The sequence below is a fragment of the Histomonas meleagridis genome (assembly GCF_020186115.1).
Source record: "Histomonas meleagridis strain 2922-C6/04-10x chromosome Unknown contig_4, whole genome shotgun sequence".
NCBI classification, from domain to species: domain Eukaryota; phylum Parabasalia; order Tritrichomonadida; family Dientamoebidae; genus Histomonas; species Histomonas meleagridis.
Window position 1 is genome coordinate 1 of NW_027150883.1, and position 230,437 is coordinate 230,437.

General features: G+C 29.8%; 74 protein-coding genes across 74 annotated transcripts; 39 read left to right on the plus strand and 35 right to left on the minus strand.

Moving 5' to 3' along the window:
- Window positions 1-2,440: 2,440 nt before the first annotated feature.
- On the plus strand, window positions 2,441-3,196 carry GO595_005764 (uncharacterized protein; the record flags this gene model as incomplete). The annotated part of the gene is made up of 1 exon (XM_067919043.1): window positions 2,441-3,196. The coding sequence occupies one exon, from the start codon at window positions 2,441-2,443 to the stop codon at window positions 3,194-3,196; it is 756 nt and encodes a 251-aa protein (XP_067773800.1).
- A 1,265-nt stretch (window positions 3,197-4,461) lies between these two features.
- On the plus strand, window positions 4,462-4,806 carry GO595_005765 (uncharacterized protein; the record flags this gene model as incomplete). The annotated part of the gene is made up of 1 exon (XM_067919044.1): window positions 4,462-4,806. One exon carries the CDS (start codon window positions 4,462-4,464, stop codon window positions 4,804-4,806), a length of 345 nt encoding a protein of 114 aa, XP_067773801.1.
- A 554-nt stretch (window positions 4,807-5,360) lies between these two features.
- GO595_005766 (Coiled-coil domain-containing protein 63) lies at window positions 5,361-6,740 on the plus strand (the record flags this gene model as incomplete). Its single annotated transcript, XM_067919045.1, has 1 exon — window positions 5,361-6,740. One exon carries the CDS (start codon window positions 5,361-5,363, stop codon window positions 6,738-6,740), a length of 1,380 nt encoding a protein of 459 aa, XP_067773802.1.
- A 989-nt stretch (window positions 6,741-7,729) lies between these two features.
- On the plus strand, window positions 7,730-8,329 carry GO595_005767 (ankyrin repeat domain-containing protein; the record flags this gene model as incomplete). The annotated part of the gene is made up of 1 exon (XM_067919046.1): window positions 7,730-8,329. The coding sequence occupies one exon, from the start codon at window positions 7,730-7,732 to the stop codon at window positions 8,327-8,329; it is 600 nt and encodes a 199-aa protein (XP_067773803.1).
- An 85-nt stretch (window positions 8,330-8,414) lies between these two features.
- GO595_005768 (uncharacterized protein) lies at window positions 8,415-9,038 on the plus strand (the record flags this gene model as incomplete). The annotated part of the gene is made up of 1 exon (XM_067919047.1): window positions 8,415-9,038. One exon carries the CDS (start codon window positions 8,415-8,417, stop codon window positions 9,036-9,038), a length of 624 nt encoding a protein of 207 aa, XP_067773804.1.
- Window positions 9,039-10,964: 1,926 nt separating this feature from the next.
- GO595_005769 (TBC domain containing protein) lies at window positions 10,965-12,197 on the plus strand (the record flags this gene model as incomplete). The annotated part of the gene is made up of 1 exon (XM_067919048.1): window positions 10,965-12,197. One exon carries the CDS (start codon window positions 10,965-10,967, stop codon window positions 12,195-12,197), a length of 1,233 nt encoding a protein of 410 aa, XP_067773805.1.
- A 1,081-nt stretch (window positions 12,198-13,278) lies between these two features.
- On the minus strand, window positions 13,279-13,563 carry GO595_005770 (Synapsin, ATP binding domain containing protein; the record flags this gene model as incomplete). The annotated part of the gene is made up of 1 exon (XM_067919049.1): window positions 13,279-13,563. The coding sequence occupies one exon, from the start codon at window positions 13,561-13,563 to the stop codon at window positions 13,279-13,281; it is 285 nt and encodes a 94-aa protein (XP_067773806.1).
- Window positions 13,564-13,593: 30 nt separating this feature from the next.
- On the minus strand, window positions 13,594-14,151 carry GO595_005771 (Synapsin, ATP binding domain containing protein; the record flags this gene model as incomplete). Its single annotated transcript, XM_067919050.1, has 1 exon — window positions 13,594-14,151. The coding sequence occupies one exon, from the start codon at window positions 14,149-14,151 to the stop codon at window positions 13,594-13,596; it is 558 nt and encodes a 185-aa protein (XP_067773807.1).
- Window positions 14,152-15,018: 867 nt separating this feature from the next.
- GO595_005772 (uncharacterized protein) lies at window positions 15,019-16,095 on the minus strand (the record flags this gene model as incomplete). Its single annotated transcript, XM_067919051.1, has 1 exon — window positions 15,019-16,095. One exon carries the CDS (start codon window positions 16,093-16,095, stop codon window positions 15,019-15,021), a length of 1,077 nt encoding a protein of 358 aa, XP_067773808.1.
- A 1,594-nt stretch (window positions 16,096-17,689) lies between these two features.
- On the minus strand, window positions 17,690-20,002 carry GO595_005773 (Adaptin N terminal region family protein; the record flags this gene model as incomplete). Its single annotated transcript, XM_067919053.1, has 1 exon — window positions 17,690-20,002. One exon carries the CDS (start codon window positions 20,000-20,002, stop codon window positions 17,690-17,692), a length of 2,313 nt encoding a protein of 770 aa, XP_067773809.1.
- Window positions 20,003-22,409: 2,407 nt separating this feature from the next.
- GO595_005774 (uncharacterized protein) lies at window positions 22,410-24,971 on the plus strand (the record flags this gene model as incomplete). The annotated part of the gene is made up of 1 exon (XM_067919054.1): window positions 22,410-24,971. One exon carries the CDS (start codon window positions 22,410-22,412, stop codon window positions 24,969-24,971), a length of 2,562 nt encoding a protein of 853 aa, XP_067773810.1.
- Window positions 24,972-26,254: 1,283 nt separating this feature from the next.
- GO595_005775 (39 kDa initiator binding protein) lies at window positions 26,255-27,253 on the minus strand (the record flags this gene model as incomplete). Its single annotated transcript, XM_067919055.1, has 1 exon — window positions 26,255-27,253. The coding sequence occupies one exon, from the start codon at window positions 27,251-27,253 to the stop codon at window positions 26,255-26,257; it is 999 nt and encodes a 332-aa protein (XP_067773811.1).
- A 2,274-nt stretch (window positions 27,254-29,527) lies between these two features.
- Window positions 29,528-31,246, minus strand: GO595_005776 (Sec1 family protein; the record flags this gene model as incomplete). Its single annotated transcript, XM_067919056.1, has 1 exon — window positions 29,528-31,246. One exon carries the CDS (start codon window positions 31,244-31,246, stop codon window positions 29,528-29,530), a length of 1,719 nt encoding a protein of 572 aa, XP_067773812.1.
- A 107-nt stretch (window positions 31,247-31,353) lies between these two features.
- Window positions 31,354-32,613, minus strand: GO595_005777 (V-type proton ATPase subunit C; the record flags this gene model as incomplete). The annotated part of the gene is made up of 1 exon (XM_067919057.1): window positions 31,354-32,613. The coding sequence occupies one exon, from the start codon at window positions 32,611-32,613 to the stop codon at window positions 31,354-31,356; it is 1,260 nt and encodes a 419-aa protein (XP_067773813.1).
- Window positions 32,614-35,691: 3,078 nt separating this feature from the next.
- GO595_005778 (Ras-related C3 botulinum toxin substrate 1) lies at window positions 35,692-36,258 on the plus strand (the record flags this gene model as incomplete). The annotated part of the gene is made up of 1 exon (XM_067919058.1): window positions 35,692-36,258. The coding sequence occupies one exon, from the start codon at window positions 35,692-35,694 to the stop codon at window positions 36,256-36,258; it is 567 nt and encodes a 188-aa protein (XP_067773814.1).
- A 745-nt stretch (window positions 36,259-37,003) lies between these two features.
- Window positions 37,004-37,453, plus strand: GO595_005779 (60S ribosomal protein L27a; the record flags this gene model as incomplete). The annotated part of the gene is made up of 1 exon (XM_067919059.1): window positions 37,004-37,453. One exon carries the CDS (start codon window positions 37,004-37,006, stop codon window positions 37,451-37,453), a length of 450 nt encoding a protein of 149 aa, XP_067773815.1.
- Window positions 37,454-48,496: 11,043 nt separating this feature from the next.
- GO595_005780 (putative alpha-actinin) lies at window positions 48,497-51,229 on the minus strand (the record flags this gene model as incomplete). The annotated part of the gene is made up of 1 exon (XM_067919060.1): window positions 48,497-51,229. The coding sequence occupies one exon, from the start codon at window positions 51,227-51,229 to the stop codon at window positions 48,497-48,499; it is 2,733 nt and encodes a 910-aa protein (XP_067773816.1).
- Window positions 51,230-53,734: 2,505 nt separating this feature from the next.
- On the plus strand, window positions 53,735-54,364 carry GO595_005781 (uncharacterized protein; the record flags this gene model as incomplete). Its single annotated transcript, XM_067919061.1, has 1 exon — window positions 53,735-54,364. One exon carries the CDS (start codon window positions 53,735-53,737, stop codon window positions 54,362-54,364), a length of 630 nt encoding a protein of 209 aa, XP_067773817.1.
- Window positions 54,365-55,362: 998 nt separating this feature from the next.
- On the minus strand, window positions 55,363-56,280 carry GO595_005782 (Serine/threonine-protein phosphatase ppe1; the record flags this gene model as incomplete). The annotated part of the gene is made up of 1 exon (XM_067919062.1): window positions 55,363-56,280. The coding sequence occupies one exon, from the start codon at window positions 56,278-56,280 to the stop codon at window positions 55,363-55,365; it is 918 nt and encodes a 305-aa protein (XP_067773818.1).
- Window positions 56,281-56,703: 423 nt separating this feature from the next.
- GO595_005783 (T-complex protein 1 subunit theta) lies at window positions 56,704-58,314 on the plus strand (the record flags this gene model as incomplete). The annotated part of the gene is made up of 1 exon (XM_067919064.1): window positions 56,704-58,314. One exon carries the CDS (start codon window positions 56,704-56,706, stop codon window positions 58,312-58,314), a length of 1,611 nt encoding a protein of 536 aa, XP_067773819.1.
- A 142-nt stretch (window positions 58,315-58,456) lies between these two features.
- GO595_005784 (leucine-rich repeat protein) lies at window positions 58,457-59,179 on the plus strand (the record flags this gene model as incomplete). The annotated part of the gene is made up of 1 exon (XM_067919065.1): window positions 58,457-59,179. One exon carries the CDS (start codon window positions 58,457-58,459, stop codon window positions 59,177-59,179), a length of 723 nt encoding a protein of 240 aa, XP_067773820.1.
- Window positions 59,180-63,394: 4,215 nt separating this feature from the next.
- GO595_005785 (putative beta-lactamase hcpC precursor) lies at window positions 63,395-63,844 on the minus strand (the record flags this gene model as incomplete). Its single annotated transcript, XM_067919066.1, has 1 exon — window positions 63,395-63,844. The coding sequence occupies one exon, from the start codon at window positions 63,842-63,844 to the stop codon at window positions 63,395-63,397; it is 450 nt and encodes a 149-aa protein (XP_067773821.1).
- Window positions 63,845-63,876: 32 nt separating this feature from the next.
- On the minus strand, window positions 63,877-64,380 carry GO595_005786 (sel1 repeat family protein; the record flags this gene model as incomplete). The annotated part of the gene is made up of 1 exon (XM_067919067.1): window positions 63,877-64,380. One exon carries the CDS (start codon window positions 64,378-64,380, stop codon window positions 63,877-63,879), a length of 504 nt encoding a protein of 167 aa, XP_067773822.1.
- Window positions 64,381-70,071: 5,691 nt separating this feature from the next.
- On the minus strand, window positions 70,072-72,255 carry GO595_005787 (alpha-galactosidase; the record flags this gene model as incomplete). Its single annotated transcript, XM_067919068.1, has 1 exon — window positions 70,072-72,255. The coding sequence occupies one exon, from the start codon at window positions 72,253-72,255 to the stop codon at window positions 70,072-70,074; it is 2,184 nt and encodes a 727-aa protein (XP_067773823.1).
- A 312-nt stretch (window positions 72,256-72,567) lies between these two features.
- Window positions 72,568-76,822, minus strand: GO595_005788 (polyadenylate-binding protein 4-like; the record flags this gene model as incomplete). Its single annotated transcript, XM_067919069.1, has 2 exons — window positions 72,568-74,171; window positions 74,848-76,822. The coding sequence occupies 2 exons, from the start codon at window positions 76,820-76,822 to the stop codon at window positions 72,568-72,570; spliced, it is 3,579 nt and encodes a 1,192-aa protein (XP_067773824.1).
- Window positions 76,823-77,773: 951 nt separating this feature from the next.
- On the minus strand, window positions 77,774-78,283 carry GO595_005789 (Cap protein; the record flags this gene model as incomplete). Its single annotated transcript, XM_067919070.1, has 1 exon — window positions 77,774-78,283. One exon carries the CDS (start codon window positions 78,281-78,283, stop codon window positions 77,774-77,776), a length of 510 nt encoding a protein of 169 aa, XP_067773825.1.
- Window positions 78,284-83,708: 5,425 nt separating this feature from the next.
- GO595_005790 (linker histone H1 and H5 family protein) lies at window positions 83,709-84,434 on the minus strand (the record flags this gene model as incomplete). Its single annotated transcript, XM_067919071.1, has 1 exon — window positions 83,709-84,434. The coding sequence occupies one exon, from the start codon at window positions 84,432-84,434 to the stop codon at window positions 83,709-83,711; it is 726 nt and encodes a 241-aa protein (XP_067773826.1).
- A 2,478-nt stretch (window positions 84,435-86,912) lies between these two features.
- On the plus strand, window positions 86,913-88,034 carry GO595_005791 (glucosidase 2 subunit beta-like; the record flags this gene model as incomplete). The annotated part of the gene is made up of 1 exon (XM_067919072.1): window positions 86,913-88,034. The coding sequence occupies one exon, from the start codon at window positions 86,913-86,915 to the stop codon at window positions 88,032-88,034; it is 1,122 nt and encodes a 373-aa protein (XP_067773827.1).
- Window positions 88,035-88,283: 249 nt separating this feature from the next.
- GO595_005792 (small GTP-binding protein) lies at window positions 88,284-88,901 on the minus strand (the record flags this gene model as incomplete). The annotated part of the gene is made up of 1 exon (XM_067919073.1): window positions 88,284-88,901. The coding sequence occupies one exon, from the start codon at window positions 88,899-88,901 to the stop codon at window positions 88,284-88,286; it is 618 nt and encodes a 205-aa protein (XP_067773828.1).
- A 592-nt stretch (window positions 88,902-89,493) lies between these two features.
- Window positions 89,494-90,129, minus strand: GO595_005793 (Ras family protein; the record flags this gene model as incomplete). Its single annotated transcript, XM_067919076.1, has 1 exon — window positions 89,494-90,129. One exon carries the CDS (start codon window positions 90,127-90,129, stop codon window positions 89,494-89,496), a length of 636 nt encoding a protein of 211 aa, XP_067773829.1.
- Window positions 90,130-91,071: 942 nt separating this feature from the next.
- Window positions 91,072-92,877, minus strand: GO595_005794 (uncharacterized protein; the record flags this gene model as incomplete). The annotated part of the gene is made up of 1 exon (XM_067919077.1): window positions 91,072-92,877. One exon carries the CDS (start codon window positions 92,875-92,877, stop codon window positions 91,072-91,074), a length of 1,806 nt encoding a protein of 601 aa, XP_067773830.1.
- A 1,246-nt stretch (window positions 92,878-94,123) lies between these two features.
- On the minus strand, window positions 94,124-95,722 carry GO595_005795 (cask-interacting protein (caskin); the record flags this gene model as incomplete). Its single annotated transcript, XM_067919078.1, has 1 exon — window positions 94,124-95,722. One exon carries the CDS (start codon window positions 95,720-95,722, stop codon window positions 94,124-94,126), a length of 1,599 nt encoding a protein of 532 aa, XP_067773831.1.
- A 3,805-nt stretch (window positions 95,723-99,527) lies between these two features.
- Window positions 99,528-100,992, plus strand: GO595_005796 (sperm-tail PG-rich repeat-containing 2-like; the record flags this gene model as incomplete). Its single annotated transcript, XM_067919079.1, has 2 exons — window positions 99,528-99,533; window positions 99,703-100,992. The coding sequence occupies 2 exons, from the start codon at window positions 99,528-99,530 to the stop codon at window positions 100,990-100,992; spliced, it is 1,296 nt and encodes a 431-aa protein (XP_067773832.1).
- Window positions 100,993-104,570: 3,578 nt separating this feature from the next.
- Window positions 104,571-105,347, plus strand: GO595_005797 (40S ribosomal protein S4, X isoform; the record flags this gene model as incomplete). Its single annotated transcript, XM_067919080.1, has 1 exon — window positions 104,571-105,347. The coding sequence occupies one exon, from the start codon at window positions 104,571-104,573 to the stop codon at window positions 105,345-105,347; it is 777 nt and encodes a 258-aa protein (XP_067773833.1).
- Window positions 105,348-105,575: 228 nt separating this feature from the next.
- Window positions 105,576-105,962, minus strand: GO595_005798 (Trafficking protein particle complex subunit 2; the record flags this gene model as incomplete). The annotated part of the gene is made up of 1 exon (XM_067919081.1): window positions 105,576-105,962. One exon carries the CDS (start codon window positions 105,960-105,962, stop codon window positions 105,576-105,578), a length of 387 nt encoding a protein of 128 aa, XP_067773834.1.
- A 2,407-nt stretch (window positions 105,963-108,369) lies between these two features.
- Window positions 108,370-110,460, minus strand: GO595_005799 (EF hand family protein; the record flags this gene model as incomplete). The annotated part of the gene is made up of 1 exon (XM_067919082.1): window positions 108,370-110,460. The coding sequence occupies one exon, from the start codon at window positions 110,458-110,460 to the stop codon at window positions 108,370-108,372; it is 2,091 nt and encodes a 696-aa protein (XP_067773835.1).
- Window positions 110,461-111,742: 1,282 nt separating this feature from the next.
- GO595_005800 (uncharacterized protein) lies at window positions 111,743-112,126 on the plus strand (the record flags this gene model as incomplete). Its single annotated transcript, XM_067919083.1, has 1 exon — window positions 111,743-112,126. One exon carries the CDS (start codon window positions 111,743-111,745, stop codon window positions 112,124-112,126), a length of 384 nt encoding a protein of 127 aa, XP_067773836.1.
- Window positions 112,127-112,638: 512 nt separating this feature from the next.
- GO595_005801 (60S ribosomal protein L11) lies at window positions 112,639-113,157 on the plus strand (the record flags this gene model as incomplete). The annotated part of the gene is made up of 1 exon (XM_067919084.1): window positions 112,639-113,157. One exon carries the CDS (start codon window positions 112,639-112,641, stop codon window positions 113,155-113,157), a length of 519 nt encoding a protein of 172 aa, XP_067773837.1.
- A 255-nt stretch (window positions 113,158-113,412) lies between these two features.
- Window positions 113,413-116,478, plus strand: GO595_005802 (uncharacterized protein; the record flags this gene model as incomplete). Its single annotated transcript, XM_067919085.1, has 1 exon — window positions 113,413-116,478. The coding sequence occupies one exon, from the start codon at window positions 113,413-113,415 to the stop codon at window positions 116,476-116,478; it is 3,066 nt and encodes a 1,021-aa protein (XP_067773838.1).
- Window positions 116,479-121,105: 4,627 nt separating this feature from the next.
- GO595_005803 (GTP-ase activating protein for Arf) lies at window positions 121,106-121,744 on the plus strand (the record flags this gene model as incomplete). The annotated part of the gene is made up of 1 exon (XM_067919087.1): window positions 121,106-121,744. One exon carries the CDS (start codon window positions 121,106-121,108, stop codon window positions 121,742-121,744), a length of 639 nt encoding a protein of 212 aa, XP_067773839.1.
- Window positions 121,745-122,084: 340 nt separating this feature from the next.
- On the plus strand, window positions 122,085-122,567 carry GO595_005804 (mediator of RNA polymerase II transcription subunit 7-like; the record flags this gene model as incomplete). The annotated part of the gene is made up of 1 exon (XM_067919088.1): window positions 122,085-122,567. One exon carries the CDS (start codon window positions 122,085-122,087, stop codon window positions 122,565-122,567), a length of 483 nt encoding a protein of 160 aa, XP_067773840.1.
- Window positions 122,568-122,881: 314 nt separating this feature from the next.
- On the plus strand, window positions 122,882-124,540 carry GO595_005805 (cytoplasmic heat shock protein 70; the record flags this gene model as incomplete). The annotated part of the gene is made up of 1 exon (XM_067919089.1): window positions 122,882-124,540. One exon carries the CDS (start codon window positions 122,882-122,884, stop codon window positions 124,538-124,540), a length of 1,659 nt encoding a protein of 552 aa, XP_067773841.1.
- Window positions 124,541-127,634: 3,094 nt separating this feature from the next.
- Window positions 127,635-128,285, plus strand: GO595_005806 (Bromodomain containing protein; the record flags this gene model as incomplete). The annotated part of the gene is made up of 1 exon (XM_067919090.1): window positions 127,635-128,285. The coding sequence occupies one exon, from the start codon at window positions 127,635-127,637 to the stop codon at window positions 128,283-128,285; it is 651 nt and encodes a 216-aa protein (XP_067773842.1).
- Window positions 128,286-128,651: 366 nt separating this feature from the next.
- Window positions 128,652-129,647, plus strand: GO595_005807 (uncharacterized protein; the record flags this gene model as incomplete). Its single annotated transcript, XM_067919091.1, has 1 exon — window positions 128,652-129,647. The coding sequence occupies one exon, from the start codon at window positions 128,652-128,654 to the stop codon at window positions 129,645-129,647; it is 996 nt and encodes a 331-aa protein (XP_067773843.1).
- A 12,396-nt stretch (window positions 129,648-142,043) lies between these two features.
- Window positions 142,044-142,913, plus strand: GO595_005808 (Ribosome production factor 2-like; the record flags this gene model as incomplete). Its single annotated transcript, XM_067919092.1, has 1 exon — window positions 142,044-142,913. One exon carries the CDS (start codon window positions 142,044-142,046, stop codon window positions 142,911-142,913), a length of 870 nt encoding a protein of 289 aa, XP_067773844.1.
- Window positions 142,914-143,896: 983 nt separating this feature from the next.
- On the plus strand, window positions 143,897-144,823 carry GO595_005809 (Succinyl-CoA Synthetase subunit; the record flags this gene model as incomplete). The annotated part of the gene is made up of 1 exon (XM_067919093.1): window positions 143,897-144,823. The coding sequence occupies one exon, from the start codon at window positions 143,897-143,899 to the stop codon at window positions 144,821-144,823; it is 927 nt and encodes a 308-aa protein (XP_067773845.1).
- Window positions 144,824-145,379: 556 nt separating this feature from the next.
- GO595_005810 (Myb-like DNA-binding domain containing protein) lies at window positions 145,380-146,819 on the minus strand (the record flags this gene model as incomplete). The annotated part of the gene is made up of 1 exon (XM_067919094.1): window positions 145,380-146,819. The coding sequence occupies one exon, from the start codon at window positions 146,817-146,819 to the stop codon at window positions 145,380-145,382; it is 1,440 nt and encodes a 479-aa protein (XP_067773846.1).
- Window positions 146,820-151,171: 4,352 nt separating this feature from the next.
- GO595_005811 (uncharacterized protein) lies at window positions 151,172-151,738 on the minus strand (the record flags this gene model as incomplete). The annotated part of the gene is made up of 1 exon (XM_067919095.1): window positions 151,172-151,738. The coding sequence occupies one exon, from the start codon at window positions 151,736-151,738 to the stop codon at window positions 151,172-151,174; it is 567 nt and encodes a 188-aa protein (XP_067773847.1).
- Window positions 151,739-156,120: 4,382 nt separating this feature from the next.
- On the minus strand, window positions 156,121-156,681 carry GO595_005812 (uncharacterized protein; the record flags this gene model as incomplete). The annotated part of the gene is made up of 1 exon (XM_067919096.1): window positions 156,121-156,681. The coding sequence occupies one exon, from the start codon at window positions 156,679-156,681 to the stop codon at window positions 156,121-156,123; it is 561 nt and encodes a 186-aa protein (XP_067773848.1).
- Window positions 156,682-159,618: 2,937 nt separating this feature from the next.
- On the plus strand, window positions 159,619-159,864 carry GO595_005813 (AChain A, Ika8; the record flags this gene model as incomplete). The annotated part of the gene is made up of 1 exon (XM_067919097.1): window positions 159,619-159,864. One exon carries the CDS (start codon window positions 159,619-159,621, stop codon window positions 159,862-159,864), a length of 246 nt encoding a protein of 81 aa, XP_067773849.1.
- Window positions 159,865-160,178: 314 nt separating this feature from the next.
- GO595_005814 (NAD(P)-dependent oxidoreductase) lies at window positions 160,179-160,823 on the minus strand (the record flags this gene model as incomplete). The annotated part of the gene is made up of 1 exon (XM_067919098.1): window positions 160,179-160,823. One exon carries the CDS (start codon window positions 160,821-160,823, stop codon window positions 160,179-160,181), a length of 645 nt encoding a protein of 214 aa, XP_067773850.1.
- Window positions 160,824-161,423: 600 nt separating this feature from the next.
- GO595_005815 (myosin-2 heavy chain) lies at window positions 161,424-162,494 on the plus strand (the record flags this gene model as incomplete). The annotated part of the gene is made up of 1 exon (XM_067919099.1): window positions 161,424-162,494. The coding sequence occupies one exon, from the start codon at window positions 161,424-161,426 to the stop codon at window positions 162,492-162,494; it is 1,071 nt and encodes a 356-aa protein (XP_067773851.1).
- Window positions 162,495-162,886: 392 nt separating this feature from the next.
- GO595_005816 (uncharacterized protein) lies at window positions 162,887-163,636 on the plus strand (the record flags this gene model as incomplete). The annotated part of the gene is made up of 1 exon (XM_067919100.1): window positions 162,887-163,636. One exon carries the CDS (start codon window positions 162,887-162,889, stop codon window positions 163,634-163,636), a length of 750 nt encoding a protein of 249 aa, XP_067773852.1.
- A 521-nt stretch (window positions 163,637-164,157) lies between these two features.
- GO595_005817 (serine incorporator 3) lies at window positions 164,158-165,276 on the plus strand (the record flags this gene model as incomplete). The annotated part of the gene is made up of 1 exon (XM_067919101.1): window positions 164,158-165,276. The coding sequence occupies one exon, from the start codon at window positions 164,158-164,160 to the stop codon at window positions 165,274-165,276; it is 1,119 nt and encodes a 372-aa protein (XP_067773853.1).
- A 423-nt stretch (window positions 165,277-165,699) lies between these two features.
- On the plus strand, window positions 165,700-166,656 carry GO595_005818 (protein SHQ1-like; the record flags this gene model as incomplete). Its single annotated transcript, XM_067919102.1, has 1 exon — window positions 165,700-166,656. One exon carries the CDS (start codon window positions 165,700-165,702, stop codon window positions 166,654-166,656), a length of 957 nt encoding a protein of 318 aa, XP_067773854.1.
- Window positions 166,657-167,707: 1,051 nt separating this feature from the next.
- Window positions 167,708-168,310, minus strand: GO595_005819 (small GTP-binding protein; the record flags this gene model as incomplete). Its single annotated transcript, XM_067919103.1, has 1 exon — window positions 167,708-168,310. The coding sequence occupies one exon, from the start codon at window positions 168,308-168,310 to the stop codon at window positions 167,708-167,710; it is 603 nt and encodes a 200-aa protein (XP_067773855.1).
- Window positions 168,311-169,610: 1,300 nt separating this feature from the next.
- GO595_005820 (Myb-like DNA-binding domain containing protein) lies at window positions 169,611-170,252 on the plus strand (the record flags this gene model as incomplete). Its single annotated transcript, XM_067919104.1, has 1 exon — window positions 169,611-170,252. One exon carries the CDS (start codon window positions 169,611-169,613, stop codon window positions 170,250-170,252), a length of 642 nt encoding a protein of 213 aa, XP_067773856.1.
- Window positions 170,253-170,462: 210 nt separating this feature from the next.
- GO595_005821 (unconventional myosin-IXa-like) lies at window positions 170,463-172,007 on the minus strand (the record flags this gene model as incomplete). The annotated part of the gene is made up of 1 exon (XM_067919105.1): window positions 170,463-172,007. One exon carries the CDS (start codon window positions 172,005-172,007, stop codon window positions 170,463-170,465), a length of 1,545 nt encoding a protein of 514 aa, XP_067773857.1.
- Window positions 172,008-190,201: 18,194 nt separating this feature from the next.
- Window positions 190,202-190,936, plus strand: GO595_005822 (Flavodoxin-like fold family protein; the record flags this gene model as incomplete). The annotated part of the gene is made up of 1 exon (XM_067919106.1): window positions 190,202-190,936. The coding sequence occupies one exon, from the start codon at window positions 190,202-190,204 to the stop codon at window positions 190,934-190,936; it is 735 nt and encodes a 244-aa protein (XP_067773858.1).
- A 436-nt stretch (window positions 190,937-191,372) lies between these two features.
- On the minus strand, window positions 191,373-193,703 carry GO595_005823 (WD repeat and HMG-box DNA-binding protein 1; the record flags this gene model as incomplete). Its single annotated transcript, XM_067919108.1, has 1 exon — window positions 191,373-193,703. The coding sequence occupies one exon, from the start codon at window positions 193,701-193,703 to the stop codon at window positions 191,373-191,375; it is 2,331 nt and encodes a 776-aa protein (XP_067773859.1).
- Window positions 193,704-195,018: 1,315 nt separating this feature from the next.
- Window positions 195,019-196,095, plus strand: GO595_005824 (STE family protein kinase; the record flags this gene model as incomplete). Its single annotated transcript, XM_067919109.1, has 1 exon — window positions 195,019-196,095. One exon carries the CDS (start codon window positions 195,019-195,021, stop codon window positions 196,093-196,095), a length of 1,077 nt encoding a protein of 358 aa, XP_067773860.1.
- Window positions 196,096-196,486: 391 nt separating this feature from the next.
- On the plus strand, window positions 196,487-197,131 carry GO595_005825 (NAD(P)-dependent oxidoreductase; the record flags this gene model as incomplete). The annotated part of the gene is made up of 1 exon (XM_067919110.1): window positions 196,487-197,131. The coding sequence occupies one exon, from the start codon at window positions 196,487-196,489 to the stop codon at window positions 197,129-197,131; it is 645 nt and encodes a 214-aa protein (XP_067773861.1).
- A 763-nt stretch (window positions 197,132-197,894) lies between these two features.
- Window positions 197,895-198,746, plus strand: GO595_005826 (uncharacterized protein; the record flags this gene model as incomplete). Its single annotated transcript, XM_067919111.1, has 1 exon — window positions 197,895-198,746. The coding sequence occupies one exon, from the start codon at window positions 197,895-197,897 to the stop codon at window positions 198,744-198,746; it is 852 nt and encodes a 283-aa protein (XP_067773862.1).
- A 524-nt stretch (window positions 198,747-199,270) lies between these two features.
- On the minus strand, window positions 199,271-199,852 carry GO595_005827 (40S ribosomal protein S5; the record flags this gene model as incomplete). Its single annotated transcript, XM_067919112.1, has 1 exon — window positions 199,271-199,852. One exon carries the CDS (start codon window positions 199,850-199,852, stop codon window positions 199,271-199,273), a length of 582 nt encoding a protein of 193 aa, XP_067773863.1.
- A 3,191-nt stretch (window positions 199,853-203,043) lies between these two features.
- On the plus strand, window positions 203,044-203,994 carry GO595_005828 (transcription factor TFIIB; the record flags this gene model as incomplete). Its single annotated transcript, XM_067919113.1, has 1 exon — window positions 203,044-203,994. One exon carries the CDS (start codon window positions 203,044-203,046, stop codon window positions 203,992-203,994), a length of 951 nt encoding a protein of 316 aa, XP_067773864.1.
- A 1,068-nt stretch (window positions 203,995-205,062) lies between these two features.
- GO595_005829 (uncharacterized protein) lies at window positions 205,063-205,773 on the minus strand (the record flags this gene model as incomplete). The annotated part of the gene is made up of 1 exon (XM_067919114.1): window positions 205,063-205,773. One exon carries the CDS (start codon window positions 205,771-205,773, stop codon window positions 205,063-205,065), a length of 711 nt encoding a protein of 236 aa, XP_067773865.1.
- A 310-nt stretch (window positions 205,774-206,083) lies between these two features.
- Window positions 206,084-206,746, plus strand: GO595_005830 (E3 SUMO-protein ligase RanBP2; the record flags this gene model as incomplete). Its single annotated transcript, XM_067919115.1, has 1 exon — window positions 206,084-206,746. One exon carries the CDS (start codon window positions 206,084-206,086, stop codon window positions 206,744-206,746), a length of 663 nt encoding a protein of 220 aa, XP_067773866.1.
- Window positions 206,747-207,916: 1,170 nt separating this feature from the next.
- On the minus strand, window positions 207,917-208,492 carry GO595_005831 (COMM domain-containing protein 10; the record flags this gene model as incomplete). Its single annotated transcript, XM_067919116.1, has 1 exon — window positions 207,917-208,492. One exon carries the CDS (start codon window positions 208,490-208,492, stop codon window positions 207,917-207,919), a length of 576 nt encoding a protein of 191 aa, XP_067773867.1.
- Window positions 208,493-209,099: 607 nt separating this feature from the next.
- On the plus strand, window positions 209,100-209,663 carry GO595_005832 (ribosomal RNA processing protein 36-like; the record flags this gene model as incomplete). Its single annotated transcript, XM_067919117.1, has 1 exon — window positions 209,100-209,663. The coding sequence occupies one exon, from the start codon at window positions 209,100-209,102 to the stop codon at window positions 209,661-209,663; it is 564 nt and encodes a 187-aa protein (XP_067773868.1).
- A 6,083-nt stretch (window positions 209,664-215,746) lies between these two features.
- Window positions 215,747-217,576, minus strand: GO595_005833 (Collagen alpha-2(IV) chain; the record flags this gene model as incomplete). Its single annotated transcript, XM_067919119.1, has 1 exon — window positions 215,747-217,576. The coding sequence occupies one exon, from the start codon at window positions 217,574-217,576 to the stop codon at window positions 215,747-215,749; it is 1,830 nt and encodes a 609-aa protein (XP_067773869.1).
- Window positions 217,577-218,102: 526 nt separating this feature from the next.
- GO595_005834 (uncharacterized protein) lies at window positions 218,103-218,672 on the minus strand (the record flags this gene model as incomplete). Its single annotated transcript, XM_067919120.1, has 1 exon — window positions 218,103-218,672. The coding sequence occupies one exon, from the start codon at window positions 218,670-218,672 to the stop codon at window positions 218,103-218,105; it is 570 nt and encodes a 189-aa protein (XP_067773870.1).
- A 935-nt stretch (window positions 218,673-219,607) lies between these two features.
- GO595_005835 (uncharacterized protein) lies at window positions 219,608-223,303 on the minus strand (the record flags this gene model as incomplete). The annotated part of the gene is made up of 1 exon (XM_067919121.1): window positions 219,608-223,303. The coding sequence occupies one exon, from the start codon at window positions 223,301-223,303 to the stop codon at window positions 219,608-219,610; it is 3,696 nt and encodes a 1,231-aa protein (XP_067773871.1).
- An 859-nt stretch (window positions 223,304-224,162) lies between these two features.
- Window positions 224,163-224,519, minus strand: GO595_005836 (uncharacterized protein; the record flags this gene model as incomplete). The annotated part of the gene is made up of 1 exon (XM_067919122.1): window positions 224,163-224,519. One exon carries the CDS (start codon window positions 224,517-224,519, stop codon window positions 224,163-224,165), a length of 357 nt encoding a protein of 118 aa, XP_067773872.1.
- Window positions 224,520-224,580: 61 nt separating this feature from the next.
- Window positions 224,581-227,049, plus strand: GO595_005837 (puromycin-sensitive aminopeptidase; the record flags this gene model as incomplete). The annotated part of the gene is made up of 1 exon (XM_067919123.1): window positions 224,581-227,049. The coding sequence occupies one exon, from the start codon at window positions 224,581-224,583 to the stop codon at window positions 227,047-227,049; it is 2,469 nt and encodes an 822-aa protein (XP_067773873.1).
- Between the last annotated feature and the right edge of the window lie 3,388 nt (window positions 227,050-230,437).

The window sequence follows — 230,437 nt, forward strand, 5'->3', positions numbered from 1 at the left end:
CATCACTATCGTCATGTGGAAGTGTGTTGTAAATATTGGGATTAGTTCTGTATTCATCATCAACATAAACTGTAGGAGCAACTTCGTAATCAGATGCTTGGATAATCTTTGGTAGTTTTACTTCTTGAGTTTCTGGTTGTTGTTGTTGCTGTTGCTGTTCTTGTGCATTTTCTGTATTATATGGATAGATAACGATCATACAACCAGTAGTAACACCTTGACTTCTTAAAGTAGCCGTTGGCTCAATCCATTTTATTTCATCTGACCTCAGAAGAAGGCCGTATAAGTTTGGATCTACTTGAATACCTAGATTCTGCATGGCAACCTGTAAACATTGGCTACCTTCATAATCTAAGTAATATTGAAATGCTTGAGGATTTGGATCCTCAAGATTTGCGCTTGTGTATAAGGTGACAATTTCGGATGACATGTGAGAAAATTAATAATTGAGAGAGTTAAGAAAAAGCCAAAAATTTCAATTAACAATTAACGTTTGAGAAAAATATAAAACAACAAATCTTTCATAGAAAAACAATAACTCAATGAATTGTTAAATGTTCAAAAGACTTTATGCATAATTTGTATTAATTTGTTTATTAGAAAAAAAATGAATAAAAGTTAATAATGAGAATTGCTTACAAACGCAAAATCCATGAAATGGATGATACTATCAACCACGAAACAATTTAATTTGTAAACAATTCAAAACGAATTCTAGCGGCTTATGCGGAAAGAATTGAATGAATATTATTGAATTTGAGGAGTGGCAACTGAATAATTAGTCAAATATATAAAAAATCGGAACGTCAATTTTCGCGATGGACAGAAATCATAGAACGATTTACATATGTTATTTCAGAAACTGGTCGACATGTGTTGCTAACTTCAAATCGGTGAGTGTTGGTTGAGCAAGTATGTGAAATTTTACAAATTAATTAGAATATCACATATTATAATAAATTTATATAAGGATACTCTAAAACAAATTCATAATGATATCCAGATTTCCTGAGCATTAATGCTCAAATTTTTGATTTGCATTTCAATTGGAATAAATTTATCTTTTATCTCAAAATTGACAAAAGTTTCAAATATAATATCTTAACAACAAGATTTCATTGGGTTTATGTTATGTTGTTTAATGTTTATTTCAATTCGAGGATGGTAGAATTATTGTTTTGGATTTTTTCAGCGGTTGGTTCACATTTGTATGTGTAAACCTATGAATATAAATGCCATTCCACATCTGTCACTTCATTTCTTCTTGTTGTTACTAGAAAACTCTTTCACCGAAAATTAATATGGTTTTATTGATTAATATTTTAAATTGTTTTTAACATTTTTAGGAAGTGTTTCAAAATTATAACTCGAGACGATAATTTATCGAAATTTAAAAATCAAATTTTAAATCAAAAATAGAAAAAGATAATTTTTTCTAAATTTATGCAACGCTTCAAAAAGATTTAACTTTACATAGTTAGCATAATTTTTTTTCTTCTTTTTATTTGACATTCATGAATAAAAATAAATAATTATAATTTTCTTTAAAAAAGATTTGTGTTTCTCTGTTTGGGTTGTTCATCTGTATTCATAATCATTGGCAGTGAGTCATCGAGAGCTTTGATACGTTGTCGATGATTTCGAGATTGATTCTTGCATTGTCTCATTTGGAAATAGAATAACCCAAATGATATGACTGAAACAATTAGTAGAATAACCAATATGATAAGTGTTGTATTATCATAATATTGGAAATTAATACTTGATGACCAAGAAACCTGATCTACTGAAAAATAGAGAGGCACATCGCTTGGGATGTGAGGTGGTGCAACACATGTCACAACGCCATTTCCAATATTTTTTCCTTGAACAATTTGTGAATCGAATCTACAATATACATCACCTGAGGGAACGGGTTCGACTGTTAGTTTTACCTCTACGTTACCCGCAGCAGAGCATTTGTTTGGATTGATAGAAATGATTTGATAATCATTTTTTGATATATTGTTTATTTCATTTCCTTCTTGGTCGTTCTCTGCACCATCAACATTATTTTCATATTGCTTAGCGAAGCATAAAAAAAAAGAAAATAGGAAAAGCATCCGTTGATGATTAGTTGAACGATCATAACCGCCTGGCCAATTACAAAAAAGAACTAAAAGCCCTTTTTGTTCGCCACCTATTGCCTGTAAAGGCGCATTATAATGAATACGGAATTTATTCAGGTATAACATTTTAAGTTTTGTCTCAAATTATCCTTGAAATCATTATGTTGATAAATTAAATTTATTGTTTATTAACTAAAGCTTAATCAAAGCAATAACTTAATATTAGTAAAAGATAAGTGGATTCATTATTTTTGGAGTTTATCATTGTAAAGTGTCTAGACACTAAATTTGGTTTCCGTTTAATAACCGCTAGGAATTTACGGTTAATTTTAATGCAATTCGTCTTACCAAAAGACAAAACACTTCCAGAACTACAAACCATTGTTAATAGCTTTGATGCTATTGCTGAATCCAGATCAGGAAAAGCAAAGGTACTCAGAAAAGTTACCAATTCAGCCATTTCACTTATCCAGTCAGAAACACCTCAATTTGAACAAATGCTAACTTACTCTCTTGGTCAATTCAATGAAATAGCCTCATCAGAAGATACTCTATCCCTCTCTGAAATGCGCTTTAAAGATGATATGCTTGACATTGTTGAACGATATCGAGTCATTACCAAACTAGAGAAAGCATACACTGATTCTATAGCAGAAATTGAAAGAACAAAAAATTTAGTACAAGAAATCGAAACCTCAATTCAGCTTGAGTCAGGTTCTCAAAAGCAGAAACTTCTTGAATCTCTTCAAAATGCCAAACTATCGCGCAACAACGCCATTAGCAATGCCAAAAAAGTCACCAAAAAACTCATCCAAGCGAAAAGGAAATTTTCCAAGTTCAAAGTGAACAGGCTTCGTCACGGATGGCGCACGTACTCTGAGGCATTACGCGTTTGTGCTGAGCAACAAGAAGATTTGTATCAATCCATCATATCATCACTTGCAGATATCAGAAGTCGGATTGATGACGTTTGCGAGCAGAAAAATGCGCCCAATGAACAAATGATGTCACATCAGTTTGATGAGTGTGATGTCCCAGATGATGTGAAAAACCTCAAAAATCCATTCGAGGACATTGAGTTGAGTTGAACCATTTCTTGATGTGTAAAATGTTTTTAATTTTTATGTTTTGACCACAATTAGCTCTGTGATGATAAGTTTTCGGAAATCTGCAACAAAAATTTCATATGAATTAAATCTTTTATTTGATTAATGTTAAATATGAAATCATCCAGTCTCAAAAAAATTGTTATTTTTTGATATTTGGACATATTTATAATTACTGTTCTAGTTAAATATTTATCATAAAGAAATTTGCTTAAGTTATAAAATACTGTTTTATTTGAACATTATTTTTTGGATAATATTATGAACGCGATTGTAGTGGTGTATCAAAACCAAACGCATGAAAATATAGATAATTTCATTCAATAATTGGTTTAATTCATTGAACATCATAAATGAAAAAAAAATGCTGAATCTTAAATTTAAGATTTTATAAAATATAATGTAAAATTTTCAAATTTTTTTATAAATTCCATTTTATGTTTGTATGATTAAGGAGAATTATATTAAAATGTATGAAAATTTGAGTATATAAAATCCCTAAAAGGTCGGAAATATTTAAATATTAAATGAAATTAATAAAAAATTTAAAAATAAGTTATCAAGAATATATGTGCACAGGCTACATTAATCATATTCTGAATATATTCCAAATTCAAATATTTGGACAATAAAAACAAATTTTAAAATACTTATTCATACACATTGGAAATATGCTTTTCTACAATACACAAAACTTCAAAATATGAAAGTTTTTAAAAATAATGCAAATTCTTCCAATTATGAAATTCTTTATAATAAAAATATTACTGAAATTATTTTCTATTCAATTAGAAAAGATAAATAGGAGAATAAGAAGATGGAAGATGAACAGTATTAAAAGCTATTCCTTTTTCTTCTATAAACGCTAAAATTTCATAATTATCTTTTTGAATACAAAGTTATATCAAATAATTAGTTTTATTCCCAAACATTTGAAGCGTTGACTTTGGTTGTATTTTTTCTATTTTATTCTCACAAATGTATTTAAAGATATCATTTCGATGCCCCTTCAAATGATGTATGATTTTGTTCACACAAATGAATGATTTCTTCATTTCCTCCTGCTACTGCATATTTACCAGTGTTATACAAATTTGCATTATTCATCAGTTAATTGGCTGCATAATCAATTAAAGAAACATTTTTTTTATTTATAAATGAACATCTTTCATAAAGTGATGGCTCAATTTTGGCATTTTTTTTGCACCAATTTTTTTTTCAAAAAGTTAACAGACTTCTGCCATAGGATGGAAAGGAAAATCTATGCATCCCATATAGGAAATGAATATCAGGCACTTATCCAATGCTTAGAAGCGACAAGAGACTATATTGGTGCTAATTGTGGTTCCCATGATTCAATAGACAGGGTTTGGGAAATCGTTGGATATGTGATGAAGAACCAAAAGATCTACAATGGAGGTCATATTGTACCATTCTGTCAAGAAGATGCTTATGCACTTGTTATGGCTATTTGTGGTCTCCGTATTGATCATTTCCATGCATATGACAAAATAAATGCAGTGATAAAAGACCTTAAAAGAGGTTTTAAAGTTGAATATATTTATGTACCATGCGTCAATTGTTGTTTATGAAAGAGGATGTGATCATTGGATTCTGCAAAATCTTACAAGTTACACAGCATCGTATCTCGCTACTATGGCAGTTAGTACTGCTATAGGTGGTCCTGTTGGATTTTTTGGTGGACTTTTTGTATCACTTGCAGCAGCAGGTGCTGTTGAATATTTAAAAACGGACAAATGCATCCTGTTTTATGAAAATGGTGAAGATATAAGAGAAAAACAAATTCAGTTGATGAATGATGCGCAAAATAGCATGCCACCGTAAGAAAGTAAAACATTATAATGAGTTTTAACATATTTTTTGTATAAAATTTTTAATGCTATTTAGGCTCAATGAGTTATCTGTTTGAACAATTGTTGAAAAATTTTTGATGAATGGAGAGAAACATTGGATTGAAGTTAACATATGATTGAATTGAATTTGATCGTTTTCTCGGTTGACTTTTTCCGTTTAATGTACGTTATTCTCCCAAATGGAAGAACCATCAGAGATAAAAGAATTACGGCATAAATTAAAAATATTAAACTTTCCACAAGACGAAATCATTAACATTGCCAGAAAACAAATGAGTTCTATCCGAAACCAAAAAAAAGCAAATGAGACACTTCGATCAGAACTCGAGTCATATGAAAAAAATCAAGCAAAAGTCGAACAATACGAAAAAGATTATAAATCAAATGAAACCATTTTATCAATGAATTCACAAAAAAAGGCACTTGAAAATAAATTAAGTATCCTTTCAGCAGATTTTGCTGCAGAGGAACAAAAAAGAAAGAGGCTAGAAGAAGAGGTTTCAAAAGCTCGTTCTAAACTTGGTGGTTTATATTCGCATGCACAAGAACTTGAAAATCGACAAACAAGACTCCACATCATGGAAAATAGGCTTGACCAAGTTCTTTCCATGTATAACAAGAACTTAATTAAGCTTGGTGAAATGCGTGATCAAATTGATCAATATCGTAAAGACCGAAATACATTTCGAAGTATAATTAAAAAAGAAAAATTAGCAGATGAACTCAATGCGCAAAGAATTAATCAACTTATTTACGAGTCCAATGAAGCGTACTCACAAAGAGATCAATTGAAAATGGATCTTGCTCAACTTCGTAATGCTGAAAAAGAAGATGAACAACAATATGAAATTGAAATTTCTCGTTATAATAGCCAAATTGAAGCGCAAAAAATTACAAACAATCATCCTCGAGCTGCCAAACAACAAGTTTCTTCTTTATATACAAGTTCATGTTCTGTTTCTGAGCAACAAGAAGAAACAACGTCAGCAATTGATCAATATCAACATACAATCAAAGAAATTTTAGATTTAATTCAAGTCAAAGATGCTGATGAACTTATTCAAAAAGCTGAAAAACTTGAAAGTGAAAATTTCTCTTTATATAATTATGTTGTTGAAACTGAAGCAAACAGAGCAAAACTACAAGAAGAACTTGATTCATTAAAACTCAGGAAGAAAGAATTAGAAGAACAATTAACAATGTCCGAAGAACAACAAAAAAATAAAATCGAAGAATTGACAGACGAAATTAATAATCTTTCTTTAAATTTGAAAAACATTAAAGAGTCTAATAAGGATAAAAAACAAAGTTTTAAAAAAATATGTAAAAAAACTGAAGAAATATTCCAAACATTAAATTGTTCTTGGGATAATTCTCCAGATGAAAATTCAAAAATAACAAACGCTAACATAGAATTCGTGCTAACATCAATTGAAAGGGCTTTAAGTAATTTGATGAAGATAGTTTACGAAAAGGCAAAAGTACAGATTTCGCTTGGATATGATGAGAGTTTGACTTATCAAAACGATGAGAAATCTTTCAACGATACAGAAACTTTGAAATCAAGTTTACAAAGATCTCAAGAGATCAATACAGAAGTACTTGAACAGAATAGACCTCTTACAATCGAAGAAATCAAGGCTTTATTGTAATTTTTTTGTCTAAAATTTATTTTGTTTTTTTTTAATTGCTTATTAATCATATTGAATATGAACAAAATAATTAGGTGAAAATATTCTTCAAGTGAAGTTTGAATATATTCTCTCTGAATGAAAATATATTTTTATTGAACAAACTTATCAAGTAACTTTTCAAATATTCACCATAACTTTTTCACTGTGTAGTAAGAAAAGAGATATTTCGAGATGTATACGGAAACTTGTTATATAAAAATTTCAATAAATTATGCAATTCTTCTTATAAAAATCGCAAATATCAACTTATGGAGATTTTAAACAAAAATTCTTAAATACGATGATTTACTTTGTGAAAGCAACGAATTTTCATATGGGAAATCTTCAATAAAAGCATGCTTTTTGTGATATGATATGGTGCGGATTAATCCAAAACATTAAACTATTTTGGACAGCACTTATTTGGGAAATGACAATGGACACAGAGAGATTGTTAAATTACTTCTTTGTTTTATATGATATTTGTTATGATAATTTGATATTTTAAAATAATATTTGGAAACTATTGTAAATTTTTGATATTGAAAATGGTCATACAGAAATAGTCAAATTTAAGAAGTACTTCTTGAAATAGAAGGAATTAATTCGTACGAATGAAAAAGATATTTATTTTTCTTATTTGATGTTTATTTTAATAATTCTATATGTTAAAACAATATTTGGAATTCAAATAATTGAAAACAGCACTTATGTATGCGTCTGAGAAAGGTTTTAAGGATATAATTGATTTATTTATGAGAAGTAAGGAGTAGCTCTAACTTGAAGCACATTTTTCAAAAGATTTTCCATTAAAATAATAATGCCATAGTTTTTATTATAAATATTAAAGGCTTTGACTTTCTTCTGAGAGACACAAGGTTTTAGGTTCATTTTTTAGAAGTTAACAATCGTTCAAAGGGTAATATTACCCAATGTAACCGTTAAATTCGAAATTTCCAAAAAAACACATGACTACACCTGTCGAAATTGCTTGGAAATATATTAAACTCAATGACATAGAAAATCTTAAGAAAATGGTTCCTCGTGAAGTAGATCCAAACGCTTCAATTCCTGATGAAAAATGTGAAATTCGTTTTTTAATGCATGCAGCAGCAGCATTTGGTTCACTGGATTGCTTAAAGTACCTTGTTGACGAAGGTGGAGATCTTAATCATGCAAATTCAAAAGGATATACTGTTCTTCATTGGGCTGCTTATGGTGGTTGGGATGATGTTCTTGCATACCTCTTCTCAAAAAATGTGTTGTTAGATACACCCGAAAAAACAGGTCAAACAGCACTTCATATCGCTTCTGCTCGAGGACATATCTTATGTGTGAACTTTCTTGCTGGACATGGATCCATACTTGATAAGCCTGCTGGCTTTAAATGGTCACCATTACATTTTGCAATTTCATATGGTCAACAAGATGCTGCAGAGATTTTGATTTCTAAAGGCGCAAATCCTGGCATTGTCGATTCTCTTGGAAGATCGGTTGATGTTTTAGCGCACGAATATAAAAGGAAGTGGTGGGATGAGATAGATCCAAGCCAGCAAGCAAGAAAATAAAGTTTTTGTTGCACCGAAGCAGGAGAACGTTTACATCACAGCGACCGTTAATTAAAATAAAAAGTGTCAAAGAGTAATTGGCCAAATGTTGTTTTTGCTTTCTTTAATTGCATTAGCAAAGTCTGACTTTAATTATACAGCATTTTTTGAAGGTAATTGGAATATTACATCTGTTCCAGTTGGAAGTGATGGGGAAGAAAAAGAAGAAGAAATTAAAATTTATTCTTTAGAATTATCCGCTGGAAATGAAATTGGATCACTTGTTGGTGATTTAATCGGAGAGGACGAAGATGGTGTTGCAACTCCCTTAAATAAAATTTTAGTTTCACCAACAGAAGATAATACTACTTTCACCTTTTCTATATCAGACAGCGAAAGCGAAAACTTTGAAGAAATTACAACATTTTCGATCAAGTCTGGTGTTGATGGAATGAAGTCATCAAGTGGTAAAACATCTGATAACGCTAGATACACAATTAATATCCTTGATCAATACACAGCTCAACTCATTCTCTATCAGAATGAGGGGTTCACAATCTACCGTCTTATCAAAGAAATCCCACAGAAGAAGCCAAGTCTTTTACAATCTTTCCTTCCAATGCTCCCAATGCTTATAATGATGTTCTTCAGACAAGGTGGGATGGGAGCTCCACAACAACAGCAAGGTCAGGCAGCCGCACCACAAGGCGAAAAGGCCAAGACCGATTAAATAAAAAGCTTTATTAAACGTATTTGAAATTTAAACGGCCACCATAATTTTTAACGTATTCTTAAAAAGATGTATCGTATTATTAAAAAAGTTATGCGATTAAAAATAAACGTACACAAAATCCAGCAAAAAGAAAAAACTCAGATATGATAAAAGACCGTATCTCAATTTACACATGGATATCATACATTATTTTTCCGATATTGACTAATTTATTTCTTTTATTATTTATATTTTTCTCAATTGACATTTATTCTTCCTCGAGTGAAAGAAGAAACATCATTGGGGTAGTTGCATTTTTTGTAGATTACATAGGAGGTCTTTTGCTTTTTGTTGCTTACGGTAAATCCACCAATGGCTGGTTTGAAATGTTTGGTGACATATCAAATACATTATTTATTGTAGGAATTGTTTTAACATATCCTGTTTTCTTTCTCTTTTGGCTCCCGTATGTATTATATCATTTCCTTTCCTATCGTGGTTCTCCTAAAGGCTTATGGGAAAAAATATTTTTAGATACAACAATGTCATTAGACAATCTAATACCAGAATTTAGTGAAAATACGTGCCAACTCGTTTGCCGTTATATTTATATTGGGATTCCATTTTTAATTTTTGCCACTATATACATTGCCATTATAATTTTCTTTCTTCCTCTTTGGTATTTTGTTACATCACCAAACGGGTTTGGTACAATAGGAATTTGTATTCATGTTTCTTATCATTTTCCTTCGTCAAGTGAAATGCATCTATTACAAAGAATTTTAGTTGCAAGAAATTGGGGGTCTTTGACACATAACTTCATTATTGCTCTTCCATCGATATTAATTTCGATAATTTATTGTTCACTTGTTAACCCTTCATGGTTTGCTGTGCTTCTTGCAATTTTTTCTTGTCTACAGTTTGTAACTGATGTGGTTCCTTCTATAATAAGAATTATAAGAAAACCAGTCAGTAGAGGATTATATTTGTAAATATGTTTTAAGTATAATTTTTTAAAATTATATTCATATAAGTTACTGAGATGCTGAAGTATGTTTTTGATAAAAATTATTACATATAGGAAGATACTAAAACTGTTTTTATATATTTATTAATCAATCAGAAAGGGAGTATGGATTATGGAACAAAACTCCAACCCTAACACTTTTTCACATAAAATTTAAAGTTTATAAAATCCTTATAAAGATTAAATACATTAATGGATTCATCAAAAGAAAAAATTTACACAAAATTACATGGAGAACATAATTCCTTTTTATTACAATTGATTTCTGTTATAACAAAAAAAAAATATCAGATTTGGTCTTTGGTTTCAAGCCAGACAGGAAAGGAAAATTTTTTACATAAAGATAATGCAAAATTAGTCAGTTCAGATTTTGGGGCAGCCCATTCTGCCGAAATTTTTGTCAACTGAATTTAATGCCACCACAATATCGCCGCCTTTGTTATATTTCAAATACTTCTCAAGCATTGGAACATGGGAACGTTGAAGGATGTTTATCATTGATATGTGAAAAAGGCACATTTACTTTTAATTGGATTCCTTATGATTCACCACAATCTCAAATTACTATTATTGCTGAAAACACATCTACAGGGCTCGACAAAATTGAGTTACAAAAAATTTCGTTAATAATTTTTAATGAAAGTGAAACAGATATAATCTTAATGTTGCGTTTAACAGAGCTTATCAAAAACCCTATACATCCAGGAAGCCCTCAAGATTTTCGAAAGTTAGTGATACCAAAAGAAAATATTCTTGAAATATCTAATTTAATAGAATGTTTAATATTAAATCGAATTGCAGTACCATTTCATTATGAAAGTTACAACTATTCATTCAAAGTTTACGAAAAATGTTTATGTTGTGATTATTTTACATATCCCACTTATCTTAAATTCCAAGTTTATGAATATACAAATATGGAAGATTTATGGGTAAAAATCATTGACTTCTTTACAAAGTTCATGAACGAAGTTGGCAATAACCCTTTTCTTTCACAAGACCCCAATTTTTCAATTGGAATTCCTGCAATATCTGCACATTTCCTTATTATAAAAAAGATACAGGAATACATCAGTGAAATACCACAGTATGAGCCAATAACCAAAGAAAATTTTGAATCCCTCTTTGATTCTAGCGGAAAGCTCAAAGATATTGAATTATTCAAATTACGAGTTTTTCATGCTGGTATTCAATCTGATGTATTCTGTGAGCTTCTTCCCTTTGTTCTCGGATCATATCCTTTAGATAGCAATTCAAATGATCGAAAAACGCTAATTGAAAAACAAAAAGAACATTTTTCACTTCTTCTAGAACAAGTAAAGTCAGTCTCTCAATACCAACTGCTTCGTAATAAGAAGCTATCTAATGCCTTTCGTGTGATCACCAATGATGTTGATCGTACCGATCGTAACCACCCGGCATTTGAAAAAAGTGGATCTATCGGCATGACACTTTTGACGACACTTTTACGCTCATATTGTTTATATGATTTTAATATTGGTTATCTTCAAGGAATGAATGATTTATTTATTCCTATAATATTTTCATATTATCCTAAATGGGATAAAGAAGGGAATCCCATTGATGATGAAGGAAATATTTTAGATGTTAATGATCATATATCAGATATTTTTTGGTGTTATAATTCCATGATGAAAACTATTGATCATGCTGAGTTAATATCGAATGTTAAAGATCAATGTTTACTTAAGGCGCAAATTGTTGTTGAACGATTAACTAAAATATGTCCAATGATAACAATTTGGCTTAAGAACTACGACTTAACTAACTTGTTATGGGTATACCAGGACTTTGTTCTGTTGTACAAACGAACGTGGACAAACATTTGGGATCTGTGGTTACAAATGTTTTCGTTTAAGCAGCCGAAATACTTCTTGATATACTTCATCACTGCAACGATAATTTTGATATTCCCAAAAATCGCAGAACGAGAAAACGTGCTGATAACAACTGTAATGGATTCGTTCCCAAAGGAATTGGAAAAAATGGATCCCAAAGAAATAGGTAAAGTCGCACTATGGGTGGCGGAAAATGCGCCAATTGAAGCGGAAGAACAAAAAATAGAAAACGAAATGTCAAATGTGAAATATGAGTATAAGTTGTGTGAGCTATTTGATAAACAAAAGTAAAATGTTTGTAATAAACAAATAACATTTTTATTGTAAATAAATGAATTTTTTCAATTTGCAAAAACATTATACAGCAGCATAACTTATAGAATTTACTTCTTGTGACAAACGATATACAAATTAAATGTGAATGAAACTGTTCCACAGAAAAAAACTATCGTCATTCTGAAATTTCTATCGTTTGCAATATGAACCAAATAAAAGTATTAAAGTAAATACGAAAAAATGTAATTACATCTGAAGTTAAAAAATTATAAAAATATAAAAACAGTTTAATATTAAAAACATTTATTAAAGACAAAAATTACATGGTATGAAATTTATCAACGCAAAATCCGTATATATTTGGAAAAGATTAGTTTTTGAGCAAGTACTTCCTGTAAAAATATATGATTTTGAGTTTGTCGTTCGACCATAAATAAAATCCAATTACAGATGATATAAGTGCAAACAAACATTGGCCAAAAGAAAAAATAAAAACAAAAAACATGAGCACTGAAACAAGTAGCTTATCTGTAAATTGGCTTTTGATTGAATGAGATGGAATCTTCCATAAAGTAAAAACGAAAAAAGAAAAAGGGACAATAAGAAATAATGAAATATGACTCTTAAATCCCCTGGTTAAGATGGTAATTAAGAAAAATGGTAAATATGAAATGAAGTTATAGATCATAAATAAAATAAGACTTTTTTGTCCCAAAATTCTTTCTACATGGCGAAGCATCCATAAGCATATTGAGATAATAACTCCCTGAATGATAGAAGGCCAACAAAGTAAAGTTTGAATAACATCGAGGAATAAAATTTCATCATCACCACCTTGAGCCAAATGTAAAACTATAGTAAGGAACCCCACGACTGTGGCTATGTTCTTTATGAACGGTGTTCCACTTAATAACCTGATCCCGAAAAACATTTGTGCTACAATCTCTGAGGTACCCCAATTTAGGGCACCCTGAAAATTCTGAATATGGAATTTCCTCATTTTCATTCACCAAATCGAACCTACAAAACGTTCTTTGCTCCATATTCACAGTAATACTTATAATATCTTAAATCGATATGGGTTCGTTTGTCTGATTTACTTCTTGTTCTTCTTTTTGTCTTTCTTATCCTTTTTCTCTTTTTTGTCTTTTTCCTTTTTGTCCTTCTTGTCTTCCTTTTCCTTCTTTTCCTTCTCTGGCGGCTCGCTTACTTTCGCGCTTACATTTTCCTTTTTCTGGAATTTCGACAGAATCAAATCCCTTAACTTCGCTAATGCCTCGTCTTTATGCTCTGGCGTGAATCCCTGCGCTGAACCATTCGTTTCAAGAATGTATTCCTTGCCATCCTTTCCGATAATGGTATCAATGGAAAATGTTTCCATGTCAGGGAACTCTTTTCGGATCTCTTCGACCTACATTCGGTACTTCGGTGTAACTTCGATGTCTTCGCGGACATTAGGCATTCCATGATTAACTTTCCAGCCTTGTGAAACGCGTTTATGAGCTGAAATGTAGTCTGGCGCAATGAACGCTATGCGAACTTCGTATTCACTTTCGATTAATGGTTCGGCGGCGGAATAGTGATTACCGATGGCAACAACTGTCTTAAGATCTTGGAACTGATCGTTTTGTGTGATCTTCATTTTGCCATATCCTGCGTGTGGATATGATACCTTGACTACAAACGGAAGTGATGGCGTAAATACCATTTCAGTGTAGTCGCTATAATAAGTTTGTGGAATAACAGGAAATGTATCATGCCCAAGTTTGCGTTGGAGATCACGAAGACGTCCCATCATTATTGGTCGATCAAGATCACAGAGAGTTGCATAAAATGGATTAATAAGTGTAACTCCTGCATGATAAAAACCATAGAGGATATTCCTATAATCATTGGATGTACCAAGGGGACCAACATAACGGAAAAGCATACGAATAAGAACAACACTTGGTGTAATTACACGTTTCATTTTTTGTTTTTCTGAAATAGAATACTTCGATGGCATGAGTGTAACATTTACAGAATCGGGAAAGATGTTAATGAAATATATTCCCACATTGCTTGCTCAACGGTAAAAACATCAGCACATTCTTGGCATACATCATACCAATTTTCTTTAGGGCCAGAAATCACAAGAACAGTTGGAAGGCGTTTTTTCCCTTGCATTGTCAAATTAATTGTACCCGTTCCAATTTTTTGAATTGATGTCTATCGTCGGGATGTTATGCTTCACAATCTTGCAAGATCGCTTTGAATTTCATATTTTTCATATTTCGAAAGTATTTAATATCTATTCACTAAGTAATGTATAATCATCATATATAGAAATATAACTAAAAAAAATGGACTTTTTTAAAATTTGACGATTTCATAATATTGAACAAATGTGTAGAGAATTTCTAGGTTGTAATATGTATCACAAAGAATATTATTAATGCCTATATGTTATCATTACTACTGAACTTCGAAACGTCACCATATGAATTTCAGTCTTACCAATTTTTTAAAAAGTTTCGATTTTTCCTTCGAAAGTAATCATCCTGGCAGAACGATTAAAATTCTCACAAATGTACATATTGACATTTATTTGATGAGTTGTTGAGTTCTAAGTACTTGATTTATGCAATTTTTTTAATTTGAATCATAAGTAAAATAAGAAATGCGGATAATATTTATCAAAAAAACAATGATTTTCTTAAAAATGATCATTCCAAAAAAATTTCAATTCTATCGTCAAATTAAAAAACATAATATTAAACATTTGGCAATATGGCTGCATTACCAAAACTTAAATAAAAGCAAAATTATTAAATTTTGTTTGATGAATTTAGTTTTTTTAATTTGCATCAATTATACTTCCATCAGTTTCTTCAACACATTTACCAAGAAATGAGTTAACTTCCTCGAATATGCTTGTGCTAAAGCAAACAACATAAACATCCAATCCGGACATCTTGATTACATCCATATTTTCTTCGATTGCTCCGCATATCAAATCAAATGGATTTCTAAACACGCCACCTCCGAGTAGTGTTAAGTATAATTTATTCGATCCCGGTCTTCCAGGGAATAAAATAGAGTTTTCCCATGCTGCCAAAATAGCCGCCCGATATTCAGAGGAAAGTAATCGTTTTGCCACCATCAAAGTAAACTCATTCTTTCGAACAGTCGTAACAAAGTTAAATGCAGCAGCAAAGATATGGTGGACGATTCTGCCTTCCTCAACGAGATAAAATTCACCTTTTTTTGTTTGCGATGTTGTAATTTGACAATTTCTATGAACACCAACTGGATAATTATCAGGATTAGACCAGTCAAAGTTGCTGGATTCAAAAGCAGTTGTGTCATATATAAGAGGATAACCATGAGAAACTTCAAATGGTGTTCGAGCTAATAATTCAATTTCGGTTTCAAGTTGGCCAACATTGCCATTTGGTTGCTTAACAAAGTAGTTACGATAAACAATGGCTGGACCAGAGCCTAGGGAACAATATGGTCCTTGGGTACCATCATACACATAACGGGTTACTCCATTATGCGCTGTTTGATATGGACTAACAAACTCAAGACAATTAAAATTAGATGCAGCAAGGTAAGAGGCACCGTCGTTTTCAGGAAGACCTTGGTTTTGAAGAACATCAATAAGTTCGAAATGTTTGGATAGGTGACTATCACCCTTAATTAAATGAAGCTTACCACCATTGCGAGGTTGATCTAATAAGTTCTTAAATGAGGAAACTGTGCGAACTTGAAAGTTACCAGCTTTATATTCCTTTCCATTAATTTTTGATCGTAACACTGCTGCATCATCGTGTTCAATACACTCAATATTGTCATATATTTTGGAAACATCTTCCTTAAATCCGAAAAGTTTTTCGAACCATTCATGGGGTGGGAACGTCTTGTTTTCCATGGAAATTTGGTAAATTTGAAACTGTCAGTTCACTTTTGATGAATTCAATATTTTACATATTTTTGCTCAAAAAACATAACCGCTGGGATTTATAAACGCCACTTTTTGTAGTTTATTCTATCGTTATCTATCGTTCATTCCATTGGTATCGGTTTAGACATTGATTCTTTTCTGTCATATTAACTTATATTATTTATTTTAGAACATGAGACATTGAGTTTTTGCTTTTACAGTTAGAGTCGAGTTGTATGACAATAAGTCCCTTGAAAACAAAAATCACTTGTATCACCCACGGAAAGAGTTTGGTAGATTCAACATGATTTTTAGATATATTTTGTTTATGATAATAATCGCTTTATAACTCTTTTAAATATGAAATAAAAAAGTCTCTGGTGTATATGATGGTGAAGTTTGTAATATGTTTCGTTGATGATAATGGTGATGTTGCGTTTGGTAAAATTGCAATTACAGGTGGATACACTGAAATTTATCATCTTTGTGAGAATAATAATAAGGTATTCTATCGAAAATTTCATTTAAGTATAGCAACTGAGTTAATTTTATCAAACATTCCTTCTTCGAATAAATTAAGTTATTTAGGTATAAAATATATGAACTCTTTTGATTTCGCATTTTTTTCATTTATATTAAATTATAGTATAAAAAATTAATGAAAATATTTTAAAGGAATCAGTTAAATTTGGTAATATATACCTTCTTAAATATTTGTTAAAATCATATGAAATTCCAAAAAATATTTTAATATGTGCATTTTTGGAAAAATAATGAGCTTGTTAAACTTATTTTAGAAAAGAATGATGTTAATATTAACACTAAAGATCTTTATTCGTTTTATAAGTCGATATTTTAAAATAATATTTGGAAATTTTTTAATATTTTATACAGCTATATATGCATCTAAAAAAGGACAAAATAAATTTACATACGTGCTTGCCATATTATTATAATTTCAGGTGGCAATGAATGAGTTTAAATCCGTTTATGATATTTAGATATTATTTAATGCTTATGTGTGACGAGGGTTTATTAAAATAATCATCAATAATTTTTTTTCCTAAAAACACATGACGATATTTATTTTTACACTTCCATATCTCCAATAATAGAATAATATTCAATGAATAGCTTCAATTCACACAACTAAATGAATAACTTGGATTCAATTTCTCTCGCTTTTATATAATCTCTTGATTAGTAAGTACACTTACGATTTGTTTTTGCATTCTAAAAAAACTTTTAATTGTTTTTACAAACAAATTCATCAATTAATTTTACACACACATGACGGTTTATTTATTTATTCCACCCATTTTCTTCCTTGCTTCTAACTCCTTTGCGAGGGAATTAGCCAACTCTTCCTTGCTCGAGCTGATCTTTATTTTGATTGCTTTCTTCTCCGCATCGAGACACAGAGTGCACAGTACGTCATCGCCTTCTCTTGTCTGCGAGAGCAATCGCTTTTCTTGCTCGCTGTTAATGATTGTCGCTTGGAAAATATTCGCAAATTTCTGTAACACATTTCTCGCTTCCATACTTACATTGTATGTGACTTCTGACGAGAATGTGCATTTTTTCAATCAAATATATCAAGTGACGATTCATCAGATGGAACAAGGAAATAAGATGGGAAAACAACTATGCGGGTTTCAAGTGAGTCAACACCGCCTCCATTTGGAACAATTATAAATTTGGCCGCTTGAGCTAAATAAGGATTATCAACACTGATAACAAAACTATGCATAATGGATGAGCTTGGGCCGATTCCAATAGTTAACGGAGATATATCTACCGATTTGATATGAGATGTTTCAATAAGTGTAAAACCAATTGAAGGTATAACAGAACTTGATTCGTTGTTGATTTGAATCGTAAACTCAAGTTGGCCGTGCTTATCTAAGGGAACAATCTTAGATATGCTAATAATAATTGATTGATTACGAGCAAGAATCTGATGTCTAGAATTTGGTGAAGGCCCTGTAATTGGCATGTCAATGTCTTTTGGTTCAGCATTATTGTTATTTCTATTATGATGTCTTCTTTCTTTTCTTTTGATCCATTTAGTTACAGCAGGATGAACCTTAACGGGCTCCTCCACTTTTTCTGTATCGGGTGAAGTGACATTTTCATCCACTTTTTCATCTGGAATTTCATCGAACGATAGCTTCTTTTGTTTTCGTTTTCCTTTTCGGTGATGTTTTCTTTTAGTTGTTTTACTTGACTTAGTTTTATTAAATATGGTCAAAGGAATTGATAATTCATCCTTTGGAACTTCTATTTCTTCATCTTTATCATCACTAAAAATATAATTTCTTAATTCATCAAAAGAATCATTTTCATTTCCCCTTAAAGTCTTACAAATCTCAACAAGCCCTAAAATGGAATAAGCTCTTTCTTGTATTTCAGGATATTCTGATTGTTGGAACATTGGTAATTTTAATTGGAAAAGTGTTTCTAATTCTTCGAATTTCTCATTACTTTCGGCTTTTAAGTACAACACAAAACTAGTTCCAATACAAGCAGCTTGTACTCGATCATCACAATTGGCAACTATCGGCTGCAGCACTTTTGAAAACGGCTCTGAATTTTCTGAATACTCTCCGATGATGTGTAAAGCAGTCAAAAGTAGTTGCGAAAGTCCCATGTTCGATGGGTTATCAAACAATTTGCACATTTCCTCGATTATTCGTTTTCTTGTATCAGGTACTCGAGTGACCAAATCAATTAATTGATTAGAAAGGACATTAAAACATGAGAAATTTCCTTCTTCGATAAAATCTGTTAAAACAGATATATACCAATCGAAATCTGTAACAAGTTCATAATCATTTTTGGAACATATCTCTATCACACGCTTAAGCAATGTGTCTCTATAGGTAATGATATTCGATGATTTAAAATGTTTAAACATCATTGCAACTATAGAATCAATTGTTTTAGAATTCGCCAAATCACCTAACAAGTCAAGTGCTAGTAATGATTCGAACTCATCACCACTGTTAACACAACCCATAATTAATTCTCGATTACTTACAACAAGTTTTGGATATGATTTCATTAATTGAATAAAGTACGAAAGAAAGATAAAACGATAGTTAGGGTCAGAGCTTTGTATAAATGTTTGAATCCGATATGAAATTAATGAAATTAATCGTTGATTAGTAGATGGCATTGATAGAATCGTTTTCATACATTCAACATTAACAGACATAGATGATGAAGTCTCAAGTATAATGGTGAGTGGTTGAACAAGTTTTTTGGGTAATCTTGGTTCAACTTCAATGAGCATACGAACTATTTCTAAAAGGCGAAGAGAAACGCCAACAAACCGAGTGGTTTCAAGCATCTTACATAACTTAGGAATAAAAGATATAAAATTCTTCGGATTAATTTTGCATAATTCGCATATAACGGTTAGTGTGGCGTAAACCACTGAAATGTCGTCATCGTTGAGATGACTTTGGAGCGATGAAAAACCAGGACGAAGTGCTTCTGGAAACTTGAGACAGATATGGAAAAATGCAAAAATTGCTTTTTGTCGTAAATATGGTTTGGATGAATTCATGAGTTGTATTACATCTTTTGATATTTGTTCTGCAAGAGCTGGTGAAAGAAATGATGGTATCGAACTAAGAACTACTGAAACTAATAATGGATTGCCTGAAATGAGATCATGTTGAATTAAATTTATTGCCATTAAAACAACATCAGAAGTTGGTTTCCAACAAATTTCTGCTGCTGTATATGCTACTCTTTTTGCTGAGTAATTGTCCATTGACATAACTTCGAGAATATAAAAATCTGCCCAAGCTGTATCATGTTGTTGGATATTTAAGAAAATTAGTTGTTGCATCACATCTACTTTAGCTTCTATTGATTGCCCATGCATATCTTTATGAATTTTTGATAATAAATCACTAAGAAATAATGATAATTGCTGAGGATTCCTAGAATTCACAAAATACCTTCGGAAAATTTCTTTGTTTGGGTTTGTAATTATTTGTGCTGTGTTTTGGAAAAGTTTAGCTATGTTCTCCATCATTTCCAGTTGCTGTTTTGTTTTCAAATGTTTACAAAAAATGGTTTCAATTCGATAGCTAAAAATATGAAAATGTTGCGCACAACTCAAAGCGAAACCTGACAGGGTTATTTAGCGTTCATGATAACAAAAAATTTACATGTGATGATTATCTTGGTTATGCCAAAATTAAACTTACTCCTGAATACATTAGTACTAATGTAATAAAGCTCTTACTTTACAAGTTGCTTCTGCAGAACCAAAGGGCCACTGTCTACAAACTTCCCTTCTAATCCAAATCACAAGAACTACAAAAACATTTATGCTTATGTCACATATTGATGATCAATCCAAGCAATTGTTCCATTTTTCTTGAAGCAATTTTTTTTCGAAAAATCAAATTCTCTTACATGTTATCCAGCAACAAATATCTATAGTTTATTTAATCATCTAATCATCATACACACCTTGGTACCACTGGATTAGATGTTTTTCGCTTCAACTTAAAGAAACTCGGCACACATATTTATACCTAAGAATTTCTTATATTTTTCCTTACAACCAAAGATTATGAAGAAGTTACACTTAATCTTCCAAACGAATGCGAATCAACTACAAATTTTCCCACTTCAATACATCATTCCAATACGAAAAAAAACATTTAAAGAAATTCATTTTCAGCCATCACACAGCCAACAAAAGATATACATGATTAGAAATGTTGCGCATTAATCCATTGAGTTTAATCACATCATATCGTAATACCTAAAAAAATTGATTTCCTTGTGCTGCATGTTGAATTCGCCGCTTTTTTACGTTGCAAAGTATTTCAACAGAAAGACGGAAATTTATTGAAGTTGATAACGTTTATCAAGAACATCAGAAGAATATAAATTAAGCAATTGTCTTTTCAGGTTTTTCTGGAAATGGAAAACAATTGATTTCATTTGATTTAGAAACCTTACCAAATGATGCGGAAATAATTCCATTTTATTTGGTAACATATGAAAATGATAATGATTATGTACTTAGGTTAATAAATGTCTGTGGAATATCGATAATTTTGGAGTAAAAAGATGGATATGAATTGTTTAGTTGTCTCCCAGAAGAACGAAATTCAATGTTAATTATAGTTGTGTTGAAAAGAAATAAAAATAATATGTTGAATTTGTATAGCTGTATGTGACACAAGTGAATATGAGAATTATATAGAAAATTTAGTAAATGATCAGAAATTGATTCCATGTTTATTGAAAATAAATGAAATATAATTCTTGAGTGTGATGTGCAGTCATCTAGATGACTACTTCTGTACGGATCTACTTTCTGCTGACATCTAAGCGAAGTTTGAAAATGTTGCTATGTAGTACAATTCATTTAGCATCTGTTTAAATAAATTTTTTTTCTAAAATAATTTTAATATCAATGCTTTCTTAAAATGAGTTAATTATAAAACAATGAATAATTTCTGAATATAAACACTGAATTGGACTTGTTCCAATATTTGATCTTGTTCGAAGATTTTGAATGTTTTGTATAATATTAATATTGCTGTTAACTGACAAACATAAATGTGAATTCTTTTTATGTGCCTTTGTTTATCAAAATATGCTTGTATGAGAATCGTTAAATTGTTTTCGCAAAGGTCATATAGGAATTATTAAATTACTTCATGAACAAAAAGGAATTGATATTAATACATACTAAAAAAAATTTTTTTTATGTTTTATTTGATATTTCAACAAAATATTTGGAAATTATTTTAATTAATTTGTACATCATAAAACACAACTACATCAGAGTGCACAGAAATAATTAAATTACTGAAATATTTAATATTATCTTGAAATTAATGAATAAAATTTTTTTAATTAACAAAATTATAAATGGAAAAATTTTATAGTAGACATGCAAATCTGCATATCGTGTAGAAATGATTACATTAATTCTGAAACAAGAAAGATTTAATGCAAAAAATAAATGTTGGTGAGAAACTTCTTTGGAAAGAAAAAATATATTTAGCATAAAATTTTTATTTTTGAAAACAATATTTCTTCTTATAACGAAGTACTTTTAAATTATTTCATTAAAATAAATTTCAATCTAAGAATAGATTAAATTTTGTTTTTTCCTTATTTGTAACATTTCCCACATGTGATACATTAAAAATATACACGTTATGATAAACATTCAAACACATAAAAGTTGAACCCAAAATCGAGTTGTCGATTTTGAGAGATAATTGAATTAAGTCCGATCAAGTGGGTTTTTGAAGAAAATGTTTGTTTCCCTTTTTCTGTTATTACCTTTCCGTACAAAATGCGATAATGATACAGTTGGGGTAGCTTTCTGCGTATGTAGTCCAAGTACAATTGAATCATGCCGTGAATCTTTATCATGTTCTCCATACGTCGAGAATGTAAGGTATTATTATAGTACTGATGATGTAAGTAACCTTATAAGAGCACTCACAAATGAAACATTAGATTATATTGATTATTTTATCCAAGAATCAACAGAATTGGAATTAAACATTAATGAATATGTTGGACAAAATACAGTAAGGTTTTTGGGCCTTTCAGAATCTTCCAGTGTGAAAATAGATTTTCTTGAAAATACCCCAAACAAATTTGCTGAGTTATCCTTCAATAGAATGTATTCACTCAAAATTCGCAATGGCGATCTCACCAACATAGAAATTCCTGCTGATTATGTTTCTTTTTATCAATCATTTATTAATCAAAATGCTGATATTACATTAACAATCACCAATTTATCATCTGATTTTGAATCTTTAGCATCCACAGAAAATAAAGGATCAATAAAAATTGGAAAATATATAGATATATTAAGCACTTCAGAGACACTTGTTGAAGCACAAAATTTATATCTAATGGATGGAGCAACTCTTCACATGAATTCATATTCTTTTGCGCCATACATTGTTTTCACTGGGAGTGGTGTTGATTTTCAAAACGATGGCAGTTGTCTCATCAGTTTTGATGAAGCATCAAAATCCAATACAATCATAGTTGAAGATCAAGCCTCAACTATTTCTGTTATTCTTGATGGTACTGGTAAAACTGACCACACACTCAGCTTTGTGTTTGCACAGTTCTCGACTTTAAACGTTGGATTCGCAGACCGTTTCACAGGTGAAGGCATTGAAATTTCTTTTTCACCAGAAAACGATAGAACTTTTCTTAACGCCACTTTTGCCGATAGCACGTACTCATTTAATAAGTTTACAGTAGCCGATAACGTTGCCTTAATGTTACCTGATGCAACTTCTGTTAATAAATTCTTTGGTATAGCAAACATTGATAACACAAGTTTGTTATATCTTGATTTATCTATTGAATCGCTAAGCAAAATTACTATGAGTGCAGATTCTATACAAATTGAATATGTTTATGGAACTTCAGGAACATCAGGAACAGCAACAATTCCAATCAGCTTAGTTTCTATCTTAAATCTTGCTACAGTTGGCTCTACAGAAGCAATTAATATGGAAATCTCGGCAATTGCAGAAGAATTATATTTCACAATTGAGACTAATAAGTCATCAACATTTTCGTTTGGTAATATTCAAAGTGATATTGCCAATGCCGAAAGAATTGTATTTTCTCATGGCACTGAGAACATAACACTTATCTCTCAAGGCGAAGCAGTTCCAATGTTTTCTCTTGCAGAACCAATTCGAGGTGTTTTGTTTGAAGCGTCAACAAATAAAATTAACTTAGACACTTCAAATCAAAATCAAACTTATAGAACAGGACCTTCAGTGACAGTGAATGTCGATGGTAATGTTAGCATTCATCAAAACTTTCTTTTATGCGAATTCATTACTTTCACTTCGCAATCAAATGGCACTGTTAACATCGATTTCTCTGTTGAATCTCTTTCGACATATATATTCTCTAATGTTAATGCTGGATTCGCTAAAGATATGGAAGATGATGAATCCGACCCCAACATTAGCATGTATAATTTAACACTAGCAAACGCTTCTATTGTTAACACTGAAGCTGATATCTTCACACAGCACCTGAAAACTGACTTAAGTTCTCTTAGAAATCAATTCGGTAAATTAACGGTCAATAGAACGATAGAAGTAAACGATAACGTGGCGGTTATAAACGTTTCTTCATCGTTGTTGAATTTAACGTACTCAGAAGATTTTGCTATAAATGGAGTCAACCTGAATAATGAAACTCAATTAGATATTACAACAACTTCATCTGACGTCTCATTTTACGTTTGTGGTAATGACGTTCCTCAAACGATTAAAGTTAAGATTGATGTATCTGTAAATGATTCAGTTAATATTTACATCGATGCTTCATGGTACAATATCCCAATCCCAGAGGGATTCTCTATCACAACAGATGCAAATAGTATCACAATTTCAACAAATTTAATGGTGCTTCCAAACATTTCCATTATATCGAGCTCAGGCGAGCCAAAGCAATACACATCCATTGTCCATGATCCATCGTATACTGCAGACCTTGCGTTCTATCTCTTTGTTGGAATTTTTGCTGTTGTATTTATTCTTTGCATTATTTTCCTTGCTATTTGCTGCAAGCCAAAACCAAAGGAGGAAGAGGGAAAGGAAGGTGAAAATGAGAACAAAGGCAACAAACAAAATCCTCCTGCACAACAAAATCAACAATCGAAACAAGCTCCAGCAAACGCTAAGCAAAATCCACCTCCAAAGCAGCCACCACCCAAACAGCAACCTGCAAAGCAACCACCACCCAAGCAACAGCCTCCACCCAAACAGCAACCCGCAAAGCAACAGCCACCACCTAAGCAACAGGCACCACCAAAGAAGTAAAGCCTATATGAATAAATCATGAAAACATGTTTTAAGTAATGTTTCGCGTTCTATTTTTGTTGAAAGACTGAGTGCTTTGAACGATGGAATTTCCATAGTACGATAATACCTTTTCTGACAAAAATGATCATTTAACTATTGAATTTTCTATCAGATAATTTATTCTTCTTATTTTTTCCTGATTTTTCTCTCTTTTCCTAATTTTTTTCATCGATATCTAATTACTTGAAAAATTATGTAATTCTTTTAATATTGTTTAAATTTATATTTTATATCTTATTTTATTCATTTTATTTACTATCAATTTTTATTTTTAATTTTTATTTATTAAACTTTTTTATTTATTAATTATTTTTTAATTCTCTTAACGGTCGCTCGTTATTTTATTCTTTAATTTCCTTTTATTTAAAATTCTTCTTCACTTTATTTAACCTTATAGTATTGCTGTTATACTTCAAAATTTTGAAATTAAAATTTTTGATTATTATAAAAATTTTAATTTAAAACTAAATTTATTCATTATTAAATATAACAATCATTTATTGTTGTTGATTACTATTATTTCTTATATTAAATTTCAAAATTTTTGAAAATTTCAATTTTCATATTTTTTTTAAATTTCATTTTATTGATATTAAAACACAATATCCTTTAATTATAACTCGTTAAATTGTTATTTTTATACTTAAATTATGTTAATTTTCATTTTTTTGTTGAAATCTTTTTGATATTTTCGAAATTAAACAGATATTTAATAGAACAATTTCATCTATTATCATTTTAATGAACTTTCTTCTATTATAATTTTGATTTTTAGTGAAATTTTGAATTATTCAAATTTTTGACTAATTTCAAAATTTTCAAATTTTTTATATTCTATTCATTGGCAAGGAATTTAAACTTATTTCTCTGCTTTTAACTTTAAAATTCTTGTAAATTTCTACAATTTCAAAAATTTTGCTTTAAATCAAAAAATTCTCAGTAAATAAAAAATTCTCTAAATCTTGTAGTTTAATATTCTTGCTTCAAATCAAAAATTTGTCAAAATTGAAAAATTTGCAATTTTCAAAAATTTTGATTTTTTGAAATTTTTGAAAAAAACTAAAAATTTCCAGATTTTGTTTTACTCAAAATTTTTCGAAAAAATTCATTTTGAGAATTTTTTTTTTATTTTAAAAATTTTTTGATTTATATATTAAATACCTAAAAAAATTTAACAGCTGTTAAAGGTGAAAAACGAAATTTGAAATTTTATTCTGATATTATATAATAAGGTTCAGTTTCTATTTTGTATATTGATAAATATTATAGGTTTCTGTATCATTTTCAATGGCTTCCGGATGTTTCTGAAAGAAGTCGCCCCATGACTCGTAGCTTGTGTTATTCTGATCAAAAATGTAATCACCTGCTAGAGCTTCAATTGTTGGGATGTTGTAAAGCCGAAACTCAATTCCACCCCTCTTGTGTAGTACCAAACAATTTGGCATTGCTTCACAGAAACTTGCATAAAAACTGTTATGTGGAGTTTCACGTGAAAAAAAGAGCCAATTTCCAGTATTATTCGAGTACTCCAGTAGAGACGCAATTTTTAACATCGCAGTCTTCTTTGGACCAAACATAGCCAGAAATCTGATGAAATCAGTCATTTCAATGTATTCAGGATCAGCGCGATAAGGTGCAATTAATGCTTGGAGAACACTCTCTGCATTGTCTAAAGTCTGTCCGTTTTGTTTTAAAGCAACAGCTGTTCGATATATGAAATCATCTGCTTTGAAACGAAGACTTTGGCACCCGATTATTTCTTCCCAAAGATTTTGAGCATTTGTAAAGAATTCCCCGACATAATCATTACTAACATTAAAAGGTACTCCAATGCTGAAAGGATATGTTATTTTTTTTGGCTGAGGCTTTTTTTCATTTACTGGATGAGGAATTTCTAAATTAGTTTTTGTAAACCCTTCTTTTGACCATTGAGTCCACCCTTCTTTATCTCTTTGAAGTTGCTTGAAATTTAAATCCTTGAGATTAACATTCATTGTGTTGATTTTTATTCCCATAATATCGACAAGTGTCTTTTTATTCATACGAAATTTATTATTTGTGATCCACCCAATACCTATTTCCTCTTCAAGCGTTGGATTATTTGATGTAAATGATAGTAAAACATGTAACTTTGTAGTAAATTGTGATGAAGGATCACGACTACTTTTGCGTCTTATTGTATTTTGTATATTTGGTGGTAATTTAAAAAAAGCAGTCGGCGTTTTTGTGTAATTTTCCATTAAAAAATTGGCGCGTTTTTTTTTTAATTGATTCAAATTTCGATTTTTTGAAATGATGATTGATTGAATTTTTGAATGGTTACGACGAACTATGAAAAAACTTGTTCTCTATCTGTATATGTAATATTACATATGAATAAATTTGATAATGCAAACAATATAATAAAAGTAGCGTGCCTATTTTTACACTCAAATAACTTCAATTTTTTTTATAAAATATTCGATAAAAACTGTGTAAGCCTTTATGATTAAATTGGATCATATATAATCGTTATTGATTCAATTACCAGCTTGTGCCTCCATCGGTTATCATTCACAGAATAAACCATATGAATACACTCATTTGTATAATATCATAAAATAGGATGTCATTTTTTTTCTGAAATTCAATAAATCATTTCTGAAATTTCAGTCAAAATTATCTTATTTTCTTATCATTTTATAATTATTCTTATAATTTTAAACTAACTTATTATTATATTGATAATATTTTTCGCATGAGCTCAAAAACAATCATAAATAGATCCATCTTATGGAATTACATGAATATTTTAGCTAAAATAAATTGAAAATTAATTAATGGAGAGGACGAAATAACTGTTTCGAAAACAATCGTCTAAAGACGTTAAGTAATGTGAACAAATATTTGTAAAACTCACAAAAAGTGGCTTTTGTTCATGGAATGGGAAAAAAATCACAAATTTTTCATGACTGTTTACTAAATCCCCTTTTCGGATCTCTTCGCTTACTTGCATTTTCATGTATTGCTCTATTCATTTTTTTAATTCTTATGTCATTATCAAATCATCCAACTACAAATAAATTTATATTATCAGACATGGAAGTAGATCAAATTTTTCAGAACTGTAGTACTTGGAATGTTTTAAACCCATCCCTTGCAATTTTTATTCCTTTTGACATTAAACAAGTTGATTTATTAATCGCTAAAATTCAAATGTGGCAAGACCATAAGTATTGTCCATGTACTATCCGCAAAGGTGTTTCCACCAATTCTGAATCAAAATCCACTGATCTGATTTTTTTCTTCATTGGTGATCCCACGAAGCATCCAGAAGTTAATCATCAAATTCTTTCATCTTTAGCAACCAATAGTAGTAGACCAACCAAATCCAAATTTTCCACCATACGGCCATGTTTTCGTGGTGTTTATTTCAGAAGTCTTGAAGATCTTGACCTTCCGCCATCAATCAAACTTCCTGATCTTTTTTACGGCTCATTTAATTCCACTCTCTTTGATGGTTACACTCATATGATATGGATGGATGTTAGTGTTTCTCCGATGCGCAATAATTGGATTCGTCCAATTTTCAAAGTACTTTCTGAAGATACGTTTTGGGTACTTGGCTCCATGTCCATATCTACACGCTTAAGTCATTTTGATCGTAGTTATTATCACATTCACATGAATGCGATATATAATGTATACGATCAATGTTTTAAGGAATTTTTAAATCGGGTTAAACTCGAATATGGCTATACGACACCTGATATAGCAATGCACTTATATAGAACCGATTATTCCCATTTTAGGGAAGCACAATATATGCATTCTTATTTTAGGTACTCGAGATTGTTTGTTTCGTTGGATTTGCCAATGTTCGTTAAACCAACAATAAGATCAAAGGATTATCCGGGAACTTATTTCTTGACAATCGACAAGCACTGGTCAAAGTTCGGACAAAAAATTAGAGTGGTTAATATACATTCGGATTATTCAAATGTGGAAATGGAAAATACGACAGAAAATGAAGAAGGATTTCAAGAGATAAAGAATGAGATTAAGGATAAGAATAATAACAATAATTAATTGTTTTTGTTAGAAATAAATATCATGTGATAATATCATTTTTAAAAATTTCTGAAATGTGACAAAAAATTAACAAAAATTTTGTTGTAAACACACAAACAAGATTTAACGATAGAGCTAAATGAATGAAAAATCATCGTATTTATATTCAAAATCAAAACAGTGTAAGGTTAACACAAAAAAAAATCTTACTAAAATAAACCATACTAAAAGTTTAAAATCAACCGTTTAGTCATATAATCAAAATTCACAGTAACAGCGGTTATGGCTGATCACTAAGTTAGATGCGTGGTAAGTGGCTTAAGAAGCGTATGCGGAGACTAAAAAGAAAGAGGAGGCAAATGAGGGCCAAGGCTAGGTAAACAAAAAGCATTCCAAAGTTAGTAAATCATTTTTTTCTCATTTCAATTTTTCGACGATTCATCAAACTTGAGTATTTTATTATTTTAAACGAATTTGCAAAGTTCGTGCATTAGATCTTTGCAATTAATCTTATTTGTACTTCCAATAATGTATTGTATCTTTCCACCAGAAATATTTTTTCCTAATTCTCTGATGTAATCTGCTTCTGAGAGAGTTATTCCTCCTATAAAGAACACCAAAATTCTGCGTACCTCATCGCTTCCTTGATTAGGAGGTTCTTCTCCCACTTTTCCGACTGGGATGCCCCTATCCTTTAATGGGTCACCCCATTTCCCGGGCCAGTCCCCAACCGTCGCTTTTTGAATCAAACGTAATGTAAGCGGCACAATTTTATCACAGATTTCATAAAGCTTGTCGTTATCCCCAATTGGCTCGCAAGTATGCAAGGCCTTCTCTATTTGTGCATATCCTGGGTATTGTTGATTTGACAAAAGTTTAATTCTTTCCAATCTTACTAATGATTCAAATGCATCAAATCCGAATTCAGAAACTATTTCCTTTTCGATTTTCTTGATCAACTTATCACTATGGCTTATGCCCACTGCACTTTCAAGGCATATTAACCTTAGTGCAGATAACCAATCATTTAATATTGTGACATAACCTTCAGCATAATCCAAGATTGACTTTCTATTTTCGATCAGTTCCATTTCTTTCTGTACCAATGTTTGTTGTGGGTTTTCCTTGAAGAATTTTTCCAATATAATTTCATGTAATTTTTGCGTATTTTGGATTAATCCGACGCTATCCGCAAGTTTAAGGTAACTAAAGTATTTGTCCTTCGACTCCACAACAGAATAGTTCTTCAGGTTCTCAATGTCGTCTGATGCCATTTTGACAGTGGAAATCATTTCCGAAATTCGTCGGCCAACAGCTTCGATTGGGAGTTGTCGGATCTCGCTGAGCACCGAATCCTTCTCAGAGAACCTAAAATTCATGTTGTCGACGCTGCAAATGCCATAGCTAATGTCGAGATATTCATCAACTAATCCTTCAAAAGAACATGGAGTCATCAGTGGTGTGACCATATCAACAGACCTATCAATAAGGATCAGAGAATGGATCTGTGGAAGCGCTGTCGATGATAAACCTGCTTGATTAATTATGCCATTCATCAATTCTAAAACTCTGTTGGCTGCAGTGCCAATGGTGAAGACTTGGGGGATAATTCCGTAAACTGATTGGATTTTGGATAACGCGCGCGCTGAGGAATAAAGATCATTAAAATCATTTTCAATGTTAACTTGATAAAAAGTTCGAATACATGGCATCAAAAAGAAGTCCGCATCAATGGAAATGAAATCTGCATGGAATTCATGAACCCAAATTGATGTTGGACAATCTTTCTGTGGAATTGCTGAATAAACTGGTTTATACTCACTATCTTCAATGACTTGTTGAATAAGTGGTGTAACTCTGGGAATTGGAAGAAGAATTTTTGTGTAATTTGGTACTTTTTTGAAAATTTGGCAGATCTCTTCAACTGTTTCACGATCTGCTGGTGTTATTACGGCAAGAACAGCACTTCCAGTTGACTCTTTGATGCTTGGGCATTCTATAAACCCAGAAATATATTTCTCCTTCAAAGTTGGGTTAATAAGTTGGATGACAAAATTTCGAAGAAATGAAGGAAATGCCACATTAATTTTCTGTCCTGGTACTTCCTTTATGAAGCCTTCGAGATCTCTATTTACTTGTTCCTTAAATAAATGAAAATCAAGTCCGTATTGCTTTGATGACATTTCCGATTTGCGAACCGTTTGACCATATAACGATTCAAATCGTCATTTTTATAAAATAAAAAAATCCAAATTTTTTACATTATTTTAAGTTTATAATTGATTCATTTTTATTTGAGCCCGACAAGGTTTAGTTTAAACGACACGTACGGATGATATTCAGTCTCATCATTCATCATATCTTCTCCACCATCATCACCATCCAAAATCCCATCACTGAACACCTTTTCAAGTTCTTTGTGTATCTTGGGAATGTTCTTTGGCAGCGCGCAAACGCGAAATGCCTGGAATTCTGATTTGATACCATACAAAAGTATCGATTCCACAAAGATTCTGATGGCTTTTATGTGTAGCCAGACAATGGCAAGCTGAGAAAACGTCGATTGAAGCTGTTCAGAGTAATTATTTGATTCATTCAAATAATTTTGAATAGCTTCTTGAGCCTCTTTTTGAAGTTCCTCACGAAGATTAGGGTTGTAAGTGAACTCCTTGATGTGCCATCCTTTCTCTTTTGTGGCACTTTTGTAATCATCAAGATTCTTTGAAATTATGGTAACAGCAAAGCATGTATACTCATTGTCAGACGCAAGCTCTGCAAGTGAGCCGGGAACAACGTATGTAGAATCAAGTGTGTAATTGTTCTTAAATTCTGCAATATATCCATTCTTAACAACAATTAAGATGGTGCTGAGGTTGCGAGTGTGGACGTATATTGGAGTTTTTGTGGCTTTGGATGCATAATATTCATTGAGATTTGTTACAGAATACATTTCAGATCCAATTTCATCAAGATTGCGAACAAGAAGACTTCCTTCACTCCTCCTACGAAGGTTTATGATCTTATTACCTGCTTCTGTGAAGGCAGTACTGGAATTTCGAATTTGTTCATCAAGTGATTGAACTTCATCTAACAACGCTTTGTGAATTTCAATGACTGATCCTTTCTGAGAGAATTGGATATCGTTCCATTCCCATCCTTCTATATATTGATCAATTGGAATTTCATCAATTTGATTTCCGTTTTGTATTGAAACCAAAAGTTTTGGTGGGATAGCTGGGTCAAAGGCACAATTGCATGGAAGATCATTCCATCCCCTTAAATTATCAGCTTCTATTTTTTTGGACAAATCGCTACAACTCCTTGCTACACGTGTGAGAAGACTAAAAGCTTGAAGATCGAGCTTACCGATTTCATCAGCAATTGACATTAACTGATCGGTTGAAGAGAATTCTGTTAAGTTTGCTGAAACTGGAAACTGTTGCACCTTACCAAGTGAACCAACAATACCTTCTATAACTTTGTTTATACTAGATCCTTTGAATTGTGGTGGAAGCTCCTTCGAAAAAGAAAGAAGTAAATATTGTGCCATTGAAAAAACTTTTTAATTTGTTAAAAGTAAACAAAGTTTGTCAAAATAAACGGTTAATAGATTTTTTTTTTAGGTTGAATTGACATTACCTTAGATGTAATTAAAAAATTATTGATAATATCGATTTAAGGTTAAATAACGATTTGTTAAATATTGTATAAATAATAGTCTAAACAAATATTGTAATGATTAAAAACAATAGTAATATTGATTGTTAAAAATATTTTTAATTTAATTTTTTATGTTTTGTAACTTTAGTTGTATAGAATTAGATTAAATCTTATAATAACTAAAATTATTAAACAAATATTGTAATGATTAAAAACAATAGTAATATTGATTGTTAAAAATATTTTTAATTTAATTTTTTATGTTTTGTAACTTTAGTTGTATAGAATTAGATTAAATCTTATAATAACTAAAATTATTAAACAAATAGTATCTATAATAATAAAAATATTATTAAGATAAGTTTTCAAAATATCTATTAATAGATTTTTTTCTTCTTCAATTAAAATGCCATTTTTAATGTATTTGATAAAATTTTTACTAATTATGAACCATCTTAAAGGAATAACAATTAATAAGAATTTTGGCTTTATAACTTCCATAAATTGTAGCCATTCAATTGATTCTTTTAATGAAGATTTTATAATTAACCATAAAATTGCTTTGACATCACCATTTGTTGCTTTGTTAGTATATAAAATTATATCATTAAATTTTAAATTATTATAATTATTTGAAATTTTTAGAAGCTTGTTAACAATTTTATTGTTAGTTTTATTATTATTTTCAATATTTATCCATTTAGATGGCATTAAGCCCATATCGAGCATTTTAAGAAAAGCATGTTGGGAATTATTTTCTACATATTTATTAAAAAATATTGACCATGGACCTTTATTAATTATTTGATATAACATTAAAATTGAAGCATTACAATTAATTTGAACACCATCACCATTAAATAATAGTTTTGCGATGTTAAACATTGAAGGTAAAAAGCCTTTTATTGCTGCTTTTTTAAATAACATATATGCTTCTTTATTGTTTTTTTGATGATTGTAAAAACCAAAGTAAAATGATTCAGCTAACCTATTTATTGCTGGTGCATAACCATTATTTGCTGAAATTTTAAGATATTTTTTTGATTTATAAATTTGTTTGATTATAAAATTTTTGTTTCGAATGTTATCATTTTTAATACTATTTAAATTCATCATAATAATTTCAGAAGCAATAAAAAGTGAATCAGGATCCTTAATTTTGATTGCTGAATGAAGTAATGAAAGGAAGTGTGTAAAATTCTGTGAACCTTGTAACAAATAAATTCTAACCATTGCTGAAGATGATTGGATGTAACCCATTTTATAAGATTTTTTGAATTTTAAAAATGCAGATTTATACTCTCTATTTGAAGGATAGAAAGTTGAAATTTCATGTAAACCTAATTTATATAACGATTTAGCTGAAGTTGAATTTATTAATTTTTGGATTTTTATTTCATTTAATATTTTTGAATTTGGAAAAACATTCATTTCAATTGTTAAATTGGCAATATCAAATAAAGATTGTATTGATGTTGGACATGATAATGGGCGTAAAAATCCTTTAAAGTGTTGATATGATTTTGATAATAGTACTTCAATAGAATTATTCACCATATCTGATTCAACTAGAGATAAAGGTAAGTCAATATTATTATAATATTTATGATAAAATGATAATGGAATTAGTGCATATTTGTTACCATATTTTAATGCTTTTTGATAATATTTGATTGCCTTTATTTGATTTTCATTTATTCCATACGAACCATATTCGTAAATCCTTCCTAAAATTAAACAAGCTTGATTATTATTATTTTTGCATCCTTTATATAATTCTTGAAATGATTTTGTTATATTAATTTTAAGATTCAAATTATTAATAATTTTATACCCTAAAAAATTAGAATTTTTATTTAATGATAAACTTAAAAAATCACAAATAATATTTTCTGTTTTATTTTTGACTTTCATTTGAATTATCCCGAATATTGGAGGAACTGGCAAATAATTGGAATTATTCATATGTAAGCCTTTTTTCCATGGAGCATTTGATTTCCATATTGCTAATAAATTTATTAATATCATTTTATTTTAAGTTTTTTCTTTATAATTATAATTACTTTTATTTTTTATTTGGTCAATAGTTTTATTTTTATATAATTAAACAAAATTTTAAACTACAGCTGAAAACAAAAAACAAACAATTTTAAACTAATTCTCTTTGAATTCAAAAATTGATCCCCCTCTCGAAGATACATATTTAACTAAAACAACTCAAAAATTACTTAATTCTTAGTATTCATAAAATGAGTTTTCAATGTTTTTCCAATAAAACTTAATTCTGTGAGGTTTCTTTATTTTTCAGATATAAATAATATTAATTATATATTTATTAAATATTACAAAATATATTTATAGAGAAAACAATCAGCGATATTGAAATATCTTTCAGATTTTAATTGAAATTGTCTTTTTCAATCAAATTTTGAGCTGCTTTAAGATCACCATCATGACATGCTATCGTGGGTAGTTTTTGGATTGTCAAGATGTTGCTGGGCTTTTGTTCCAGCCACGTGGCTCAAAAAGTCATATCGTATATCTATCGTAAAAAGTGGGTGTTTATGTAAAATATATGAATACTTTACATATATGTAAAGTTAACAAAATTTGTAACTTTTTGATACTTTTACGTGGTTGTAAAATTGATGTAAACGGTTGTATTGAATATAAAATTTTACAACGCCTGCCAAAATCATTTCTTTGAAATTTTTTCGAACGATCATTTTTACCTTAAAATATCCATCGTGCTCTATCGTAAATAACGTATTTTTCCCGGATGTATCGTTCAGTTCATATTAACCATCTTAAGATGGTGCCAAACCCACTCAATCATTTGTGTATGAACATTCAAACCGTTGGAGTTGTAAAGTACTTATTCCATCAAAAAACGTTCGTTTCAAAGAGAGCAGGGTTTTATTTTATTGGTGATAAAACGGTTGGGAAGACAACAATATGCCATGCGTGTATGTACAAATCAGAGAAAGATCTTCTCATGTTACCAAAAGAAACAATTTTTGGTGGAAACAATTATGTGACTAATATTACTGATGACAAAAGTAATGTTATAAGTCTTTTTGTAGGAGAAGTGTGCGGATGTGTGCCTTACGATATCCGAGAATTAACATATTTTGCATATTCGCCAAAATCAACATCAATATGTTTTGTTTGTTATAGTGTTGTTGATCAAACTTCGTTTTTAAATGTAACGAATCTTTGGGTAAAAGAAATTAAACAACATGAGCCTAATCCGAAAATAATCCTTGTAGGTACTAAAACAGATCTCCGTGAAGATGAAGAGACTCTTGATGAGCTCTTTAAAAATGGGGAAAGTCCAATTACCACAAAACAAGGAAAAGTTTTCGCAGCAACAATTGGCGCAATTGATTATTTTGAATGCACAGCCACAAACATTGAAACCATTAAAAGAATATACAATAAGGGGCTTGATTTAATTTTTAATGCTAACGATGATAAGATTCCAAAAGATGATAACCCACCTGTTAATGACTCGGGTTTTTGTTCAATTCAATAAATTTTATTGTTGGCAAATGCACTTTTTCCCAGAAATTTTTAAGGGAATTCCGTTTTTTGCTACAGACAAACCTTGTCAATTTTAGATGTCATTTTGCTGTAATTAAATTTGTTAGATAAAAAATAGATGGAGCAAAATGTCAGATTTTAATGAAAAAATTATCATATGAGATGATAACAAAATCATATAAATCACCGATCTTTAGAATTTCTTTACATTTTTTGAGTTTCAAATTCTGATGAATGCAGTTAAGAAAAAAAAATTTATAAATATCATATGCTGGCAAAGAAAAAGAATCAAAGATTTATGAATAAATAAAACATTATAATATATTTAAATCCACATATATGTTGAAAGAATAACAGCAAAATAATATTGGATGGGAAAAGACACTGTCAACCAACTTTCCCTCTTATAGATTACTTTTTGATTTTAAATTATTTGTAATGCATTTAATATTTTTCAGATATCAACACATAAGGAAGTAGACAAATTTTTATTAATATAAAATAATTTTTTAAAAAATCCCTATGAATTTAGTCACTTTCCTTTAAATTTGTGTACGATACAATATACAAACGGTCACCTAAGCAACCGTCTGCTTTTCGACTTTTTTCAATTCTTTAGTTCCGTACCCAGCACTTTTAAATAACGTTTTTGAAAGTACCACACCACAAAACAAACATAGTCAAAAATAGATTATCGTTGCCATCGGTTACGAGCGGTTTGGTCGTCCTTTTACATAATGCCAACCCGTTTTAAGAAGTCAAGGAAGCTTCGTGGTCAAGAATCTATGGGTTACGGTCGTGTTGGAAAACACAGGAAGTCTCCAGGAGGTTGTGGTAATGCCGGCGGTCAACATCATCAAAGAACATGGTTCGATCGTTATCACCCAGGATACTTTGGTAAAGTTGGTATGCGCCGTCTTCATGTGTTCAAATGTCGCGAATGGGAACCAATAATAAACATTGATAAGCTTTGGACATTAGTTCCAGAAGAAGTTCGCAGTCAAGCTGCCTCTAAGAAAGAAGGTGAAGCAGTTCCAGTAATTGATTGCGTAGCTAATGGATATTTCAAAGTTGTTGGGCGTGGCGAACTCCCACAAATTCCATTAATCGTTCGTGCAAAGGATTTCTCAAAATCTGCTGAAGCTAAAATCAAGGCTGCTGGTGGTGCTTGTGAAAAGGTTAAATAAACATTGCAATTTTTGCTCATCAATTCCAAATTAATTTTTATTCACAATTCTTCAAATTAATTCACGTTATCTAATTGTCAATTGTTCTTGCTAAAGGATAAATACGTTGCTTTTAGTTAACACTCGTTTCGAGAAACCAAAAATTCCGGTGCATATATCGTTGTTTGAAAAAGTTCACCTTTTTGTATACCTTGTTTTTTTCAACATCAAACGATTGGCAAGACAACATTGTAACGCTTAAATAAATTCGTATTTTTGGATATTCATGCAAAGGACAATTTCTTGTAAAGCGAATTTTAAAATGGAATGTTGGATATTTTTGGTTTCTTCAAGAGTTGTTTTGATTCTTGGAAAAACCAACACACAAATTTCAGAAATAACCGAAAAAATCCACTCAAAATACCATTATGGGCTGTTGCTCATCTAGCTCCCTTAAATATGAGCAAGCTGGAAAACATGCAACACTCCGATCCACCAGCTCCTCTTCGCTCCTGCTGTCAAGCCCTGAATGGACATATTTGTCTAAAGATGAAATGGCTCAATTGCTGAATAAAATAAATTTAGTACCATTTCCAGAAAAGAGAATGAAGGTATTATTATCAGTCAAATCAAGGCTCCTAACATATGACGATTTTTGCTCTATTTTAGCACTAATTCCAACTGATGAAGAAAAATTTGTTGTCCTTCAAATGCTTTTTGGAAACGTATCTTCAAATGATCAAGAAATATCCAATGTTGTTAACTACTTTCAGTCACCAACCGTCAAACAAGAAGTCACTCAATTTATTTCAAGTCGTCATGGTCCGAATTAAACATAAATCAGGACCAAAGCATTTGTTGTTTACACTTTGATGCAACTTTTTTGCGGCCTGAATCTTCATTTAAATGTTTGTTATTTTCATAAATCCTCAATATCAAATTTTAATCTTTTTGAATAAACAAAAGAAGGTATTATGTGGTATATTTAACAACAATAAAATAAGAGGGGAAAATGTATTAAAGCTGTGTTGCTTTTGGAAAAGATCGGAATGCCTTGCCGATCATCAGCCAATTTCTATCAATAACGATCGTTTTCTTTCAATTTTTGAATTAAAAGCTGTAAAATTTGCAACAAAAAGAGAAAGAATTTTCGGTTAATTTTCAATGTTTAGAAATTTCTCAGTAAAATTTGAACAATTTTTTTATGTCCATTAATAGATGCCCAAATAAGTGGAGTAAAATATATTGAAAATACTTTCCAAATTTTCTTTTAAATCACAAAATTGTTATATGAAATATTAATTAATACATTGAAACATCTTTTATATTTATATTAATATACTTTTTTGCTTTAGTAGTACTTTAACTATTTCCAAATTACCTTTCTCTGATGCCCATATTAGTGATGACTTAATTATTTAATTTATATATGTAATATTGAATAATATCACAAAAATATTTTTTTAGATTCGATATTATTTAATTTGATATCTTGTGAATTAATATCAATTTCTTTTTGTTCAAGAAGGATTTTTACTATTTCAATATATCCTTCTTCAGTTGGTAATATTAGTGCTGTTTTAATAAATTAATTTAAGCTCCATATTTTTTTGTGTTACTTCAAAACAATATTTGAAATATTTTACATTACAATTAAACATTTTTCACATTAATATCAGTTCCTTTTTGTTCAAGAAGTAATTTAACCATTGCTATATTACCTTTTCCAGTTGCTTTCATAAGTGCTGTCCAAAATATTTTAAATAATTTCCAAATATTATTTTGAAATAAGAAATTCTGAATACTAATATTATATAAAATAATGAAATATTTTTGGCATTAATATCAATTCCTTTTTGTTTAAGAAGCATTGTGGCTACATCTGTGAGTTTATTATTAGATGCACATATTAATGCTGTTTCAAATATTTTAAGCAATTACCGAATAAAACTTTGAAATCCAAAATTATTCAAATAAATAATAAAGAAAAAGAATAAATATTTTTAGCATTAATATCAATACCTTTTTGTTCAAGAAGCAAACAAACTGTTTGTATGCAATCATAGCCAGATGCTAAGATAAGTGCTGTTTCAAATAATGTATATAATTTTCACATATTTTTTTTGAAATATTATAACAATTAGAATTAACACACAATAAAACAAATGAAAATTTTTAGTATTGATATCAATTCCTTCATGTCCAAGAAGGAGTCTAACGATATTTGTCATTGTAAGTGAATTTAAAAGTGCTGTTTGAAATATTTAAAATAAATTTTAAATATTATTTTTATGCTTGAAATTATTTAAACTTTACCAAAATAAAAAAAATCAATGATTTTCTTTAGTATTAACATCAATTCCTTCTTGTTCAAGAAGTAATTTAACTATTTCTGTATGACGTCTTTTTGAAGCATTGATACTGATTGAATGGTTGTAAAATAACATTTTGAGAGGTACAAACCGTTGTCAGAAAATGATAATCTATCACTGACTATTCAAGAAATGAATTCCAGGATGGTGAGTACCTTCTATGCAATTTAGAGGGGTTGCGGCAAAAGGTCTTCGGCCTCTTCTGCAGCAATTCCTTTGTTTTTTTCGCAGATTATAGGGCTGCAATGATAAAATCTTAGCAGGATTTAAACCTATGCATCGTAACGGTTTTTGAATGACTTTTAATCCAATACGATTAATTTCTACATAAAAAGCCAAAATGTCTTTTCGAAAAGACGATAAGTATTCAATCTGTTCCTTGGAGTAAAGCTTGGATGGAGTTTTCCTTTTTCCAAAAAAATTAAAAAGGGAATTATACCTATAAATTGATCTTTTCCTATGCGTCTTCTAATATTCATTTTTACTATAGTAATAAATTTATCATATATTGAGATTTTGTGGAATTTTTATTATGATTTTGCCTCTGTATTTTCTCAAAAATTGCCCCAGAAATTTTATTTAGGATTCACAATTAGACTTTGAACGATTAGGCCTATCAAATATATTGGTTGTAACTGGAATTTAATGTCTATTTTTGATAGTTTTTCTTTCAAAAGCTTTCCTTGATGACAAGCAAAATCACTTTCTTTTGATCATTTTTTTTTTTCTGTGTTTCAACAATATAAACGAGGGAATTTTCTGACACTTTTCAATAAAAATATTACGTTTCAGCTTTGCAAACAGCTTCCGATTGCAGTAACAATAAAACATGTTTCAACGAAAGTTATACAAATGAATTGACGGAAAGACGGCGCGGTTGAATTTCTCTGTATCGTTTTTGACTGATTTATTAGCAAGTTTCCCAACTTTTATCGCAAATGTGTTCTTTCTTCTTGATTTTACCCATGCATTTCTTTTGCTTATTACAAATCTCTCCAAAAAATTCAGGTTCAAAGATTTTTAGTGATCAATTATCCATTTCTCAAACCTTCAAACACTCCCCTTACCTTACTTTAGATTCCAAATGGCATAAATATTTAACACACTTAGCCTATAACAAAGAGAGTGTATCCATTAAAGTCACAAATTTTATTATGCAAACAGCGAATGAATCAAATACATTTAATATCATCACAGAAGAATATCAGCATCATTCCCATTTATTAAAGTTACCTATATTATTTGTTAAACATGATTTCAAATTCTTTTCTTTGGTATTTAATCATTTTCCATTAAAAGCTTATTTACCAATTTCAATGAATAATAATTTCATGAAGAAAATGTTCAAATTCAATGAAACTGCTCAAGTTCTAATGTATAACTTTTTTATTTTGGTATTTTTTTTATTTTATGAAATCAAATTTTTAATTAATAAAATGAAAACAAATGGAAAGAAAAAACAGAAAAATGTTTTGGTTTTTGTTATATTTTTCACAAATTCTTATGAAATATTTCATAAAGATAATTCAACACTTTCAATCACAAATTCAAATGATTTTATTGATATTAAACAATATCAAAATAGCACAAAATTTATAAATATCAGTGAAAATATTTATTCAATTCCAGACAGTTCATTTTCAGGATGGCCTTCAGTTGTTTCAGTTAATTTTGGTAACTCAGTCACAAATATTGGAAGTTATGCATTTTCGTCATGTTCTAATTTAGTTACGATTATATTTGGAGAAAATGTTACAACAATTGGTGATTCAGCATTTTCATTGTGTTCATCAATCAAAAACATTACAATTCCAAATTCAGTTACAACAATTGGCAGTTATACATTTGCATTATGTTCTAATTTAATGATATTAATTCTTGGATATGGAATAAGAGATATTGGAGGTTCAGCATTTGGGAATTGTTATCAACTTCGATGCATATATTATTATGGAGATTCAGAACCAAATATTGGTGAAGGTGCATTTTTTTAATGTTTCAACAAGTGTTATCGCATATTCAACATATGTCGAGGATCATTTTGGACAATTAGATGTTGTTAGCGAATCCACAGAAGGAACATGCGAACCACTTCCAACACATTCATTTAGTCAATCAAATACATTTACTTCATCACTTCAAAGTGATATTTCATTATCATTTTCATATACACTAACAATTACATTATCAATTACACATTCATTAACTATTTATGAAACAAAAACGAAAACATTTTCGTTATATATAAATAATTCGACATTTTCATATATTGAAACAGAATTTATTTATTACAGTTATACGATTGTTATTTATTCGACTTATTATAATTATTATTCCAATTTCTTTACAATGTTTCATACTTCCGATGAAAATTCGCCAAATGGAATTACGACAAATGCTTTGATTGGAATTATTTGCGGATCATTTGCATTTGTTTTGATCATTGTTGGAATTGTTATATTTTTAGTGAGAAGTAATAATAAGAAAGAAAAATCGAAATCAAAGTTACAATTTAAGGACACGACGACATCAAGTACAAAGCAAATCGAAGAAGTAAATAGTTTAGTTGAAGAAATTGTGAAAGAAGATGAAGACAATTGGCTATGAATAAAATGTGTAATAATGAACATTTTTTAAATTTAATTTTTATAAACTAATACAAAATTTTTTTGTTGCTACATAAAATAAAATGAAATCATATTAACGATATTATCATTTTGACTTTTTAATGTTTTTCATTAAATTGTTTTAATAAGAAATTTTGAATTTAGAAGATGTATAACTGTCTTTAAATATAACAAGGTAATATTGTTCGAACACCGATTAGATTTGAATTATGATTACATTTACATTAAATGTTAGCACTTTTTGAATGAAATTTGATGAATTTTATCCGGATTGATATATCTTATAATCAGGAAATATTTCTTTTTTTGAAGATACATTACAGGATTATGTACATCAAGCTTATTCTATAAAATAATAGACTTAATATCTAATAATAAAAGAATAACCAATGTATTAAAAAAGTATAAATTTCAATAATGACAAAAACGATATAAATAGATAAAAGACATATCAAATTAAAGCATAAATACAGCTCTATTATAACATACGTTCATTATGTTATTTAAAAGTGTATTCATAATGTTTTAAAGTCGTTCCTTTGATTGTCATTCTAAAATGTTAATTCAAATATTTCTAAGTTGATTACAAAAACTATAATTATACAACAGGGCTTTTAACGTGTAACCGTGAGAATTTAAACTTTTGAGATAGCCGATGTATATCTGGTGAAGGTCTATAAGTATATTACAAGCTGAAACATGAGAACCTTCATTTTGTCCATCATTTTGCTAATGACGAAGCGATTCAGAACTGATATAAAGCTCATTACACCTTATGCTATCCAAAAAGAAATACTACAAATACAAAAAGACAAAAGCAAGGAAGGAATGATTTACCAATGTGATAGAGGAGTTTTAAATAATGAAATTATGATCAAAAAATTTAAAAGATTTCACAATAATTATTATAAAGTTTTGATCAGAGACTTATATTTAAATTCAAGGCTTAACAACAAATATACAGCAATGACACATCATGATTTTAATGACAAACAAAATTTTCAAAAAACATATTTTTCAAGCATATTGAAAAAAGACTTTGAAATCAAGATATTTGTCGATAACGGCATACTTGATGATACTATGAACAAATGTTATGAAGATATACCTTTTATAAAACGTGAATTTTCACATTTTTTGATGATGCGAAACGACAACAAAGAAGGACCAAATATTTTCAATGTTTTACTTCATTTAACCTTCATTTTTTCAATAATATTTTCGGTTATTTATATCAAATTTTATCAGAAAAACACAATTTCAGTTCAGAAAATATTAACGACCAAATATATATTGAAAGCAAAAGAAAATATTTTCATTTCAATTTTTGTTATATTTTTCACAAATTCTTATGAAATATTTCATAAAGATAATTCAACACTTTCAATCACAAATTCAAATGATTTTATTGGTATTAAACAATATCAAAATAGCACAAAATTTATAAATATCAGTGAAAATATTTATTCAATTCCAGACAGTTCATTATATGGATGGCCTTCAGTTGTTTAAGTTAATTTTTGTAACTCAGTCACAAATATTGGAAGTTATGCATTTTTCGTCATGTTCTAATTTAGTTACGATTATATTTGGAGAAAATGTTACAACAATTGGTGATTCAGCATTTTCATTGTGTTCATCAATCAAAAACATTACAATTCCAAATTCAGTTACAACAATTGGCAGTTATACATTTGCATTATGTTCTAATTTAATGATATTAATTCTTGGATATGGAATAAGAGATATTGGAGGTTCAGCATTTGGGAATTGTTATCAACTTCGATGCATATATTATTATGGAGATTCAGAACCAAATATTGGTGAAGGTGCATTTTTTAATGTTTCAACAAGTGTTATCGCATATTCAACATATGTCGAGGATCATTTTGGACAATTAGATGTTGTTAGCGAATCCACAGAAGGAACATGCGAACCACTTCCAACACATTCATTTAGTCAATCAAATACATTTACAAAATCAAATCCATATACACACTCAGATTTAAGATCATTCTCAGAATTATATTCATTTTGTCAGTCAAAAACATTTTCTAATTCGAATACATTTACTGAATTACTTCAAAGTGATATTTCATTATCATTTTCATATACATTAACAATTACATTATCAATTACACATTCATTAACTGTTTATGAAACACAAACGAAAACATTTTCGTTATATATAAATAATTCGATATTTTCATATATTGAAACAGAATTTATTTATTACAATTACACGATTGTTATTTATTCGACTTATTATAATTATTATTCCAATTTCTTTACAATGTTTTACACTAATGATAATGATAACAACAATCAAAACAATGATAATAAAACAACAATTATTATCATTTCAGTTTGTGTAATTGTTATAGTAATAGTTATTATCATATTATTAATTATATTATTGAAACATATTCGAAATAAAAAAGAAGAAATTTATGAAAATGATAAATCAGAAGAAAATGAAAACGAAACGACGAATACTTTTACGACGGGAATAAGTAACATAAATATTGAAGAAGATCCATTTGCTGAAGATTTTCAAGAAGAAAAATTTATTGAACAAATTTAAAATAATTATCAATGAAAATACGATTTTTGTGAATATTTGATATTTGTATATTTTGTAATAACACTTTTAAATCGGTTTTTTTACTCAGCGACGTGAGGCTCAATAAACCAATAGAACTTTTTCATTGCTTCATGAAAATGAAAATGCTTTCCATGCATTCTATGCATTTATGAAATAGAATTTAAATATTTTCACTTTCAATATATTTAATAAAAACTCCATATAGTTGTGGTGCTTTTCAAGGAAAGATTATAGTGTATTAATATAAATATTTATAATATATAACTAAGTAAAAATCAATTTATTTTCTAATTTTGATTTTAAAATAGATAAGTGATAAAAAATAGTTACATTGCATATATGTCATCAATATTTGATTAAACATTTTGAAATATAATTTTATAAAGAATGAAGAATTAAAATAGGTAGCGACACACACAAAAAGAAAATATCTTGTTTGTCTTCAAAACAAATTGCAAGTATTAATCAAAAACAGTCCCTGGGAGTATTACCAGGCAGAATGAGAACAAACATTTGAACATATTTTATAATATTAGAAAATAATTGTTTCGAAACAATAATGAAATTAGATGTTTTATATTTGAAAAAAACAGATGGAAAACAGAATATACTGATGTTTAATTAAAGTTTCATACTTTTTCACCTCTTCAGCTATTACTTCCTTTTTTTTAATAACTTATGATTTGTTGTTGCAAGCATTAATGCTGTTTGAAATAATTTAAATGATCTCCAATTATAATTTTGAAACATCAAATCAACAAAACAAATTTTAAGAAAAAGAATTATATGTTTTTAATTGTAATATCAATTCCTTTTTGTTCAACAAGTAATTTAACGATTTCAGTAAAGCCTTTTTTAGATGCTTGCATAAGTGGTGTCCATAATAATTTAAATAATTTCCAAACATTATTTTAAAACATTAAATTATTAAAATAAATAATAAATAAAACGAAAAAATATCTTTAACATTGATATCGCATACATTTAGTTCAAGAAGTAATTGAACTACTTCGATTTTACCTTTCTTAACTGCCCAATAAAGCGCTGTTTGGAATATATCGAGTAATTTTCGAATATTATTATGAAATATAAAATTATTTCAATAAATATGAAATAAGACAAATAAACATCTGCAGCATTAATATCAATTCCTTTTTGTTGAAGAAGTAATGTAACTATTTCTGTGTGTCCATTTTTAGATGCACATATAAGTGCTGTATTAAATAGTTTAAATCAATTTCAAATATTATTTTGAAATCCAAAATTAATGAAATTTATATTAAATAAAACAAATAAATATCTTTAGCATTAATATCTATTCCTTTTTGTTCAAGAAGTAATTTAACTATTTCTGTATGACCATTTTGAGATGCTAAAATATGTGCTGTTTTAAATAATTTAAATAATTTCCAAATATTATTTTGAAATATTAAATTATTAAAATAAATTTTAAATAAAACAAAAAAATATCTTTAGCATTAATATCAATTCCTTCTTGTTCAAGAAGCAATTTAACTATTTCTGTTCTACCTTTTTCAATTGCCAATATAAGTGGTTTTTTAAATAATTTAAATAACTTCCAAAAATTATATTTAAATAGCAAATTATTAAAACAAGCATTAAGTATAAAAAAAACAAATACTTTTAGCATTAACATCAATCCCTTTTTGAAGAAGTATTTTAACTAAATCACTTTTATCATTTTCAATTGCAAATATTAGCAGTGGTATAAATAATTTAAAGAATTTCCAAATATTATCTTGATATATCAAATCATTTACATTAACATTATATAAAAGAAATATATATTAACTTTATTAATGTTAAAAATATTTTCATTAATTAAGTAGTTAAAAATTTCTTCATTATTATATATGGATGTAATATCACAAATATTTAATGTGGTTGGATTTATTTTCAGAAAATATCGTAGAATGAATATATTTCCTATTTTCAATGAAATTATAATTAGATATTTAAAACAGGTAATTCCATTTTCGATTAAAAATAGAAGAATTTCATAGTTATGATATATAATGCAAATCTTTCCTAACTCTTTTAAAATACCGATTTCTTTAATTTTATTTTCATAAAGATAATAAAAAATATCGTTTTTATGGAATTTAATTGCTGCTTCATATGCCCCTTCAAAAGATGAATGATTTTGTTCACATAAATGAATGATTTCATCATTTCCACCTGCAACTGCATATTTACCTGTATTTGATAAATTTGCACCATTCATAAGTAAATATTTAAAACATTTTATTGAAGAAAAATGTAACATTTTCTTCATTAATAAATGAACATCTTTCATAAATTGATGGCTCAATTTTTTGATTATAATGAAAGTACCTTCTTGATGATATTTCTTGAAGTTTTTCATTTCGTCATTTCGAATTATTTTTGCAATTTCATTTGGATTTTGTCCTTCTTTAATTAATTGTTTGTAAAGTTTAAAATCATTTTCTGAAAGCTTTTCATAATTATTGAAGGTTTCATTTTGAAATTTGGATTTTGTTTGAAATACTTCTTTTTTTTGGTATGTATTGAAGAAAATATAATGAGTTTTAAATTAAAGTTGTGTTTTCTTCAATTAGCTTATTTTCAATTAAATTATAAAGAATGAAATAAGATTCTTGTGTTTTAATATAAGCAAGAAAATTTGAAAAAATATTAATAATATTATTTTTTGTTTCTTCGTTTTCTTCTTCTTTAATTTGAACTTGTCTGAAAAATTCACAAATTGTGAAAATATTACAATTTCTTGACATACAATATACATAAATTATTTGGCATACAAGAAGTTTAAATGAAAAAGGAAATTGGTAATTTTTGAATATTGATTCAACTGTTTCTAAGACATTATTTTCATTCATTTCAAATACAAGTTTTACTATTTGTTGTAATGCTTCTATAGTGACTTCCATTTTTTCAATTTCTTTAGTTTGCACTTCGTGCGAAATGTTTCCCCCCATGAAAATAATCACAATAAACGGTTACCGTTCTCCGGGATAAAATTTGGGGTCCAAATTCTATTTACTAAATCTTTGTAAAATATAGAAAATTACACTTCAATTATCCTCAGAAAATTCAATTTTTTATTTAAGTAAATTAGTGAATATTTGATATCATTGAATTTGTTTTGGTAAACGTTTTTGCAAATCAAAATATTTCATACGACTTCAGACAAGGGGAGATCAAAGCCACCAAAGGATCAATGGTTTGGTTGGTTTTGCAATAGAAAAAAAGTTGAAGGTGCTGATGCTGAATATTCAAATGAACTCCTTAGAGAGTGCAAAAGTTGTGTCTGGAGCTAAATCACTGTTAAGACTCTATTACAGCTCTTTGATAGTTATCTTCACAGTCAAATCAATCACACAGCAAATGACATTGCCCACAGTGCACTTGAGTTGCGTCTTTGGACAAAAAAGAAAAATATTGAATGAATGTGATCAGTTTATTGGTAGATTGAGTCAACCCATTGTTGGAAGTCATAACCTCCTTCTACTGGTGTCATAACAGATTTGAGGTATTCAGCGTCTTCTGGGCTGAAGTATCTTGCTAATTGTTCGTCGTTGATTATTGGGCTATTCTGTGCGATAGCTCTGAATGCCTCCTTAGTTGCGTCTGCTGATTCTGCCTTAGAGAATCTGTCGAGCATGTACTTGACGTAGTTATCGAAGTCGAGTTTCTCTTGTCCGCCGGTGTACTTCTTGATGATTTCCTTGCATTCATCTTCAGTAGAAGTCTCACCGAGTGATGTAAGGCATGCGTTAAGTTCGTATGGCTCGAGCGTCTTGCTCTTGTCCTTGTCGAAGTGGTCGAATGTCTCACGGAATTCGTTAAGTTGTTCTTCAGAGATTTCGAGACCTTTAGCAGCTGCAATTGCCTTGTCTGCTTCTTGGATTAATGTCTTAATGTGTGATAATGTGTTAGCGAAGAATTGTGAAATGGCTGATGGTGAGTTCTCGACTTCAATTTCGAGTGAATCCTTTTCAAGTTCTTCGTATAATGGAAGGATTTCTTCGACTTTGTCCTTTTCGGCTTCAACTTCCTTTTGCTTCTCGAAGAGTGCTGTTAACTTCTCTTCGTTAGATTCTGGAAGTCCATCGAGTGATGCTTCAAGTGCTTTAGCGGATTCAAGAATGGCATTAGCCTTCTCGTTGTATTCTGAGATCTTTGAGCTGTTTCTTGTTTCAATGATTTCACCTTCGTTGTGTTGGATCAAGTGATTGATTGTAGCAACAAGTGCATCTGCTGAAGCGCGGACATCTGTTGGTGATGCCTTAGCCTTGTAGTTGAGTTTGTATTGTGTAAGTTCTTCGAATGGTGCATCAAGTTGTTCGAGTTCTGGTGGGATTGCTTGTGCTTGGCCAAGAAGTTCTTCGAGCTTTTGCTTCTTGTCTTCAAGTGAACCATCGAGTTCTTTAGCAGATGTTTCGATTGGCTTGATGCGTTCGATGAATTCTGCTGCTTTAGCATCATAGTTTTGAACCATTGTGTTGTAGATCTCATTCAATGAGTTTGTAGCTTGTGCAAGAACACCTGCGTACATTGATGAGATAACTTGTGGTGTGTTTTCGATTTCAAGGTGAAGACTTTCTTGTTCAAGCTTATGGTAATCTTCGTTAAGGTTGTTGACACCTTCTCTCTTTTCGGTGATTTCCTTGATCTTGTTGATGAAGTGTTCACGGCGTTGTTCAAGTTCGCCTTCGATTTCGAGTGATGCCTTAAGGTCTTGTGACTCTTGGACATATACTTGTGCCTTTTCATTGTATGCATCGATCTTTGCCTTGTTCTCCTTTTCGATGTCGCGTGCTCTCTTTTGGTCAATGAGACGTGTTAAGAGTGAAACGAGTTGATCGATTTCGCTTTGGATGGAGTAAACTGTGTACTTGGCACGTGTGTTTAATTGGAGTTGAACAAGTTCATCATATGGTGCTTGAAGTTCTGATGCTGAAAGTCCTTTGGCTTCTTCAAGAAGATCATTAAGGATATCTTCTTGTTCGGATTTCTCACGGATTTCATTGCACTTGTTGGCAATTGCATCGCACTTCTCATTGAATTCGTCGATCTTTGACTTTTGAAGGTTGTGAAGAATTTCCTTAAGTTCGGTGCTTCTGTTACCTTGAATTTGTTCTGTTTCTTCGAGGGCCTTTGTAAGTGTTTCTGGTTCGAGGCCTTCTGGTGGTGTTGGGATTTGACGGTTGTGGGAATTGCAGTTTGATACTAATTGTGTCCATGTTCTAATGGCTGTACCACGAAGTTCAACAAGCTTTGGACGTTCATCACGACCGAACTTAACAACTTTGACAAGCTTATCTTTTACGCTTGGAACTGTTTGTTCATAATCATCAGCTAATAAGTTGTTCTTAGCTTCGTTAAGAGCATCCATGAAAGCCTTAGCTTGTTCAGCATAGTTGTTCTTAAGTTCGTCGATTTGCTTTTGGATTCCAACAATCTTCTTGGCCTTCTCAGCTAAGGCAAGAACCTTAGTTTCAGAAGCAAAGAAGTGGAAGAATTCGGAAACTTGTGTAACAACAGATTTGTCATCTGGTGTTGTGTCAACAAGATCTTCAACATCAAGGAAGACTGTGATACCGAGTTTCTCGCAGGCTTCGAATGCTTTCTTGCAGTTATCGGCATGGTTTTCTTTGTCAAGTGAGTTGTAGTCAAGAAGTTCTGGACGGAAGTGGTTGATTAATGCGCAGAAAGCAAGACCTGAGGACCATGATGTGGTGAAGTTAGTGATGTTAACACCATCATAGCCTTGGGTGTTCTTCTTGCACCAGATAAGAAGGGCATCACGTGCTGTTGCTTCTTCAACAGAGATATCTTCAATTTGGAACTTGTTGATGCAGGACCAAGTAAGACCTAATGTAAGCTTAAGGTTCTTGTCGACAATATCATCGGCTTGGATGTTTGTGAGCTTGATGCCCTTATCTTTGATGTATTGAATAGCCATGTTGACGTTTTCGATCTTGTGGTACTTGTTCTTGCATTCTCTGTGCCACTTTCCTTTTACTGGTTCCTTACCAATGATTTCAAGAAGTTGAATGAGCTTAACGCCATCTTCGAATTCTGTTGTGACATCTTCGAACTTGATACCACGTGTACGAAGGTGCTTAGCACACCACCTGGAGAAAACTTTGATTTGTGTTCTTTCCCAACCTTTATCAAGGATTGTCATGAAAATGAAGTGAGCTCAAATTGTCAAACGATCAAGTCATTGAAATTTTGACTGCAATGGATTTGTCAGATGTTAATTGTCCCCAAAAAGAAAAGGAATAAAGGAAAAAAAGGACAGATATTTATTTTCATTACTTTTTTTTAGGTTATAAGATTCAATACGAATTTGTGGTAAGACCTTATCTCAAACTTTTACCTTAAATTGAAAGGGTGAAAAAATATTTCTAGTTTTAGGATTTGTGTGGGTGTTTATGGCGGTTATTACGCTCACTTCAAACACAAAAAAAATTTCTCCACACAAGAAAGCACATTTGAAATTTTGGATTTTTTATATTTCAAAATTTTTAGGAGGATGATGACAAACTATTTTTAAGGTGAATTAAATAAATTGAAAATCATTTAGATTCAAAATGCAAAATACGTTAAATCAAAAAAAAAAAGATCATGTCATGAGTCTTGACTCTTGTTTCATTTGTTCACTCTATTAGCGATTTGTTGCAAGAAGTTAATTTATTTCTTCTTTTTGGCACTTTTCAGAAGTCGTTAACTTTAAATTTAAATTGCAACCAAAATCCTGATTTAGATGAGCATTCGCGAATTTTTCGGCTTTCTAAGTGATCCCAACTTAGAAAACCGAATGAAAGCAATTCAAGAATGTGAATCTTTTCGAACACCAAAAGGATTTAAAATTGAAATTTTCGATGAATTTTCGTCACCAAATTCTCCAAAAGAAAACCGTATTTTTGCGTTTTTGTCGCTTACACATCTTATAAAAAATGGGTGGAATGAAATTTCTCAAACAGATAAACAAAGAATTGATAATCGATTTCCTTTTTATCAAAGACAAGATATAATGGATGACAATCTATGTCAAATTATTGCCGAAACGGTTGCATCATATATGTTGTATGCGAGTAACATAAGTACAATCATAAGTTTTATGCAAAATTCATCAAATTCAACCACAGAAAATTTCATGGCCTATCTTGTGACAGAAATAATTACTGGGATCTTTCAACCAAAGTTCCCTCAACAAAGAATTAATTTCTTATCCAAATATCTTGAATCGAATATTTTAAATTTCTTAGTTTTATTCATAATTTCACCTTTAGTTAAAAATAAATCCATTGTTTGCTTGCAATGTATGGCTCAAATTCATGAGTATTCACCAGCAATTATAAGAATGTTTTTATCAATTCCCGAATCAGATGATTTTTATGCAACTCTTGCTTCAACTCTTTGGGTTCCAAGCAACGTAAATTATGTTCTTCCAATTTTTGAATCAATTTTTGATTTTTCTCCTTTTCTTCCGAAGACTTATAGCACAATTATATCCACACTAGATCATTTCAAAAATGATTATCTACTTCTTTTTTTAACATCTGCACTTCCTAGTTCTTCTGCATTAGATTTTGTATATCAAATGAATAACTTATCTTTGAGAATTCCAATACTTTTTCAAGTAATGGACTTGATGCCTTTCGCTGACTTATTTCCATTCTTCGAAATCATTTATTTTTTACTTCATTCCACATCTCCTTCAACCGTCAGTGAAGTCATCGATGAATTTATCGTCTTTCTCAAAAAGCTTAATTTGAGAGAATCCCCACAATTCCATCAACTTTTTCAGGCACAACGTCTCTCGATTTTTGAATGGTGTTTTTCTCTTTTGGCGCAAGATTTTACGACATTTCCTGGCTCAATATTTGATTTTCATTGGACTGTAAATAATATACGTCATACCATTCTTGATTTAATCCTAAGTATTATCAAACTTTATGATGGAATTCATATAATTCCGCAACTTATTCAATCGATAGTACTTAATGGTGTTGAATCAGCTTCATTTGAAATCATATTAACAATATTATTGCCAATACTAACTGATCCCACTCCAGAAATTATAAATTATATTCAAACGCCATCCAAAGAAGTCACAAATTTTCTTTTATCATCATTATCACATTATACATTACAGCAACAAAATTCAATTTGTAAACTTCTAATCAAATTAATTCCATATTTACAATTCACAGATTCCGAAATCAACAATTTCTACACATGTTTAACAAATCTCTTTTTAGATGAAACGCCATTATGTAATGAATCATTCTCACGTTATTACAACGAATTCACGAAACATTTTTTACCGCGAATCCAATTACCAATTGACCGATTTCAACGTATAACGAAAAACGACACAAATTATTGGAACGTAATGACAATGTTAGCGCAACTTGGAATAAATGTTGGCGATCATGCGCCTCTTGAAAGCACTCGTAATGAGCTTTTATGGTTTACGCATGACTTTAACTTAAATAATTCTTCGTTTAAAGTAGTGAACAAACGACTTACAAAGCCACTTGAAATACTTTCGAATGTATCAATCGATGCATTAAACCCGAAAATCACTTTAGAAATATTTAATTTAATTGTAGCAACTAATAATATTTTGGTTGATTTCATTAGTGACCAAAGAATTAACCCGGCACAACATTTGAATCTAATGGCTTTGTTTTGTCCTGCTTTTACTCATTTTGCTGTCCAACGTATCGACTTGTTCATTAATGTTGCTGTTCCACAATTGAAAATTCCAAACGTTCTTCACCCGTCGACCGTTATGTGGGGCTCAAAAATTGTGTTAAAAGTGATGGAGGTTATCAACGATCATAACCCCTTGAATCCATTTATTGAATGCATTGTGGTGAAATTCACTGGAATTGTAAAGGATGCCCCTGAAAATGAAGCGGTTGTTCGGAAAATGAAAGTTATCGTTGCTGAGCTATGCAAATATTTAACAAATAATTTGATCATTTGTGAATGTTTAAGTATGTGCTTGAGATCAGATGATAGTAAAGTATTAACAAGTACAATGAAAACTATCGAAGTGAAAGGTATTGATGTGATCGCAATGATTTGGCCAATTTTGGTTTCTAAGAAAGAGACACAGTTTGTGGAAAGACTTGCAACAATGCTTCATGGAATATATGAAAAGAATGGAAGGAATTGCGACGTGTTTAGAGTGTTACCGCAGAACGAGAAATATACTGTGGATATGCTACAAAAACAATTTGAAACTGCTGTAGCTGCCAAAAAACAAAGAAGAGCACTGAGGAACTTCATTATGTCGTTTTAGAGTAGAAATAAATTTAAAAAATATGTTTGTTTTGTTATGAAAGTATAATAAAATATAAATATATTAAGATGTTTCTATGGAATTGTTAAAATAAGTGATGAAGCAACTAAACTTGAAAATGAAGGGAAAATAGAAGGAGCGAACGGAAAGAACTTTTGGCTAAAGCGCAAGAAAACGAAAACAAATTTGCTCAAAAAGAGATTGGATGATGAGATCGAAAATTTGGAAAAGAAAAAGAAAAAAGAACTCGAAAGAGCATTTATAAAATTTATGATCATGGAACCAATTAATATTAAAAATTTTAATTAGTCCCTTTTTCATTTTAAAACAAATTTTAAATAAAACAAAAAAATATTTTTAGCATTAATATCAATTACTTTTTGCTCAATAAGTAATTTAACTATTTCTATACTCCCATTTATAGATGCTCTAATAAGTGCTGTTTTAATGATTTTTAACTTGTGTCCGTTTTGGTGTAAATGAACAAACCAAAGTGAACTTAAAATTAAAATTTGTATTTATATAAAAGCTATTAATTAACTTATATTCTTATCAATATGCCATTTTGTTCCATGATGTTACTATGATGAAATCACTTTCTTCATTCATACTTTTAGTTTAAAATAGTGAAAGGATATATGAAAGAAAACATCTTGATAAGAATTGTTCATTTTTCATGATTATTTTTCTTAAAGTATAAAAAATTTTTTTACATAATTTAGATACATTTTATTTAATACTTTAAAAATCCGAGTCCTCTTGCTCAATTACAAAAAATTTATATTACACAATGTTATTTCCGATTTTTACAATGAACTAACGAGCGTTTAATAACACAATTTCTATAATTTTAACACAAAAAATCTGATGAGCGTAGACGTTAAACATGTTTAAAATCAATTTTTATATTTTCACTTATGAAAACAAATAAAATTTCAGAGAAAAAGTTTTTTTATGACTAATTCCATAATTAATGATTTATTATTACCTGTGGGCATTCACATGAAGTAACCCGGGACTTTATCGTTTGGCACAGTTCTCAAATGCTGTGGCACGGCCTCAAATATCTTAAAATCATAGTTCAAATTCTCATCTATAGCCATAATCGACGCCTTATTTCCAGATCTATACATATAATTTGGCGCCGACCAAACGGTCACAAGTTGATTATCTCTAAAGTGCCATTGATAGCCCTCCATTTGTAGCTGGTGGGCACGCGCTATGAACTTTAGGCGATTGTTATGACAAAATTCTTTGGTCGGTCGAACTCCAAATAAATATCCGGCACCTCGCAAATTAGTTCCCCAGCCATCAATATCGTCGGGATCACTCCAACACATATCAGAGATGGGTCCATTGGTTGGAATTTCTTGGCGGCGTTCAAATAATGCAACTTGATCAACTAATTTAATCGATGGACTTAAACCTCCATGTACGCAGAAGATTTGGTTGTCTATAAGGGCTGCAATGGGTAACATGTCAAATAATTCATTGCACATTTTCCATGGTCCTACATGTCCAAAATGAAATAGACTTTCTTCATAAAAACCATATAATGTATTAACTTGTCGGCATTCATGGTTTCCTCGAAGCATGTAAAATCGGTCAGGATATTTAACTTTATATGATAAAAGTAATGCAAAGGTTTCGACTGAATAATAACCACGATCTACATAGTCGCCTAAAAAGAGATATTTAGTTTCGGGCGGATCTCCACCAATTTCAAAGAGACGAAGGACATCATAAAATTGGCCATGAACATCACCACAAATAGTAATAGGTGTATTGATACTAAGAAGTGTTCCTTCTTGGAAAAAGATTTCAGTAGCCTTCTTGCATAGTTCTACAAAATCTTTCTCTTCAAACGGCTGATGGTTTTTGAGATTGCTGATGAGTTTATCGATATCGAAGCTCATTTCTTTGGCGGCCACCGATCAAAATTGCTTCAAAAGCAAAACCGATAACGTTAAACAATTGAAAAATTCACTCTCAAAACTTCGATTTTTTGCAAATTCCACCATCGCATTATTTCACATCCTTACCAAATTACAGTTCGAACATTTTGCACTATAGCTTTATCAATTAAACAAAAATCCAAACGAAATTTCATGTAACATATCGATAATTAACAACTTCATTAAACATTAACAAATCATTTAAAAAAACAATTTGAATTTTATTTAATCGCAAGAGACAAAACACAAACAATTACAAATTTAATTAATAAAAAGAGATCACGGACAAATCCAAGTGATGACGCGCATAAACCATACAAAAGTTATCATGGCGACCGTTTATCTCGAAACGGTTTTAGATAACCGGCCACTTTATCTTTCTAAATGCCTACAAAGCAGACATTCCAAGGATTCTTTAAAGATGGAACACGTTACTTCAACGGCACAGATGAAGTTCTTCTTCGTAATATTGATGCTGTTGTAGATCTTAGTGAATTAACACGAACATCACTTGGACCGAATGGGATGAAGAAAATCATCAAGAATCACTTCGGCAAACTTTATGTCACTGGTGATGCAGCCACAATCCTTAAAGAAGCCGAAGTACAACATCCAGCGGCTAAAATGTTAGTTTCAGCATCACAAATGCAAGCCGAACAAATCGGCGATGGAACAAATCTTGTTCTTGTATTTGCAGGTGAATGTCTTTCACGTGCAGCCGAACTTGTTCGTGCAGGAATTAATACCAAAGATATTGTTGCTGGTTACCAAGCAGCTTTAGCCAAAGCACTTGAGATTTTACCAACACTTACACTCAACAAGCAAATAGATCTTATGAACCAAGACAATGTAGCAGAGGCATTAAAGACATCTCTTTCATCACATCAATTTCTCGATGCAGACCATCTTTCGAAACTTGTTGCATCCGCATGTATCAATGCCAACCAACGCGCAGGAGTTAAATTCTCAGTTGATAATGTCCGTGTTGCAAAAGCACTTGGCGGATCAGTCAATGACTCATATTTTGTTAAAGGATTTGTTGTCCAACGAGAAGTAATGGGAACAATTCGTCGTATGGAGAATTGTAACATTGCTGTATATTCGACATCATTTGATTTACCCGAATCGGACACAAAAATGCAAACCATCTTTACAAATGGTGAAGAAATGACCAAATTTAACTTATCAAAGGAACAACGAATGAATGAAATTGTTTCATCAATCGCAGAGAAAGGTATTAATGTTGTTGTTTGCCAATCAAAGATTACTGAATTAGCGATGCATTATTTGGAACAACATAAAATAATGGCGTTACAACTTCCATCGAATTGGGATATTAGAAGATTATGTCGAGCAGTTAGAGCTATTCCATTATTACGTATTGCTCCGCCAACAGAAGATGAAATTGGTCATTGTCCACTTGTCGAAGTTACTGAAGTCGGATCAACGCCATTAGTTTCATTCATTGCTGATGGAGGCGTTTCCACAATAGTCATTCGAGGTGCGACGCCGAATGTTATGGAAGATGTCGAAAGATCTATTGAAGACGCTGTTAATAGTTATTTGGTAATGACAGAATACCCACAGTTAGTTGCAGGCGCAGGTGCGTGCGAAATGGAATTATCGACGCAAATCGCAAAATGGGCTGAAAGTAGACCTGGAATGGATCAATACGGCGCAAGGAAATTCGCAGAAGCTTTGGAAGTAGTGCCAAAAACGATCGCAGAAAATTCGGGACTAAAGATATCAGAGTTTATGGCGAAGCTCAGAGCCGCACATAATAAGGGCGAGAAGAACGCTGGCGTGGATGTTGTGGAGTTAAAGGTCGAAGACGCAGAGAAAATGGGTGTGTATGACATAGCTCATGTGAAGGAATGGGCTTTGAAGTTCGCTATAGAGGTTGTTGTAACTATTTTACGCGTTGATCAGATTTGTATGGCTAAGCCAGCAAATGGACCGGCGCCAAGATCACCAGAGGCAAGAGACATTGACTAAAGACAAATTAAATTAAATCCATTTTGGTGTCATCTCAGATTAGTTATTTCATTTTGATTTTTTATTGACTTTAAGACGTCTGAAGCACGCGCCACAGTGGGCGCCACACATCTGGGCAATGAAGGCTTGTGATTGATACTTTATGGCTTATTCTTGTCTCTCCGCACTATTTTTCAATCGCGCAGGAATCGACGGCCGTTGTGTCACTGGAAGATTACCAGAAGGCGGACATGTATGGAATTGGCTTGAACTTGCTGGTGATTGGTACGCTTACGATAGCACAGGATCTTCAGAAAGATTCTTCATAATGGGAATTAATACGACTTTTCATACTTCAATATATTCATATACTAAGGGTCAATTAGATTATACTCTTCCAGTTAGTGTTGAGCTTTATCAATATAAAGCATATTTATCTGATCCACCGAAAGGTATGCCAGTTTTATATCAAAAAGAAGCAACAGATTCTGGTAGAATTGGATCGAATCTTAAGTGGATATTAGAAAATGGACTTCTTACTATTAAAGGAAATGGAGAAATGCGTGATTTGGAAAACGAAACACTTGTTCCATGGAAGAATTTCACTGGTAATATTACAAATCTTGAGATTGAAGAAGGTGTTACATCTATTAGAGCTTATGCATTTTATAATGTTAAGGGTCTTACATACGAAAATTGCACGGATAAATTGGATTCAATTAAAATAATTGGTGAAAAGGCATTTTCTGATATGGAGAATGTTCTTCAAGTTTTAAAAGAGAAAGGGTTAAAGACAATCGATGATTTAAAGTTTTTAGAAGAAAATGCTAAAACTGAAATTTTTATAAAATACAAATATCAAATGCAACCTCACAAAAACAATTAAATGAAATTCTTAAAGATGCAAAAAATAAATTAAATGAAAATGAAAAATCACAAAAAACAAATGCAAAGAATAAAATTAATCAATTAACTTTTCTTGGAAGTGATTTAATTAAAGATTATGAAGAAGAAATCGATCAAGCAACAGATATTGAAGCAATTAATAAAATTGTTGAAAAAGCGCAATCACAAAACGAAGAATTAGAAACGAATAAAAAACAATTAGCAAAAGAAGAAATCCAAAAGTTGGAAAAATTGGGCGATTTGCAAAAAGAGTATATCGAAAGATTAAATAAGGCTCAAACAGAACAAGAACTTAATCAAATTTTAGAAGAAGCGAAAGCTAAAAATGAAGAAATAAATTTTAAACAAAATAAATAAATATCTTTATCATTAATATCAATTCCTTCTTGTTCAAGAAGTATTTTAACTATTTCGGTGTAACCAAATTCAGATGCACAAATAAGTGCTGTTTCAAATAATTCCCAAATAAAAATTTTAAAATATTAAATTATTGTAAAAAATATTATATTAAACAAATAAATATTTTTAGCATTAATATCAATTCCTTCTTGATTTAAAAGATATTCAACGAGTTCAATGTTCCCTAATTCGGGAGAGTATGCAAAAATATTTTTTGGAATTGTATTTTCTTTCAGAAAATACTTAATGAGATAAAGATTTCCAATTTTTACCATATTATTGAGAATATTTTCATTTATTTTCATTCCATTTTTCTGTAAAAACATAAAAACTTCAATGTTCCAAAACATAATACATAGAGAGCCTAATTTTTCTATATCATCAATTTCGACAATTTTATTTTCATAAGGATATTTAAAAATATCATTTCGATGAAATTCAATTGCTGTTTCATATGCATCTTTAAATGATGAATGATTTTGTTCACATAAATGAATAATTTCTTCATTTCCACCTGCAATTGCATATTTACCTGTGTTTTCTACTTTAGCACCATTCATAAGTAAATATTTAAAACATTTAATTGAAGAAAAAATGCTGCATAATCAATTAATGAGACATTTTCTTCATTAATAAATGAACATCTTTCATAAAGTGATGGTTTAATTGTTTGATTAAAATCAAATTTTGGTTGTGATGTTATTTCTTGAAGTTTTTCAATTTCATCATTTCGAATTATTTTTGCAATTTCATTTGGATTATGTCCTTCTTTGATTAATTTCTTATGAAGTTCCCATTCATTCTTTGATAATTCTTCATAATTAGCAATGATTTGGTTAAAAGAGCTAAAATTTTTTTGTTTATAAATTTCTTCTTTAGACATATAATGGATAAAATATGGATTTTTCTCATCTTACAATATTTTTAGATCAAGAATATTATTTTCATACATTTTCAAAAGTGGATAATATAATTTTTGCTCGTAAATTCCTGTGTAATTTGGATCGAGGTCAATAAATTTTGCAAAAAGAAGAAAATTAGTAAAAACATCAAAAATTTTAGATTTGACTTTATTGGTTTCTTGAAATTTTTCAATTTCTTTCATAAAATTCAAATATATATCGAAATCATTCTTTTCAATAAAAATACAGATAATAACATAATGACTCATAACGGCATTAAATGAATATGGATAACTATAATCAAATATGGAAATAATTGATTGAGCTGCTTGAGAAATATTTTCTTTATTTAAACCAAATATGATTTGTTGAATTGATTTAATGATTTTCATTTCTTTTGTTCCTGGTTTTTGATTGTTTTCTTGTAAGTTACTCTTTTTCTCCAACATGAAACAAAAAATAATGTCAGTTTTAACTCCCCCTCAAATCAATTTGCCACACGTCATCTCATATAAATAGATTTTATCAAAGGGCTATGAAATGTAAAGGGAAATAGGCTGAGAAAAAAAATTATTACGTTTACAAGCTATCATTTATTTATGGTAATCTTTAATTAAAAAATTTCTTGAGTGTGAAAGCAAAAATTTTTTATAGACATTATAAAGCATTAATTTAATTATAATTTTTTTTCATTCTTTGTGTGGAATATATAATATAACAATGTAAAGTTAATAGAGCAAATGCAAGTATTGCTTTCTATTCTAGAATTAATAATACAACTACTGAAAGTCTTAAACCTACACATCATATGTAAATAAGGTGCTCCCCAACCTGATACTGGTATCTTTAAAGCGGAGTCTAAAAAAAAACATAAATTTTCAAAATAATTTTTAAATATAAAATCTCATAAATGTAAGTATTATAACAATAATAGATCTTTAATAAATAATAAAACTTTTATTGAGGAGTTACAAGATTTATAACAAAATAAATAATATTACGACAAAAATGTCACTCATAAAAAAAAGTAAATACAATAAGCGATGGTTTACATAGCAACATATTAAAAGTTAATTTATCTTCATAATGTTTTATATGTTACGCTGAAAGTTGTTTTTCTTTATCCTGAGGACAACTACAAAACGGACACAAAATAAGAATTACATCCAGTACAAATGAAATGACATATAAATAAAAGAACGCTTCGATGCTTGAGTGATATTTATTACATGTTTCTTTATCAAATCGCAATGCTTGTGTTTGGATATTTCTGATGCTTGAACACTTATTTGGTGCTGAATAAGCAAAATAGCATATATCTGATGATAAATTGAATAATAGAATTAAAAATAATATAATTAAATAAATGTGGTATATCCTACCAGGGATTTTTTGACGGATTTTGATTGGAATAATCAAGAAAATTATAATAAAAAAGGCAAGAACAATTGGTGACACCCATGAAATAGTAGTCATAACATATAAAATATACAAGTTGTAACTAATGTTTTCAGAATCTATTGAGTAATCATATCTAATTTTACTCCAATGAATTCCAGACAAAATAGTAAATGCAATGCAACAAATGATAATTACTAAAATAAGTATAAAAATAATAACAAAATATGAAAGAAAAATAGCGCTTTCAGTAGGTGAAAATGTAATACTCATTTCGAAAAAAAACTTTGAACATATCTGAAGAAATCACTTTTCATGTCAAACAAACTTTATCAAAAAAAATTGATAGTAGGCTTATGTTAAGCAATGAACACAAATTCCAAGGATTTGTAAAACATGAGTCCTATTATGCTTTGTTGCAAAAAATTCTTATCAAAAGTATTTTTTTTTATCATAATATCCAATATGAATTTCAAGAATAAATACTGTTTTAAAACAAAATAATTTTTAAATCTCATTTTGAAATACTGTCAATATTTTAAATGTACTAGGCAATTTTATATCAAAGAAAATGTTAGTGAACATTTATTTTGTCATGTACTCCAAGTGTGTTATTTTCATCCATGTTAAAAGTAATTTTTTGTGTTTCCGACAAGTAAACTTCAAAGCAATTTTTTACAGATGCTAAGAAAGAAGAAAAAATTGATCTTTTATTAAAACTTACTTACATATGCAAGTGTATATTTCGTCACTAAAACATATTCAACAAAAAATCAGAAATTTTATTTACCAAATCGTGCATTCAGGGGTCATATTAAGTTTTTCCTGATAGAAATTCATCTTTTCTTCGGAAGGTGCCACTCCAAAATCGCCTTCTGAATACACTCTTATTAATTCTATCAAAGCGAATCGATCATTCTGCTTTGCGCCATTTTCCAAAATTTCCAAAATTCGTTCATTATTTGGTGGGTTTTCTTCTTTTAACAATTTTATAGCGACATCTAAAAATTGGAAATTTTGGTTATCGAACATAAATTGACATAACTCCAAAGCTCTTTTTTGGATTTTTGGCAACATTTCCCTTTCCCATTTGCATAAATTTTAATTAAAGTATCAATAACTTTATAGTAATTCATTTTAATTAATTCTTCACATATATCGACAGCTTTTTTGTACATTTTGTTCTATTCCATTACCATTTAAATATATTAATGCCATGTTATGCATTGCCATTGTGTCCCCCTTTCTTTCTTGCCATTTCGAAATATTCTAAAGCTTTCGGAATATTTTTCATTTCTTCATCTTGTGAATAAAGTACACCTAAATTATAAATTGCATTTAAATGTCCTTTTTTAGCAGCAGCTTCATAATACTCGGATGCTTTATTTAAATCCTTTTCGACTCCTTTTCCATAATGATACATAACACCTAAATTAGTTAATGCTTGAACATGGTTATTACTTGCTGCTTTTTGATATAATTCTAAAGATTTCTTTTTATTTTTTAGGTATTCCTTCACCTTTTTGATACATTAAAGCTAAGTTATAAGTACAATCATCATCACCTAATTCAGAACCTTTTTCATAATAATATAATGATTTATAAGGATCTTTTTCCCTATAAATTTCAGCTAATTTTTTCATCGAATTTAAATCACCTAATTCAGAAGCTTTCGTTAAAAGTTCGATTGATCTTTTCGTATTACGTGGCACAAAATGTCCTGGTGTATTAACTAGTAAATTTGCTAAGTTATACATTGAACGTGTATGATTTTTTAAGATTGCTTCTTCATAACATTCAACAGACCTTTGAATAAGACTCGTGTTCTTCCCAATATATTCATAATATTCTCCTAACGAACATAATGCATCAGGATTCTTAGTTTTGGCTGATTCAACTAAAATTCTTCCACATTTCCCTAAATCTGGTGGAATCTCTTTAACCATCGCGATAAAGCATCGCAAGTCTTATTGTGCAATTAAAATACCCTATTTTCTGATCCTGTTTCTAATAATTCAATTGCTTTTTGACAATCATAGGGAACATTTTCTCCACTTAAATATTGTAATGCAAGATTATATATAGAATGAGCAAAACCCTTTTGTGCTGATGTTTCGAGTAACTCAATACCACGTGGAATATTTTTTGGAACCCCATTACCTACAATATAAATCATCGCTAAATTAAACATAGCTGTAAGATCGTTATTTAAGACACATTTCTCATATAAGTTGACGGCTTTTGGGATATCAATTGGATTACCTCCCAAACCGATATGATAAATTTGTGCAAGATTAAATGATGCATCATTTATTCCTGCATCAGACCCTTTTTGGAAATATTCAATCGCTTTATTGATATCATGTTCAATACCTTCTCCTCTTAAGAATAAATTACCAAGCTCCATATATATTTGTGGATTTTCTTTTGCTTGTTCTTCAATTTGGGATAAGTTCTCTTTAATTTTAGAAAAATCAGTCATAAAATTTTGTTTGGCAAATCTTTTTTATTGAATAGTTTACATATAGGATTTCAGAATGTTGTGTGATGTGATGTTTGAATTGCTTCAAAATCTACTCAAACCGTTAAAAACAATGAAAAAGCCGATACATACCGTTAGTAAAGACGGACCATAAATAAAATGAAGAAGCAAAAACTATTAAATGATATCGAAATTCATCAATCAATCATGCAAACCCTCTTTAGGTTGGCTAAAACAAATATTATAGAATCAGCCAAAATTAATTCAAAAATTTTTGATGTATTTGAAGGTATACTTCTTTCTAAATATTCAGAAGAATCAAAGTATATTCTTTATTATCTTTTTGAAAATAAATTTCTTCAGAGTCCAAAGGTTGATTATAAAAGAACCAATGGATGTTTTGCACATCACATGACGCAAGAAGAAATTAATGAATATTATTGCTATGGAATTAAACAGTATATAAAAAAACATTATGAAGAACTTTCAAAGAATGATTGGGAACTTCATAAGAAATATATTGAAGAAGGACATAATCCAAATGAAATAACAAAAATAATTCGAGACGATGAAATTGAAAAACTTCAAGAAATATCATCACAAAATGATTTTGATTTTAATCAAATAATTGAACCATCAGTTTATGAAAGATGTGATTTTATTAATCAATATCGGATTACATTAATTGAATATGCAGCATTTTTTTCTTCAGTTAAATGTTTTAAATATTTACTTATGAATGGTGCAAAAGTGGAAAACACAGGTAAATATGCAGTTGCAGGTGGAAATGAAGAAATTATTCATTTATGTGAACAAAATCATTCATCATTTAAAGATGCATATGAAACAGCAATTAAATTTCATTGTAATGATATCTTTAAATATCTTTATGAAAACAAATTAGAAGATATCAAAAATTTGGAATTTTTAGGAAAGAAATGTATCAAATGGAACAACTATGAACTCTTTACATATTTGCAAAAAGAAGGAATGGAAATTAATGATGATATTATTAATGCAGCTGCAAGAATTGGAAATAAATATCTCACAAAATATTTTATGAAAGAGCATCACACTCCAAAAGATATTTTAGGTTATTCATCTAAATCAGGAAATATTGAACTTGTAAAATACATTTTAGATCAAGAAGGAACTGATATTAATGCTGAAGATATTCATTTGTTTTATTTGAAATTTATTTTAATAATTTGATATTTCAAAATAATATTTGGAAATTATTTCAAATATTTAATACAGCACTTATGTGGGCATCTGAAAAGGGTTATACAGAAATCGTTAAATTACTTCTTGAACAAGAAGGAATTGATATTAATGCTATAGATATTTTTTTATTTTATTTAAAATTTATTTTATTAATTTAATATTTCAAAATAATATTTGGAAATTATTTAAATTAAATAGTTCAGCACTTATTTGTGCATCTTGGAAAAGTCATATAGAAATAGTTAAATTACTTCTTGAACAAAAAGGAATTGATATTAATGTTCAAAATCTTTAGTTGTTTTGTTTAATATTTGTTTTGATAATTTGGAATTTCAAAATGACATTTGGAAATTATTTAAATTATTTTATACAGCACTTATTTGGGCATCTTCAACTGGTTGTATAGAAATCGTTAAATTACTTCTTGAACAAAAAGGAATTGATGTTAATGCTGAAAATATTTATATGTTTTGTTTTTTATTTATTTTAATAATTTTATATTTCAAAATAATATTTGGAAATTATTTAGAATACTTGAAACAGCACTTATTAAAGCATCTTATGAAGGTTATACAGAAATTGTTAAATTACTTCTTGAACAAGAAGGAATTGATATTAATTCTAAAGACATGTATTTGTTTTATTTGAAATTTATTTTAATAATTTGATATTTCAAAATAATATTTGGAAATTATTTCAAATATTTAATACAGCACTTATGTGGGCATCTGAAAAGGGTTATACAGAAATCGTTAAATTACTTCTTGAACAAGAAGGAATTGATATTAATGCTAAAAATATTTATTTGTTTTCTTTAGAATTTATTTTAATAATTTTATATTTCAAAATAATATTTGGAAATTATTTAAAATATTTAATACAGCACTTATATTAGCATCTTATAATGGTTTTATAGAAATTGTTAAATTACTTCTTGAACAAAAAGGAATTGATATTAATGCTAAAGATAATCACTTGTTTTGCTTAGAATTTATTTTAATAATATTGGATTTCAAAATATTATTTGGAAATTATTTAAATTCTTTAAAACAGTACTTATGAAAGCATCTTCAAGAGGTCATACTGAAATCGTTAAATTACTTCTTGAACAAGAAGGAATTGATAGTAATGCTAAAGATATTTATTTGTTTAATTTAGAATTTCTTTGAATAATTTAATGTTTCAAAATAATATTTGGAAATTATAACTATAAGTTTGTGAAGGATACTAAAGAATATATTGAATTAGATGAATTTATTGATGATTTCATTGAATTTATTAAAAAAGAAGCTATTGATAAATAAGTCAATTCTTCTGAAAACACCTTATATAAGTTTATTTTTGAAAAACAGCTACTGTAGTATTATCTATCATAGAAGTTATTTTTCTATATCTCATAAAAAATGCGTATTTGCGTTGTGCGTGGTAAAACCATAGCAATATGAAAGTCCCAAGATATAAGAGGAACCTAGAACATTGATTTTATAAAAATAATCCGTTAAATGTTATTATTTTTAAAACGCCTCATTAAAGTATACTATAAAAAAGAGGCCTATGAGATCTCGCTTAAACCCATATATCATCTAAATAAAAGGATAATCTTTCGAAAAACATTTCATTAAAGAATACTATTGAAAAGAGGGATACGCGGATTTGCGCATCGGTATAAATGAAGGTGTCAGGATCATGTCATCTTAATAATTTACTTATGAAAAACAGCTACTGTAGTATCACCTATAATAGAAGTTATCTTTCCAATAATCATACTATTTATTTTTGTTGTTATAACAGTATCATCATCAATAATACTACCATCATATATCACAATATCACCAATATTATGAATACTACTATCATCAACTTTAAAATAATAATCACCATGAGTAGCAAAATCTATAGTATTTTGATCAATAGAAATATCTTGTTTAATAGTATCATCAATTTGTAAAATTTCATTACTTCTATGTATAGCAACACAGATCCCAATAAATTCTTTATAATTACCACTACTTTTAACAGATGGTATACAGTTAGTAGAATCTGTTGTAGAAATATATTTATAAGTTCCATTTTCATTAATTAATTTATATACATTACCTGTTATAAACACTGGCTTTCCAATAGTAAAATTATCAATATTTTCATTATTTTCAATAGGAGCGTTATGAGTTATTGTTTTATTAATCTGTCCACCACCATTTACTGAAATATATGCTTTTCTATAATTTGAATCTGATATATGCCAAAACGCTAAATGATCTTCATAAGAAGCTATTCTCCAAGCATATTCACCGGGTGCTTCATAAGAATCATTTTGATAAATGAAATCTAACAATCTTCCAGTTCTTAATACAGCATTTCGATAAGGCACTATTTCACTTAGTTTATGAGTGTGTCCATTTACTGAGAAAAAACTTACATTAATATAGTTAATAGAATTACAATTTATATTGCCATTATTTCCATTATGACTGATATTACCATCATTATTATTAAGTTTACCAAAATATAATGTATTACCAGCAGATCTAATCCTCCAATCATAATCACTATTCAAATCATTATTATCATGAAAATCAATACATTCTCCAACTTCCATAACACCATTCGTTTTTATAGTAGCTATACAAGGTAACGTTATTGTTGTATTAAAACCTCCACCAGAACTATTAGAAATATAATAATTATTAATTTTTCCGTTGATAGTTAAGACATTATTAATAGTGTTGTGAGTTTGATTCAATAAAGAATATTTATTATCATGATTATGTGTATTTAATCAAATATTATCAGTATCAATTCCATTAATTGTATCACAAGTGATATTTGTGCAAAATAAATCACAACAGATTATATCACTATTTAACATATTTATATTATCATTAATATCAACTGAATAATTAATGTATAAAGTATTGTCATTTCTTGTAATTTTCTCTAATATATTATGTATATCAGTTAAACTTTCATTAGTTGAATAATTATTATGAGTATGATTAATTGAATAATATTTATCATCATGATTATGTGTATTTAATGAAATATTATTAGTATCAATTCCATTAATATAATTACAACTTATATTACCGTTTCTAAATATACTTACATGATTACCATCACAAGCTTTGAATCTTAAACAAGTATCAATATTGTCATCAGAACCAACATAATGTTCTATTATACTGCAATCATCACCACTCGGTAATACACCTATTACCATTTTAATAGAATCTCCTACTTTAGCATCTGATTTATAAATATATAATCCGTCATAAATATTATTAGCACTCACATAGTTTTTACATTCAATATTAATATTACGACTTGCTGACATAATTCTACATGAAATGTCATTACTCACTATTATTAAATCTTTCTCATTCTTAGTTTATTCACCAAATTCATTATATGATATTCCTGTTGGAGTTTTATTCATATTAATTAAATTATCATTTGTTGAATATTGATCATGTGTATGATTTATTAATGAAAAATTATCAATAGATATATTATTAATAGTATCAACTTCTATATTACCATTTACATTTGAATCTTGATTTATACCAGTATATATTTATAACGCTCCTTCTGACGGATCTACTTTTAATATAAAATTTACATCTGATGGGAAGAATCCTATATATCCAATTCATTGTAGATTTATTATTCAATTAGTATTCATGTTTAATTATAGAAAGACAGTTGTGTTGTAAAAAGTTGTGTTTTGATAAGTAGAATTCCTGAAATATTTTTATATTAAATAAATGTTTAATGAAACAATTGATTACACAATAAATTCATATGAATCATATGATTACATATACCATTACAATAGAATTGATATTAACCTACCTTCTCCTTGCACTAGACAAGCAAAAATGATAATTACTTCTTTAACAACTAAATGTTCAATAGTAGTCATTGAAAATGATGATTATATACAAATTAATGAAAAACGATATTTTTTAATAAACAATATACTGATATTAATTCTCAATGTAGAAATAAAATTATATTTAAAGATAATATTTGGAATTTTTTTAAACTATTTAAAACAGCACTTATGAAAGCATCATATAATGAACCAGATATAATAAAATTACTTATTCAAAAAGGAGCAAATCTTTAAGCTACAGATATTTATATTTTTTATTTAATATTTATTACATCAATTTGAAAATTCAAAACATTTGAAAATCATCCAAATCATTTAATCATCTCTTAGCCTATAAATAAGGCAACCAAGAAATAATAAACGAAAATATTCTTCAATATTTGGTCTAAAATCAAGCATAATTCTAGCTAATATTTTATCCGGTTTTAGTAAAGATAACGAAGCAGTACAAAATATTTTATAGATCTTGAATGAACTTGTTCTTGGTTCCAATTCTAATTCAGGTAATTTTGTTGATGAAGAAACTGCACTTCCTAACACCCTTGAATGTCACAACAATAATAAAAATTTTTTTATTCTTTTACTTTAATCTCAATAATTTTACTCTTAAAGTCACCCGACATCAATGGCATTCTCAATCCTGCCGCCATTAACGTTCTCCCATTGAATTCCTTATCGTCTATAACGTACACCTTATCCATCTTCAGTCCCCTTAGTTTTACTATTCGGCTTTTAGTGTTTGCCATTGCTCTTACTTGTACGTATATTAGCAGAGCGTTTCTTTTATCTTTACTTACGAACATACAACAATCCACGAAACCGTTTAGATCCAAAGATTCTAATCGATAGTAATCTCCATCTCTAATTATTTCATTATATTTATTATAATTATTAATTTGCACTTTGATTAATTCCTTTTCGTTATTACTTAACTTGGTAATATCGAGTTCATAACCAAAAGTACCGAACAAAGCAATGTCGCCTCTTGTTTCGAATGGAGTAATTCTTCCATTACAATGATTCGGGCAAACACTTAAATGGTTACCAATCGTAAACACTGGATAAACTAATGCAGTTCCTTCTTGAATGCATAGCCTATCGATTGGGTCCATGTTATCAGAGCACCAAATCTGAGGACTATAGTATAACATTCCGGGATCAAATCGACCGCCGCCGCCTGAGCAGTTTTCCAATAAAACGTTTGGGAACTCAGTGACGATTTTCTCTTGTAACTTATACACACCCAACACATAACGATGCGAAAGTTCATTTTGTTGCTCACTACTTAAGTTATAACTACCCAAAGTAGTGAGTTGTCGATTCATATCCCATTTCATATAACTTATGTTATAATTCCTCAAAAGGTTCGACAATATTTCATAGAGATAATTAATGACATCGTCATTACTCATGTCTAAAACATATTGCGAACGGATTTCAGTGATTTCCCGTTGTGGTATCTGTATTGCCCACTTCGGATGTTTCGCGTATAAATCGGAGTTCGGCGATACCATTTCAGGCTCGACCCAAATGCCGAACTTTAGTCCGACATTATTGATATTGTTTATTAATGGTTGTAACCCACCTTTGATTTTGTTCTCGTTGACAATCCAATCGCCTAATGAACTTTCATCATTATTCCGCTTGCCAAACCATCCGTCATCCATTACTAACATTTCTATTCCGAGTTCTGATGCTTCTTTCGCAATGTTTAATAATTTCGTCTCGTCGAAATCAAAATATGTCGCTTCCCAATTGTTAATTAATATTGGGCGACGTAAATGTAAATATTTGCTACGGATTAAATGGTTACGATATAAGTCATGATAAATGTGCGTCATTTTGCTTAAGCCTTTGCTTGAATAGACATTAACAACTTCAGGTGACGTGAATGTGTCATTCGGTAATAATTTCCATGTGAAATTCTCGGGATGAATGCCCATTAATAAGCGGACTGAGTTGAATTCGTTCTTTTCGACTGACGCAATGAAGTTCCCTGAATACACAAAGTTCATGGAATACACTTCGCCAGTCGTTTGCGTGGTTGAAGGTGTAACTAATGCTATAAATGGATTCGTTTGATGACTGGATTTACCTTTGGTGGATGAAATAACGTAACGGCCATATGAAAGTGGATTTCGTTGAATGTATCGCTCACGGGCCCATGAGCCAAATAAGCCAATAACCTCAAAGTTTTGGTCATCAAGATCTATGCATGATGAAAGAACTTTCTCTAGGTATAAGGGATCTTGTCCTTCATTGGTAATTATGACTGACCGAATTATTGCATCGGAATCTTGGAAGATGGAATAAAGAAGAGTACATTTAAGACCAAGAATAGAATCCTTGCAAAAGATTTTAAGGGTTAAACTGTCATCTTCAGTGCCAAATGTACATGGAAGACCTTCAAGTTTTGGTTTGCCTTTGATAATTTCATAGCCTTGGTAATTTAGTTCGCTACAACGATGGCCAGAATTGTTACGAACACAAAAGGCTGTTTCACGAAAATCTCCCATTCCTGTTTCTGGATATTCCATTGGAGCGCTGTCAAGAAAACCACCCTTTTCACGTTTGTTTGAAGAAGGAACAAAAGGTGGTTCATCTTCCCTTAAAAGATATCGAATATCAGTGGAATCAAGATATTTTCCATAATATAAATGCCCTACATATTTGCCATCAACAATAGCTATACCATATGTCGTATTTTTTGTTTGAATTAGAAATACATTGTTCTTGTCGTCGAAAACGATTTTCATCTGTTGAAATTTGACTTTTTAAATAGGAAAGTGAAATGTCATAACCGAAATTATTATACAAAATCTGCTGAAAATAATTATTCATGATCAAGATTATCTTACAATTAATTGTACCAAAAATATTGTGCATTATAATTTTATTGACTTTAGGTTCTTGATAATGATTTATTTAATCAATTTTAAATTGATCAATCAATTTGAAATATGCAGAAATAAATAGATTTTCCAAAAGATCGCAATCCATAATCATTATTTATATTTATACTATAATTAAATCTTTATGGAAGAAGAAAAAAGAAACATAATTTATGTTTATTTTTCATTTAAATCGATTGAACTCATTAAGTCCTGAAGTTTATAGTATGTTTCATTAAGGCGTTTTAGTCCGTAAGTTTCAAATTTACCCTGATTATAATCATCTGCAATTGCATCAAATTCCGCTTTTTGTGTTTCATTCAATTTGCTATCGCTTCTCTCAAAAAGTGAAGAAATCGCATCACCTATTTTGGAAATGATGTTTCGCTTAGCCAGTTTTTGCAAAGTAGATTTTACAGCTGCTGTAGAATCTATCATGAACTTAATGTATTTATCTTCATCAGGATACCTAGATTTGAAATTAATGGGATAACAATCACCTTCATTCTTACACCATTGGATGGATCTAATACGAGGTGAATCATGTCGCATCTTAATGATGCCAAATGGTTTATCTGTTTCAGAAAATGTGATATTGGAGATGTTGACTAAATCAATATCTTGAGTATTGGAAACACCAAACTCAATATACCTAGGATCAGATTCAAGTCTAATAGTCTTACATCCTGTTGAATTTTCAATGATTTGTTCTGAGCAATTTGAACCTTGAATGCACATCATATGAGTTTGTTGACATGTTAATGTTGTGTTCTTATTAATCTTTTTAACAAGCAACCCATTAGGAAATGGTGAATATCCAGATAGTTGTAGCGCTGAATAAACGCCGCCATAAGCTAAAAGCGAATTCGAAAATTCCTTTTTGATGGGAGCCGTTAAGTTCTGAGTAGCCGCTTTTATCGTTGACATAACCGCTGAATTTGAGGAAGGTCCGCCGGTTACTTGAATTTCGTCAATTGTTCCATTAGTTTCAAACAAATTAATACCTGTCGTAACAACTTCGCTCAATTCGGCTAATGTATCTTCGATAAATTGATTTTTACTTCCTCTTATGAACAATTTTTGCGCTTTTTGTTCACTAATATTGAGCTTTTGTGATAGTTCTTGATGGAACTTTTTTCCACTAGCATAGTTTGTGGAAATAGTGAAAATTTCGATGCACTTTGATGACTTTCCATCCCACTCAAAGCTGATTCCTAAAATTTTGGTGGTCATGTATCCAATATCTATAAACATCACGTTGTATGGTTTTAATGAGTTTCTATTGATAAAGCGTTGAGTTTTAGAAGCTGCATAACCAATACTAACTGCAGTGATTTCATCGATTATGGTTAAAACTGGAATTGATAAAAAGCTACAGGCGTGGAATAATAAATCACGCTGTGTTTCTGTCCAAAAGTCAGGGACAACTAATGTTATTGGATTATCTATTTTCGGTAAATATGAAAATAAATATGCTAAATAAAGTGAAAATGAAGGCAATGGATGCATGATATCTGTTGTGATAAAGGCTGTATTGTTATTTCCAACAGTCATTGGTAAGTATTGATATCCTAAAGATGGATCTCTTTTTAATGCAGCAAGAGCAGCTTTTCCAATTTTAATTTCAAAAGAATCAGCTGTTTCATTTGTTAGTTTTGTAATTGTTGAGTTCCTTGGTTTAAAAGAAATGGCTGCTGGGAGTCCTTGTTCATAGCCAGGTATTTTTTCGGGCACACCATTAAAATCAGATTTTGCAATCTTGATGTATTCACTTCCAATATCTAGGGCTACGTATTCAAGATTTATCCCAAGAAGAAAGAGTAAAATCATTTGAAAAATCGGGGTGCCCCTATATAATTGAACGTTTTATATTTAGAACATTTATTTCTTTTATATGTTAAGCACTTTCAACAAAAATACTCATTTTTCATTTAGGTTTTTTCCCACAAAAACAGAGCTGAAGGCTCAAATAAAAAACGCAACCTCAAAAAAGGAAAAATTACAAAAACTTATACATGAATTTGACGATCTTGAAGAATGGTTGGCAGAAACAGCTGGACCAAATGGACTTGATGAAACTTCTAAATCTCTTTTGAAAAGGATTCAAGAACAAAGGAGTCAAGCTTTTGAAGCGATTTCACAAATCAAACAATATGAAATTTCTCTAAACGATGAACTTAAACACATAGAAACCATGAAACTCTAATACGACCTTGATAAGTCATATATATAGCAAGTAATAAAGTAATATTAATATTCATCTTCTTCTCAATATTAAATATTTCTAAATATTTTATCCCATCCACCGAAGGGCGTATATAAAAAGGAATACAAATTTTTAAAATTAATGGATTTTCTTCATTGATGTTTATTAATAAACTCATTAATTTAATTTACTTTGGATCCATTTGCTAACTTCGCTGAAGTTATACGTGATCCGATATACATCATTTACACATAGTTTTTTGAGTTCTTCTAGAAGCATTTGTTTCTTATCTGCAGGAGCCTCTTCTTCGATTCTCATTCTAATGAATTCTCTGGGGCTCGCAAATTGTTGAACAGGTCGTTGTTGAGGGTAAGGGACTTGTTGAACGTATGTTGTGTAATCATTTTTAGGCATAAATTGAGAAGCCGTAAACTGACCATTAAAATGGGTAAGAGGACTCCTTATAGCTTCTTCAGCGTCCTTCTGTTCTTTGAAAAGAACTATGGCCTTTCTTTCTGAATCACCGTTTAAGCCATTATATTGAATCATGGCAAACTCAACAGGTCCAATAGTTTCTTCAAACTTCTGGCGGAGGTCTCTGCTGTTGATTGTGTCATCAACTCCTCTGCAATATATTAATCGATTATGAATATCGTTATATTCGTGCCCTTTAAGATATTGTTCTAAACGAACCCTGATGAGAATATGATACCCAAGGAGGTCACATTTAATGCCTTTACTCTTAAAGTGCTTCATTGTTGCAACGACTGAGTCATATGTCATTAATGTAATGAATGCAGTCTTAGATTTCTCCGAACTCTTTAAGTATAACCCGATTACAGCTCGAATGTCTTTGTCACTAAGTTGTTGGTCAATTGATGCCTCTGTTTCGTTCTTTGGCAAGCCATAGCAGACGACGGTTCTTGCTCTCAAATTATCACAGAAACCGCCAATCACATCGTTCGGATTTAACGGCGGATAAAGAAAAGTGTTTTGAATGCCACTTTCGGCTTGTGCCTTTTTGGCTTCATCATATTTGTCAAACAAAATGTATCCAATTGACAATAAGTGAATTGTAGGAACAATGCTAATAGATATGACTGTTCCATAAGCTGAAAATTGATGAAGAAGATCATCATATGTTGTTTCAGCTTCAACTTCGTTGAGTTGTAAAAGACCAACGGGTTGATGTGTAAGACGCTTTTCATAGAAGGGTAAAACTCGAATTGGAGTAACTTGCTCTCCAAATGTTGTATGGTTCAATGTAGATATAGCTTTGTTACGAGATTCTTTGGTCTCGTATTGGGCAAGGCCTGCACGTTCACCTCCTGATCTGTCGTGGATTTCAAGTGAAACAATTTTTCCAGCCTGCTCTAAATGTTTTTTAATTGCGTCATTATCGCTGATTGCAATATCAGCTAAATAGACGCGACACTCTTCGATGATGCTAAGGACTTGAGATTGCAGCTCCCTGCGAACACTTGTTAAAACCGATAATTTATCATGATGAAATTCGGCATTAGCACGACTGGCAGCTGCTTGATTCTCGAAGAGGACAATCCCATAGTTGTCTATGACAAAAGTGTTAAGAATTACTCCATACTCCTTGAATAAATCTTTGAGATTATTTTCGTTGATGAGATCAGTTGGACCTTCAACACATATTACGTTGGTTGGTAGTCTTGAAAGAAAGTCTTGACGCTTATCCACTGGCGTATAAAACTCAACGTGAAGTGGAGTATCTTTAATTAATAAATTTTGAATGCTTTCTTTAGCATTTCTTGCAACCTCTTGACTTTCGAAGCTTACGTATCCAATACCATTTGATACACCATTCCTGTTTCTCTGGATTCGACACGACTTAATAGCAAATCCAAAATCTTCCAAAGCTGAATGCAATTGTTGTTCATCAACATCTGTCGGAAGGTTTGATATAACCAAGTTTGCCATTGGATCATGGTCTTTTGAAGATGGATCAAACCATGAAATACGTATTGGAATGGAATTAATTTTTGTGTAATTACACTCTCGGATTGCTGCTTCAGCTTCTTCATGTGTGCTAAATGTAATAAATGCATTAGCTGTTTTTTGGAAAACTCTTTTTGTGATTTCTAAAATTGTTCCATATTCTGAGAAAAAATTATTTAACCATTCATCAGTTATGTTTGTTGGGAGATCTCCTACGTAAATTTTGTTAGAGAGTTGGTTGCTTGAATCACCAGACATTTTGAGAAAGTGTTGGGCCAAACTTATTCAATAAAACCATTTAATTGAATTTGGTAAAATTTCCGGCGGCAGTTAAAAGTGTCAACATTTCAAGACATTTGGGGGAGGGGGTACCTCGGTCAAAAGAAAAAGAAAAAAAGAAAAAAGTTCTCAATTGCCCATAGAGTGAACAAACTTTGTTATTATCACTTATGTGCTGAGTCGAAAAGAAAAAAAAAATTTAACCAGAAAAACCGAAAAAAAAAGAAAATGTCTTAAAATCAATTGAATGGTTTACTTTTTACGATGGTAAATTAAATGAATAATGTGCATTAGGTACAATTAAAACACTTGGTGAAGCTATTTCAAAATTAGTTTCACAAATATAAAATACATTATAATTAGATGATGTAAAAAAACCAACTGTACGATCATTAAGTGATGGAAAAGTAGTACCAAAATCATATAAATAATAATAAAAAGTACCTGAACTAGAAAGTGAAGATTGAAGTAGATAATTAACAGTTATCTCTGTAAAATCAGAATTGGGTTGATTGCGTTCAATAACAATAAAAACATAATAATGAGTACCATCTATTGATGGTAATGGATGACTTGCATCACGTAATGAAAATTGTTTCAAGGAAAATAAACCAGAAACATCTGAAATAGTAATAAAAGATATTGGTATATTAACACTAATAGTAGAACCTACGTCTAATGCTAATCGCCTAGTACTGACTTGACTAGGATATAAAATACTAAAAGACTGTGTAGAATAATCTGCAACCCTATCGTTGTTCTTAAGAACTTCATAAGCACGATCTAAATCATATTTAGACATAGGAGGATTAAGAGGAGGAACCAACTTACGTTGTAACACTCGTCCCTTATTACGTGAATAATAAGATTCACTAATAGGACCAATGCGATGAGGGTCAAACATAAAAATAAAAGTAAGAAAATTTTTTATTAATAAGTGATAGCATAATTTAATTGAACCCCTAAAAACTTATCGGTGATTTCAGTACCAGGAATAGATACCTTCAAACATAATACAATACAATCACCTGAATTCAAATTACGTGCTAACCTAGTACGAAATACTTGAGTCTGTTGGGCATTGGGAGTAAGGTACCCTGACATAATAACATTTTGATTAGGTTCATATAATGATACAGGAGCAGGGGTACCAAGTGACATGGATTGAGGAACCGTACCATCTGGAACATAAACTAATGCCCATAATAATGGGATATCGACATCAATGATCATTTTTAAAGTAAAATTTTTTACTTTACGCATACCTTGAGTAGCAACAGCAGTAATTAGAGTGGTATTTACTTGATCACCTACGGCACCGTCACCAGAACCTGTATTGAATGTAATGTTTCCGGAACAATTATGAGTCTCATTAGAATACTTTACAGTTTTCAATGGACGTCCACGTGAATAACTACGTCTACGTAACCTACGAGGCATAACAATAAAAAATTTAATGCTGTGGGAGATTTATTAATTGAGGGTGAATAAGATATGAAGGAACATCCTTAAGGCGACGATCATAACGGATGGCACCTATCGAGACTATTGGAAGTACAATAACCCAATTCTCAACCAACTGAGGATTCTCCTTAATAAAGCCCTTAAGTAGGCCAACATTACTGAAATAAATGGATTTAACTTGGCCTTCATTATCTGGCATGAGGCATGGAGCAGGGGGAGTAAAAACTGGTGGAGGAATAGGATACGGTTTTTCATCGTCTTCCGACTGTATTGATTCGGGACAAACATTAATTTTCCAAGACGATGCGTTTGTCTAAGAAAGTTTGGAATCGCACATTGTAATATCTAAAAGCGTTAAAGATGTGTTTACTTGATAGTTGTGCATACCATAAAAATAAGGTTCTCTTTTTTGCTTTGAGGAGACAAACCTCTTTCATTCCTCTAAAAGCTTTAGGAAAACTTGTATATGGCACCGGGCCATGTATATCCCAAACTTGTACTTTGTTTTATTATTTTTGTTCTAAATTCAGGATGAGTTTCATTTGTCTGCAAGATAGTGTTTAACAGAGCATTTTCCCACATGACGTCATGTGTTATTTTATATCACTCAATTTTACAAAAAAATACCTTACAATTCATATTGACTAAATTTTTGAGAAAATCATTATTTTAATTTCAGATTATAAAAATGTATAATTTTTTAATTTAAACAAAACTTTAAATTTTATTATAGATTTATTCTCTAAGGTATAAATATGTATGTGTATATACAAAATTTTACTTTTCCCTTTGGATCAAATTTTCGATTTTGAAAAATTTGATAACTTTAAAATGAATGGATCTCCCAAGACCCATGGAAAAACATCGATGTTTTTGAGTGTGATTATATGATTTATTAATCTAATGATAATTGATTTCTTTTCTTTTTGTCTATATAAATATCGTCATTTTTATGTCGAAAATGATAAGGTAATTATTTGTCCGTTATGGTATTTTAATTTTAAGTGTGCTAACACATTTTTTTCGTTTGGAAAATTTTACTTTATTTTTGCCATGATCCAAAAATTAACGGTTTTTTCATTTTTTTTCTTTCGGATTTTTTCATGGAAACAAGTTCAAGTGATCAAAATATTATTGCGCAAATATTAACAGACCTCAAGCATATAATTTTTAATTTGACTGAAAAAAATTTTGATTTATCTATACAACAAACAATGAACTTGTTTGATTCAAATTCACCATATTCTTTCGATGTTATAATATGTATTTTTGTTTTATCTGCATTTTCATCACTTAGGAATGAAAGCGATATATATATTCGCTATTTACAATCAATCCAATCCAAAGAAGAAGAGCTAAACAAAGATAATCCAAAAATCATCGAAATATTTATTAAATATATTGCTCAACTTCAAACACAAGAAGCATATTATTTCCTTGAACAGATGATTACTCATAATTTTGTTGATTCAAGTATTACTAAAAACATGGATACTAATTATTTCATACATTATCGCTCAAAAAGTGTAACAGATATTAATAGTGTTTCTTATAAAGATGTTTATGCTTTATCATTTTTAGAAAACTTTTCAAAAATATCAATGAATGATTTTGAATTGCATAGGAAATATGTTAAAATAGGACATAATCCAAGTGAAATTGGAGAAATAATTCGAAATGATGAAATAGAAAAACTTCAAGAATTATCATCACAAGAAGACTTTGATATTAATCAAATAATAGAACCATCACTTTATGAAAGATGTTCATTTATTAATCAAAATAATGTTTCGTTAATTGATTATGCAGCATTTTTTTCAGCAGTTAAATGTTTTAAATATTTACTTATGAAAAATGCAAATGTAAATAAAACAGGAAAATATGCAGTTGCAGGTGGAAATGATGAAATCATTCATTTATGTGAACAACATCATTCATCATTTGAAGGTGCATATGAAGCAGCAATTAAATTCCACCGAAATGATCTTTTTTATTATATTTACGAAAATAATTTAGAAGAATTTGATGGATTTGTTCAACCAAATCCACGAATGAATAGAAATACTGATCAATTTTTACGCTTGATTATGAATAATCATATTCATGGAACTAACTTTTTGCAATTAATGGAAAATCTAAATCCTTTGGATAACAATCAAATTCCGCAGAATTTAAATGATAAAATAATTAATAAATTAGTTGATGAATGTATTCACAATGGAAATTATGAAATCCTCTTATTTTTGGAAGATAAAGAAATAGAAATTAAAGAATCAATTATCAATGAAACAGCAAAATTTGGTAATTTATATCTTATCAAACATTTCCTTCAAAAAAATACAATACCAAAAAATATTTTGTTGTTTGCAACACAATCAGGAAATAATGAACTTGTACAATTTATACTTGAACAAAAAGATTTTGAAATTGATTTAAATATAAAAGAAATTTCTTTTATTAATTTGATATTTAATGAAAATATTTGGAAATTATTTAGATCATTTAAAACGCCACTTATGATTGCGACTGAAAAAGGTTATGAGAAAATAGTTAAATTACTTCTTGAGCAAAACGGAATTGAAATAAATGTTAAAGATATTTATTAATTTAATTTCACATTTTTTTGAATATTTTGATGTTTTGATATATTATTCGGAAACTATTTATATCATTTAATACATTACTAATTAAAGCATCTATAAAAGGTAATATTGAAATAATTAAAATGCTTCTTGAACAAGAAGGAATTGATATTAATGCCAAAAATGTTAATTTATTATGTTCAATGTTTATGAAAGAATTTTGATGTTTTAATAAAATGTTTAAAATTTGTTCAAATTATTTTATACAGCACTTATGAAAGCATCTGAAAATGGGCATATAGAAATAGTTAAATTACTTCTTAAACAAAATGGAATTGAAATCAATATTAAAAATATTAATTAATTTCATATAAATTTGATTTTATTATTTTGCAATTTCAAAAGAAAATTTGGAAATTATTAAAATGATTTGAAACAGCATATATATTGGCAACTAAATGTGGTTATATTGAAATAGCTAAATTACTTCATGAACTTGGAAACAATGATATCAATTTCAAAACTATTTTATCATTTTAATTGAAGTTTATTTTAATGATTTGGTATTTCAACTGAAATTTTGGAAAAACAACACTTATGTTGGCATCAAGAAATGGACATTTAGATGTAGTTAAATTTCTTCTTAAACAAGGAGGATTTGATATTAATGAAAAAGATGTTCATTAATTTCATTTAAAAATTATTTATTTAATTTGCCATTTCAAAATAATATTTGGTGTTTGTTTGGGTTGTTTTGGACAGCACTTATGTTAGCATCAGCTAATGGTCATTATGAAATAGTTAAGTTATTACTTGAACAAAAGGGAATTAATATTAATTATCAAGTTTATTTATTTTATTTAATGATAATTTAAAAAATTTTATATTTTATAATAAAAAATGGAATTTATTTTAAATATTTGAAACAGCACTTATAGAGGCAGTAAAATGTAATAGCAGTGATATTGTTAAATTACTTCTTAAACAAGAAGGAATTGATATTAATGCTAAAGATGTTTATCTGCTTTATTTATTATTTATTTCAATAATTTTATGTTTCAAAATGATATTTGGAATATAATAAAAAAATTTATTACAGCACTTATGATAGCATCTAAAAAAGGATTTTTAGATATTGTTAAAATGCTTATTGAACAAAAAGGAATTAATGTTAATGATAAAGATATTTATGGTATTTTCATAATTTATTTAATACTGCATTTTTATATTCATGTGGAAATGGCCACACGGAAATAGTGAAATTACTTCTTCAACAAAAAGGAACTAATGTAAATGATAAAAAAATTTATTTATTTTATTTTCTGATATTATAAAATATTATATGGGAATTATTAAAAATATTTTCTACAGCTTTAATGAATGCATCTAAGTTCGGTTATATAGAAATAGTTAAATTACTTCTTGAACAAGAAGGAATTAATATTAATGCAAAAAAAATTTATTTGTTAAATTTGATATTTATTATAATAATTTGATATTTTAAAGTAATATTTGGAAATTATTTGAATTGTTTTATTCAGCATTGATATTAGCATCTTTAAATGGTTATGCAGAAATAGTTAAATTACTTCTTGAACAAGAAGGAATTGATATTAATGCTAAAGAAATTTATTTGTTTTATTTGATATTTATTTTAATAATTTGATATTACAAAATAATATTTGGAAATTATTCAGATTATTTAATACAGCACTTATTTTGGCATCTCAATGTGGTCATACAGAAATAGTTAAATTACTTCTTGAACAAGAAGGAATTAATATTAATGCTCAAACAGTTTATGTAAATTATTTTATTTTTGTTTCATTGATATAGTATTTTATTATAATGTTTGGTGTTAATTTAAATTATTTTGGAATACATTAATGTTTGCATGTTCAGCTGGAAATAATGAAATAGTTGAGTTAATTCTTGAACATAAAGGAATTGATATTAATGCTAAAAATATTATTTTGTTAAATTTAATGTTTATCTTAAAAATTCGAAATTTAAAATATATATTTGGAATGTATTTGAATTATTTCAAACAGCATTAATGCTTGCATCATATGCAAATCGTTTGAAAGCAGTTAAATTGCTTCTTGAACAAGAAGGAATTGATATTAATGCTAAAGATAATATTCGTTTTAAAGACATAATATTTTATAAATGAATTTGATAATTATTTTCATCTTTTGAAACAGCATTTATGATAACATCTAAAAATGGTAATATCGATATAATTAAATTACTTCTTGAAAAAGAAGGAATTGATATTAATGCTAAAAACAACAAAGGAATGACAGCAATTTTACTTGCAGCTGATTTTGGCATGAAAAATATGGTTGATTTTCTTTCTACAATAGAAGGAATCGAATATGATAAAGAAAAAGCAGACAAACTAATTCTCAACCCACAACAAAAACATCTTCGCCGTAATCTAAGAAATGTTATTTTCAATAAAGTTGACCATTGTTCAGCTGAACAAACGGGTAGAGATTATCTAAATGATAGAAGTTATTTCTTATGCTTAACATGCAAAATTCTTCCTCCTTACTCCATATGTAGAGAATGTGCAAGGGTTTGTCACAAAGGTCATCACATGATGGAAATAGAACTGACAAATAATCAAGGATTCTTTTGTGATTGTGGTGTTGGCGATTGTGTTTTAGAATGTAAGCTAATGCATACACATAAACACAAAAAGGAAACAGATGAATAAAAATTAAAGTCTAATATTAATACACATTCTTAGATGTATAAATTAATTTGATGTTAAAAGTATAAAAATGAAAAGATATTATGAGAAAAAAACTTGTTTATTCGTATGTCACCTGTTTTGAAACACGGCCAGAAAGAAGAACTACTTCTTTAGCTTGTTCTTTTTTCTCAACCACTTTAGGTTTAGTCTTCTTCTCTGGACGAGAAATCTTCTTCCTTTTAACTGTCTTTTCAGGTGCAATTGTCTTAAGTCCTTGAGCTGAAAATGCATATGAATTTTTCTTTGCTTTCAAGAGTTTCTTTTCATGAAGAGATTCAAGAGTCTTCTTGGTTCTCTTTGGAATGAATTGGGGTAATCCCTCATCCATATAATCCTGTAGATATTGTTTGATTTTCTGATAACTAATGTATTTGTTGTCTTCTGTTGTAAGATTAAAGATTGCCTCACTAACCCACTTAACATAAATGCTTCTATTTTCCTTCTTTTCAGTCTTTTGCTTTGTTGACTTCTTTGACTTTGTTGATTTCTCTGTAGTTTTCTTGGTTGGCTTTGTGGCTTTCTTCACCATCTTCTTTGTAGTTGTTTTCTTGGTTGTAGCTTTCTTTGAACCATCTTTCTTTGTACTAGTTTTCTTTGGGCTTGCTTTCTTTTTATCAGTTGTTGTTGTTTTCTTCTTTGTAGTTGTGGCCTTCTTATCATTTGTCTTCTTTTTTGGAACGACTTTCTTTTTGGTTTCAGTCTTCTTTGTTGTAGTTTTCTTGACTTTCTTTTCTTCTTCCTTTTCCTCTTTGGCTACAGTATCTTTCTTTTTCTGTTCAGACATTTATGTGAACTGAAAAAGCGCGCCTTTTTTCCCCGCCGATTTTATGTTCGAATTAATTGAAAAATGAAATAAACCTCTGTGAATTTGATAGATAAAATAATGTCTATTTACTCCTCATATTTTTGTTTACTCAAATCAAAAGGAATAATATTCAAATATCGAAAAATACAACACATTTCCCAAAGATGATAATATGAAATAAGTCCAGAAAAATACATTTCTAAAACAAAGAAAGTAACAAACATGTTTAACTTACCAAAGGCAAAAAAGAAAAAACATTATCCAAAATATCAGAAAAAAAAATATCCCATAAAGAAGCAAATTGTTTTTGCGTTTGGGGTAAGGATATTTTGGAAAAGAACTCTGTGAAAAATGAACTCTATTATTGGGCTTCAATACCTTATTATTTTTCTTTAAGATTGACTGCGGAATAAATCCAATACTATTTGTTGGAGATGGTGTTGTCTGATTTAAAGCAACTTTATTTGGAGGTGTTTTTAAAGGCGTCTGTGTATTGATTTCATTTTGTTTTTTAAGATATTCATTTCTGTATTTAGTCAAAGCAGATACCATTTTTTGTCTTGTAACCTTACCACTTATCTTTATGTTCTTCTCTTGGCATACCTTTTGAAGTGAAATAGCTGTATTTTTATTAAGAATTTTCCAATTTATACCTCCGCCTAAATCCATCATTTGGGTTAAACGTACAAAAATTAAGAAACAAAAAATTTCACATCACATTTCATACCAATGATTTGCACAGGCGACATTCAAGATCTTCTAAATATCAGAGATTTAACTCTTACAATTAACAAGAAGCAATACAAATTCAACAGCTATACATTAAAAGCATTTTCTAACATATTTAAAACTGATATCACTCAAACAGAATTCAACATTAAAACCACACCAGAAGCAATCAACTTAGTGACTGACTTCCTTAGTTTCAAGGAGGTAGATTTTAAAGAACATGCAATGGAATGCCTTGTTATTGCTGCAACATTCGATATACCTGTTTTATGCAAACATTTATTTTCTTTTGTTGAAGAAACAACAACTAAGAGAAACTTTATGGATAGATATAGGGTTCTTTCAAATTATCCAAATTATTGTTTACCTCTTATTTCGTTCCTTATAAAAAATCATGACTTTTTCATTAACTTTCCAGAAATGCCACCATTTGGATTTGTTAAAGCTCTCTTAACTCCATTGAAAGGCAAATCACCATTTGAATCAGAAGATGAAAAGCTTTCATTTATTTTAAATCTTAAACCTTTCGATGACAGTGCATATATATCCCTTATTAAGTTTGTTGATTTTTCCAAACTTTCCATTAATTCCATTAATGATTTTTTCAAACATCAAAATTTTGAACAGTTTTTAGAATACATACAACCAGAGTCCCTTCAGAATGCTGTTGCTTCCAAATTTAAGATGTTTTTAGAAAAATATTGGGTAGTTTCACATATATTGAAATCAGAACGAGAAAAATTCGAAATAAAATTAGCAGAAGCAAACAGTAAAGTAATTGAGTTTGAAGATTTACAAATTAAAATTAGAGTACAAGAAGAAACTCTTCAAAAGATATTAAACAGCTTAAATGACTTCAAAGGGGAAATAATTGCCCTTAACGAGACCGTTAACGAATCCAAAAACTTTACAAAGAAATTTTCTCAATTTGATGAAAATATCAATAATTCAATCAGCCAGCTCATTGACTTCCAAGAAAATGGTGAACCGAACACTGGAAGAAGAGTAATTGTTCGAACAATTAGATATGTTTCAAAAAGGATCAATAATTATTTTGTATATGAAACTCCTGCAATCAAAATTTTAAAAGAAATTAAAGAAAGCTTCCATCAGCTTGTTAATTTATATCAATCAACAATACCAAATACTGATTTCAATGTTCTTTTAGAGCAAATTGAAACAATCGAAAAAGTTATTCAGACGCTTTGAACATGCCTTTGTTTGTTGTGATTAAATGTTAACTTTTTCTGCAAAATCGATTTTTCAAAATTTTAATCAAATTTCCAAAAATTGGATTTTTTGGTCAGAAAGTGTTTGTATTAAGTAGTAAACAGTGATTTAATTTAAGATTTTTTTAAGGTTTTAACTATTTTGATCAAAACTATTTTCCCTTTTTTCTTCTTAAACTTAAATAGTTATACCACAATAATGGGTATATAGTAAAGCTTGATATCTATAGGATATATAAGTTGCTTTTTAAATTGAGATTTTAATCAATTATTAATACATTATTTGAAAATATTTTTCTTGATTTTTTAAAAATCATTATATCTCATTATGATATAACCTTGATTATTATCAATATAGTATGAACATTTTTAGATGAGTTAATGAAATAGTTTTTTTCTATTTAACGAACGTTTATTAAATAGAAAAATGTTTTTTGCTTTGTTGGTTCATGATATATTTTCTTATATAATTCATGGTGTAGATCCAAAGCTAAAACAAATGTATGACTCCGCGATTGATGAAGAAAAAGGTACATTTATATGTTTTGATAAATCAAGAGTTATCTCGTTATTAAAATTAAATGATAATTACAGAGATTGCGATGATGGATCAGATGAGCCAGAGACTCCAGAAGGAAAATTGTCTGATTTTTATTGTGCCAATGATGGCTACATTCCAAATTACATTCCAAGATGGAGTATAAATGATGGTATTTGTGATTGTTGTGATGGGTCTGATGAAATTCATAATCCAAGAGCAAACTGTTCAAATATTTGTAGTAATCTTGAAAGTCAAAGAAAAAAAATGATCAAAGAATTTACAGATTCATATCAAGAAGGCATAAACCAACTAAAAAAGCTTAAAAGAGAGGGCTCAAAAGAGCTATCATCCTTTAAAAAGCAAAAGAGGAAAATAAAATCGGAAATATCTTCAACCAAAAATCGAATCAAGCAACTTGAAGCAATGAAGAAGCGTTTATCCTCCAAGCCAACTCCAACCCCAACGCCAAATCCCTCCAATGAAACAACAGAAAATCAAAATGATTCCACATCAAACCAAAATAACAGCACATCAATTATCAAGGACATAATCATTCGCGTTTGGCGTCTGACTTTCTTTGTTAGCATTGAAGATGACCCAACACAAGAAATCGAATCTGATAATTTAGATAACGAACTTTCGTCACTTAAATCTAAACTTAGCGAACTCGAAAGCAAAGAGCGAAACATTAAAGACAAAGACAAAGCTTTTTCCTCGAAAGTTCCACTTCAATATCTTTCACTCTATGACCAAGAATTCACATGCGAAGGCTCCAAACTTCGCTTCATGAACAACATTCAACAAGGCTCAACGGACATTGGAAGGTTCAAAGACTATGAAAACGAAACTTTATTCTTTGAAGATGGACAATATTGTTGGCAAACGCGGAGTGGAAGGAAGACAGAAATGCATTTGATGTGTTGGAAGGAAAGTAAACTGGTGAAAGCTGTGGAAGAGGAAACATGTAAATACAACGCATTGTTTATATCGCCACTTGTATGTAGTGAAAAGGATATAAAGAAGTTGGAGAACATGGATGTGAAGCAACTTTCTCAATTGAGAGATCAATTAGGCTTATAAATGTATTTGGATATAATAAATATTTACAAATTGTTTATGGTAACTTTAAGTATATGAAAGAGATCTTCTCCAAATTCAGATGCTAACACATTTGCAAACATTGCTCCGACAATGAAAATATTTTCTGGTTGAAATTTACTTACACTAAAAAAAATAAAAAAAATTGCAGTTTTTTTGATAAATTATCGAACAGTGTTTTCAATAGGTATTTGCTAACGTTCTTAAAAATCATTTGATTGAGTGGTTTACTCAGCAGCACTTTTTCTTTTTATCTTGATTATTATCTTCCTTAAGATCTACTCGCTTAACCGGATCATCAATTGGATCTTGTGGTTGTCTTGTTTTCAAATATTTTTCTGCTAAATTTTCGAAAAGTGCATCAATTCCGTCGCCTGATAAAGCACTTGTTTCAAAGTATTCAACATCCGTTAATTCTTCTGCTTTGTCGTTTCCTTCGTCAAATGATACTTTGCGATCATCTAAATCGTTCATATTCCCGCATAATACAATAATAGCATTTTCATTTATGGACGTAACTTCTTCATACCATTTGCTAACTGAACTAAAAGAACTTCTGCTGATTGGTTTTTCTGGATTTGGATCTCCAACAGCAAAAACAATAATAACAATAGAAGCATCTCTATAATACATTGGTGTAAGTGTCCTATACTCTTCTTGTCCGGCTGTATCCCAAATTGCTAAATTAACTTTTTGTCCGTGAACATTTAATGATTTTGTCAAAATATCTGCCCCAATTGTTGACTCAGCAGGAGAATATGCACCCTTTACGTAGCGCAACGTGATTGCTGTTTTTCCAACGGCAGAATCTCCGACGAGAACAACCTTCGCTGTTGCTTCTGACGCCATTTGAAACTTTAATGCATTAACCGTTGGGAAATCAAAAAGTCGATTTCAAATAAAATAAACAATTCAATTACCAAACCAATCTTTGGCATAAGTTGCAAAACAGAAATTGGAAATTTCTAAGATCCAGAAAATCGATAAACTTTACCAAAAGTTCGTGAACAATAAAAAAATATGAAGCAATTTAGTATTTTCAAATACTAAGGATAAACCATAACAATGTTGTATCTTTTTTTTTTCATTAGTAAGATATTACGTACAAAAGATTTTATGGTTTCTGGGTAACCAGCATGCCTAGCAGCATATTGCTTGAAAATTAAATAATTTTGAAGAAACAAGCTCAGATGAATCTAAGCGGTTTTTTAATTTTAACCGATCGTTTTTCTCTGATTTCCAACAGCGTTGTTATAAAATGACGATATACATTCAAACAGGCCAACCTCTGAAAAACTGTCAAATTGAACGAATTCCTATGAAAAAATAACTGTAGAAATTTGGATGAGTTCATAAACCATACAAAAGTCTGCGCTTTTAAGGTTTTGCATTGAATGACAAAAAAAATTCAGAATTAATTTCTTCAGAAACCTTTACCAGATTAGCAGGTGCAATTTGGCTCAGAATCCTTCTTCTGAGGTGCTTCATCAATTGCAGGAAGATCACTTTCTTTACGTTGTTGAATTGTTCCTTCTTTGACTCTCCTTAAGATTCCCATTCCAAGACGAGCAAATGCTTCTTCAACGTTTGTTCCATCCTTTGCAGATGTTTCCAAGTAAATAAGGTTGTGACGTTTTGCATATTCTTCACCTTCGGTTTCGACTATTTGACGATCTTCAAGATCTTTCTTGTTACCAACAAGAATAATATATGTGTTTTGAGTACATAGTGCGTTGAGATCGTTGATCCAGGTATCGAGTTCATCGAATGATTGTCTAGATGTTAAATCGAAAACGAGGATTGCGCCAACAGCATTTCTGAAATAAGCTTTAGAGACAGAACGGAAGCGTTCCTGACCAGCTGTGTCCCAAATTTGAAGCTTTACTGACTCATCGTCTGCTTGAATGGTGTATGATTTAAATTCAACACCAATTGTTGGTTGACCATCTTCTCTGAAAGTCTTGTTCACGAGTTGATTGACAAGGGCTGTTTTTCCAACACCTGAAGATCCAACAACAACAATCTTGAAGCCATTCGAACTCATTTTACAAATGGATGGCGGTTTCTGTGAAACCATGCTATGAAATAAATGGTTTATTCGAAAGTAGTCAACTCCTTCCTGACAGGATGCCTCATCGTACCAATAATTTTTGTAAACATAAGAAATCAAAAAAAGGTTTTCCGGTTTTTCCGCTCAATTTTTCCCTTGGAATTCACACAGAAAAAGGGCAGAAAAATTCATCAAAAAACTGCCCTTAATCTTACAGAAGAAAAAAAAATTGCTTATGTGAATAATAAGCATTATCTTATTGTTTTAAATATCGTTTTAAAATACTTTTCTTTCCAAATCAATAAGATACAAAACAATAAATTATAATATGATTCCAAAAAAAATTAATTGTATTCAAGAACACATTGGTGAGATGTGCTTTCAAAAAAAAGAAAAAAAAAATGTTTCTTTCTATATTTTCATAATACCATTTTAATGAAAAATACTTAAAAAGAAAATAAGTATAGCAAATAAAAAATTATTTTCAAAACTTAAGTCAGACAGAATTTTGAATGGAATTTTTTTTTTTCTAAAGAATAAATCAATGGGGGAAAAAAATATCCTTTTTGTGAAATAACAAAAACTATACAGTATTCGTTATAAAAAAAATTGATAAATCATTAAATATCAGAGGTTCATTTAGACCATCAATTAATATTATTTCATTTAATTCCCCCAAAAGTATAGAAATTAATGAAAACACAAATTAAATAATTATGGAATTTAGACGAACATATTAACACAAACGAAATCAAAAATTTGATTTCTCATTCAAAATTAAATTAATTTCTTTTATATTTCGCTTTTTTTTTCTTTTGGATTATCATGTGAAATTTTAAATATTTTCAAGTTTCTCCCACTCATTCATTTATACTATAATGAATATGTTAAAAATATCCAATAAAAATCTTCTTATTATTACAAAGTAATATCATTTTAATAAAATATTTTATTAAGGCCAATTTTATATTAGTACGAGTCTGAATTGTCCTCATCTTCATCATTATCTTCTTCTTCTTCCTCGTAAATATACATGTAGGAATCGTCCTCACCGTACATCGATTGCAACTTGTCGTATCTATCTTCTTTTCTTATTTTTACGTTTTCTATTATTTCTTTTGGTAATGACGGGAATTTTTTGATTATATTTTCCTTTTCGTTTAAAGATATTTTCATTTTCGGATTTTCTAACAACAGTTCCATAATTTCTTGAGAGCCATTTATTGCGATTTGTAAATGACTTGTTTTTATATCGAAATGTTGAGCATTATACCAAGTTCTAATATTTGGTATTATTCTTGGGTCACTTAAAAGAATTCGTACAACTTCGACATTCTTTTTGTAAATTGCGCAACCTAATGCATTAATTTCATATGAATCATGTTTCCTATTAATATCAATCGAAGGATTCGTTAACATTTTCTTTAATATTTTTGTGTTTCCGTTCTCGCAACAAGTAAATAAACAATCTTCGTGGATATCATTTGGAATATTATAGTCAACATTTTCTTGTTCACTAAAATATTCGAAAATCTCAAAATCACTTAGAGAACATGCACGATGTATAGGTGTATAACCTTGAAAACCACGCTGATTAATATTCGGATGATATTTTTCATTAAATGCTTTGATGAAATGAATGTTCCTGGATAAAATAACATCATCAAATGCTATGTTGACATCAATTTCAGCGAAATATTTATCATAATAAAGTTCAAATACTTCCAAATTTCCTGTTCGACATATTTCCATTGTTTTGTTTCGGTAATTTTTACGCGTAGCTACATTGCTAAGTTGGTTCCCATATTTATTAAGAAATATCTCCATGAATTCAACATTGTTCTGATTGATTATAGCAGAAAACATATCATCGATTGATATTTGAATATGCGCAGGCATTCTTTTGAGGCCATAATAAAAATCACTTAGTAAGCAATATCTTGATATGTTTTCTTGTAAACTTTTGGCCTTACAATCAACATTAGAAAGAATCCAATCAAAAACTTCTCGGCGATGATTATAGATCGCTCCAAAAATATCTGTGGGTCGAACTTTAATTTGCGATTCAATAAGATGAATAATTTCATTGTCCCCTCCACTGACTGCAAAGGTCATCGACGTCGTTTTGTCATTTGTTAAAAGTTCCGCTTTGTTAATGAAAAGATACTTGAAACATTTGGGCATCCCACGATATGCTGCATAGTCAATAAGACTGACATCCCCATCAATAGGACTTGAATGCGTCGTAAAATGTGGAATTGTAAAGAATTTTGTATTGACGCTCAGAGAATGATCGGTTAGATATTCTTGGAGTGCATCAGAATCATCTTTGTCAATTATAGAAGATAGGTCACGCGCAATTGTGGCATCATGATTTTCATATACATGGCTATAATCTTCATTGAATTGTTCCGGAAGTGTGGTTGACCTCTGAAGAAAATCATCATAGGAAGATTGTGGCACTAAGCCGGCACGAATGAGTGCTTGAATGAAATAAAGCTTATTGTGTGAATACCCAAAATTTGTCAAATGACGACGAACAATATCTTCAAAATGGAGCATTTTAACGAGCTCTACAAATTGGTCAATGCAACTGTACTTGGTTTCAGCAATATTGTAAATAAAGCGAACTATAGCAAGTTCGTGATCTGGATGTTTGGAAATGAAATTAAATATTGTAGAAAATGCATTATTGATCGTGTCAGGTGTAAGATCTTGAAGTGCACTTTGCACATTTAGGAGTGGTTCAAAGATTGGATCTTCGACGAAATCCATTTGAATTATATTGTCGTTTCTAGAGATATTGCGACCGTTATCAGGCAAAACAAGGACCCTGAAAAAGTCGTTTTTTAAGTTGAAAATAATCGTATTGTAATATTTGGCCGACTGATTATGTGCACAAAACATGAATTTCAATAGTTTACATCGTTGAGGTTGTTATTAATCTTACTTATTAATAAGTCTACATTTGAGCATTTTATTCATGATGTATCACAATTTTATATATATTTCAGATTGAAATTTTATTCCTTATTTAAAATCATTTTTTAATAAAGCAATTACAAGTTATTTGGCTTTAAAATCGATATTCATATAAAAAATTTACCAACAGGTGCAACCAAACCGTGACCGAACTTTTGAATGTAAATTATATTTTGTGATTATAATTCAATACAAATTTGATTTCTTTTTCACGATGTGATCTTTTTATTTGTGGTTTCTTTCCTTCCGTTGTTTTTGTTAAGTATCTCGGTATAATTTTTTCCAAATTATAAACATTTTGCTGTTGATTTGAAAATATTGATCCAAAACTAAAATTTCAGCTTACGTCTGCACATTAATTAAATAACATGCACTAAAGACTTTAATTCACTTCAATTTACCTCAAAACATAAAAATTATTTTTAAGTAAACTAATTTATTAATTCGAAATTATTTTCTTTTTTTCTTAATTATTTCTGCAACTTCTTGTCCATCTTTTCCCAAATTATTTGCATAAAAGAGTGCGTTTACAAACAAATCAAATAAACACCAAACACATGAACCAAACTAAAACAATACTAATGAAACACTCAACAAAACGAAATAACATTTTTAATATTTATATCAATGCCTTCTTGTTCAAGAAGTATCAAAGCAACTTCGGGGTGATAAAATTCCAACGAAACCATTAAAGCTGTAGAAAAACAATTAAATAAATTCCAAATATTCAACATAAACCATATTATCTTTCACATTTAATTTAATATCCTTATGTTGCACGAGTTTTTTAACAATATCAATATGACCACCTCTAGCAGCAGATATAAGAAAAGCTTCGAATAACATTAAAAAACTCCAAACAAACAATAAAAAACAAGAAAAGAACAAAAACAAACATCAAAAATATTACATAAACATTTCGTTCATTAACATCAATTCCTTCAATTCCTAAAAGATAATCAATAAGTTCCATGTTATTGAAGCCTATAGACATTGTAAGTGGTTTAAAAAACAATTAAAGAAACGTCCAAAAATTATATTAAAATATATAAATAATGAACAAACCTTTGTACATTTTCTCAATACTAAAGCCGTCTTGTTTCATAATGTAACTGAAGAATTCCGGATTCCCTGAAAATATGACCTCTGTGAGTATCTTTTTCGAGTATGGAACTTTCTCACTAAAACATTTGAACAAAAAGATGTCGCCGCAATTAGCAACTTCATTAAGAATCTTATCATCAATAAAATCGCCTTTCGTAAGTAGAAATGATAAAAGTTCATAGTTGTTGTAGAAGATGCAGAGAGTTAACAGCTTCTTCATGTTGTCGAGTGTGAAATTGTCCTTAATTGGGCTTAGCGAATCTTCCTTATTATTATCGTTTGGTTTTTCGTCTTTTTCGTCATTGTTTTCATTTTCTTTGTTATCCTCATTCTTTTCATTTTGCTTTTCTACATTTTCTTTGTTGTCGTTTTCGTTTTGTTTTTCATTTTCGATATTTTCGCCTTGTGTTTCTTCTTTTACATTTTCCTTGTTATCCTCATTTTGCTTTTCATTTTCTTTATTATTGTTTTCACCATTTTCAGAATCACCTAATAATTCGAACATTGACTTTATATCTCCGAATAATTTACCGAAGAATGCTCCAGGATTTAGTTCTCCTTCGTCTCCTTCATCTTCATTAGGCTTATCTTTATCATCCTGATGACTTCCGAATAACTTACTAAAGAATGTTTCATGATCTCCTTCTTTTTCAGGTTCATTTGTATCATTTTTATTACTTCCGAATAACTTGTTAAAGAACGATTCATATTCTGCTTCATCTTTTTCACCTTCATTTTGTGGAGGTTCAAGTTCATTCTTATGACTTCCAAATAATTTACCAAAGAATGACTCATGGTTTGTTTCTTCTTCTACTTTAGGATGTTGCTGAAGATTTTGTTGATTTCCTAAATTAGCAAACATTGTTGGGTCAAAACCAGGTAATGCATTTGCTAAAGAGCTCGAAATCTTTGCAAGATTGTTTTGAATTTGTTGCATGTTATCATCTAATTGAGGTATTCCTTTATTTTCATTTAAGTCTTCGATTTGACTATCGAAAAGATAATGAAATATTTCCTTCCTATTATATTCGATTGCTTTTTCAAACGCTCCTCTAAATGTCGAATTGTTTTGTTCGCATAAACGAATAATTTCATTGTTTCCTCCTGCAACTGCATATTTACCTGCGTTTTCGACTTTCGCTCCATTCATAAGTAAAAACTTAAAACATTTAATAGCGCCTAAAAATGCACAACATTCTATAAGTGTAACATTTGCTTCGTTAATAATCGAATTCTTCTCATAGAGTGATGGTTCAATGCATTGATTAAAATCAAAGTTTGGTTGAGTGGACATTTCTTGAAGCTTTTGAATGTCATCTTCACGAAGAACTTTAACAAGCTCTGATGGATTAACGCCTTCGTTTGTTAATTCTTTTTGAAGTTTCCAATCATTAGCTGATAACTTATTATAGTTTTCACGAAATTCTTGATAAAATGGGAAAAATAAAAGATCTTGATTAGGTCGATATTGTTGGAAATAAAATGTTCGAATCTTTTGAACAAAATCTGTATCGATTAAGCCTTGTAAAATCATTTTATTAAGTATGTAATATGCTTCTTGCTTCTTAACTTTAGCCAGATAGTTCCTAAAAATTCTTGTTATTTTTGGTACATTTGTTGAATTATCATTTTTACTTTCGAGTTTTTTTAAATATTCACAAATAATTTCTGGCTTTTTACATTGAGATTTAAATGATGCATATAATAATTTGGAAATAATTAAGTTAGAGGTATATGGGAAATTGTAATCAAATAATTCAATTGTTGATTGAACTGATGACTCAACATTACTTTCATCAAAACCAAAAATGATTTTTTGTATTGTTAGTAAATTTTGAAGATCGCTTAATGTTTGCATATTATTGTGTACTTGTCAAATGATCGAAATTCGGGTAAATTCGACTACATACAAAAAGTCGAATTTTTCTATTGGAATCGAACGTTAAACACATTCAAATATCGAATATGCACTGAAAATCGAAAACGATTTCGATGAAACTTTTTGTAAGACAATTCAATTGAAACCGATCGTTGTTACTCCTAATGAGAAGTATCATTGAATAAAATCATTGATTATTTGTTATCAATATATTTTAATCGTTTTTTTAGATTGAATAGAAGATATTTCCGAAATGATTCGACATCATTCAAATTCGTAATGTTTTTTATGGTTAAAAATAATGTTGGTTGCTTTATTAAAGTTGAAAGAAAATGATGAATCAAAAGACAAATAAACTGAAAGCACTCCAGTATATGCAACAAATTATTTATGGTGAATGAAGAAGCATATTTCTCAAGCAATATATTTGTTATCAGATAAATTTGATGATAATTATATAGACTCTTTTTAAACTCTTTCTTACTCAAATGATAAATTTTGATTTTTAGATTATTTTTTATTAATGAAATTGGTAAAGGCATAAAACATCTGCTTGAAATACTTTTTGTTATCAGAAATTATGAAACAATTTTATATTTACCAACAAATTTTTTATTTAGTTAATGTTCTAAATCTATTTTGTAGTCTCCTATTCTTACCGAATCCCTTTGTAATTTCTCTTTCCAATCCCTTATATTTTCTGATTCCCATTTTTATTATATCTTTCATTTCCACTATAGTCTCTCTACTTAAGCAAAACTCTTCCAATTTCTCTTTTTCATTCATCAAAACATCAACGAAATTTTTGACAATTTTTTCTTCGAATTTTTCCCATTTTTTGTCATCTCTTTGTATCATATCAATTAAAGCTAAAGACATTTGATCACATTTACCTAACTCTGGATTAAATGGATATAAATCCAAAATTTCGTTTAACAATTCGATTGATATATCTTCGCCAATTGCACATAACTCGAGAATTGCAAGTGAAAGCATTGAGTAAAACGAAGAACTTTTATCAACTTCTTCACTAATTAATTGATATAATTGATTTACAAATTCATTAATATTCACATTTTCGAAATTAATTTTTATCAGTTTAATAATAATTCCTAAAATTTCTTCTGAAGTTTCTTTATCTTGAATATAATTTAATCGATTAATTAAGAATTTTAATAATTGACTAACATCAATTAAATCAGGAAATTCAGTTATGAATGAAAGTGGTTCAATATAAACATTAAACATATACAATGGCGCTTCAATTGAAGTCTTAAAAATGAAATTACAAATTTCGGGTAATAATTCATTTTCATATGTAACTCCTACACATTGTAAAAATGTGAATATTTTAGTTTCTTTATCATTAAATAATGATGGAGGCTTATGCATAAATATTGGATGTGAACCTGATAATATTGAACTGACCGACGATACAACCAATTCAATTGGTATCGGACACTTCTTCAGAATTTTTCTGAGTGCTTCAAGAATTGAATTGAACTGGATTTTGTCAACAACATTCAATGCTTTATTTGTCAACAAGTCGAAAATTTTGATAATTAAATTGATGTCATTTGTTGAACGTAATAATTCTGCGATCATACTTGCTGCAGTAATTAAATGAGTTTCATTAGTTTGTAAGAAGCGTTCCATAATTTCTATGATTCGAATAAAATCATTTCTTAAATCTAATCGAATGATTAAACTCGAATAAGCAATTGATACATTTGATTGTATTTTTTCGTTTGTCATAATTTCACCAATTGATATCGCGTATAATCTTGGAAGCAATTTAATAACTTGTTTCTTGGTGATGTCTGGTGAGATTGAAGCAAATAATACTAATGAACGTGATGAAAATGAATACGTAGTTATGATATCAGAATTTAATAATTCGATTGTTATTGGTATTAATGTTTCTATCTCTTGAAATATTAACTCATCGAAATCAATCGATGCAATTGAACATATAATTGATAAACATTGTGATAAAAGTTCTGGTGTTTTATCATCTTTAGATTTGATAATTGTAATTATAAACTCGAAAATGTTTAAAATTACATTTTCATCAAGTCCTTCGATTCTTAAAAGTTTTCGTAATAACTTAAAGTATTTATAAATTTCATTTGGTTTAACATCATTAAATATTTCTAATAAATGTGTAACTTGATCTGTATGTATAAATATGTTATTAATTATTAATGCTGTAAATGTTCGATATGCTGAATCACGAACAATTTCTCGATCATCAGCTAATAAACTAACAAAATTAATTAATATTTCATTAGGTAATTCAAACTCTAAGTCATCACTATAATGACTTAAACATTCAAAGATTTTTAACCCAAGTGAAACTCGAATTGGATCATTTTCTTTAATTAATTGTGAGACAAGTTCAAATACTTTATTTGGGCCAATCTCTTCTGCAAATTGTGGAACAAATGCAGAATATATACATAATGTTGACGTGTTGTTGGTATTACTCAAATGTGATATGACCGATTTCATGTTATCGGTTGTCACTTTTTCTAATGGCGAATTATCAATGGAATCAATGATGTCGTGAGGGATTTGGTGCTTCGTTGCTATTTCGGTTGATGATAAGTTCTCAAGTTTCGTAAGTAATGACATTAATGATGTACTGTTGAGAAGATGAATAACTGTAAGAATTGATTTAACTTGTTTGATTTCAGTAATGTTTTCAATTGCACGTAGAAGACTTGGAGATTCAAGATTTGTAAGCGTTGGATTATTAGTAAATATGTCTTCAAGAATTGGTACAATGAAATTGGATATCTCTATATCATTATTTAACATATATATAATAGAATCCCAAATTTTATCTACAAGATCACTTGATTGTTTTAATGCGGCTGTGGCATCAATTCGTGCTAAAATTACTATAAGTCCACTTCGAATGGATACTGAAGATTTTGGTAATAAAGTGGAAATTATGCGTACAATCCCAGAAAATTTAGACGAAAGAAATTCGTCATCACAGATAGGAAGTAATCTGATTAAGAGAAGGCCATTTAAATCTGTTGGATTTTCGGAAAATAAAAATTCTATTAAATCATTCCAATCTTTGCCAAGATATTTAAATATGTGAGTACATGCATCAGCAAACCTTGGAAGAGATTTTGGATGCATTGGTTTTTTAAATAATTGAACAAATTTAGAAACTAATGTTTTCTTTTGTTCTTCATTAAGGCCTCCCCAAACTTCATCAATAGCATTTGGAAGAATATTTAAAATTCCAACTTCGAGTGGAGATTTTGGATCACCTATATTATTTAGAAGTTCATTTATTTGATCTATATTTAAATTTAGTTCTGGCTCAATTATAGTTTCTCCTTTTATAGGTGAAATTATTTGTTCACCAAATTTCGTGATTGCATCCAAAAGATTCTTTTCGACCATTTGGCCTAAAATTTTCGAAGTTGAACGAATTTCAAAAATGTCAGTATAAAAGTTATCAAATTCACATTGGAATAATTTTTATTCAATTTTTTTGACTGTCAATATTTTTTGTTATTGACATTATATAAATTGAATGAAAATCAAAATACGTTTTTTGTTGTATTTGCATGTCCATAACTTCTTTCAAAGAGAGAAATTTTAATTTCCCTCAGAGCACAACACCTGAAAATGTTGGACCAGGAAGTTATGATTTGGATGTTCATTTCAAAAGATATCGAAAACCAATACCATTTGGATCTACAACTCGCCGAGAACTTTTTCCAAATATAAATGAAAATTCTAATATAGATCCAGGAACATATAATCCAATAATTCCAAATAGATCAAGATCAGCACAAAGTATTTTTAAATCTCATTCCAAAAGAGAATATTTTCAAGAATATGCACAAAACCCAGGTCCTGCAGATTACTCAAGCCTCTGTGTTTGGGGTAAAAAGCATCCATCAATGCAAAAACGAAATATTTCATTCACAAAAAAAGAAGAAGAACCAACTCCCGGGCCAGGGTCTTATTCTCCTCATCTCCCACAAAACAAAAATGCGTATCCATTTTCACTTTCACGCTCTCCTCAAAGAGAAGTTATGGTATACAATGGTATTCCTGGTCCTGGGCGTTATTACAATGAGAGTCCTCAACATAAACAAACAGAGTCACCTGCATTTCGTAACAAACAAACTCGAACAATTTTTAAATCAGAAGTTAATGATTCTTACATGCTTGAACATACTGCATGGAATATAGAATCACCAAGCAACCGTCCTTTCGGTGGCCTTTCGAAACGTGACTTTAACCTTGGCAACACTGAAACAGATTCTAACGTAGGCCCAGGCCGTTACTCGCCAAAAGAAATTTCCAAACCGAAAATTAACCGCTCTCAATTCAGCACCGATAGAAGTACAATTTTTGATGTAAACGATTCAAATCCTGGGCCTGGATATTATTACGATAGTGAGCCACAACAACCGAATCATGGGTTAGTAATTCCAAGAGAAAAGCGTGGTGAACTTTGGAATATACAAAGGACTCCATCGCCAGGTCAATATGAAACTAATGTTGCTGATGAAATGGAAAAAGAACATAAAAATCGTATTCCTAACCCAGCATTTAAATCAAAGGAAGCTAGAGACTGTTATCAAATTAGCGATGGACCTGGTCCAAAATACAATATTGAATCATCGAACTCAAAAAAGCATCAAACTCCAACATTCCCAAGATCTAAACGATTTGGTGATGACAGAACGGATGTTCCTAGTCCAGATTCATACATGGTACATCCAAATCAGAGAAAATCTATTGGAGGATATATTACAAAAGGTAAAAGATTTGCAGAACGAAAGAAGAGCTGGGTGCCGTCCCCTGATGCATACCAAAATGGCAATAAGTGTAACCTCATTCATCAATCTGCAAATGTCAACTTTCAAACTGGCAAAAAGCATACATAACGAATACCTCAATCATAAATAGAGTGCAAAATTAATGTTTTTATATATATAAAATATGTATTATTATTCATTTTTAAATTTGTTTTTAATTGGAAATCAATGAGAAGAAAATGAAATTTCAATAGAATTAAAATGAAATTTATAATTATATTTGATTATCTTTGCACTCCTTTCTCTTTCCTATTTAACTTAAAGTAATCATGATCTGCTTTTTCAATATTTCAATGAATGAAATGCATTTGGTTGTATCTGAAAAAGTTGTTGACAGCTTTACCAATGATTATAAATCTTAGTTATATACACTTGTTTATTGATAAATGGTTTATCTGTTTTACTTTTGTTGAGAAAATCCAAAACTCCAACAATTGCCCCATTGCGAATTACCCCAACCACCACCGCCAGACGGAGGTCGACCTTTGTTGCTTCCAAAAGTACTCCCTGATGCCCAACTATTCATTGGATGCTGGGTAGAAGGAGTAGTTGATGCAGCCCAACCATATAATGATGTTTGAGCATTAGTTGAACCCCAAACTCTTGACCCTAATTTACCAAATGAATTTCCTGCTTTCCAAGTGCCACAACCTGTTGATTGATTGTTGACATTTATTACACCCCAACAATCTTCTGAAGATTTATTAATAATTGGGCGATAATTTTTACTTATACATGTATCTTCTTCTTTAAGCAAATAAACAATTTGGGAATTTTTATTTTTAGTTGCATAATTTAGTGCTGTTTTATGTATTTTAAAGGATTACCTAATATCATTATTTAATATTATAAAAATAAAATAAACTACATATAAAATAAAATAATATCTTTAGCATTTTTATCAATTGCTTTTTGTTCAAAAAGTAATATTGCTATATTTCTATGACCTCTATCACAAGTATAAATTAATGCCGTTTTAAACTAGTACAACAAATATCATAAATTATTTTGAAACACAAAAAAGAATTCTTAGAAGCAAGCCCATAATATGTAAAACTTACATCTTTTGCATTGATATCAATTCCTTCTTGTTCAAGAAGTAATTTGACTATTTCCATATAACCAAATCTAGATGCAAATATAAGTGCTGTATAATCAAGTTTATATTATTACCAAATACTATTCCGAAATCTAAAATTAATATAATAAATATTATCTTTAGCATTAACATCAATTCCTTCTTGCCCAAGAAGTAATTTAACTATTTCTACGTGATCATTTTGAGAAGCCAAAATAAGTGCTGTACTAAATAATTGAAATAATTTTCAAATAATAATTTAAAATATTAAATCATTAAAATATTTATTACTTTTAGTATTGGCATCAATTCCTTCTTTTGCAAGAAGTAATTTAACTATTTCCGTATGACCATTAAAAGAAGCTAAAATCAGTTCTGTACTAAATAATTGGAATAAATTCCAAAAAATATTTTAAAACAATAAATTTTTAAATTATTTATTATTTTTAATATTGGTATCAATTCCTTTTGGTTCAAGAAGTAATTTGACTATTTCTGTATGACCACATCTAGATGCAAACATAATTGTATTCCAATTTTTTTTTAAATAATTCCCAGATAATTATTTGACATACCTTACTGTTGAAATGAATATTACTTGTAGCATTAACATCAATTCCTTTTCGTTCTAGTAGTAATTTAACTATTTCCACATGATTATTTTGAGATGCTTAAATAAGTGCTGTTTTAAATATTTTATATAATTTCCAAATATTACATTTAGACCAAATATTTTAAGATTAAACATTATTATTATAATTAATATTAAATGCATCTAGTTTAAGAATTCTTTGAAAAATATCAATATAACCTTTTTCACATGCTAATAGAAGTGATTCATTAAATAATATAAGCCAAAATTCTAATTATTAAATAAACATTCAATATAAAAAATAAATTATATTATTAGTACAACTTTCATATTCAAAAATTAAATTAATAAGATCCAAATTTCCATATTGGGTTGCAAATAATAAAGTAATCCAGGAATTGGATTAATCTCAAGATAGTAGTTAACAAGAAAGAAATTGCCAACTCTTGCAGATTCATTAATTATTTTATTATTGATTTTCATTCCTTCTCCGATTAAAAAATTAAGAATTTCAAAATTGTCATAATTAATACAAAATTCTCCAAATTTACTAAGATCAAATGTTTTAGGATTAGAATTATTTTCATAAAGATAACGAAAAACATCATTTCGATGGAATTTAATCTCTATTTCTAAAGTGCCTATAAAAGATATGTGATTTTGTTCACACGAATGAATGATTTCAAGATTTCCACCTGCAACTGCATATTTACCTGTATTATTGTAAATAGATTTATTTAATATTAAATATTTAAAACAAATAATTGATTCAAAAAATGCTGCATAATCAACTAATCTAACATTTTCCTTATTAATAAATGAACATCTTTCATAAAGTGAAGGCTCAATAGTCTGATTAAAAATAAAATTTATTTGTGATGCTTTTTCGATGAGTTTTTCTATTTCATCATTTCGAATTATTCTTGCATTTTCATTTGGATTAATCCTTCTTCAACATATTTCTTATGAAGGACCCAATTATTACCTGAAAGTTCTTCATAACTATTTAAAAATATATTACAAAATGGATCATTGTTATTTTTTATTTTATTTTGTGAATCAGTTTTATAATATGCAAAATATTTTGATTGAATATTTGTTGTGATATTTGAAACAATTAATTTTTTCTTAATCATTTTTTCAAGAAGATAATTCGATTCTTGTGTTTTTTCGTCCGGGGGGCTTTGTGTAAACATTTCAATAAGCTTTAAATTAGTGAACTCTTTTTCTTTTGTTTGTATTGCTTGTAAATATATAAAATATGTTTCATATTTTTCTTTCATAGAAGCAAAAGCATGTTTAACAAAAGAACAAATAATATTATTACATGGATAAATAAAATAAGTATCAAGTAGATTTATTGTTTGTTGAACAGAAAAATTTATATTTTCTTTGTTTATATCAAACACAATTTGTTCGAGTTGTTGTAGCCCTTGAATTGAGGTGAGTTTATTGGACACTCCATAGAGAATTTTGTAATCAGCCTTTCAATTTTATGTTTGCTACTTGTTCTTTTAAACACATAAAACTGATGCGATCACATTTTGGCATTAGCATTATGCCATTGTATTAAAATGAGACTTCTTGCAAATAAAAATCCTTGAAACACAAATTCTGGTAGAATATTAGCTAATGCTTTTCCATAAATAAAGAGATTAAAGAAAAGATTTCATAAAAGATATCAATTTTGTTAAATGTTTTTTCTTTGTATAAATTATTTTTGATGGAATAGCTTCATAGTTATTTACAATATCTCCATAATTATACAAATTATTTATTACATTTTACAAGAAATTTGAGGTTTAGTTCACATTTTCCAAAAAAATTGCTAGCTTTATTTCAAAAAGTGCTCACTTTTAGTCAAGTAAATCATTGAAAAAAAGGTTTCAAAACCGTCACAAATTTTGCTTGAAGTTGACCGTTAAATGCATAGCAAAAAGCGGTTTTCAAAACGGTTTTGGTCGACCTTTTCCTTGAATGCCACGTTGCCAACGTAAGCACTTAAAGCGCCTTGCTGCCCCACACCACTGGATGCTCGCCAAGACAGCCGGTAAATTTGCCACAAGCCCATCCTCTGGTCCACACAAGCTTAGGGAATGCCTTCCAATCACTGTTTTCCTTCGTAACCGTCTTAAGTATGCTCTTAATGCCCGTGAAGTTACAGCTATTGTTGCTCGTAGACTTGTTAAGATTGATGGAAAAGTCCGTACTGACCCACGTTTCCCAGCAGGTCTTATGGATGTAATTGAACTCGGAAAATCCAACGAACAATTCCGTCTTCTCTATGATGCCAAAGGACGTTTTGTTGCCCACAAGATCGAACCAAAGGAAGCTGAATTCAAGCTTCTCCGTATCAACAAATATTTCATTGGTGAAAGAGGAGTTCCACATCTCGTCGCCCATGATGGTCACACTCTTCGTTATGTTGACCCATCAATCCGTATGAACGACACTGTCAAATACAACCTTAAGACACACGAAGTTGATAACTTCATCAAGTTCGAAAAGGGTAATGTTGCTATGGTCACATCCGGTGGTAACGTCGGTCGTGTTGGTGTCATCCAATCCATCGAACCACAAATGGTTGGATTCTCAATTGTTCACATCAAGGATGCATCTGGTGCTGAATTCGCCACACGTATTCCAAACGTTTTCGTCATTGGTCAAGGTGAGAATCCACTCATCAGTCTTCCACGTCGTGCTGGTGTTCGTCCATCAATTCTTGAAGGAATTGATATCGAAACCCAAGAATAAACAAGCTGATTCAACTAATGTTTTATATTTAAATATTAACTTATTACCAAATGTAAGGTTCAATTGCTTTGATCAATTTGGTCTATGAATTTAAATGGTTTACGTGAAAGGTGGCATTAGAATTCTCAGTAATAACTTATCGAGCAGTGTTTTGTTTAAAAACGCATAAGATAACTTGGTTTCCAAAAACACAAAAGAGTTGACGAATTAAGCATTTTACTTAATATTTTAGGATGATAAAATTGAAGCCGCTGTCTGAACATTCTTCTTGAATTGTTCATCTTCAATTGGTGATTTGGCATCGTAAAATGGGTTCATTAAAAGTTGAGCATAATATGAATGAACTTGTTGGAAAAACTTCTTAATTGTTTCTGACTTACGCTTAGGATGTAAGAGAAGAAAAGCAGTTTGTCCAGGTGTAACGTAAGCACTTATTGAATATGACTCATATGTATCAATTGATTCTCTAAATGGAGTTGGATCTTTGAGATCTAAGGAATCCAGAGCAGCATAGAGAATAAACTGGAAAAGGTATGATTTTTCGCTGGCATTTTCTACCAAATTTGATATTTCGAGGGAAAATAAAAGGCTATTGTCTCCAACAACAGCAAACATTTGCCACTTTTTAGAATCACATCACATGTCTGAATAAACGGTCTTTTACCAAGGTGAAGAAACATAATTTTGAACAGCAACTTGATAGCACACGCAAATGAAAAAGCATTTTTTTTGTTCATCTATAAAGGGGAATTTAAATTAGTTAAATTCTTTCTTCAAGAAGAGGTCTCAAAGCAATTTAGAATTCATTTGAAGCTTAAATACCCATGTTTCAAACAGATGAATTTTTTACGTATGCTAAAAAACAGAAACAAAACAGAACATGCTCGATCACACAATGCGAAAATACCATTTTATAAAAATATGACCAATTTTTTTTTTAATTTTTTGCATTATTCCCACAGAGTTTACCAAATGGCATTTAGATACAAAACACATTATTAACGATATATGTACAAAACCAACCCACCATGTTTTAGTACCCAAGCTAAAACTTATGAAATCTGATTTTATATTTTTTCAAAATAAATCCACTAAAACCATTACATTTGATCAAGACAACCTCCCTATACAAATCCTGGTTAAGTATCATGATGATATGTGTCTGTTACATTGGAAACCTTCTTTTTATCTCTTGGCGCACAACGACAACAATTTTAAACGAATTACAATTAATTGTTTACTTCACCTGATCACAATTTTTTCAATTCTGATAGCGGTTTATATTAAATTCTATCAGAAAAATTCAATACTTACAAGCACATTTCAGAAAAAAGATTCATTCAAAGTTGAACCGAAAACCGAAATTGTTTTTGTGCTTTTTTTCATGAATTCTTATCATATATAGTGAGAGAAATAGTTCTACTCTTTTAATAGAAAATTCAGACGATTTTTATCAAACAATCATTAATGATTATAAAAATCAAACAGAAAATATTATTATTAGTGAAAATATTACTTTAATCCCAAATAATGCATTTATTAATTGTACATTAGTTATTTATGTGAATCTTTCTAATTCAATAACAAAAATAGAAGCTTCGGCATTTTCATATTGTACATCACTGATAAATATTACAATTCCAAATTCAGTTACAACCATCGGAGACTCAGCGTTTTCGCACTGCTCTTCTTTAAGAATATTGGAACTTGGCACTGGTTTGACAGTAATTTCATATGCTGCATTTTCGGATTGTCATAATCTTCAATGTATTTATTATTTCGGTTCTACACAACCATCGATTGGAGAAAGAGCTTTTTCTTCAGTGAATGCAACAGTTCTTACATATCCAACATATGAAAACTCAAGATTTGGTTCATTTCAAGTTAATGAACATAGTGAAGGAGCATGCGTTATCTACATATTCGTTTTCAAGCTCAAACACATACACAAAGTCGAACACATTTACAAAATCGATGCAAAGTGATTTAACAGAATCCTTTTCTTATATTTTAACAATTTCATTATCATTTATGCATTCATATACTATTCATAAGACTCAAACAAAATCATTTTCATTATTTGTAAGTAATTCAACGTTTTCATATATTGGAACAGAATTTATTTTTTATGATTACACAGTTATTATTTACTCGACATATTGCAATTATTATTCGAATTATTTTACGTATATAAGTTATATTTCAAATGTTTCATCAAATGGAATTACAACTTCAGCTTTAATTGGGATTATTTGTGGATCGTTTGCATTCGTTTTGATGATTATTGGAATTGTTATATTTTTAATTAAAAGTAATGAGAAAAAAGATAAAACAACTTCAAAATTACAATTTAAAGACACAACAACATCAAGCACAAAGCAAAAAGAAGAAGTTGACTTTTTAGAGGAAGATATTATCAACGAAGATGAAGATAATTGGTTATGATACATATGTGTAAAAAAACTAATGTTTACATATTTTGATTTTTTATATAAAAAATATAATTTCGATTCTATTATCCTTTTCATTAAGTTTCAAATTATTTATATTTTTGTGTTATATTTTAGTGAAGGAATTCCTTAATTATAATTATAAATTGTTAGAATCAAATTTATACTAATAAACGCAAGGGAAAAAGAAAAAATTAAGTAGAACCTGTAGACCGACGACAAAATATTAGATAAATCTAAATTCTTATATAGTTTGTTAGCAAATAGAAATTTTAGCATATGTTTATTTCCAAAAATATGAACTAATTAAAACATGTAAAGAAAATCGAGGAAAAAGATTTTTTCGTGCCAACATACTCCTTAGTGAAAATGGGATATTAGGAAAAGTAAATATACATCATTAAATATGTTCTCTATGAATAATAATACTACAGAGTAGGCGTGAGTTATATTACGGTGTTGGTATACAGTTTTTTCACTGCATTTACACACAAACTTTTTTAAATTTGACGGATGATATCTTTAACAGAAGCAAATTTCTCAGTTGAATTACAAATTTATAATTTTCTATTTCAAACTATTTTATTCATTTCAACATCATAACAAAATCTTTTCCAGTCAATGTCGCCATTAAAGTTTACCTTATATTCCCTCAATAGCTTTTGCATATCGCTTTCAGAGATTATCAGTCCAAATGATTCAACGCATCTTCGAAAGTCTCGAGCAGGAATTGATTCAGACTTCATTCCTCTAAAAGGTGTCTCAACTCTTTTGTGCCTTGCAAGTAATTTTTCCCTTAATTGACTTGTAATTCTGAGCACATCAGAGTTTGTTGTAACTTTTTCCACTTTTTGAGTTTGCTTCAAATCGTTTTGTGAAATTTCAATTTCATTCAATTTTGAACACAACCGTTTGTATCGGAATTTTTCGGTTATTCGATGATCGGTAAAATTGTCAACTAATAAATTAATCTCTGATTCCGAAAGATGAAGACCAAAACCAGAAAGTATTGGCATAAGCCGTGATGTAGGAATTGTCCCATTTCCATTAGTGTCATATGGAATGAATATCGTATCTGGAGATATATTTTTTGAGTAAAAAGCAAGTTTAAGTGTCTTTAATATGTTGTTCAATGGTGATTCTGATGGTGTAGATGGTAATGGATCACTTTGTTTGATGCGCTTAAATCCAAATTCATTTATATCTTGACAAAAGTTTTGGTAATTAATCTCACTGTTTTCGGAATTGGAATAAAAGCGAGTCAAAGAAAGAATTTCATCATCTGTAAGTGATAATGGTAATGATAAAAGTATATCTGTAAAAATGGTTTTGGTCACTGTATTTGTATGCCGGGTGTCATAGCCTTTAAACTCGTCTATAAGATTTATTCCTTGTTTTTGTATTAAAGATGCAATTTTTGTAATTATGTCGAGAACAATAGTAGCAGGCTCGACGTACTCTTTCCGTGGTATTATTTGTTTGGGTTTTGGTGGTTCTATTATTGGATCAACAAGTTCAGTAAAATCATCAATATTCACCATTTCATCAGATCCTCGTGCAAACGTTTGCTTAAGAACCGCCTGTTCATTGTTGTTAAGATCAAATTCTACATCCCTTAAAACACTTAGAAGTTGAGAAAATTGAATTTTCCCGGTTCGATTTTTGTCAAACCGTAAAAGTTTCGGTTTGATTTGAATTTGGTGACCGTTAAGGTGATCTTGGAGACGAATTAAAATATCTTCAACTTGAACTTTAGGAGATGCTTGAGGCATTACAAAGTTGAGGAAAGTGAGGTAATCAACATTTCCTTTGCCATCATTGAACTCTTCTTCAATTGACCTAATCTCTGATTGGTCTAATGAAAAATTGTTCATATATAAAACTCTCATAAACCTTTGAGCCGGTATGAGCCCATTTCTGTTAACATCGAATTGCTCAAATTGTGGAAGAATATTGGAATGACGAGATTGAATTTCTTTGGAAAGCTTAAGTAGAACCGAATCAATATCAATTTTTACAGGTGCTTGGGATGGGGTCTTTTTGTTGAGAATAGAAATTGCTCGTTGTACTTCATCATTAAATGTGACATAATCAAATAATGCATTCTCGGTAAAAGCATCAGCAAGTTCAACCATACCTTCAGGGCTAATACTAACATTGAGTGAATTAATGATTCTAACAAATTCTGAAGGTTGAATTCTTCGTTTTTTGTATCGATCAATTGATTGGAAAAGCTGAAATAAATCTTCACCTTGTGATTTGACAGCTTTAGCAATTTGATTTATCATTTCTTGTATTTTATACGGATCAATTGGGGCACCAGAATATTTTGCATCAAGAACTCTTTTAACATCGTTTGCCAATCTTACATATTCAACATAGCCACTAACAGGATTTGTGTATGCCTTACAAACTAATTGTCCAAGTGGAGTAGAACTAATTTCTCGAAGGAAAATAGATGCTGGTACTGAACCATTTCTTTGTCTGTCAAATTGTCTTAAATAATCGATGAGATCAACACCTCTATCTCTAAGAGGCAATCCGAATTCCCTCAATTGGCTTTCATTAAGTTTTGAAGAAGATCCTTTTCGAGAAGCTTCTTCGGCATCTTTAATAAAATCTGCATAAAAAAATGTGTTTCCTTTGATGTATGGTCCTGCCATATCAAAAAATGAGTTATCATCAATATAAAGACCAAGATTTGCAACTAATTTTTTGAACCTTGGAATATCTATTCTTTTTGTTCCTGATGGATCATTTTCTTCTAGGAATTCTGATAAATCGGCTCCTTTTCTTTTTGCTTTATTTTTTAAATTATTTACAAAAATAATGTTTGCTTCCATTTTTGATTTATTTAACGTTCGCTATGAAATAAACCACTGTATTTAAGACGATACACAGGATTCAAAGGCTATCGTTTGTATGGAGGTAAGGCTAAAAGTTGTTGATCTTGGGGACGAAGGAGTAGGCAAAACATCAATCGTTAACAGAGAGTTCAGCGGTTTATTTAAAGAAGAATACCCATCTTCAGGTTTAAAAATCGAAAGTTATCATTTTGATTATCGCTCATCGAAATATATACTTGATATTTGGGAAATGAAGTGCGCAAAAGGATACGAATCATTAATTCCCACATCTTTACACGATGCACATGTAGTTTTTGTGATATTTTCGTTAACTTATGAATCTTCTTTTAATAATATTGATTTCTATGCAAAGCATACTGTAGATAAAGTTTACCTAAATGATGTTGTTACATTTTTAGTTGGCAATAAGTCAGATTTAAAAGAATCTAGAGTAATATCAAAAGAAATTGCAGAAAAAAAAGCGGAAGAATACCATTTTCGCTATATCGAAACAAGCGCATTTACTGGAGAAAATGTAAAAAATCTTTTTGATACTGTTTGCGAAATAATATATCAAAAAAGCATACCAACAGAATCACCTCCCATATGTCCTGATGACATCAGAAGGAGGCGCTTCAGTAGCAGTTGTTATTCTTCACATAGATATCGTTGGTAATAAATCAATTTTAAATAAATTTTCTATACATTCATTTTCTAAAATTTATTACCAACTTTATTATGTGGTCAATTTTTAAGAAATAAATGAGTGTGACAAACCATATCCGAAATAATTTTGTTTTTTCTGGTTTTCAAAAATCAAAACTTTTTGAAAGACAAGAGATTTTGTTGGCAAATTTTATAACCGCCAATCTTGATAGCTAAATATAAACGGCCGAAATGAATGAAAACACTAACTCGATTGTTTGAGCGCATTCTGACCAAAGCTTATCACCAAATCATCCAAGATGACTTGTGCCTATACAATGAGGATTTTAGCCACTTGTTATATTTTAAAAACAATGAAATGAGACAATTGTTCAACCAAGTTGCATCTTCAATATCAAGATTTTATCTATCCAAAAAGCTTTTAACTTTTGTAATGGCTTTTGATACAATTGCATTTTGCATGAGGTTTAAACCTAATAACAATAGGATGAGCATTAATGTAAAATTAATCGATGATTCTATGTCTGACTTACCAAAATCATCAGGAGACCCTGTGTTCCTTATTGGTGCAACTGATAAAATAAGTTCTTATGGTTGGGAACCAATTGAATATCTCAATTCTCAACCAAATTGTGAAATTTTCCCATTAATTGATTTTGATGATGTTTCACTTTATTGGGCCAAAACACAAGATGAAGGTGCAATTAATTTCTCACAATTCTTTTCTTATCCTTCTTCAGAACCAATCAGTGCTCATTTTGTAAAACAAACTTTGAGTAATTCAACATCATGGGGCGAAGAAAGCCAAAACACATAAATTGTTATGTTTTACTTCGAAAAAGCGCACTTGCAAGAAATGCAATCTTGTTTTAAACACATTTTTCTCAATAAAATATTGATGTCTTCCAGCATGTTTATATTAAATTAATATTTTTTTTTTTTTTTTTTTTTTTTTTTTTGATAGAAATTCATTAGTAAAATTAAATTGTACATTAATGAAAATTATTATTGTCCGAAAATAAAATTTTAGCTTTTCTTTATTGATGTATTTCTAAACCGATAGCAAATTTGTTGATAAGTCAAATAAGTATACTAATCTTATTTTCATCATTTTGAATTTATATGATTTTGTTTTATATTTCGAACTATTAGTGCAACTCCATCTTGAAAGCATATAATTGTTCCGTTCCACGCAACAAATGATCGCAAAAGCTATGATTGTGATCAGATCATATTGTATATGAAACCGTTAACTACAAAGAGGTATTCGGAGGTTTTGACACAAACAGACCTCTGTTAATGCGACGGTTATGGTCTTCCTTTTGAAGAATGGCCCAGAAACAAAACAAGCTCAACGAAATCCGTGTTTCCAAGCTCTGCATCAACATCAACCCTGGTTCAGTTGGTGATCAAGTTACACGTGCTTCCCGTGTTATCGAACAATTAACCAAACAAAAGGCTATGCTTGCCCGTTCACACCGTACAATTCCAAAGTTCGGTGTTCGTCGTAATGATAAAATCGCTGCTTATGTTACAGTTCGTGGTCAAAATGCCCTCAAGATCTTAAACGATGCTCTCCAAGTTCACGATTTTGAAATCAGCTCACACTGCTTCTCAAGCACTGGTAACTTTGGTTTCGGTATCAAGGAACACATTGATCTTGGTCTTAAGTATGATCGTGATATTGGTATCCATGGTATGGACCTTTATGTTGTTCTTGAACGCCCAGGTGCACGTGTTGCTAAGAGGAAGCACTGCCGCTCAAGGATTGGTCCAAAGCAAAGGGTTACAAAGGAAGAAGCCAAAGAATGGTATATTCAAAAGTTCCAAGGCACTCTTCTTAAGTAAACTAAATCATCGCTTTTACCTTATCCAAATTATTCTTTGAATATTTTAATTTTTTTGAAACAATTTCCATTTTGAATTTCTTTCAACAAATCCATCTAACTTAATAATTGTATTACCATTTATAAAAGAAATAGTTTCTCTTTTCTTTTCGATAAATCATTTTAAAGAAAAGAAGTAAGAAAAGGAGCAAAAATCTTGTTCAAAAATTCAATGATTTACAAAGATTTTTTTTGAATCGAAAGTGGCATTTGGCCAATGGAAGAGATTGCTCATAATTTTTTACAAGCATTTGCAGTATTAAGATCTAATGATAGTGATGCAATTAACAACATTACTCCAATTATCGAAAATATGTGTTCAAATCTTTTTTCATTAGCTGCATTAACTGCAATAATTCAAACAAATCAAGAAGAATACTTTAGGTTTCAAGCAGTTCTTACATTAAAAATTACCATTCGTAAAACTTGGGCAGAACGTGAAAATAAAGGAGAATTAATACAGCATTTTCTTCAATTAGTCGTTAGGGAACCGAATAGTTTAATTCGTTCAAATTTTATCCATGTAATTGCTTATGCTATTGATGAAGGAACATTACCAATAGCTGTTAATTTTGCAACTTTTGCACTTCAAACAGCAGATCAAGTCCAAATTCATTCTGCTATATTACTTTTAGGTGAACTTATTGGTATTATCAATCCTAGTGATCAACTTACAAGCTTTATCGACAATTTATGTATTTCATCCACCAGTTTTAATAATATTGAAATTTCTATAGATGCGATTCAACTTGCTTTTGACTACCACAGGCCTCCCTATAATATATTAACAGAATCCATACAAAAAATTTGGAGTTTTTCAGTATCATTAATTCCACAACTTATTAATGTTCCCGATAAATTTTGGGAATTATCATCAATTCTTGGCGATGCATATGAAAACGAATGTTCTTTTACTAATTCCGAAGAACTTTTTCCAGTGATCTTTCCATACTTATTAAATCTTAACAAAGATGTTTCCCCTGAAATCAAGACGGGCATTATCTATATCATTGATTCCATTTGTTATGTTGACAACAAATTTATCCTTAATGCGAATGTTTTACAACAATTATTCCAACAATATGTACAAATATCAATCAATGAATTTAATCCAGAAGATGAATTTAATCTTCAAGACATTGATGTTTTTTCCAACATTTGTAAATCATTTTCATCATTTTTACCATTTATTGAATTAGTATTAAATGTAATTCAACAACTTGTTGTTAATGATGCCGGAAAATGTATTTCAGTCTTAATATTAAAACATTGTTATCGAAGAGGACGGAAATATTTAATTGATTATCTTGATGACATTGTTAATATATTATTAGTATCATTAGAATCACCAATAGTTATTACCCGAAATGCGACATTAACATCAATTGAATCATTTATTATGGAATTCCAAATCGATGCACAATGTTATGTTAAATCATTTGAAGATGTAATTATTAAATTACTTAAAGTTAGTCCATCATATGAATTATTAGAGAATTTAACAATGTTAATTAATTTCTCGATGGATTCGGATGAAATTTATGATGAATTATTCCCAATATTATTAAATTTAATAACAAATTCTAATGCAGAAAGTTTAATACATATTTTCCCTACTTTTGCAGTATTAAATCGTTGGTCGAACATTGGTGTTAGAGAACAATTTAATGTTGTTTTAAATATATTACAAAGTGCTATAACAAATCCAAACTTAAGTTTCATTAAACATATGGCAATTGAATGTTTATCTACATTAGCACAATGTAATCCAGATCAATTTGCATCAATATTACCACAATATGTACAATGTTTAATTGAAGGAATGATGTCTAATGATGATACATTAATATGTTCATGTTTGAATTCATTTGGTACATTATTATTATTCGCTACTAAATATATGCAACCTTTTATCGAACAAATAATTCCAATAGTTAATGAATTATGTAATAGAGATAAAACACTTGAAATCCAAATGTTAGCTGAAGAAAAAGATATTAAGAAAAATGGAGTTGATCAATATGATTTCGATACACAAGCATTAGAAACATTTCAATCTTCAGCTTCATTAGAAGTTGCAGGTGGAGCATTTTTAGTCTTTTCATCAATCATTGAACAATTTCCTCAATACTTAGCTAATTGTATTGAAGAATATTATAATAAATTTAGGATATTAACTGATTCAGTGATAACGCAATCGAATGAAAAGGCTTGTAAAGGTTTAATGTTTGTTTGTAATGCAATTAAAACATTAGATTTCAAAGTGCCGGTAATAATTAATAACTTTGTTATTAGTTTATTAAAGATGATCGAAGGAACGAATTCTGATAATGTATTAGAATTAGCAATTACATCTTTAGCTAAGTTAATTATATCTGTTGATCTTCAAACTTTAGGTCAATCTTCAATTGAAATGATAATTAATTTATTAATTGCAATATTACAATGTAATTTATTACCTTTATATGATGATGATGAAGAAGAAGAAAAGTTTTTATCTGATGAATTTTATGCGCCTGTAAATTATTTAATATTTTCATTAATCGAAATTTTAGATCAACAAACATTAACAGTAATATTTACAAATGTAATACCCGAAGTATTACGTTATGCTAAAAGTAATGATATTAATAATCAAACATTTTCATTAGAAATTCTTGAGAAATATTGTGAAAAAGCATTAAATATTACGCCGGACTTTTTACAAAGTATTTTACAATTATCATTAAATGTAATACAAAATAATGAATCAATAGGTTTTTATTGTATTAAAAGATTTGTAACTATTTGTCCCGACTTAATTAAAGCTAATTTGGAACAAATATTACAAATTTCTTCTGCGAAATTGACTGAAAAGAAACGTAAAGTTTCAAGTAAGATTTTGGCTATGTGTGATAACTGTGTAACTGCAATCGGTGCAATAGCTATGAATATATTACAAGATCAATTCCCTCTACAACAATATATGCATATACTATTGGAGAAAATGCCTGCGCAAGTGGACGAGGCTGAAAACCCAGACATGTTCGTCCTGTTTTTTTGGATATTGGAAAAAGGAATAAATGAAATAGTTCCAGACGCTATAGCTGTTCTCGCAAGACTGTTCGCAAGGTCACCTCAACAACTCGCTGAAACTTCTTTAAGTCCCGAAGTTTTACAGAATTTGAAAATTGTTCTGGTGAAATTGTTGAAGCAATGCCAAAATGGTGAAGAAATTTGTAGAAGAGCGCTCGGAAATAATAAAACAAAAATGAGATTGTTACAGGAAATACTCTCGCAATGATTATATATATAAATAATAAAAAGAAATATATTATTTTCGCTTTGTTAATGCTGAAATTATATAGAAAATAATGTGTTATGATATCGAAATCATATTCTGTTAATTCCAAATAAAAAAAATGTCTTCTTTTTTAGGGAATTTCAGTACAATATTTGTAAAAGGCAATGCATTATATGATATATTGATTAAAAATTCTTGATTACTGCATTAGTATTTTTTAATTTGGTATGTTTTTTCTATTATGCATTTCAGAAATTGTTTCTTATTTATGTTCACTAATGCATCTAAAGAAGCTTTGGAAGCAGCAAACCGAACTTATAAAATGTGTGATTACATTGTTGTCATGATAAATTTCTTCCTTTTACCATCATGTTTTGAACATTGCATCATTTATTGATGAAAAATATCCTCTTGAAGGCAAGAAAGCATCACTTATTGTTACATCTGATGGCTCATTAGTTTCATTATATCACCAATTTATATGGTATATTGAAAATTTAAAAAAGATGTTATTTTATAAAGAGAACCAAGATATTTCAAATAGAATTTTATCACCATTTCCAAGCATTACTACGATTTTAAATTATAATGAAAAATTTAATAAACCACAAAAATTAATTTCATTAATGTAAAGCGTAAATAAATCCCCTTACCTGAGGTTATATATGAAAAAGTTGAATGATGTGGAAGGTCAAATTCAGAAAGAAGTCCGATAATTCTATAGTCAAATTTGTGTGAAGGGTGCCCCTTTTCTATTCAAAATGAAACGATATCGTTTTTATGAGTTTTCAAAGTTTTTCAAACATGAATGAATTGGAACTTCTCCAAAGAATTCATCAAGTCATCACTAATTTAAGTAGAGAAAATTTTGCACAATCACTAAGTTCAATACTTGAAACAATTAAATCTCAATATTCATATTCTATTTCCTTAATTATCAGCCAAATTATATCTTCACCATTTACAATTCTGGAGAAAGATTTTAATTTGTATATTGATTTTATGAGAGAAATTGAAAAATTTGAAGAAATTAATAACATTACACCAACAATATTCGAAATATTTAAAGATTTTACTCTAGATGGAGACATACATGACGCAAATTATTTTTTTGGAATCCTATATGAACAAGATTTAATTGATCTTCGCACTATTCAAAGTTTAAAATGTCCATATTTTGCCCATTTTATATCAAAAGAATACCTTAAACCAAGTAATAACGTTCCTTTTACTAGTTATATCATTGACAATTATGAAGAACTTTCAAAGAATGATTGGGAACTTCATAAAAAATATATTAAAGAAGGACATAATCAGGATGAACTTGCAAAGATAATTCGAAATGATGACATAGAAAAACTCCAAGAAATGGCTTCACATCCAAATTTTGATTTTGATCAATATATTGAACCATCACTTTATGAAAGATGTGATGTAATAAATAATGAAAACACTACACTAATTGATTATGCAGCATTTTTCGGCGCGATTAATTGTTTTAAATATTTGTTAATGAATGGTGCAAATGTTGAAGATACAGGTGGATATGCAATTTCAGGTGGAAATTTTGAAATTGTTCATTTATGTGAACAGAATCATTCATCTTTTTATGGAGCGTTTGAATCAGCAATTGTATTTAATCGAAATGATATTTTTTATTATCTATATGAAAATTATTCTAAAGGGAATAAAATTTGTAGACTTAGTAGTCTCGAAGAATTAGGGGTGTATTGTGTTATGTATAACAATTTTGAAATTTTATCATTTCTAATTGAAAAAGGTATGAAAATTAATGAAAAAATTATTGCTCAAATATTAAAAACGGGAAACTTATTCCTCTTTAAATATTTATGTAATGAAAATCAATTTCCAAAAGATGTTTTAATTATGGCATCAGAATCAGGAAATGTTGAACTTGTTCAATATATATTACAAATAAAAAACATAGATATAAATTATAAAAACATTTTTTTGTTTTATTTAAATTTTGTTTTAATATTTCGATGTTTCTCAATATTATTTGGAAATTATTTAAATTATTTTATACAGCACTTATTTATGCATCTAAATTTGGTCATCCAGAATTAGTTAAGTTCCTTCTAAAACAAACTGGAATTGAAATAAATGCTAAAACTATTTCTATATTTAATTTGCAATTTTATGTAAAATAAATTTCATGTTTCAAAATAATATTTGAAATTTAAATGAACTATTTAATACAGCACTTGCACTTGCATCATATAATAATCATTGCGAAGTTACTAAATTACTTCTTGAGCAAAAAGGGATTGATGTTAATTGTAAAAATGATATTTCACTTAATATTATGAAATTTCATATTAATATATGGAATTTATTCAAGTTTTTTGATACGCCAATTAATTTAGCATGTAAAAGAGGTCATATTGATATAGTTAATTTACTTCTGATACAAAAAGGAGTTGATGTAAACCTGCAAAATATTCGTTTATTTGTATTAAAGTTTATTATTATAATTTTTTATTTGAAAATAATATTTGGAAATTATTTGATTTATTTAATACAGCACTTATATGGGCATCATCTAATGGATATTCTGAAATTGTTCAATCTCTTCTTAAATGTGAAAAAATTAATGTTAACATTAAAAGTATTTATATATTTAATATAATATTTTCTTTACAAATTTTCTATTCATCGAAAATATTTGGGGATTATTACATTTATTATTTACTGCATTATTCGGAGCATCTCAATACGGTCATATAAAGATAGTGCAATCACTTCTTGAACATGAAGGAATTGATATTAATTCAAAAGATATTTAATTAATTCATTTAATTTTCATGAAATCAATTTGATGTTATTAAATAATATTTGGAAATTATTCAAATTATTTTATACAGCACTCATATTTGCTGCTCAGAAAGGTAACGTAGAAATAGCTCAATTGCTCCTTTCACAAAATGGAATTGATATTAATGCTAAAGATATTTGTTTGTTTTATTTAAAATTTCTTTTGAATTTATAATGTCTCTCTATAATATTTGGAAATCTTTTAAATTATTTAACACAGCTCTTTCTTGGGCTGCTCAAAATGGTCACACTCAATTTGTTAAATTACTTCTTTCGCAAGAGGAAATAAAAACAAATATCAAAAATATTTATTTGCTGGTTTTAATATTTGTTTTAATATCAAAAAATTTCAAAATAATATTTGGAAATAATTTTTAATACTTCAAACAGCATTTTCACTTGCAACCGAAAATTCACATGATGAAATTGCTAGACTGCTCGATGTAACATCTAATCTCTCTTAATAAAACACAGAGATAACTTTTTTTTATAATTAATTCAATCATTATGATATTCAAAATTTTGTAAAATTATCCAAAATTGCATCTCGATCACAACATCCAAAATAGTTTATCAAGTTTTGCATGCATTTTATTATAAATGTCTAACTATTTCATGAATTTGAACAAAAGATTTTTCCAAACACCTCCTAAATAGTGATTCGTGGACTGTACATGAAATTTGAATATTATTGGAATTGGTCTGAGGTTGTGAATTGATCCATTATTTTAATGCAATCATAAGCGCTGTATTAAACAATTTAAATAATTTCCAAATATTGTTTTGTCTCACATCATTAAAATAAATTTTATCTTTCGCATTAATATCAATTTCTTTTTGTTTTAAAACGTATTCAACAAGTTCAATATTTCCTGATCCAGATGAAAAAACCAAAATATCATGCGGAATTGAATGATTTTTAAGAAAATTTTCAACTAAAAAAATTTTTCCAATAATTACTGCTTCATTAACAACATCATCATTGATTTTCATTCCTTCTTTAAGTAAAAATGAAAATATTTTAAATATTTTAAAAATATCATTTCGATGAAATTTAATTGCTATTTCATAAGCATCTTTAAAAGATGAATGATTTTGCTCACATATATGGATAATTTCTTCATTTCCACCTGCAACTGCATATTCACCTGTATTATTTACATTTGCATTATTCAAAAGTAAATATTTGAAACATTTAATTGATCCAAAGAATGCTGCATAATCAATTAATGTAACATAATAATCATTAATAAATCAACATCTTTCATAAAGGATGATTCAATGGTTTGATTAAAATCAAAATCATTTTGTGATGATATTTCTTGAAGTTGCTATTTCATTTGGATTATGAGCTTTCCTCATTAATTTATTATGTAATTCCCAATCGTTCTTTGAAAGTTCTTCATAATTTACAAAATCATGTTCCCTTAAAATTCCTAATTTTTCTTTAGACATTTAATGTACAAAATAAACATCCTGGTTGTTTTTTACAATGTTTGGTTCAATAAAATCATGTTCCATTTGGTTCAAAAGCCAAAAAAAAGAGTACAGAGCGTGATAAAGAAAGAAAGCAGAAACAAAGGTGTCAAAAGAGAGGATCTCTAGAATGACGCAGATTAAATAATTATTTTTTTAAAAAATAAATTCCTTTAATAATGAAAATTTATTTTCTCTATTGTACAGAGATTATTGAGATTATTATGAAAAATTTCGAAAACGATTTTTTGACAAGATATTTTCATTTTTTTTCTAAGCCCGTATTTGACACGGTTATGAGGCAGTAAAACAACGAATGGATGAAATAAAAAATGAGTTAATGAAAATACAGAGTCGTCCAGAAAACCAAAAATGCGCTGACTGTGGATGTAAAAATCCAGTATGGGCTAGTGTAACATATGGTATTTGGATATGCATTGAATGTGCAGGAAAGCATCGTGCGTTGGGAATTCATAATTCTTTTGTTAGATCGCTGGCATTAGATAAATGGAATGAGTCACAACTAAAAATAATGAGAGTTGGTGGAAATCGTAGAGCAAAAGAATACTTTAAATCTATTGGAATAGAAAACCTCCCAATTGCATCCAAGTACTGTTCAAGGGGAGCACACCAATATGCAAAAAAGCTTAGCAATGAAGCTGGTGAAGCTTTTACAAAGCCCGAACCAATTGAACCAGAAATTCCACAAAGTCAGCCACAACCAAAGATAACAAAATCAGAGTCTGCGCCAATGCCACTTAAAAAGATTGTTTCCAAAGAAACTAAACAAATTCAACAAAGTCAAGATGATCTTCCTTTAATGCTACAACCAACAGTGCAAAAAGGAAACATAAGACAACGCAAGCCAGGAAGCAAAGGACCAAATAGGGTTTCAATCATTAAGCTATCACCAGATAAATCTTTTGATGATCTTCTTGATGAAGAAACGTCCTAAAGAACTTAAGCCTCCAAGCAGTGCAATTTCATTTGCGTACTATGGTCTCGTTATCAAATGAAATTCCGGTAATTTAGAATAAATATTTCTTTTAATATGTTTTGTTATATAACAAGAAATTTTAACAATGCTTTATACGTGCCCTTGGAAAAAAAATTATAATGTTCATATCTCATTGAAATTTGAAATGATTAATCATTAAAATAATTTTGAATACCCTTCAACCCATTCTAAAATATTCTAGAAACATTTCTAAATGGTGCTTATATCCATAAAGTTAAAATATTTCTTCTTCAATAAAACTTTAATTTGTTAAGTGTTTATCTGAAAAGTGCTAAAAATGTCGAACGAAGTGAGAAATACAAGCGCTTTTCCTCCGCCACCAGATGAATATAAGGCTTTTACTTCAGAAGAAAAGATTGAGTCTATTCAGCCGCCATTCCCTCCATCAGGACCAATAAAGGTTTTTGGCCAAAATCAAACAGAAGAACAAGTTCAAACATTGGAAGAACAAGGAATTCCAGTTCTTTACGACGAAAGTCAACCATCTCTACTTGAACTTAAAAAACTTAATCATAAAATCCTATTTGCATTTCAAAAATTAGTCGGAATTATAGCCGAAGGTAATGAATCAACTGACGAATGCCTTGAACATATAAAACATTTATTCCTAAATGCACATTATATTTTACACAAATTAAGATCTATTCAGGCATACGAACATATGCACTATTGTCTACAAGAACAGACAAGGCAGCTCGATGCGTTCAAGCAAGATTTTGATGCAAAACTTGAAGAAATTTCACACTTAACCCCACCATAGATATCAAAAATTAAATTTGGCTTAATGTTAATATCCACTTCTAATAAATAAACAGACATCCCCAATATTACTATTTTGCTTGAATTATGTCTTTTTTAATTTGTTTTAAATAATTTCCTTTCAATTTTTTATTGTCATTATCAAAGCGGATAATAATTGGGTAGATAAAGGCTAGCTGTTGCCATGGTATGGATGCTGCTAATGACATTTTTCCAGTATTTCAGAAAGAAAAATCATTTTGGGGCATCCCGCATAACCGTTCTTGATGGAAGTCTCTTTTATTTGAAGCCCTTGCGTGAAATCGTTTTTTTATTATGTCAGTTATAGGTATTGATTTAGGTACAACATACAGTTGTGTTGGTGTTTTCAGATACAATCGTGTTGATATTATAGCGAATGATATGGGTAATCGTACAACACCATCTTATGTTGCATTTACAGAAGAAGTAAGACTTGTTGGTGATGCCGCAAAGAACCAAGCAGCCATGAATCCAACAAATACAGTATTTGATGCCAAGCGTATGATAGGACGTAAATTTAGTGATCCAGTTGTTCAAAAAGATATGCAACATTGGCCATTCAAAGTCGTTCGTGGTGAAGTAGATCGTCCAAGAATTCAAGTTCAATGGAAAGGTGAAACGAAACAATTCTATCCGGAAGAAATCTCAGCTATGGTGTTAGGTAAAATGAAAGAAATTGCAGAAAGTCAACTTACAGACAAAGTCAAAGATGCGGTTATTACAGTTCCCGCATATTTCAATGATGCCCAACGTCAAGCCACAAAAGATGCATGTGTCATTGCAGGATTAAATGTTCTTCGTATTGTTGATGAGCCAATAGCGGCTGCAATTGCATTTGGCTTTAATGAGATATACGGTTCAAAGCGTCATGTTTTAGTCTTCGATCTTGGCGGCGGTACATTTGATGTTTCATTACTTGACATCGATGGCGACATGTTCGAAGTTCGTGCCACAGCAGGCGATACACATCTTGGCGGCGAAGACTTCGATAATCGTATGGTTAATTACTTTGCAGATCGATTCCAAAAGAAGTTCAAATGCGACTTACGACAATCGCCACGTGCATTACGTACATTACGAGCAGCATGCGAACGATCTAAGCGAACATTATCCACAGCCACATCCGCATCCATTGTTTGTGACTCATTATATGAAGGCCACGACTTTGTGGATAACATTTCACGTGCAATGTTCGAGAACTTAAATGATGAATTGTTCAGATCGACGATGACACCAGTTGCACAAGTATTAAGGGATGCGAACATGTCGAAGTCAGACGTCACAGATATAGTTTTAGTTGGAGGTTCATCACGTATTCCACGTGTTCAACAATTGTTACAAGACTTCTTCAATGGCAAGCAGCCATGCCGTGGCGTTGATCTGGATGAAGCAGTTGCATATGGTGCAGCATTACAAGCAGCAATTATCAAAGGCAATATCTTCAAAATTCCCTGTAACTTAGATGTTGTACCACTTTCATTAGGTATCGAAACAGCGGGCGGAATGATGACAGTGCTCATTCCACGTAATACAACAATTCCAATAAAGAAGTCAAATGTCTTCACAACGTTCTCAGATAATCAGCCCGCAGTTACAATCAAAGTTTATGAAGGAGAACGTTCTCGAACATGCGACAACAACTTACTTGGTACATTCGATTTAACAGGCATTCCGCCAGCGCCACGCGGCGTACCACAGATTGAAGTTACATTCGATGTTGACGCGGATGGTATTATGAACGTTTCGGCACAAGATAAGTCGACAGGTAACGTGAAGAAGATCACGATTAAGAATGAGAAAGGACGTCTTTCACAAGCAGATATCGATAAAATGGTTGCAGACGCAGAAAAGTACAAAGCACAAGATGAAGAAGTGCGTAAGAAAGTCGAAGCGAAGAATGCACTTGAAGATGTACGTAACTCATCAAATCAAGAACAGTTTGCTAAACGATAAGGAATCAAACAATGATAAACTCAAATATATTTGCTAAATAAACGTTGACGTAATTACATTCGAAGCCAAATAATGTTAGTTGTGCAATATCTTTATCAATATACAGCAGCAGTGCGCATAATGTGGAAATGGGTCAAATAGTGATTCATTAGGATCATTTGAAATTAAATAAATGTTAAACATAGAAATATTTTATAAAAAGATATAAAAATATTCTCAAAAAAATATGATCATAAAGAGGTTCAAATTATAAACAAAAACGATCGGATTCAATTTAATTAGTTTTCAAAAAGTTTTATCGTATCACATAAATGATTTTTGAATACTCGAATTCAATACTTTACATAAAAATGCCTCAAAGCCTGATTTAAATCTGATGGAAAACCCAATAACAAATGATAATGAAAAGATCAAGTTATTACATAAAACCATTATTTGTATGAACAAGGATAATATTTCTCAGTCATCACGTGTAATTATTAATATGTTTGACTTTAATCATCCATATTCTTTTAATTTAATAATTAGTCAAATAATATTTTCAGTCTTTGTTACAAAGAAAGACTTTAATATATATTTTGATTTCATGAAGGAAATTGAATCATTTGAAGAAACAAACAAAGTTAAATACAAAATAATTTATGTTTTTAAGAATTTCCTTCTTTATAAAAAATCACGAGAATCAAATTTTCTTCTCTATCAAATGGTTGCACATAACTTAATAGAACTAAAATCTTTTAGATATGAAACTATTTCATATTTTGTGCATTATATGTCTGAAGAAGAAATTTCAAAATTACCTTTTGATTATCGAAAACTCATTGAAGAACATTATGAAGAGCTTTCAAAGAATGATTGGGAACTTCATAAGAAATTAAGTGAAGAAGGAAACAATTCAAGTGAAATAGCGAAAATAATTCGAAATGATGAAATAGAAAAACTTCAAGAAATATCATCACAAGAAAACTTTAATTTTAATCAAACAATTGAACCATCACTTTATGAAAGATATTCATTCATTAATCAAGAAAATGTTACATTAATTGATTATGCAGCATTTTTTGGATCAATTAATTGTTTTAAATTTTTGTTAATGAATGGTTCTAAGTTTAATAATTTTACAGGAAAATATGCAGTTGCAGGTGGAAATAAAGAAATCATTCATTTATGTGAACAAAACCATTCACCATTTGCAGGTGCTTCTGAAATAGCAATTAAATTTCATCAAAATGATATCTTTCATTATCTTTATGAAAATAAAATTGGGAAAATTAATTGTTTGGAAGAATTAGGAAGAAAATGCATTTCAAATTATAACCATGAACTTTTATCTTTTTTAGAAAAAGAAGGAATGGAAGTTACTAATGATATTATTAATGAAGCAGCAAAAATTGGAAATATATATCTCATTAAATATTTTCTTCAGAATAAGGAAATCCCAAAAAATATTATAGTTTTTGCTTCAAAATCTGGAAACATTGAACTTGTTGATTATTTTTTAAACCAAAAAGGAATTAAAGTTAATACAAAAGGAATTTAATTTAACAACATCGAAATTATTTTAATAATTTGAAACACCACTCCATTTAGCAATTGAAAATGGAAATATAGAAATTGTTAAATTATTATTAGAACAAAAAGGAATTGATGTTAATTTAAAAAATATTTATTTACATCATTTATGGTTTATTTGAATAACTTGTTATTTATATTTATGATTTTGGATTGAATTTAATAATTTCTGATTTATTAATATAATTTGAAATTTATTTTAATTAAAAGAAATTTATTTTGTTGACTTGAAATTTATTCTAATTAATTGAAATTTGTTTTAATATTTTGAAATTTTTTACTATCATTTGACAATTATTTTTTTGGTAATTTGAAACTCCTCTTCATGAAGCAGCTAAAAAAGGTAACATAGAAATTGTTAAATCACTTTTAGAACAAGAAGGGATTGATATTAATTTAAGGGTATTGATATTAATATTTTTTGCAAAAAATATTTTAATGTTTTACATGAAATTTATTTTTATAATTTCTAATATCAAAATAATATTTGGAAATAATTGAAAATATTTCGAACAGCATTTATGTTAGCAGCTAGAAAAGGTCATATAGAAATAGTTAAATTACTTTTCGGAAAAGAAAGAATTGATATTAATGTTAAAGATATTTATTTATTTTATTTAATGTTTATTTTAATAATTTGATATTTTAAAACAATATTTGGAAAATATTTAAACTATTTGATACAGCACTTATTTGTGCATCTTCAAATGGTTATACAGAAATAGTTAAATTCCTTCTTGAACAAGAAGGAATTGATAATAATGCTAAAAATATTTATTTGTTTTATTTAAAATTTATTTTAATCATTTGATATTTCAAAATAATATTTGGAAATTATTTAAATTATTTAAAACAGCACTTATTTTAGCGTCTAAAAATGGTTATACAGAAATCATTAAATTATTGGAACAAAAATATATTTTTAAATAAGATTTTAATATTTATTTAAGAAAGAGTTTGTATTCTTATTAAGGAGGTACTTTTTTTTAATATGTTTATAAAAACTAAATATATAATATTATTTCTAGCTTTTTTCTTAAGTTACCATCCAAAGAAAGAGGATTTGTAAAGAATATAATGAAAGTTTGAATTATTTGATTACAATAAAAAATAATGTAAGTATTGGAATGTAGACTTACTTTATAAATCATAAACAAATTAATTTTTATTTTTAATAAATAAATGATATTTTAGGTTGTTCTTCCATGGGTAACCACAGATATTAAGTTTCTTGAGTATATATTAAATTAGTTAATATGTTTTAATATAAAAAGATTGGTATAAACACTGCAAGCATTAATTAGTTTAATTTCCACAATGAAATTCATGGAAATTTTATCACAAATCTTTTGGAATCAAAATCTGCAGGATTTGCTTTTACACTTTTCAAAAACTCAAATGCAAATAATTTAAGGTCAATTGACATTTAATTAGAAATCATTTGAAACCGTTTTTCTAAAAAACATATTTGAATGATTTACAAAATGACCGTTATCCTCCGAAAAGTGCTACTTTTGATCAGATGATGGAAAGGTGCAAATCAATTACAGCCGAAATTAGACAAAAACAAATTGCTTGTGCATTTGCTGTTCCAGTTGAACAGTTTCGAGATCAATTAGAAGGTTATGACGAAATTGTAAAAAAACCAATGGATTTGTCGACAGTTGAAGATAAATTAAAAAATCAAAAATACCGCAATACGAGCGAGTGGTATGAAGATATGCGTCTTGTTTTTCAAAACGCTATTGATTACTACCCCGAAGGAGATTCATTATCACTAATTGCAATTTATCTTTTAGATGTTTTTGAAAAAATGGCTATAGGCCTAAACATAGAGACAGACCAAGCTTGGGTTGATGAAGTCAACCGAGTTTCTAACAAACTTTCAAAATTAATTGGATCTCCTCCATCTGCTCAAAAGTCAACACAACTCATCTCAGAACTACGTCAAAAGTCAGCACAGATAGCAACGCCTAAGCCTCAGGAAATACCTGCAATTGTCGACAAACTTAATAATATCGTCAACGATGATGACCAACGAGAAATTGTCTTTGCGATATTGAGGGACATACAAGACATGCCAATAGAGGAGGCGGCAAGTAAACCTATAGACCTTGAGAAGCTTTCGCCAGCTGCCATGAAAACTTTAATATATTTTTCGCAGACATTATAAATTAGAATATGTAAAGAAGAAAAAAAATTACATAAGCTTGTTTCAAGCTTTCGAATTTAGAATGATTTTTTTCAAAACTTTTGTCTTTCTCGAAATTGACAATTTACTTTTTCAATAATCGAATCATTGTTTTTTCATTATGAATTCGAAAGACATGCTTAAAGTAGTATTTATAATTATGGTTTAAGTTCAAAATTGTTTAACGGAATTTTTTGCCGTTGACTTGATGTTTTTCTTTTCGAGACACTTTCCATTACAAAATAACCCATTGAATTTGTTGAAAAGTGACGAGGGCGCCTTGTGAGTGATAAATAAATGACAAAACCGAAAGCACTGAAATTTGTAAATTAGTCAAATTCTCCAGCGATGGCAACAGACGCAAACCTTGTGTCTTGGCTTGGAATTTTACCGCAGATACCAAAAGAATATAAGTCCACAGAAATGTTCGATTTCGAATATCAAGAAGATTTTCCACTACAATTCAATGAAGAACCAATTAATTCAGAACAAATGCTTTTATCAAAAAATCCAAAGTTTGAAAATCCTTTCTACCTTGGCGCTTATTTGTGCTTTTGCCCTGGTCTTTATCCCAAACGATTATATACGGCAATTTTTGCAAATTCAAGGTTATCTAGAACACTTTTATTTTACTTTTATTCAGCAGTCAACTTAGAATTCGTGTCTATTTACGAAGCAGCATATTTACTCCTATCAAGAATTGCATTTCCAAATGATTTAGAAAATTTACGTACAATGTTCGAAGCAGCAAGTGATGCATATCACACAGCAAATCCATATTGTCAACTTTCTCGTAATGAGATATTTAGACTATTTATTGTTTTCATTTTATTTTCAACAGCTCACTTAAGATCAGGAATAATGTCTTTCCAGGAATTCTCTGATTACCTTTCCAATGTACAGATTACAAGTAACGAGAAACAGAAGCTTTACAAGCAATTATGTGATAATCCAATTCCTCTCTTTTTGACATTTAGATTAACATGTGATGAACCTGATTCGAGCAGATCCGGATTTTTGAAGAAGACAGGTAATATTCTCTCCAAGAAAAAGAGATTTTACATGATTGATAAATTTAAATTACTTGCATATGATGCCTCCAAAAAGAACCTATTGGAAGAGATACCTTTGGAGGGTGTTCAGGCAGAGTATATTGATCAAGCATCAAATAAAAGATATTTATCTCTTCGACTTCCAGAAGGTCATGACGTTGGGTACAAACTTAAGAATGCGAATACTAACAAAGATGCTAGTTTATCCATGGATTTATGTCTTTTTTCCTGGGCTGAAGATATAAATTATGTATCGTTCCTTGCTCTCCTCCATCGGTTGCTTAACGAATGATAGAATTAAGAGAGCGAATGTAATCCTTTAAACATTTCATGCCAACATTTTTTGCGATAAATCTTTTTGATTTAAAATCAACCAATTAATATCCATTAACTAAGATCATAAAAGGCAATTATTCGTTTTTTGAGGTAATAGTCAATATTTATAGCAAATATTTGAAGATATTTTTTTATGAGTTTTTTTAACTGTAAAATAACGTTAAGTTCTAGTTTTGTCACTTTTGTTTATTCCGCAGCCGAAAGATTTCTTAAATGGGTGAAGCCTTTGATCGCAATAATTATATCTTACATGAATTTTTTCCTTGCATTGCGGTATGGGTTGACCCAGAAATTGATGAAGAGTTAAAAATTAATCAAAAAGGAATTATGGATATTTTTATGAATGAAGCCAAGACATCACTGAATACAAAGCATCCATTTAAACTTGAAAATATAAATGAAATTCAAGTTAATAAGAAATCAACAATCGAAGAAGAAATAATGGAGATTCTTAAGTCAAACGATAAGGCTTTTCAAACGTATCAATTTCCAGAAAAATTCCAAGATCGTGATGGAATTAAATATGATACAAATAAAATATCAAAATCACCTTGGATTAAATCAATTTTAACAAAAATCTTGTTTTCAGTCCCACGAAATGGTAAATTTCAAATTTATGAAATCCCAAGGCGATGTGTAATTTTTACTTCAAATTCCAAAATTCCAGATCTCTTATCAATCTTCAATGGTATTTTTCCAAAAAGTCATTTATCTGATGACATTCCATATGTTATAAATACAAGTTTAGACGCAGATAATATTACTTTTGAATTCAATAGTCAAGATACAGATACAAACTCACAGATAGAAAGCAAAGTATTTAATTACAAAACATCTGAAATCCAATCTTTTATTGTAGATAATGTTATTGAACCAATTGTAAATGTCCAAATTCCAAATTCTCTTCGAAGACAATTATCACAAATGAATTATTTTATCCAAACAGAATCCAAAAAATCCACTTTGATTCGTAAGCTTTTTTCCAGAAGAGCTGATTATGAACGTCAACAACAAGAAATTAATTTATTATATACACAAATGGCATTTATCAATGTAGTACTTAAACAATATGAAGAAGCTCGCGAACTAGTTCGAAGGCTTCTCCAAGTTCCCAATTTTGTTGAAGAAAGGACTATTAAACTATTAAATTTTCATCTTCAATTATTAAGTTATGTTAACTATAATGATATCTTACAAATGGCCTTAGAGCTGATTAACATTTATATAAATGCAAAAGATAATGGTTCTTGTTATTATTTATTATTTAAATCATTACAAATTGCTTTTCAAAAGAGGCCATCTCAACATACTGAATCCTTCTTGCAACATCTCTTGTCATTTCATTGGCACCCTGCTATAAAGGCTACCTGCTTTGAGCGGATTGCAAGTTTTTACATAAACAATAAACGGTTCCGCAAAGCGGCCGTTTATTTGCACTTTGCAGCGGTTTCGTATTCAAGCATCTCTTTATATGGTCATTCACTTCGATGTTCTTCCTTTGTTCACTCATTTATTTCAAAGGATGAAGTAAAAAGTAATACATTTGTATGTGGTAGTGATAATCTTTATAAATTAGCAAATCATTCCAATTTTCAAAACCAAACGTGGAAACTAATCATTGCTAGGACATTAGAAACCATTGCCAATGATTTAGTTTCTTGTCGTTGTACATCATTTGCTCCACTTATTCATCTTAATCTTTTTGTTTATGGATTTGACACAAAAGATCGACAATTTGACAACTTCAAACAATATTTTAGTACATACAACCATGGTTCTACCAAAAAGTTTATCTCTAATATCTCATTACCAATAATCACCATCAAAGCAAGTCCCGATATTTTCATGTATGGGTCCCCAGAGTATTCCAATGTCTCGTCTTCTGTTTTTGACAACATTTTTAAGTTTTGGAATAAACGTATTCAAAATACATCATTTCGAAAACATTGGATCTGTAACTCTGACAATGTCATTAAAATTGCTTGTAACGAAGACATTAAGTTACGGTTTACTGTTATCAGTAGTTTTTCATCTATTCCATATACCATTTCAGAAATGCGCGTTCTAATTGAAAGTCAAGAAACTGATGAAGAAAAATGGTTCGAAACTTCGCCAGTTGACTTTTCATTTGAGTGCAAGAGCACAGATGTTGTCTGTACCTTTAAAGTTTTTCAGCCGCGGAAATTTAATATTAACAAAGTTTCTTTTAAGTTTTGGCACTTATCGAATGTAACGATTGACATTCCGCAAATCGAATTTCAATCATTTGATGAGCAGCCATCACTTAAAGTGATCATCAAAGAGTTTCCCACCAATTTATATGAGAATGAGATCAGTAATTTTTCGTTAATTCTCAAGAATAATGGAACGAAACAATTAAAATCGATTGTTTTAATACATGACTCACCGAACATTATATATTTTAATGACATAAGTGATCAAAAATATGAAAAAACATTTTCCATTGTGAATATAATACCAAATACTTCTGAAATAGAAGTTAATGGTTATATAATCGGAAAGAAAAATGACTTCGAAATTAAATTCGTTTGGTTTTATGAAGCTGCAACACAATTAAATTGGAGATCTTATTCGCAGTTATTTAAAATTCATATAAAATCAAATGAAAAGTTTCAAAATAATTTCATTCTCGACCCAAGAAACACTCGACAATTTTTATATTTCACTGATATTAAAATTAAAGACAAGCCAATCATTTTAAATAACTCATACATACAAGGAAACCCTTATAAAATATTATTTGATTCGAATAATAATAATTTTATTGATTCTTTTGATAACAAAAGTTTTGTATTCGAAAAAAGTGAAGTGAACGATAGTAGCATTGAAAAAGTGGAATTTGTAAACCATTTTATTAACTTCAATAATTCTATCGGCGCACTTTCATATAAAAATAAAGATTTGAAGTTAGAGTCACAATTAATATTGAAGAATGACATGATATTAAAAGAAAAAATCACATACCAAATTATTTCCCCTGAATATGTCGAAATTAATAATGATGAAAATTTTGCATTAGTCGCTGTGAAATTGTTATTATGTAATGTCTCAAAGGATGTAATTAAAGATGTGAACGCTTGCTCTATTGACTTAGGGAGAGCGAATAAATTTGGGACTGCGTTTTGGAATGGTAACAAGTCATATATAATCGAAGAGATTAAGCCAAACCAAACACATGAACTGGAGTTCCAACTGGTTGTGATGAGTCCGGGAATTTATGACATAGCGTCTTTTATTGTGTTTTACGGAAAGAAAACGATAAAAATTCCGTTTTCGAAGTATTTATGCGTAAGTTTAAACACAAATGAGAATTAAATTTATGTTAATAAATGTTTATGTTTGAACTTTTTATTTTTTAACTTACAATTTCACAATTTGATTTCTTGTATGAAAAATTTTGGAAATTAATTAAACAGAACCATAAGAAAATATTCGCTTGTGAAACATTTCATATTCTAATTTTCATATAAATTTCAAACATTTAAAAATGACAAAAATATTATGTATTTTTTAACAATATATGAATAACTAAATCTTTTGAAAACATACTCCATCTAATCAAAAAAAGAATCACTTTTATTTGTGACTTTATGCAAATATGTCTTTTAATGTATAAAAGAAATATATTGTTAAAATAAAGATTAAGTTATAATTATGAAAATTAATAATTTTCTAATCCTTAGAAAAATAATATTTCCAATGAATATGCAAAGATAAAGACTAATTAATCATAAAATGAACTTTTTCATTCACACAACTAATGCACATTACACAAGACGAAAACTTTAAATGAAATATGTTGGAATTTTTAGTTATAGATCAATTGTAAAATGTTTATACTTTGAGCGGCATCTGAAAAAACTTTATGATGATCAAATTCACAAGGTGCTGTTTAATCATTTCATTATTAATTAACCACTTTTAACTATCGTAACTAATTAACAATCGTTGGCAGAGGAAAAATAAGAATATCTAAAAAAAAAAAAATAGTGTGGCGAATTAATCTTAAATATCAATATAAGAAGCGAAAACAAAATGAAAAGTTCAGATGAAAATGATTATTAAATAAATGATATAGATAATACATTTTTAGTAGGTATTGATAATTCAAATACTGAAGAAGATCCACTTGCAGTCGATTTCAAAGAAGAAAAATTTATAAGTCAGTAATATTACTTTTTAACATATGTTAAAAAAATATTTCTTTATTAATTAAATAGAAGATAAATCATAAAAACATTTTGAAATATAGATACTTAATTTTGAACACTATATATGGAAACCATTTTTAACAATAAATTTTCATTTAAGTATTATTTGATTGAATTCATTAAATTTATTATTCCTAATTTTCCATATATTATGATTGCACTTATATGATAAAAAATAATTCACATCTTCGTCAACAAAAACAAATTTTATATAGAGGTGAACAAGCAATATTAAAAGTTTAAAGTAATTATCCAATTTTTTACCAACGGTTAGAAGTGTAATACTCAGAATTCTCTATCGCTCACTTGGAACAAATGGAAACAAATGAGAAAGAATATATCCAACAAATCAATGAAGAAATATACTTAATTGCCCAACAGCGAGGCGTTACAGAATTCAATGCAAATGTAACAGAAGAACAAATTAAAATGAATAATTATTGGGCAAAACCTATTTATCAGCAAAATCCATACAAATTAAAATTCATTCCTTATGCGACAAATAATGTAGATTTTAAGCCCACACCTTTGTATACATCTATGTCACCAAGTGAAAAAGATTCTTCATTAGTTGGTACAATTGAAGAAAAAGAAGTTATAGAAATACTTAAAACACCTCAAACTAAAACAGAGAACAGTGTAGATCAAACATTAAACTCTATTCCTATTTCAATCAGCAATGAATTTCATTTCCAAGAATTTCCAAATAATATTCTTGATCCAACCGATGGTTATTTGTGTCTTTCCTTAGGTAAGTTTGAGTCTACAAGTAACTTCAACGGCGGATTCTTTCAATTATTTTGTACAAAATCAAATAAAACTCTTACAGAACCAGTTTATTTTAGGATTTCTGAAAGTTATGCACTGTTTACGCAAACTGTTTCAGAAACTGTTGCATTTCCAATCAAAAATAAGGATCCAAACATCGTTTTAATTTGTTTCTTATATTTCAATCAAGTTCCAGAAGTACGTGTTCCGCTTGTTTGCACCATTATAAAACTATACAATGAAAATGGAGAACTTATTTATAATCCAAAAGAAAATCTTCAATGGAATTCTATTGATAATTTTAATTATGACAATTTATCATCGCTTATGCAGAATAATACAAGCAAGCAAACAGAAGTTATTAAAACATTCCAAATACATCTACAACATTTCAATCAATTAGATCGTGAATTTTCATATTCTTGGTCAAAACAACAAAGTTCTAACTTCAGAGCTACTGCTTTACCGAACTATATGTTATCATTTAGTCCTTTAATTCTTATAGAAAATATCCAATTAACAATGAAAATTCCGAAAAATTATAAATTTGTTTTCTTAACGGTAACATTTGTCGATGATTATAAAGCCTTTACTACAGCAAGTGATAAGCCATGTTTTATTGGGTATAACTCCTTTGGATTATCGAATTCGTTCACTACGATGTCGATTCCAAAATCTAAATTGCAAACGTTCACCTTCATTGACACTTTTTCACTTTACATTGATCGTTCAATTAATGTTAATTCATATTTTTGTTTTCAAATCAATGGCATTGATAAAAACAACAATGTATCCACGATTGGTATTTCAATACGTCCCTTATTTGAGAACAATGATATTTCAAATCGGATATTTAAATGTAAAATTTTTAATCCTAAAAAGATATCAAAAGATTTTCTTAAACTTTCGATTAAAAAAGATAATGCAAAACGATATTTACAATGTAACATCAAATATCCATCTATGTATTTTCCTCCTTCTATTTTAAACAATTTAATTCAAGCATATCTTCCTGAACAAGTATTAATACCATTAACTAATGAAATACCAATTGATATATATCAAAAACAAATTATACCAATTACAGCGAAACTATTACTTTTATTATCCACGAACACGTTAATAAATTTAATGCAATTATTTGATATCTTTAATTATAAAAATGTTTCGATAACTTTAAGGTTTTGGATATATCATATAATGGATCCAACATTATTTGATGAAGATTTCATTAATAAGTTATGTAAAACGATTATAGAACTTATCAAAAATTTCTCGAATTTAAATAATGAAGAAGAAATGAAAACATATTTACGTCAAATTTCATATCTTTTACCGATTTTATTTGACATATTAATAGTATTTACTTCAATGCCAAATATAAAATATAAGAAATTAACTTTAATTAAAATGATACAAAACGTTTCATTAATTATTAGTAAATATAGAACTCGAACTATATATGAACAAAAAACAAATAATAAAAAACAATCGTTCACTGAGAAAACTGATGATGAATTATATAATCATATTAAATCATTAAACAAAAGTTATTCGAATTTTATCTTTTTACTTACTCCTAAAATTTTAACATTTGAAGATGTAAGTAAAATAATATTTAAACATTTGAACTTATTAATGCAAATTAAGAAAAGATCAACAAAAAGACCACAAATTACATATTTACAATTTTCATTTTTATTACCATTTACACAAAATCAATTTTTCTTTGGTAATTTAGCATTATTAATAAATGGGAAAATTAATAATCAAATTTCACCATATAATCCAATTTTATCACAAATATATATTACTTTTTATCAAGCATTATTATCTAAAGATAAAGAACATGAAAAATCGATTGAAATTTCATGTGATTTCTTTTTATCATTAATCAAAATGTTTCAAAATTCGCCTAATTTTATAATAAAACGATTGACATATATCTTATATCCATTAATTAATTTAATATCGATTTATTATGATAAATCATTTAATGAAAATCGGAAATTACAAATCAAAATTATTCCAGTGATATTTTTCATTTTAACTAAATCTGATTCGAATGATATATTAAATTTCTATAAGTCAATTGGTAATTCATATCAATTACAATATTTAAATTTATTCCAATCAATGATAACTACAATTGTTACAGAATTAAATGAAATTAAACCAACTTATGAAAGTCCAAATCTCATTTTAAATTTTTATGATTCATTTACTTATAACTTAATTAATATATTAACAATTTGGTCTGATTATTTTAATGATAACATTAATGTGATTGTTAATATCTTAAAATTAATATATAATGAATATCAAAGTGATAAAAATATTTTATTGTTTTATAAGTTTTGTGTGAAAATTATTAATAATTATTCATGTAATCGAGAATTAATTTCTTGGGTATTATCATTATTTACATTTAAACAACATAAAACTCGTTGTTTAGCTACTGCTTTATTAATCACAATCTTTAAATCTGATTATGATCAAACTAAAACAGTAATTACTTCAACAGTTGGTACAATGGATTCACTTACGTCAATGTTATTAAATTTAGACATCGAAATAATTCCAATTTATAATATATTATTAGATCGAATTGTTAATATAATAACAAATTTATATAAACAAAAATTTCCGAATTTTTATAAGTTATTATTTGAACGAATGGAAGCTACAAAAGTTATTTATGAAGTTGTTGAAAAACAAAAGAAATCGATACTTCCTCCGGAGATTAAATGTCAACAAATAATGCGAATTGCTGATCAATATCAAACGATTCCATCAATGCGCTTAAAATGGTTATTACAAATTGTTAAAATTAACAAAAGTTTTGGGTTTTATATTTCGGCATTTGTCAGTCAACTTCATGTAGTTACATTAATATCATATGTAATACAAGAAACATTTAATATTAAAACGAATATAAATAATAACATTAATTTTTATCAATCGATAGTTCAACCGATGAAAATCTCGAAACAATTCCAATTACAAACGAAAAATGATTTTAACTTTATGCCTGATTTATTAAATGAAACTAAAGTTAACTTTCAATCCTTAAATAATGAGTCGAGTAAAGTTTTATTAAATGATTTTACTTTTGAACTTTTACTAAATGAAATTAATGCCGCAATCGAACTCGGTAAGAAATCGATGTTATTTTATTCATTACGTCCACTTTATTCATTACAAATTCGAATATATGAATCGTTACGTAATTACGAAAAAATGTCGAATGTAATGAAAGACTTTAGTCAATCATTAGGTAATATTCAAACTAAGAAGTCGTCGAGCATCGAATGTCCGATTTTATTTTATTACGTCGAAAATAATTCCAACAAAAACACAAAACAAATTTTTACGATTTCGAAATATGTAATTAATAATACGTCAACAGATAATAACATTTTAACCATTTTAAATGACTCAAATCGATTTGATAACAACATAAAAGTTAAAATATGTAATGATCATTCATCGAATTGTAAAGATAATGTTTGCGTTATCCGTGTAATACCTATTGAAGAAAACACAAATTCAAATTCACAAGAGTTTTCACATTGTTGGAAACGATTTAGAACAATTCCAAACATTAATAAAGATAATACTAAAAATGGAAAAGTTTCATACCTCGAAATCATTGCGCATGATTATCTTCCACATTATCGTGTCGCAGCTGATGTTGATTCGATAAGAAAAGTCGAGATTTCATTAAAAGAATATATTACAAATATTTTTGATGTTTCGTTAAATTGGATTTCACAAATCGCAGAAGAATTTGAAATTTGGTTCCCGATGAACCCGAATATTAATAAACAATATAACTCATCCGAATTCTTCGCTAAAGATTTGGGAAGAATTTCGGACGCAATTGCGATTATAACGAAAGGAAACGAATCGATTTCATATTTGTTGGAAATATTGAATGGAATTGATGAAAAGACTACAAAAAGAATGACAAAAGTTCTGATGAAAGCGCTGGAAAGATGCGTAATGGTGCTGAGAAGAGCTTTGAAGGAAATAGGAACAAATAATAGAACTGTCGTCCAGCTGCTGAACGTGTGCGAAATATTGGTCAATGAATTCGCTGAAAAGTTCGGATTGGATAAGTTGCAACAAAAAGAATACGTATATATGCGTGGCGATCCAATGGATGACGGAATTGAATATGAATTTGAATAAATGTTATGAAGAATTATTTATAATGTTTGACTTCTGATTTTTTTGTTTGCGCATTTTGGTGAGTTTGGAGATATTCTAAGTATTGTTTTTATTTTTTATGAGGAAAATCTTGAATAAATCCAATTTCATTTGTTATCATGATACTAATTCATGAATTTTATGTTATAAATTTTCAATATGAATTAATTTATTAAATTTAAATTGATTTTATTTCTGAATTGAATAAGTACAAGACATAACTAATTACATGTATCATATGTAATCATAAATATTTACATTTAAAAACAATAACTCCACTTTATAGCTTTTCTTCATATATAAATCATGCAAACATAACAGAAGAAAGAAACACTGTATATATGGGTTTTGAACTTTTTTGAAGTTTTAAGATTTTTTTTTACAATGCAATGAAAATAAATTGTTTTCTCCTCGTAAAACATTAAAAGAAATCGAAAAGATTTTTTTTAATAAATAACATGACAAGAAAAATTTTTATTAAAACTTAGCAAGAAGTGGTCAATGATTGTTGGTGCAAAGTTGGGCGATGATTGCTCTTTTTGATATGGTTCTGTTGGGGGTTGTTGCTCGGGAGTTGGGTTGGAATGGTAATAATTGTTTACACAAATATAATAAAGAATTAAAATATGTGAAAGAATATAAAAAGGTAAAACACCCAAATTGTTTGAATGAGGCTCAAAATATATTAGCAAAATGCCATGGGGATTAGATGGCCTAAAAGAGTCGAATGTATTGATGGTAGTACTTATTGAGGTAGTATTTATAGCAAATCCATGACAAGTCATAGATGCAATGCTTATTACTGTAAACCATACCCAAAACTTTTTGCAACATAAGGATCCTTTACAACAACATAAAATAATTAATGTAATAAAGGAAAATGTAAGTTCCAAGCAGTTGAATGTCATCAAGCTTACAAAGATTGGTAAATATCTAAATCAAAATCCCCAACTTCAGCACCAAATGGTAAAGAAAACCACCTTGCTGCAACGTAAATGGATCAAATGACGCTTGCAAAGTATGGGATACGAAACAAGAAAGTTACGAAGCTTGATCTTTTTATGATTAGATTACTATTTGGGTCATCAAACATGCATCTTCTAATGGTGAATAAAACCTTGCGCTCCCATTAAACGGTTTTTAAGAAGGTGATCGTATTTTGACTGAAAACACCAACGACCGTTAAAAGAAACAAACACTCGAGCAAACAAATTCAATTTTTGAATGTAAATACGATGATTTTTCATTCATTAGAATCTATCGTCGTGCTACTTTCAGCTATCACTTTGATTATCTTAAATATATTTAAATATATTCAAATAATAGATATAATCTCTGCCATATGTTTGTTTATTCATCTTTTGCTTCGATTCTTTTTGTGATTATGAAGAATGTGTACGATAAGAATTCTTATCACGCAACTGTTAAAATTTTGAATATTGAATGTTTAACGTAAATAACCTTCACAAATTCCGGAACGATTCCACTTTTGTGATAAATGCACACAATTACATAAAAAGGATGAAAAGGGGAGCCGCACAAATTACGGTGCCCAATGTCCCCTCGATTCGAATTTTAGCAAAGGGTGATGCTCCAGTGTTGCATTCTGTGGAAAAAAGAAGACCTATTTCGACAATAATTCTTCCTAAAATGGGCAATAAAAAACATTCCCTTCCAGCATCATGTCATCCAACTCGACAAAAAATGTTTTCTTTTTACAAAGTCATAGAGTCTTCACCAAATTCATTTCCTTCTAAAAAAGATGATATTTTTGTTTATATCCCAGAAGCATTTGATACAGCAAATTTTAGGTACATATGTGTCAATTCAATTCTTGACTTACAATTCAAAACAGATAAACGTCACACAAAAATTATTAATTCATTGATAGATTTAATGAATGAAAATAGATTAACAATTGAACAACAAATTCATGTAATGAAATATTCAATGCGTGCAGTTGTACGTGATATTCCAAGAGAACCTTTACAAAACCAATTTGCTGAGTCGAATCCTATTTACACAATATCCAATGCAGAACAATTGGAATTGATTCATACGCTTTTTCAAAAGTTATTGGACGCAACTTTCTATTCCTTTAACCATCGTTTTATCAAAGGATTAGTACAACAATTATCGACCAAAGTTGATTTTGAAAGAAATGCTATTGCCTCGGAAATACAACTTATCATATCAAAGTACGAAAGTAATAGGGATGATGTTATTCGTTGCATACTTTCGAAGATTATTCTTTTTAATAACGGAGTTAATGGAATTCCATCATCAGCAATATCATCAATGCTTCAAATATACAACTACTATCTCACGTCCATCATCGATAAGCCCACACAAGAAAACACATTCACGTTTAAAACGGTGTTTTTCCCTCTTTATTTGCATTATTCGCTTCCAGATTTTGAAAAGGCATTGAAAAATATTTCAATGTTTTACATATCGCAGGACCTATCGTCGGCGGTTTGGTGCCTCAAATATCTGATTAAGCATTTTCCTATAACAACACCAAGAAAACAAATATCTTTCATACAATTAATTTCTACAATACTTGGGTACATTGATGAACCGGCTTTGATCGATGCAATGACTATTTTGTTACCGATTTTAGGGAAATGCATCAAATCAGAAAACCCTGGAGTTGCAATGTCAACTATTTTCGCAGTAAGCAACGATTTCTTGCAGTTGTTTCCAGAAGAACATAGGAAACATGTAATTTCGAAAATAGTGGAATCGTTGGCATCGAATTTGAACCACTGGAAGCCAAACGTCAGAGAATTGTCGATGAATTTGGCCCAACAGCTGGAGGTGGATATTGAAATAAATGTAGCCATAGAAGATGAAAGACAAAATTCACGTAGCAAAATATGGGAAGCAATTGCACGGGCAGCAAATGAACAAATGTTTGTAAACATATAGAATTTTTAGAATAGATTTTTTTTTATGTTATTGATAAATCAACAATTAAAATAGTTACTGTTAATGATCTAGCACCAGTATTGGAAAATCAGTACACCACAAGATTCTGCATATTGGCGGAATATAAAAAAAAATAATTTTTTTCTGTGTAATAAACGTTCACCTTTAAAACAAGCAGACATAGTCAATTTGGGTTTGGTCAAGCAAAAATGAACACAGCTACCACTCATAAAGGCAGAAAAATCCTTAAAAATAGAGAACCAAAATTTGTAGAAAATAGAAAACAATCTCTTTTTGTTAAAGGTCTTAAATGTTCTCAAGAACTTAATTATTTTTGGGATGAATTAGCCAAATTCCGTCATGGAGAACTTGCAAAATATGCAAAGAAGAATGATATTTTCCCATTTGAATCAGTTGATCTCCTTGAAAAGTATTGCAACAAGAAACAATGTTCTTTATTTACATTTTTTAGCCACACAAAAAAGCGTCCAATGAACGTTATTTTTGGTCGCTTATTTAATGCGCATGTCCTTGAGATGTATGAATTTGGTGTTTTTGATTTTATACGTTACCCAAATCTTCCAAATGCGGACGTTGACAATGGTGCAGTTCCTGCTCTTGTTTTCCAAGGTGAACAATGGGATACTGATTTTGCTCAAGTTCGTTCCGTATTCATAGATTTCTTTGTTGGTGATCTTAAAGGATCCGTCAATCTTGAACAAGTTCAACATGCTCTCGTTTTCACCATCACAGACAGTGAGACACCAGTTATCTGTGTTCGCCATTACTCTGTTAAATGTGATAGAGGTAATAATGTTTCACTTTCTCTTGTTGCTCCATCATTTAACCTTGTTCCAAGGCGAAAGATGGATCCAGATGCTGAAGTTCTTGAACAGTCACTCATCAAACCAGTTGTTGGAAAGAAGGTAAAGAATGTTACCACAGATGCACTTGGAAGAAAGGTTGGACGCGTGTTCGTAAGAAAGCAGGACACAAAGGAAATCAAACCAGCGAAGTTCAGGGGCCTCAGGAAGATCAAAAAACAAAAACAAGGCAACAGCATCGACGATGCTCTTTAATATTAAATAAAGATTTAAATTACATCATAAAAGACGATAACAATTGGAAAGTGACATATTTTGTGTGGTTTATAAACAAATTGTTTGCGATTGAACATAAAAAAGTGTCAAATCCTCTTTCATAAAATGAATTTTGGTTTTCAACGTCTAGACGTGGTTGCAGATTTAGCTAAGCAAACTTTGCAAAAAAGAAATTGATACAAAAATTCTTTTCGGTATGAATTTTTTAGGTTCAAATTCTTTTCGATATCGAAAAGATGCTTAGAACATAGATCGGGAATTAAGGGTTGATAATATGGTGTGAAAATAAAAGAAATCGAATATGTCAAATTCAATCAATTATAAATATCATCACCATAAAAATTCCTATAAGTTGTACATTTGAAGGAAATATTTATTTTCATTTTGCAAAAAAAAAATCATTTAAAAATTCAATTTAAAACGATTTTTGCTGAAAAGATCATTAAAAAGATTGTGGTATGTAATCCATTAATGTAATCTTAACTTATCATTTTATAGTCTCTATTATATTTATTTGATGGAAAATGCGATTTGAATAAATTTAGTGACTTGTGATATGAAAAGCATATGGTGTAGCCTAGGGCTTTTCATACCATTTAATCATAATTATACAAATACAATTTGTATGAAGAACATGCTTAAACATAGCATACAATATCAAATTCAAATCTTGAAAAGTATTAATCTATATAATATTTACATATTCCAAATATTTATTTCATTTTTAGTATTACAAAAAAAATTAAATACCTTTTTTACTGTAAAATACTTTAGGATTGCCAAAAAACTTTTTATTATTTAAAGGAAAACTCATGAAAAATGGGTAACATTTTTGTTTATAACCGTAACGTGATATAGTGACATTTGATGTGAAAGTGATGATTTGGAACCTTTTTCAAAGACCCGCAACCAAATAAAGTCATTCAATTTTGAGAGGACGACGACCACTTCACTTTAACAAGATGCTTTCATCTCCAGTCCGTAACCTCCACAAGCCACTCCTCTTCGTCGACGAGAATACACGTGTCGTTGTCCAAGGTATTGGTAATCAAGGTCAATTCCACTCCCGCTTAATGCGTGAATATGGCACAAAAGTTGTTGCTGGCGTTCACCCAAAGAAGGCTGGCCAAATTATCGCAGGAATGCCAGTTTTCGCCTCCGTTAAGGACGCTGTTGAAAAGACAGATGCTAATGCTTCCCTTATCTTTGTTCCAGCTTCTGGTGCCGCTGCAGCTATGATCGAAGCAGCTAACGCAGGCGTTGGTCTTGTTGTTTGTATCACAGAACATATCCCACAACATGATATGATCAAAGTTAAGAAGGTCCTTAAGGAAAAGGGCGTCGAACTCATTGGTCCAAACTGCCCAGGTATCATCCAACCACGTACACATTGCAAGATGGGTATCATTCCAACAAATATCCACACACCAGGAAAAATCGGTATTGTTTCACGTTCAGGCACACTTACTTATGAGGCTTCATATGCTACAACATTAGCAGGCCTCGGCCAATCAACAGTTGTTGGTATTGGTGGTGATCCATTCGCAGGACAACTCCACGTTGATGTCGTTAAGAGGTTCGCTGAAGATCCACATACTGAGGGTATCATCCTCATCGGTGAAATTGGTGGTCAATCTGAAGAAGATGCTGCCGAATGGATTCACAAGAATCAACTCACAAAGGAAAAGCCAGTCGTCAGCTTCATCGCTGGTGCCACAGCTCCACCTGGCAAGCGTATGGGTCATGCCGGAGCTATCATTTCTGGCGGAAAGGGTACAGCAGAAGGTAAGTATGAAGCTCTCCAAGCTGCTGGTGTTCGTATTTCACGCCATCCAGGAAATCTCGGCAAGTTTATCTTTGAAGAAATGAAGAAGTTAGGCCGCATCTAAACAACGATGCTTAAACACACTTTTTTTTATTCATTGAAAATAGGAGAAACAAAATATTTCATTCCACTTTGTTAAAAATAGTTACTGAGTATGTATGCGTATACATTAAAAATAATTTTAATTACTAAATGAATTTTATCAATTGATATTTAGCAAAAATTACAATGAACTTAATAAACAGAAAAATATACCGAGTTTACCCCTGTTTGTTATCAGGAAGGAACAAAATCCAAATTGACATATCTTCACAAACTATGAAATTTATCAAATGGCACAAATTTTGTTTATGTTGTAGAAGGAACAGTCAATATCACTCATATATCGGCATTTTCAGGTGGCAGTACACTAATAACTGTCTACACTTTTGTGTTAATTTTTGCTTTTGAACCGATAGCGGAACTACACATCATTGAATTGAGCGATAACCATTTTGAATATTTTACTTCCTTCGTAAAGTGCTGAAAAAGTTTGTTGACATTTATCCAATTTTCACACAAATTTCTGAAAAGTGCTGGAGCAAAATTGAATAAATATACCTTTTACAAAAACAAATAATTCAGTACACAGAGTATAAGCTGCCTTTGAGTATTGGCGCTCTTATTGCTGCTCTATTTGGGTCTGCTTGCTGTGGCGCCTCTCGTTGTTTAACGTGAAGCTCTTTTATCTTAGGGGGCATATTGAACTGTTGTGCTGCTGGCCCAGACGTTCTCTTCACAGGTGAACCAACCGGCTCTTCATGAAGCTTTGGGATATCAGATATTCCTCCATGGACAGTCAATCCCTTTTGGTTTAATGGCTGAAGCTGGTCCTGAACGCTTGTTATCGAATCTGGCTTTGATCCTTGTTGTGGGATAAAGGATTGTTGAGCGTCGAAATTATGGATATTGACAGTATGAGGTTCTTGATTTGGTTGGAACAATGAGTTAACAGAGCTGAATTGGTCAGGAATGTTCGGCATGTGGGATTGATCGGGCATGTTGAGATATGATGGACTAAGAGATTGAGGAATTATATTTTGTGGTTGTTCTTGATAAACAACTTTCTTGTTGTGAGGTAAAAGAGGAGCGACTTCGTTGGAGAGAACAGTTTGGTTAACATTTGGGGCGATATTAACATATGCTTTGTATTGATTTGATGGATTGATTAAGATTGGGCGTTGTTGCTGGTTTGGTGGGAACACAGTTGGATTTATAATATACATTGTTGGCTGTCCAACGTTTTGGGGAACAACAGAAATTGGATTTTGGACAGGTGTATTATATTGAACAAAGAAACATTGGTTCGATGGAACTGCAGCTGTATAACAAACTGGTTGAGGGTGGATAGGGGATGAAGATTCGTCGTTTTTGTTGGGACCGACTTCGTTATTAATTTTCTTTTTAAGTGGAGTAAGTGGGCAAGAAGTCTTTTCGCGCTCTTTTTGAAGCTGGTTATACTTATAGCGACATTGGACATCAGATCTATTCCCAAGTTTTGTTGCGATTTGATTCCAACTTTTCCCGCTATTTTTTTGTACAAGATCTATAAGTGCATCCTCTTCTGCTTTAGTCCATTGGTCCTTGGAAATGCTGGGATTGAGGCCTCTGTACCATCTTTGACTGCATTGTGAACGTGTTCTACCATTTCCAACAAATTTTGAAATCGCAGTCCAATTTTCGATTCCGAATTTATATATTCCTGCTAAGAGACGTTGGTCCTCATATGATGTCCATTGTCTTGTCTTGTGTCTTCTTTTAGTTTGGGATTGTTCTTTGAATTCTTCTGGAAAAGGAATTGGATTTGACCCAGTGTTAAGAATAGCATTTAGGCGTTCCATGGCTTGCCGGTTTCCAGTTAAGTTATAAATTTCATTTGAAGCATCAGTATACGTTATTTCTTTCTTGAGGAATCTTTCAATGATCAATTTAACCTCCTGTATTAGCTCAGCGTTTTCGCAGATTTCCATTGGGAAAAATGTTACGGAAATGTTGAGAATTGCGCGTATTGTGTTCGCCATCTACAAGTGTAAACTATAACCGTTGTATTCTTTTTAATTTTGAATACTTGTTAAACAATTTATACTCAATATATTTCCTATTCAATTTGGCTTTTTCTGATAATCTAAATGACCGCCAAGATTGTAAACTATTCAAATAACACAAACTATTTCTTTGGTGTTCCGTGGTTTTACGTGTTTTCAAAAAATGAACTCAAAAATAAAATATTCTGATTCAAAAAAAATCGAAAACGCAGATTGATCTTATACAAATATATCTCACTTAAAGCACTCGGTTAGATATAATTCGACCCAAAGCCACTAATGAAGTCCAAAGAACTATTAATTGCGATTTTCCAGTTCATTTGCGATCAAGCAAAATTACTCTATTTACATGACCTAATACAAAAAAATTGGATACAGGAGTGTTGAAACAATAAATCTTTGATACAGAGCAATAAAAAAAATCCAATTTTTTTGAATTTGTGTGAAGTATCAGTTAGATATGATAAAAAGAATCAAAGTCATTCATGTTAATGCATATGTATTGTGTGTACGATTGAATTCATGATAATGAACCTATTTTATGTGTATCCGGTGCATAGACTGGCCTCATGAGTTGGGGTTACTAATTCAAGCGAAGCGTTACTGCTATTCAAATCTGTCAGAAAATTTGATAAATTGACCGTTTCGGTTAAATAGATTCATTTGGAATTGAACGATAGGATTATTGCACCTATCAATTTTGATGGCATTTATATATGACTTTATATACAACAGGCACATCAAGTCGATTGATTTCGCTTGTTAGTTTTAACCCAAAAATCAAGCCATTACTTGAGATGTTTTAGAAATAAATCTTCTCCAAGTACGATGGATGTGATGATGCTGACACAACCTAATGATAGAAATCTCAATAAAGTTCGAATCAAACGGTGGAGACAAGATTGAAAGAAATTATCTCAATATTGAATCGAACTTCACTTTTTGTATTATTCACTGCCGTTATGAAGTTTTCAAAAAAATTCTACCTCACAACGAAAAAGTCGTGTTTTTTTATCTCAAAGATAAAATTTCAAACATTGTTTTTAAATTTTGACTTTGATGAATATTATTATTATATTTTATGGTAGTCGAGATATTTCAAAGCTCTTTATCTTTTGTTGATGAATAAATTTATTATTATTTCATTTATTCATGAATAAGAATTATGATGATAATTAATGTATTATTATCATCAGTGTTTATTATTACATCTTTTATATAAAAAATATAAAAGAAATTCCAATAATAAGTAAAATATTCTGGAAAATATATAATTGTATTGTATATAAAATCAACATAAATATATTGAGTTTAGGATTCAATGAAAGTAATTGTATAAGATTTTATGTACCTATAATAATAAATTGATAAAGTTTTTATATATGATAAAGTAAAAGTATATACGAAAGAAAAATCAATTGAAAATGTTTTAACATAAGTATTTTAATCTTTATTTTTTGATTTCGTAAATAAAGGACATATTTGCATTCAGCCATACATAAAAGTGATTCTTTATTTGATTATAGGGAAAATGTTTTCAAACGATTTAGTTATTGAATGCTGCTATAACTTATGTCTTTATTTAAATAGTTTATAGAATAGAATGAATACAATTTGATCGTTCCGATCGTTCTTCATTCAAACGACGAAAATATAAATCTCTCGACATATAATTGATATCATAATAAAATTCATATATAGTTAAAAAGTATATGATATTTTTGATTTCTTGAAATTCATAGAAAAATTAGAATATAAGATAATTTCCTTAAAATGGTTTCAGACATTTTTGAATACCAGAATAAACCGATCAAAATATTGTGAAATTCCACAAACCGTTTCTTATGGAAAATAATCACAAACGGCATCCAATTTACGGGTTTTGGTTTGATCAGATTAAAGTCGCGTAACTTAAAGCATACTATAACCCAAATATCCATATTGCTTTTGGTCTCTTTTTATGTAATAATTCTATTTTACATTTATTTATTTGCGTCACATAACATTTCTCAAAACTTAAAAATAAGAAATGAAAATCCTTTCATTGGCTTTGCTATACCTCAATATGGATCAGATGTTGAAAATCCTGATTTTGAATATTCTTATTTGCTAAATAAAAGAGCAAGTGAATGTATTAATCGATCTAAAGCTCAACTAGAATTCACAAGAGTTTTCAATAAAAACAAAAAATTTGATATTAAATCAGGATCTCACGTATTAATTATTGGTAAATCTACTGTAATAGGTTCAGCTCTAAGACGTATTTTTCAAAACGAAGCTAAACCATTTATTTCTATCAATGGTATCAATGAATTTGATTTTACTTCTCCAACTACTTTTCAATTATTTTCAGGAATTGAAATTAGTTCGGTTTATATTACTTACCAGCCACCATATATACGTCACACACATTCAGGTGCTTCTGATTATATCAATCATATCATCCAAGAATATGTCAAAGGGATATCAGATTATTTCAGTTCAAAGCGAATTCCATTTATATTTGCTACAACGCAACCACTACAGAAGGAAATACTCAAAATCATATTAGATTACGGTGGTAATGTTATTGAATTTCCATTTTTAATTGATTCATTAGCATTCAAAGATTTAGAAAATCCAACAATGCGCGCGATTCGCGAATGCCGAAAAGTCAATTACACGAACATTGAGTATTTTCCCATTTCTGAATATCATAGTATCACATCACATGAAGCTGCAGAATATATCATTCAGAAACTTAATGAAAACAAACGAAATCATATTATAGTTAAAGGATATTCAACAACGACAATTGAAGCTGCAGTTACGACAGCACTTAAATCATTAAATTTAATAAAATGTAAAGTGAACTTTCAAACATTTCCACATAAAATTAATACATTAAAACAAACAGATAAAGAAGAATATTTAGGAAAGCAAAATGTTAATGTTTTAGATATGATATATAATACTTATAAAAACTTTACACGAAAAGAAAAAGATAAAACTTATTTAACAATTGTTGCAAGTGGACGAAATGATGGATATTCAATAAACTTCGAAACAAGGTTACAAAACTTCTTTAATGCTATTGATTATGGATTAATGAATGTACCACTTGCACAAGTTGAAGTTGTTTATGTTGATTTTGGTACATCGAAAGACAAACAATTACTTTCTGATATAATAAAAATTGGTTCAAGTCTTAAATCACATGTTCGATTTATTGTTGTTCCACCTGAAATTCATACAGAAATGTGTCTTAAGTTAAAACGTAATGGAACATTTTATGAATTCATAGGCAAAAACATCGGAATTCGTCGGTCGAAAAGTAAATTTATACTTTCGACAAATTCCGATAATTTATTTTCGACGGAATTTTTCGAGTTAATTGCGTCACATCAATTTAATCAAATGATTTTATATCGATCATTTCGATTAAATGAACGAGAAAACACTTTAAGTGACTTTAATCTAACACGAAATCAAAGCATCGAAATTTTACCCGAAGTTTGGAAACTAAATAAAATGAATTATGAAGAATTAACTCTTCGTCCTGATACTTCGTTCTATATATTAAATGAACATGTTAAATATCATCAACGTCCTTTAGCTGTTGATGATGCATCGGGCGATTTCATTATACTTTCGAAGTATTTGTGGGATATCATTAAAGGTTTTAATGAAGTGCCTTATAATGTACATGTAGATAAAATGTTTCTTACGAAAACTATGAAATTATTGCCCGGAATTTTGATACTGTTCATGAATAATAACCCGTTCGTACATCAGTATCATATAAGATATAATATTTTGACCGAATATATTACAAACTTGGGTGATTTAATGGGAGATTATACATGTAATGGAACATGGCATAACTGCGGATTATTTTGCGAAAATTCAAATTGGGGTTTGGGCGATAGAAAGTTTGAAGAAATGCGAAAATAAAAATATATTTTTGTAATGTAAAAAGTATGAAAATAATTTAATTTTTAATATAACTCATTAATGGAATGTAATTAAAAAATTTATTAAAGAATTTTCCCCATTTTAGAATATTATGTTAATGATTTTTTATTATTATTATTTTTTATCAAAATATTTTATAGATTAATGTATTGCTTCTTGTAATCTAATGCTCATTTTTTATCAAATAGATCCTTTATATTAATTTTTTAATTTATCAAAAATAATACAAACAAAAATAATTTTTGTGAATACATTTTAACGTAATTACATTTATTAAATTTACATAAAAACAATTTATTAATACAAACAATAAATACACCGATCATATTTTGGGGTGCCTTAATCATTATCGTTCTATAACGTTCTCCATTGATTTAATTTGATCCGAGCTCCTGCATCAACTCCAATAAAGGGTCACTACCTTCATTTCTCATCTCTCCGTATGCTGTTCTCGTCGAGTTATCATATGCAACTTCATACAAATCTGATGGTGCTCCATCACGACTTTCTGGAACCTGTGTAAACGATTCTAATGAATCAAGATCAAGACCGCTGTCTTCGTTACGAAGACGTGAACTCGCTGAAGCTATCTTACGCATCACGTCATTGATTCTATTCATAACTGCATCTTGGCGTAAAGGGTTTGAAACTCGAGGATTAGATTTTCGTGGGCTGGACAAGACATTTGGAGGGATTTTGGGATTCTCATGATCGGATACCGAGCTAAGAATATCTAATATGTCATCATCCTGATCGAGAAACGATGGTGGAGGAGGTGGAGGAGTAGAAACAATAGATTTCTGTGTGGCATTCTTTTCTATGATTGTTATTTCTTCTTCAAAATTACTATAAGATGAAGATGGATCCAAAAATTGTATTTCAGACTCTGGCTCTTTTGACTTTGGACTTTCAACGGCCACTGTTTGAGTTGTTTCAGGCATATTAATTTCTACGCAATCAGAATCCGAGAAATCTGATAAAAAATCTGGTTGATACAAAATATATTTTTCGAGTTGACTTCCAGTCACACCTTTTACAAATGAAATCAACCAGTCGTAAGTACAAATCGTAATTCCCCATTCTTTTGCATATTTAATTTTTTCATCATCTTGATTATTCGTAATTAAATGTGTACAATACTTCCTCAGCACAAACGTATATCGACATCCAATCCATTTACACGTGTAAATAATGTCCTTAAATTGGTTCCCTGAAAATCCAACGATACAAAAGCGAAGTGAATGGCAATTGTGACATGTTAAATTCACCGGTGAATAAAAAATGAAAATTTCCGGTTCGAGAAGTTTTCCTTCATTAATACAGCGCTCAATCCAAATTGGCGTACGTGAATTTGGTTTGTTTGAAGACATAGAAATAAAAAATCGGGGATTGTCTGAAATTTGTCCACCATTTTGAATTATTTGCATTTGTACTGATTTAGGGAGATTTTCATCAACTTTAAATGAAACCCCATGAAAAACATTCGAACAAGCACATGGTGGAATGATTGAATCAAGAAATTTGTGATTATTGATTGAATCAATGATTTGTTCGACAGTAGTAATGTTGATATTTAGATCAACCGCAAGATTAACAATTGGAGTAACATTGCCTTCAGGTGGAATAATCAAAAATTTTGTCTTAGAAGTAATTCTGGGTTGAACAATTCCATCATTTTCTGTGATCATTTTGGAAATATTTTGCATGGAATTTCTCATTGATGGAGAAAATGCAAATACAAGGCCTGAAAATATTTTTATTTTATAATTCTGATGATCAATATAATTATCAGAATTATAATTGTCAAATACCCACATCGGGTTCAGAACTGTAATTGAGTGTTCAAGTGCAAAATGTGATTTAACTGAATTGATTGTTTTAGCAACAAAAAAATTTGTTCCGTCTGTAAATTTGGGTTCAATTATTCCACCCATTGATTCTATCTGTTTAAAAATTTCCTTCTTTTTTCTTTCACCAAAGCCATAAACATAAATTTTTTTTTGAAAAAAATTTAAATTTATAAATCCGGTTTTTGGAATTTGAATTTGTTCACCATCAATCCCAAGTGTGACCATTTGCTTAATTGCAGTAGGTGTTATTGGAACTAAGGTTTTTCTTCTTTTTGCTTTAAAATTCTGTCTTGAAATGATTAAAATGTTTGGTTCTTCATCATCTCCAACTCGTCTACAATGCGGAAATGCTGTCTCCAGATTTGAGTTTAGATCCAACAATTCATCGGCATTCAAATCGTTGGAAACAGAGATCTTCATCCGAGGAACTTCACTCTAGATTTTCTTAACGGTTTTTACTATGTCAATTTTTGGGTGCGGGAACTCAAATATTTTGGCAATTTCAACTTTTTTAATAACAAATTGATCGTATTATATATGTCAAAACATTTATCTTTTGAGGTGCACTCAAGAATGTCACTTTTCTTAAGAACAAAAATTTTCTTGTGGGCTTAATTCCCTGATTCATGCCATATTTACAGAATTTCAGGTAGCAATGAAAGAGTTTATTAAAAACACTTAAATATTTCAATTAAACTAGGGTTGTGGAAAATAGGAACCCATTTTCCAACTGATTTTTTGTTTCCACTCTAAATAATCAATTATTCAAATATTTTCTTTAATATTTGCTTATAAAAAGACTTTTTATTGTTAATGTAAAGGAATTATATTAAATAAAACATAAAATCGTACAAAATTTTGAGTTTTTGTAAAAACAAAAGTGTTATCATTGAGAACTGAAAGCTTTGAATGGTTTACTTCGCATGAAATCGAAATTTATAAATTTGCTTTTCTTCATTTTCTGTTCTAGTTTTCCCATATTTATTTTCAAGAACTGATATAACCATTCTCAATTCACATTCTAGGCAACCAAAAGATTGATAACGAATATTTGTGCTTTTTCTTCAACTTCTATGCACCAATTTTAATAACCGTAAATTAAGCCTGCTTATATGAAACCGAAAAAATGTCATTTTGTTCCATTAAAATTTGAATGTATTATTAATATCCAAAAATGGACACCTCGATTGAAAAAGTTGGTAAACCGTTTCGGGATGCCCCACGTATCGGTATATCAAAAAGTTAATAGCTGCTAACAGGGTACCCATTTCCACATCCCTATATTAAACGCAATTTTTTATTCTATATGATTGTTTTATTTTGTTGCGAATTATTTGATTTCGCATTTAAACTTTTGTATTTTGCCTTTGGTAAAGTTTTCCTTAGATTTGGCGAATTTGGTTCCGATTTTATTCTTTCTTTGATAGCGTTTTCTACTGCATCCAACATAGCTTTTTCGTCATTGCATTCATCCAAGTTTAAATCAAGAATTTCATCCATATCGTTAATAAATGACTTCACTTTATCCGAAAGTGTTTTTTCGTTATTTTCTTTTTGTTTTGTTTCATTAGTTTTTAGTTTATTATCGTAACCAATTCCAAGTTCATCAAGTAGACAACAAATTGAATCATTTAAAGTTTCAATTTGTTGCTGTATAACAAAAATATTATTACGGAAATGAAAAGAAGCATTAAACAAATTCATTATATTGTCACAATTACTTTTCATTTGAATATTTATTCGCGACATTTCCGGAGTGCTCCGGATTGAAAACGGAATTACACTAATGAAACTATCCTGGATGTTACGTGAAAGCCAAATTATGCGTTGGTTTATGTTTTGGATTTGCGTTTGTGGAATTTTCGTTGATTCATTTGATAATATATTAAAAATCGTTTGATATGTGGTGGTTATCTGGTGTAACAATGCATTGGTCGTGGAATAGATAGTGTCCCGATAATAAGAACGCTTGATAATATGTGAACCAATTGATGTGATTAGATTGGATAATTGTTCAAAATTGTCTTGAATGATATGAAGATGTGGAATAACTGTCTGGCTTGAAAGATTGTCCATCGAAGTAACAAATTTAGACCAATGACGAAGCATATCGGTACTAAATTGGATTATTGGTGAATGTTGATGAATTTTTTTGTGAAATGAGGATTGACCAAAATATAGCGAAACATGTTGGATAAATGGTTCGAAAGATGCTTTAAAATGAAAAAAATGTGGGGACATGCTATTCCCTATAATTGCAGGCCCATTTTCTGTATTGAATTTGTGAAACATCTCAACAAATTTGGTATACTCTATTTGTACATTTCTTATTTCAGGATATTCATGACGAATGGTTTTTGGAGAAGATCTTTCAAAAAGACTATTATTTTTCTCGCGTGAAAACGAATTACTTTTCTTCCTGAATCTTGTTAATCTTCCTGTATGTGGATCAATTGTTTTTGGTTCATCAGGAGAGAAGAAAATTGACATTTTTTGGAAAAATACGTTACTATCTTCGTCACTTTTTTTTTAAGAATCAAAGAATATAATTTTTATGTGATAATAAAATGAATAAATTTTAAAAAGCATTATCCTCAAGAATATGTTCAACTATTATAAGGTATATTATAAATGTTAACTTTTATGATGGTTGACTATGTATTTGACATATATTTTTTGATATCTTTCATTATTTCTTTTTCAATAAAAAATTATAATCTTTTCAGAAAACTTTCAATTTGAAATATAAAGATATAAATCATAGCTATATTTGGTAAATTTAAATTTGTTTAATGGTTCTTCTTCTGTAAATTTTTTTTAATAATGTCTATCATAAAAACATAAATTTTATGCCCAAATTCTTATATATATATATATATAAAATTTTTTAATAATCAATGTCATTACCAATTTTAACAGTATTTCTAAGCAAATCATTAATGATATGGTAATTTTTTATGTAATGATAAAGAGTAAACGATAAATTCCTTTGTGGTTTCAAGAGCAAAAAAACATATTTGTAAATTTTGATGTAAACTCAACATATATCCCTTTAATTACTGTTTTCTCCCAGAAATATGACACTCTTCATAATTTTAAAATATTAATCATGAAATTAGCTGAAAACATAGCATCACTATTCACACCAATTCTTTTTATAAGTATCTTAATAATTCAATTATTTTTATGTGATATTTTTCATATGTTATCAAAAGTACTGATTTAAATAATTATCATAATATAAATGAAGATTCACTTTAACATTATTTTGTTTCTTTCTTCAGTGCTATTAATCTTAAGCTTTCATTCTCTTATTTACATATATATTATAAAATTAAAAAATAGGAAAATTATTTCAATAAAAACTTTTAAGAAATACACAAAGAGCACAACATATTTCTCATATATTTTGATTTTTTTGAAGTTTACTACATTTGGTCGAACGTTTATATACGTTTATATATTAAATTGCGTTAAAGTATTTGTGACGCGAGTGCAACATCTCCTGTAGATTCCAAGATTTCAACAGCCTTGGGTAACATGATGAATTTTTGCGGGTTTGTTACTATGGATGACAAATATTTACATTTTTCTTCATCATAAAATATGGCTTTCTGAAAGCTTACATCCTGAATAAGATGCGGCATGTTTTCATATGCTAATCTGAATGGGTTTTTATATTCACTTCCTGTATGTTGTTCTTCAGATTTACAATAAAACATTGTAATTGATGGAACAAAACTATAGGCATAAAACTTACTGATAAGACCATGCTCAACTGCTGAGTTAACAAGTTTCGCACACGCTGATACTTTTTCATATAATGTTGTTTCTGAATCCATTAATACTTTGATGAGTTGAATGTTTTCATCAGTAATAAAATCATTAACCAACAAAGCGGTGCTCCTCCACCCGCTTTTCGTAAGGAAATTGGCATATTGAAGTTTTTCTTTTGTGTAACCAAGACTATTTAAAGCATCAGATTCAGAGCAAACTCCTTGAACACTATTAAACGCAGTGAAAAATAGTTTCATAATCGAGTTAAATTCTTCTTGATATGCAAAATCTTTTTGAACAATCTTTTTTGTATTAATTTCAATAATTTTTTCTCCAGGAATTGATTTAGATACGTATGCACGGATAGTAACATTGGTTTCATTTGGCCCCCAAATGGAAGATATTTGTTGTTCATCTTTAAGATAATAATTGTTATGTGTTAAAATAATTTTTTTAAGATTCGTTGCACTAACAATTTTTGCAACATATTCTTTAATAGTTTTCACAGTTGAAGAAAGCTGGAACTGTTCTTTTAAGAATAAATTTGTTTTGATAACTTTTATCCAGATTTCTCTTGACATAATGACATGAATAAATTTATTTAAATTTTAATGTCAAATTTAAAATTGAGATAAAATATTAAGTGGCATTATTTCGATCAAGAAAATCATTTCATAAAAAGGCATATATTGATTTCACGGGTTATTCAAAGATATTTCTTTTTTATCTCCAAAGTCCATAATTATTCGTTATTAGATAATATCATTTTTTCAAATTTTCTTTGATTCCAAATTGTCATATGAAATAATGTTTATCTTTATCTCATTGAAAGAAAAGATAGTATTCCTGATACGTTTGCTTATCTGTGCATCAACAATATTAAGAACGATGAAAAAAAATAATTTGAAAATACTTTTGATCTCAATTGAATGAACAATTTATATGTTAACACCATATGCAATGGTGTACATATTTTTTTAATGCTGAACCTATCTTTTAGATCATTTTACTTCAATGATAATAAAACGTTTTATTTTCAGCGGTTATTTTTATAACTGTATGAATTTTTTAACACTTTTTGTATGACTTTATTCGATAAAAACGGTTATGTTCTCAATTGCCTGAACGTAAAACCATATGACCGTTTGAGTGCCCTTCAGATGAAAGAAATCAAAAAGGATGATTTTAGCGAACTTGAAGCACTCATTTCATCCAGTGAAAATGTTGCAAACATCTTAAGAAATAAATCTGTAAGAAGTGCATTTCGGAAGCAAAATAATAAATTAAATCAATTTTTATTTCAGCATATTACAGAAATACTAGATATAGCATTGGGGGATCCGGAAGACATAGATATTGAAGCTAGAGATACTGCCGTTTTTTTGTTTACAACGCAATCTCCATCATTTTCCTCGCAATTAACAACAAACCAAACTTTTCTTCAAGAATTTAATAGTTACCTTGCATCAGAAAAAGAAATGAAACTGGTTGTAGTCAATACTTTTTGTGCGATTTTTCACTTTCTAATTAAAATTACAAGTGGAATAATCCTATCATCCTATCCAGAGAAAGACCAACTTCTTCCACGGCTAGGGAAATATATTTCCTACATATCCATGTTTGATTTCTTTAATTATTTAACACAATGTACATATAAAGAAACTATAAATTTCCTCATTGCTTCGAAGGCACCGTATTTCTTTATTAAAAATTCAGCATTAAATGACAGATACTTCATATTTTTATCGAACATTGTATTATCTGCTAAAAAAGGTTCCCCTTTATTAGCTGTCTTTGATGAAGAATCGACAATTAAACAGTTATTCGAATACAGCATTGATAACAAATGTTTTCATTCACTTAAACTTTTACTCAATCTTTCCAATTTTTATCGAAAGGAAAATTCCATTCCATTATTTGTAGAATTACAGAACAGCTTCAAAGCACTTTGTTATTATGTTACATCTGATACACCTTTTACAGAATCTAAATCTGTATCTGTATCTCTTATCATAAAACATATTAAACGGACTTACACAAACATTACAAAAGAACTCACAAAGCTTACTAAGAAATTATTTACCCAGGTTACCAACAATCCAAGCAATTCTTTTTTGCATTTATCATTTTTTCGTTTATTCAAAACGGTTTTTTCAATTGACCCATCAATTGCCGATAGAATTCAAATCAGAGAAAAGATTACAAAACTTTACTCAAAACGATACACACTCATTGCCACTTTTTGGGGTGTCCTTTACGAAATTGAAAAAGTTATCCACCAACATGAGAATTCGCTTCCATCTTTACCAAAACATGAAAAATTTTATGAAGAAACAATTTCACCTTTAGAATCTATTATTAATACTCCATATGGAGGAGAATTACCCGAATTATCAGAATCTGAATATTCTGAAAGTAATGATTACGATTATGAATATGAATATATTAATGAAGAGGAGGATGAAGAAGAGGAAGAGGAGGAAGAAGAAATTGATGACGATGATGATGATGAAGAAAAGCCATTTCATTGGACATTTGCATCATTAATTCCTCATAACAACATTACCACGCCTTTAGATGTATCTTTAATACTCACATTACATCGAAATAAGCAAGTCCAGCTCGTCTGCTTCTCTCAAGACGGTCAGTTGCTTGCATTGGTGTTCGACGGTTGGCTTGAATTAATTCAATTGTCTGACCAAACGACACGATTCAATATGATTCTGAGCATGCCGGTTATAACGATACGTTTTTCACATGACAATTCACACTTAATATGTTGTTATCAATCTAAGATCTCATTTTTCAAGGCCATTAATGGTTCATTAGATCATACGCATCAAATTAAGAAGTGTAATACTATTTCCTTTTCGAATGATGTCAAATTTCTATCGATCAATTTTGGAGGAACTACATCTATCTATAAGTTGCCTATATTTCTTAAACTTATTTCGTTTAAAAATGATAAGTCTAATGCTACATGCACCACATTTTCATTAGACAACAAATATATTGCGACAGGTTATGAGAATGGTACAGTATATTTATATGACATTAACAACAAGTTCTGTCTCAAGAAAATACAGCTACATGAGTTCGAGATCAAGTCGATTATATTCATTAAGAATCGACTATTTACGATATCCAATGAAAGTGTCCTAAAAAGTTATTCGATAAAAGAAAACAAGCAAAAAATGTTACGCGGGCACACTGCAAACATCGTCGCAATCGATATGAAAAACGATGTAATTATATCCGGTTCGAAAGATAATACTGTAAACTTGACATCGATAAAGGACGGGAAGATGGAGTACTCGCTCGAGGCGCACCAGATGCCAATAGTCGACGTAGCGTTCAGTAAAGGGAACGAATTAGTGTTCGCGTCGGCGGCATACGACTACACAGTGAAAATATGGAAAATTATCAAGACAAGAAACTGAGGAAATGGATTCGTGTTAATAAATAGAACTTTCTTAAATATAATAAATGTTGTGTTGAAGTGATGTGAAGAGATAAATGATAAAGGCGGATAAGATGAAAATGGAAAGTATAATCTTTTTGTGTAGTTGGATCAATATTAATGTTATCGAAGTGTTATGTGAGATATCGTTCTAATGTGAAAATTATTGATATCAGAAAGAAATGATTATAAAAATCCTTAAACGAAATTTTCATTAACATTAAATATAAATGTAACACCAAATCGCAATATGATAATAAATTAATTCAAAAGAAAAGTGAGTCAATTAATTTTTTAGTAACCAACTGTGAAACGTTTGCCGATGTAATTACCATTTGCGATTTCATCAATCATTGCAACTGCATAATCAGAATTACTGATTTTACTTTCACCTTTATCATTAAATATCGTTTCGTCACCACTTAATCTAAATTTCCCTTGTTTTTCGCCTGGATAAATTTCCATTGAAGGACATAACACTGTTCCTGAAATATCTTTTTGCTCTAAAACAAGTGAAAGAAGTTTCGCAGTCGCATTTGCTAATGGCATATATTCAGGTGGGAAACCTGCTGCGTCCATGTTTCTAACTCCATTCGTGATAAGTGTTCCTGCACCTCCAACTGCAAGAAGACGACGTGCTCCAACTTTTTTGGATGCTTCAATGATATTCTTTGTCGCGTTGACTTGAAGCTCTTCCATTTTTTCGAATGTTGAATCCTTTGGCGGACAATATGCATGAATAACAATTTCAACACCTTTTAATGCTTCTTCAAGTTTTTGTAAATCAAAAATATCGACTGAAATATGAGAACATTTTCCTTTTGGCATAACTTTTGGTGGATTTCTGCTGATAGCAATTGTATCATAACCTCTTGAAACAGATTCTTCGAATATTTTAGCACCAATGAAACCAGTAGCACCAATAACAGCAACTTTCATAATAAAAATGAAGTGAATTTCTCTTCTTTTTCTTTCAGTTCCTTCAAATTGAATGAATACAGAAAATTGAGTTTGTGAAAATTGCTCGGCTAACGATTTTAAATTGATTCAAAATCATTGAATTTACATATAGAATTTTATAACGATAGAAGTGCTAAAGAACGTTTAAATTCTTTGTTCGATTTGCCATGTAACAAATGATGCAAATTCTTTGTGACATTGAGTAACCATCTGATTTTTAATGATGCATAGCGTATTATAACGTTTGAATGATATTTTTTATTCCAAATTGGAAATTTCCAATTGTTTTTGGAGCTCGACAATAGCGATCTTAATTCACTGAATCATGTGGAAATTTGAATGGAATTTTTGTTGATTGAAGTATAAACCACAGAACATTAATATTGGTGGTGAATGACCAACCAACTCCTGAAAATTGGTCTAAATATTGTTCTTTATTTCAATCTCCCATTTGACTCTAATACATAATTTCTGTCATTAATTTATATAGAGGGAGTCTGAATGAATTCTTCTGTGACTCACTGAAGAGAATGAAAATAAACGGTCGTAATCTAAACAGTAAACGTATTTACCAAAAAAATGAGCGATATTTCCGAAAACAGTGAAGATCCACAACATAAATGTTTGATTCTTGCAGAAAAAATTATAGCTTCTTTAGATGACAAGGATTTAGTTCAACGTTATTTTAATTTAAAAAAGAAAATTTTCGATTCTCAACCTAAAAGCGCACCTGTTTCTCAAGTATATGAACACCGAATAAATGCCGATAAGGCTTATTCATTTTATCAATCTCTTTCACAAGAAAATCAAAGATTAAAAGATGAGATTTCCCGTTTGTCATCTCAAACACCAAATTTTTCTGATAGTCCCGACAATGAACCCATTATTGAACAACTTCGCCAACTCGAATCCAAGATTCTTCCTACGCATTCAATTCCTCGTTCTGATACAGCTGTTCAAGAATTCGAATCTCTTAAAAAAGTCATTGAAGCTAAATTCGATTCACTCAATTTTGTGCGAGACAAACTCCGTACTGAGAACAAAAGGCTTAAATCTGAATATCGCATATTAAGTCGTGAACTTAGCTCACGAATTGAAGCCGCTAAAGCCAAAGAAGAGTCAGAGCGTTCGAAAATCGAAGCAATGAAAGAATTACTTAACAATGAACTCATCGAATCTCAACGCATTCTAGAGAATCTTGTAAGTAAACATCAATCACTCAAAGAAGAAAACACAAATCTCCGAAATAAATATAATGACACAGTTGCACTAGTTGATCGCATACAGAAAGAATCATCAGATCTTAAAATACAAATCAAACAAATGGAAGAAGAAAGTGATTCACTCTGTGATGAGATAGAAAGCCTAAAAACCCAATTAAGCATCAAAACCAAGGAATTAAATGCACTACAAGCATTACAAAAATTCGGTGTCAAAGCTGGAAATGACTTTGACATAGCAGAGGAAATACAGAGACTGACAGAAAGAGCCGAAACGCTGAAAGCTGAAAATGCTCAGATGGAATATGAATTGAAGAGAATTGCAAAACGACAACAGTCATCAATGACAATGATGACAACATCAACGGACGCAATAAGCATGGATGAAGATGAACTGGCAGCGCAAATTCTGAAAACAAAATTTCAATGATATTTATTTTGTGTTTATTTATTATAAAAACTTGTTTATTAAACTTATTTTTATCACTTTATTTGTAACATTCTGTCATTAGGTAATGATAATAATTATCATAATATTCAAACTCATTAACCCAAAAGACCTGATTAGGTTTGCAGTGTTACAGATTATTATATGAAAAATCATTTTTTATTTGAATGAATTCACCATATTAAACGACATTCTGGATCTATTAGAATAAAAAACAACAATTGAATAATTGAATAGAGTTGAAACGATGGTATACAAAATCAGAAGCCGATTGAATAGGAATCAAATATTTCAAATTTCGGATCTTGACAAACTTTGTCAAAAGATGGGACATTTGATTTGAATGTTAAAAACGGTTATATGCGGCCACTTGGATGAGCAATCCATTCGCAATCCTTTCCGATTACAATGGTGCCGACGAAGTACCTCAACGCGAAAAGGTTATCCGTAAAAAGAATAAGCATGAACCAGGATCAGGATATCGCAGCACAATAAAGCGTGAAGGCCGCGGAAGATCAAATTGGGGCAATGCAATCGATGAAGCAAAGCGCCCTGAACTCACTGAACAGCAAGAAACCGAACAACAAGGAACTGCTGAAAATGCCGAACCAAAGATTGTTTATGAATCTGCTTTCAAATACTTCGCTTCCGATGATGAAGACGAAACACCAAGAATCAAGCGTGAGGGCAAACGCGTTGTTAAAATCCCAGAACAATATGCTTCAATGGTTGTTGAAAAGAAGACCAAGACAACTGAAGTTAAAACATATAACGAAGTTTCTGAGCCAGAAGTAATCGAAACAGGCTTCTTATCCACAGCTGAAGCCCTTAGGCAAAGGCAAAACGCACGCCGTGGTGGCTATAACAATAATCGCAATGGTGGCCGTAGACCAAATCCACAACGTAAACCACAAGGTGACCGCCCACAAAGGCCAGCTCCACAAAGGAACGCTGCTCCAAAGCCAGCTACTACACCAGCACAAGGTGAAAATACTCAACAAGAAAGGAAACCACGCTCAAAGCCAAGAGACCAACGCCCAGGCAATGTTCAACACCAACGCCAGGTAGGTTCAGGCAAGAAGCAAAGCAACCTTAGCCTTAATAACTTCCCAAAGCTTCAATAAAGTAAGTTGTACTTGCTTAACGTTCTTATTTCCATTTTTTGACAATTTATGAAACCGTTTTCTCTCAATAATTTGAATATGATATCGTATCAGCTCAAAACACCAAACTGTGAAAAACGTTTTAGAACTGTAAATTGAGATAAAATGCACGTATCGTTTGGAGTCAAAAACTGGCAGATTTTGATGCACTTTTTTATCCATATGGGGTGCCTCATCACCCAGAATTGAGAGGACTTTTGATGATGGAACACTTTTTCACAGCTTTTTCATCGTTTTTTTAACCATGAACGATTTTCCTTCTGGCATTCTTATTAATTCCCATTCTTAAAAAGAAGAAAATTACCACTATTCAGTCTTTCTGTCGTTGTCTTATGTTTTGTTGATTGCTTTTAAGTTTTGCAGAAATGGCCTTGAAAAAACATGTTTACTGACGTAAAATCTCGAAATCGATTATCGTTCAAATCAACCGGAAATTCAGAGCGTGTAAACCGTCAAAGTTTGTCGGTTTTTAGAACAAACAGATGGAATACAAAGGCGGTGCCACCACTGCAGAAAGCGATACTGACAGCGGAAAGAAGCTAAAGATTGCAAACCTCGTATATGTGATAGTGTTTGCTGTTATTGCAATCCTTGGATTTATTATTTATAATACTGGTGATTCTTGGATTGGAAAGATAATCAATACTAATTATGAAGAACCTCATGCAATCGGTATATCATGCGTTATCAGAGTCACCACAACACTTGCTCTTTGGTATGCAATTCATTCACTTGTTTGCATTTGCAATCCAAATATCGAAAATTCATGGCAATTCAAATTCCACTCTTCTCACTTGTGGGCGCATATAGTTTGCCTTATTATACTTTACGTTCCATTCAATTTTATTCCAGATGCTTTTTATGATGTATGGTTTAAGATTTGCTACTTTATCTCAGGCGCATATCTTATTCTTCAAATCATCTTTTTAATTGCATTCTTCCAAGATCTCAACAGGAAGTTTTTGGATTCAGATAAAATGTGGCCAATCATCACACTTACCATTGTCTTTGGTGTTGGTGCATTAGTAGCATTCGGTGTATCATATTATATCTTTGTGAAAGAAGGATGTTCTGATAATAATATTTTCATATCAATCAATATGATCCTCTGCATCATCCTCTTCCTAGCCGCAGCCTTCGTTGAACATGGGTCTATTTTCACAGCGTCATTAATTTCTGTGTACGTTGCATATCTTACAATTGCTGCAATGATGTGCGAACCAAATTGCAATAGATTATCAAGTGGAAGCCAAGGAGTTGCATTCTCTGTCATTGCTTCATTGTTTACTCTTATTTGGGGTGCATATTCTGCTTTCTCTACATCTAATCAATTTGATGAATGCAATTGTTGCGCTAAAGAAGGTGATGAAGAAGGATTCTTCTCACTTAGCTTCTTCCATGCACTCTTTGCCATGGCATCTATTTATGTTACGATGATTGTTACTCATTGGGGTAAATCAGAAGGAAACAACGCATGGACAACAGATAGAGGAACAATTGCTAAATGGGTCAACTTTGCTGCTTCATGGGTTGTCATTCTTCTCTTTGCTTGGACACTCATAGCACCTCTTGTTTGCAAAGACCGTGAGTTTGACTATTAAAATACCATTGATGCATTTTTTGAGTAAAGTATATAAAAAGTATATTTGAGAAATCTTTGTGAAAAAATTGAACGTTTTCGTATTGGAATAAACGTTTTCTCAAAAGTTGACCAAATGGTTCTAACTCCAGAATTTACTATTTCTCAAGATGATAATTTTATTTATATATCAATAAAGTGCCCTAACGTACGAGCAAAAGAAATGGAATTACTTATTATTGATAATGAATTTCATTTTTCGGCTGATCCTTATTTATTGGTATTACATTTTCAACACCGTGTTCTGGATAATGAAAATGGTACAGCACAATATAACGTTGAGACAGGATTTTTCACAGCAAAATTAGAAAAAGAAAATCATGGAGAAGATTTTCCAGAGATTTTATTACTTTCAACATTAAAACCGAAGCCTAATAAATCACCAATGATTCAAGTTCTCGATCGTACGTCAACACTTGAATATGTTGATTATGATCCCGATCCCACCAAATATGGTTTTAATTTTTGGGCCTCAAATTATTTTGAAAATGTTCAAGACACTATTCCTTATGTAACAGACTTACCATCACCTGATAGTATTCCTTATCCTCGACGTCATGAAATGCGTCTAGAACGAGAACTAGAAGATTTTGATGCAGATCAAATCATGCTTGATTATGTTCAACCACCACAATACGACATTACAGAAGCCGATGTTTTTCTCAAAGAGTATACCCCAGAAGAAAACAGGAAACTTCTTCAAATTCCACTTCAAGAATTTCTTATGTCTCGCGAAACCGCCAAAATCAACTTTTTCAATTGCGTTGATGTTGTTTATTCCACCGTTTATGATGTGACACTTTTTGGCATCGAAGGAACGTGTGAATCGCATTGGACCATTTCTAAAATCAGTAGCACACTTTCATGGTTTGATATCTTTGAGAGTTCGTCTGATTTAATTTTATCAACACTTAAACGTGTTTTAGTATATCCAATGTATCGGAGTTATCACTTTTCGAAGTTATGTTGGGACAAAACTGTTGAAATGTTAAGGAATGGAAGGACTTCATTGTTAAAATGTTTGCTGCATACAAAAGAAATGCTCGAAAAAGGAGAATTTAGATGGAGACTTAATCGGCTATATATCGATCCAATGATTGTATGGCTCCAAGAATTAGATCAAAAGGATTACATCGAGTTCTCAGATGAAGTTTGTAGTGCAGTCGAGAATTTCCCGAAAAAAGAAGATGTTGAGGAGGAATGGTGCATAGACTTACTCGAGAAATTGGCAGAGAAACAAAGAGATGAACTAACAAGACAACCAAAAGATGTTGGCGAGTTCGAAGCTATTGGCGAATATGCAAAGAATTTAAATGTAAAAGAAGCAAATAAATTGGAATAGATAATATATATATATAAAATATTTTTAAATTATCTTTTTCTTATTGTAAAAAATATTGAGAAGAAAAGAATTCAAATAAATCGATTAAATAATATTTTTGGAAATGATTTCATCAATTTCATCTGATAGTGCATCAACATACGAATGCATAGAAGGAGTGATGAAAGGAGGCTTGGGAAGAATCACAAATTCATCTGTTTTCTTTTTTGGTTTTGGCGATTTATGCATCCTCTTTATGTATTCTTTCGCGCCTTTGACATCTGAGAGTTTGCTTTCGTGATGAGATGCTTGAGTTTTCCTTTCCAAAGAATGTGAACATGATGTGTAAAAATTTTTTGATTTATCAGAAAATGTAGTTGACTGTTTGGTGTTTGAGAAATACTTGGATGTGATGATTTCTCTTGCTTTTTCTGATGCATTTAAAGTTTTCTTATTAATTTTAGGTTGAGATGATATTAGTTCATCTTCATACATTGTTTTATCATTAAAACTTTTACTTGTAGACGGAATAGTAATATCATCTTCAATTGCATCTTTGATTGCAGATCGTAATAATATGTATTCTAATGGTTCTTTTTTGACTTCATTATTTGCATCAGCAAGTATACCAAGCTTATTACTTTTAGTTGTGGAAGGTGACTTTGCATTTGAAACGTAATAAATTTTTTCATTTCTTGGTGAAAAATATTGTTTAGCTCGACTTTTATCAATGTCATGTTGGGTCTCCAGAAAGTTGAGTTCTTTTTTGAAGGAAGTTGATTGAAGCGTGTTTTTTTCCTTTATTTTGTTTGGAGTCGACGATAGATAATTAACGTACAAAACTAAATTAGCTTTTTGAAACACTTACAATTTGGACAATAAAAACATAGGGAATACTCTTTCATTATTAATGAATTCATTAATGAGCTAAAAAAGAAAAATTTAATCGGAGAAATTTTAATAATTTTTTTTATTGCTTTGGAATATCGAACTACATTACGCTTAAAGGAATTCCTAATGTAGTTCTACAATTTGTGTGCCAATGAAAAAATGTCATGTATGAAATAACTATTTAACCACAGCATCCTTCATTTTTCTGTTCGTTTTCTTGTTTCTCGATTGAAACAGTTTCTCTGATGAATGCTTTATCAGAGGATGCAGGCATCCCTTTCAGAGCTGTTGCTGCAATGGACGTAAGTAATGTATTTACACCAGTACCTGTGGCGGCTGATGTTTCTGTGTCGAAAAAAAAGTTTAAGCTTTCCGAAAGTTCATTCATTTGTTCGAATGAAACCTCGCGTTTATCTGCAAGATCAGATTTATTTCCGACTAAAATGAATTTAGCATCTTCTGGTGCTTTTTCTTTTGCTGCATTGTACCAGTCTATAACACCTTCAAAAGAAACTTTTGAAGAAATATCATAAACAATTAAGATAAAAGCTGCTCTAGAAAAATACATAGGAACAATAGAACGAAATGATTCTTGGCCTGCTGTGTCCCATATAACAAGTGGGACTTGTTTACCATTTTCATCTATAGTAACGTCAATATTTTTACATGCTCCGCCAATTGTAGGAGAAGTATCTTCGTTAAATTCATTAGTTTCAAACCGATTAAACAATGCTGTCTTGCCAACAGATGAATTTCCTATAAGGACAACTTTGGCTCTTTGCATGGAATTATTCCTGTGTCAAAAAGCTGTTTATAAAGTAGTCATTTTTTTAAACGGGCGCATTACGTCATATCAGGTCTTCACTTTTTTGCATGATTCTAAACTGGTTCAAAAAAATCGGCATGATGATACATTTAAAATTTATAAAATGTCTTCGTAAACTTGTGAAAATTCACAGAGAGATTAATGCCGAAAATTTAATTAAATTTAATTCTTCTGAAAGAAATTTGTCTTGTTTTAGACGAAGTACTGAGAACCACCGACTTTTGCATTGTTGAGGAATTCTATTATTCATACATTTGGAAATGTTTTTACAATGATGACCCATTTGTCGAATTAATTGATACAATTGCTCGTCTTCTTCATTTGTCCATGGTTGGAATGATCTTGGATAAGCATTGTATTTGTAATCATTAGCAAGATCTAAAAATCTTGCAATGGAAAGCCCATTCAAAATCCCCATGCATTTTATCCATACCTTCAATAAACCCACTTTGCATCAAATTGGTAATATATTTTTTGGTATCAATGGAGCCATCAACAATAACTAACTTACTTTTGAAATTATTTGCAATCACGCCAAACACCATTATCGATTCAGGAAACTTTGTTTCTTCAATCACACTATTTTTTGTGAAGTCTCCTTTACGAATCCATACCCATTGATTGTCTTTTCCAAGAACAAATCAGGATTCATCACTGAAAGCGATTTTATCTAAATAAGTTTCTTGTTCAAGCATTTTTTTACATAATGCCTTCCGATTTTCAATTTGAGCTTCTGATAGTTGTTGTTGGCGTTTTGGGGGCCGAAAATGAAATTTCATTTCATTTCGTAGCATCGAAACATATTGATGTGTTATATTGATTCCAAATGATTTTTCGAGTTCACTTGATAACTCAACAGATTAAAGAGATGCATCAAGTAATGTTTTTACTTCGATGTATTTCTTTATTTGCTCAGTTACTTTGGGTGTTCTTCCCATTTTTCTAGCTGCAGGTATTTGTCCTGTTTGTAAATATTCATTTACAACTCTTCCTACTCGGTGGTTACCAACATGAAGAAGATGAACAATTTGATCCTGTGTGTAACCATTTTTATATATATAATTCGATAATTGATCTTTCAACCATTAATATTAAACGGCAGCTATTCAAATTTTCTATGAGTTCTCTCAATGGCGAATTATTTGGCAATAATCATTTGTACCAGTTTATTAAAATCGATTAAATTTTCTCAAGAGTTGAAAATGGGGCGCCCCATAATTCATGATATGAGATAACGGTTTTTTCTAGAATCAAGTTGATGAACCAGCAACAAATTCCTCAACCAACATCTATCCAGGAACCAATCCTTGATAACTCCGCTCGAATTTCTGTAATTCGTCCAAATGATATAATCCGATTTCTTCGATCAATACAGAAATATTCAGTAAAACGAGATAAATTTCCATGGTCCAATGAAGAAGACAGTATGTTAGTAGCTGCTGGTGTTCAGTTTGGTGCAAAAGGATGGGATGAAATTGCAAAATTTGTTCCAACCAGAAGTGAAACCGAATGCCGCATACGGTGGGGAGAGAAAGCAGATCCAGGAAACATACGTAGAGACCCATTTGAACCCGTTGAAGATATAATTATTATTGAATCACAGAAGGAGGTTGGCAATCGTTGGACATGTATTGCAAAAAAATTGCCTGGGAGAGATCCTGGTGCTATAAAACATAGATGGTACAGTAAGTTGAGGTATTTGGTTGGGGAACAATATCAGATTCCTGTGGTGGCGCCACCAAAGAAAAATAGACCTAGGGGAAATTCTAAAAAGGGTAATAAAGCTGCTGCTGATCCGAGTACCCAAGAAGTTTCTGGTCAGAGTTTACAAGATGCGCTAAATCCGAATATCCAAGTTTCTGATCAGAATTTACAAGAATTAGCCAATTTATTCACGTGATACTTTATACAGTCTCCTAATCAATGATTATTTAGTAAATATTATAAATTTTTGTTCAAACTTTTTTGACAAACGATAGACCTTTCAGAATGACGATAGTGTTTTTCTGTATAAAACGTTTAATGGTAATTGAATTTGTCTATCGTTTGTTCCAAGTTTCTAAATAACACTAGAAAAGTAATTTTTATTCATGGTAAAAAAAACAAACTTTCAGCAGTATGGGAACCCGAAATTTTTTGACTTTTCGATCAAGTCATTCATTGCTTTGCATGAAGACTCTTTCTGTTTCAAATTGTCTTCCATTTCCTTTACCAACTTTTCCAACCTTTCCACTGTTTCTTTATTTTTTTCCAATTCGGCCAAAATCATTTTTTTGTTCAGCGCGTTTAAGTTTGTTTTTTCCACGTCTATTTTGAGGAAAGAACAATTGGGCAACTTTTCGGAAGATTTCATTATCCAATTATCGAACGAAATGATATCATTTAACTTCTCGAAATACATCAATGGCACTTCGACACTTTCGTCATTAATATTAACAACAACGTTTTCATTATTATTAATTCTTAACACATTATATTCTTTTCCTTCTTCGATTTTATATTTTTCATTTTGTTGAATACATTTTATCTTTTGTGGTAATACTTTAATTGATGTTGGATCAGGTGAAAATATAAACTTTTGATAAGTGATTAAATCAGTGAAAATCGTTTGTTCATATTTTTGTTCATTTAACGCTTCGAGTTGATTCGATAACTTTAACATGAAAACACATGGCGCAAAACATATGCATAAGTTGTTAATCGCCATTTTGTTCTTGTCGGATTTGGTGGATATGAAATATAAACACTGCGTAATCCGGCGAAGAAGTGAAAAATGTTCTTCGGGAAGCGTTTTAAGGATAACTTTATATAATGGAACGCGAAATGTTGGATCTGGCAAATCAGTTGCACGTCGAAGTGATGCATAGAAGGATGAAGGAATAAGTGGCTCAGGAAGGTTCCGGAGATAAGTTTTGAGGATAGAAGCAAGGTCATGTGGCGATTGTTGATCGATCAATTGTGAGATGCGTTCTTTGTCAGTGGGTGGAATGGAGTCGATTTGTGATATAAAATTGTCGATCCCGACTTGGAGACCTGATTTTCGAAAGATTCCTTCGATTTCGCTATAAGATTCAATCTTAGTAATTATGTCTTCGAAAAGTTGAGGTATCCCTGTGGAATTCTCATCACGTGATATAACATCAATGAGGGGTCGCTTAAATACAGAGATGTTTGCAAATGATGTGGGATTTTTGAAATTGCTTCGTCGTAAAAATAGGGTTTTATCTTCAAGAAATTTGACACTGGTTTCCATATCAAGAGCCTCCTTTTCGGAGGAAAGAACCCACATAGGCCAGCTGAAGAATTCTTCATCATCTTGAATAAATTCTTTTATTGCGAGATTTATCACATCTCTAACTCTTTGATGTTCATCACACCTGATGATTTTTTTATATTGCATTGCAGTAACTGTGATGGAGATGATTGAATATGGCATAATCTGAAAAACATTAATTGGCGTCGATTGATATGAATTAATATAGTCACATATGCAGAATTTTGGATAAAGCCAACGTTGTTGTGGTAATACATAAATTCCATATTGTGAAGGATCGAGGTCTAAATTTGGGTTTAATTTTTTTAAACTATTTTGGATGACTTCTGAAACTTTTGTATCTAGTCCGAAAGTGAGGGTAAACGATTTGCAAGAATTCATTGGAAAAGGACATGAAATCTTTAGTGCACAGACACTCATTTTGTTATCGTCTACTCAATTAAATGTAAACTATTCTTTTTAATTCAATCCAGCGCAGTCTTGTAAATAACCGCCGATGATCGTTTGCATTCATTGCTGTATCTGTCATTTTTTACATATTATCTTGACATCATGATGTACTTTGACAACGCTAACCACAACAAATAAATTGACATTTGTATAGTCGAGTTTGATATAATAAAGACGTGCTTCTGTGGCAAGTTTTTGGACGATCATAAGTCATTCAAAAATGTTTTCGCGCCACTTATGAAAAGTGCTCGTTTTAACGTACAATGAAAAAAGATGGAACAAAACATTGGAACTGATTTCTTTACGACAGAACAATCAACAAATATAGTGGATCAAGAGAAAGAACAGCTTAGAAGTGAAAACCAAAAATTAAGAGAGCAATTTGAAGAAGCACTTAATATCAAAAATGATATCGAAAAAATTAGAAAAGAAAATGTTAACTTAACAGCTAAACTTCAGGAAGCAAAAATTGCAAATGAGGATTTACAGCGAAGGTTACAGATTAGTATTAAATCATTCCAAGATAAATTTGAAAAACAGAAAAATAATTTTACTTCCCAGATTGAAGGAATCACTAATGAGAAAAATAAATTACAAAGACAACTTGAAGATCAAAAGCATCAATTTCTCGGAAATTCTGAAGAAAAAGAACAATATATTAATAATCTAAAAAATCAATTATTATGTCAACAAGCAGAAAATCAAAAGAATCAAGAACGAATCCGTTCGATTTTCGAAAATGCTTCTAATTTTTTCTCTTCTAAAATTCAAAATGTTGATGAACTCAATCAAAACCTAAAAGACAAACATTTCCAACCTGAAATTGAAAATGAAATTCAAGAATCCAAAAATAATAATAAAAAAATTGATAGATTATTAAAAAGACAAATGAAGAGAATACAAAAGAAGAAATCACTATTTAAATCACAACTTATGCAAGCAATAAATAATTTTAAGCAGCTTCAACAAGAGTTTGAAGAAGAAAAAACAAAGAAAGCTAAGGAAACAGAATTAATGAAATCTCAATATAATAATCAAATACAAAAATTAAATGAGCAAATACAAGAATTGGAATATCAAAAAGCAGAACTTGAACTTCAACTTAAATATACAATGAAAAGTGATTCTGATATGAATTCATCAATTAAACAACAAGTTGAAAAAGAAATTGTAAAAATAAAAGCATCAAATGAAGAAACAATCAAAAAGCAAAGTCTTCAAATTTCTAAACTTAAACAATATGCAATAAATTTAAGGCAACAATTAGAATTGCAAAAGAAAACTCATGAAAGTGATGAAAGCGAAATAAAAAATATGAAAAACATAATTAAAAAACATGAAGAAAAGGAATCTGAAAATCAACGTGAAATCGAATCTTTAGAAAGAAGAAACGAACTTCTTCAAAAAGATAATGAAAATTTACATCAAAATATCTTGAAGAAAATTCCAACTAAAAATGACTTAAAATCAATTGAAGACGAATATAACAAAAAACAACAAATTGTGGAACAAAAATTACTTATATCACAAAACAAAATTAATCAATTAATATCAGAAAATAAACAACTTCAACAAAAAATTGAAACAATTAAAAGAGAAAAAGAATCACTTGAAAATAAGAATTTGGAACTTCGAGATCAACTTAGACAACAAGAAAATAAAGAAAGTGAACCTCAAGTTATTACTGTTACGGATTATAAAGTAGAAAACATTCCTTCTTCTTCATTCATAATATCGAACATTCCTACAAAATTATCTAAAAGATTAAAAGAAATTGGAGATAATTCATCATTACAAAACGGATCTAAAATATCATTTGCATTAAGCGAAATGAATGATTTTTATACACAAGAAATTAACACATTAAACAAGCAAATTAAAAATTTAGAGAATAAACAAAAAATAATTGATACTATTTTAGATAAATTATCAACTTTCCCACAAATTTCAAAAGAATCAATAATAGATTTTGAAGAGAATCCAAATGAATTGATCGAAGGATTAAATAATATTTTTGAAGTTAATAAAAAATTAAATTCATTAAATCAACAAAATGAAATATTAATCAACCAAATACTTAAAAAAATTCAATCACAAAATAAAAATGAAATAATAACTAAAATAAATGAGAAGCAACAAATAATAGAAAAATTAAATGAAAAACTTAAAGATCTTAAAAAACAAGTTCGTAAAACACAAAGAGAAAATAAATCAAGTAAAGAAAAATCTTTGTCAAAAATAGATTTAATATCAAATGAACTACAAAGCTCGCAAATCAATTATGAAAAACTCCAAGAAAAAAATCAAAATCTTTTAGATAACATTGAAACATTAAAAGCGAAAAATGAGAAATTAATTAAACAATTAAAAGAAGAAAAGATAACAAATAAAACATTACAATTTGAACTTATTAATGAACAAAATAAAACAAAGCAACATGAAGATTTAAACAAAATCAAAGAAATACAAAATGAAAAAATTGAAAATTTAAATCAAAAAACATTAAAACAAGAAGAACAAATAACAAAATATGAAAAAATTATTAATGTTCTTAAGATTAAATTATCAGAAAAAGAAAATGAATTTAATGAGCTTAATCAATCATTTCTTGAAGAAAAATCAAATCTCAAGCAACAATATGAAAAAGATAAAAAGAATTTAATAGATACAAATAATAAAAATGTACAACAATTACAATTAAAATGTAAAAATCTAAATGAAGAAGTAATTGATCTAAATAAATCAATTGAAAATCTTACTCAAAAATTAATTCAAGTTAAATCGGAAAAAAATAATATTATAAATCAAACTAAAAAATTACAAAAAGATTTAGTAAATACTAATGAAACATTTTTAAGGGAAAAAGAATTACTTGAAGTACAACTTAAAACTGATAAAATTAATTGTGAATCAAAAGCAGAAACAATGATTAATGAAATTAAAACAAAGAATCAATTAATGATTCGACAATTAATTTCATTCTTTATTGATCATTTCAGAGAATTTTTCGATCCTAAGGAAACCATTGATATAAAATTATTCCAAAGTTTAGTGATTCAAGTTAAAAATGAATTGAATCGTTTAAATAATATGGAAAGTTCAATCAGAAAAATGACAAATGCAAATCCAGATCAATCAATAACTGATATTATTGCGAAATTAATTTATTCTTCAAATGTGAAACATTAATAGTTGCCTCTTTTTCTTTATTAAATAAATATTATATTTTTGTTAATTTATATTATGTAAATGTTCTTCTAAAAAAAAAATGTGTGTCTTATTTCGAAATATCCAATGCAGAGCTTGAGGCAACATTAGTATTTTTGTTTTCAAAAAAATCATAATAGAGAGAAAGAATAATGAAAATTGTTATTGGATGTGAAAGCAAATATTGGTTATTTGGGAATTTTTAAATAAAATATAGGATGATTTTGTTTATTTAACAAGTATTAATGTGGAGATTTCAATATTTTATAGAATTAAGTAACCTCTAATGATTGTTTGACAATTTCTTGTTGCATAGAATTGATACAAATAATTCTAACATTAAATAAGTTTTAATTCCAAAATGTACTATGACTAAAATATAAATAAAGATTTAAGTAAATTCAATATATATATATATATCTATCGATTTTTTTTATTAAAATATCATTTATTCGATAAGTTTTTGTATAGTTACATTTAAATCTTCTTGTATAATAAGTGAATGATTAGCGATTGGATAGAAAAACTGTGGATCGTTTTGATTAATTCTGATTAATCTCCAATTAGGAACTTTATAAACAAGTTCTTCAAAAGGAATTCTAAGAGCACCTGGTGAGTTAAACCCAACACCAAGTTCCAACAGAACAAGTTTTTTATTTTCCTGTTCACGTAAAAAGTTTATATAATTTGGATAATTAACAAAATTTGGTTTTTCTACAAATAATTCATCAACTCTTAAATTTGGAACTAAAAAATTACCACAATGAGGACAGCGCGGAACATCACTTTCTCGTATAGACATAGATTCATGATTCATATTTTTTAACATTCTTTGAACCATTTCATAATTATTAAAAACTTCTTCATGACATGGAATAGAACATTGGAAATTCATATAATCTCCTTGCATTGCAAATATCTTTGTTGTATCAAAACCAGTTTTGTAAAATTGACCATCAGCATTTGTTGTTGCAACAAAATAATTTTTGTTCTTTACCAAATTATAAAGGTTTTTATAAATTTGTAATCCTTCTGTTTGATATCTAACATTGTTGATATGTGTTGCCCAGAATGCATAATATTGAAGATAATTTCGATTATTGACATTCCAAAAATGGCCAATACATTCCCACAATGTTTTGGCTCCACAGTTGGTATATTCTGGGTAATGAGTTTGAAAATAAATAGGATCTACATAATTGATTCCGCCTGCTGCTGAAAAACCTGAACCGGCACCAATTAAAACTCCATCACTTTCCTGGATCAATCTCTTAGCTTCGTGGATCGTTCGATTGATTGACATTCCTCCACCAAACAAAAAATGAAGAAAAATTAAACAAAACATATATTTGAAACCAAAAATTAAATGCATTGAAAATTTTCGCCCGACCAATCGTTTTCAAAGGAAATTGAAATAATGTTTGAACTAAACGATTAAAATTTATTTAAAATTTTCAAAGCAATTTTATAAAAGTGGGATGTACCGTCATCGAAAATCCGACAACTAAAATTCATTTCAATTCTATCTTGTTGTAAAATAAATTAGTAGAGACCATCTTTGTTATTTGTTTAAAATTAATAAGATAATGATGAGATTATATTTATTTTGATATCAGTTTGTTACATTAGTTCGATTTTATTAAATTGAATTTCTTAAGTATATGTCCCGTTTGGCTTATGACTTCAAAAATAGTTTGTATTTTTGGATTAATTGGAAAAAATTTTCCAATGTATATAGCTATATACTTAGCTAATGCTTAAGTAATAAATCACAATACTTAATTTTAAATTTGATAAAAGTGTCAGTACTGACAAAAATCGTTTGACCCTTGGAAACATGCTTTTATGATGAGAACTCTCGATTTTATCTCAATTAGTTTGTTTTAAATTTTTTTTTTTTTGTTTGCTCAGCAAACAACGCGAAACTCATTATTGTGAAACTTCAGATGGGGCGGTTGTTCAGATTTTATTGCATTCAAAATTCAATTCGTCGTTGTTAATTGTGATAACGCAAACTTTTTGAGCGTTTTTCTCTTAAAAGTTCTTTTATGATGCTTGGCGGTACCACTTTTTAATTTTTTTTCATTGTTTCAAATTAAATGAGGGAATTTTATGTCACTTTTCAATCAAACATTACGTTTCAGCCTACTAAACAGCTTCCGATCGCCAAAACAATAAAACATGCATCGATAAAAGTTAAACAAACGAACTGACGGAAAGGCGGCGCGGTTGAATCTTACTGTATCGTTTTTGACTGATTTATTAGCAAGTTTCCCAAGTTTTCCCGCAAATGTGTTCTTTCTTTTTGGTTTTACCAATGTATTTTCTTTGCACATTACAAATTTATCCAAAAAATTCAGATTCAAAGATTTTTAGTGATCAATTATCTATTTCTCAAACTCTCAAACATTCCTTCACTTTAGAATCCAAAGAGCATACACACTTGTCATTCTCAGCCCATAACGAAGAGATTGCATGCATTAAAGTCACAAATTTTATTATGCTAGAAGCGAATGATCCGAATACATTTAATATCATCGCAGAAGAATATCATCATCATTACCCTTTATTAGAGTTACCGATATCATATGTTAAACATTATTCCAAATTCTTTTCTTTGGCTTTTAATCATTTTTCAGTAAAATCTCATTTACCAATTTCAATGAATAATAACTTCATGAAGAAAATGCTCGAATTCAATGAAACTGTTCAAGTTCTAATGTACAACTTTTTTATTTTGGGATTTTTCTTATTTTATGAAATCAAATTTTTAATAAATAAATTTAAAACGAAGGAAAAGAAAAAACAGAAAAATATTTTAATTTTTGTTATGTTTTTCATGAATTCTTATCAAATATTTCATGAAGGTAATTCAACACTTTCAATCATAAATTCAAATGAATTTAAAGATATTAACCAATATAAAAATAACACAAAATTTATAACAATCAGTGAAAATATTTATGAAATTCCAAGTGGTTCATTTTTCAGAATGGCCTTTAGTTGTTTCAGTGAATTTTGGTAACTCAGTATCAAATATTGGAAATTCAGTGTTTTCGTCATGTTTTAATTTAGAAATAATTATTTTTTGGAGAAAATGTTACAACAATTGGTGAATCAGCATTTTCATCATGTTCATCAATCAAAAACATTACAATTCCAAATTCAGTTACAGCAATTGGCAATTCTGCGTTTTCATTATGTTCTAATTTAACGATATTAACACTTGGATATGGAATAAGAGAAATTGGAGGTTCAGCATTTGGTAATTGTTATAATCTTCAATGCATTTATTATTATGGAGACAACGAACCAGATGTTAGCGAAAATGCATTTTCTAATGTTTTTGCAAGTGTTATCACATATTCAACATATAAAAGCAATAAATTTGGAAGTTTAGATGTCGATATTGAAAACACAGAAGGAATATGCGAACCAATTCCAACGCATTCATTTAGTCAATCGAATACATTTCCTAATTCGAATACATTTACTGCATCACTTCAAAGTGATATTTCATTATCATTATCATTTTCATATACATTCACAGTTACATTATCGATTACACATTCATTAACTATTTATGAAACACAAACGAAAACATTTTCATTATATATAAATAATTCGACATTTTCATATATTGAAACAGAATTTATTTATTACAGTTATACGATTGTTATATATTCGACTTATTATAATTATTATTCCAATTTCTTTACAATGTTTCATACTTCCGATGAAAATTCACCAAATGGAATTACGACAAATGTTTTGATTGGAATTATTTGCGGATCATTTGCATTTGTTTTGATCATTATTGGAATTGTTATATTTTTGGTGAAAAGTAATAATAAGAAAGAAAAATCGAAAACAAAGTTACAATTTAAGGACACGACAACATCAAGTACAAAGCAAATCGAAGAAGTAAATAGTTTAGTTGAAGATATTGTGAAAGAAGATGAAGACAATTGGTTATGAATAAAATGTGTAATAATAAAATTTTTTAAATTTATTTTTTTATACAAATATAAAATTATTTTGTTGGTATGTAAAATAAAATGAAATCATATTAACGATATTATCATTTTGACTTTTTAATGTTTTCATATATTTTATAAGAAATTTCGAAAATAAATATGTATAACTATTATTACTGAATGTAAATATAACAAGTTATAAAATGTTTAATCAATAATTTTAAATCATGATCACATTTACATTAAATGTTGGATCTTTTTGAATGAGCTTTACTTGAATTCATTATTCTAATACCAAAAAAATATTATTTATAATTAAAGATACGCTGAAAATGATTTTATACATAAAGAGCTCCTCAAATAATATAATGAACTCTAACAACAGAAAATGACAGAATTACCAATTGCCTTAAAAAAGAATTAATTTTATGATGATGAAAGCATTATAAACACATGAAAAGCATACCAAATCAAAGCACAAATCCTATTCTATAACATATATTCATTGTGTTATTTAAAAGTGTATTCATAATGTTTTAAAGCTGTTTCTTTGATTGTCACTTTAAAATATTGATTTAAATGTTCCGAAGTTGATTTGGAAACCCCCCAATTAAACGACAGGTTTTTTAATGTTTAACCGTGAGATTTTAAACTTTTGTGAAAGCCGATGTATATTTAGCGAAGGTTCTTAGATATATTGCAAGCTGAAACATGAGAATCTTTCTTTTGTTCAGCATTATGATAATGATGAGACGATTTAGAACCGATACAAAGCTCGTTAAACCTAATATTAGACAAAAAGAAATATTACAAATACAAAAAGACAAAAACAAGGAAGCTTTTACTTACAAATGTGATAGGGAAGTTGCAATTAATGAAATTATGATCAAAAAATCTAAAAGATTTAACAATAATTATAAAGTTTTGATAAACAAATTACTTTTAAATTTGATACCAAACAATGAATCTACAGCAATTGTACATCATTATTTTAATAACAAACAAGAATTTCAAAGAACATATTTTCCAAACATTTCGAAAAAAGACTTTGAAATCAATATATTTGTCAAAAATAGCATATTTGAGGGAACTTTTAATGGATCTTATGAAGATATATCTTTAATGAAACGTGAATTTTCACATTTTTTGATGATGCAGAACGACAAAGAAGAAGGACCAAACATTTTGAATGTTTTACTTCATTTAACCACCGTTTTTTCAATGATGTTTTCGGTTATTTACGTCAAATTTTATCAGAAAAATACAATTTCAGCTCAGAAAATATTAATGACCAAATATAAATTGAAAAATATTTTAATTTTTGTTATGTTTTTCATGAATTCTTATCAAATATTTCATGAAGGTAATTCAACACTTTCAATCATAAATTCAAATGAATTTAAAGATATTAACCAATATAAAAATAACACAAAATTTATAACAATCAGTGAAAATATTTATGAAATTCCAAGTGGTTCATTTTCAGAATGGCCTTTAGTTGTTTCAGTGAATTTTGGTAACTCAGTATCAAATATTGGAAATTCAGTGTTTTCGTCATGTTTTAATTTAGAAATAATTATTTTTGGAGAAAATGTTACAACAATTGGTGAATCAGCATTTTCATCATGTTCATCAATCAAAAACATTACAATTCCAAATTCAGTTACAGCAATTGGCAATTCTGCGTTTTCATTATGTTCTAATTTAACGATATTAACACTTGGATATGGAATAAGAGAAATTGGAGGTTCAGCATTTGGTAATTGTTATAATCTTCAATGCATTTATTATTATGGAGACAACGAACCAGATGTTAGCGAAAATGCATTTTCTAATGTTTTTGCAAGTGTTATCACATATTCAACATATAAAAGCAATAAATTTGGAAGTTTAGATGTCGATATTGAAAACACAGAAGGAATATGCGAACCAATTCCAACGCATTCATTTAGTCAGTCGAATACATTTTCTAATTCAAATACATATACACAGTCAGATTCAATTTCATTTTCAGCATTATATTCATTTAGTCAGTCGAATACATTTCCTAATTCGAATACATTTACTGCATCACTTCAAAGTGATATTTCATTATCATTATCATTTTCATATACATTCACAGTTACATTATCGATTACACATTCATTAACTATTTATGAAACACAAACGAAAACATTTTCATTATATATAAATAATTCGACATTTTCATATATTGAAACAGAATTTATTTATTACAGTTATACGATTGTTATATATTCGACTTATTATAATTATTATTCCAATTTCTTTACAATGTTTTACACTGATAATAATAATAATCAAAATAACGATAATAAAACAACAATTATTATCATTTCTGTTTGTGTAATTGTTATAGTTATAGTCATTATCACATTATTAATTATATTATTGAAACATATTCGAAACAAAAAAGAAGAAATTTATGAAAATGATAAATCAGAACAAAATGAAAACGAAACGACGAATACATTTACTACGGGAATAAGTAACATAAACATTGAAGAAGATCCATTTGCCGAAGATTTTCAAGAAGAAAAATTTATTGAACAAATATAATATGATTATCAATTAAAATACAATTTTTATGAATATTTGTATCTTTTGAAATGATAATTTTAAATATTGTTTGAATATTCTGTAACAAAAAAAATATTTAGATGATATATAACATAATATAATGCATTGCATCGAGTCTGTGTTCATATATCTGGAATAATAATATTAAATAAAGTAAATCTAACATTCATTTTAAATTATATTAAAAATAGAATTGCTTTAGCAAGAAATGTTATAAACTTTATAAAAAATCTGATAAAATAACTTAGTGTCATCTAATAAACAATTAAATGAAATATTTCTATGAAATTGTTTTTTTGTTATAAATATCAAGTATGATTGAAAAATGAATATATATATATATGATTTACCGCTTCATGAGCAAATTAAAGTTTTTCCAGATGATGCAATAAAATCGGAAATTGAAAGAAAGGAAAATGAGGATTATGAGTAATATGAGTAAAAATTATTTAAATATAGAGACTATCTATTGTTCACATTCACATGCGTGTTCGCGCTGTTCTTTACATTCGCAATATTCTTGATAGTCGACTTCCCATTCGAAGGTATGACTGACACTTTGTTCATTTGTTTCGTTGAAGCACCTGAAAAATTAAAGGCATCAGCGTCAGAGTTATACGAAAGAATAAAGAACTCTTCCCCTGATTCAACGCATAAGAAACCTCACCAAGCGGAAAATGTTTCTAACGGTCTCTGTCATAAACGTGATTTTGATGTAAATCTCTCAATTCCCAATTTTTTCTAACAACTCGATTTCTATCGTATTGTTCCAGCTTTATCTATAGATAAGTTTTAATTTGAAAATAAATTTTTTTTATCAAGCACTATAATGCCTGCTACTTATACATTTATACATGCTTTTACATGGTTGTGGTGAAAAAAGTTTTACATCTCCATAAAATAATAACATCTATTAAATTCACAGTTTGATCATGAATTTTTTATAATAAAATATAACAAAAGTTCACTAGTAAAAGATTTTTTTGAAGATTCTTCTTTTTCATTCTTCTTTTGTACAAACTTTTCTTTGGTTTATATTTTTGCTTATTTTTGTTGTTTTGGAGATAATATTTGGTATTACATAAAATAAATATTAACTCTTGGTTAAAGCTTCATGCATGGATCCGAAGCCTCAAGCAAAATTTTCAATTATTTCATCAACCATTAATGAAAACAAAAAATCTTTTTCGATATTTTAATTGAATGAGAAGGATTTTTGAAGCCATTACAAAAGTATAACTGAATTACTCTTTTATAAATTATTTACTAATTAATGTAAAGAACACTATTTGTTTTGTTGATTCTGTTCACACATGAACCCCTAAAGAGACTCTACAACTGGTTTTGCCTTTTTGCGGGGTCTATTATTATGCGATTGAAGTTTTCCTTCTGTTGAATTCATTTTCGAAAATTGATGACTGGCTCTGGATAAAAACCAGGTGGATGCCCCATGATTTGTATGCTTTGTGGAATTTCAAAACCTGGTGGATGATGATCATTGTTAATAGACGAAGGAAAAGAGGTTAGGTGCCTCTACTGTTTGATAATTATTGTTAATTGTTGAAGGAAATGAATTTTCGTGAGTGGCCTGTGAGTGATGAATTCATTGTTGGTAGTTGAAGAAAATGATATCATTTCTTGTGTATTTTAGAAAAAATTCAATTATATGAGCATTTAATTATTGAAAAACCAAGTCAAAATTTCAAATTTATTGACTAAAATGTTTGGCTATTTTTTGTCAATTTTGTTTTTTGATGTCAAAACATATCAAATCAAAAAATACACAAATAAATAAATTAAACAATCATTATTTATAAATTTGATGAATATATTATATCAATCAAAAAATCAAGAAGAAAATATATGTTCAAGTTATCAATATATACTTCCAAATTATAATGAAAGTGATTTTGTGAAAAAACAAATTCAAGAATTAAAGTTAATCATTCCAAACGTCACGAACGATGAATGTTTAAATGCATTAAAATTCACAAAATATAACATTCATGAAGCAGTTCTTTTTCTTTTAGAAAAAGATAAAACTAATGAAAATAATTTAAATATAAAACAAAAAGAAAAGATAAAAATTAGTTCAAAAATTTGGAAAGAATTTGGTGGAAAATTGAATTTTTTTGAGATAGCACAAGTTTTAATTATAAGTAATAATAATGAAGAAGAAGCTATAAATATCCTTCGTACAATGATTTAATATCAATAAATATTAAAAATAATATAAACATGAGTTTTTTTATCTAAATGAGTTTATTTCAAGTATTGAAATCAAGGACAAAATCAGAAAATTTAAGTTATCGTAAAAACCCTCTACACTGATCGGCAAAATAAGGATTGGAGTTTGGAGAAGATACTTCAGATAAATTTGAATATTAAGCCAACTCCTAATTATTATTTTTTTAAATAAAATAACTTTTTTATTTCATTGTGTTTCAATTAAACCATTTGTTTCATTATACGTATGGAATAATGTAACTACTTCTACGTTACGATTTTCTGTTGCGAGTGTAAGTGCTGTCTGGATTATTTTAAATAAATTCCAAACATTATTTTGAAATATGGAATTAATGAAACAGATATTATATAATCCAAATAAATATTTTTAGCATTAATATCAATTCCTTCTTGCTCAAGAAGTAATTTAACTATTTCTGTATGACCATTTAAAGATGCTAAAATAATTGCTGTTTCAAGTAATTTAAATAATTTCCAAATATTATTTTGAAATCTTAAATTATCTAAATAAATTTTAAATAAAACAAATAAATATTTTTAGCATTAATATCAATTCCTTCTTGTTTAAGAAGTAATTTAACTATTTCTGTATGACCTACTTCAGATGCATATATAAGTGCTGTCCAAAATAATTTAAATAATTTCCAAATATTATTTTGAAATATAAAATCATTAAAATAAATCTTAAATAAAACAAATAAGTATCTTTAGCATTAATATCAATTCCATTTTGTTCAAGAAGTAATTTAACTATTTCTGTATGACCATTTAAAGATGCATAAATTAGTGCTGTATAAAATAATTTAAATAATTTCCAAATATTATTTTGAAACTCCATATTATTAGAATAAATTTTAAATCAATCAATCAAATATGTTTAATATTTACATTAATTCCTTTATGTCCAAGAAGCAATTTAACTATTTCTATATACCCATTTGTAGATGCAAGAATTAGTGCTGCATTAAATATTTTAAATAATTTCCAAATATTATTTTGAAACATAAAATTTTTAAAAGAAAAAATATCTTGAATATTTGCATCAATACCTTCTTGTTCAAGAAGTAATTTAACTACTTTTACATTGCCAAATGTAGATGCAAGTATTAATGCAGAATCAAATAATTTAAATAATTTCCAAATATTATTTTTGAATTTCAAATTATAAATATAAATCCATTATAAAAAAAACAAATACTATATTTAACATTGATGTTGTCAATAGCTTTTAGTTTAAGAAGATATTTAACTGTTCCTGCTTTTCCATGTGCGGATGCAAGAATAAACAAATCTTTAAAAAATTTAAATAAATTCGAAATAATGAATTAAAATAATAAATATATAGTATGTATATTAAATATAATAAAAAAATTTTTTTTGATATCGGTATCGATTCCTTCTTGTTCAAGAAGTAGCTTAGTTATTTTTGATTTATCCAAATAAATCCAAAAAGAAAAAAGTAAATACCTTTAGCATTAATATCAATTCGTTTTTGTTCAATAATATATTTTATTATATTTATGTAGCCCATATTTGCTGCACATGTAAATGCTAAACAAAATAAAAATAATAAATTTCAAATCTGATTATTAAAAATAAAATAATTAATAGAAATAGTAAATAAAACATATAAATTGTTTTTAGATTAACATTCTCTTCTTGCTCTATAAAATATTTAACAAATTCTAAGACACCTTTCGAAGCCATATGCCTCAAAATACGAATCTTCAAATATTTTTAAAAACGTAAAAATTTGTTTTAAACCTTTCAATGATATTAATAAAACTTAATAGAAATTAATTAATACTTTTATTATTTTTAATATTTCGATTATTCATCAAGTAATTAAAAAGTTCTTTATTACCAGAAAATGTTGAAATAAGAAAAAATTGTATTATTGGATTATTAACACCTCTAAGTAAATATTGGACCATGAATGTATTGCCTGTTTTTATTGTCTTACTAATGAATAAATCACTAGCTATAACTCCTTCTTTTTCCAAGTATAAAAAAATTTCATAATTATTATATGAAATACATTCTATTTGTGCTTCATTTAATCCAAGAATTATAAGTCAATCTGTCATTTGTTTTGATGTTGGTAATACTAGATCAGTATAATGAACAGCATTTTTATCCAAGCGTTGTAATTTGTTTTCATAAAAATATTTAAAGATATCATTTCGATGAAACATAATTGCTGTTTCATAAGCATCCTCAAATGTTGAATTATTTTGTTCACATAAATGAATAATTTCTTCATTTCCACCTGCAACTGCATATTTACCTGCGTTTTTTACTTTTGCTCCATTCACAAATAAATATTTAAAACATTTAATAGATCCAAAAAATGCTGCATAATCAATTAATGTAACATTTTCTTTGTTAATAAATGAACATCTTTCATAAAATGATGGCTCAATTGTTTGATTAAAATCAAAATTTGTCTGTGATGATATTTCTTGAAGTTTTTCTATTTCATCATTTCGAATTATTTTCGAAATTTCATTTGGATTATGTCCTTCTTCAATCAACTTTTTATGAAGTTCCCAATCATTCTTTGATAGTTCTTCATAATTGTCAAAAAAATTTTTATAAGATTCATCGCCTTTGAGATTATCAATTTCTTCATTTGACATATTGTGTATAAAATATGATATTCTTTTGTTTTCGATTAAATCTGGTGTAATTAGATTATTTGTAATCATTTTTTCTATAAGGTAATTTGATTCTTGTGTATGAACAGTATTTAAAAAATGTATAAAAACATCCTTAAAAATATGATACGATAGATTATATATTTCATTTTCTTTTATTTCAAACTTTTTTAAGAATTCAAGACATATTTTATCAAAGCCTCTTGCTACAAAATATGAATAGATAAGTGAACAAATAATATGATTAAATGAAAATATGTAGGTTTGAGTAAAATAAACCATAATTGAATTAATTGTATCTTCAATATTATCATTATTTAACTTAAAAATTATCTGATCAAGACTATATAACATTTGAAGATTATCCCATCCTGTATGTTTTGTCACTTTTTATTGAACCAAAATCTTCTCAATTGAATATAAGCAATGGTCGAGCAGCAAAAAATGGAGCCAAAAGATCTATTCGAAACATTAACAGAATTTTGCAAAGAACAAACAGATGCAAATGATGAGGTTCCTCAAAATATTCCAGATCCAAATAAAATTTGGACATCTTTATTTAATGCTGCAAAAATAGATTTAAGACATTTCTATGTTTTTTCTCCTTTAGCTCGCCAATATATGTTAGCTTCAGAAGAATATGAAGTTGAAAAAACACCAATAATTTCAGAATCAATTTCTATTTTTACAGATTCAAATAAAGAAACAGAAGCAAGATTGGAATTATTGGCACCAATTATTAACATCCTTCCATTTATTAAAATTAATTTATATCAAAAAATATTCGAATCAATACAAGATTTAATTTCTATAGAATTTAAAAGTAAATGTTTCCCTGAAGATATATTAAGCACCACCAATTGTGTCGATTTAGAATTCTTACCTGTTGAAGCACATGACATTTTATTACAATTATTAAAAAAGTCAGAAGATGCTTCATCAATGATATTAATATCTCCATTCGTTTCTATCATCACAGAAATAGACAACGAAGCTATACCATTCTTCCTTAGTGTTATTGTTAAAGGTTTACAAGGAGATAATAATCAAATTACTGCATCACTAGAACTACTTAAATCTATTTCACCATCACTTTATCCTCATGTGAAAGACAGATCTGTAAATCAATATTTTGGTTCTATTTTCCAATCCATTTTATCATTATTAATTATCGAAGATGAATTTATCTCAACAAAGGCAAATAAAACTCTTCGTAAACTTATAGAAGGAGTTTATGATAACAACAAATATCTTAATTTAATTATATCTCAATATCCACAATACAAATCAGACAGATTAATATTCTTTTTTAAACTTCTTGAAAGGTATCTCGATAATACCGAGAACATAACCAACATTCAAGTTATATATGATTTTGCAGTTAGTCTAATTCAGTCAAAAGAATGCTCATCCTCAGCCAAAGCGCAGTCCCTCAATCTCCTATCGGCCATCGCATCAATTCAAAGTGACTTCATCGAAGACGTTTATCCAACCGCCCTTAACGTCTCCCTGTCGATTCTTTCTAACAATGAAAAACTCTATTATACCGAAGCAACAAATTTCTTTTTAACAGTTGTTCAATATCTTCCAAATTCTACACTTGAAACTGTTAATGAAAAATTACCATTTTTAATTGATACATTAACAGACGATTCAACTGGTAGTAAGAAACAACGAATGGAACGAGCCGAATCAATAGCATCTATTATTGAGCTATCACCAACAAGTTCAACATTATCAAATAAAATTATTGATTTTACAATATCATCAATCGATACCTTAACACATGAAGATGAAATATTTTATATATCCACAATTATATTAGCACTTAAACCACAAATTAATGAAGAGACATCTCTTCTTTTATACAACAAATTAATTTCGTTATCGAAGACGTTTATTAACAGTTCACCTCTTAACGTTCTCCTGTATACTTTGTCAGAACTTCAAAAATCGATAACACAAATAAACTCTCCAGAATTTATAATTACAATTCTTAAAGGTGATATTTCCTATTTTGGAGGATATCCAATTTATACTTATCATGAAGATGACACACGAATTTTTGATTTTATTAACACATTTATCCAACAAAATCCGACGCAAACGAATGAAATATTTCATATATTGATTGAATATTTATCATTAATTCGTAGTAACATGTTACCCATTTATTTCAACAGCATCAAGATTGGAATTATTCAACAAATTATTAATGAAACAGAAATCGAAAAATTATATAATTTAATTATAGAAATGTTGGACAAGTTTCTTATCTCTGATGAAACAGAAATATGTTCAAGCATTGATATATTAATTGAGATATGTAAACATAAATATTCATTTATTAAAATCGATTCATTACTGTTATTAATGAATCAATTATTAATATCACCGAATGATGAAGAAAATATATTAAATTCGATTGCAAATATTATCATTTTTATATTTAAGATTTATTTGATTTATACCGATATTGAAGTTAATGATGAATTAATCGAATCATTGTTAATTCGATTACCAATTCCTGCCGATGTTGAGAATGCAATGGAAAACATTTTAAAAGTTGTTATTTTGCTTATTAATGATAAACGATTTAAGAAATTCGAATTCAAATTTTTGGAACTCATAGTAAACGTTTTGGTGTTGAGTAAGAAGGAATTGGACGAATATAACATGAAGAAAGAATTCGTGGGCGAGATGAAAAATTTAATAAAAAATAAAATTAAAGAAGATAAAACGTTGGAAAGAAAATTATCAATGAACTTAAGAAGCTCAAGAATCAAACAAAACAGATTTAACGCAATTTTGAAATAAATAAATATAAATTGATCAAATGTTTTAAATAAAAATTTCTTTTGAATTGTTTTTGTGTAAATAAAATGTGAAATATATTTTGCACTTATAATCAGATACAATGTCAAATAAAAATACTCTTTTATGTATGAGATAGGTTATTAATTGATTCTTTTTTATTAATTTAGAGTTTTCATGGGTAACTTAAGTCTGTGTCTAACTAAAATATTTAATAATTTTCAAATATTTTTATGAAATAAATCTGTGTTCCAAGGAAAAACAAGAATTATTGAATAAAGGAAATTAAGTTTATCACAACAATCTGAAAATTATATCTTAATTTTTGATTTCTTAAGTAAGCCAGAATTATGTATGAAGGTATAAATGCATTAAATTTTATTTAAGGAATGCTTTTTGATTATGAAATACCAAAATATTTTGATATCTCTCAACTTTAGTTAATTTTAACTATTTCAAATGAAAGCGAAATAAAAAGATAATCTCGTAATATACATACGATAAAATAACTGTTCACATTTTTACAATGTGTTCAAATGATTAAAAAGTCAAAAATATTGAGAATAAAAATGAATGTGCGATAAAAAATGAAGAGAATACCATAAGCATCACTTCATTTTTTAATATGAAGGTCCTTATTGTCATTGCTCATTGTGATCCAAACAAAAACGCAACAGCATATAGATTTGCTAATGCAGCTAAAGAAGCTTTGGAAGCTGCAAACAATGAAGTTAAAATAACTGATCTTGTTCATGAAGGTTTCGATCGTACTGCTACAGCTAACGATTTCAAGAAACTTGCTGATCCAAATAAGTTTGACTACATCGGGAACCAATTACCTCCTGATAATTTATGTGAAGATATCAGAAAACAGCAAGAACTATTCGGATGGTGTGATCACATAGTTGTTATTGCGCCAATGTACTTCTTCCGTTTGCCATCTTGTCTTTATGCATGGTTTGAACGTTGCTTCACAAATGAATTCGCATTTGGTGATGGAACAATGGAGAAAGGTCCACTTAAAGGTAAGAAAGCATCACTTATAGTTACAGCAGGTGGTTCATTAGCTCACTTTACAACAAGAGGATATACTCCTCTTGAATCAATAATGTATTCATCAACATATCAATTCCGTTATTGTGGCATTGACGTAACTCGCACAGTGCTCTATCCTCATGCGAACAAACCTGAGGTCGTCGAAAAGGAAGGTGAATACCTTGAAAAATTCAAGAAAGCAATCATTAAACTTGATGCATGGCCACTTCTTCCAGTTCTCCATGGGAAGCCTAAAGAAGGTGAAAAGAATGAGCCAGAAATCTTTTCACAACTCGAACCATTACTTATTGACGAACTTCTTTAAAATGATATCAAATTCTTCAACTGACTAAATCAAATAATAAAAATCCTTTCTAATATTTGGCATAACTTGTTCACTAAACATTTTTGATAAAAGCGAGTTTTAACAGAATTTTATATATATATAAAATATCATCCATTTAAAACAGATTTTAATAATAAGCAGTTCAAACTTTTACTTCTTGGTTTACACAATAATAATATTAAAAATTATTTATTATTGGATATGCCAAAAGTATAGTTTTTCCAAGTATTGTTTTCATATCAATGATTAAATATCTGATAATTATTTCTAGGAAGACTAAAATAAGGATAAAACAGTAACCACAGCTTTATAATGATTGAATTTTAATATCAAAGAAATATTTTACAGTGGCAAATTAATATCAGAACAAGAAAAAACTTTAAATTAATATTTATTATAAAATATTTATTATTTCTTATTGAAACAGCGGCATAAAGTTTTCTTTTTCTTCTTTTTTCTTTCTTCCTCTTTTTTGCTTCCTTACTATTGGTTCCATATTTGGTTTCTTTATTTTCTTTACTTTTTTCTTTTTATTTTCGCCAATATCAGCGCCGAAAGTTGTTGCACTATGTTCACCGATTTCCTTTAATGTATCGAATATATTCATTGGCTTTGGAGCTTGTTCCACACTTAAACTTGTTGGCTTCTTGACGACACTTCTTACGTAAACCTTTTTTTCTTCTACGTTTTGCTTAGCGGAATTTACTAAGTTTTGTTGAATGTTACTAATAAACTTAAACTTCTTTTTCTTTTGTTTTTTAATTCGCTTTGTTCCTGTCAATTGATCAGCAACAATTTGTTCGCCAGATTCATCCGCATATTTAACAATGAAATCGCGAACTTTTTTGGATTTTGACATTTTAGCTATTTGAAATGCTCTTAATTGTTGACCATTTTGTATTGCGTCGGAAAACATTTTGAGTAATTCGGCATCAATTTTCGATTTTTGTTGATGTTTCTTTAGTCCGAAATTCATTTGTTTTAATAACCAATTTCGAACTTTCTTATCGAAAGTTAATGGGATCATTTCAATTTCATGAGGATTTGGTATTGGATTTGTCGAAGGGGAAATTGTACCTCTTAAAGGTACTCCATAAATATATTGCTCATCAGCATAAACAACCCAATAACCATCAGTATTTGTATCAAAAGTTTCTTCCAAATCAACAACAGGAATCCATTCTAATGAGAAATCTCCTGATAATTTATATATTATATTCATATTATCTTGTGCTACTAATAAATTATCAGTAGAAAATGATACCCATTTTAATGGTTGCCTAATAGGCATTATACCTTGAACAACAATTTTCATTGTATTCACATTTAATACAATAAAATCGAGTTCAGAACCATATGCAAAAAATAAAAACTCATTTCTTCCTGTCATTACTGTACATTGTAATGGAAGATTAAATATACCAATCTCAAGTCCAGCACTTGTAAAGATTCGAATACATGGGAAATCAGTTGCAATAGCAAACCATTCATTACCACATGCAATTAACTTAATTTTTTCTTCATTAAACGCTAACGACGTTTCTTGATCAGGTGCCCAAGTCTTATGATGTCGATAAACTATAGTAGTTTCAGATGCACAAAGTAAACCAAATTCATCAATCGTAACTATAGTAAAATTGTTTTGATTTGTTAATGATTCGATTCTTCCATCAGAATAATGGATATCAATCTCTTGTGATCCATCATCTTCTTGACGTAATAATACTGCGGCATATTCGTTCCAACATAAATACCTTCGATTACCAATATAACTATCACAATTTCCTGGCATGAAAGGAAATGTTGTGTCTGGATAAAGTTCTGTTAGATCAATATCTTCATCATCGATTTCGGAATTCGTTGCAGAACTTGATGATGTTGATTGAAAGTCATTCTTTTCTTCGCCTTCTTTCTTTGGTAAATATTCAGTGATGTCGATTTCATGATCAGACGATGTCTCAGATTCGGATTCTTCTTCATAAATCGGTTCTTGTGGTGCATTTGCATGAAGTCGTTCTTCGAATTCATCAGCATCTTCAATTAAATCGGAAAATTCATTTTCTGAATCGTCACTAACTTTTTCATGATATTTTTCGAAGTTACTTGCTTTTAATGAATGACTTTTAGTTTTAGATTTTGTTTTAGTTTTAGTTTTAGATTTGGATATTATTTTGGGTTTAGCTGGAGTAAATTTATGAATTTCTTCTTCGCTAATTTCGGATAATGATTCATCTTCACTTTCAATATCTTTCTTTGGTCGTGTGATTTGTTTGTTTAATGCATCAATTATGCTGACTGGCGATTTTATGATTTTTTCTGATTGATTCGATCTTTTGATTGTTTTTGGTTGGATATAATTTGACGTAATCCATAAATGAATTGTTCCATCTGAATCACCACAACATAATGAGTTTTCACACCAACACATTGAAGTAATTGGTTCTTCTTCGTAATGAAGAGTTTCTGTTATTGTTAGGATTTGTGGCGTTTGTGGATTTTCTGAATAAACAAATAACGAATGATCAAATTCCGAAATTATAATTTGATTATCTTTTGTATATGTTGCAATATAATCTGAATTTGGTGATGTGGCAATACATGTAATTACTAAACTATCAAAGTCTTTGTATTTAAGAAGAACACCTTGCTTTTTATGTAAATTGAAAATTCTGATGAAATTATTTTCACAAATAAGTAAATCCGACTTCCTGGTAAAGGATGGTAGACAGACTCCACCTTTTTGCATTATTTGCGCTTGAAGAATTGACTCACAGTTTGGAATAGAAAATGCATTCAATTGATAATCTGATGTAAATATTGCTAAAATTGGATTTTTGGGATCGAAGCCAATCCAAATAATATCACCATTGAGTGAATTGAAAACTTCTTGAATTAAATCACTACTATTTTTATGTTTCTTTAATAAATATACAACTTTTTTATCTGAAAATGCAATAAATTGTCCATCAAAAGAAATTGAAAAATGTTCAATTATTTCGTTGTGTTCAAATAAATCTGTTACTGATGAACATTCTGGCCAATTAAGAAAAGAGATTTTTTTATTTTCACCAGCTATATAAATTTTTGTTGATGAATCTCCAAAACAAAAATCTCTTATTTTTGCTTCTTCAAGAAATTCGCTGGAATGACCTGAGGTAAATGTTAAATCAGATCTTGAAAAAGTTCTTAACAAACAGTCATCATCTCCCAATGATATTATTTCTTCACTTGCTGGCTCGTAAAGTATTTTTCGTATTCCACCAAAATGTGCCGAATTCTGATATTTTGGGGAATTCTCCATTTGATTTAGTAAACGTACACGTAATTATGAAATGTTATGTGAAATGACACGAGGGGTGGGTTAATTTAACGGTCTCATAATAAAAAATTCAAATTTGATTTCATGCATTTCTCTCTATTCTTCTGATAAATATCATTTAGACCGAATTCAACAGCTACCAATCCACAAAGAGAAAAATTATTTCAAAATGTAATACATACATCAATTTTAGAGTTAAAAATTTGACAAAGCATCTCAATCCAATGAAATAAAATTATTGTTCTTATAGCAAGCTTTGTGAAAAATAAGCAATTAAAGAAAATATCTTATTCAGATTGAGATTACCAAAATAACACCAATTTTAAGGTCAGCATTATTTGCTTCTTGGATGTTGTTGAATGGAATAAAAAAACTATTTCAAAAAAAAATCATTAATTATCACAAGGTCACACAAATTAATGTCAAACTACAATGACATATCCATGCGCATACTCTTTGGCATTTGTCATTACGTCGTTTCAAGAAAGACAGCTTGTCACACTTTTTCCCGAGGAATTCCTGTTGTTTCTACACAACCGCTGGCTAAAACGACGATAAAAGCATTTGCCCCCTCTGAAAATGCGGCCTTCCTCAGGGTGATAACACATTCAAAAGAAAACGATTATTCAAAACATGTTTATTACGCACCACAATTATCTCTATCGGACTATAGAATTGGTAGCCTTTCCTCTTAAAATAACCGCTCATTGAAAGGATTAATTTTGTTCCCTCATTTCTTAGAATGAAATCTTTTCCTCTTGAACCTTCGCAATATCAAATAATGCACAAGATAGGAGTAGGTTCCAAGTCCGATGTTTATGCAGCTCGATGTCTTTCAAATAACATTGTAGTTGCTATAAAAATTATCGACATGGACGTTTTTCAGATAGATTTTGAGAAATTACGCAAAGAAGTAACTTTTTGGGCGACTTCAGAGCATCAAAATATGCTTCCATATTACGGATCATTTGTCGTTGATACGAAAATATGGATGTTAACAGAATATATGGACGGTGGCTCCTGCCGCGATATTCTCCAGTATGCATTTGTTAATGGTTTCAAGGATGAAGCTTTAATTGCTACCATTCTTGAAAAAGTTTTACAATTCCTCAAATATTTCCACTCAAACCATCAAATACATCGTGACATAAGGCCTGGAAGTATTCTCCTTACCAACACTGGCGAGATTAAAGTTGGCAATCTTGGAGTTGCTGGATGTCTTATTCAAGATGGCCAAAGAATGAGAGCCCGCTACACTCAGGCAACATCGTGCTGTTACTCCGCGCCAGAAATGCTCAAAGAGAATAAGGGATACTCTGAAAGTGTCGATATATGGAGTCTCGGAATGACCGCGATCGAACTCGCAACTGGCAAGCCGCCTTATAATGAACTCAAACAGCTCGAACAGGTCAAGACAATCGTTCAGGGAGAACTTCCTACGATACCCGATTCGATATCTCCATTGCTCACAAGCTTCATAAAAGCGTGCATCCAATACGACCCTAAGAAGCGCCCAACAGCATCAGAACTATTAAAACACAAATTTATAAAATTGGCAAAAGACAAAAAATATATATCGACAACATTGATGTCACAATTATTACCATTAGATCGAAGGTTCGCAATAACTAACGGGAAAGAACAACACAGATGTGTAAAACCTGTGTTACATTCTCCGAAATTCATTTTTGATTTTCCATCTGATAATGAAGAAAACAATTCGGATGGAAGTGAGCCAGAACAAGAAGTTCGAAGCAAACTTGATTCGAGTGTAATGAAACTTGGAAGATTTACGGTTTCAATTTGTCAGAATAAATAAAGATAAAGATACAGTAACATAATAATCTCGTTCGAGTATATACCAGCAGATAATTTCACCTATTTTTGAATAAATAAAATGATTTGTATAGAATTTGTATTGACCAATTTTTTCAACTTTGTTTTTGTAAACTTTCAAACAGGTGTTAGGCATTAAGATAAAAAGTTTTAAATCTTAAAGCTTATAGCCTGACAAGAGAAATTGAAGTTTCATTCCAATGACATTAACGTTCTTTAGCACTTCTATCGTTATAAAATTCTATATGTAAATTCAATGATTTTGAATCAATTTGAAATCGTTAGCCGAACAATTTTCACAAACTCAATTTTCTGTACTCATTCAATTTGAAGGAACTGAAAGAAAAAGAAGAGAAATTCACTTCATTTTTATTATGAAAGTTGCTGTTATTGGTGCTACTGGTTTCATTGGTGCTAAAATATTCGAAGAATCTGTTTCAAGAGGTTATGATACAATTGCTATCAGCAGAAATCCACCAAAAGTTATGCCAAAAGGAAAATGTTCTCATATTTCAGTCGATATTTTTGATTTACAAAAACTTGAAGAAGCACTAAAAGGTGTTGAAATTGTTATTCATGCATATTGTCCGCCAAAGGATTCAACATTCGAAAAAATGGAAGAGCTTCAAGTCAACGCGACAAAGAATATCATTGAAGCATCCAAAAAAGTTGGAGCACGTCGTCTTCTTGCAGTTGGAGGTGCAGGAACACTTATCACGAATGGAGTTAGAAACATGGACGCAGCAGGTTTCCCACCTGAATATATGCCATTAGCAAATGCGACTGCGAAACTTCTTTCACTTGTTTTAGAGCAAAAAGATGTTTCAGGAACAGTGTTATGTCCTTCAATGGAAATTTATCCAGGCGAAAAACAAGGGAAATTTAGATTAAGTGGTGACGAAACGATATTTAATGATAAAGGTGAAAGTAAAATCAGTAATTCTGATTATGCAGTTGCAATGATTGATGAAATCGCAAATGGTAATTACATCGGCAAACGTTTCACAGTTGGTTACTAAAAAATTAATTGACTCACTTTTCTTTTGAATTAATTTATTATCATATTGCGATTTGGTGTTACATTTATATTTAATGTTAATGAAAATTTCGTTTAAGGATTTTTATAATCATTTCTTTCTGATATCAATAATTTTCACATTAGAACGATATCTCACATAACACTTCGATAACATTAATATTGATCCAAGTACACAAAAAGATTATACTTTCCATTTTCATCTTATCCGCTTTTATCATTTATCTCTTCACATCACTTCAACACAACATTTATTATATTTAAGAAAGTTCTATTTATTAACACACAAACAAATGATAATTTCCATTTTCATCTTATTCGCCTTTATCATTTATCTCTTCACATCACTTCAACACAACATTTATTATATTTAAGAAAGTTCTATTTATTAACATACAAACAAATGATAATTTCCATTTTCATCTTATCCGCTTTTATCATTTATCTCTTCACATCACTTCAACACAACATTTATTATATTTAAGAAAGTTCTATCTATTAACACACAAACAAATGATAATTTCCATTTTCATCTTATCCGCTTTTATCATTTTTAATTAATATTAATAAAATATGGTCGATTTGCATTTAATTGTGAATAAAAAATAATTTATGTTAATTGCATCTGATATAGTTCTAAATATATAAGCAGATGGGTCTTTCCCGGAAAAGCACTGATTCTGTTTTATTATAGATGTAATTAAAATAATTGCAATTTTAAAAATGGCGAAAATGACACTTTTCAAATGTGGAACGAGGAAAACCTTGAAGAAGACTACCAAAAGATCAAAAATAATTCTTTTGAAGACCTCAACGTTTTTAAGAAGCCTGCTCCAAAAGAAGATTCATATCTATTATATCGTTACAATTATTTCCGACTTCTTTCATACATCAATCAAAATAAGGTTGATTCCATAAAAAATCTAGGTAATTCCTCAGCTGCCTTAATCCTTCCATTTCTTATGCAATACAACTATGCTAAAGATCTCATATTAGAAAATGAAGAGCCACCATTTGATTTTTGTGTTCTAACATTTTTCCATCCCAAAATCAATCCAAACTATTCCTTCTTTATTAGTTATCTTGATCACTTCCTCAAGTTGACTGAACAACTTTCTGATATTCCCGATGATCAAGAAATATATTTATGTGATCAACTCAAGCGCTCAGATTTTCTTATCAAACCAGGGAAAGCATTAAGCATTGTACGCAAGCGCATTGATTATATTGTTGAGATTATTCTTAGTATTCTTCTTGAATCCAATATGACAAATCTAATCAATAGTTTCTTAAATGATTACAAGCCATGGGATTTCGTAACATCCGCAGACACGCTCTCCTTCATTGGCCGCGTTGCTCTTTCCGTTGGCAACGGCCCTGTTTCCGATCAGTGCTTCTGCAAAGTCAAAACGAATGAACAATTATTCGCAAACAGCGGCTTCACACAGCTCTATCATGGATCATTTGCCGAGGCATTGGAGTTCTTCGGTAAGGGTGGCGAGTCATCGCCCCAAAATCTTGACCCCGTGAGGAGATATAATGGAGAAAAACTCGAAGAATACATCAGCAAAAGTAAAAGTGTGAGTAATAAAAAGTGACAATCAAATGTAATGTTATTACTAAACATTTCACTGGGATTCATTTGATTTTAAGTGTCTGATATTTCTTTTGACGAAATGTTCAATTTTTATTATGGAAAATATAAAAATAAAATTTTCAAATTTGATGAATGAATTTTTTTTTTGATCCGATATAAAATTAAAAAACATTTTATATATCACGACAATGTACACATTATAATATTTTTTATTGATATGAAGCATTTCCTTGATTGTATTGATCAATATAACCCGCAATTATTGCGAAAAATAACCTTTTTATATTACAACAATTAACATTTAAATATAAAAATTATTTAATTTCATTATATATTAATATTAACTTCAGAAACACATTAATATTAAAATGAGTGAACCAAATATTAATGAGTAATTAAATTTCTCACAAGATATATGAGTGCGATTTTAGTGATTTTTTTTCAACATTTAATTCATTTATCACGAAAAGTTTAAAACTATATCACAAATCAAAAGAAAAAAGAATCAAATAAAGGCAAATTTCTTTAACGGTTAGACTTAGCAATGCGCTCGAGTTCGTCCTTCTTACGAACGGCATAGCTGTCGTTTGTGTTTCCTGATGCTGCGATGAGTTCATCGGCAAGACATTCAGCAATTGTCTTGGAAGAACGGAAGGCAGACTTACGTGCACCTTCTGTGATGAGAGCGAGTGATTGGTTGATACGACGGAGTGGAGAAACATCGCATGCTTGACGACGAACTGTACCACCAACACCAATACGTGTTGAATCTTCACGAGCTCCACAGTATTGAACAGCCTTAACAAAGACAACAAGTGGGTTTTCGCCTGTAACTAAATTGATAAGATCAAAAGCTTGACGAACAATGCGAATAGCCATAAGTTTCTTACCAGCATTACGGCCATGGCACATGAGGTAGCAAACAAAACGTTCAACAAGTGGGCAATTAACTTTGTGGAATTGTTGATGTTGATAACGGCCGGCTGTGTGTGGGAGGATGACTTGTTGTTTTTCATGGACTGAAATATAATCAACAAGAGCTTTGTCAAGTTGTTCAAAATCAATATCGGAGTAAGACCATTTTCCGAAGAGTTTTACGTCTTGCATCAGAAAGGCCACAGTTTCATTCAATTAGGGCGACCGTTTTGCCAAAAGTGGCATGTTCAAGCTTAACGGTCCGCATAGTTATTCATATGGAAGTATCCTCAAATGAATTAATAGTTTTTCCACCAGAACTTAAAAAAATGGAAAACATTGTTTTTGGTTTATCCCAGGATAATATTCAGGAATCTGTTGAATCAATTTTTAAATTTATAGATAGAAATTTTTTACGTTCTTATAATCTTATTATTTGTCAATTAGTTTATTCATTTCTTGTTGCAAGAAAAGTAGATAACTTATATATTAATTTTGATTTTTTAAAAGCGATTGAAATGAAAGAAAATTCTATAATTTTAAATCAAAAATATATCAAAATAACAGTTTTATTTGGTATGTATCTTTGGCTGCTACCTACACAAGAAGCATATTATATTCTTGAGAAGATGTCTTATGAACATATTATTCCACCTGAAACCCTTAGGAAACATAAATCTAATCATTTTGCACATTATAAATCTAAAGAAGAACTCAAAAGAAATGCATTTTCCCTTCATCAACTCCAACTGGATAATTTTAAGCAATTTAAGTCGTTAATTCATGAAGGTGTTAATCCTTTAACAGTTGCCCGAATAATTCGAAATGATGAAATCGAAAAACTTCAAGAAATATCATCACAGACAAATTTTGATATTAATCAAACTATTGAGCCATCATTTTATGAAAGATGTTCATTTATTAACAAAGAAAATGTTACATTAATTGATTATGCAGCATTTTTTTCAGCGGTCAAATGTTTTAAGTATTTATTAGAAAAAGGCGCTAACGTATTAAATACAGGTAAATTAGCAATTGCAGGTGGAAATAATAAAATTATTAAACTTTGCATAAAAAACCATTCATCTTTTAAAGGGTCATATGAATCTTCAATTAAATTTCACCAAAATGAAATTTTTAAATATCTTTATAAAACAAAAATCAGAAAGGATATTGATTTTAAGAAATTATTTAGAAAATGTGTTAAAAATAACAATTATGAAATCCTTTCTTATTTGGGATCAAATGGTTATCAAGCTTGTAATATTGATGATGATTTGATTTATGAAATAGCATCGAATGGAAATATATTTCTCTTTAAAAGTTTAATAAGTGTAAAGCAAATTCCAAAAGATATTTTGGTTTATGCTTCAAAATCGATTAATACAGAACTTCTAAAGTATATCCTTCAACAAAAATTTGATATAAATGAAAAAGATGTTTATTTGTTTTATTAAAATTTCGTTTTAGTTCCTTAAAATTTTATAAATATATTTGGAATTTATTTGTTTTTTTTTCGAACAGCGCTTTATGTTGCATCTTCGAAAGGAAATATTGACGTAGTTAAATTTCTTCTCGATCAAAATGGAATCAATGTTAATGCAATACGTGGATATTTTGATTATGGTGTTTGTTAAAAATATTCGAAACAGCACTTATTAAAGCAATTTGCAAGCATCACACTGGCGTTGTGAAGTTACTTCTTAAACAAAATGGGATTAATGTTAATATTCAAAATAAGATTTATTTTGGAAACACAGAGTTTCGTTTAAAAACATTACTGGACAGCATTAAATGTAGCTACTCGTTATAATAATATAGAAATTGTTAGAATGTTACTTGAGAACCAAGATATTGATGTTAATCTTTGGAATGTTTACTTTTTATTTTTGAATTTTGTTAATTTATCATAACATCTCATGTTTTATTTTTATGTTTGCAAATTTTATTTGATACACCACTTATGGAAGCTTGTGGTTTTGGATATTTTGAAATTGCCAAAATGCTTCTTGAGCATGAAAAAATTGATATTTATAATGAAAATATCCATATAATTTGTTATATGTATATAAATATATTTTGATGTTTAAAAATGATTAAAGGAGTTAAATAATAATTAATAGAACAGCATTTGTTATGGCATTAGCTTTAGGTTTTAATGATATTTTTAAGTTGTTTCTTAAGCATAAAGATTTTAACGTAAATACTAAAACAAATAGGATTTATTCATTATATTTCCTTTACTTGTTGTAGCTTCTGAATGTGGAAATAAGGAGGGTGTTCAATTACTTTTAGAACAAGGGGAAATTGATATTAATGATAAAGATATTTGTTTTTTTTATTTGAAATTTATTTTAATAATTTTATATTTCAAAATAATATTTGGAAATTATTTAAATTATTTAATACCGCACTTATATGGGCATCTTGTAAAGGTCATACAGAAATAGTTAAATTACTTCTTAAACAAGAAGGAATTGATATTAATGCTAAAAATATTTATTTGTTTTATTTAAAATTTATTTAGATAATTTAAGATTTCAAAATAATATTTGGAAATTATTTAAATTATTTCAAACAGCATTTAAATTAGCATCTGAAAATGATCATACAGAAATAGTTGAATTACTTCTTGAACACAAACAGCAATGAATTATGCGGCCAAAAATAATCACATAAAAATCGTTGAAATGCTTAAGCAATATCAACAAAAATAATTTGTACAAATTCAAAATAAGAATCATAAGAAATATTTAGCAAATAGTTTTTTACCATTTTACAATCTAAACTAATAATAAAGAGTAAAACATTTTTTTTCATTAATTATTTTTATATATTTTTGATATAATCATATGGAAAAAATTATAAAACAACCTCCAAAAATTTTATATTTATTTATCTACATCTTGTGATTTTAAAGAATTTTTTAATTTAAAATCTTCTGCAAAAAGATCTTCTTCAACATTTGAAAATAGATATTCCTGTAACAAATGTAATAATGATGAATAATTGTTGTCTTATCATAAAGATTGGAATAATATTTATAATCTGTCAAATAAATCACAATTATAAAATTAAAATAAATCAAATATGTTACATTTCAACATATAAAAAATTGGAATTATTCATATAATTGAAGATGATTTTGCTTTGTTATATAAATAGTTAATCTCATTTTTGTTTATTGTTTTATTGTGTAATTTGACTTAAGACACATAATGATCAAAATAAGGTGATTAAAAACATCAGAGAATGAGTGGATATGATAATTTTATTCGAAATAAGAACAATTAGAATTCAACAAATTGCTTAATATCATGTTTGTAAAGTAGTCAATATTTGAGAGGCCAATCAAATGCACTTTTCATCTATCAGATTTATATATGTCTCTTACAGTACAACAGATTAGGCGAGTCCAAAATGAAGGAATGTGTCCTTATTGCAAATCTAAATCAATGCGTGAGTCACCAAACTCAGGAGAATATTATTGCGCCAAATGTGGATACATATCACCTCATGCCTATATCGATCAGACATCAGAATACCGTCAATTTGCTATTGAACATGGTGTAAAAGATCGCTCACGTTCTTCTTATGCTAATGATGAGGCAGGTGAAGATTTATTCACATCAGTTTACTATGATGGCACAGATAAGTCTAGAAAAATGGCTCAATTAGCTATGCAAAATTACCGTAATTCAGATCCACAGAAGATGACACTTAAAAAGCATGTACGAAATATTCGACTCATATGCGAATCTTTAAATCTAGAAAAATCTATCAAAGAAAGCGCTAGCAAAACAATCAAGCAAGCTTTAGAAAAGGAAATTGCGAAGAAAAAGAAGATAGAGGCCATGGATGCTGCAGCAGTATTTCTTTCATGCGAGGCAAGTGGAAATGCTAAATCAATGGTTGATATCCTTCAAGCAACAAACAACGTAACCAAGCGTGATTTAGACAAAGCAATACATCAACTTCGCGAATTGTATCAAATCGATGCAAATGGACCAGGATGGGAAACAGAGGTCAAGAAGTATATTCCAACTCTCCATCTTTCAAAGGATGTCGAAAACGCTTGTATTGAATTTGGTCAATATATCAGAGAAAATGGCATCCTTGAAGGTAAGAAGCGTGCAACTCTTATTGCTGCTATAATTGCGTGCGTAACCCAAAACTCACCAAATCCTGCAGATAAGAGAGACTTGACTGAAATATCTACTATTGTTGGGCCAAAACCAGAAACAATAAATTCCACGGCTCAAGAAATCAGTGTGTACAGCACCGCAATGATGGAAAAGCCAAATTATTCGGCACTTATGAACAAAAAGGTATAAAAATATTTGACATCAAAGAAGGCGACCGTTAAAATGTAGATAAAGTTCATAAAATTATATAATTTAGATATAATATTTTTCATGTAATACCTTTTTTCTGCTCGAGTTGTTTTTTTGTGACTTTTTTTTTTTTTGAATCATAAGTAATTACTGAATATTCAGCCATTGCGCATTTATTAAATCAAATTCATTTACAAAATCACCATAATATTATTATATAAATATCAATATAATTGTAAAGATTTTAACTTTTAGTGTTTTTCAAGGAGGATTGTTAAAAATTGATTTAGATTACAAATTTATTCTGGCAAATGGCAGAGACACTCTTACCGAAATTTCAAATTCTATTGTGGGAAAGGAAAACACAGATCATCCTGAAAACATCAAAAATAATATTTTAAATTAGGGTATTTGCCAAAGTTGAAGAAATTATTTTTATTCTAAATAATGATAACATTGAAGAATCCGTTTCTGTTTTATTTGGCAATGATTATCCATATTCTCTTTTGCGCTTTGTATGTGTATTGGTTTATTCATCACTTTGTGCACAAAGTGGACTTCTTTCATATTTGTGGAAAGAAGATGAAGTAAAAGTAACACAACATTTTTTTTTACGAAATTTTAATGTCTGGTAATTTATTCATCAAAAAATATTAACCAAATGATTAAGGCAGTTTGTAATATTGAAATGCAGCTATCCTAAATTAAAAAGAAATCGTACAGAGGGAAATTTTGAAATGCCATGTTTAATGAAAGAGTAAGAAAAGATTATTTTTAGCTCAAGAATAATTTTTTAAATTTATATTTAATATAATACTTATAAAAATGTTAATAAATTGTTCTTTAACACAAAACAGAATTTGGAAGTGTATGAACTCAAAATTATTTTAATATAAATGTAACAATTAAAAACAAAAAGATAAAGAGAAACAAATCGCTTTAAACAAGTTCATAGTTCAATCATCAAAATACTAAATTAAATCCATAAAATGTGTATCACTTTCACTTAACTATACAATTTTCATCTATATTAGGCTCTGATATAAACATGATACATAATACATATAATTATGACTCATTACTTTTTCGATATATTTCAATTGCTAACTTGAGTTTTTCGCTTTCTCGCTTGGCCTTATTATTTGCAAGTCGAATATCTTCGAGTTCTCGCATTCGTTCTTCCACTTTTCTTTGTATTTGCATTGTTCTCTCTTTGATCATTTTCAGCTTCTTTTCAGTATCAGCACGAATAGCTGCAGCTTCAGCACAATCTGCTTCGTTTGCAATTTCTTCAATCTTACGATCTGACCATTTACATATTTCTCTTTCGATTTCACGTTGCTTCATCCTTAGAACTTCTGAGTCTTTTTCAAATTGTACATAAAGATCCGCCGTCTTTTTCTTTAGGTCAGATTCAAGTTCAACGCGAATTTTCTCAAGTTCAGTTTCATGACGCCGTAGAGTGTCACTTTTTACTTGCGAAAGTTCTGTTGAACGAAAAATTTCAAGTCGCGAATTAAGTTCTTTCTGGAACTTGATCTCGTAATCGCGATCAATGGTCTCAAGACCACGCCTAAGTTGATCTTCACTTGATTGCATACGTGTAAATTGCCTTTTTTTACGAATTTGTAATTCAACAGCTTCTAATTTAGAAGAAATGTCATCTGATTCTTTTTGTATTGAAGCATTAGATCGAGATTTATAATCTAATAAAAGCTCAGAAATAAGGCCAGGCTGATCATCAATTTGAAGTGATTTTATCATTTCTTTTCGAGACATTTGATGTAATTTAGACTCAGCATAAAAAATTGATGCAGAACTTTGAAATCCATTGGATAAAAGAAATTCAAAAATTATGTTGTTTGCAATTTCTGATTCTTCAGTTATTGGTCTTTTTGTTTCAATTTTTCCATTCGAATTGAGCTGATCACAAATCTCCATCTTAAGTTGTGCTTTTAAACTTGGTATTAAGTTCGTTTGAGAAATTTCTTCTAAGAGTATTTTCCTTTCTTTGTTAACATCCATTGGAAACTCTGACCGTTAATTTAAATAAACGTCCGCCAAGAGATTTAAACTACATTTTTTTTCCATGGCATCTGTAAATGGTTGGGGTTCAGCTGCTCAGAATTTTGTAAATCCATTTTCTAATGTCACCAAATCCTGGGATACCCCAGCTAATGTTGACGTACTATCTGTATTTTCAATAGAAGATTTTTCAGTCAAGTTTCATTTTGGAACAGGGAAATTATTTACAGGCAAAACTAAACCTGATTCTCCCTTTACAAAAACAACAGTTAATGTACCACTTGTTTTCAATATGCCAAATCAACCTGTTATGCAAGAAAAAGAAGAAGAGACTGATAGTTCATTCAAAATGCAACTCGTAGAAACAAAAACAGGTGAAGAAGAAGATGAAATTCTCTTCCAAAAGAAAGCTCGTTTATTTGAAGTTCGTATAAATGAAGAAGGTAAAGGAGAAAATGTTGAAATTGCTTTAGACATACTTCATTTCAACAAATGTAGCGGATTCTACAGGATTGTCATGAGACGAGGTCAAACATATAATTGTTTAAATGCCCGAGTATTCAAAGAAATGAATCCAAAACAAACAGGAAAGAACAAAAATTTCATACGCTTTTTAATGATTGATGAAGATAAGAAAGCTAAAACGAAACTTATTCAACTCGAAACGAAAGAAGATGCAGATGAACTTATGGGATTATGGCAAAAAGCTATAAGTGAAATTAACTAATGACTTAATAAACTTATTCAACATAAAAATCATAATTAATGCAATTCAATTGATTTTTTTTAAATTAAATATAGAGAAGAAAAGCATATAAAAGAAAATCTGTTCGCAAAAAATCATTAAAATTTTCACCATTACTTTAACAAAATGTTGGAATAAGTTCGAAAAATTTCAAGCTAAGGAATTCAGAGACAAATCCGGTTATGCATTCAAATTTGTATCGAACAATTCAATCAGGAACGATGGAAATTATCGAGCCGTTACACTTCAGCTCCTTTAAAATTTTGTCATTATCTTTAAGATGGCAGCAAGGATACATTTGAAGGGTGAAGGAATTAAGACTCATTCCAGTTAGAGAAGAAACCTTTTTATAAAGTTCACTTACATTAGCGTTCTCTGAGATTTGTAATAAAAATCGTTTCTTGTTTGTGGTTTGAATCATTAAGCTAATTGAATTTTTTTGTTGTTCATCTTCACTTTCGCCCATTTCACATTCACTATGTGAAGATGAAACAATAAATTCTTGACCTATATCTATATCATTTATATTTATGTTATTTGGACATGAATTAATGAATGGATGAAGAATATTAGGAATTTCATTTGGTGAATTCAATGAAAATTTTTTCGGATTATCAGAGCTAGAAGGATCAATAATAAGTATACATGGAACCCTATGTACAGCATATTTATTTTTAACCCATTTTCCATCTTCTTCAGTTAAACTAATTTCTAATTTTTCAAATACATGATCAATGGAAGAATCAAGTAATGGGATCTTTAGTGACTCGCTAGATAAGTAAATACACAGTAATTTCCCTTTTTCTTTGGCAATTGTTAAAGCCTCTAAAAATCTAGAGTTTGATAATGTTACAAGAAAGCTTTCTTTAAAAGGTAGCTCTGTGCTTGTAGGGATTATCTCCTCTTTATGTTCATTATTCTGAGTTTCAATAATATCACCAAAATAAAATTGTAATGCTTTTTCAATATCCCAATCTGCACCAATCAAAATATCTGATGCAACCTCTATGGGGCAATTAGTAGTATTTACAAATTTTGAGATAAGCTCGTCATGATCCAATTCTTTGCTTCCCATTTTTTCTGTGAATTTTTTAACACACCAGTGAATTTAAGAAACAAGAAAAAATTGATCGAAAAGAATAAATTTTAATCTTATGTTAAACTATCAATCTGTTGCTGTATTTTTTCAATTTCTTGATAGAACTTAGAAAGTCCTTCGTGGTCAAATTGAATTGAAATAGGTTTTTCATTGTTGAGATTTAGATCTAATAACATAACTGGATCACGTGTCACACCAACGTTTTGTTCTGCTGTTTTGAGGTTAAGTCGCCATGAGGTGCTTTCGAGAGTTGTACCAGATATCGTTCTTTGCTTTAAAGTTTCTATTAAATTGTCACCTTCAGCATCCCAAACTGCACTAAAACATTCTGCTGTGGATTCGTTTGCTCCACATTGAGAAGCATAAACTTGAGTTTTTTCGGAGTCAAATGAAAAGCATGCTGCTTGCTGAAGAACATATAAACATGAGGAAAACATAGCATCGAATTCTGTTGGTGTCATTTCAAATTGTTCTAAGAGGATTTGAACTTCATCTTCGGAAAAAGGCGATGGATTTTGTGTTTCCAAAGCAATTGCAAGTCTTCGCAGAATTTGTGCAAACTGCCTTGGTTGAATCTTCTCAGGAATTTTTAGCGCCGCTTGAAGTTGTGAATTTGATTGATCGCTCATATTGTAGAAAACTACTGTCACTTTTCCCTAACCCCAATTAAAGGAGCTGTATATATCAAAAATAAAATTAGTATAAGCAAATTATCTATGGTGGCAACTGTTTAATTTTGTTAGATACATATCAAAATGCCATGACTGTGGAGAAATTTTTTTATGAAATGATTTTACTATAACATTTTTAATGAAAATTCGATGATTCTAACTTTAAAATAAAATGCCTGCATGATAGTTAAAATTTTATATAGGGAAAAAGTTTTCGAAGATTTCATATCTATTTTAAATTAATTACTTCTTAAATCAAATGCTCACATATTTTCTAGATAGATCATTAAAATTTTTCTATAAAAGACAGCAAATAATTAAAATGATTAAAAAAAAAAAGATAATTATCTTTGAAATGTAAGATTTTAGAGAATGGTTAATATTTTTTTATTTAAACCAAAATTATGTATTGGCCAATACATTGGAATAAAAAATTGTTCTTATTTGTTGATTTCCACCAGAATGATTTTTTTACTTCATCTTTTTTCTCACACTTCAAAGGAAAAACCGCCGACTATCGTATTTAAATTGGCAGTGTTTGTTTGATTTTGCTCTTGGTCAAGCAATGAAAAAATCGAAAGATAAAGAAGAACAAAAAAAGCAAAAAAAACAAAAAGGTGGCCCGCAAGAAATGACAACAAGTAAACCCGGAGGAGCTTACTCTTTTTTAAATACACAGAATCTTCCGAAATATTTTGATCCACGTTTTTCTGAGCAATGTGGTGAGATGGATAAAATTGGTTTCGTAAAAAACTATTCTTTCCTTCAACAGAATAGAGAACGAGAAATCAAAGAAATTACAAATGCCATGAAAAATTCTGATAACTCGACAGATCTTGCTGCTTTGAAACGACAAAGGCAATCACTTGTTGATCAACAAAAAACGTTTGACACAAAAATCAAAGACGTTGAAGAAAGAATCAGATGGCATCGTGATGAAAAACAAAGGATTCTCGAAGGGAAAAAGCCATTTTGGCTGGATAAGAAAGCAATGAGAGAAATGGCAGAACAAAAGAAGTTTAATCAACTAAAACAAAGTGGGAAATTGCAAAAATATCTTGCAAAAAAGCGCAAAAAGCAGGCAGCAAAGGACAAAAAGTTTGGCCTTGGTGCAGGTGGCATATTTTAATCGTTTTCAAGAAATTTTAGAGATATACAATAAAATTTCATATTGTTTTTAACATTAAATTATATCTTTCTTCCATTTGCTCAAATGGGCTATGTTAATGCAATGATTAATGGTAAGAAATAACAAAAATTTGCAAAAATCCAAATAAAAATGTAATCATTAAATGACCAAAATAAGTGGAAGAAAAGAAGAAGCCAAAAGAGGATAAAAAAGAAGTTTCCAATGTTAAAGCTTTCAATTGAGTTTTTGATACATTGATAAAAATTTTGGATGAAATAATATATTACTCCAAAAAACGAAGATATTTCTTCAATGGAGTAACGCTTAATCTTTATTTCTCCTTTTTCTGTTAGATTTTCACTCATAATGAAAGAATAAAATACTTGGATTATAGATCTTCTTAAATTTGTAGCTTGCGTTGTAATAAACAGAGAAAAGATGATGCTAAGCACCACAGAAGATTTTATAAAAAATATTCCGCCTATAATCAAATTCAAAATCAATAACAAAAAAATAAAATCAAAAGGCCTATTAAATAGAAGCACGTCTTCAAGCCGTTCAATAAAATCGCTTCTTTCGTTTAAATATATGTAAATCTGGTGTGAAAAGTTGGCTGCATCATCCATCCAATTTCAAACAAACATAGTCAATTAGTTGGAAAGTGTCAATAAATGGAAGAAAAAACCATAGTAAAATTATTGAAAATAATCAATAAGCTCAAAGAAGATCCCACATATGAAGACTTTGTAAATCTCCTTGATCGAGATTATTTTAAACAATATTATGAAATAATTAAAAAGCCAATGTCACTAAATGAAATTATTAAAAAACTTCAAAAACGCAAATATCACTCAATCTCACAAGTTGATGAAGACATATCTTTGATTTACAGTAATTCAAGTAAATTTAATGGAAGTGAACATCCGGTTACTGCTTTGGCATATCATCTCAAAGAAAATTACCAAAAAATGAAAAAAGAAGTATTTATCACAATTAGCTCTTTAGTTTCTGAGTATTGCTCTTTAATAGATCAACTTGATGATAAACTTCGAAATCCACCAAAATCAATTAATTCTAAAGAAATTCAAGTTTTAATTCAGGAAAATATAACTAAAGGAAAGGTTCAACATTCAAACATGAAATTACTTCAAGAATCACTTAAATCACTCACAACGCCAGATCAACAATTACAACTTTTGCACATCATAAAAGAGAATGAACCTGATTATGAAACAGATCTCAACGACATTACTGTTGACATCCAAAAATTGCAACCGGACACTTTAACTGCTCTTTCGAATTATGTTGAGTCGCAGAGCGGTTCTGCCATGAAATGACGGGGTGCCCCGAAACCGAAACTTTATGTAAATATCTATCATCTTTTTTTTTGAAAAAAATGAGTATTAAAAAGTTTGGCTATAAGCACTGTTAATGAATGTTTCTAATTTTCCTTTTGTTGATACGTTCAATCCTCGAAATTCGATTTTTTAAATAATTTAACAAATGTAAATAATGATTGAAATAAAAGTGGCTTGTATCGCATATGAAAAAACAATAAAGTCAGAAGTGATAGTTTTGTCTATAGAATTATAGGTATTTATACCAATTTTAACATTAAATGCCTTTGAGACTTATAAATAAACGTTTGTATACAAACAATAACTTAAATATATTCAAGATATTCTATGAGATCACTCATTTTAATATAGGTTCAAAACATTTTATTATTTGGTCAGCACATTACCAACGACCTGAAACATGAGCATTCCAAATGAGAGGGAATCACTTCAATTAGCCATAAAAATAATTACCAATCTAAATCATGAAAATATTAGTCAGTCAACACTTTCAATAACCAATTTATTTGATAAAAATTATAATTACTCTTTTGATTTTATTATTAGCCAAATGATATATTTTTCATTTAATGCTTTTATTAACGATTCTGATACATGTTTAAATTTCATCAAGGAATTAGAAAAAATTGAAGAAGTTAATAAATCCAAAAGGAAAATATTTGATATATTTGCACAAATAATTTTAAATAAAAATACACAAGAATCATATTATTTAATTAATAAGATGGTTAAAGAAAATTTAATTGAATTAAATATAATTCAAAATTTGAAAATTCCATATTTTGTCCATTATTTATCAGATGACGAAATTAAAAAAATAATTCAAAAAGAAGAAATTAATAACAACCACGAAGAACTCCTTAAGAATAATTGGGAACTTCATAAGAAATTAATTAAAGAAGGAGTTAATCCGAATGAAATTGCAAGAATAATTCGAAATGATGAAATAGAAAAACTTCAAGAAATATCATCACAAACAAAATTCAATTTTAATCAAAAAATTATACCATCACTTTATGAAAGATGTTCATTCATTAACAAATTCCCTATTTCACTTATTAGTTATGCAGCATTTTTCGGATCAATTCTATGTTTTAAATATTTACTTATGAATGGCGTTAAAGTTTATAAAACAGGTAAATACGCTGTTGCAGGTGGAAACATTGAAATCATTCATTTATGCGAACAGAATCATTCATCATTTGAAGGTGCATACGAAATTGCAATTCAATTTTATAGAAATGATATCTTTAAATATCTTTATGAAAACAAATTAGGAAAAATTCGTGATTTAACAAAATTGGGGAAAATGTGCATTTTATATCATAACTATGAAATACTGACATTCTTAGAAGAAGAAGGTATAAATGTTGACTCATCTTTTATTAGTGAGTCAGCAAAAATTGGAAATATATTTCTTGTAAAGTATTTACTTGAATTTCATTTTATTGGATGCAGGAAATTCAGGAAATTTCGAACTTGTGAAATATATTTTAGAACTAAATGTAATCGATATCAATGATATTTATTCGTATTGTTTGATGTTTCAAAATAATATCTAAAATTTCTCGAAATTTTTTAATACAGCACTTATTTTAGTATCTAAAAATGGTCATACAGAAATAGTTAAATTACTTTTACAGCATAAAGAAATTGATATTAATAATAAAACTAAAATTTATTATATTAATTTGATATTTCATAATAATATTTGGAAATTATTTCATTTATTTAAAACTTCACTTATGTTTGCATCTCTTAGTGGCCGTAAAAAAATCGTTAAATTATTACTTCAACATGAAAAAATTAACATAAATGCACAAGATTTTTAATCATATAATTTAATATTTGAATTAATGTATTAATATTTAAAAAGAAAATTTAGTAATTGTTTTCAATATTTAAAACATCGTTGATTTTTGCAACTGAAAATAGTAATAGAGAAATAGTTAAATTACTTCTTAAACATAAAGATATTGATATTAATATCAAAGATATTTTTAATGAACAATTAAAAATTATTTAAATGATTTTGGATTTCAAAATAATATTCGAAAATTATTCCCCATATTTTGGACAGCCATTACGTATGCAACAGAAAATTCTGATGATGAAATATATGAAATGCTTCATGAAAAACAAGAAACAGTTAATAAAATGTAAATATTCCAAATAAACAAATTTTTACATGTAAATCTTTTTGACTATTTTATGAATTTCGTTTTTTGGGAATAGCAAACAACAAATGACAACTTCCCTCCAGTGCATTTACGACAAATGACAACTTCCATCCAGTGCATTTACAACAAATGACAACTTCCATCCAGTGCATTTACGACAAATGACAACTTCCATCCAGTGCATTTACAACAAATGACAACTTCCATCCAGTGCATTTACAACAAATGACAACTTCCCTCCAGTGCATTTACAACAAATGACAACTTCCATCCAGTGCATTTACGACAAATGACAACTTCCATCCAGTGCATTTACAACAAATGACAACTTCCCTCCAGTGCATTTACAACAAATGACAACTTCCCTCCAGTGCATTTACAACAAATGACAACTTCCCTCCAGTGCATTTACAACAAATGACAACTTCCCTCCAGTGCATTTACAACAAATGACAACTTCCCTCCAGTGCATTTACAACAAATGACAACTTCCATCCAGTGCATTTACAACAAATGACAACTTCCCTCCAGTGCATTTACAACAAATGACAACTTCCCTCCAGTGCATTTACAACAAATGACAACTTCCATCCAGTGCATTTACAACAAATGACAACTTCCCTCCAGTGCATTTACGACAAATGACAACTTCCATCCAGTGCATTTACGACAAATGACAACTTCCATCCAGTGCATTTACGACAAATGACAACTTCCATCCAGTGCATTTACAACAAATGACAACTTCCATCCAGTGCATTTACAACAAATGACAACTTCCATCCAGTGCATTTACAACAAATGACAACTTCCCTCCAGTGCATTTACAACAAATGACAACTTCCCTCCAGTGCATTTACGACAAATGACAACTTCCATCCAGTGCATTTACAACAAATGACAACTTCCATCCAGTGCATTTACAACAAATGACAACTTCCATCCAGTGCATTTACGACAAATGACAACTTCCATCCAGTGCATTTACAACAAATGACAACTTCCATCCAGTGCATTTACAACAAATGACAACTTCCCTCCAGTGCATTTACAACAAATGACAACTTCCCTCCAGTGCATTTACGACAAATGACAACTTCCATCCAGTGCATTTACAACAAATGACAACTTCCATCCAGTGCATTTACGACAAATGACAACTTCCATCCAGTGCATTTACAACAAATGACAACTTCCATCCAGTGCATTTACAACAAATGACAACTTCCCTCCAGTGCATTTACAACAAATGACAACTTCCATCCAGTGCATTTACGACAAATGACAACTTCCATCCAGTGCATTTACAACAAATGACAACTTCCTCCAGTGCATTTACAACAAATGACAACTTCCCTCCAGTGCATTTACAACAAATGACAACTTCCCTCCAGTGCATTTACAACAAATGACAACTTCCCTCCAGTGCATTTACAACAAATGACAACTTCCCTCCAGTGCATTTACAACAAATGACAACTTCCCTCCAGTGCATTTACAACAAATGACAACTTCCCTCCAGTGCATTTACAACAAATGACAACTTCCCTCCAGTGCATTTACAACAAATGACAACTTCCATCCAGTGCATTTACAACAAATGACAACTTCCCTCCAGTGCATTTACGACAAATGACAACTTCCATCCAGTGCATTTACAACAAATGACAACTTCCATCCAGTGCATTTACGACAAATGACAACTTCCATCCAGTGCATTTACAACAAATGACAACTTCCATCCAGTGCATTTACAACAAATGACAACTTCCATCCAGTGCATTTACAACAAATGACAACTTCCCTCCAGTGCATTTACAACAAATGACAACTTCCCTCCAGTGCATTTACAACAAATGACAACTTCCCTCCAGTGCATTTACAACAAATGACAACTTCCCTCCAGTGCATTTACGACAAATGACAACTTCCATCCAGTGCATTTACAACAAATGACAACTTCCATCCAGTGCATTTACAACAAATGACAACTTCCCTCCAGTGCATTTACAACAAATGACAACTTCCCTCCAGTGCATTTACAACAAATGACAACTTCCCTCCAGTGCATTTACAACAAATGACAACTTCCCTCCAGTGCATTTACAACAAATGACAACTTCCATCCAGTGCATTTACGACAAATGACAACTTCCATCCAGTGCATTTACAACAAATGACAACTTCCATCCAGTGCATTTACAACAAATGACAACTTCCATCCAGTGCATTTACAACAAATGACAACTTCCATCCAGTGCATTTACGACAAATGACAACTTCCATCCAGTGCATTTACAACAAATGACAACTTCCATCCAGTGCATTTACAACAAATGACAACTTCCATCCAGTGCATTTACGACACCTGAATGAAGCACTTTGATCGGCTGCTCGAAGTGAAGACAATTAAATGATGAAGTACTTACACCAAAAGTGACATACATTCAAACTGAATTGTCGGGGTACCCTTAAAAAACAGATAATTATCTATTTTAATTAAAATCGTACTTGGAACTTTTACTAGCAAGCATAGTATAGACTTTTACCTGCCTTGTCCTGGTTGACTTGGTTGGCCTGGCATTCCTGGGTATTGCTGACCTGGCATTCCTGGATACATTTGTTGGCCTGGATATTGTTGTCCCGGCATACCTGGGTATTGTCCTGGTTGACCCGGCATACCTGGGTATTGTTGACCTGGCATTCCTGGAGCTTGTCCTGGTTGTCCTGGCATACCTGGAGCTTGACCTGGCATTTGTGGAGCTTGACCTTGTGATCCTGGCATTCCTGGAGCTTGTCCTGGTTGTCCTGGCATACCTGGAGCTTGACCTGGCATTTGTGGAGCTTGACCTTGTGATCCTGGCATTCCTGGAGCTTGTCCTGGTTGTCCTGGCATACCTGGAGCTTGACCTGGCATTTGTGGAGCTTGACCTTGTGATCCTGGCATTCCTGGAGCTTGTCCTGGTTGTCCTGGCATTCCTGGAGCTTGACCTGGCATTTGTGGAGCTTGACCTGGCATACCTGGTGCTTGACCTGGCATTCCTGGAGCTTGTCCTGGTTGACCTGGCATACCTGGAGCTTGACCTGGCATTCCTGGAGCTTGTCCTGGTTGACCTGGCATTCCTGGTGCTTGTCCTGGTTGACCTGGCATTCCTGGAGCTTGTCCTGGCATACCTGGTGCTTGACCTGGCATTTGTGGTGCTTGACCTGGTTGTCCTGGCATACCTGGTGCTTGACCTGGTTGACCTGGCATACCTGGTGCTTGACCTGGTTGTCCTGGCATACCTGGTGCTTGACCTGGTTGACCTGGCATTCCTGGAGCTTGTCCTGGTTGACCTGGCATTCCTGGTGCTTGACCTTGTGATCCTGGCATACCTGGTGCTTGTCCTGGTTGACCTGGCATACCTGGAGCTTGACCTTGTGATCCTGGCATTCCTGGAGCTTGTCCTGGCATTTGTTGACCTTGAGATCCTGGTTGTCCTTGCATTCCTGGATACATTTGTTGATTTGGATATTGTTGTCCTGGCATTCCTGGATACATTCCTGGTTGACTTGGTTGGCCGGGACCTGGTTTACCTGGTTGTTGACCTGGCATTCCTGGTTGCATTCCTGGGTACATTTGTTGTCCTGGCATTCCTGGATACATTTGTTGATTTGGATACATTCCTGGTTGACTTGGTTGCCCTGGTCTGCCTGGTTGACCTGGCATTCCTGGTTGCATTCCAGGGTACATTTGTTGACCTGGCATTCCTGGTTGCATTCCTGGATATTGACCTGGATATTGGCCTGGGTATTGACCTGGATACATACCTGGTTGTCCTGGCATTCCTGGTCTGCCTGGTTGACCTGGCATTCCTGGTTGCATTCCAGGGTACATTTGTTGACCTGGCATTCCTGGTTGCATTCCTGGATATTGACCTGGATATTGGCCTGGGTATTGACCTGGATACATACCTGGTTGTCCTGGATATCCCATTCCATGAGGTTGTGGAGTATTAACAAATGGTTGGGCACCTCTTGGTGCAAGGTGAATAAGTACGTGAAGTCTGCCTCCTTTTTTGACCTTCCTAGCTGGTGTCATTTGGATCCATTGATCATTAAGTTGTCCTACCCTCAAGCTGCCAATTTGGATATTTGTTTCAGAGATTGGATCATCCTTGAATGCATCCTTATCTTTCATTGTGATTTTAAGTGAGCCACTTGCTGTATTTAATGGGAAATGGAATTCTTCATTCCATCTTGGTGTCATAGAATTTTTAATAACGCGTGTCTTTCTTGTTTGGCCATTAAAAGTGAGGATGCAGTAGGCATCAGTAGCATTAACATCCATCCTTGGGATGTCAAGAGCTTCGATAATTCGAACGTGAAGTTCCATCTATAGAAATGATGGTTTTTTTGGAATTGTAATAAATATTGAATAATTAAAAGCTTTTTGAAAGAACGTTCGGCGTTATCCTTTCAAATAACATAATCCGTTAACTTTTCACTTCAGTCATTCAGGCCAAACAACAAAATGCCTCCTCACATTGATTTCTTCTAGTGTTTTGACTTTGGTGAGAAATTTTAATGAGAAATACTCATCATAAGAAGCTTTGTGCTTCGTTGGCATGAAGATATGTAACCATCTTCATTTTGTCCTTCAGTTTTTTTGTTTGCACATCAAGAAAACATCAATTAATATTCAAATGTTTACAACAAAAAATATAACCGCCCAATTAACTTCCCATTGAAAACCACTTTTTCTTAGAAAGAATTATAGTTGGGAACAGTTGAGCGTATGAGGCTTTTCGTGAAAGTTTTTTCAATAAAGCTTGTCTGTTGATAACTAATTGCAAATCATAATTTAGAAATTAAGAATAACGAATCAATAAAAAAATTGATATGTATAAATACCGCAATAACTAAAAAGAATCAGTACCGATTCCGTTGATGACTTGAGCTTCTCTTCTTCGAGCCTTGTTATGTCTAATGTGTTCAGAAGTAAATTCAGGACCTTTAAGACAAAACCAATTTTCTTTCGGAGGGCGATAAAACTCTTCATCGACTCTTTTCATCTCTTCTGACAAGTGTAAAGCCTTTCGTTTCAGTTCTAGTCGAGTAGTTTCAAAAGCCCCAAATGACATTATGTCATTTTCGTATGGTGTGAAACAATTGTTGAGAACTCCGTTTCCAGGATAGCTTATTTCTTTATTTGATATAATTGAATCAGATCTAAGGGAATTGACAGATGCACGAAATTCCAGTGGTTCAATTCCAGGAATTTCTGTATCCCAATATGAATAACATAGATTTTTTGGGTCGCATGCGTTTTTAGCTTGAAAACCTTCTAAAATTTCTGTTTTACGAAATGATAAATTATTTAATGAATTAGTCGTTTTTTCTTTGCGTCGTAAATTAGGAGGGTTTTCTTTATGTGCTTTGTACCATTTTTTCTTATATTCTTCTTGTTGGTATTGATATAGAGCTCTCATAAATTAATTTTAAACGTGCATTTTGACTATTTTTTGTAAATGATAAAAGCTCTGGTTCCAGTTAATAATATGGAAATTAGAGAGTTTCGCATAGGGGAAATTACAGGGTGATATGTTAAACATCTAAAAATTCAACAATTGAATGTAAAATTTAACCAATTTCATATTTATATTTTTTATTGAACCTTTCCAATATGAAACTCCTTAATGTTCTTAAAGATTATGAAGAAATACATTATGAACAATTGTAGTTATCAAAGTGAATATAAAAAACTAAGAATGATTTTTAGTTGTTGTTACCAACAATTTTTTGTTGATTTTTTTATGAGTCAATTTGTAATAATATTATTGTATCTTTATACTTTTGGATTTCCGTTTTGCTTTGTGAATATAATTGTTGATGTGTATACATTATAGTGTATTTTTTGGTTTTGATAATTTTCATTGTTTGAATTAAAATTAAAACATCTTTTGTTATGATACTTTTCTTCTAATGTTTCTCGAACATTTGGTCTATGAGTTCTTTATGATTAATGGAATATATGCTTCATTCCATATCTAAGTGAATATGAAGAATTGATGCTCATAGAAGAATCCTCTAATTTAGAATTTTCTTATTTACTGAAAAATTTTTCATGAAGTAAATTTGTTATCTGTGTAATTTGATTTGTTGAAATGAATATTTTTTGCATTAACATCCATTCCTACACCTAAAATTAATTTTACTATTTCTTTATTATTATTTCTGCAATATGAAGTTCAGTTTCAAATTATTAAAACATATATAAATTTCATTTCTTTCATTTTTAACATTATTTAATTTCAAAAAACATTTAAAAAAATGACTTTTTATTTTTATAATTTCCAATCAGGCACATATTAATGCATTATTTATACTACCAAAATTTTAATTAGTTCCAGGGAAAATAAAGAGATTAAAATTCGTTTACGTATCTTCCAGCTGATCTTACTCTTCCGCCTTTTCTGAATTGTGATGATCCCGAAGGTTTACCCATTGGTGGGGGTGCCCCACTGCTCATTGGCGGGGGTGCACCGATACTCACAGGGGGTGGTCCTGTACTTATCGGTGGCGGGGGTGGCCCGGAACTTGTTGGAGGAGGTGGCGCATAATTTGATGACGTTGGAGGAGGCGCTGTTGTTTCAGGAGGATCATTTTCATGACCTTTAATCACATGTCTTCCATTTACATAAACGTATTCGACTTCATCCAATTTATCCAAATCAACTTCATATGATTTCTTCGAAAATGGCGAAATTTTGGAGAATAATCTTCTGAGTAAACCTGGTTTTTCTTCCTTTTCTTTTTCTTTATTATCATCTTCTTTATTATTCTTCGGTTTTGGTTTTTCAGGTGCAGCAGGATTAAATGTTTTAATTTCAGGTTGTTTCGGAGGAGTAATTGGAGATATATCGAAATCATCATTAAAATCGTCTACAAAATCGTTATCCATTTGATTCGTATCAAACACAACAGACTCAGGCAAAGTCGAATGCTCAATTTCGTCAGGATTTTTCTCATCTATACCATGTACAATTCCGGTTAAAACTTTATCAAACTTAATCATTATATTTTTCATTAGTCCATCATTCCCTTTGGATGTAATTGCGTCGAGATTTTTCTGAAGATTTTGAGAGACGTGTAAAAATGTCAAAATTCTTTCTTTCTCGAATCGTTCTTTTAATCTCATGTTATTCATTTTAGCCTTATCTATGAATCCATAATCGATCAAAGCCATCGTATAATATATAGCGTAAGGATAAAAATTAATTGAAGTCTTTGAACAAAGTTGTGACATTTGGATTGAAGATATTGTTGGATGTTTCCAATCAGATCCAACTAATGTAAATTTGTTTGGTAATTTATTTAATTGTTCTGAAGCTAAAAGTCTACAAACGTGTGACGCCGATATTTTCCCTTTATTTTCTAAATATTCGGACATGTTTCTTAATAGTTTTATATTTCCTGGTGTAAAATGTTTTAATATTGTTAACAAAATCTCTTCCCAAGATTCATTATCGAAATCTCTTGGAGCACTAATTAATGTTAACATAATATTCTTTAAAGGAGAAGGTTCAATACTTTGTTGAATGAATTCTAATGAGACGCGTTGAAACTCATTAACTGATAAAGAGTTCGATATGACTAAAGCAAATGGCCATAATTGATTCTTAATCGAATATTCTAATGCTTCATGATCTCCTTTTTCGATTAATATATTTTGAAGTTTATCTATCATTGATTGATTAATTTCGTTGTTCTGATTAAATGTAGGCGCATTCGAGTTATTATTCTTTTGTCCTTGATTTAATTGTTGTATTAATTGATATTCTGGTGATCCAATAACTTTAGAATTAGAATTAAATGTTTGCGGTAAAATTTGTTGCTCATGTTGAATCCGAACTTTAATCGTAGCCCATAGAAGTGCTTCATCTGCTGATTCACATTGTTCTATTCGTGAATTTATAAAATCGGTATTACTATTATTAACTTGTTGTGAACCTGTAAATGTTTCAAGTTGTTGTATGACTGGTAATTTCGGATATGTTTCTTTGATTGGTTTAATTTCGATAGTTAAATCTGGTTTCGATCGTAACAGTAATCCTCCAAACCCAAACGCTGATATTGGTTTCCTTCGCGTGAAAAATGGTAAACTACTATGGCCGATGTCATAAGGCTGTGATGCGCTATGTTGAATGTCTTGTTTAATATGCGTATGTGGCTTAATTGGCGGTGTCTTACGTGCTGAGTTATTAATATCGCCAATTGTTGATGAGCGCGTCATGTTAAAGTCTTTATTCGGTGGATTATATGGTGGCGGCTGATACGAAGGAATCGTTTTAGGTATATTTGGCGGTGCTTGCGGAGGTTGATATGAAGGAACATTCTTCGGTACATTCGGTGGTGGTTGATATGAAGGAACGTGAGGTGGTGGTTGATATGATGGAACACTTGGAGGTGGTTGAAATGTTGGTGTGGTCTTAGGCATGTTTGGTGGCGATTGTATCTTTGGCGGTGGCTGAAATGTTTGTTTTGGTGGCGCATGAATATGTGACGCTGTCGCATTCGTGTTAGAGCTTCCGGGCGTAAATACATTAATTGTTGGCGGAGGCTGACGTATTGGTTCTTTAATTGGCGAGAATGATGGCATGTTAATGTTTGGCGGTGGTTTCACTTCTTGTTGTGGTTGTGGTTGTGTTTGTTCTGGTGCTGTATTTACAGTTGTAGTAGGCGGAGGTGGATGATATGGTTTTGAACTTTGGCCAGGTATATATATTGAAGTTGTTTGATTGCTTTGATTACCTGGAACATAAGTCTTAGGCTGCTGTGCGTTATTATTTGGAGGTTGATATGTGGGATGGCTAGAGCCGGGAACATATGCTACAGTCGGAGGCTTTGTCATTGCGTTATTATTGTTATTAATTCCTGGAACATATATATTCGGATGCGCATTTGTCGTTGTGTGAGTAGCGCCTGGAACATATAAATTAGCATTTGTTGTTGGTGGATGTGCATTTGTCGTTGTGTGAGTAGCACCTGGAACATATACATTAGTATTTGTCGTTGGTGGAGGTGCTGTGTGTTGACTTCCAGGAACATATGGAACATTACTTGCTGTTATATATTGTCTTGTTTGTTGTGGAACATATACATTTGGTGACGAATTTACAGGTGGAGGAGGAGGTGCCGCATGTGCAGCTGTTCCAGGAACATATGGTTTAGTTTGTTGTGGTTGAGCTCCGGGTACATAAAGTTGTGTTCTTGAATTAGTTTGTGGCGAAATATTATGTGGAACATATAGATTGGATGATGCATTGTTTCCGCCTGGAACATAAATGTTTTGTTGTTTTTGTTGCTGTGGCGCAAAAACTTTTGTTTCTTGCGCTGGGGAATTACCAAAAAATGAATCTGATTGTGGCCCAAAGAGCGAACTCGCGTCGTCGGCTTGCGTCGAGCTAAATAACGAACTTGCATTGCTATCTTCTGATGCTATGGATTCCCCAAATAACGAATTCGCATTGACTTCTTCATTGGTGGTGTTGAATAACGTGCTCGCTGTGTCGTTTTGGGAACTAAATAACGACTCTGCGTTTCCTTCTTCAGTAGGTCCGCCAAATAGTGCACCTGCATTGTCTTCGTTTGTTGTATCAAATAATGTATCCGCAGTTTCTTCTTCTTTAGGTGCATCAAATAATGTATCTTCTGTTTCCTCATTTTGAGGTGCATCAAATAATGACTCTGCGTTTCCTTCTTTTGGTTCTCCAAACAAAGTATCAGCATTTCCTTCTTCTGGTTCTTTAAATAATGATTCTGTATTTCCTTCTTTTGGTTCACCAAATAATGTATCAGCATTTCCTTCTTCTGGTTCTTTAAATAATGACTCTGTATTTCCATCTTCTGGTTCTCCAAATAATGTGTTTGCATTTTCTTCATCTTGTTCTCCAAATAATGTGTTAGTATTTTCTTCTTGTTCATCAAATAATGTATGAGCATTTTCTTCTTGTGGTGAACCAAATAAAGTAGATGCATTTTCATTTAAATCAGTGTTTTCAAATAGTTCTGCTGAATCATTTTTATCTTGACCGTCATCTGAACCATCGAATTGATCCATTTTATGACATGCTATATGAAAATCAAAATTCTTCATTCGACCAAATACATTTCTATATTATTACATAAAATATTACAACATAAATTTTTAAAATGCTTCAAATTATTCCCTAATGAAATAGTATATAATTGTTTTTTATTTCATTGATGAAATTAGCAATTATTTTCGATTTGATAAATTCCATTCAAATCTAATAATAGGAATTTTAAAAACTATAATCATCACCATAAAAATAAATCATAATGTGAAGTTTTTATTTAAGCATCTTTTTTACAATATTTTTCATTTTAATCCAAGTTCCTCCATCCAAGATTTATGGGGTGCCCTGCATTAAACGTCTTCATGTCATAACCGCCATAGCTTCATTTGCAATGACAGAAACAGATTCCGTGAATTCTATACAAAAATCTGCAGAAGCTCTCGAAAAAGACATTGTAAAATATATGGAACTGCAGACAGAAGAACTTTCTGATACTTTTGATTTGGTTTTCAAATTAAACCAAGCAGCAATCGGAAAATATAGTGAATTAATTCATGAAGCAGACGCATTAAAAGAAAAGGCAAAATCACTTCAGGAACAAGAAATTGGAATTGCTTCTTTTTTGAGCAACTTAAGTGTTATTGAAGATGATATTTCAAAACTAGAAGCAACAATCACAAAGCTTGAAAGCTATTGCACTCTCTTGGAACAAAAGGTTGCTTAGAAGGAGATCATATTACTAAAATAATATGCAAATATGAGTATTTTATAAAATATTCGAAAAAAGATATTAACTTGAATAATGCTTAGTTCAGTGGTAGAGAAAAATCAAGGAAAAGTTGTAAATTTAATTTAATTTTTTTCGAAAAAATAATATTTTTATTTATTTTCATTGGCTTCCTCTTCCTCTTCTTCTTCCTCAATATCTTGCGAAGAATCAAAGTATGCACCTTTAACAATGATGGTTCCTTCACCTTCAACCATAAAAATTGCTTTCATTTCTGCATTAAAAATATATTGAACATCTTCATCTACTTTGTTCTCTTCTGAAAGTTCGGTTAGATCATATCTAGTCATTTCTCCATCATCATCTTCTTTCACATATAATTTTGTTGCTGAAATTGGTGAACCTTCTTTGAACTTAGCACTGGAGATATATGCTTCTTCGTTACCTTTAAACTGTGGCGTATAAGGAGAATCCTTTGAAACTGTGAATTCTAAAACTTGATCGTTCATATGAGGACACTTTTTTTGGACCAATTTATGTAACGGTTGCCATCGGCGTTTATTTGCTAAAATGTCTAATTTTAGACTTTCTCTTGATATTATTCCTCTTGACTATTCATTAAACCTCACACCTAATATCCGTGCAAAAACATTTGCAGCAGTTGAAATCATTACTTTTCAGCAAAATAAACCTACTGAACATGCAGAATTATTTGCTCATAATTCGATCAAAATCAAGTCAATCGAACAAAATAATAAGCCATTAAAGTTTACACATGAAAATGGAAGATTAACAATATATGGAAATTCTCTTGCTGAATCACCTGTTAAAATTGAATATGATGGAGCTCTCCAAACAAATTCAATGGGTTGGTATTATGTTAATGATGAATGTTGTAGCACTCAATTCGAAGCTACTCATGCTCGTGAATGCTTCCCATGTTTTGATGAACCAACCATCAAAAGTACTTTCCAAATCACCATTAACATTCCAAGTCACTTAATGGCACTAAGCAACATGCCAGTCAAATCAGTGTTTGCTCTTGAAAACAACATCAAATCTTACACATTTCATCAAACACCAAAAATGTGCACTTATCTCCTTGCACTTGCTGTTGGCGATTTTGATGTTCTTACTGGATATACAAAACGTGGAATGCCTGTTGAGATATATGCAGTTAAAGGAAATTCTGATCTTTTTGAATATCCACTTGCAGAAGCAATTCAAGATATTGATTGGTATGAAGACTTTATCGGAGTCAAGTTCCCTCTTCCAAAGCTTCAATGTCTTGCAGTCCCTGAATTTCAATTTGGAGCCATGGAAAATTATGGACTTTTAACATTCCGTGAGACAACACTTCTTGCAAAACCAGGTAAAACGCCAATCAGGAATTGCCGCATTGTCGCACTCGACGTTGCGCACGAGTTAGCGCACCAATGGTGCGGCGACTCAGTCTCACCCAAATTCTGGGACTCTGTTTGGTTGAACGAAGGCTTCGCAACAATCTTTCCTTATATTCTCTTTGAAGAGACACACCCAGAATGGGACTTTTGGTCCGACTTTATTTCAAGTGATCTAGTGAGCGCTCTTTCAACAGATGCTTCATCTCATACACATCCAATTCATTGTAATGTGAAAAGTGAGGAAGAAATCGAATCCGTTTTTGACTCGATTTGTTACTCGAAAGCTGGTTGTGTAATTAGAATGTTAATGAAAAAAGTAGGAAATGAAGGAATGAGAAAAGTTTTAAGATCTTACTTCTCAGAATTTCAAAATAAGAATGCAGACACTGATGACCTTTGTAATACTTTTACACGTGAACTTGGTTATGATCTTCGTCCATTTTTTGACGCTTGGACCAAAACCACGGGGTACCCCGTTGTAATTCTTGAGGATGACCTCACATTGCATCAAATACAATATACTAACAAAGGCCTTATCGAAGGAAAGACATGGCCTATTCCATTAACTATCCTTCGTAGTAAGAATGGTGAAATTAGTGAGATCAACATTGAATTAAATGATAAACCAATCAAACTTGAAAGTGGTTATGATTGGATTAAAGTCAACACTGGTTATTACTCGTTCTGTCGCACATGGCATAAAGGCCAAAATCTTACGAATCTTCTTGATGCAATCAAATCTAAGAAATTGCCACGCATCGATCGTTGGGCTATACTTAATGACCAAAGAGCACTTGCAAAGATTGGCGTTGTTTCATATGCGGACGTCATCAAACTCCTTGAGAACTATTCGACTGAAGAAGACTTTTTAGTTGCAAACGAAGTTGTTTCGACATTTTCATTGTTACTTTCCACGTTTGTAACCTGCAAACCAGAGCTCAAAGCACTTGGCCGCAAAGTTCTTTCACACATCTTAAATTCCATTGGAAGAGAGCCCAAAGACAATGAACCAGACACAACAAAACAACTTCGCACATCACTTTTAATCTTTTTAACATTCCAATGTGAAGACAGCGACTGCATAACATATGGGAAACAATTATATGAAAAGTTTAAAGAGGATTACACTCAATTGGATCCAAATTTACTTGCATATTCATTACGTTGTGGATGTTTACATGTTCCTGGTGCTATTGAATATGTAACTGAGCTTTCTAAGACTAATAACCCAATGTTAAAAGCTTGCGCTCTACAGTCGTTGGGTACTGTGCAAGAAAGTCGAATCCCTGAAATACTCCAAATGATATTCAGAGTGAATTCACAGGACATTTTGACAATGTTCCGTTCGATCGCTAACGGTCCCAATAACACAACACAATTGTGGAACTTTTTGAAAGAGAATTATTCGAAGTTGTTTGAAATGTTTAAGAACGTTTCATTCAATTTGGCAGCTTTCATTCAAAGCGCGGCTGGAAAATTCAATACAATTGAACAGGCTGAGGAGGTCGAGGAATTCTTCAAGAAAAACCCAACGCCAATCGCTGAAATGACAATAAGCCAAGTCGTGGAAAACATAAGGATTAAGGCAGAAGCAATGAAAAGAGATGAAGAAGCTGTAAAAAGCATTTTTAAGTAAAAATGATTTGAAATTAATTTGCAGAAATTCATTACCAAATTCATGTCGCACTAAATGTTGGAGAACAGCAATACAAATTCATTTTGATTTTACAAATCTGTTAAAGAGTTTTTATTAACGAAATATTTCACAGTTATTATATTTAAGTAATTACATCACAATCTGTTTTATAAAAGCTGTTAATTATAATTTGTTTGTATATACATATTAACAACTTTGTAAAATAAAAACATGTGATGTATGAAGTATTAATTAAGTTACATTTGTTCTATAAATTTTTCTTCCTTGAAATCGTCTGCAAATGGATCTTCTTCAATGTTTGAAATAGAAATCCCTGTTGTGAATGTATTTGTAGTTTCATTTTCTTTTTGTTCTGAGGTATCATTTTCATTAATTTCTACTTTTTTGTTTCGAATACGGATTAATAATACAATAAGTAATGATATTATAATAATAACTACAACAGTAACACAAACCGCAATAATTATTGTTATTTTATTGTCTTTAGTATGTGATTCATCCATGAAAAACATTGTATAGAAATCAGAATAATAATTATAATATGTTGTATAAATAACTATAGTATAATTATAAAAAATAAATTCTGTTTCAATATAAATATTTGATGAATTATTTATAAGGAATGAAAATGATTTTGTTTGAGTTGTATAAACAGTTACTGAACATGAAATAGTTAATGATATTGTTAATGTATATGAAAAAGATAAAGTTATATCACTATTAAATATTGATTCAGTAAATGTGTTTGAATGTGTAAATGTATTTGTTTTAACAAATGAACTTGATTGTGAAAATATATTTGAATATGTAAATTTTGATTCAGTATATGTATTAGAATGTGTGAGTGTATTTGATTGTGTAAATATGAGTGTCAGCATTGGTGCACATCCTTCAATGGTTTCTATGCTAATGCCTAAATTTCCAAAAAATTTGTCTTTGTATTCGTTTAATACCATAACAAATATTGAAGCATTGATAAAGGCATTTGCCTCAATGCTTGGCTCTTGTGTTCCATAAAAATAAATACATTGTAACTTTTGACAATATCCAAATGCATAACCTCCGATTTCTTTTACATTTTCACCAATTATAACATTTTCTAAATTGCTACAATTATAAAAAGCATAACCTCCAATTGATGTAACTGAATTTGGAATTGTAATATTATATAACTTTGTACAAGATGCAAATGCAGAACCTCCGATTTCTTTTACATTTTCACCAATTATAACATTTTCTAAATTGCTACAATTATAAAAAGCATAACCTCCAATTGATGTAACTGAATTTGGAATTGTAATATTATATAACTTTGTACAAGATGCAAATGCAGAACCTCCGATTTCTTTTACACTTTCGCCAATTATAACATTTTCTAAATTGCCGCAATTATAAAAAGCAGAACTTCCTATTGATGAAACAAATTTGCCAATGCAAACATATTTTAGTAAAGGCCATTCACTAAATTCATCACCTGGAATCGAAAAATTTCCATTTACAAAAACATTAACTGTTGAATTATAATATGCGACTGTAAAATCATTTTCATTAAATATCAAAAGTGTATTGTTTTCATTGATATATATTTGAAATGTGTTGGTAAAAAATAATATAAAAAGGAATATACAAGAATTTGTTTTAGCTCGTTTTAGTTTCAAATAATATTTTGTGAAAAATAAAATCAAAGCAATAAAGAATATTATAACAAAACATTTAATCAAATTCAAAATAAGATGAAAGATTTTTGAACTTATAATATTACAAATGGAGATTTTAAGACACTTTAAAGCAAATTTAGAATACAAGTCTCCAAATTTAATTGAAAAAATATTGATGCTAACATTTTTTATTCGTAATTTAGAATTAACTGTTAACATATATAAGAAAGAACCTTTTGTAAATGGATAGTATTGAGTGAGGAAAGAATGTAATAAATTTGGATTGTTTTTTGCAATTAAAATATATTTTGGATTGAGTTCATTTGGCACAGAAATCAAAAGTGACCATTTTTCTTTATTAAATTTTTGAATTGAATTGAAGAGTTCTAAAATACCGATAAGTTCGGTTTGTTTGTTTTTTGTTGTTGTCACTTCACCAGCTGTAAAGTTTTTCTGTGGTTGAATTGTGTTTTGATGTGAAAATTTGACAGAAACTGATATTTGCATTGAAAAAATTGAAATAAAAGAAAGTAACGCATTGAATTTTGTTTGGTTTTCTTGTGCAAAACAATCATTGAGTAAAAAATGCATGAAATCAGCATAAAACAATGCTGAATCATTAGGGCTATTAATAGCTATCTGAGCGAGTGCACTTTTTCCAGTAAGAGTCTTGGAATTTAAGATATCTATATGTAAATATGTTGAAATAAAAATTGGCTTGAGATGAAAATCAAAATGCCACAACGACATGCGTTGACTTAAAGCGAATGTTTTTGGAGAAAAATGGTTTTGAAATTGTGTTTGTTGAAATTTGGTTACATCAATGTTCATCTTGTTAAATTCCAAAGTTGATATCTCTGATTTATGTGTTATATAATATGGGATCTTAGTGTTATTTTTATGTATTTTAAATATGACTTTTGGATGAAAAAATGATGATTTATGGTTTATATTGTTCATAATTATGTTGATAGAAACCAAAATGATTAGGAAACATGGTTTTCGCATGTTTTAACCTGAAGTTTTGCTGAAGGCCAGCGCCAAATGTCCATCGGTTCACTCAAAAGTTAAAATTTCACGGTTTAAAATTGTTTCATACTTTGCTTTATTTAAGTTTTCTAATTCATGCTAAAATATCATTCTAAATAGTTATGCATATTTAAAGAAGATATTATTAAAATACGTGAGGACACTTTTAAAATAACTCAATGAACATCACCATTAAACATTTATATTTATATAAAATATTAATTAAAATTGAAATTTGAATGGATGTTTGTTCGATTTCGGCTTTAAAATTTCATTTATTGTTTGATTCTATTATAAATTGTAAAGATAATTAAGTTGACCTTTTCTTCATCTCTTGGTTATACCTTATTTTGCAAAAAATATTTATTTATCAATTAGTGAATGGATAATATTTCAAGTATTAATGAATTAACCAATTAAATAAATGTATTTGTTTTTTAATGTGTCTGTAAAGTAACATTAGTTTATATATAATATTTTGGTTTTAGGAACATATTGTTACAATAAAAAATCATTTCAAATAAATAAACATATTTGTTTTTAATATTATATTTGAAATAGTGAAATGTGTTAATAAATACAAATAATATTAAAATTGTTAACCGCGCAATCATTTCCTCCACTTTAATGAAAATACACATTTAAAAAAGAATGAAGAACTTGTTTTGAATTTTGTTTTA